At 46.2% G+C, this 284265-nt stretch overlaps 6 protein-coding genes and 4 long non-coding RNA genes across 76 annotated transcripts; 6 read left to right on the forward strand and 4 right to left on the reverse strand.

The window, feature by feature from the left end:
* The first annotated feature begins 12812 nt into the window (after window positions 1–12812).
* MLPH (melanophilin) lies at window positions 12813–43458 on the forward strand. Of its 6 annotated transcripts, XM_030487565.1 has the most exons (18): window positions 12813–12884; window positions 13613–13796; window positions 17829–18050; window positions 18271–18407; window positions 20239–20277; window positions 21621–21715; window positions 22899–23027; window positions 24601–24796; window positions 26060–26220; window positions 31027–31110; window positions 32790–32981; window positions 36163–36354; window positions 38523–38678; window positions 38775–38867; window positions 39281–39346; window positions 39509–39566; window positions 40981–41078; window positions 41421–43458. In XM_030487565.1, the coding sequence occupies exons 2-18, from the start codon at window positions 13687–13689 to the stop codon at window positions 41445–41447; spliced, it is 2055 nt and encodes a 684-aa protein (XP_030343425.1). In that variant the 5' UTR covers window positions 12813–12884; window positions 13613–13686; the 3' UTR covers window positions 41448–43458. The 6 variants fall into 6 exon arrangements, with proteins under 6 accessions (XP_030343425.1, XP_030343428.1, XP_030343426.1 ...); XM_030487566.1 differs by lacking the exon at window positions 12813–12884 and having other exon boundaries at window positions 13293–13796; window positions 24694–24796; XM_030487568.1 differs by lacking the exons at window positions 12813–12884; window positions 36163–36354 and having other exon boundaries at window positions 13284–13796.
* Window positions 43459–44536: 1078 nt separating this feature from the next.
* PRLH (prolactin releasing hormone) lies at window positions 44537–46123 on the forward strand. 2 transcript variants are annotated; one of them, XM_030487770.1, is made up of 3 exons: window positions 44537–44601; window positions 45469–45664; window positions 45917–46123. In XM_030487770.1, the coding sequence occupies exons 2-3, from the start codon at window positions 45565–45567 to the stop codon at window positions 46087–46089; spliced, it is 273 nt and encodes a 90-aa protein (XP_030343630.1). In that variant the 5' UTR covers window positions 44537–44601; window positions 45469–45564; the 3' UTR covers window positions 46090–46123. The 2 variants fall into 2 exon arrangements, with proteins under 2 accessions (XP_030343630.1, XP_030343629.1); XM_030487769.1 differs by having other exon boundaries at window positions 44541–44601; window positions 45469–45679.
* A 779-nt stretch (window positions 46124–46902) lies between these two features.
* Window positions 46903–51196, reverse strand: RAB17 (RAB17, member RAS oncogene family). The gene is made up of 5 exons (XM_030487262.1): window positions 51016–51196; window positions 48906–49057; window positions 48159–48284; window positions 47849–47942; window positions 46903–47360 (listed from the first exon to the last, which is right to left on the reverse strand). The coding sequence occupies exons 1-5, from the start codon at window positions 51194–51196 to the stop codon at window positions 47248–47250; spliced, it is 666 nt and encodes a 221-aa protein (XP_030343122.1). The 3' UTR covers window positions 46903–47247.
* A 20530-nt stretch (window positions 51197–71726) lies between these two features.
* LRRFIP1 (LRR binding FLII interacting protein 1) lies at window positions 71727–180746 on the forward strand. 30 transcript variants are annotated; one of them, XM_030486231.1, is made up of 25 exons: window positions 71732–71889; window positions 117284–117370; window positions 124011–124028; window positions 127987–128034; window positions 129042–129086; window positions 129631–129681; window positions 133388–133420; window positions 134687–134734; window positions 138075–138131; window positions 143173–143214; window positions 144250–144315; window positions 147858–147935; window positions 155913–155945; window positions 156958–157083; window positions 158248–158319; window positions 160188–160358; window positions 161406–161498; window positions 161971–162063; window positions 163243–163335; window positions 163804–163945; window positions 174113–174159; window positions 175083–175200; window positions 175647–175726; window positions 176383–176487; window positions 177772–180746. In XM_030486231.1, the coding sequence occupies exons 1-25, from the start codon at window positions 71800–71802 to the stop codon at window positions 177880–177882; spliced, it is 1947 nt and encodes a 648-aa protein (XP_030342091.1). In that variant the 5' UTR covers window positions 71732–71799; the 3' UTR covers window positions 177883–180746. The 30 variants fall into 30 exon arrangements, with proteins under 30 accessions (XP_030342089.1, XP_032775824.1, XP_030342091.1 ...); XM_030486232.1 differs by lacking the exon at window positions 158248–158319; XM_030486233.1 differs by lacking the exons at window positions 161971–162063; window positions 163243–163335.
* Window positions 180747–184270: 3524 nt separating this feature from the next.
* LOC115608068 lies at window positions 184271–193305 on the forward strand. Its single transcript, XR_003991435.1, has 5 exons — window positions 184271–184289; window positions 187595–188384; window positions 189870–190027; window positions 190390–190563; window positions 191196–193305. It is a non-coding gene; the product is annotated as an uncharacterized LOC115608068 (long non-coding RNA).
* Window positions 193306–195319: 2014 nt separating this feature from the next.
* On the forward strand, window positions 195320–210083 carry LOC115608467. 11 transcript variants are annotated; one of them, XM_030487302.2, is made up of 9 exons: window positions 199301–200034; window positions 203824–204354; window positions 206008–206322; window positions 206994–207038; window positions 207394–207506; window positions 207938–208069; window positions 208381–208513; window positions 208761–208879; window positions 209660–210083. In XM_030487302.2, exons 5-9 carry the CDS (start codon window positions 207410–207412, stop codon window positions 210061–210063), a joined length of 885 nt encoding a protein of 294 aa, XP_030343162.1. In that variant the 5' UTR covers window positions 199301–200034; window positions 203824–204354; window positions 206008–206322; window positions 206994–207038; window positions 207394–207409; the 3' UTR covers window positions 210064–210083. The 11 variants fall into 11 exon arrangements, 8 of the variants coding, with proteins under 8 accessions (XP_030343169.1, XP_030343162.1, XP_030343164.1 ...); XM_030487304.2 differs by having other exon boundaries at window positions 204237–204354; XM_030487308.2 differs by having other exon boundaries at window positions 199301–199551; window positions 204237–204354.
* A 12526-nt stretch (window positions 210084–222609) lies between these two features.
* LOC115608472 lies at window positions 222610–253820 on the reverse strand. Of its 2 annotated transcripts, XR_003991555.1 has the most exons (10): window positions 253380–253819; window positions 253296–253316; window positions 252669–252759; window positions 252393–252448; window positions 252132–252188; window positions 250627–250633; window positions 228561–228566; window positions 223574–223587; window positions 223158–223199; window positions 222943–222953 (listed from the first exon to the last, which is right to left on the reverse strand). It is a non-coding gene; the product is annotated as an uncharacterized LOC115608472 (long non-coding RNA). The 2 variants fall into 2 exon arrangements; XR_003991556.1 differs by lacking the exons at window positions 223158–223199; window positions 228561–228566; window positions 250627–250633 and having other exon boundaries at window positions 222610–223016; window positions 223342–223597; window positions 252114–252188; window positions 253380–253820.
* On the reverse strand, window positions 234454–249298 carry LOC115608470 (choline transporter-like protein 5-B). Of its 21 annotated transcripts, none has more exons than XM_030487317.1 (15): window positions 248844–249091; window positions 248043–248183; window positions 244124–244753; window positions 240254–240305; window positions 239772–239891; window positions 238918–239086; window positions 237796–238227; window positions 237080–237172; window positions 236612–236724; window positions 236063–236194; window positions 235620–235752; window positions 235456–235540; window positions 235259–235377; window positions 234764–234868; window positions 234454–234694 (listed from the first exon to the last, which is right to left on the reverse strand). In XM_030487317.1, exons 9-15 carry the CDS (start codon window positions 236706–236708, stop codon window positions 234673–234675), a joined length of 693 nt encoding a protein of 230 aa, XP_030343177.1. In that variant the 5' UTR covers window positions 236709–236724; window positions 237080–237172; window positions 237796–238227; window positions 238918–239086; window positions 239772–239891; window positions 240254–240305; window positions 244124–244753; window positions 248043–248183; window positions 248844–249091; the 3' UTR covers window positions 234454–234672. The 21 variants fall into 21 exon arrangements, 15 of the variants coding, with proteins under 15 accessions (XP_030343177.1, XP_030343178.1, XP_030343182.1 ...); XM_030487318.1 differs by having other exon boundaries at window positions 248824–249091; XM_030487322.1 differs by lacking the exons at window positions 248043–248183; window positions 248844–249091 and adding an exon at window positions 245712–245728.
* Window positions 241167–255089, forward strand: LOC115608473. The gene is made up of 3 exons (XR_003991557.1): window positions 241167–241207; window positions 244429–244431; window positions 255002–255089. It is a non-coding gene; the product is annotated as an uncharacterized LOC115608473 (long non-coding RNA).
* Window positions 255090–273291: 18202 nt separating this feature from the next.
* Window positions 273292–282651, reverse strand: LOC115608431. The gene is made up of 4 exons (XR_003991541.1): window positions 282378–282651; window positions 280981–281099; window positions 276001–276073; window positions 273292–273587 (listed from the first exon to the last, which is right to left on the reverse strand). It is a non-coding gene; the product is annotated as an uncharacterized LOC115608431 (long non-coding RNA).
* Between the last annotated feature and the right edge of the window lie 1614 nt (window positions 282652–284265).

Raw genomic sequence — 284265 nt, forward strand, 5'->3', positions numbered from 1 at the left:
TAATCTTTCTCTCCACTACAGACATCCCATTGCTCTATGGAGAGTTGATACAAGCAGTGCCTTCCCATCATAGCTGTTTTGTTTGGAGTTAGCATTAAAAAAGCCCCCTAGGAAATAGCACGTATGGGGTCCATGTGTATTTATTCCTCAGGGGCTTGTCTGTGACTTGCGCCGAGCATATGGAACAACTTGTACTTGAGATGTTTGTGTCTGAGGCATCTGGAGATGCTGAGTTTCTAATGATGAGTTAAAACTGTGTCATTTGCTGGTTTGAATAGAACCAATGAGGTATCATCTGGGAGACGCTGGATTTTTCCCCTGTAAGTGGCTGGAGCTCCTTTGGAAGCTAAAAAGCCAAGTTTTTTTCCCATACCAACCTAGATACTCAAGTATGGGTGTATTTCTGGCTGGTCAGGCAATTTTCAGAGCAGTGTATTTCTCTGTGTGAGAGCTGCATCATCGATGCAGATGCAGCCTCAGTCTAGGAGAGTTTTTCTTTAAGCCAATACCAGTTCCTCAGCACTGCCAGGTTATTCACACACAACCACATGCAAACTGGGAAGAAAGGGAAATTAACTTCAATATCAAATTAAGGTCTCACAGGTGTGGAAAAAAACAACCTGATAAAGCTGCACAAATGACCATATTTAAGCTTCTACTGAAAATCTGGGCACAAGGGCTAAAACAAAGGCATTATCCAATTATTTGCCTGGGGAAGAGAACACTGAAGTTTGTGTTTGACAAGCGGGTTTGCTGTCTGACGGGGCTTTTTCTGAGGAAGCCGGCCAGGTTTCACAGAGCCAAAGGAGAAGTTGAGTCTTTTTGTCCTATAGCTCAGTTCTGGGGAGCAAACACTGGCCATGGAGGCTCAGGGGGTTTTATCCTCTTGCTGCAGCTGGAAACATCTCCCAGTTACTGGGCAGTCTCTGCGGGAATGAACCTTTCCCCAGATTCAGGCATCCCTTTGGGCACATGCCTCCTGCTGCCAGCACCCGCAGCTCCTGCTGCAGCCCCGGGATTCGGGATGTCCCTGGATATGAAAGATGAACCTACACCGGAGCAGGAAGAGGTGGGGACAGCTTTGCATGGTTACTGTTGCTGTTTATCACCGTTTCCAATGGCTAGTGGCAGAAACAAGTGGAAAAAAGCCTTCAGAGCTCCTATAAACCCCGGAGCCAGCAAGCTTGCCAGCCTCACAAACGTGTCCTCTGTCAAACGCCTCATTCATTCATTCTGCTGTGGGGACGCGTGAAAATCACATCATTTCCCCAAGGCAGAACAACAAAACACTTGTCCCTGAAAAATCCTCACACCACCTAGCAGCCAGTCACCTGTCAGCTACGAGTGAGCTGGAACAGGACTGATCTTTATAGGACCGGGCATCTGTGCAAGTAAAACTCGGGAGGAGCAAGCCTGAGTGCAGCAAAGTGTGATGGAGAATCAACCAGGTTGGAAAAGACCTTTAAGATCATCAAGTCCAACTGTTGCCCAGCACTGCCAAGGCCACCACTAACCCATGGCACTGAGGGCCTCAGCTACACGGTGTGTGAACACTTGCAGGGACGGTGACTCCAGCACTGCCCTGGGCAGCCTGTTGCAATGCCTGAGCACCCTTTGGGGAAGGAATTGTTCCTCATCTCCATCTAAACCTCCCCTGGTGCAGCTTGAGGCTGTTTCCTCTTGTCCCATCCCTTGTTCCTTGGGAGCAGAGACCAGCCCCCTCCTGGCTCCATCCTCCTGGCAGGCAGTTATAGAGAGCGATAAGGCCAGTCTCATCATTGTTTGGAGTTCTTCTGGCTCCCCAAGATCCATCAATAATATGGCCAAGCACACTGTCCCCTTCACTGTGGGATGGCACATCACCGCTCCTAGGGAGGAGGCATGCAGAGAGGACAAGTCTATGGCAAATGATGCTCTGTTCTAACTTCTTGCTTCCAACAAGCTCCTCTTCCTCTTTGGGGACGGGTGCCAAAGCTTGGATCTTCTTGGTTTACACTGTGTGTGGTTTTCCCTGCTTTATCTAACGTTCAGGAGGGCTGGGTTACATATGCTTATGAGTAGAACATGAAAGTATGTTGCTCACTATTCACTTTATGGATGGCATGCTCATTTAAGGTTAGTAAACCAGCCTGATTAGAATGAGATTTGGCATTCATTTGATGTATTTCTGAACTGAGTTGTTCAAGACAAGCGTAGAAATGTTCAAGTGTAGATCTGAAATACTCAAGGCCAGGTTGGACACAGGGGCTCAGAGCAACCTGGTCTAATGGAAGGTGTTCCTGCCTGTGGCAGGGGTTGGAACTGGATGAGCTTTAAGGTCCCTTCCAACCCAGTGCATTGTATGATTCTATATATTGGCTGATTGTGGTCCTTTTTCATAAGGGAAGTAAGGGAAAATTATCCACTGTGAATGAAACACTGCTGGCAGGCTGGGGCTTAAAGCATAGCCCTTCCTAACCCAGACTCACATTGAGCACACAGAGGGGGAAGACAAAAGCGACTTCCTGCTATCTCTGGGAGGAGGTGAGACAAACACCTTACTGACAGGCTGCCAAAGCAGGGGCTTACATACCCCTGCACCCCCCAACTGCTCCAGCTCCTCGTGCTGGTCTCAACATGGCCCCTACCAGCTGCCCCTAAACCTCTGCCTCAGTGAGGGCATCTGCTCTGTTGCCCAGCGTATTTTGGGTGCTAACAGTGTAACCTAGTGATGCCTGGCCATGCCAGCACCCTTCTGGGGGTGAGTGTATCAGACTCCAGCTCAGAACCCTGTATCCTGCTAGAGAACCTTCCAGTGCAGGGCACACATCTTGGTGGCTCAAGCATGATGGAAAAGGCTGTATCCTGCAAAGGCACAGCCCAGGCTGCAGTGTTGGGGTCTGAGGCTGTCCATCAGCTTTTCCAAATTGCCATTTCCTCCCCATCGCCACCAGTTGGGTGCACACACCAGAAGGCAAGCTCCTGCAAGGTACTTACATGATGCCCAGACCAAGGAGGGGACACTGTTGCATGGCAACTCATGGTCCCACCTTTGGGCCATGGTGAAGCAGGGTGCTGCAACAGTCTTGCAGGGCATCCCACTCACTCTTTATCTCCTAAACCTGGCACCTCATGGGCATAATGGGCTGGTGCCCCTGGTTTGAGGGAGAGTGCTGGGGCAGAGCAATCTGCTTCAGAGGCAACACTGGAGGGTTTTTGTGGATCTGAAGCACGGGTTCAGTAATGTGACCTCCTCTGCTCCACAGCAGGGAGGCTTTGGTGGAGCAGGAACGTGCAGTGATGTACAGAGTACAGCATGTACATCGCTTGTGCTGACAGCAGCGTGTTCTCACTAATTTCTCCATTGATGTATATCCTTGAGCAGGGCTGCCACTGACATCCTCCTCGCTGTGCCACAGAGGAGCACAGACCTCCGCAAAAAAACATCTGGTCAGCTAGTTTCCCAGCTCTCTGCTCTGTAAGCCCCTGGATCAAATTAGAGGCTTGTGGGCTGAATGAAAAGCCATTGTATGTGAACTAATCCCCCATTGAGACTTGTGTCTTGGAGCAGGCAGCTGGGATGTCTGCAGAGAGCTGATTCTTCCTCTCCCTGGAAGGGTTGGTCTGCCCTATGCCTTAACAACAGGAGGACCATTTTAGGTGAGATGATGCAACCGGATATGTGGCAGGGGCGTGCTCTCCCTATGGCATCATTCTGGCACATGGATAAATCCTCAGTGAAAGGGAACAAGCTCAGCGAGTGTCCAGGGACCACCTCTGTGCCATCAGCTCCCAAGCATTCCTGACTCTTGCAACAAAAATACCGCAAGGGGGCTTGAGGTGCATTATGTGGCTTTAAGCTGACCTATATGGCTATAAAGATATGAGGTCCTGTATTAAGAAGTACCTTGGAAGCAGTGGTTTCTTCTAGCTATGCTTTGGTGGACCCTGGGAGCTATGTTTTGGGTCAAGGCTGTGCCAGGTGCTGTACCCACAGGGTGGGAAATGACCTTGGTTCCAAGGGCCTCCTGGTCTGAGCGAGAAGAACACAGAGACCAATGGCACAAAGAGAAGAGGAAAACACCCCCACTCTCACCCCTTACCCCCTCACCCCGCCAGCCCCCAAACTGAGTACTTCCATATCACAAACTGATGGCCCACAGGCATCACAACGTGTTTAGCCGTAAGGTTTTACCTAGGGTGAGGTATGGGGTATTTAAAGGAAGGGGATGGGGGGATCTAAATGTACAGCAAACGAGGGTCAAATCTTTGTTCAACAGCAGGAGATTTTTTTTATTGTCATTTTTTCACATAAATGGCCTGAAACTCCTCCCAGCAATGCCCATTTGGCCTCTGCTCAACCAGGAGGAATACCAGAGAGAGGGGAGGAGATTGGGGTTTTTTTTCCCCTCTAAGAGGTCAACCCTGGCCAGACTTCACTGGTCATGGGATAGCAGTTGGGATTTTCCTTCTCTACGAAGAGAAGGAACAGGGAGGAGAAAAAGGCATTTGTGAGCTCTCCTGGGAGCTTGGGAGAGCTTAAAGAAAGTAATGAGGGACTCTCAGAGATCGTGTTTGTTTCTTTTCCATGGTTTAAGCTTTTGGGAGGGTGGGACTACACCTGGCAAGAGAGCTGTGAAAAACTTGTTTATGAAAGAGAAATACGCGGTGTCTTCAGTTCCAGACAAAAAGCCAGTGTTTTGTGTCTGTGCCTGACCCCAAGCCAGGGCACTGGAGTCTGCAGAGTGTGCCTGGGCTCAGGAGCCTGGATGTGCTGCTCCCAGGCATCATGTCACTGGACATCGTAGGTGCCCGAGGTTACAAAGCAGGTTTCCTAGAGATGTCCTCTAGTGACAAGGTCCTGGCTCTGGCTGGTAGGACTAAGGTGGGCAGAGCTGCTCGGTGTCCCATTTTGGGCACGAACGCTGTACTCCTGGCCCAGAGCTTGAGTGATGCTTTGGATGCTTCCACGTTTAGGTCATGACACAGATTTGCTTTCTTCGAACAGAGTAAGGAGGGTGGCTTCAGCATCCAAATACCCCCAGCCTTCAGGTATCATTTGAGGTGATGGAGGGGGTTAGTATGCTCGACAGACAGCTATTGTCGCTGCTGGGCTGGCGGCCAGGGCAGGGTGAATGGGAAGGCATCACGATACGTGTTAGGAACGGAGACTTCTCCCAGCGTGAATGGAGAGATCAGAAATACAAAAGGACCGTTTTCACATGCTGGCTCCTCATGCTTGCTGCCTGTGTGTTTTGCTGGACTCCACGAGGTGGCACAAGGAAACTGCTCTCTCTGCAAAGAGCATCCCTGGGCTGCTCAGGCTCCCCCAAACTGCGCCTTTCGGTACCGGGTCTGCAGTAGCAACCGGCCGAGGAGGCTTCAGCAGAGCTGGAGAACCCCTACATAGGGATTGTTCCCTCTTAGCTCAAGTGGTGTTTTGCTGAGTGCCCGGAAAGGATGCGCTGAGTGTGCAGCACGATGCTCTTGGTGTTAGGAGCTTGCTTAACAGGCAAGGACAGTGGGGTGCTTGTACCTTAACTGTTGTGGGGATACCTTCCCTTCCCTGTAGATAGTCAGAGAAGCCCTTCTGCCGTCGGGTACCTGCGATGCCCCTGGTCCTGGGTGCATCCCAGGGTGAGATCTGAACTACACCAGAAAAAGCTGCAAGAAAGCGGCTCTGGCTGGGGCTTTGTCAGAAAGGAGGGAATGACAGACACAGACACACGGGAGGTTGGTTTTCTTTTATGAAGTGCAACATGCTTTCTGGCTGGGATGGGCTAAAAAGTTACCCTTTTCCTACCAATCCAAGGACCTTGACAAGGCAGCTCTGCCTCTCCCGCTGCTTCTTCGCAAGTCTGGAGTTATTCATGTTGTAGCCTGCCATCTACATTGTGCCTCACAGACCACCCTTAATCCCTCCAGCCAGAGTATTTCCGGGTGGCATCTCCCCTCTCCAGACCAAGTGAGACATACCACTTTAAGCCACCAGAAGTGTCAATTCCGCATCTCCCTTTGAAAGAAAAACCTCAGGCTGCCATTTCAGTCCATGTGCCACAGATGCCTTTCCTGTGCCAGCCCTCCCTGATCATTGCTGTTATTTTGGGGTGAAGTGGGCTTGGATGGTGGGGACAGGACTTACATGGCTCAGCCAAAATCACCCAAACACAGCCAGGATTCTGGCTTCCCTCCCCTCCCCCCCCCCCCCCGCTTGCTTGCTCAGCCTGCCTCAGCAGCCGGAGGAAAGGCAAAGCAGCTTATGTTCATTTGTTACTGGGTGTAAAAAGAGGATATCAATAAGCAGATGACTTATCCGAGCATCTCCAGCAGCAGAGCGAGATGAGCTGTGTCCCGCAGAGCCAGCATGTCAGGGGTAGTTTGTGTGGTTCAGAGAGCTTTGCTGGGGGGCAGTTTCATGCCAGCTCAGTTCCATCACTGCTTGGTGCTGTGCAAGTCACCAGCTCTGTGCTCACCGCTGCAGAGCCAAGGACTGCTGAGATGAAGGACCTCAGCCCTCAATATTCCCACTACCAAGCCTGCGCTGCAGCAGCCTGCTGATTTCAAGTATGAGCTTGCAGAAACCAGAGGGACAGGCAGAGCCCAGCTTTGCCCCCCAACACCTCCTGCAGCCTCCCTGTGCCCCAGCCAGCTCTGCTTGGGCACAGCTATTCTTGACCCAACCAAAAAGTCCTGCCCCATAGCACAGAGCTTCAGGGCCAGGTAAGTCTCTGAGGATGCTAGGTTGCACTACAACTGCATCGTATATATAATATACATGTAATATATAATATGTGCATCTTCAATGAGGCAAGTGGCTCTGGCTCCACCTGGGCGAGCAGCACCCCAGCATGGTTGCCTCCAGGGGTAGGCTGTGGGTGATGGAAAAAGGATGAGGGCTGCAGTTAGCTCTGCTGCCTGGAGCAGCAGACAAGCAGGAGGGCTGATGAGAAGCACAGGACCCAGACTGAGCTTGAACCTACTCATCAGACACTTGTTAGATGAGTAGAGAGCAGCCCCCCAGGCTCTCACATCCCCAGGGATGGTGGGTGCTGGGGCTCTGGGGCGCTTCCTGCCTTCCCCTCATTGCCCCAGGGACTGATGCTGAGACAAGTTAATGGAAGGAGCTTTCTGGATTCAGGGAGCAGATGATTGCAAGAAAGATTCTTTCCTCAACCTTCCCCCTCTGCAGCCTATTCGTATTTGGAAGAACAGCTCTGCCTTCCCTCCCCCTGCCTGCCCCAAGCCCTGGCAAGTGGCCACCTCATCCTGGAGAGGCAATGGGATCCATCAACATGTTCAAAAGAGGACAGGAATAATGGTGCTCACTGGCAGTACAGGGCAGAGACGGGCACATGGAAACTCATTAGAGAGCAGATCGACTGGTGAGGCTCTCCTCAGGCGACCTTGCTGGGAGCACTTGCACAGCACTGATGCTGCTGGCTGTGTCCAACAGTACTTCCCACCCCTACAGGATTGCATCTGGTGGGGAGAAAACCAATATGCTCTGTCTTTTCTAGCTGCAAGGCATCTCATCTTGAGCAGGGAGGGCAATGAAGCACTGGGACAGCTTCAGGAGGGACCAGGGAACATCCTGGAAGATGGAGCTTCAAAACAGAGCCTGGGGCAGGTTGGCAGGATGGAAACAAGCTGCAGCTCAAAACAAATTCCATGGCTGGTGCCCTAGCCACCCAGCTTGAGAGCAAAGAAGGGTGCTGGCGCAGAAGGCTGGTGGGGGGATGGCTGCCAGAAGCTGTGGTTTAGGCCATGGGGTCTGCACTGTGGTTCTCTGCTGTTCTAGGGCCTCAGGGCTTCTGTTGCAGAAGATGTTGAGCCCCTTCCTGGTCCTTTGTCCTGATTCCCAGCTTGGGTGAATTAAAAGGAAAAAGCCAGCTGCTGTTGCTTGCATGGGCAGTCAGCAAGACCTCCAGGAGGGTTTCTGATTTGGGGTTTCCCTCTGGTGGGAATAGTCTGCTTCTCCTATTCCCAGTTAGGTAGCCTTTTCCAAGCTGGTTTTAGGCTTGGTTTTCCCCCTTTTTGACATCTGTGGATCTCTGCTGATCTCCAGGAATTTATCTTTGGTGTCTTTTACACAGGTTGAGTTGTCATCAGTTTCATTACGCTGTCTCCCCAACAGAAAGCAGACATCCAGTGGCAAAGGACAAACATTTGGGATCTGTTTCTTCTGTGCAGTGTATCAGCCTCTTACCATGGTAGAGACCTCTCTGGGCTTTAGCAAAGTAGGAATGAGTTCAGAGATGACAGCCTGTGCCTTCAGACAGCCTGAAGCAAGCACCCTAAACATGCACAAGCTGCTCAGTTCCTCAGGCAGTTAGCTGTCAAGCTGTGCTTGTTTCATTTTTGACCCTGCTATTTGGCTGAACAGGAACATCCAGTTAGTGCCATTACCTGATAACTCTGATCTTCATGGCTTCATAGGTGCTCCGGCTGTTTCCAGTGTAACTGGTGAAGCCTCCAGCCCCTTCCAGAGCATTGCTTTCCATACGGATGATGCGAATCCAGGTCCTTGCTGCAGGCTGAAATCCCAGTCGCAGCATAATTACATTTAAGATTTAAGAGGACGAGAAATGTTCAGGGTGTTCAGGGTGACCCTCTTGGGCATTTGCTGGAATCACCTGAGTTTGTCTGCAGCAAAACTTCCACTTCATCAGTGTCAAAATGGTGTGAAAAAAACTAGTTTTGCTGCAAAGTAGATGGGACTATCCTAGAATAGCGCAGCTGGTCCATGCTCTGTCTCAAGGTTACTATGGCCTATGTTGTGTTTAAGCCTTTGCAAAGCCCTCCACCTCTGTCAGTGATGACTGAGTCCTCAGGCTACTCTAGGCTATTGCAATGGAGGATATTTGAACACATGCATTAAAGCCCAGCCTCTGAGACAGGATAGGACATAGTCTCCAGAGGGAAGGGGTAGAAACCTGACCATTGTGATCTAGTCTCCTCTGCTCTCATTGTGGAGCACTGGGAATGGGAGGGAATCAGTGCTTTTGCCACCATCTGTAGAGGAGTGTGAATGAACCAACCTGTCTAATGAGCAATCTTCTCTATCCTGGATCTCATGATCTTTGAAGTACCAAAGTACTGTTGGCCCAGCCAATCAGCATTTTGCATTTAAGATGTATTGAACCATGTGTCTCTGGCATAACTCCTACATTTAACATGTGTTTAACGTGTTAAAGTCGATGATGAACTTCAATGGGCCCCGAGTACTGATCCTGAAGGTGTTTCTCAGATCACATCTCCCAGGGTGCGGGCAGGATTTGTGTGGTGTCCACAGTCCACATAGCCCAAACCAGTCTTTGTTTCCATCTGCTGCTGCTAGGCTGCAACAGGACACAATCCATTAAGACCTGTGTCGGAAGTGACTTTGAATTCCTGTTGATTTTGTAGGGATTTACTCATGTTTGTTCAGTGACTGTTTACCTTGGTAATTCCTACAGGCTGTAGAGGGTGATGCCCTTTGCCAAGTGTTTTACTGCCCAAAGCAGATGCTTGAGTTGTATTTTTTATCACTGCAAATGATGCATTCCCATAGGATCCAGCTCACTTTGGGTGCTAGGGAAAACACGTTCCTGTGAAAAACATTCCTTTCTTGTGGGATCTCTCCCAGCTAGGTGTTTTTAGGCAAGTGTCTGGATTTCTTTTCATATTAGTAAGTAGAGGAACATTTGCTGCTTTCCAAAGGCAAGCTGGAAATAGAATAGGGATGGTTCAGTCTCACTTGTGTTGCTAAAACAGGTGAGGAAAATGGAAATAGTTCCTGATCCATGGGAATATAGAGTTGTAAGTGATACGAGAGCAGGATGGTGAGCTTGGATCAGGGTTTGGTGTGTAGTCCTCTCTGTAAACAATGCAAAGCTGCAGTGCTTCTCACCTCAGGTTGACAGTAGCCTTGTGACATAATCCATCAAAAATATGATTAGATCCATATTAGAAAAATTGAGGGTAGGTAAGAGAAGGCAGAGACAACAAATCTTACTGCACCACCATCCAGACTAAAGCTCCATAGCATTCACATGGTTAGGAAAAATGTCCTTAAAGCTTCCACCCTAGGAATGATAGTTCACAACCTTTGTTTTCAAGATCTCCATGATGGCAGTTTTCTAATTGCCTCAGATGCCAGAGCATCAATGTTGAATGGCCATTTTCTTTAAGTCAGGCTGTTGGGGTCATTCCAAATGAGATGTGGTCAGGCCATAACATAATTAACAGTCGTATTAATAGATAAGACCCATAACGATCCCTAGCAGGTCATGTACAGAAATAGCAGCAGCGTTGTACACCCTTTCCCTGTCCTACTTGTTCCGCTCCAGTGCAATGGGGTTGATAAGAGGTCTTTGTAAAACTGCCAAAGGGAGAAGGAATGCCATCCCAGTCCTAAGAGATCTCATGACTTGGAGATGCTTTTAGGGGTGTGTTGAGAAAGGCAGAGGTACCCGTGAAATTGCTCCTGCTGCCTTGTTCATTGGAGCTACCCTGGTTTTGCTGTGCTACTGTGAATAAGGGTCTTGTGTCCTCTCTGCCTGTGGCTTGGAGATTGGCTGGTGGATGCTGCTGGTCTGATTCCCCATGGCTTTTGAAAATTCCTGCAGCTTGGCCGAGGTCTTGGGATGACCCTGTGCATACGGGAGCCAAAACACACACTGGAGTCATCCAGGGAGTGAGGAGCAAAGCTGGGGTTGGCACACTGTAAATCATCCTGCCCCCCAAGCATCATTTCAGCAGTTTTTGCCAGTCAGCCTGCTAGCTGTGGCCTGTAAGATCCTCTTTTCCGACCTCTGAGGCTGCAGATGCACCATATGGTATGGTGATCCACCACAGAGCAGTGTGGCATGTCCTCCTGCATCCCCAAGTACCATGTGGACTTCTGCTTTGGTCGTGGCTGGCTGTGTGTGTCAGCACTGGTTTGGCGTGCACGGTTGTGCAGCACTTGGGGCAGATGTTTGGAAAATTGGGTATCGTTATATTAGAGAAACTGTCGGAGGTTCTCCCCTTGGTTTGGCCAAGTAGGGCCCTCTGCACCTGGAGATGCCAGGCTGAAAATGAGGATGGGGGAGTGAGCATGTTGGCTGATTTCACTGGGGTGGCATTTGCTATCTTTAGAAGCAACCGAGTAGTATTTTCATCCATCAGATTTGTTGAATTCTGCTTATGGGTTTACTTCCAGTTATCAGGAAAAAAACCCAAACCACTAAAATGGATGGCTGGAGAAAGCCCAGGCCACTTGTCTGTATAGCATAGAATCATAGAATGGTTTGGATTGGAAGGAACCTTAAATATCATCCAGTTCTAATCGCCTGCCATGGGGAGGGACACCCTCCAGTGTCAGTTCATAGTTGTCTTACAAAAGATCTTGATTTACAGAAGATTACCAAGAACTGCAAAGATAACAGCTCATGTGAATATGAGGTTTAAGAAAGCAGTCCTGCGTCTAGAAGAGCATATTTCTCTTAAAGAAGATAACCCAGAAATCCCATCTGGGATTATGATCTGGCGAGACTCAAAATCAGAAATCACACCTGAGCTCTATCCATGCCTATTTCCTTGGGAGATGCTTAGCTTGTAGCACTCTTCTCTCCCATTTTGCCACTTAGGTGCATGGACCCCCAACTCCACTGGATGTGAGGTCTAGTTCAGCCTCCAGCTAGTAGGAAATATAACTCACATTGTCCTTTGCATCCCTGCTCCTAACCCCCACCCCACGCACACGTGGCCACTGCAGGCACTGGTGAACTTAATATAACATCATCTGGCCCTTTGACATGTGACAGTGTTTGTATGAGTGGCTCTGGATTTGTTTGTTGGATTGGTTTTTTTTTTCTTTTGCGTTCATGAGATTTGGGAGCCTTTATTCATGGTTGGATGATGGGGAAAGAGCTGTGGGCAGGTGGGTTTAATTGTCTTTCTCAGAGCAAAGGATAGCTGGAATCTGGTGGTTAACAGGTCTGAACCACTACAAAACTTTCTGGTACATAACACCACTGGGCTGGGGGAGGAGTGTTTCCTAAAGAGACACAGTTCCCAGGACAACCTAGTACTTGACAGTACTTCACCTAAGATGTTTTCCAGCTAAACCAGCCCTTTTTGGGGGCATCGGCACTGCTGAGCGCTTGCATTTTTCGCATTTTAATTTCGTAGGGGGCCACATCATCCCTATTTTATGTACCCTCCTTATCCTTTTGGAGATGGAAGCATTCAGATCTGAGTGGCGCAAACCCCAGCACTGCAGTTCCTGGCTTGTTTGTCCCAAAGGTCCTGGAACAGGGTCTCGTTGTGATGTTAATTAGTATTTATTGATGCTGTTCAGATGCAGTGGGGCAAACGCGGGCTCTCAAACACACTTATGTAAGGGCCAGCACAACTGATGCCTGGCTGCTGCCAATAAACTAATTGTTTTTGCCGGGACAGCATCTCTGCTGGAAAAGGAACAAGAAATCAATTTCTGGCTTCCAGCAAAGATCATGCATTCCTGATATCTAAGCTCAACGTTGCATCTGTGATCATCACCTTTTCTGCACAAAATTAATCCAAGTTTGGGTTCAAAATCCTTTGCTGGCTCTGTTCATAGAGTTTAATCTAATCTTTGTTTCAAGTGAGTTACTGGGGTGGATAATTCCCTACACCCGTGGGCAGGCGCAGTGCCCGAGCAGCAGCAAGGCTATTCCCACCCAACTATTCCTATTCAGTCTTGCTATCTTGCTCCCTGTTTAGATACCTGTTAGGGGGGAAAAAAGCGTGGTTGGTATTAACATTTGCTCTGATGAAGATAAGAAACAAGTTTCTTTTAATATCCAAGGTCTGGGGAATTCCTGCTTAGACACACAGGGAGTGTTTTACTGAGCAAGAAAACAGCTTTGGTGGTTGGATTATTGCAATGTACATCCCTTTAGGTAGGTGATGTACTTTAGTATTTTTCTTAAAATCCTGTCAAACCCTCTTTTCTTGCTCACTGTAAATGAGGGCAGCACCGTGTCCTCATTAAGTGGACACAAGCAAAGCTCAGCTTCCCAAATTGCTGTGATAGCTAATGTGGGAGGCCGATCTCTGGTGTGGCTGTACTGGTGGGGGAAAGCCGGAGGCTCTTGTTGGTGGAGGCAGAAATCAGACACATAAAAAGAGCTGGGGAGCAAGCAGCAGGGGAGCAGGGGGTCGTGGTGGGGCAGGGCCCACTGTGATGGAGCCGGTTGATGGAACCGATTGGTGCCCCTGTTCGTGCAGGCACAGCTCCTCCCAGGGATGCTCATCCCCCTCCCAAACCCCGTGGCCTGCCTTCCCCGCAGGCGTTGGAAGGTTTCACTTGATTCGCACACCCTGCATAAAAGCAGGCGGCTTCGCTGAGAGCAAACATCTCCTTGCACCCCAGCCGAGCGAGGCGGACGAGGTCTGGAGCTGCCTGCAGCAGTGGGCAGGACCGCGGGGACAGGCAGGGCTGCCCGCCCGGGTGGCGGGAGTCACCCGCAGCGATAGGCACCGTGCCAGCCCTCCTCCAAGGCTGGCTCACCCAGCAGACCGGCTGCAGTGCTGCCAGGGACCGGGAGGCCTGCCGGCATCTCTGCCTCTGCCCATTTACATGGGCAGCCACGGAGGTGGGGCCGAGCTGCTCTTTCCCTCTCCACAGCATCCGACGGTGCGGGAGAGTGAGCACTCGGGGTAGTGATTAACGGGAGCGGCTTCAACCCTCACCGGGACGAGATGGGGAGGAAGCTGGACCTCTCCAAGCTAACCGATGAAGAAGCCAAGCACGTTTGGGAAGTCGTTCAACGAGACTTTGATCTGCGGAAAAAAGAGGAGGAACGGCTGGAGTGAGTATCTGCTCTCTGGTCCGCGAGGTTGGGTGCGAGCAAGCGGTAGCTGTGGGTCCCTGTACGCACTCCTGCGGGTAGGCTGTGGGAATAAGGCGGTGCATGGAGGCTCTGTGCGAGGAGGAACAGCCAGGACCAAGCAGTGAAAATCAAACATAATGGTGAGCAGATGACGCTAACAGCGTCAAGGTGACAAGTTCGGGCTGCAAAGGTGCAAACTGGCACTGTGCCATCAGCGGCGGTGCGGATCAGTGTCATTACGGCGGCTTATGGGGACAAATATGTGGGCCCCACTTAGGAAATGCGTTTGCGGGGATTGATGCTGGCATGGCTCTCACGGGGTGACCTTACGTTGGAGCAAAGGATGGGATTTGGCTACCTTGCTTTTGTTTCATGTGATGATTCTTGTGCGTTTAGGACACAAGGATTATTCGGTGATTCAGTGGGTCCTGGGAGTCTAAAGACTCCTGAAGGATTCTGGAAAAATAACTGAGAGGAGAAGTAAACCTGCTGTAGTACCCTTAAATATGCTACACGGGGCGGTGTGCCGTACTTGGAAAGTTTTAGAGGGCCACAGGTTGGGAAAAGACTGAAAATCCACTGGAGCAGCAAACGGATGTATCATCTAAGTTCTTAGAAACAGGTCATTTGACAAAAGTGCCGTTTGAAAAGTGTTCGGTCGGATTAGATTAATTTTTTAGCCGGAGAAATCGTGGGGTTTAGGTCTTGTTCATTAACATATCAGGCATTGGACTTAGTAATTTCTTAACTGTATTTCAAGAAGCTGCAGTGTCCCTCAGTGCAGTTCAGGGTCTGGCCAAGTTCTCATTGTCATCCCAAGAGGATGGCCCGTGCTCGCATGCCAGGTTTGGGCAATGCTGCACTCCCACTGAGCTCTCCTACCCCTAGCTCTGGACTTTGTGAGCCAGGGCTGGAGCTGATGGCCAGGAGCTCATTGCTTGCTCTGTCAGAGCCAAAGGGAGAGGTGAGGGATGACAGTTATTCTGCATTTGGGACATCTACATCTGTCCTGTTGAACCATCCCCCTAGAGCTCGCTGTTGTGTGTTCCACACCAGGCTGTGTGCGTGCCGCTCCATTTACACCAGTAGCCACAGGAAGCTCTCAGTCGTATGTTTTTGAACCTTCTGATTACATTTTTTTCTTTGCCTAAGAAAACGCAGCCTGTGTAGGAGGCAGAGATAACTCAGTATCGTCATCTGCTGCCTTCCTCTGATGGTAGCTCCGAAGTGCAGGTCGGGAGATCAGACATGGGTGTTGAAAAACATCATCACCCTGGGAAGGATGAATGTCTCCCTTGTGGTGGATCTGAGCTGTGCCTAGAGGAAGGAGGTGCGGACAGACATTGCTGTGCCCTGCAGCAAAGGAGTGGGCGAGGTGAATTCGGTGCTTAGTTGACCTTGGCGCCAGACTGGCTTATCTGGGTCCGCTCCGGTGCCCTGGGGGCTCCCAGATGGAGTGCCGTGGAACGGGAGGTGTGAGGCAGGGGGCAGATGTACTCAGCTGCTGTCGCTTCTCCTGAGCAGTGTTCCCTCTGTCCCAGCAGTCACAGCTTTTTCATTTTAATGGTGTTGAATCGTGTCGCACAGAGGGCTGACGTTAACCCAGCAGTGCCTGGCACTGCCCGAGTCTCTGCGTTAGAGCATGTTACCCCGTCCAAGGCTTTGGTTGCCTCTCTCCAAAAGCTGAAGCCATGCATCAGATGTTTCTGTAATGCCCTGGCACAGACCAGACCACCAGTCTGGGAAAGCGTCACGCTCCTGCATGCTGGACGTGAAGCTGTGTGAGCATTTTCTACCTGTAACAAGCTGGGACATGATGTGACATTGTGGGAGACCCTGCAGCCATTCACCCTGCTCCCTGTGCTCTGACCACCCGCATGGGCTTTTCTGTTCTTTGGTTTCTCTATTCACTGGGCTTGTCTCAACATGCCAACCTTGAAGAATTCTTCCCTTTCCCCAGTTCCCCCCCCCCCCCCCCCCCAGCTTGGTCTTTTTCTTCGCTTTCTGCTGCTTCTCTGCATTTTGTTTTTGGCAAAAGATATTCCCCAACGATGAACAAAGGCTTCAGCTGGCCAGAAACTGCACAGCCGTGCAAGAGGAATGCTTTGCTCAAGAAATGAAATAATGGCCACTTTGGGGGGGCTCTCCCAGGTTCCTTCCATACACATCCCTGCCAGCAGCCCCATTTCTTGGGGACAGCTCTCCGCGTCTTTCCAGAGCTCAGCTGGATTGACTCGCTGAAGTTTGGCATCCCACAGCAGCCTACTCATTCTGCCATGAGCAGAGCAGGGAAAGGGTTGGCTTGTGCTCCTGCCAGCAAGAGGAGACAAGAGGTGTGCAGTCCCTGTGGGTTTTAAACTGGTTTGGTTGAGGCTTGTCCTTCCTTCAACAGGTCTCGTGGGCGAGGGAGGGGAGGCGAAGGGATCCGACCGGTCTGTGGGAACCAGAAAAAGCAGTCCAGTGAAAGATCAGATTCTGCTGGAAACAGCCTTAGCATGGGAGTGGAAAAGGAGCACTGAGCCCAACCCAAGGGCTTTCTATGTGGGGTACTGTTTTTAGCACCCACAGGTAAATGACTGCTGAACATTTGCACTGTGTTGTTCAAAACACTGTGAATAGTTCAAAGTAACACTAGGTGCCCAGTTCAGCCTTTGTACTGATTTTCACATGTTCCAGATCCTTGGTTAACGCCAGCTGGTATCACTCCTGTGTAACAGTGAACGCAGCCCAAGGTGCTGGCAGTGAGCTGACAAGAAAAGTCCCGTGTTGTCGTCCCCCCCCCGGAACAAACCCCAGGAGCTGATCCCTCATGTGCAAGCTGATTTGGTTAAACAGAGATTAGCTTGATTTACTTTCACATCAATCTCTCCACCAGCCACATCACTGCTCCCATGGATGCCCCTGCACCGCGCTGCCACGCCAGCATGGCTCCTGCTGTGGTCAGCCTGGCGTCAGCCCGTCTCCCTGCTGGCTGGGGGGGCACTGGCAGCACCACCAGAAGCCTTTGGTCCAGGCTGTGCTCCTGAAGTAGCCTCCAGTCCTGATTGATTGAGGGTTTTGGCCCTGGCTGACTTCTACCTTGGAAAATGCAGCTTCCAAAATGCCTAGGCAGAAAACAACCTTCTAGGGACCTTCCCTACAACTCAAATATTGCCTCGCAGCCATAGCCCCAAAGGCAAACATACCTGAAGCAGTGCGTGGTGCAGGGAACAAACAGAAAGCCTTTGGGTAGTGCAGCAGGCTCTCACTAGCTGGGCAGCATTTTACCTGTGATGGCCCTGGCTGTCACAGGGGGTTCAGCCTCACACAGGCAGCTTCTTGAATGGGGACCTGCTCTAGCAGCCAGATCTGAATAGCAAAGGGAGCCTGTAGGGATGGACTGCTAGGAGAAGGCGCTTTTGAAAAGTGCTTGTGCTGGCCAGGCATTCACAGGACTGTCATAAACATCTCCTCCTGCTGCTGTTCTCTGAACAGCCAGAACCTTGTTGCACATCACTTCTGCCTTTAACAAAAGCCTTGGCTGAATTTAGCACTGAAGTACTAGATTAAAAACCCCTTTTAGTCCTTTTTAATCTCAGACTGCTTTCCCTCCCAGAATTCCAGAAAGCTTTTCATTCCCAGCTGAACTTTAGGCTGAAAGATTGTGCTGGGTTGATATACAGCCAGATACTTTGAGAGGAGCCACCCTGCTGAGATTCGTGGGATTGATCAATTGACCAATAACCTGTGAAGCAAATGGGCCAGGTTTTGGCTCAGTCAAATTCAATCTCAACAGCAGCAGATCCTAATGTATATTAGCCTGCCTGGAATCTGGAGCCTGCTTCTTTGTTCAGCTTATTTAATTGGTGATATGTCAGTTATTAGATTTGTCCTGCAGTGTTTTCCACAAGCTGTGGGACTCAGGATGTTCCCTGGAAAATCATTCCTGCAATGGTTGAGGTGTGATGGGATTTGCCATGTGAGAACTCACAGTGAAATGGTGACAAAAAGTTTTGGGATGTGTTTTTGCAGGGAGCTAAAATGCAAGATCAACCAGGAGAGCAGCAAGAGAGAGTTCCTGACAAATCAGTCACACCTCAATGAAACCCACTGTGTCCACTGCCTCCAGCCCTTCAAGTTCCTGCTCAACAGCAAGCGGCAGTGCCAGGACTGCCACTTCTACACCTGCAAGAACTGCAGCCGCTACAACAAGAAGGAGCAAGGCTGGGTCTGCGATCCCTGCCGCCTCTCCAGGTACCACTGCTGCCACGGAGGATGAGGCAAGCCTTGGGGCTGAGGCTCAAGATGGGTCACCCAAACTCAGCATCCCTTTATTCTGCTTAGAAACCAATTCTGCTGACTAGAAAACAAACTGGGGATTTGTCAGGAGATGGTTTCTGGGTGAGGGTCTGGTCACCTCAAGTGCAGCCAGGCTGGCTCACCTTGTATGTGTGTGCACTGTCTCTTTGGGCAGGATCGTGAAGATCGGTTCCCTGGAGTGGTACTATGAACATGTGAGATCCCGTTTCAAGAGGTTTGGAAGTGCCAAGGTGCTGCAGTCTCTCTACGGCAGGCTGCAGCCGGGGCATGGCGCCAACTCCGCATTTCTAGGTGAGGAGGGGCACCGGGGTTTCTCCTGTCCTGCTGAGCATGGGGAGTCTGCACAGCACCATGCTGGGATGTGCCAAGGGAGGAAATGAGCACTGATGCTGCTCCGAGTGCCTTGTGGCTTCCAGACCATTCAAAACGTGCTGGGGAGGAAGCAGAGATTCAGAGTCATGTGTTCATCCTAAGAGCAGCAGAGCGCATGTTCTTGGAGGATGCTCCGAGGGCTGGAGCACCTCTCCTATGAAAACAATCTGAGCAAGCTGGGCTTGTTCAGCCTGGAGAAGAGAAGGCTCCTTAAGGGGAGACCTTAGAGCAGCTCCAGTGCCTAAAGGGGCTACAAGAAACCTGGAGAGGGGCTTTGGGCAAGGCCTGTAGGGACAGGACGAGGGGAATGGCTTTGACCTGCCAGAGGGGAGATTGAGATGAGCTCTTACGCAGAAGCTCTTCCCTGTGAGGGTGCTGAGGCGCTGGCCCAGACTTTTCCCAGAGAAGCTGTGGCTGCCCCATCCCTGGCAGTGTTCAAGGCCAGGTTGGACACAGGGGCTTGGAGCAACCTGCTCTAGTGGAAGGTGTCCCTGCCCATGACAGAGGGTTGGAACGGGATGAGCTTTAAGGTCCTTCCAACCCAAACCATTCCATGATTCTGTGATTTTTTCCTTTGTTAAGATTTACATTTTTACCACAGATTTGAGAATATCTGGTGCTTAGTTTTAACAAGTCTCCTGTCCTGCAGTTTGTAAGTATGTAAGAGTTGCAGCTCTTGTTTTTCTTTATTTTAGCTCTTTTTGTCACAGGGGAGAGCTTGTGAGATTAACCCAAATTTAACCTGCAGGGCCTGTGCACCCAGCTGGCTGGATAAGGCAGCACTTGTTGTTTTCCTTGATCTAATGACTTTTACAGCTGATCTAGTGATGGTCTGGCACTGACAAAACTATCAAAATTACTGAGTTTCCTGTCCACAATTGTTTTCTCCAGAGCTTTATGGAACTTCAGTGTTCCTGATATTGGTCAATAGTGCGAAAACATATGCTGAAAGCTGTTGTTAATACAGTATTATTTATTATTACGGTAGCTGCTAGTTGCCATTCACACACACTTTGCCTGTTGCTTTTGGAAACCAATGTGGATTTTATCCCTTTTCTGAGGATCCACAGCAAAGTTTGCACAAATACCATAGACATGAGCTGGTTCAGCTGGTCCAGCCTTACCCAGACCACTCATGGCAGATATAATCAGAAAGACCATGAAGGGTAGTGGCATTAAATATACAGTTAATGCACTGTGAGACAATTAATGCAGCATTCAGTCTGAAAACGCATCAGACCACAGAGAAAGGACAATCCGAGAGAAAACCAAGCCAAGCGTGAGGATGACAGTGCTTTAGGCTTCTTTACATTGAGAGTCTGATGTCTTATAAAAATGAATTATTTTATTGTTATTACTTCATTAGCACCAGTGAATTGGCTTGACCCTTAAGCAAGCAAGAACCTCCTCCTGGGGCCTATCTCTGGTTGCAGGAGATGGAGCAGAGTGATGTGAAACCACTGCATTTTAGGTGGCCGTCTGCTGCTGCGCTGCCAGGCGTGTTGCATCAGGGCTGTGGAAGTGGTGGCAATAAGGTCTTTGAGTTTTAAAAGTCAAGTCCTGTCTCAAAATGCTTCTTTTATTCTCTCTTTTTGATGACTTTTTGATGACAAGTCTTTCTGATGACTGTGCCTTGTGATGGCTGAAGAATGAGAACTGCAGTTAACCATAGCTCTGAGGCTTGTTCTCTCAGAGGTACCTGGAGAAAATGTGCTTATTTGTTTTTCCCACAATTTTTCTTTTCATTTAGGTCGTCAGGACAGAGTTTACAGCCTGCCAGACATTAACAGTGAGTACAAAAGAGAATTGCAGCATGTGACTCGCAGTTCAAGAGAGGTTTCTAATGCCTTTTTCTCTTCACACCCTCTGGCTATGGGCTCTCTGGTGTGGTTTGGTGTGGTTGGACAAGGGAAGACATCTCTCCACTGCAGTGGAGGTGGATTATAATACTTGTTTCTTGCACTGCTGTACAGCTGGGGTGTCCAAGGGTAGACTTGGATACAACAGGGCTTTTAGCTACATGTCAAACTTCAAGCTTGCAAGTACTCACCATCTCAGTGCACTTTATGTCATACACTTAAAGCTGGCCATATTCTTAAGGGCCCCTCTGAATTCAGGACTTCAGGTTGTGTGTTCCTTAGGAGCCCTTGCAGGAGAAATTCACTGCACCTTGCCATTTGATATAAGAAAGAACATTTTGCCTACCTTAACTTTGGACTTGGTCTGGCATTTCTGTTGTTCCCAATGTACTGCTGGGCTTGACAGTGATCTGGGTAAAGAGGTGGGGACCAGAAAGGAGTGGGTCACTGATAGCCGAGCTGGCTGATAGAAACCAGGACTAGCAGAGGCTGAGCTGTGCTGCCTTCAAACACCAGAGTCACTCGGGTGGACCTCGGGGTGCTCTCTGTGGTGCAGGTGCCCTTCATCTTCCTGTAGTGGTCACTTCCACACCTTTGGTAGTGCGTATCTGGAGGAAGGGGAAGCAATGAGAGGCTAGCCAAGCTTTTGCAAGATCAAGTGCTAAGAGTGGGTATCTGCAGTGCTGCCTGGGAAAGAGCTACATCTGAAAGAGCTGCATCCGAAAGAGCTTCTACCCTACAAACCTTAGACTGCAGTCACTGCATGCCAGCTGCAGCACTGGGGCAACCTTAAGATGTTCCTGTCCTTTTCCCATCCTTTGTCCCCTTCCCTTAACTTGTGCAATCTACTGGCCATGGTGTAGTATGCAAAAAAACCCACCCTAACCTAAAAAAAACCTGTGGGCAATATTTCTGATAGAATATTAGAATAGAAAAGAACAGAATAGAGTATTAGATTAGATGTAAGAAATTCTTCACCATGAGGGTGCTGAGGCGCTGGCACAGGGTGCCCAGAGAAGCTGTGGTTGCCCCATCCCTGGCAGTGCTCAGGGGCTTGGAGCAACCTGCTCTAGTGGAAGGTGTCGCTGCCCATGGCGGGGGGTTGGAACTGGATGAGCTTTAAGGTCCCCTGCAACACAAACCAAGCTGGGATTCTGATCTGGACTTTTTAATTCCATATAAGCAGCACAGTGTGACCACCACAGAGGGCACTTACCTCCCCAGGAATGGGGTGCAGGAGCTGCCCATACACAGCTTGCCATTGTCTCCCCAGGTGAGTGCCAGCTCTTCACCAGTGGTGACATTGGGGATGACAATAATGATGAAGACAATGTCCTTTGCGGAGCTGAAGCAGAGTGCTACAGCAGAGTAAGTGTTTCATTCTGTGGCTCCTTCTTCCTCACCCTGTGCCCTCAGCTGCTGGTAGCCTGCGTTGGGTTGTGGTGGCAGTGGTGGTGGTGATGGTGGGTTTCTATGCCACATTCAAATCTGGGCCTTTCTCTCTGTTTTCCTTCTCTGAAATAAGCCCCTCTCCCAGTTTGTGTAGAAACAACCAAGTCAATAAAACCACAAATACTTGTGCTCTAGAAAAAAGATCCACTCCTGGCATGAAGAATGTCCCTAATGAATATCACAGTCCCAGTCCCTCCCCATATAATAAGAACCCACCTGGGGTGTTTTTTACTCGAAGAAGAGGTACGTGGTAGAGTAGCAAAGCACAGCTGGGTTCATGAGTATATTGAATTATCTCCTGGGTTTTTCTGGGGGTATGTGTACAGATTAAGGAGCCTGATGGGAAGAGTATTTGTCCCTGTAGCATGTGTGAAATCTGTTAGTGTGTTTGAATTGCTGGTACAGTTACAAACGTGCTGTTACACACATATCATCTAAGCCTATGGCTACAGGTATGTGCTGCATTTTACATACTAGTGTTCAAGGCCGGGTTGGATGGGGCCTAGAGCAATCTGATCTAGTGGAAGGTGTCCTTGCCTGTGGAAGGGGGTTGGAACTGGATGAGCTTTAAGGTCACTTCCAACCCAAACCATTCTGTGATTCTGTGATGCTTCATTTTGATCTGCTTCTGAAGTGTTGGAGGCTTGTCCAAGCTGTTCCTGCCCCAAGGCACTTGATGACCTCCCAAATACCTGGGGAGATCTACCAGCAGCATTCTTTCTCTGAAGATGGGGAGATGCTTCAGGCATCAAAAGCATCTCCTGGATTTCTCTCTGAGTTATAACCTCACTCAGCTTTCCCATAGTACCTTTATAAACCAGGAGAGAGCTTCTTACTGTCTGCTCATGGCAGCAGTCCTGAGCCAGAGACGGGAAGTCAGGAACCCAGTACTCCTTGACTCCAGCACAAGCACACACTGCCCTATACATCTGCCTCCTGCAAGCAGTCAGACCCAAATTTTCTCCACAAAAAGCAGGAGCCTTGCTTTGAGCTCTGCAGACTTGGGCACACTCAGGAGACAAGGGCCCTCCCTCTCACTTCCTTCGAGGTCAACTGTGGTTTATGCTGAATTTTCCTTTCTTGCACTTCCTACACTAAGATGTGCAAAACAAAGCGCCTGCTGTCTGTGCATCCCTTTGATTTTGAACTGGACTCGGAGTACTCTGCTCAGTCTCGTCGCCAGTCTGTACAGCTCCCTCCAGCAGCCAGCAGCCCGGACGCTTTCCAGGTACTGAGAGAGTGCTGGGGGTTTCCTTTCCTCTCTTCTTCCTTCTCCTTGCTACCTCTGCTACCCCCTCCTTCAGCTGCTGTTGAGAGGCAGTGGTGCCAGTCCTTGCTCCCCATAGCTCTCTCTTTGTCCATTTGATGTCCTTTGCCTCAGGCTGAGTCAGGAGTAGAACATCTGACTTCAGCAAGGATGAGGGTAAGATGAGATAGAAGAGGTTTTCTGGCCTTTTCCCTGCAGATTTCTTTGCTCTCTGCAGACAATGCTTTTCTTGTGTTATCCCAAGGCTACGTGACACCCTGGTTTCCAGCGGGCTTTTGGAGGTTCAGTACTCTGGGTTGCAGAGGCGTTGAGGGTTTGTTTCGTGCTTGCATTAAAGGTGAGGAAGTTTGGCCAGGTTGGATGGGGCTTGGAGCAACCTGGTCTACTAGACAGTCTCCCTGCCTATGGCAGGGGATTGGAACCAGATGATCTTTAAGATCCTTTCCAACCCAAACCATTCTGTGATTCTACTCAAGGGACAAAATGAAACCAGACTCTTCTCCCACCATCCTATCCAGTTTGGGGCTGTTTCTGCCATGAGGTGGCACTGGGGCAGCAGTTTGGCCAGCAGTTTCCTGGGGCACACAACCTTTGTGAGACTGAGAAGATGAATCCCAGAGCCAGTGTGATGCAGTGTTGGCACCTGCATGGTGGGCGCCTCTGTCAGTCAGAGAGAACAAAAACTTCGTGAATACTGATTATTTCTATATAGGAGACTATATGTGTCTGTCAGGAGCTCCTGTCCACGAGCAGGACCCACAGACAGCTCCAGCATGAGCAACAGCAGTGAGCTGCACCCCATGATCCCACCAAGGGCTGGAGGTCAGCGTCCTCACCTTCCAGCTCTGGCAGGAACGCAGACAGGGCTGCCCTGCATGTGGCAAAAGGTCTTCCAGCCTGAGATACTTCAGATCAAGCTTTTTGGGCTGCTCCTTTTTCCCTTTCCTGTTGAAATGTCACTTTTAAAATGTTATAGAGTTCCTTCTTCCTTCTCATGATACTGTAATGCTTCAAACTCTACTGGGACGTGCTGAGATGCATAACACGGGCTTTAAAAAAGAAAAGCAATCCGCACAATTCCACATGAATTGGCAAGAATTTGGGGCAGACAATTAGATTCATTCTTTCTTTATGTAAACTTGTCTTTATGTAGCAGAATTCAATGTGAGTCTAAGGAGGGCTGGCCTCTGCCGGAATCATCTGGATCATTTATCAGTTGCAGATTATTTGAGGGGCAGAGGGTGGCTGTTTGAATATGGATGTGGTGTTTCAACAGACCAGAGCGTTTTGCAGCCCGGATGAAGGGGCTTTGTGTCTAATGCTTGTAAAAATTCACAGTGCCCCCTGGCAGTGATGAGGAGCATTGCTCAGGGCTCATCAGCAAAGGAAAGCTGTCTTTAAACTGATTAGGAACAGGCGTTATAAAAGGTCAATCCAAGCAGGTATTGGAGGATAAAGGTAGGAGCTGTTAGCAAAGATCAGGAGAGGGAAGGAGTCCTCCCAGGCAGCTGCTCATCAGCAATCCTCATCTCAGTCTTTCCCAGATTTCCCCAACTCAGCTGAAGATGCCTCCCAAGGGGAGTCCAGGATCACCGATGCGGATCTGGTCTTTCACCACGTCTTGCAGGAGCAGGGACCAGGCAGGATCCCTCCAGAGCAGCACTTCAGCACAGAGGTTCGGCTCACCGTCAACTCGCGGAGAAGGAGCCTGGAAAGAAATGCCAGACCTGGTAGGTGTCTCTAGACAGGCTTCTCCTGTGTCCTTTTGAGGACAAGTGGCTGCAAGAGTTGGAACAAAATGAAAATGTCCTTGATGTTTTGAGGTTTTTTTTAACAACCTCAAAGCCACTAAAAACCTTGTGGCCAAATATATTGTGGCTGAAGCAATCTGGTTGTAATGGGCTGGTCTTGTTCCCAACAAACTCATTTCACCAAGTCAGAGGGGCCTTTCTTAAAGTGTCTATCCCTTTCATACCCACTGCTCTTGTCCAGGGTAGAAACTAGATGTAATCAAATGGACACTACTAGAAACAATGGGATATGTTTCCTCCTGCAGGCAGCAGTTGGTGAGTTCAGCTTCTTGTCAAAGGATGATGTAGGTGCAGAAAATGTAGAGTGTTAAGGGGATTTGGGCTGTAGTAAGACTGGAGAACAACTGGTGGCAAGCACTGGGAATTGCTAAGTAGCATCCTTGTAGCTGGGCAGGGTGCACTGTCAGGCTACAGGACCCATGGGTTCACGAAATACCCTAGCAAATAACAGGGCAGAATTTGCCTTTTACTACTACTGCTTTCCCTGCTGTGGTAGCAGACCCAGAAGGGCTGGATACTGGCTTGTGCACGTGCAGCTGTAGGATATATCCTTCTGGGTCTCCAGTGCCCTGGCTGTATTTTCAGGGGACTAGGAAATGCTGTGTGCTTTGTAAATGTCCACTCCAAGCCCCACTGGAGCGACACAGCAGCAGAGCCCATTGGCTTGTTCATTCTATTTTATGTCATTGGTTTTGTTTCATTTGAAATTCTCCTTTTAAAATAAGACTTTCCACTCTTTTTTAAATGCTCCATCCTAGACTGGTATCTTTCTAGCCTCAGCTAAACATCTTCCAGTACCCAATGTATGAACGGCAGTGTCCAAACCTGGACTCCAACAAGACTGGGAGGGCAATAGCAATTTTTACTGATGGACATGATTGTTTGGGGCACAAGAGAGCAAGGATGATCCTCCTGGTGCCTATTGCTAACTCAGCAGTGCTGTGTGGGACCCTGCCGAGTTAGGTGCTGTGTGGCTGCAGCGAGTGGAGCTACAGCCTGGTCTAGCATAGCCATCCTTAACCCTGGTCTCTCTTGCAGAAGCATCTCCTGCCAAAGCATAGAAGGTGTGATCTGGAGAAGTGCCTCATTATTTGCTTGTTTACAGCTGGGGCCAATCTCCAGGAAGGAACTCAAGGGGATGAGTTTGTTGTAACTTTGTGCTGAAGCTTTCTCTCTCCAAAGACAGCCCCTGGAACGAGCAGCCCCGGTCCCGGTACTCTGCAGACATGGACACCTCTGATGAGGACATGAAGGAAGCCCAGTTCCCGGCCTACCCACCCCACCATGTGAAACGACGTAACAGAGCCTCTTCCCAGGAGAATGCCAGCCACTCTGGGAACCAGGTACCAAACAGCCATTGAACCCAGTCTGCGGCCAAGCTTCTCTCGCCATAAAATGGTGCTTGTTATCTGCAAGGTGCAGGATGGTTCAGAGGAGAAAAGAAGCAGTGTTGGCAAACTGGGGTGCAACTGTGGTGAGCTCCCAGCCAGCATGAATGTGCAGCATGAGCAGAAAAGCTGGTGTGCCCTAGGTATCCACACAACCCCTGCCCCTTCTGTGCAGAGGTGGTTTGGCGCCCAAGCTTCACATGTGCAGGTCCAAGAGGGAGCAGTGTGGGTCCCAGATCTCTGTAGACTCAAGATCTCTCCTCCTCTTCAGGTAAGGAATTGGGGGTGTAGCCACTTTGTATTGCCAGAGCAATACAGCAGGCCTGTGGGATGACCCAGGAGCTGGCTCATTCAGGTGTCATATCACGGTTATGTGGCACCAGAGAGATGAATGCCCAGGCCATGTCCTGCTCTGCCTGTTGTGAGGGAGCTGCCAAGGTGGTTGTGAAATGGGAACAGAGCTGAGACTTAAGAAGGTGTGTTTAAGGCTCCTTCATTCATTAAGATCATAGAATCATAGAATGGTTTGGGTTGGAAAAGACCTTAAGATCATCTATTTCCAACCCCCCTGCCATGGGCAGGGACACCTCACACTAAACCATGTCACCCAAGGCTCTGTCTAACCTGGCCTTGAATATTGCCAGTGGCTTAGCAACTTTATCCTCCAGCTCCTTCAGGACCCATGGATGGATTTCATCAGGTCCCATGGACTTGTGCACATTTAGGTTCCTTAGATGATCTCAAACTTGACCCCCTCCTACAGCAGACCTAAGGTCTTCATTCTCACAGTCCCTGCATCTGCCTTCAAAGAGTTGAACAGACATTTCTCTGCCCTCTTAGGATGATGCGGAAGTATGCTGGAGCTCTGTGCTTCCCCTCCCCTGTTCTCCTTTCAGCCCTTCCACTTTTGTAGTCATGGCAAAGAGAAAATCAGGCACTGGTTTGTGCTTCACTCTGCCCATGCTGCCTGAAGCCTTCCTTCATTCCTGTTAATTTTTCAGCTTGTCCTTATTACTCTGCAAGTTACCTATAGTTTCCTGTGTCCCCAAAAAGGCTTTCTTTAATTGAATGACTGGTGCTTTATGATCAGACAGAGGCTTGGGGAAGGATATTTGATAAGTGTCAAGATCCTGTTCTTCCTTTGCAGGGTGTATTGTTCCTGCCCTGATAGGACTGGGTCGGGACAACCTGTCACATTAGTCTTCTGAATGGTGATAATAGGGGAAACGGTCTAGAGAAGGGTGTCAAAAGGGCTGTAAGCTTGCGTGTTAATTGTCAAGCAAGGACTTGCAGTTCCTGATGCCACCTTTGTGAATGGTGGTGGGTGGTGAGAGATGGTAAAGCATTCCTGAGACCTTGAGCAGCAAAATGCAGGGTGGTGGTTGGCTGCAGATACACACAGAAAGCCAGCACCAGTCTCTGCTCACAGCAGTAATTTTGCACTTCCTGGATCTCTCTTTATGTAATCAGCAGGGAGATCTGTAACCACAACCATCACACGGCACCACGCTTCATCTGCCTGCGTAGGGAAACCTTTCCTCTGCCTTTTACTTCTCTCAGCACATGTTTTAATTAGCAAGCGTCATTCCTTTTTTAGTCAGCAGTAAGGAGGAACCCTGGACGGGGTGTCCTTAATTGGGCCACGGTTCATTAGGCATGAGATTTGCATCATGCTTTGCAGTGGGGAAAAGGGGCCAAATTCCTACCAATGCTTCAGGTAACTTCCTCTCTCAGCTGGGCAAGCTCCTCCTCAGGGTGATCCGGCGGTTTGCTCCGTCACACCGGCACGAAGGGCTGCTGTGGAGCCTTGTCACTCTAATGGTTACAAGACATCTTCTCACTCCCAATTTAAGCCCATTTTCTCTTACGCCAACATCGTTCATTAGCTTAAATAGCTTTTCATCCTTCCTGCTCTTTGTGCTCCTGATGTGTTTACAGCTAGCAACCGTCCTCTGAGCCTTCTCCTTGCCCAGCAGGAAGAGACCTGGCTCTGTGCTGGACCATTAACCTTCAGCATGATGCACACGTGCATTGCTGTCAGTGTTGGCCCGGGAGAAGCCAGGTACAAGCCCTAAGAAGAAAGAAGGCGAGAACATCCAGGTTTCAGTGCTAGACAGCTCTATTGTATCGGCAGAGCTGGAAGAGGTTCAGAAGAGGCTGGGGTTCATTCCCTGGTCCTGAGACTGGAGGAGATGGAGGGGCTGAGGCTGACAGGGTGGCAGAGGCAGACCAGGAGGGATTTGGGACAGCAAGCAGCGGGCTGCATTCTCCTGAGCAGTGAAGTGGTGGCTTTTGAATTGCTTACAGAGGCTTCCAGGATATGTCATGTAGCTTCTGGGGTATGCCAGCCCCTGATGGAACATCCCAGGGGACAGCAAGGGTGGCTGAGTACGACTGGTCACCCTGGTGCTGCACTTCTCAGAGGCTGTGCCCTGTGGCAATTCAGGATGTTGGCCTGTGGGGCGTAGGGTCCAGAAGCGTGTTTGTTAAGTCCTGTTAACCCTCTATTGAATCCCGTAGCTGGGCTTCAAAAGCAATGTTTTCCTGGTAGACACCTTGTTGCCATCTGAAGGTTTCAAGAGGTAGAGAGCTCAGCTCTTTGCTCTGCATCACTTTGACCCCACAGATGAAAACCCTCTCCTAAAACTGCCTTGGGTGCAAGTTTGTCGAAACACATTTGCCCTGACGACTGCTTTTGCTTTCATTCTGGAGCAGATACACTGCTCAGTCCCAAACAAGGAACATAACTTTTCCAGTAACAAAAGCAGAGGCTGTTCCCTGGCCCTGTGACTCCAGGAGCCCAAGGTGCTAGAACAACATTGGAAAAAACCCCACCACTATTTAAAAAAGCTCTTAAATGTGATGAGATATGAAGAGAAGCCCTGAACTGGTTACTGTGTAGGTAGGTCTCTGCCTTTAGGTCTTTAGCAGCCAGGTAAGAACAGGATCAAGCTGCAAGGAATAGCACTAATTTACCAAGTTTCTCCCTAAAAATCTCTCTGCTGTACCTTAAGGGAGCTCAGTGGTTGTGGATTCCCAAGCTTTGGTGCTGTCTGGCTCCTCCTCTTTACATCAAGCTTCTGTTAGAGGTCTGGGGTATTTGAGAGACTGGAGGCAGCACCTCTGCTGGAGTAGCCTGTCTTCCCTCCTCGGCAGCAAGTGATAGCTTGCCCTAACTGATGGCTTCGTTATGGGCCCTGGTTTAGGTTTCTTCACTTTAAATGTTTTACTACAGAGCACCGTTTGCAAGCCTTTATCACACAGAGAGCAGGGCAGTCCAGCCCAATGGGGATGCACACTAACGGGGTGACCGACATGCATTAAAACCAGCCTTGCTTAGGAAGGAGAACGAAAGCGAGCTCTTCAGCTCCTATCCTTGTAGTCCATCAACAGCAGACCATGCATTACGCTTTGACCTCTCCCAACCTCTGTGTTATGGAGACAGGGTAGCGCCTGTGTTCAGCTCATCACTCGCATTGTCACCGGGAGCAATGCAAGAGTCAGGCCTTAAACAGTACTGAGAAACCACTTAGAGATGGATTGGATTGCTTCCTGCCTGTGGGTTTAATGCTGCTTAAAGATGCATTTAGTTCTGGATGGTAATTACAGCGTTCTGCTCTCCAGAGTGTCAGGGTTTTATATTCGTCTTCCCTAAAGCAGATGCGATCTCTCCAAGCCGTTGTGAGGATCTAATTAATCGAACACAAGCACAAAAACTGAGTGAGAGGATGGAAATGTTACAGAAACAGAGCCAAGCCCTTGCATCTCTTTGTTACTGCATTCACTTACTGCATTTGCTTCTCGATCCCCTTTCAATGGGAGGCAGGCACTCAGGACAGCAGTGATGTGGGAGTTAGTGTTAAAAGATGGGCGATATTCCTCATCATTTGTGGGTTATTTGTTTGGATCAAAGAAGACAGACTTTTTTCTCTCCCCGTACCCCCCCCCCAAAAAAAAAAAAAAAATTAAAACTTCCACTTCTAAAAAGAGGGAAAAGCTTCCTTTGATGTTTTCAGTAGTTTAACCACAACAGTTTGTCTTGGCTCTTGCACACAGAGAGTACTTTTTGGTTTTCAGGGTTTTGTCTGTCCTTCTCTTCTCTACTCGTCTTTCCATGCCCCTTTTTTCAATTGGAAGAGTGAGGGATGAGAGAGAGGCAAGCATCTTGGTAAATCCATGCTTGGAGAAGTCAAGATTTCACAGTGTGTTGGGAAAGCTTTCAGGGTTATTATTTCTATCTGGAATTTCTATGGAAATTTCTTACCTATTCCCTCTTCCTTCCCAGCGCTGCATTGGTGGGGGGGGGGGTGAGGTAGTAGCTGCTTGAAAAAAGTGTTAGTAGGAAGTGAAGATTGCTGTTGACTTGAATTTGGGACAGCATGTGAATGATGGCAGGATAGGTGGTTTTGTTACAGCCTGATGCTTTTGCCTGGACAAGGGACAGAATGGGCTGGTGATGTGGTTTTATGTTCACTGCATCAAAGCTACCAATGCTTTGGTGGGAATTGAGATGTGCTGGGTACTTAGCATCACTTTGAGCTTTTTTCCAGACGTGAGGGGAGGCTGTGCACCTCCTGGGGCTCATCAGTGTATCCAGGGCTGGTTTTTAAAGATATTAATTGTTAATGTCTTTTAACTCAGCCCATGGTGGTGGTGTCTTGCTGCTTGCTTTCTTCTGCTGGTTGCACTGTTTTCTCACTGTGCTGGCAGCGGTGGCCGGGCTGTTCTCTACTCCTTTGCTCTATCTCTCCTTTCCTCTAGATCCATGAGCTCAACAAACGCATGTCTGCAATCGAACGCGTGCTGAACCGCTTGGAGGAAAAGATCCTGGCGAGCTCTGAGGAGGTAACCGGGCAAAGCCAGGGCACTCTGCAGGGAGAGAGCATGGGCTGTGCTGGGTCTTTCCCTTGTTGTTGGAGGGGCTTCTCTGAAACAGCCAGCATTGCAGGGAGAATGCAGACAAAATGACTCAGGCTGGTTGAGTTTAATCTTCTGTTTTGGCTTTGGAGGCTCTTCTATAGTTCCAGGTGACGGAGTGCCTTAGAAAACATTGCATGGCAGGGCAGAATCAGAAGCAAACTTAACCTTTAGGCCCCTGTGCAAGCTAGTGCCTTCCTTGCCCATTCTGCGCAAGGAAAATTGGGTTTCACGTTTATACTCTGAAATGCTGATTGCAGGAGAATTGTCAAGTGGGTGTCAGTACATCCGAAAAGCTGTGACAGCTCATTTGAAATCATGGGGGACTCAATTAGGACATATGAGGAAGTCACCTGGTAATTGTTAATACAAGATCTGAGTCAAGAAGGATTTCCAAATCTCTTCTGAGTTGCCCTTGTCTTACCATGCCATCAAATTTGGAAGAAAACAGCTAAATTAAGTTACAGCTGGGCAGCAGTGTAGAATCTGTGAATACTTAGGTCATTTAACATTGATTTTGGGTTTCTAATTTTAAACTATGTACTCTTCCTTTGTGTGAACCCATCACCATGAGCTGCTCTGGCAGCTGATGGCTCAGTAGAATAGACAATGACAATTACAGGGAAGTCCCCTAGGCATAGATGAAGCAGTGCAATTTCTTCTTCATTCTAAAATCTGTGATGGAGAGGGCCATGTTTGCAATCATTCAGTGTTTCTGTCAGTAAATCTGACCAAGGGAGTAGGAGATGTGCACATTTGCAGGTTCCTGTGCTTTATTCCCATGTCTAGGGCATATCAGAGTAGAGGCAATGGGTCTAAACTGCTGCAGGAGAGGTTGAGGTTAACTCTTAAGCAAAGCTTTCTAGCAGGAAGGATAGCAGAGCCCAAGAGCAGGTTGCCTGGAAGAACGATTGCCTGCTGCAGATGCCATTGTTCAAGATTGGTAAGAACAGCTTAGACAAAAACCCGTCAGGTATGACATGGATAATTGTATTCCTGTCTTAATGCAAGAGACAGCAACTTCAGTAACTTCTGGAGATCTCTTACAGTGCCTGGGAGTTTAATAGGATTCTTCTGCTGGTACCATGAATTGCACCTAATAACAGGGCTGGGTGGAACTATGCCATCTATCCTACAGAAAAACTTGCTGCATGTTTTCTCATGACAAATCAGATTGCTTAAAGGCTCTCAAAGCCACATTGGCGAGCAGTAGTTCACATGGCTTCTTCCCTCATTCTGGTGGACCATGTCTTTGGGTTGCTGTGATCTCTGCCCTTGGAGCCACCAGCCACACCATGATTCCTAATGAAAACCTGGTGATTTTGGGCCCCAAATCCCCTGGGTACCTCTTGTTTTTTGAGGGGGGAGCAGGCAAATGCAATTTTACACAGGGAAAAACACGCAAGTGGGGGGGGAAGGTCCTTCAGATCAAGGATTTGTGTTCCTCAGCATGGAGCTGGAGCACAGGTCCCTTTGCAAAGTCCATCAATGGCTGCACTCCTTGCATTCCTCTCCTGGCCAGTCATGGTGAGTGCATCTGGATCTGGGCATGCCCCGTTGTCCAACACAGGAGACTCTTACCCAACTCCCTTCTTCTGTCCCCTCAGTCTCCAGCCCCAGACTCCCAGCTTGATCCCGATGCAGAGGAGGAGGAGTTGAAGAGGAAGCTGGAGGAGTTAGCCAGAAACATCAGTGACAAGGAAGTCTCTTCTGAAGAAGAGGAGCATGAAGAAAAGAAGAGAGCAAAGAAACCTGAGATGAGTCCCTCCAGTCATGACATGGCCAGAGATGCTCGAAAGGTAATCTGTGTCCTCCCACCCATACCATTCTAGGCTCCATCTGTGGTTCCTTCTGCTTTTAGTGGTTTATGGTTTACACCATGATAATGCAACTCTTCTTCTGTCCCATGCCTCCACCTCAATGCCTCCCAGGGCTGTGGTGTGTCTGACTTAGCTGTCTGCTTTAACAAAGTGCCAAGGGTTAGAGCACTTCTAGGGTGTGCTCTCTAGACTCTCCCAATCTCATCCAAGAGTCAAAAGTAAAGTCTCTTAGAGGTCTTGAAGGCTACTGCCTACCTTGGAGAGGTACACAACCTCCACATCTATTTAGAAGGGTTGTCTCAGGATCTAGATATCATTGTAGAGAAGAGAGTCCTGGGGTGGGAGGAGAACTTGGTCATTTAGTACTGGCAGCTTTTGTCAGGCACCTTCTACAACCTGAAATGTTTCTTCCAGGCCTCTCAATGCTCCTGAGGCTACAAATTCCTGGTCCTGCTTCCAGCCTGCTAGATCAGCATCTCCTGTACTTCAGCAGTGTGCTGGCTCCTGTTCCCTGTTCAGTGGGTGATCTGTGGGGACATGGTCAGGGGGAAGAGGAGGGATCAGAGAATTTATGCAGTCCCATTCACACTACACCAGAGGATCCCTCACCCCCATGGCCCAGCGCAGCTCTGATTTATCCCCCTGCCTGCTGGGTGCATTTTGGAGGTCTGCTTTTCCCCTGTTATCCCTGCAGCATGGCTGCAGAGGCATTCATTGCTTCCATGGCCTGAGAGCAAAAGCAGGCAGAGGAACTGGTCAGCTTCCCCCTCGCCTCACCCAGTATGTGGTGCGCATGGGTGACAGCCCTGGGGATGAGCAACCCATGGCAGGCAGCCCAGGTGACTCAGAGAGAAAGGGAGATTTGCACGTCTCCAGCTGTGTAGAGCCTCCTGAGATGGTCCATTAGCACAAAAAGGAGAGGTCAGCGTTCCTTGTTAGGTCTCTAATGGCTTATTTGTTCACCCCCTCCCTCGTGCCTTGCCCGTAGGTGGAGTATGTGTGTGTTTGCTCTGTCACATCGTCACTGGAGTGCTACCCATCTCCTCTCCTGCAAAGCTCCTTTCATCTGAGGTTGCGGAGGCTTCTGTGGTGCCACGAGGCATCTGTTTAATGGGCTTTTGTTCCTCAGCCTCACAAGGCAAAACCTGGCTGCTTGGAGAGTGCAGCTGCATGTACACGCGTTGTGCACTTAGTGAGTCCGTGTCAGGTGTGAAGGAGACCTCAGAGCAGCCTTTCAATATCTGAAGAAGGCTACAAGGATGCTGGAGAGGGACTCTTCGTCAGGGACTGTAGCGATAGGACAAGGGGTGATGGATTCAAACTGAAACAGGAGAAGTTCAGGTTAGATATAAGGAAGAAGTTCTTCCCTGTGAGGGTGCTGAGACGCTGGCACAGACTTTTCCCAGAGAAGCTGTGGCTGCCCCATCCCTGGCAGTGTTCAAGGCCAGGTTGGACACAGGGGCTTGGAGCAACCTGCTCTAGTGGAAGGTGTCCCTGCCCGTGGCAGGGGTTGGAACTGGAGGAGCTTTAAGGTCCCTTCCAACTCAAACCAGTCTATGTGTCTTTGCCCAGCTCTATGTAAAGTCTCAGGATTAGAGCAAGCAGCTGTTCCCAGGATGGCTTACCTCATGGTTTTGGGTACCGTTTGCTGTTCTCTTACTGCCACTGGATCAACAGTGCACTGCATCCTTACTGAAAACCTTCTTGACCGCCTCCTTTTTCCTGAAAGCTGATTTTAGATGATTGCTGCAGCCGGATTTAACTACTGCTCATGGGCTGAATGATGTGCATCTTCTTAGTAACCATTTTCAGCTAGCTGCAGCACAGCAGCAAGATAACTTCCTGAGTGAGCTGCTGATCTGCAGCAGAGTCTCACCCTGACCTGCACTGAGGAACAGGGAGATGTTAGTGGGGTATCAGTGTAAGCTTCTTGATTCATGTAAAATGAAGCCTGGATTCTCTTTGACCAAAACTCATCTATGAAGCATGGAGGATACAGGCAAGGTCATTGACTCTTGGCAGGTAGGTAACACAGGAGCTATATATGACAGGTCCTAAGCAAAGAGGACCCCAGCTGGGTTGCAACAGCTCAGGCAGAATCAAACCCGAGAAATTAAACAAAATTCAGTTTTTTTGCTTCATTGTAGTGCTGAAAATACTTTAGAAATGCCAGCAGTGATGTAGATGAACAAGCCTTGGTAAAAGGCTGTGTCAGCATGTATGGTTTTTAACAGCAACTTTCCTTATAAGAGATCCAGGCTTGGATTTTGCATGATTCTAAGTCTGGTCTGGTGAGTTTCCTCTCCAGCCAGGAGGAAGTCATCAAACCGGGGAACACTGCAACGAAAACACACGGTTCTAATGGAAAATGCGAAAAAACTCCGCTGTGCCATGAAGGACCATAAAGTGATAAAAATATCAGCAGGGCTGAGTGAGCTGGTTCTCTGCAGGACAGCCTGCCTGGAAATACGTGCAGTTGTAAACACCAGTGTTCGTTGCCAGTGGATGTATCACCACCATCTCCTTGGTTTCTAGGGAATTATCAGTTGAGAGAGAGATCATGAGTTTCTTCAGTCTATTTTTACATTTGCTTAATGCCTTATCATGCAAAAGGCAGCACTTAGGAGCATTACTGCTGTCAGTGCTCCTTGGCGTGGGCAGAGGGGACGTTAATCCCAAGTTCTGGCAGTGTGGCAATACAGTATTGGTTTTTTTTTCCTTTGCCACAAACTCCAGGAGTTATTGGAGTTATTTGCACCCATGCTCAGGCGTGCTGAAGTGTAAAGCAATATGCTGCAATTAGATCTTATCTGCTGAGTAACTGAGTGGCCTTCAGGTGGCCGGGTGTTGCTGCTGTTGGACAACACTGGTGAGTGACACATCCCTTGATAACCTCTTTTCCAAGACTTTTGAGATGACTTCTTTTGTCACAGCCATCCTCCAGCAAGCACGGGCTGAGATCAAACCTCTGCTTTAGCCACGCATCCATCTACAGTGGGAAGCCCTTCAGGAGCAGCGTAAGCCCTTTAATTATCACTTCTCCATCTTTCTACAGCTCCTGAAGGTTTGATGCCCAACTTGCTCGATTCTGTACACCACGTTAAAATAATGTCCTTATTTCTTTCCCCTGCTCCACTCTGGCTGTGCCGGGCGTTCGCAGAGGTCATCAGCTCAGGCTTTGAGCGAAATCACGGCCAAAGTGCTGAGAACCATAAACACCACAGAGAAAGCGGTGTGTGAGTTGTATGGAGAGAACCAGTGCACCGGTGGCTGTGTCCTCCCCGCAGGGCATCCTCCCAGCCTGGGAGATGGGAAAGAGGTGGCCGAAGCGTACCGTGAGCTTGAAGAAAATGTAAGGTTCTAAGGTTCATGAGAGGTTTCTGCAAGCAGGGAGGGCATCAGCAAGGAGAGGGGTGGGAATACAGAGGAAACCCCCCAAAATTTCTTATTAGTGGGCAGGCCAACAGTAAAAGGATGGGCACGACAGAGGAGTTAGAGTCCAGTCTTGCCTGATGGTGGCCAGGGCTCTCTTAAAAGGGAGGTGGCACAACAGCAAGTGCAGATGCTCTGTCTTGTTGCTTCCCTTGTGCCTCAGTTCCTGGTTTCCTCGGCTGAGTGCCGGGGAGGGAGGATGAGTGCGGTCCTCAGTTTGCTATAGTGTTGCTTTGCTGGATTTTGGCAGCCCTGTGCTCCAGCTGCAGCAGAACCTTCTGCCCTGCTTCTCTTTGGTTCCTCCCCAGCACTGCATTGCTGCGTTTCACCAAGGCTTTCACGAACGTGGACAGCATGTCCTACCTGTTTGCTAATGCTGACTTGTGCCTGGGGCTGATGGGCTCATGCAGGTGATAAGTTTACATCTAGAGCACATTCTCCTGCTGGGTTTGTGTGGCACTGAAGCACCAACACATTTTTTAGCTATGGTAAACCTGTATGAATCAATTCCCTGTGGAAATGGATTGCATCTACAGCGCCATTTGCCAAGATCCAAAGAAACAGTTCAAGGGTGGGGCAAAGAGTTGTATCTCCATCTGGGTGGTTGGGTTTCACTGTCAGAAACATCCCGGGGAGCCAGGTTTTATAACACACTGTGGCTAGTCTCTCGTTGGGGAAAGCTTAAACATAAAGGCAGTGAGCAGCTGGCTGCACCACCTGGCTGGTTTCTGGCCAAATGCAGCATCCCAGGGAAAGAGGGGTGTCTGCGTGAAGGGTTTGAGGTTCCCCCTCTCCCAGAAGAGGGGATAGGGCTGAGAAGGACGTGAACTATAGGCTTAGTGCTGCTGCCATCAGTGGCAGGTCTGCGACAAGGAGATGGGTAGAGATGGCCCTGGGAGGTGCCGGCTTGGCCTGCTATTCCCTCCTGGCCCCGGCTGAGTCACGGCTGGCTTGATGCTCTGCTCCTGGAGCATGCCACCTCAGAGGGCATGGGGAGAGTTTGATGGCCCAACAGCAAATTGTGTCGCTGTGACTCACAGGTTGAGCTGCTTCACAGACAGCACCCATAAATGTCTCTAATCTGTTATGGCCTCGGGGCTTGCACTGGCATGGGGGAGACCTATGGGACATGGTGGTGTGAGTTGGGTGGATGCTCAGTACTTCAGGGTATGCCAGGGCTCTTGCCAGGCAGTCTTGAGCAATACCCAGCCCAGAAAAAGCAATGAGGGTTGGAGGAGCAGGACTTGCACTAGCAATACCAAGATTTGGGATTCGGTCAGCAAAACAGGGGCCACAACCCATCTGATCATCTTATGTGATTGCATACAAACTTATTGTTTTCCTAAATTGCCTCGCTTGGACTTGCATCCTTGTGGTAGCCCAGGAGGAGGCAAGTGACAGCAAAGCCTGTGGTTTTATTGGGATGTCCTTCTACCCTTCTTATCTAGGCAGCAAAGATAGCCTGTTGCTTCCCATAGCCACTGTGCATCCCCAATCAGCAGCCCCATGGCTGCGCTGGGCTCTGTTTGCATGCGTGTTTGCAGGGGCTCTTGGCTGGGATCATTCCTGTGTATTTAGAGCAGTTCCTGAGCAAAACTGTTCTTTGCAGGTTGGTTAACGGCCCAGGGCCAAACTCCCACACCCTGACCAGGCAACCGAGCAGCACAGACATCCTTAAAAAAGACTGAGTGAATGTGGAAAGTCAGTGTATCAACTTCGCAGCTCACTGACACCATGGGACGTGGCAGCCTGCACTGGTTTGCTGGTACCTGCCTCCCCTCTGAGCACATGGCATAAAGATGCTGATGCTTCTCGAGTAGGTCATCGAGTTTTGGTCCTTCCTGTGTTCCCACTGAGCATTTTACCACTTTGCCTGGTTGGTAATTGCTCTCAAAAAGCCTGGGGAAGGGAGGAAATGAGATGAAAAACCCTGTCAGAGCTGTCTGGTACTGTCTGTGCTGCAAGGCAAGAAAGCAGTCATAAAATAGTGGCAGGAGCTGTTGCCTCTGGGGCTGCAGAGATGCTGAGAGCTCTGGGGAGGTTAATCCTTCAATGGGTGTGGGTTTGGTTGGTTTTTTTCTTTTTCAGGTGTATCTGACTGCTGGGAAGACCTTCCGGCTTGAGAACACCCTGAAAGAGCTTGAAGAAGGGGCTCAGCACAGCGGCACGACTGACTCGGAGCTGTCAGAGCTGGAGGATAAAGTGGCCTCAGCAGCTGCTCAGGTGCAACAGGCAGAGAACGAGGTGAGGACGTGGCTGAGAGCTACTTTGCACAGCCAGTGACAGCAAATGAAGCTGGTGATGGAACCAGCATCTGTATGTTTTTTCCTTCTCCTAAAGGTTTCCGACATCGAATCTCGGATTGCGGCTCTGTCAGCTGCGGGGCTGACAGTGAAGTCAGTGGAAAAGGCAAGGAAGAAGTCGACTGGGCAGGTGAGCATGGAGGGTGGGTATGAGAGATCCCAGCCCTGAGATGCACAGATTGTTGCTGCTGCCACTGGACACTGTGAAGGGCTGCCTGGCTTGCTGAGTCCTTGCTTGCTGCGCCCGGCTCCCTCCCTGCTGCCTGGTTCTCTGCCCCAAGGCTCCGAGAGCAGATGTCTCACTAAGGATGGGGGACAACGCTGATTCCCTATAGGCATCAAGGGAGGATTTTGTATCTGGTAGCTCGTGCTCTTCCCGGGGTTGCAGGGAGAGCACACAGTGCTGTGGCAGTGTACTGCCTCTTTTGCTCACCTTGGGATGATCCCAGGCTAAATAAAAGAGGTGAAAATGCAAAGGAGAGCAGACCAAGTTGTCTGCCTCCTGCACCCAGAAAGAAACCCCTGCCCTTCCTCTGCCCGCAGGCTGCCTGCCTCCACTCTCCCGGTCCCGCCAGCAGCAGTCCCGGGGAGTCTTCGGATGACGTTAAAGTGAGTACGTGTTTAATCTGTGCTGGCTGGTGCGTGCAGCACGGCATCCGGCCTGGAGACAACCAGGGCATCCAGGGAGCTGCTTTCAAAGCGGTGGCCTCAGAGGGGACCTCTGTCCTCCCATCCCATTGCCCACAGCAGGCTGCTCCCCTTCTCTTGCAGGCGATGCCTGGACTGCAGGGGTTCAGGAGGAAGTTCAACAGTCCCCTCGAAATCACTGGTAAGGACGGAGGCTCTGCTCAAGGGAGTTGGGAAACTGTGGGTGGAGCGGCTGGGTTTTGGGGGATGCTTGGTCCTCTCTCTCTGCATTCCCCAGCACTGGGGGATCCTCTTCCCTGTGCTCATGGCCTCCTGTTAGGACAGCTACAGGGAAACCTGTGGTGGACCATTTAGAAAGGAAGCGGCAAATGGCAGGATCAGGGATGGTGATGGCAGAGCGGAGGTCAAGCTGAGTTGGCTCAGTCCTCCAAGAGCCAGGACTTTCTATACAGCCAGGCCTCCTGCCACCCCAGAGTCCAGGGAGACTTCATCTGTGGCATCCTGTTGCCTGTAAGACCTCAAAGCCTCACCTAAGCCCATCATCTCTTCTGGTAACAATTTCTTCCTTGCTTGGTCATCTTGGAGAAAGTATCCTTGACCCTGTTACCCACCTGCCGCAGCCACTGGTGTCTGGTGGGGGGCAAGAGACCCTTCACATCTCAGCTATGACGAACGGCAGCTTGGGAGCACTTCAGAGTAGCCGGTGACCTGAAACTTGGTGCAACAGCTTGTGTGGTGAGGGGCAATCACTGGAAATGTTGCATCCTGGCCCATATCAGTGAGACCCATGAGGAAATGACTTTTCTTTTTCTCTCTTATCTCACCTTGTAAGCTTAAAGACAGAAAGAGTGGGTTGCTTTCCAGATAATGGAAGATGAAAGGAAGGAAAGGAGGAAAGATCATTTAAGGCAGAGGATGAATTGCATTTTCCCCATGCACGCAGACAATTAACAGTGCTATTTCCTAGGCTGAGGCTGGTAGGTGGAAAGGTCCATTCTTCTCATGCCGAAGAGGAGTCATCTGCTCTTCTTCCTGCAAAGGACAGGCAGATAAAGGCAGCCTGGGTGACATGTCAGCCCCGCAAGCAGATAGAGATGTGCAATTAGGATGGACGTCACCAGGCAACCCTAATCCCCTCTGCCTGGGCTGGGCGATGGGGTGATTTGGTCTCCTGAGCACTCTCTCTGTGGTCAGTGACGTGCAAAGTTGGGTTTGCAGAAGTGCAGCTGGTACAAATTGGTGTCAGAGAAAATCACTTAGCAGGTAGGTCAAGAGAGTATCGTAGGCTTGGGTGGGGAGAGCTCCACCAAAAGGCTGGGCTTTTGCCAATCCATGGGGTTTTCCAGAGAACTAGGTCTTGACAGCTGACCACTGGCAGGCTGGCCCAGCTCACACAGTGCTCTGGGAACCTCAGTAGCAGCAGCTTTTGTTTCCCTATTGTGAAAGGGCTTCCCACCGCCCTCCTGGAAAGTGCAATGATGCATCCAAAGCCACAGGCCAGCAGGGGATAGTAAAACCCCAGTGACTTGGTGGGTAAGCGAAACCTCTATGAGGTGGGTGAGGACTTACTGCCCATCTCTCTTCTTTCACTACAGGTCTTGACGACTCCTTTGACCGCAACTCTGTTTACCGTGGCTCCCTGACGCAGAGAAACCCCAACGGGAAGAACAGAAGAGTGGAGAGGCTCTTTGCGGTATGAACCAAGCCACCCAGGAGGGCTGCTGGCCTGGGCTCCACATGGGACTTGCCTCCCTGGGCTTGCACAGAGGAATTTGTCCCTCTCATGCTCTCCTTGAGCCGGTGGAGCCCTCAGCTCTGGGTATTGGCCTGTGGTGGCAGGCGTGCCTGGGTATCACCCCTTGAGGTCTGGGATTTCGTAAGCCCCAGGGTGGGGGGACGAAACAAAACCTTTGAGTTCCCGCTGCCCGAGTGGGATGGGGCAGGTCCTCGCTCCATAGAGGGGCAGCAAGAAGCATTGCCTGGTGTGGTGTGGGCACAGTGGTGAGCTGAGGTTTCTCCCTCTGATGCCTTGCAGAAGCCTGTGATGACCCACCTGTCCTGAGGAGAGGGGGAACCTCCTGCCACTGCATTTCACTGATGCAAGACCTCAGCGCAAAGCCTCACTGCCTTCCCCACAACTCCTGCTCTTCCTTCTGCCATCTCCATCTCTCCCTGAAGCCCCGGACAGAAGGGGAGCCAGTGGTTGTGGGCAGGAAGCCTTGCTGGTAGCTGCCAGGGAGAGGAGCAAGGCACTGGGGTGCAGACCCATGGCTAGGGGCTCTCATGGGAGGATGCAGGCATGATACCTTTGCTTAAGACTGCTTTTTGGTAGCAGGTTAACCAAGGGGACCAGAGAGGTGCAGAGAAGGAGTGACTTCCTCGGAGGGAGCTGGATGCCAGTGTGCCTTTCCAGCATGGGGACCAGGGGCAGTGGTACCTTGTCAAAAGCTGTCAGTGCCTGTCCCTGCTCGCTCAGCTGCTGGTGCTGAGTGGTGACAGGAGCTGACAGTGGGTGCAGGATGCCCTTGGGTACCTCAGGTAAAGCAGGGACCCAGGCACCCTGGGCTGGGATTCACATCCCAGTGCTGGTCCCAACTCCCTGCAGTGTCCCTTGGAGCATCTCCTCCCTTCCCTGAGCAGCAAAGCAGGGTGAGAGCAGTGCTGGCTCCCTCCCAGTGAGCACTTGGCCAACAGGTCTTTGCACAAAGTCATGCAAACACCCACGGAGGCTTCTTGCCATCGTGTCTGAAGCAACCGTGACCATGTGGGGATGTGAGCAAGGCAAGGCTTGCGGGAAGTGGTGGCAAGAAAGGCTGGAGGGCTTGTTGGGGGTCAGTTGTTTTTTACAGCACTCAAAGATATCCCCTCTCCATGTAAGGCTATATTAGCAAGTTCAGAAGGACTCCAGAAGGACTGTGTAGGTGCTCCCTTGGAGGCTTTCCCCACCCTGCAGAGGGGTGAGCCCATACCAAGAGGCACTTTGGATGTCCCCTGTCCTGATGATGGAATTGTAGAACCTGATAGGACCATCCGATCCTTTGGAGGGGCTGTGATGGCTTTTGGGAGCTGCAGTGGCCCTGGGTTCGTAGCAGGTGACAGCAGATTTGGTAGCGCCCTCCCTTCAATACCACAATTGCTTGTTTTCCTCAGCAATTAATTCTGCGCATCCCTGTGGAGCAGTGTCTGTCCCCATACCCGTCGGGATGGGGAGGGGGCTGCTTTCTCTTGCAGGTCACTTTGAAGGAGATTCTTGTTAAAAGATTTTGCTCGGTACCTGCTGGTCCCTGTTCTTTATAGCCCCAATCTCCCTCCCTCTGCAGCGGGCGATGCTGGACGGATCGCTCACAGCCAGAGCAGGTATGTCAGACCAGTGCTGGCAGTTCCCCATCAATGGCTAGACAGGCTGGACTGGTTTAGGCTATTCCTGTGCATATGAACTAAACCCACTTTAATTATGAGTAGTAGCGTGAATTCTCATCCAAGTAACACTTACGTTTAGCTTTCACAGTAGAAGAGGCTCCTAACTGCCTAGAAATGGTTCCATGGTCATCCCGGAGCAGTCCATAGGCTGGGATTCCCAGCTGGAAACAAAACCACTTTCTTATTTTTAAATGAAATCCTTCAAAAGGGTAAGTGCAAACTGCTGCCATTGTAGAAACTCTCCCAGGCACCGCAGCATTATCGGGTCCATCTCTTGCTGCTCAGCCAGCCTCAGTGCTAGGATAGCAGCTCCTTGGCTAGCATCCTAGAAGAGAGCTCCATGAAGATCTGGGCAATGCTATGGGTTTGCACCCACCCTTCTGCTGTCAGGGTTCAGCCTTTGCCCCAACCGTATCTCTTGCTGTATCTGGTTTCAGCCATAACTCAAGTCCTTCCACACAACTGCTCGGATGCTTGACCCTGAGAAGTAGTCCTTGCAGTGAGCCTCAGCAGGGCAAGTTAAGGCATCTTTCAGGCTTTTTAGTCATCCACGTTGTTTTTTGCTGGTTTCCTGCCCCATCTGCCCGTGTAGAGATTATATATATGTATACAAAATCATGCAATAAAGCCAATATTGTGTCCAGAACCTGGGACCTATTTTTCAGTCTGTTCTTTCAGCTCACTCGAGCAAAGCCTCCTTTCTCTTCCCATCCTCTCCTTTAATCAGCTGGTGCACTCCTCTCTTTAAAACTAGGCAGATGAAAGCAGAAAGAAGCTGAGTTGGTGGAACAGGGGGAGAGGGTGATGAGCAGGATGGCAATATGACTTGTCAGATGCTGATCACAGAGATGCAGATGTGATGGGCAAGGTTTCTCCTCTCTTCATCCCTTTCCCTGCCTTTGATGTCCCTCTGCAGCAGCCGCCCTGTGTCCAATTCTGCTCCCATGACCATCTCCCAGCACTGACTGTGCTCAGAGCCGATCGCAGCATGAAATGGAGCTCTGTCCTAGGGCAATGTCTACCCCACATGGGGGTGGCAGCTGAGACCTTCCCCCTGCTCACACCTCACCAGTGACAGTGTCTTCACCATCCTGCCAACACAGACACATCCTTGTTTTGGGGTATTTCTAGTCCCAGTAATTCCTGTTTCGCCTGGGGGTGGACCGGTGCTCAGACACTGAGCAGCCCCCTGCGCTGGGGACCTGAGCTGGCTCCTCCAGCATCGTATCCAGCAGAACAAACATCATCAGAAATTTCTCCCTGAGAGTGGTTTAACCCATTTAGTACCGGAGGTTTGAAATCCCCATGCTGTGGAGACGAGCCCCCTCCTGCCAGCCTGTGTGCCCCAGCAAGTTGCCTTCCCCTCTTCTCTGTGTTTAATTTTCTAGTTTCCTTAAAGCAGCTTTTTGGGGGGTTTGAAGGAGAAAAGGGTGGTGGCACCCAGCGTGACTCCTGTGGTGGAGCGAGTTCGTGGTGTTCAGGGCAGCATCACCCACCGACCCCCCGCAGCGGAAAACTCCCTCTTGTCTGAGTTAAGAGCGGGTCAAGGACAGGGGTTAACACATTCCCAGGCGCTCCGGCGGAAGATAAAATGCTGGTCCCTTCTGAGTCATGAAACTCCCGGTGCTGATTCAATGAGAGGGGCGGCGGGGAGGGGAGATGCCCCTGCTCAGTCCTGCCAGGGCTCGCCTCTGACATCAGCACAAAGCTGGCCATAAAAACGGCGACCGGAGAGGACTCCAGCTCAGACAGCGGCCGCGGAGCTCAGCGGGACGGCAGCCAGCGCCTCGCCCTCGGTAAGTGCAGCCCCAGCGTGCGGAGCGATGCTTTCCTCTCCCTCTCATGATGCTTTTGTTGCTAGCTGCTTTCCCAAGCGCTGCTTTGCCTCTGCGAGCATGTGCGTGTCCCTGTGTCTGCCCAACTGGCTTAGGGGTTTCCAAAAGGGGGCTGTAAAAAGTTGGCAGCTGCAGCAAACCTGAGCTCTCGGGAGCCCAGACTGGCTCCTGCCTGGCGTGCTGCAAACTCCTCCTTTGCAAAAGTCACAGAATCACAGAATGGTTTGGGTTGGAAAGGACCTTAAGATCATCTAGTTCCAACCGCCTTGCCATGGGGTCCCTGGAAATAAAGCTGCTGCATGTCCCTGCCACATCCTGCTTAACCCAGCTCTCCTGCTTCTGCCCCTTGCCCTGCTCCCTTGCCGCAGGTGGCTGCAGAAATCAAGCCCATCACTCAGCCTGCTCTGCACGGTCCCGCTCATCGCTTTGGTGCCATAAAGCACGTTACAGGGTGTTCCCAGGTTAACAGTTCAGCAGCTGGGTGCAGGGTTGGGTACCAAGGGTGCAGGAGTGACCATGGTCCACCCAGCAGCAAAACCCATGTGTGCAGCCTTTGCTTGGTGGTGCCAGCCCTGCATTTTTGCGGTGGTCGCTGTCCCCATCTCCTGGGCTGCAGGATCCCACGGGCTCCCCGGGTGCCCCAGAGAGAAAGAGCGATGCCAGGCCTGGCCCAAGGTGCTCGGCTAGGACAAAACCCTCTTGTAACGATGCTGGGGTTTGTACAACTCATGTTTGCAAGGGGATGTTATCCCCAGAGCTGTCAGCCCAGTGAAACCCCCTGGTTTTGAGCAAGCTGCCCTGACCAAGCCAAACCCTTCGCTCCCGCAGCCGCGCCGGAGGCCGCTATCTCCGTGGCACCATCAGAAAGAGCCAGGAGCTGGGAGGCTGCAGGGCCAAGCCACGGCCGGCCACAGAGTGCTGGGGATGAAGCTGTGGGCCGCCTGCCTGCTGTGCCTGCTGCTCGCCTGCCTGACCCTGCCTGGCGCCTGCAGCCGCCGCCGCGAGCGCTCCATGGAAATCCGGAGTAAGGAGAACAGGAGTAAGGGACCCTCCCCAGCCAACCCCTGCCCCCAGAACCCTCCACACCCCCAGCCTCCCCTGCACTGGGGGGAGTGGGTGTCCTCTGCAGAAGCAAAGGTTTTCTTTTATCCCCCTCAATCCCCTTTCCCACTCCCTTGGCATTTGTTGCCCCCCTCACCCATGGGTGCTGCGCTCTGTCCTCCCTCCATGTCCTCTGTCATCTCCCTCTGATGGCTCCTCGGCTTTTGCCTTGCAGACCCGGACATCGACCCCTCCTGGTACACAGGGCGCGGGATCAGGCCGGTGGGGCGGTTCGGGCGGCGGCAGGCGCTGGATGAGGGCACCCATCCCGGGGGGGCTGGCCAGCGGCAAGCCTGTGCCCCCCCACACCTGCACCTCCAGCCCCTCCAGGGGGAGCGGAGCCCATGAGCTGGAGCCCACAATAAAAGCCCTTTTCCTCTCATCCCTGTGTCCCAGCCTCTCTGTCTGAAATGCAGCACTGGGGAGTGACCCCCAGAATTGCTGGTCTCGCATGGTTTTGCAGCCTGCCCTGGCAGGGGGTGCGGTGCAGCAGAGCTTCTCTCTCTATACAACAGGGCATGGTTATCCCCAAAAACCACCCTAAAAATAAGCCCCAGAGGGCTTCCTTTCCTAAGTGCATCCCCTGTGGCTCCTGCAGCACACCAGCACCCATGGATGCCCCCTATATCTTCATTTCCATGGTGTTGGGGTCAGAAAGAGCCACCCCATTTCCATGGCCCGGGTCTGAAACTCGCTGGGAGCATATGGGGCTCTGTCCATTGTGCTGCATGTCCCCAGATGTTCCCTCATAAGCTGTGTCCCCAAGCCAGACCTCCTCTCCAGTTTGGGGACAAGAAGGGCCACAGAGAAGGATGACCCTCAGGATCTCTGTTTCTGGTTCCTGGCCCAGCATTGAGGGTCTAGGGCTGTTTGGGGAGGGAAGAGTTAATCTTGTTTCCCAGTTGCCCTAATGTAGGGGATTTCAGGTAGCAAATACGCCTTCTGGCTGGGAAGGAGCCCCTGTCCCACTCCAGGATGGCTCAACCCTGGCGCAGCAGGGCTGGGGCTCGCAGGGTGAGGGGAGCACCAGCCCCAGTCACTGCTGACTCCAGGAGTCCGGTGGTCCCCACCTGCAGGCTGATATCCAGGGCAGGGAAAAACCACAAACCCACCCTTCAGGGCAATGTTCTCTTTATTTTCAGCCTGGTGCAAAGCCGCTGGGAGGCACTGGCTCCACTCTGGGAAGTTAAACTCTCCCTTTTCAGATGGGAAGGGAAGCGGATGAGTGAGGTGCAGCTGGGGTGGGAAGGCACCAGTGAGGGCTGGTGGCAGCAGTGCTGGCAGGTCGCACTCCTCTCTGAAAGCCGAAAGGTGGTGGAAGAATCTGTGCTTCACCTCTTGCTTGAAGGCAGTGCCAGAGAGCTGAGGAAGCCCCATGCTGAGGTCAGATGGGCTCTGACCTTCCTCTGAGCAGGAGGGTGTTGAGGCTGAGCTGCCCCTGCAGTTCTGCATCCCCCCTGCCTCATCACTGCTCCTTTTGGAGACCTATTCCAGAGCTGCCCATCCTCAGAGCCGGCAGCACCCTGTCCTTGCTTTGCTCTCCCCCAGGGTGACTGTTGACCTCCCATGCGGGGATGGGGCATGTGCCTTCTCTTGTTCCCGCTGCAGGAGCTCTTGGGCTAGGAAGAAACACAAGGTTAGAAAGGGCTCGTTTCTCCTGGCAGGGGGCTGGGATGCAATGGCTGTCGTGTCCCACCCCAGGGGAGCCACTGATGACCACCAGTACTGTCCCATGGTAACCATGTTAGCTCTCTACTAAACAGCTATGCTGGGGACACCATTACACCTAGATTGGATGCTAAAGCAAGAGAAGTGTGGTTTTGGGAAAGGACATGAAATCCATCTCAGGTGTTGGAGCATCCTGGGATGGACCAGTTCATCCTTCTGCCCAGAGGTGTGGCACAGAAACCATGGGCTGCTGTGGCTGTGACCGTTGCAGTTGCTGGATGTGGCACAGGCTGGACCAGCCAGGAAGAAGATCTCGGTGGCAAACACAAGCAATGAAGGGGGTCAGCTTTGCAGGGGGAAGGTATTTACAGCCTTGAAGCAGAGGTTTGGGGCCTGTGCACCCAGCTCTGCTCTCACCTAAAGCCATGACACAACTCACCTATGGCCATAAAGATATCATTTACTTGGTGGTTGGATTTTGCAGATGTCTCCATGAACAGGAGGCCTTTGGTCCTTGCAAACTCTTCCCCCTCCTAGGTGGAGACAATCAGAATTATTCCCTCAGCCCCCTCAGGGGCTGCTTGTTCAGTTACAGCATCATTTCATGGCAGGTCAGTAATTATACAGGGACTTTGGGGGGGTCTGAAAGCCTCATAAATTCTTGGTTTTGCTAAGACATATCACAGACACCCCAGTGCTTGCTGGTGAGGGGGAAAGAGCAGGTCTGGGAGCTCACCCCAGGCACTCACCTCGGTAGTGACTTCTCGCTCAGCAGCAAGGTCCAGCTTGTTGCCTACCAAAGCAATGACAATTTCATCAGGAAGGAATTCCTTCTCCAGGTCTGTCAGCCACAGCTTTGCTCTGTTGAGTGTTTCCTGCAGAGATGAAGACAAAACCACTCAGGGATCTGGTTTTAATTTAATCTTTTTGCCTCAGGCATAGCAAAGCTCAATGGGTAGCACCAAACCAAAGAGATGTGGTGGGGAGACTGAACTGAATAAGGAAGAAGCTCTTCCCTGTGAGGGTGCTGAGGCGCTGGCACAGACTTTTCCCAGAGAAGCTGTGGCTGCCCCATCCCTGGCAGTGTTCAAGGCCAGGTTGGACACAGGGGCTTGGAGCACCCTGCTCTAGTGGAAGGTGTCCCTGCCCATGGCAGGGGGTTGGAACTGGGGGAGCTTTAAGGTCCTTTCCAACACAAACCAGTCTGTGATGCTATGATTCTATGACTTCGGTTGTCCTCTCTCTCAGCGAAACAGGTCACCAGCCCTCAAACACTTCTAAGGCTAAATCAGCCCTGGATAGGATGCACTCTTTCTGCACAGCATCAGAAATCGCCCCTGGGGTGGTCACATGGTCCTACATGGCCAGGGACAGCCCCTGGCACATCCCAGGTGGGATGTTCATCTTCTCAGGAGGTGCTCATGTACCATCATCTGAACACCTCTGCCCTGGCAGTGCTGCTGCAGCATGGCTTAGATCAGCATCCCTTGCCTTACCTTGTTAGCGATGTCGTAAATGACGAGAGCAGCGTGGGCGCCCCGGTAGTAGAGGTGGCAGACACTGTGGTACTTCTCCTGGCCTGCCGTGTCCCAGATCTCCAACTTGACCGTGGCCACCTCCAGGTTGAGTGTCTGTGTGAAGAAGGAGCCTACAAGCAAGATGCAGGGTGCACGTTCACTTGCAGGAAGAGCAGAGAGCTCAGATTTGCTGCTGTGAAGTCAAATCCCTCCTGAGGGCCAGTAACAGTGCTCTAATGCACAAAACTGTGGTGGGTTACTCATAAGCACTGGCACTGTTGATGGGATGGCAGGGCAGCCTGTGGCAGGCTGGAAGACCTTCCCGGCAGCAGCTTTGCGTGGATGCACACCAGTTTTGATGTCAGACAGGTTTGAGCTCTGCCAAATAGCCCCCAGATACAGAGCCACTTCCACCTTGCTGGTGGGTCAGACCTGTGAGAGCTGTGAATAGGAACATCCACTGAATAGGGCTCCCATTGGAGGGAAGCCTCCATCCCTGCTCCCAGGGAGCAGGTGGCCACTTGTGGACCAAGACAGAGTCAAGGCAGAGGGACAAGGCGAGCAGCTCCACAGTGCCTTGCTCTCCTCCACCAGCTAGCTCTTCAGACTCCACGTGGGACCACAACCTCTGTGCCTGCTGTGCCACCTTAGGGCAAACTCCAGGCGTATCATGTGAAATGAACATCTATAATGTGTAGGTGCTGTAGGAAGCTGTGCTGATGCGAACATACAGGGCAGGCAGCTTGATGTCAGCAGATACGTTAGCTTGAGGGAGGTTTTAGAGGGAGCAGAGCTCTCGCCTTGATGATGGAGATGAAGCATGAGCATGCACATAGCCTGCCTTCAGACACGGGCTGCTCGGCATGGCCTGTCAGCTCAGGGCGCGCAGAAGCAGATACTCTCTTCTTTGCCTGTGGGGCAGAGCATAGAGCTTGCAGCCTGGCCAGGGTATAGGGAGGTCTGCGCTCTCATCCCTGCAGGAGGCTGGAGGAAGGAGGCACTGCTGGTAGCCTACCATCAGGCAGTGCTGGGGGACCCTGCTGCAGCTGCCCTGCCTGCTTACACCCTGCACCAAACCTCCCTGCTCCAGCGGGACACTGGGGCTGCGGCAGCTCTCCCTGGGAGAGAGTCTCCTTGGTTGTCTGAATAGCTGTGAGGGCAGCACAGGACCAAGCGTGCAAGGGGCAGATGAGCCATGCAGCTGGACTCCAGTTTCACTCTTTTTGCTGCTGCAGAAATTGCACAGGTGCCTCCAAACACCAGCACAATCTGGATGCGGCTTTGCTGATAGCCTGGTGCTGAGGAACATGGGCTGCAGAGAGCTGAAGATGACAGCAAAGTGAGAGGTCTGTCTCTGGGTGTGAGATATATGGTGAAGGGATTTAAGGCAACACCCTGATAGGGGTGATGGGCTGCTGATGGGGATGATAAGGCAATCAGGTGGAGGCAGGTGGGCCTTAATGTGCCTCAGTGGGTGGAGGAAGGAATGATGCTGAGGTTCTGTTCTGCCCTTGCACGAGATCCACAGTCCTTGGAGCAGCACGACTGAAGGTAATTACATATAATAAATACACCAAATGAGAATATGGCTGCCCCCACCCCATTTATGGTGGCAGCAGCAGGTAATTTGACTACCTTCTCACCTCCATCTCTCTCAGTAGTATAAATTGGGCATTTGAACATCTCTCTACTAGAGGATGAGAATATGGTTTTGTGTTGCAGATAATGGGCTTGCTCCTCTCCTCTCTTCTCTCCAAAGCAGGGACGTCTCTTTGGTAAGATTTGCATCTCTGACTGTGAGATGATACCTGGGTGAAACTGAACTTACTGAATTACCAATTGGTTGGGTTTTGTTTCAATATGAGCTCAATTACTCGTTGTCTGGCTTTGGGTTTTAGTGCTAACGCAGTAAGTGAATTTATCAATGGCAATGTTGAATCTGTATTTCTGTTACTTTATGTTCAAAAGTAGGTCTGTGCTACTGTAAGATGTACCAACCAGTTCTCCTGCATCCCACCCTGCTGTAATGAGGGGCATTAGACCTGGTGTCTTGGCTGGAGCCATCACGCTATTGAAGCCACTCACTCACATCCCACGGTTGGCAGTGACTCCTTGAAGTCATTTTTCACGTATCGATAGGCCAGGCTTGACTTTCCCACTGATGTGCTCCCCAGCAGCACCACCTTGTAGGTGTAGGTTGGATTAATGCCCTCCAGGGACGTGCCCAGCATTTCTTTCTGCGCCATGCCCTGTAAGGAAACCAACTCCATTCAATGTGCATCTGCAGTGATCCCAGGTCTGTTAGCTGAGCCTCCTGCATCCACTCCTGTCTCATGGCACTGGGGCAGGTGGGGCATTTGAGCCTACTTTAACCTCAACATAGGCTAGAATAAAATCATTAATCTCCTGAATCAAATTTGTTGCATCAAAATATCTGCCACTGTCAGTTATGACCAGAGGGTGGAGATCTTTAGAAAGAAACTATGCAAGTGAGAAGCCTTCTTGAATTGGGTGCATCTCCTTTAAAGAAAAGACATACTGGAGAAAGTTGATGGCAGATGGATATCACTTATGGGTGTGCCTTGCTCCTGAGCACACCTCCTTCCCCAAAGTCCTAGTGAAGAGCTTAGGCTTATGTTCCACATTTATTGTGGGTCCTGGTCAGAAGTTGTACCAGGAGAGCCTAACTCAGGCTGGAGGTGATCCCAGGCACAGAAGTGATGCTGCTGCCAGTTTGCTAAGGACACTGCCCAGGGAACGGTTGGGCATCTCCATAGCTGATGAGTTTTGTGGCAGGTCTGCTTCAAGTCAGCATGTTGCTTGCCAGGGTGAAAAAACAGGATTGAGAGGACCTGACTCAAGCAGCACACAGAGCACATGGTGCTGGACTGCATCAAAAGCAGCATGACCAGCAGGTTGAAGGAGGTGATCCTGCCCCTCTACTCTGCTCTCATGAGACCCCACTTGCAGCACTGTGTGCACTACTGGTGTCCTCAGCATAAGAAGGACAAGGAGCTATTGGAGCAAGTCCAGAGGAGGCCACGAGGATGATCAGGGGCTGGAGCACCTCCCATATGAAGACAGGCTGAGAGAGTTGGGGCTGTTCAGCCTGGAGAAGAGAAGGCTGCGTGGAGACCTCAGAGCAGCTTCCAGTGTCTGAAGGGGGCTACAAGGATGCTGGAGAGGGACTCTTCATCAGGGACTGGAGCGATAGGACAAGGGGAGATGGGTTCAAACTGAAACAGGGGAAGTTCAGGTTGGAGATAAGGAAGGTGAGGGTGCTGAGGCGCTGGCACAGAGTGCCCAGAGAAGCTGTGGCTGCCCCATCCCTGCCAGTGTTCAAAGCCAGGCTGGACAGAACCTTGGGTGACATGGTCTGGTGTTTGGTGTCCCTGCCCATGGCAGGGGAGTTGGAACTGGATGATCTTAAGGCCCTTTCCAACCCAAACCATTCTATGATTCTATGCTCCTGCACCATGGATTAAGAAACCCTGGATAGACAGAGCAAGCCCATGGACTCTCACGCCCTCTCAACCGTAGCACCAGAGTGCGACTGCATCACTCGGGGTCGAGCAATGCTCCACCGGGATGGCAGGAGAACATTGCCCGAAATACAATGGTTGCCTCAAACCTGATTTGAAGAGAGCCACTGCAGAGCATTGGCTGTACCCTGGGAAAGGATGGTCGGTGTGAGCCTTCCTGGGTGGCGCACGTCCCCTGCTCCCAGCCTTGAGCTTAAGGAAGTGACCCTACCCCACTGTCCCTGGGAGCTGTCGGTAGATAATGCTGTCCTGCAGCTAGCCAAAGCTTTGCCCGGCTTTTCCTTACAGGGCTCCTCCTCCAATGTCAGCTCACATGAGGAGCTATGTAGGAAAGAAAGGTTCATGCAGAGCTTGCAAGGGAAGGGTCACGGGGTGTTGAATTAAGCAGGAGAGGGCGTGAGAGGACCTTGGATGCATTTATCCCATGTCACATCCAGCAGTAAAGGGGAAATATGCCACCAGCAAGCCTGTAGCTATCGTGTGCAGAGATGGGATGTGCCTCTATATAGATGTGATCTAACACCCAAAGGCAGAAAAGGAGCCTTGTGAAGGATGCTGAAACGTTTGTGCCCTGAGGCTGTTCTCTGCCTGTGTGTCCTGACCCTCTTGCTGCTATCACATGCCAGATGTAGAGCCTCCCATGCCTGGGTGAACACTGCTGGCACGGGGTGCTTCCCTCTGTGTGCTTTTGAATAACTCCCTGGTCAGCCAGACAGCACAGGTCTGCAGGACTTACAACGAAGAGTCAGTGCAATTACTCCAACTTCTACCTGGGGCTTGCAGGATTTGGTGTGCAGAGACTGCAAGTGAGCAAGAAGTATCTCCATAAAGACGTCTAAGAGTGGCCCAGCCCAGGGAAGTCTCCGTAGCTCACTTGTCTGACAAAAGCCTCTTGTTCCTGCACATTGCTCATCCTACACGTCTCTTATTTTGCCCATCTTCCCCTGCAATCTGGCAGGCTCCAGGCCTTTAATTACTGTCCCTTCCCTGAGCTGTTATCAAAGGAGGCTGTCATTAAGAACATTCCTCAGTGCTGGGGGAACCCAGGTCTGTATCTTTAGGCATAGGTGGTTTTTCTGCTCAGTGAGATGGGCTTTCATCCCCCTAAAAACCAGGGGTAAAACCCTCTCTTGCAGCTCATACAGCCCAGTGATGAAGATCAGGGTCACAGTTTGTACAGAACGGCTTGTTAGGGGTAGGTTATATTTTAGGCACAGCATAAGGGTGCTCCTTATGGTATTAATTACATACATTTGCCTCTCTGTAGGCCTGGAAATCCTTTCTGGGCAGTTACATTAGCTACTGTTGCTGATAAGCCATAAAGCTCTCCAGGGAGGCAAGAAGCTGCATGAAAACCACCTAAGATTGTCTAAATTCAATTTCTCATGATTTCACTCTGCTGCTCTCTGTTTAGCACTAAAGGCTGCATTGATGCTTGAACACAGGTCTCCTGAGAACTATTCCAATGACAGAAAGTTCCTTGCAAACTTTTCATGCTAGTGAGCACTTATTGGAGATGGAGAGTTTTGCCAAATATCAGTTGAAACAACGTCTTTTCCATGTTTTTGCCATGTTAGGAAGCAGAAGGTGAGTCTCCCTTTCAACCTGAGGAGAACAGCAAGGAAATAAAACAAGTGGCTTATTCCGATTCAATGAAAAATAGAATTTAGGGAAAACTGTTTCCTTTGTTCTTTTTTGTTTGTTTGTTGAAGGAGTTCACAGAGTAAAACCTTGTACTCACTGGCTAACGGACTATGGGAAAGCCCTCCAGACACCTCACATGGCTCGTAGTCACCCTTCTGTGGCTGCCTTGGGGAAGAGCTTGTCAGTGAGACCAGGCTTAGGGTTACAATTGGCTCTGCAAATCCAGGATGCTGCTCCAGCAGGGTCACTGGTCCCTGCTCCAGGAGCAGATAATGGTGCTGGGGCCTCGCAGTGAACAGCATCTCTGTTCTTTCAGCCAGAGCCTGTGCTGCCAACAAAGCAGAAGCTCGTTCTTCAACTGGAAACCTCCCTGACTTTCCCAGGCTAACTGAGCACATCCAGGGGAAATATTTAAAGCAACTTCCCTGCTGATGTCTGTGAGTTAAGCCCCAGAAGGCACATCTGCATGGTAGATAGCTCCTGTCAATGGAACTACAATGTATGATTTAGCTCACTGCAGACTTTTAAGAAGTCACCAATGCCTCTGTGCAAAATGGCTTTAGCACATTTTCCTATGCAGGCTCTCAGAGGCTGAGGGGTAACTTTAACTGGGACTGCTTAGATAATGGATTTTGGGGCTTTAGCTTGATCCTGGTAAAGAATAACTTGTCAATTTAGGGATCAGCCTGGGGAGCAGCTGAGGTGTTACCAGTCCTGTCCTCATGCTTAGAAGCCATGCTGAGGGGCAGGGAAAGCTGAACCTGCTCAGATTCAGTATAAAGAGGCTGAGATTAGACTAATTTCTCTTCAATTGACTAAAAAATCCCGTTGGTGGATTTAGTCTCCAAATACAGCTTAATATTTTGTGCCTGCTGTGTCTTGCAGCAGATATTCAGGGCAGACTTGACTCGTCTTATGCTAGAAGGTGAGCACTGAAATGGCCATGACACAGGTCATTTCTCACTTCCTAATGGAGGATGAAGCATCACTGTGCCCAGGAAATTGTGCTCTCAGTCAGACAGCCCCGTTCCCTTATCTCAACGTCTCCTCTCTCCTTCCCGTGGGCAATGGGTGGGCATGAGGATGCAGCTCTGACCAGCGTTAACCAGCTTCCCCTATGAAGCCCACTTTTTTAGTGCAAATCAACTTAAGGGTAATCTGTTTGCTGGGTACAGCAGCAGCAGCGCCAGATCAGTGATGCTGCGTTTGAACCGCCTGCCCTCGCTGTTTCTAAGAAGGAACCTGACAAATGTGTTTATGAGGGTGACTCAGTTGTTTATAATTAGCAGGAAAGTGAACTTTAGCTAAGGAGCAGCCTCTCAAACTCCTCTTTTATGGGCATAAAAATTAGTAATTAAACCCAGGAACATGAGGTGGCAGAGCAGGTATTTACACTGGAATGCAACAGCGAGGGCTTGGCTTTTGCCACTCAAGAAAATGAGCATCTTTTTGCAGTATTTTCAACCTGGGGAGGGGGAATCCTGGTATAGTCACTGTTGGGGGATAAGCCTTTTGTTTCCAAAGGAAAACAGTGAAAAAAGAAAAGAAATGCCTACCTTTGGGGATGGAGCTGCTGGGAAGTGGTATTTAAGACTCTATTTAACTTCCTAGGAAATTAATGATGTTTAAGTCTAATGATGTCTAATTGATGTCTAAGCTTTTCTAAACCACAAGCTCTAAGAAGATCCTAAAGCCATTAAAGACACTTGCTGAGTTTCTGCAGGGGTACAGCAGTGAACAAGAACCACAGTTAATAGGACTGCAATGTAATTTACACAGGTATCCAGCTCTGCAAGTTTTGGACATGATGCTTTAGGTTCTTTCAGATTTAGATTTGTTTTTTCCCCTCCCAGATAGTGGTCATGCACCTACCTCCCCAGTTAGCTTCAGGTATTCAGCTCAAAGCCCTTCTCTGGTTTTGGGAGCCTCCTCCTACCTGCTAAAGCTCTCGTGGTGCTGCTGTAGGAGCGCAGCTGCTTGAAAAGTTCACTTAAGCCAAGGTTACATGGGGGTATGAAAATCCCAACTGCAAAGACTTGGTACATAAACACTGTTCGGTTTACAGAGCGCTTATTTCTTAACACAATCAGCTCTCCTCAAAGCTAAGGGGAAGAGAATAAGGGTCATTACCTTTGCAGCCGGTTAATGACCCTTAACCAGCACCACAAGAGCTTTAGCAGATAGAGAGGGTTGGGGAAATAAGACAGCAATAAAGAGAGACTGCCCTGGGCTATGGATGAGAGCAAGCGCTCTGCTAAGACCTTTGCATCAGCTCTTCAGCTGCCAGAGAGGACAGGGGTAGGGCAGAGGGTTTCCTGAGTCTTCCTAAAGCCCTCTTCTCTTGGATAGGGAGCCACTGAGGATGGTGCCACCCTCCCTCCTGCATGCCTCTCCATGGCTGGGATGTGGGGCTTCTTCCTGGTGGGAGGTTGAGAGTACCGGGAGTTTGCCTGGGAAGTGCACCTTGGGGATGGTGGGCTGGGGCTGGGGCCCGCCCTGCACGGAGCCTTCCGCAGGGGTCACCGTTACCTTCCTCAAGAAGCCTTGCTCTGCTCCCAGCGCTCCGGTCTGTGCTGTTGGGTGGTGTCCGGCTGCCCGAGCCCCCCTGCACCTGGGCAGGTAAAAGCGAAACCACGCAGCAGCTCCCAGAGAGCGGTGCCAAAGGTGAGAGCTCAGTGAACCTTAGACCTGCTGGTGAGATGGGCGAGCCGGGACCACAGGGCTGCTGTCACGGTGAGAGCAGCGGGTGGCCATTCCCCTGCACCCTCTCCCTGCCTCTGCCCTTCCTGCTCCCCATGCCGGGGTTTGGCCATGGGTGGATGGGGGGATGAATGGATGGGAGGGTGGGGTTTCCCGGTGTCTCAGGGCTGGAGGCCAGCCCCGCTTCCCGGCGCATGGGCAGTAGCAGCAGCCGCACCCCAGCACTGGAGTTTGAGGCCAGGGAGCGCTGGGTGCGCGGCATGCCAGGGACCGTTCCTATAACATGCCAATCTCTGCTGATGCACACTAGCCCTGGCTTTGGTCTTGTGCCAGGGTACGGGCTCAGGTAGCTTGGGCCTGGTATTGCTGAAGTGACTTGCTTTCAGGAGCGTGGCTCTTTTATCAGCTGGTAGGGGACAGTGCACCCGCTTCTCTTGCAAAGTACAGCAGCAGATGAGCTGAGGAGGTGCAAAGCCAGCAAAAACTGAGTGCCTGGGCTTTTACTGCCTTTTAATTAAGGTAATAGCTGGTTACCACAGGCAGCTGGGGCCTGGTGCTTTGGAGAAGGCTGCTTTTGCTGAAGCTCAAGTGTCTAGAGAGAGAAATCACAGCATGTTAATGCATTGGGATAACAGGTCTGGAGTGAGAACAGGATAATTAAAAAGCTAAATGAAGACATTTTTTATGTCTCTGCCACTCATCATAGTCAATGTCTTTCCTTCAAGTAGCAGCTCCCATAGTCTTCTGGAAGTGAACTGGACTTTACAGAATCTGATCCTCATACTTACAGGGAGCAGAGTGAAAAGCAGGAGTCCTACAAGCAAGTCTGAAATAATGTCTTCCCAGTTTCGAAATGAAGAGCCTGGAGGATCATAGAGCAGGTCCTCCTGGAAAGCATGGTAAGGCACATGAAAACAACGAGGTGGTTGGTGAAATTTAAACAGGAGAAGTTCAGGCTGGAGATAAGGAAGAAGTTCTTCCCTGTGAGGGTGCTGAGGCGCTGGCACAGACTTTTCCCAGAGAAGCTGTGGCTGCCCCATCCCTGGCAGTGTTCAAGGCCAGGTTGGACACAGGGGCTTGGAGCAACCTCCTCTAGTGGAAGGTGTCCCTGCCCGTGGCAGGGGGTTGGAACTGGATGATCTTAAGGTTCTTTCCAACCTAAACCATTCTATGCCTTGTGACTGCAAGGCCTGGCTGCTGCTGCTCAGTTACTTCGCATTTCTATGCTGAAATGCCATGTACAGATGCCCGAGAGCTGCACAGATTTCATATGGTAGCCGTGCCCTTCCAAGTGGAATCACTGTGAGAGGTTTTGGTCTGTGAGCCAAATCAGAGTGTTTCCTGTTTGCCTTTCTTTGGGAATGTATCCATGCACAGATTTGCACCATCACAGCAAAACTGGCTCGAGTTTACCCACAAATGCCTCTAGCCTACGAGCCAATCTCACCCTGCATGCAGCTTTTTTGCCAGAGAGAAGGAAAGTGTTTTCCTTTCCAGGTCCCTTTAACGTGTCTCACAAGGCTGTGCTGTGAAATAAGCTGACTTACAGCCTTTTTTTTTTTTTCCAGGGCTTTGCATAGTTCTTCGGTGGGAGCTTGTGTGACCCTGTGAACAGTCGCAATGGCACAGCAGAGGGGTAGAAAGGTGTTTCAGGGTTTGGAAAGGGTTGGGGGCATGGATACACTAGTCTGGGATTGCTGCAGCAAGAATCCTTGCCCACAGCAATGAGCGATGCTGAAAACCAGTTTGCTCCCATTTACCCACTCTTTTGGGACCTACAAGCTGTGGTAACATCATGCACCTAAACCAGCCATCGAATTCTTAGAAAATAAGGCTCTCAGTCATGGCTGGGAGGCTTTGAAGCCTTATGAAAGGATTGCTTTGTAGCTTCGAAGAGAAACTTCATTTCCAATTTGCACTGCTGCTATAAGCATCCATCTCATGCTCTATTATTTTCACACCAATCTCATCTACCCAAGCAGATGGTAAGTCTCAGGTGCCTTTGTTTAAGGGCCTTACAAAAGGAGATGGTTTAAATGAGATGCCTGCACAAAGTGCTATGGCCTGGCTGGTGGGAGTGCCCTGGAGCCCTCCGGAGCCCTGGGGAGCGTTCCCGGTTTGGGTTGGGGCATCCTGGACGGGACCTTCTCCGGTCCCTGCGGAGCCAGACGCCACTAGAGGGCACTAGGGTTTAAGACAACAGGGATGCCAGTCTCATTTCTTAATTGGGCAACCAGACAGACACCACTCAGTGAGGGACGGACTGAGGTCTCCTGCAAGAACGGGATCTGGACAGCCAGCCCGGGTTTGGGTGGGCTCTGTTCTCCAAACAACGGGGACTCCGGAAGCCAGAGCTGGTTTTGTGCAGTATTTTGGTCTGCTTGCCTGCTTCCTGAGCGGGTAGGTATCTTGCTGTCCTGGATGCTCAGGATCAGGCCTCCTTCAGCAGCGAGCCCTTTTCAAATAAAGACTGCGGCTGCATTGAAACTGAATGGGCAGAGCACCCAGAGTGACCTGCCCAAAGCCAGGGTTCCTCGCCTGAAACAAACTGGTAAAAACTGGGCTTGGTTTGTTGGTTGTTTTTCCAAAACAAAAAATTGGTTGTTTTTCCAAGGTTAGGGATTGCATTTAATTTTATGCTTGCCTGATGTAGGTATGCCGCAAGAATTTGCAGGATGGTGTGAGAGACTGAACTGAAACCAGACTCCACCATCCATTGTCTCAAAGGTTGGCGTGAGAAGCTGAGGTCCACTGTCTGGAAGATGGAGCTGAGATAAGCCTCGACTGTCCATTGTCTGAGAGATGGGTGTGAAGAGCTGAAATGGGGCTCCATTATCTCAGGGATTGGTGTGAGGAATTGCTGTTCTATCTCAAGGATTGCTGACATACATGCGCAGTTGAAGGGCTGGCTGCAAGACCTGGAATGCACGTGTTCCACCAGGAATGTGCAGTACAGGACATTAAGAACAGAGGTGCTTCCCCCTAACATATTATAAGAGGGGAAAAAGGAACTTGCCATGAGGCCACCCACCACCGAAGACAACTATGAGCCCTCGGGATGCCGCTGGATCCATGGTGGTGACTATCCCTTTCTGCACTCCAAAAGTTTGCTTAATTTCTATGCTTTTTCCTGATCTGTCCTATCGCTATCTTTTTTATAATAATTATCTTTTTCTAATCAAGTGACCAGTTGCAGTGCTTGGCCTCGTTTGTGTCTTAATTTCACTCTGGGGATCATGAACAGAGTATTTCCAACACCGGCTTTTATCCAGTGGGACCCTGACAGATGGGTCTGGCCACAGGGGTCATATGGGTCAAATACTGCAGCCCAGCAATCTGAGCACCTGAAACCCCATTGCAGACTTTCCCATTGCTTCACCTCTTTGATTCATTGATTTTTAGCTGTGAAGGAAATGGGGATATTTCTGTTGTGCACAGGAATGCCAGGACAAGTAAAAATAAGACTCCTGGATTAAGTATGCAAGAATGATTCCAGTAATCTCCTATTTCTGTCTCTGCCTGTTGTGTAATTTCAGGCCTCCTTCTCTGAGTGAAAGGAGGCACAAGGACACAGATCTTCCCAGGGCAGTTTGGGGCCTCCTGGAAGGCATTTTCAGTGGTTGTGTAGCACATGGTTCCTCCTGACTCTGGCTGGTGTGAGGAAGCATTAGCTCATCGATGTGAGCACTGTAATAAATCATTCCTTGCTTAAGGAAGAGTGGTTGGGTGGAAAAAGCGGCAGAGTCCAGTAAAAAGGCAGTACCCTGAGCAGAAAACAGTCTAAAACCTCAGCATTGCCACTTGTCTGCTGTCTGCCCGCGGGAAGAGTTATTTTGTCTCCCCTGCCTTGTTTCTTCTGCTCCCCTTGGCTCACCAGCTGGGTTTACATGTGCTCCGCAGTGTGCTCTGTGCAGGCAGCCCAGCGCATGAGGTCTGATCTCCATCAAGGCTCCCTTACTGCTGAACCAACACTAAGGCCTTGTATTGCTCAGGAATTGCGAACTGCTTGGCCTCAGCTTTAGCATTTTTGGGCCCCTGAGGTCCCTCAATACCATGAAGTTGTTCCTGAAAGGTCAGGTTTCATCGAAAACACTCCCATTTCTTCTTATTCAGTTTTAAGAATGGTTTAAGAGCGTTTCAAGAGCATGGCTGTGGTCTCAGCACTGCTGCTCAGCTGAGCACTGTGCAGCTTGTTTGGGTGCCTCAAGGCTCTTGTTTTCTGCTCACAGCACAGCGCGGCTGCATCGTTTGCACGGGGACAGGAGGCTGCAACTTCACTCCTGATTTTGGCTGGTCTGACAGAGGAGCCACAGATACCCGAGTGTCCTGCCTGCCGGGATCATCCCATAGCGCTGCTGCCCGCCTTGCCCTTGCCTCTTGCTCTGCAGAAAAGGTCTGGAAGCACAAGAGGCTTTTTTGGTAGGATTTCTTGTTGTTGTTGTTGGGTTTGGTTTGGGGGGTTTTTTTTTATGTCATTTTAGGTTTTTTCCCCTGCTGCTGCTGGGGGATGTAGAGGAGCAGAAAAAAAAGAACAACAGTGTTATTTCTATTGAAAGGGCTTTGTGACACTGTTCTGGCCTGAACCACAGAGCTGGGGTTTGATAGAACTGCTTAATGTTATACCTGTACCAAATGAAGCTGCAGCAATAGGGATAGAGCAGTGTGAGCTCACTAGATATGGTGGCCTGGAAATCCTTGTTTGCTGTTTCAGAAAGCCACGTACCTAACACACGTGTGTGTACGTATGCAGGCATTTTAGAAAGTATGGGCTGCATATGTGACAGTGTCTGAATCCTGCTGTTGTCCTGCGCCATAGTCCGGTGGCTTTAGGGCTCTGGGCTGCACTGAAATCCCCACAGTGGCCACAGGTCACTGCTAACCTGATGTAAGCATCTGCCACTGCAAACTGCTCTCTAGATAGGCTCTGATGGGCTGCCTCTGTATCGCCAGGCTTTCTGAGAGCGTTGCCTGTCGTCTTGATGCAGGTGCAAACCCAGCATTTGCTATTGTGAGCTCTGACTGATGGGACAGAAGTGGGGTTATGGTCAGATTTAGGCAGCTGGCTTTGGGCACACAGATTCCAGAATTGATGGTCACAGAATGTGGCTTTCATTAGGACCTTGCTTAAGTGATTTTGGCTCCTGGACCAGCTGTAGGACAGATAACTTGTCCCTGGACTGCCAGCTTCAAAGCAACTTGTGTGTTAGTATATATAGCATGCCTTGCTTTTGGGGTATAACTACTTTGGTTTAGCAGATACTGCTATAAACGAGTCTACTCATGGTCTTGATGCTGCTCTTGCAGAGCAGCTCTCCTCACTGTGCTCCTTTGAGCAAGGCTCCACAATGCTGAGTGCTGGTCTGGGGAGCCCTTAGCCAGCTCTGAGAGAGGTGGGCACACTGCTTGTCACTGAGCAAGCCAGTCTGGCCCCTGTCAGTGGCCAGCAGACAGAAAACCTCAGAAATAAGTTGGGGCTCTTCTGTTTTTTAAAAGCCTGTTTGTTTCAAGAAGAAACATCTGAAACCACGGTAAGCAAAATTAACTGAAAATAATCTGTCCATCCAGAGGTCACAATGTATTATGTTCACAAAATTGTTTGCCAAACCTGTGCTGTTAAACGTGTAACCTCTTTTTTGCATGATGGTTCTCATAGAAAAAATGAGTAAGAAGTTAATGACAGAGGCCTGGCTTTGAATGGAAATGCTTTTTCTAAGCATCCTGCTCTTTGCTGTTTCTCCTTTTCTGTGCCTGCAGTAAGATCCACTAGAGTTCAAGTGCTGGGGCCTGAAGACCCAGAGCAGCCCACTAGTGATGATACGGGCAAGGTTTGTCACTGCTGCAATGGAGCACTAAAAGATCATTTTGGCAGTTTTGAGAGGAGGAAGGGTTGTGTCTTTGTTAATGGAAAAAAAGATTGGGCTCTTCCCTATTGCACTGATAGAGAGTTAAGCAATATTTTGGGGATTGGTGGAGTTGTAATGATGAACAGATCATTTACAGAGAGGCTTGAAACTGAGCCTGTTGTGAGCTGCTTTGGGCTTCTAAAATGCTAGTCTTCCTGTATTAATTATTAACATCGCTAAAACACCCCAGAGATTAGCATGGAAATGTTAAACAAGCTTCATATTAATGACTCCCAGATGGTAAGTGGTGGTGAACATTAGCATGTGTTAAAGACCAAGGAGGGAAAATAACTACTGACTACAATAAACATATTAAGTATAGTGGCATTAAATTACAAAAAGAATACAAGTGTGAACCACAAGAAAGGCTTTCATATAGCATTGCCCACGGTAGCAAGGCATTTGAAGGGACAGGTAATATTGTTTACACCTTTCAAATTACGCTTGGACAATAAATAGCCTTGACGCATAGGGATGTGCTGAGGTGAGAAATGTCTGCAACACACCTCCTTGCTCTTGCAAGGAGCCATGCTTTGGCTAGAGACTGCTGCAGGCAGCTGCCTACCCACGCTGGTTTACCTGCTAGTTCAAAACTGAAGAGTTGCTATGAACGGCCTCTGCTGAGCATGCTGGAGGTGGGGTGCAAAGAGATTTAATGAAGAGTAGTCAGTGTTCCCCATTTGTGCATGGAGAGGTTCTTGCTGTGTGTCTAATAAGTAAATTGCAGCTTTTGTGAAAGGTATATGTGGCTTCCTGTAGTAAAAACACCTGCATCAAACATTTTGCTTATCTCAAACTTCATGTTCTCTTTTACTCAGCAGACCTTGGCCAGGACACACCTCTGTGAGTCCAGCCCACCTTACCAAAAAAGCTGTGATGCAAAGACCTCTGCCTCTAGCTTCAAAGGGAGAGTGGCTCCTGAAAAGTGTGGAAACAAAAGAAATAGTTCTGTGAAATAAGAGTTATCATCGTCTAATGAGGTGCAGGGTTTGCTGCATTTTACATTATTAAAGCACTTAAGTGCCCTCTTCCACGTGCGTGGTCTGCTGCCTGCCATAAGCTCCTTGTGCTGCTTTTTTGCCAGTTTCACGTTTGGGATGGACCTTGACCTCGCTGGTAAAGCTGGTGGTAACTGGCCAGCTGGCTTAAGCTATTAGACTGGGACAGGCACACGCTTACAGAGTGATCACGCATGTTCCCTTAGGAACTAGGCTAAAAATGGCTCTAGGCGGTACCTTCCTATGTGAACGGCTACAGAGGAGCTCACTGACAGCCAAAAGTTGCTCTCGGCTCAGTAATCTCCCCCAGAAGGGTTTCATCTGTCTGTGTCTGTGAGATAGTTGTAATGAATGCAACTGAAAACGGTTTGTCAGTGCTTGGAAAGAGAACTATTTAAGTAATGCTGCCTAGCACAGACTTGGAAAGCTCCCATGGGTGTGAATATAATGTTATTTTCCTTGAAGTCCCCACCCAGCTTTTGGATGCACAGTACAGACATCTTCAGAAGGCATTCAATGATGGTTTTTACCTCTCCATGCTTTGTAGCAGGCTGGTGGCCACATCATAGTCTTGCTATTTTCAGGTCACATGTAAATGTTTGGCTGCTTTTCAGCTGGTTTTCGGTCTCGTGCCCTGGGCGTTACAGACGTGGTCTGTAAAGGCACAAGAATAGAAATTATTTCATCAGTATGAGCCTGAGCAACCTCCTTTAACATGAGCAACTGCTTGAAGAGTAGTAAAGCAGTGAGTGTTATGCAGAGGTGAAATAAGTCATCTGTTGCCAATAAACTAGGGAAGAACAAAGACGCCTCGAGGGGGGAACCATCATCTGCTGTTACCTACAGCAATGCCCTCTATAATTGAAAAATGTATTAAAAATTATTTTGGGAATTTCTAATTAGTTGAATTGAGCCACTAATGTGCTCAGGATGTTTCAGAAACCTAAACTAGTAATTGCCCCAAAAGAGGCCACCACCAAGGAGTGTCTTTCCTGCCTTTCCCCTCTGCCACCACAGCTACAAGGTCAGGGAGGATGAAAACTTCTGCAGAAATTAGGTTGGGCAACAAAGGCAGTGTCTGGCAATCCCTGGGGAGATCCCAGTGCCCAGCCCTACATGGCTTAAGGCTGGAAACCCTGAAATGAGCAGCGAAATACTGAGTAGCCATCCTTAGGGAAGTGCACAGCTAGGAAAGGTGGAAGGCAAAAGGAAGGAAAAGCAGAGACTTGTGGTTAAGGCCATTCTGTTTCTGCCTCTGACATCTGTTTCCAGCCCAGTCCTTGACAAGCCGTTCAGCTACCTATGGAAGTTGGTGGTTCTAGATTGCAAGCATGCATTTTTCTCTGTCCAGTTTGGGGTACTCCATGCTTTACCTGTTTGTTTATTTTTACGTGCAGCTGAAACTAAAGGTTCTGCAGCAACTCATTGTGGTTGGGGGGAAACTGTCTTTTTTTAATTGTTTCTACAATTGGAGGAAAACGAAACACTGGAGAAATTGACTGCACTTTGCCTGGCTGTTTTGGCTCTTTGTTGATGCAGAACAGAGGCACTAATTCCTTCATATTCTTAGAGGGAAGGATGAGGAGGGTTTTAGTGCTGTAACAATCAAAGCTGTGGAAAAGCCTACAGGGAAATCGCGGAGCATGGCAACTGCTGCAGGGCTGGGATGGGGTGCAGTGACTAAGGGATGACTTGGCTTGGGGGTGCACAGCAAGGCAGAGGGCCGGGACAGCATGCTAGGCAGATGACTCGGTCCCACATGCCATCCATCAGTCACTGTCACGGAAAAACAGGAATGCTAGGGATGCCAAAATGTGTTATGACTTAAAATCAGATGTACCAACACTAATGCACTGTAACATCTGATGTGTTTTGCCTCCATTTCCTCTAATGTTTTGTTACCGTTATCTTATTTCACTTCCCAGTTTAGGCAAACTTCTTTGTTTTAGGAAACTATAATGACCTCCCTTCCTGCCCTATAAGTGATTATCACAGCTGGAATCTGAAATCCTTTAGCACCAGCATGGCTTATTTTAGGTGAGCCAGGAATTATTAGCTGATACCCCTGGTTTCCTGCTGTTCTGCGTAGGTGAGTGATCAGAGAGGTGACAAGGGGATGGGGTAGCAATGAACAGCTTCAGTTCATAATGCGGAACCATGAGACACCAGACACAGGTGGTCTTCTGTCTGGTGAGAAGTGGTTGGAACTCTTCCCTGAGAATAGATGTGGCAGTTTTTCATTTTGCTATAAAACGGGCGAGTGGAAAATACCTCTTCCCTGACAAGCATGAAAGATGGCTGGAAGCAGAGCGTGGCTAAGTGCTGCGCTTGAGAAAAGGAATGTTTTGCCTCTGATTTGCACTTTGGATGAATCTGGATGGATTTCCACAGGGACAACAAACAACACCTCCTTTCCCCTCTTCCACTCTAGCTGAGGGAGTTAAACTGTGATGTGGTTCTTATGCCATTTTATGGAACAGTATGACTAATTAGGACAAGCACTTGGTCTGCTACAAACAATTGGTTGGGTTTAGACCATCTATTGTGTCTATGTTTTACTGCAGTCCAAAACAACTGGAGTTTAAGAAAACCTGGAGGGCCTGATTGGAAAATGTGGCTCAGCTTAACTCTGCAATGTTTGGGATGGGAGTGGAAGAGGCCACACAGCATGGAGCAGAAAAACCACAGGGAAAATAAGCAGCATCGAGCCCTTGTAGCAAGGCCATGTGATTCCTCGCTCTCGTGTCTCCACGCTGTCACCGGCACAATGGCAGGAGGAATGCTTTGATACATTAATCCCAAAGTGATGCACAGCCAGTTCCTCAGCTGCTCCAGCTGATGTAATGCATTGTTTGTGCCGAAGCTATCCTGATTTCATCTGGCTGAAGAACTAACTAGTTCAGACTATAGTTTTGGACAGATGTAGAAGCTGTATTTCCAAATTAAATATGTATATTGATGTCTTGCCTGCCTTCTGGCCAGGCGCCGGGAAGAAAAGGCAGGGGACATGCAGGTCTGTCATCGGAATACCCAAGTGTCCCACAGTCTGGAGTGGGTTTTATCCCCATAGAACTTGAGGTAAGAAATGAGGAGTGTTTTTATGCTAGGTGGAAGAAATGTATGATGTATTTTCTTCTGCAAATAACCTAGGGCTCTCTTAAAACTTAGCTTTTTTCACATGGTAAGAGGGGAGGCCAAAGGAGGAGAAACAACCAGATTTTGCAGCTTTCTGTGGTGCTGTGGCAGGCTGGGAACAGCAGATAGGAGCACAGATAGCAAACAGCAAACCATAACAGGCCGTCTCTGTGAGCCAGGCACAGCATCGGTTGTTATTCACAGCCTAGAACAGGTTTGGCTCCCTGCAACTACAGCTGCTGTGGAGCTGGCTTCACTTTGCTTTGCGCTGAAACACTCTGAGCTGTGGCATGTCTGCTGCTAATTAGATTAGCTGCACAGAGGTTACGTTGAGTGAGTTCCCATTTGTAGCCCAAGAAGGGTAGTTTTCAGTGAGCTCAGTGACAGTTTGCAAATTGCAGGTAAGTTCCCTGCCCGGCACAGAAACGGAGAGCTTGCATGTCTTGGTCTGGGTGAAGCCTTATGTCCTCGAAACAGGAGCATCAATGGGACCAGAACGATCTCCCTGGGGCTGTTGCAGCATCAGCCGTGATGGATATTCATGTCCCAGATTTAACGGCAGGGCTAAGAGCCTGCGGTATTTCAGCTAGTTCTCTTTAAGGCAGACAGACTCCCAGTATAGTGCTTACCACAGACTTAACATACTCGACCCTGGCTACCCAAAAACTGCTTTTGGATGCATGTCCAGAGCTTTGGCAAGAAACCTCTGATTTCCAGACCGCAATTATATACAGGCTATTTAGCTGTATGCTTTTGCAGTAACTTGGCTCTAAGCTTTACATAGCATCATCCCCAACCCTTTACTCCAGTTTACTATAAAGCAGTTTATAGAAAAGAGATGCAGTTGCTCTGCCTTTAGTTAGGCAAGGCAACCCCTTCTCATCTCAAGAAAGGTCCTCCTGCTGATTATCCTAGGAGTTTTTCTCTCTACAGGTATTCAAGTTTGAGTTCTTAACATGGAAAAGCAGATTTTCAGGCACCATTTTAGGTAAAGTCTTTGGACAGTTGTGCAATGGTATAAATATTTGCATTGGTAGGCCCTCACCTGAAGTGCTCTAACATTAAATGTAATTCTTCGGTGTTTGTGTTGTGATGGTGGCACACAACCAACCTGTGAGCAGTTTATGACCCCAGAACTTCCTCCTCTTCCCTCATTTACAGCTGATGAGATTATGAATTTAGCCCATGGCATGGTATTCATTGAATGCTTGATTTCATTCCACTTGTTTCTCATGTCCTTAAACTCTTCGCATTCTTGTATAACTTTATTATCCTTTATTTGTGATGCTTCATAACACTGTTATGTCAGCATATTTCATTAGGGTGCTAAAAAAAATACTAAATGAAATCAACCCCAAGGTTAACCTTTAAAAAAGTGCCTCCAAAGGAAGAATCTTCTTCAACCTTGAAAGGGATCCAATTCTGAGACCTCAAGATCGCCAAAACGGCATCTTCAGTGACCTGTAAAGAATTTACAGATGAAAAACTATCTCTCATGATATGCCAAGTGTCTGGATGAGGCCAATAAGTCATTGAGGGATTTTCACAAGATGAAGACAACAAATAAGCCCTCTTCAGGAAAAAAACCCACACTTGCTTTAGTATAGCAAGTAAGTTGCTATTGGTAAACAGGGAACAAGATAATCATCTGCTGCTGTTGCGGGGTATTTTTTTTCCCCAGTCCTCCCAAAGCTGGGCTTGGAAGCCCACCTCTTTATGGACTGTATTCTCCTTGGTCAAGCCAAGCTCATGAATCTTTTTTCTGAGCTTTTGGGAAGAGAGTTATCAGTCATAGCTTTGCTGTAATGAGTTGCTATGTGACTGGAAGCCCCAGGCTAGACACCACAAAGCTAAGCAAGGTTCCCAGCACGCCAGTGCTCCGCTGATGCAAATAGCGACTCCACTGACTTGAAGAGATGAAGCAACAGTAAAGACTCTCACCCGGACAAAGTCTGCGTGGACACTAAAGTCTCCCGAGCCCTGTCTTGACACTGCTCAGGTGCGACAACAACATCTGAACACTTTTCCAGGGAGGTCTGATTAGCCAAAGAGGATCATCTTGGGCTCTTTAGGAGGTCTAATATAGTAGAAGCTCTTTAGTTGCACCAGTGGGGTTTTTTTAGGCAGTATTTCAGTGCCAGCACATTCTTGTCTGTGATGTAATTTTTTTCCCTTAATAAATCCACAGACCCTGCTGGATATCACTGCTGTTATGTTTACAAAATGTTACAACGCTAATAGAGCTCTGCTTGTTTCACCTATCTTGACAGTATGAAATACCGGCCTCCTAAGCATAGGTTTTCCAAGGTATTTAAGTGATCCACTCACCTTGAACTAATGGACATCTTGTTAAAGCTGTCAAACTTCATTTATGGTTTAGCAGGTGCTGTGATCTCATGGTGGAGTGGAGAGGTGCCCTTCTGTGTTCTTTTGACACAGCTAGCCACTGGATTCCCCTATCCCAGGGCTTGCTGCTAACACAGATGTAATTGTATTTTGCTCCACAGAATATAAACCCATCCATTTTATTATGTAAAAGTGGTCTGTTGAGTACAGCAGCAGCAGCAGTTCTAACAGCTGATTGCTTGTTCTGATTCTCAACGGTGAGGTTTTAAAGACAGTTTGGTTTAAAAGCGGCACAGAGGGAAAACTCTATCTTTGGGGTATGCTCTGCATGAAACAGCCTCCTTGCACACAGGATCTTAGAGAATGAGGTGCATGTTACGCACTTAAAGCCCTTTAAAACTGGCTTGGGATACTCAGTCTTGTCCAAGTATCATTAATCACAGTTATGACTCTCAGACAAAACGAGCCTTGACTTCGTGTTGTTTCTTAAAATAAGAAACGTACATTTCAAGTATTTTGTTCTCAGCTGCACTCACTGCACCTCATAGTGCAGCTGAAACGCATCTGTTTGAAACATTATTTCACATTTATTTGGACAAACTCTGTATGTGTAGTGTTTTTATAACAAGATAACTATCTTAAAAAAAACCCACTAGATGTGCCTGAAATGCAAGAATGAAGAAGGATTTCTTACACTGCAGCACACACTCAATGTGTGATTTGAAATGACTGCACTCACCTGATAACTTCTTCTCTTCCGATTTCTTGGCTTTATATTTTTTTATTTCCTGCCTGCCTCCTTCCCTCCTTCTTCTTACCTCCCCTCTCCCTTCCCCTCTCTTTTCCCTCCCTCTTCCTATGTTTTTCAGACATGAACCTGTCTAGCCCAAGCCTGGGTTTTGCTCTAAGGCCAAGCCTCTGTAAGGCTTTCAGCCAGCAGGGCAGACAGCACTGATGCACATCTACTGCACCACTGAACTGGAAATTCCTTGCATGGGTACAGTGATGCAGCTGCACAGGTGGCTGAAACCCTTGGGTAACATGGACCTAAAAATAAGGCACTGCACCACTTCTTCAGCCAGAATTCCTCAAAGGGCGGGGGCAAACGCAAGGATAAGGGCTCAGGGAACATGTAGAGCCTGCAAGGGAGACAGTGCTAAGCCATGTCCTGGGGAGGTGAGGTTGGAGCTGGAGTGGCTGACGAAGGGAAGCATGTGGGATATCTAGGAAAGCCAGGCACAGCAAGGCTCACATTTAAGGCCCCTGCACTGCCTTGCAGAGCAGGTGCTGCTTTTTTTTCCCCCTTGTGTGAGGTCAGAGTAAGTTTGCCGCCAAATCTCAGGACATGACACCATGTTTTTAATGCCCAATTCAGGAGGAGAGCTCCTCTATCTGCTTCTGCATACAAAATAATCATTTGTTTCCTGTACAGATAAATAGTCCCAGGCATAAGAAGCAATGTCAATGCAATACCAGAAGAACCACGGTTCCCAAAACAACTGTAATATGAGTGAACACACAGGCAAATGCTATCTGAAAAAACCCCAAAAAAAGATAGTGTTTGGCTGCTGTAAGAAGGTGGTAGATATTGAACTAGAGCTGGAGTGATGGCAGGGTGGGGGAGAACATGGGCTTCAGGTTCTCCCCTTCAAGCAATGCTAAACAGGAGAAAATGATCACAAGTTCAGGGATTACTGTTCAGTCTGCAGGTCCCAAGGCTGAGGAGAGGGGATGTGCCTGGTGGGGCGGCTGATCAGGAGGACTTTATTAGGAGCTCTCGATCACTCACTCATCTGCTCTGAAGTCAATGGCTGCACCTCAGAGGTCTGCACAACCTCTTGCAAAGTTCGGACCACAGCATTTCCACGCATGATAAAAACTAGGGTTTTTCTTTTCCCAATACAGTCACCATTTGCTTTGTGCTCTGATATGTGCCCTCATGGGAAGGGATGATATATTTAACTGTTTGACACAGTTTTGAACTTGACGATGACCCAAATCTCAGTCGTTGTTTGTGAAAACCACCAGATAAATATCAGGCTGACCAGAGCAGGCAAATGTTGTCTTTTACCTTTATCAAGTTTGAATCGATGACAAAATTGAGTCAAAAAGACTAAATGCAGCATGTGGGTCTTTGTCAGTGAGGGGGTGGGTGGGTTTTGCAGCCCTTTTTTCTGTCACACGTGTACGTAACGTGATTAATGTCCTGAGCTTGAACGACTTACAGTTCATATTTAAGGAATTATTGGTAACATTGAGGTACACGGGCTGTGACAGGGATCCCAGATAATACACGCTCCTTGTCGATGTGAATTCATTAGGCGCTGATGGATTTGACACTAGAACCAGTCACATTCGCTCAATAGGAACAAGCGGACGAGCAGCCCCGGGAGGGCCGGGGGTCCAGCTGCGGCGGAGGCGCCGCTGCCGCTCCGCGCTACCGGGGGGCCGGCGAGGGGCGCGGGGCTGCGCCCGGCCCGGCCCGGCCCCTCAGGGCGGGGGGCGGCGGCGCATGCGCGCGGCGGGGGGCGGTGGCGGCCGCGCTGCTCTCGGCGGCGGCGGCGGCGGCAGAGGCAGCGGTGGAGCGGAGCGGAGCGGGCCTGCTATGGGGACGCAAGGGGCCGGGCGGAAGCGGCTGCCGAACCGGGAGCGCCTGACGGCGGAGGACGATGCGCTCAATCAGATCGCCCGTGAGGTGAGCGGCGGGAGGCGGCTGCCCCCCGGTCTCCCTTCTCTTCCTCCCTCCCGCAGGGTCCCCCCGGCCCCGCGCAGGCGCCCCCGGGCAGCGGGCACTGGCGGCGGCTCAAGGGCAGCTCCGTGAACCGCAGCGTAGAACTCGCGTTCGTGCCGGCCCGTTCTGTCACCCCCGGGGGCTGCCCGAGTCTGAGGTGCTTAAAGCGTGCACCCGGGAGCGCAGCGCGCCAGCCCGGTCAGAAATGCCGCCCTGCTGCAGCCCCTCTGTGCGGGGAAATGAATTGTGTGCTGCTGCCGGGGTGGGTGCTAGTGACTGAGAACCGCAAAATAGGCCACGCGGGTTTCTATGGATGCGTATAAACGGATAAACGGAAAGCAGAAGGCTGCAAGATGATGCTAGGTGTATGTGTAAGTGTACAGTCGAACTTGGAAACTGGCTTATATCTATATTTAATGAGTTGGACTTGCTGCTCACTGGACACTGCATTGTGCTTGATCTGACTTTAAACAGCGAAAACCAGCTGATACCCGTTTCCTTTATACCTCCTTACTCTTAGGGACGGTTGCGCTGGTTCAGTGGCAAACAGGATGACATGAATTTGGTTTTTATGTTTACCGAATGTGACAGAGGTCGTTCTGCATCCTTGTTCCCACAGTCTTCCGACCGGGCAGATGGGCAATCCCAACCTTAGATCAGGATAAGCAGCCATGGGGTTGTTCTGCACCATGTCTAAGCTAGTCCGATGTTGGCAGCTGCTGAAGGTGGTCATCATCTTCCCCTAGCATGGGTTATGTGTGTCTCATCCCTGCCTTATGTTGGTCTGACCCACAGATGGGTTACAAGATAAATTGCTCTTCTAGAAGAGATTTAAGTCTTGGTTTCCTTTCCTGAATCACATTTGCAGCAGGATCAGATGATGCAAATGTGCAGCTTGTTTTTGTTGGCAACTGGCTGTTGGATTGAGTTAGCCGTAACACCATGTACCTCAGGTGCGCACTGCCAATGGCAGCACTGAGATGAGAAGCCTTTACTATTCTTGTGTACCATTCTGAAGTGGTTTGTAGCTTCTTTGGAATACACACAGTAGGCTAATGTGAGTGATTTGGATAGTGTTTCCACAAGTCAGACCGCTGTGGCAGGGGTGGAGTTTGAGGTAGGAGGACAAGAATGTCTTGTGTCCTGGACATAAGATAGCAAGTATAAAGCGATTGTGCTGTCTAATAGAGTTTGAGTCATGATAACATCCTAGGAATTGCTTTGGGATGAGGATTTAAATTCCACAACTGTGTCCTGGCTGTTCTGCCGTTTGATCAAAGAAAGCATTAATCTGTAATGGGGCCTAAGATGTCCATCTCTGTGTCACATTTCTCTGCCACTTTCACCTTTCTTTAGCTTATATACTGCTTCTTACTGTCTTGTGCAGTGGTTCGAGGCTCCAAATATTGTGATTTGTGGGTGTTTGTTTTGTTTTGTGGGTGGGTGTGATTTTTTTTTCTTCTGGGGACTCTTTAAAGGACAACTCCATTTGGTCAAAATCCCAACACAATCATATCTTTTATCTTTTCCCTCAGGTGCTAAAACTGTGAACTGTTAAGTTCTACGTTCAGCATTTTCCCATATTGTTTTAACTCTCTGGATTACTCTGTCTTGGGTTTTAAGCACTCATAATGGTTTTGCTGTTTAATTGCCCATTCTCCACTCAAAGCGTTCTAGATGAATCCTTCCCCATGATCTTTAGAACTCTTAAAAATGTAAAGCAAGCCTTTTGTGTCCTCCTAGCAAGGGTGCTTGGAGTCTTCATGGTAAGAAGAGTACAGTGGTTACTGACATTTTGTCTCTTCCAGACTTTTCTTGCAGGTGTTTAGGCAAAGCTGAGCCATAGACATATTGTGTCTGTGCATAAGTTTACACTCTTTTCTTTGGTCTTCCTTTGTTATCCAAAGCCACAGGTGCTTGCAAGTTATTAGCAGATTCTAGAATCTCATTTTGCTGTGTTCAGATGGGAGCCTAAAAGAGCATCCGAACCAGATTTATTCAGAGAAGTACTTTAACCTTGGGATCTCTGGGAGTAAGTTGAAATGTGTGCATCTTCTGTCCTTTTGTTTTTCCTCCAAAGGGATTGTGCTGCTTTGACACTTAGAGTGTTATTTTGTAATTGTCAGAATATCCCTCAAAATCAACAGTTCTTGCTAAACTGTGTGGTTCTGTAACCAGGATGTCAGACTCTGTGTGTGCAGTCTTGCATAGACCAGAAAAGAGCCTTACACAGAGAAGGCAGCAGTCCTTACTCCCACGGGATGCGAGAACAGTCTTGAGAGGAAGTAACTAAGCAAGTGGAAGGAAATTGTAAAAGTGAAGCTTATTGTAGTGACAGGGTTTAGTAGCAGTGTTAGTCGTGTTAATCCATAGTAGTAAGTTTTAATGTTTGAGGCAATTTCTGAACAAGATCAGCTGCAGGTAGTTTATCATCTTGTGTAGACGTGTTTAGAGCAGAAAGTACAGTTACTGTAAATCACCTTGCCCATCAGGGAAGAGTAGTACCCTACGACTAAATCTGGCTGTTGAGTTTGACTTGCATGGTAATTAAATGGATGACAAGTCAATATAGTTAACATAGAGACTCAGAATGTCATGTTCGTAGCGGGCACAGATAACTCCCAGTCAGGATTTGCTGTATGCATGCCTAATTTGCAATGTATGTACATTGATGAGGTTGGTTTTTTGGGTGTCAGCTCTTACAGACGAGAGTGACACTGATCAGTGATCGGCTTCTCTGCTTTCAGACTGGTGTTGACACCAGTAGGTTATTCTGTGTTTAGGTCAATGGAAACTTTTGGGCTATTTTATTTTATTTATTTTATTTTGGGCAGTGTCCTGGGCTGCTGAACCTTACAGGGACTGGCTTCCTGCTTGGGTTAGATGGTGTTGTTATGGTACCTTGAGATGCTGTTTCTAGTGGAATATTTCTCCCCCCCAATTCCACTACGCTCTTTGCTTCCTACAGTAATAGTTAAGTGTTACTCCTCGAGCGAGTCCAGAGGAGGCCACGGGGATGCTGCGAGGGCTGGAGATGTTCTTCCCTGTGAGGGTGCTGAGGCGCTGGCACAGGGTGCCCAGAGAAGCTGTGGCTGCCCCATCCCTGGCAGTGTTCAAGGGCAGGTTGGACACAGGGGCTTGGAGCAACCTGCTCTAGTGGAAGGTGTCCCTGCCCGTGGCAGGGGGTTGGAACTGGAGGAGCTTTAACTCATTTACACCTTGTTTTGCTCAAGTTTTGCAAGCAGATCTGTCACACAGCTCAGAAAAAAATTCCTGCTTTGTGTCATCTCTGTGCTAAAAATCTTCTCTTTTTCACCCAGCAATTTACAGAGTAGAATTCTCTTTACTAGTAATTAATTTGAAGTTCGTAACTCAAGCAGCATACCATTACTTTCTGTGATAGTAAAAATAAAGTCATGAAGGTTGCTTTTTCACTCTGCACACTGTATGTCAAAGTTTCAAGAACTGTCCTCTACAGTTATTATCTTTTTAAATAACTGACATCAGTTTATGGACTGTTTGATTGTTTCACTGAAGTTTTCAGTTTGTGCTTTGACTTGCATTCTTAGTGATTCAGAAATTGGGATGTTACCCTCCTGTGAAGGAGCAGAACGTGTAGGTGATGAGAAATAGCTCAAAGTGTAGGTGAAACCAGCCAGCCAGCTTTACTGGGCACGGTAAGAAGGCACTGAGTAACTTCAAAAGTCTAAACTGGAGTTTCGGAACTGGTGAAGAAATGCTGTGATCTTTGTATGTGGAATCTAAAGGCCTGGCTTTTGAATTGCATGAATAATTCGGGTGAGAATTCTCTGGTTTATACCACAATTTGGGTGACTTGTATAAACCAAGATGGAAACAGTTTGTTAAAAGTCAAAGCTAAAACAAGCAGAATAGGTATTTATATATGGGAATGCAGGCCATGCAAACTTCCGTTGAACTGTCATGCAAACCAGAGCAGTTAAAGTGGTGTATTCCCTAAGGATGTACTAGGCAATGCCTGTGTAAAGAACTGTGTGCCTCGTTAGTATAGTGGGAAAACTTTTTGGAGCAGTATTTGGCATTAGAGATGCATGAAGCCTTTTATAAGTCAGGTAAATGTTCCAGGAGAAGCCCTTAGAAACAGTCTGGTTTATGTAGCACCAATTGCTTGCATTTGACTTATTTTCTTTTTCCATTTCGTTACTTCCTACCTTTAAGTGTTAACATATCAGCCCAAGAGAACAAATGATGTGAAGAACGGTGCCTGGCTGTAATTCTCTCTTCTAAAATAGAAAGCTATGAACGCAAGGGATGCTCATGGAGGGCTTGACTCATCCTGGTTGACCTAAATATAGGAAGAAAGGAGGACTTTGTAGGCAATGCTTGCCAGCAGGGCATGGTGAATTGTTCCAAAATTGAGATGATGTAGCAGATGTGCTCTTCTTCATTAAACATTCATTTTTCCTGACGTTTTACATCTATGTATCCAAGGAATGGCATTGGCATCACTTACAATCTTTCTCAAAGGGATTGTGTGAAGGATCAGCTTTGGGTGGTTTAAGAAGTGAGACAAAAATCTTAAGACCCACCTCGCTGTATTTAAATGGGTGACTGTAGCCAGTCTCCAGTGCACAATCTGCCTCACAGTGTGCCTCTTGCAACTTCAAATAATTAGTTGCCTGGTTTTGTGTCTGTGCCTGGCCCGAGTCCTCTTCAGCTGTTCTCTTGCTGTCTGAGGAAGCAGCTGTTCAGGAGCTGTGATTCCTATTTCAGTCAAGCAAGAGACTACTGTTAGGATTAACAACATGGGAAGCCCAGCCTTTTTCTCTGCAAGCCCAAATGCTGAGCTTGTCTGCAGGATGTAATACTAATCATTACCTCATCTAGAAGGATGTTTTTCCAGGCCTGTTGCTGAATGAAGTTGGAGCTCAAGTGTACTTGCAAGGCTTTCGACACTGTTCAGGTTTGGGTTTTTTCATCCTTGGTTGTAAGGAGCATAATCCACACAGCACTTTGGGCTTATGAAACAAGGTATTTGTCCCTCTTGTCAAGTCAGCAGGTTGCCAGGAGCAGCAAATCTGACCAGCTAGACCTAAGCACTTGTAGGCAAACCTTAAAATAGCAGCTCTGAAATATCAGCTGTTGTCTCGTTTGCGTTGAAATACTTTTTGGGGGAGAAGTTGCCTGTTGGAATGGCAGGGAGGGAGAGAAGGAGGGCGGTGGTGAGCAGAGAAGGGGAGCTGCAGTAAGCCAAATTGTCCTTCAGATAGCTGTAAGGTGGCTTTGGTAGTGGTTTGCTTGTTTTGTTTGTTTGTTTTTAAATACCAGAGATGCTTCTGAGAAGGAAAGGTGTATAGTCATTTCATCATGGAGCTTTCTCTGCTTCTGGTGGTGTCTGGTGCTCTTGCTCATCAGCCTGGATTTACTAGAGAGGGTGGCCTTGCATGTAGTAGAAAAATACCTGATTTGGGGCTTTCATCACGCAGTGAAGATGAGGGAAGTGCTTAAGGGCTTCTTATGGGCAGACACCTACTTTGGTAGGAGGCTTGCCAGGCTGGTCAAGGCAGCTTTAAACTAGATGTGTTGGGGAAGGGGGCTACCGTTCCATCCCAACACTCCCGGTCAGTTGCCAGCACCTGTAATAAATGCTTGGAGCAATGCAGAGCTGTTTCAGCAGCTTCATCCAATGAGTTGGCTTCATTTGGAGCTCGGCTCAGATGCCTCTGTACAAATACCCATAGTATGGGGAATAAACAAGAGGAATTAGAAATGTGTGCACGGCCACAGAGGCACGATGGTATCATTGGCATCACAGAAACATGGTGGGATGGCTCCTGTGACTGGAGTGTTGGAGTAGAAGGTTATAGGCTCTTTAGGAAAGACAGGACAGGCAGATGGGGAGGGGTAGCAGCCACACAGGTAGGCTTGGTCTTCAGTCTTGCAAGTGAGAGCTGGCCAGTTCCTGGTGAATGTGTTTTTCATAGCATGAGTAGCTGAGATGAACTGCAGTGATCTGCACCACAACTCATTTTAATGAGTGCTGGATTCCTGGCATCTTTCCTGTAGTTTTGGTGGGGTTTTTTTTAAACAAAAAACTCTTAAAAGTAAGCTGCTGTAAGGTAAGTCACTGCTGGTGGAGAGCTGCTGTGTGCAGCTAGCGACTGGAGAGAGTCATCTCTTAAATTGAGTAATCTGGTGCTCTGAAGTTTATTTGCAGGTACTTAGATATGGTGAGGATGGAGAACCACCAATGTTGCTGGTAGGTAGCAAGAAATGTAAAGCAGCTCTCAAAGGCCTGGTTGTAGAAGCTTTAACTGTTGAAATGAAAGCTTGATATAGCATAATAAGTACTAAATAAGGTCATACTTTACTGGTAGGATTTTGAAGGTTTTAATTATCTAGGAGGAGTTGATCTAGTTGCTGTGCAGTGCTTGCAGTTTGTAAATGACTTCAGGGAGATGAATGACCATGTGACATAATTTTCTATTATGAAAATGTAGATCTTCTGGTCAGGCTGTTTAAAAACTGCAGCTGTTTGGAGGCTACAGAGGGGGTATAGAAGTCGTGTATTCAGAGGCTGGGAAAAGCACGGAAGTAATGCTTTCATATTGGTGGGAATGTGCCATAACTTTGACCACTTGCTGTACTAGTTTGGCAACTGTCCTTATCCAGAATACTTGCTGGTTAGACCTCAGCTTCAAAGACTCTTCCTGTGTGTATTTGGATGGATTTCTAATTCTGGCTTTAAACAAAAATAACTAAGCAACATGAAGCGTGAAGGGCAAGGCTTGGGAAGTGTATCCTGATGAGTGGAGCTAGGAGCAGTTTTATGGCCTAACCAGCAAAGAGGTTTGGGTGTTGAGAGAGGGGAAGACACAAGCTAACTGACTAACACAGTTTCCAAAACTGAGGGTTGCTTGTTTTGGGACATCGATGTATGCCTAAACAAAAACCAGACAGAAAGGCATGTATCGTGGTTAAATGAAGCAGCATCTCCCGAAGATGAATTTGACTCACGCTTCAGCATCTAGCCTGCAATCCTGTTCCTTCATCCCCTCAATGTTTTGTGTTTTCCTGTAAGTGAATTTCCAGTACAGTGTGTGCTACTTTAGGGCATGGAATTATGAAAAGGGGTGTGGGGGGTGAGGCTGTCTTCAAATCCTTTGAAAAATGTTTGGTTTTATTATCAGACATAACAATTTGAAGACTTTAACAAAACCAGTGATTTCTGGGTTAAGAAAGGATGGGTGTTTTGGGTATTGAGTATAATTAGTCCTAAAGGGCACAACTCTGGTCTGAAAGTTTGAGTGACTAGTTCTGATTTGGAAGCTCCGTTGGATAGATTGAAATAACTTCTGTCATTTTAGGGACTTATGATACTGTTCAGTGCCAACAAAAATGAGTGTCTGAGCTAATTGCTCATTAGAAGTTTCTGACCTGGAACTGGAAAGCTGATAGCTTTGTGATTATACTTCCAGTAAAATATACTGGGTAGGATCTGAAAAGAGGTGGATTTGTTCAGTCACATCTGCTTTGCCTTTCTGTGTTCCTGCAGCTTGTGAACCAGCAGCTTGGCATGGGCTGTGGTTTCATCCAGCTAAATACTACTGCAGCATTTAAGAGTTGAGCTGGAGACAGCAAACAGGGAAAGTGATCTTATAGTGCCAAATCCAAGCTGAGTTCCAGTCTCAAATGTGCTGGGGAAGTCTCTAACTCCTTGCTGGTTCATCACCACTCTTCTTCACAGCTCTCTTCTCCTTCCTGCGTGTTGCTTTTGTGTGCAGGATGAGAGTTTCTTCTGTGATGCAACTTAACCCTGATGCTATACTTGGAAAAACACTGGGTGCCTTCTAGTTTCTCAATGCTTTGTGGGCCCCTTTGCTCTTTGAGAAAATATTTGGATTTTATTTTTGTATTATATGTTGTTGTACAAGTAATCAGAGCCTTCGGTAAACCAAAATTGCCAGGTGCATCACCACTGCTGGGTTCCTATTTTTAATACCTGTCAATTAGGTAGGACAGTGCTTTGTTATCATTGGCGTGTGAAGAAATACAAAAATCATACTTAAGTTTCAGAGCAACGATTTTCTTTCCTTTTAGCTGTCAGAAGGTTTATGTGAATGAGAGTGGGTTATTCAATTTGTATTCAAACTTCTGTCAAAGAAACAATCAGTTTCTGACTTCCTCAAAAATAGGCTCTCGGAGTTGGGTTTTTCCTACTTTGGAGTTTTTAAGTGTAATTAATGTCAGATTGATTTAATCTTTCCTGGAATGGGAAGGCTTACTGGAAGCACGTTACACACAAGCAGTTCGTTTATGTGTTTACTGGTTCAGCTGCTTAGTCAGTGCCTGCAAATGAAATGATGATGCCTCTGTCCCGAGTGGTCCCACTGGTGACTCTTTGCAGACCGTTCTCGCAATCCCACAGATGCCTTGAGTGCAGAGCTCTTCACAGACAGAGAATGTAAAGGAATAATGTTTCTTTCCTCTTGGTGTCTGCTCTTGCGTATCTCGTGACCTTTCCCTTCATCAGTATCTGATTCAAATTTAATATTTTTTTCATTTGCCTTCCTCTTCTGAGTACTTCCTACATCCCAATATATCCTTTCTCTAATCCCGCGTTTGAAAACCAAATTTAGTTGAGTCTGTCTCTCTTGCTTGCTTTTACCAGCCTCTTCCAGTAGAAAGAAAGTAAATACAGGAGTATCTGGCATGCTAAAAGCTGGGTCAGGTTTTTAAACTTGTACCCTCCTGGCAGATGGATTTCAGACATCCCCACTTGGGTCTTCTAATTATGGAGTGTTTATCAGTTAACATACTAGGATGACATGAGAGCAAGGAAAGCTCTTGGTGTGCTTCACATGCAGAAAAATCCATGCGCTCCAGGCTCCTATTGGACTCTTGTAGCTTCATGTTTTTTCCCTTTTAAAACACACATTGCCTTAGATTCAGATATTTCGGATACGGCTGTTCATACTGGTGCCAATGTACTACAGACTTCACATGGAAACAGTAAATCCCATTTGCTTTTGCTGGTTATTGAACAGTAGAAGGTAGGAGCCTACTGGTTTTTGTTTTGTTTTTTAATCTTTGTCATTGCTTCTTGTTTCTCTCTGATTGCAAACTTGAAGTTAATTCAGTTGAGTTGCCAGGAAAACGGTAGGCATAACTTTGTGTTGTATCTTACACTGACGTGTTTTTAGAAAAGAAATTTAAATTCAAATGATCTCCACCCCGGTTGCTTTGCTGTACAACTGAGCATTTCCCATAAGCTGTTTTCTTTAAAATGCCCCTTCTCCCATGTGAAGTGTGTGTGTGCTGGTCTTGATTCTCTTCCTTTGCTGAATGTGTTGCTGAGCTCTAAGAGGATTTACGTTGACAAATATGTTGAATCAACATCTGTTGAAAATTGAAGTGGGCTTTTGGGACATTTTTTTGGTGACACCCAAAGGTCATGCTATTCTATTGTCTGTTAAATATGAAATGTAAATCTGCCTTCATGTGAAATGAGTACATTGAAACAGTAATGTGACCTAACCTTTACATGAACTCTGGAGGAATCTAGGGGCTCTGGGAAATAGTATGCTTGTGTCTGGATACAAGGGATCATGTTGGTATATCTAGAGAATGTCAGTGTTGTATTTATAGAGGGTTACACAGTGTTTTTAGTAATATTTGTACATTCTTGTCTAATTACCCTGGGGAAAAAAAAATATCATTATTTAGCGAACTAGAGCAAGTTAAGAAAGTTCCTGTATGTGCTGGTGAAATGCTTTTGTATCACTGATGGGATAAATATGTACTGTCAGACTTCACAATTCTCAGTCTAGCAGAAAGGCATCTGGTAACCCAGAACTTGTCTAACCAATCTACCAGTCTAAGCAATCTACCAATTTAGCATTAGAAAATAAAGATCAGTGAGTTTGTAGTGAGCTATGCTCTTACAGGGGGGCTCAACCTGTTAATACAGAAGCAAACTTATAGAGGTCTGCATTACCTGGAGTTTCTGCTCTGAGGTCTGCTACTTGTGCTGCTGGCATAACAGGTCAGCTCCTTCAGTCTTCCTACTATAAAATCAATGCAGTATGCAAAAAAATAGTCTAATATCTTGAATTAGTGATTAGCCCTGAATATAGTGATTAGGGATATTAGCCTTATGTGTAACACTTCTAAGATTGCTTGGTGCACCTCACGAACTGGTAGTAAACCACAAGGGAGTTGGCTTTTCGTTGTAATTTCCTCTAATAGAATGTGATTCTCAAAGGGCTGAGCTTTTGCTGGTTTATCCCATTCTCTCACCACTTCTTGCTACTTGCCATTTTTTGAGTATAGCTGTTCCTGACATTAAGCTAATTGATTGACACAATTTCAGTGTTAAATAGACTGTAAGACTAAAGATAAAGTTGTTACATCTGCTGGGTGGTAATTGCTGTTAGGGGAAAGAAAAGGAACAAGCAAAGAGAGGACCTGACCAGGGGAGGGCTGTCTCTATCTTATGCCAGAGTGGCATTCGTTGATTTCAAGAACTCAAATGGCTGTGAAGGTCCCTTTTGTTGTACAACTAAACAAGGTGTGTGTGCCCTGGTAACATATTTCAAACTGAACTCGTCTGTTAGTAAGTGTTAGGACGCAGATTCTCCGGGTAATCCATTATCGCTCAGACCCAGTTTGGATGCAGTAATCCTGTCCCACCCCCACGCAAAAGCTGTCCAGTCGTTTCTTAAACAGTGCTGGTTTTTTAGCTTTAATCCGAGCTGATGGGTTGTTCAGCGCCATCTCCCTCTGGGCAAGTTGTCTTGACATGTCCTGGCACTCTCCAGGAATTGCTCTTCCCGTGGGTTGTGGAACGATAGCAAACACGAGGGGGTAACTCCTGTCTGCTGGCCAGGTAAGAGTGTCCCGTAGATACTATTTTTTGACCTGGTTGTAATTGTGAGATATGGAGGAGAGTGCAATGTATATATATAGATATATATGTATATTTTATAGGTGTCTTACAATTGCTTGAGAAGGATGAATTTTTAGAATGTTTTCTCTGTGTAATTTCCTGCGTGTGCTTTTTCTGCAAACTGAATGTAGAATTTGGCTCCTCTTCTGAAGAGGCATGGTTAGGGTGCTGCTCCTGAATGTTTGAAGTTTGATATTTGTGCTTAAAGGACAGAAAAATCCAGTAAAGCATGATGTAGTAGAAGCTGTTTGTCAGTACTCTGCAGCGTACAGCTGTGCTGAGGAGAATGGCAATTTCACCAGGCTTTTTTAAGGTTGTTTGTCTGGACATAGACATTTTCCTTAAGTCAGATTTGCTGAAACAGGTTTTGACATTTCTTTGCTGGATGTTACCAATTGAGAATTTTAGCCTGTATTTGACATGTCCCGACTCTTCCATCAGAATACGTGTACTTTGAGGGAGAGCTGTACGTTATTTGTTGTAGCGGAATATCCAGGTTAATGGGAAGCACAGTCTCTGTAGGAAGATGGTACAATTTGAAGAATTGCATGTCACTCTTTCCCACCTAGCTTCCCCCAAACACATTTCACACACAGGGGTGGTCCAGTGCATAACAGAAGTATAAAGTAGGGGGGGGCATGAAAATCAGTTTTTACAGTAGTTCTCTTTTATATGGTAAGCGTGTGTGTATGTTTTATATATAAAACAAAGATGCTTCTCTGGTGATTTCTCTTGCAGGGTCCTTCATACAATTTATATACTAGACTTCTGATCTTCTCCAGTACTTACAATGACTCCAGGTCCTTCTTTTAAACTTCATATAAAGTCAGTGTAGTTGAGGTGATGAAAACCAGTGCCTTACAAGTTGTAACCATTACGCTGCATCCAACAAAACATCATATTGTAAATGTAATAAAACTGGTTTATTACCAGATTGCTTTATTAACTCTTATCAGTCTGAAGAGCTAGATTTAATTAAATCTGTTTGTGGAGGAGAACATTCCACCCATGGAAAGGTGCACTAAAGGTCATCTCCAGTTTTGAATTTAGGGTTACATGTAAAAATCTGTTCCATAGAATCCTAGAATGGTTTGGATTGATAAGGACCTTAAGATCATCCAGTTCCAGCCCTCTGCCATGGGCAGGGGCACTTCACACTAGGCGGTGTCGCCCGAGGCTCTGTCCAACCTGGCCTTGAACACTGCCAGGGACAGAGAATTTACCACTTCTCTGGGCACCCTGTGCCAGCGCCTCAGCACCCTCACAGAGAAGAACTTCTGCCTTAGATCCAACCTGAACTTCCCCTGTTTCAGTTTGAACCCATCACCCCTTGTCCTGTCGCTCCAGCCCCTGATGAAGGTCCCTCTCCAGCATCCAGCATTTTTAGTATGTTTAAAAAAAACAAACAAACAAAAAAAAGACATGGACATGGAGGGGGAGGAAGCAAAGGCCAGCCCAGGGAGAGATCCGATGCTGGTGCAGAGCAAAGCAGCAGCTGACAGTGGTGAGACACTGGCACAGGGTGCCCAGAGAAGCTGTGGCTGCCCCATCCCTGGCAGTGTTCAAGGCCAGGTTGGACACAGGAGCTTGGAGCAACCTGCTCTAGTGGAAGGTGTCCCTACCCATGGCAGGGGGTTGGAACTGGATGAGCTTTAAGGTCCCTTCCAACCCAAACCATTCCATGATTCTGTGACAAGGTCTGATGCTGCAGCCCGAGCTAATAGGCAGGTAACCCTCTGTGTGATGTTAACTCCAACTCCTGAAGTATCTTGTGTACTTATGCGCTCAAATCTTTATCTCTAGTGCTTTGAGTGCCACGCTTTAAGAAAGGCTTTTACTAACTTAAAGGAATTAAATAATCAAGTTAATCTTTCCAAAGACTGGAAAACCCTTTGATTTCTGTTCTAGATGCATTCTTGTTCCTTGAGAACACTATGGGGTGCTTTGGTCATTTGAAAGTAACTCCAAAGGGAGACTTCTTTTTTCCTCACCCAGAAGAACTTGCATTCAGTGTCAGGCAGGCCATATTATTCAGACATACTGTGCACCACACAGCCAGTTCATGTACAGAAACGACACATTTCTTCTAGTACTCTCTTTAACATGCTAAGCTTGACAGAATTCCATCTGAGACACAGTAAGTTGTTACACTGGCTGGGTTTGCTACTTGCTTAATACTGGGGAAAAGAGTCAAAGTATGGTGTGGCAAATCCAGATATTCAACATCGTATGTTGAATTATTTCCTTCAAAATAGAAATGGCTAATACAGTAGTTGTGTGATTTGTATGTTTATTGTCAGACTACCTTCAGTTTGCTTTTGCTTCAGTTCTACAACAGGACAGCAGGCAGGCTGGGTGCAATGAGATGTGATATTCATCCTAATACTGCCAAACCAGGAAAATTGTATAAATGGGCTTAATTTCCAATTCTGTAGCGTTGCAGTGAGTTCTTCTCAAAGTGTGACCTCATTGTACAGGGAACACCTTGGGAATTACAAAGGCGAGATTTATTTTTATATAACATAATGGGTCTTGTGGACAGTCTTCTGTTTGAATTTTCTGTGTGAATGTTTCACATTATTAATTTGAAATAACTTTTCTTGCACTATAGTTTTAAAGCAGACCTGGTTCTATAGTGCATGGAAACACTTAGCCTGGGCGGGAGTCAGCAATAAATAGTTTTCTTCCCTAAAGCAGTGGCTCTTGGCCAACTTCTGTGCTCTTACTCATCAGCTGCTGGTCTTAATTCTGCTGAATTCAAATCTTTCTTATCTCTGAAGAGCAGGAATAATTATTTATGCATGATTTGTACTCCCGAGTGTTGTTTCATTAGTGAGATGCTGAGGTTCCTTGGTCCTTGCAGGCAGTTCATTCAGGATCCTGGCTGTGCCAGTCCCTGTGTGACACACTGCAATTCAGTCAATATAGATGTTGGCTTCAGAGTCTCCTTGTTTGTTTCTCAGGTCTCATCAGAGCCGGAGCCCCGTGGCAGGTTGTAGGGCTGGTGATGCTCAGCGCGATGCTCGACGCAGTGCTCAGCACAACACATTTGTTCCTGTTAAAAAAAAAATAATCATATTTTCACCATAAAGGTCTCTTAAAAGCACTTCAAACTGAGAGCTGAATCTGAACACAGCAATGAAGCTTCACTGTATTGATTTATCTCCTCGTCCTGGTTGGTTGCTTATGCTGTGAGATTATGCTACATAAAAATGAAACCCAAGACAAAAAAACCCAACAGACCTACAGCTTCCTAGAACTAGTTTGTTAAGCAGTGCTTATTTTAGAAATGTACTAGTCCAGGGGCAGGACTGAAAATCATGGTAATGCCATCAAACGCTCCAGTAGTCAGATGTCAAAGTACTCTGAGTTTGGCTTGGATGATTTTTAATGTTACTGCTTTTAGAAGATAATGTTCTGGGCAACTTCTTTCTCATTTTCATGTGGCTCATGCTCCCATCAGCTGTCTTCATTATGGAATATTGAGAATGGAATATTGAGAATGAAGACCTTAGGCCCACTGTAGGAGAGGATCAGGTTCGAGACCATCTTAAGAACCTGAACGTGCACAAGTCCATGGGACCTGATGAAATCCATCCACGGGTCCTGAAGGAGCTGGCGAATGAAGTTGCTAAACCACTGTCCATCATATTCGAAAAATCCTGGCAGTCAGGTGAAGTTCCCGATGACTGGAAGAAGGGTAATATAACCCCCATTTTCAAGAAGGGGAAGGTGGAAGACCCGGGGAACTACAGACCAGTCAGTCTCACCTCTGTGCCTGGCAAAATCTTGGAACAGTTTCTCCTGGAAAACATGCTAAGGCACATGAAAAACAACGAGGTGGTTGGTGACAGCCAACATGGCTTCACTAAGGGGAAATCCTGCCTGACCAATTTGGTGGCCTTCTATGATGGGGCTAGAGAACTGATGGACAGGGGCAGAGCAGTTGACGTCGTCTACCTGGACTTGTGCAAAGCGTTCGACACTGTCCCACATGACATCCTTGTCTCTAAATTGGAGAGACATCAATTTGATAGATGGACCACTCGGTGGATAAAAAACTGGCTCGATGGCCGCACGCAAAGAGTTGTGGTAAATGGCTCCATGTCCAGTTGGAAACCTGTAACGAGTGGTGTCCCTCAGGGATCGGTGTTGGGACCGGTCCTGTTCAACATCTTTGTCGGCGACATGGACAGTGGGATTGAGTGCGCCCTCAGCAAGTTTGCTGACGACACCAAGCTGTGTGGTTCGGTTGATACGCTGGAGGGAAGGGATGCCATCCAGAGGGACCTTGACACGCTTGTGAGGTGGGCCGATGCCAACCTTATGAAGTTTAACCAAGCCAAGTGCAAGGTCCTACACCTGGGTCGGGGCAATCCCAGGCACTGCTACAGGTTGGGCAGAGAAGAGATTCAGAGCAGCCCAGCAGAAAAGGACTTGGGGGTGTTGGTTGACGAGAAGCTTAACATGAGCCAGCAGTGTGCGCTTGCAGCCCAGAAAGCCAACCGTATCCTGGGCTGCATCAAAAGAAGCGTGACCAGCAGGTCGAAGGAGGTGATCCTGCCCCTCTACTCTGCTCTCGTGAGACCCCACTTGGAGTATTGTGTACAGTTCTGGTGTCCTCAACATAAAAAGGACATGGAGCTGTTGGAGCGAGTCCAGAGGAGGGCCACGAGGATGATCAGGGGCTGGAGCACCTCCCATATGAAGACAGGCTGAGAGAGTTGGGGCTGTTCAGCCTGGAGAAGAGAAAGCTGCGTGGAGACTTCACAGCAGCCTTCCAGTATCTGAAGGGGGTCTACAAGGATGCTGGGGAGGGACTCTTCCTTAGGGACTGTAATGGTAAGACAAGGGGTAATGGCTTCAAACTTAAAGAGGGGAAGTTTAGATTAGATATAAGGAAGAAGTTCTTTACAGTGAGGGTGGTGAAGCACTGGAATGGGTTGCCCAGGGAGGTTGTGGATGCTCCATCCCTGGCGGTGTTCAAGGCCAGGTTGGACAGAGCCTTGGACCATGTGGTTTAGGGCAAGGTGTCCCTGCCCATGGCAGGGGGGTTGGAACTAGAGGATCTTAAGGTCCTTTCCAACCCTTACGATTCTATGATTCTATGATTCTATGAATATTCTAAGCTCATCAAATCAAAAAGCTTTAGTCTTATTTTTGGCTACATTTAAATGAAGCGCAGAAAGCAAGAGCCTGTTTTATTTTGTTGTCTGGTGGCTTTTTCTACCAAAGCATTGTTGGAAGTTCCAGGGAAAGAGTTATGGCTGAAATGGACGTGGGGAGTGAATGGTCCTCACTTGGACATTGACTCAAACCAAAACCAAAGTGATCCTGGCGTAGTACCATGGGAAAATCTATGCTTCTGGGGCAGTCAAATGCCACGTTTTACAACTGCAACACTTATTCTGAGGGGGGGAAGGAAAAATTGGTTGTGCAAAAAGTAGAAGAGAGAAAAGGAGGGAAGTGTCTTACACCTTAAAATATCTTTGAAAGCAAAGTGCTGGCATTGATTTTAACACTTCCTTGGAAGTTGTGCCATCATTAAGGGAAGGGACCATCTTACTGTAGATCTGTCCAGTGTACCAGTAAAGCAGTTTCCCTTCTGTGAGAGATGGGGGGGGGATGGAAATGGTGCTTAAGTTTTGCCTGACTAGCATAGGTATGTGAGAGCAAAACCCAGTATGGTACATCTTTATCCCCTGTTTCTTAACTCCACAAGCAAGTCACTTCCCTCACCTTGCTCTGTTTCCTGTTTGAGCAGTGAAGCAATGCCGGCTCTGGCAGGGTTTTGGGCTATGCCTGTGGTTTAGCTAAGTAGGGTGTCACAGGAATGAGCTTCCTGCCCTAACGGTTCTGCCTTCTTCCCTTCCCTGCTGCTGACTCATGCTTGGAGTCAAACGAAAAAGTTTAACCCCTTAAAAGAGGGAAAAACCCCACAAACGTTTCTGTGAATGCAGGAATGCGGTTTGTTTTGTGGTGAGTTGGTTTTGGTTGTGGTTTGTTTTTTCCTTTGGAGTTTGTATTTTGCCTCGGTACTGGAAATGTACTGGCTGGTTACTCAGGATGAAGAAGGCCAAAATGTGAACTGGCCCAGTCTCCCCAGTTCAGGTCACAGGCAGGTGGCAGAGGTCATCTGCAATTCCGTTCTGAAACACACTGGAGATCTACAGCAGCTTTTTGGGGTTCAGCATCTTGGACGTTAGTGAAAGCATTATGAGAGAGGCCTTTTTCTTTGTAGGAGACCTGTCTGTTCCTGCTTGGATTTGACAAGATAGAAAGGCACAATCGAAGGACTGTTAATGAGACGAAGTGACTGGAAGGCTAACCCTGATGCAGCCAGTCCTTGTCCTATTTCCTTGTCATGATGGTTTTAATCTAGTGTTGGCCTTTAGCATTTGAAATCAATTATAAAATGATTACATTAGATGGAATTGCACTTCATAAACCACAGCCTGAGTTCAGCAAAAATTGCGCTGGACCTACTTATTGTGAATATAAGCTCCCTAGTGCAATGGATGTTGTATTTATGATACTTCTAGAAAAGCATCCTGGTTGAAGTTCGGAAGCAGAGCTATCAGCTTCATCTGTCCCTCCTGCTCTCAGAGTGACAAAGCTCTGTGTGTGAAGTGTGTGCAAGCAGAGAGGGGCAAGCATAGCTCAGATCCTGGCAACAAATGGCATACATCTCTGCATATACATCTACTTACGGTAAAAAGACTGAATAACAGTGAAAAACTTGATTAGAGCTTTGAACTGTGATTGCAGTGAGGTTTTTCTTTGCCCCATCTAGGAAGGCAGACAGCTTAGCTGATTTCTTTTATAAGATCATGTTGCAACCACTTGCTGTCCAAAGCTAGACCTTTGTCAAAAGAGACATTGAAAATGACAGCTGAGAGCTAAAAAAACACACACACCTGAAAGAGGAGGGACTTGCCATGCTTGTTGCTGTTGGGATGCTTTTAAGAGTTAATGCAGGATTCTCTGAAGATGCCTCCCCGCTCTGCAGATGCAATACTAATATCAAACGGTGAAACCCGGTAGTACTTTTGCAGATTTGGTTTGTGAGAGTGAAGTCTGCATGACAGTAAATCTGTGCATTACTACAACTCAACCAGCCTCTCTACTACCAGTTGGAGATCTCCCTGTGGCCTCCCTCCTTCGCAGCTGCAAGTCCCCTAATTCTCCTCTTCTTCAAAGGTGGGAGCATCCCATTGCAACAGTTCCCCTGTAGATCCCTGATGCTTTCAGGGGATCCTGTAGATCCCTGATGCTTTCAGGGCGTCTGTTTCACATTTCACTTGAAATCTGCTAAAATTCACTTGAATTACAGCTAAAACCTGAATTTTCTAATTGCTAGAAAATGTCAGTTGAGGTCCAAATACATGTGGAAGTAAAATGATTTTATATAAAAACTTCAGAGTAGTGTCAGTTCTTTCTGATACTTCCTCAAAAGTCCATGTCCTATCTCCAAGTGAATTTTGGGATTTGCTGGAACAGAGGGGAGATACAGACACAGATGTGGATGCTATAGCTTGTTTCAGCATATTGAGTGAAGTAGTTCCATGGCCCTGAGCAACTTGGTGTGATTAGATTATCAAATTGATTCTTTAAAAAACAAACAATCAAACAACAAAACCCAACCAAACAAACCCAAACCCACCCAAAAAACCCAAGCAACGAACCACAAAAAAACTCAAAAAAAATGACTCGGAGCTTTGATTTGTACTGGTAATTTCTGCTAAAGACCTGACTCTTCTAATGAATGTTAATAGCCTTATAAATATCCTCCAAATACAATTAAAGGAAATTACATGTTGGGGAAGTAAAGGTGAAGTTGCTGTGTTGGTGAGGACTAATCAGTCCTAGCAGAACTGGCGTAAAAACAAGACCTCACAGAGAAAGAGGGAGCTTTCTGGCAAAGATTTATTGATACTTCTAGTTAGACGAAATAATAGCGTTTGCATACCTTGTGCATCAAAATTGATCATTGTCTCAAATAATTTCATGATAGTAGATAAGCTAGGTGTGTGTACTCATGTAAAGAGTGTTGAATTTTTGAGAGTAAAACAAAGTGTCACATAAACTCTCTTAATCTCTATAAAACTGAAGCTTTATAGTGTCCTGGTGTGTCTGAGTCCTTAAAGCTGCTTTTTGTGGTGATGTCTGGCTTCTCAACTCTGAACTTCTAATGGCGTTGAGTTGAGAGTGGCTTTACCTTTCATGAAAGTGAAGACTGTGTGCTTGACAAAAAGAAGGGGCTTGAAGATCCCGCATCTTTGGCAAGGCTTCTTGTTGTTCACAGGGTGGGGAGTGGAAGTCAGTTTCTAATATTAAATCAAACTTTCACGTAACTCTTTTCCCCTCTGTCTTGCAGTGTGGATGTGTTACATAGCCATCTGTAGGGACGGACAAGCGCAGAGTCCCCCATGAAAGAATTTTCATACCAGGACTGGTCAGTGCTAATATCTCCAATCTCTGCTTGGATTTTTGAAGTCTTGAAGGATAAGTTACTTACGTCATCTTAAACCTGATCTACTGTCCTTACCCTTTCCCTTGTTGGACGGGAGGGGCGAGAGTGTTTCCTGCGGTCATTCCCTTGCAGGGAGGTGAACAAATGATGAGGGCTTGTGTTACATGCTGTAGTTAGGAGTTATTTGGAGGTGGCCAAGTTGGTCAACAGCTGCAGCCCTCTGCTATCATGTGAATGGCTTGCTTTTTGCCACACTGCTTATTTTAATGAACTCCATCTGTACATAGTTTAGTCCATAATAGAAAGCAGATTGCTGAGCTGGTGTGTGTCTCTACAGTGCAGTATAGATGCTGTGAAATGCCCAGTCTGTTGGGTTGCAGATGAAGGTTAAATATGAAAGTGAGGTGGATTCCCTTATTGTTTTGCACAGAAGCAGTTTCCAAACTGTTGGAGTTTTGCCTGAAAAGGAAGGAGGTTGCAGGGGAGGGGAGGGTGAGGCAGCAATTGCTTAGAAGGGAGCTGGCATTTTCCTGAAAGAGGCAGCTCATAATCTCTGAAATGTATTTTGTAGTTAAATTCCTGGGTATTTTTGTTTGTTCCTTCACCCCCTCCAAAAGTCATGACGACAGTGGCTTACTATTTGGGATTTCCCTGCTATTGAAGGTGATTTTTCTTTCTGGATTTTCTGGTTTTATTCAGATAGTGTATTGGCGAAGCTCGCTGTCCTGTCCTTTAAGTTCTTGCTAAGATAAGTGTGACAGAGGAAACACAGAATGGGTTCATTTTAAGGTAAATTCCAACCAAAATCAAAGCACTTTTCCTAAAACAGAAAAATTAAGAAAAAGAACTTTAAGATTAGACTTTGTTAATAAGGCTTAAATGACACAGTTTTTTAGCTGCAGCTTATTCAGGTAAAGTTGCTTCTGCCCGAGTCTAAATATATGAAGCATGGCACCCAAAGCCATAGTTGGCTTACTGAGAATGTATGATGTAGCATATTTTCCTTTTCCTCTGCCATAGGTTGAATATCAGTCCTCCACCAGCATACCACACCAAAAATAAGGCTGTATAAATATCTGAGCACATGGAAAAATAACTCTCCTCTTACTACCATATTAGAAATTAAAAGATTTACTAGATTTTAGGCACTCAGTGGGGACCTCTTAAATTAGTAACAATTCTGCGAACCCAAACATCCCAGGTTTTAGGCAGATTTCTATAAATGAGCAAGGCAGTGCTGGCACATGCACTGAGATGACCGTTACGAAGCAATATGCCAGAGGAAGTGTTTGTTTGACAGCTTGCAACAACTTCCAAGAGCTGATGTTTTTGAACCAAACGTGTATGCCAAATCAGGTAACTTTATGGTGCGTTTTTTGCTCTTTGTATTCCCTTCACTGCTCCTTAGCTTTGAGTGTTTCAGTGAACACATCTGATGGATAAAAAGCAAAAGAACTGTGTTGTGTTCAGGAAGAAATGCCCCTGTAGCAGAAAGGGCTTAAATGTCTGTGAAGAATGAAAGACTGATTTAAGGAGAAAATACTATTTTCGTACACAGCTTGGGCATAAGAAAATGCGTACTTTTGCATACTATCAATTCTGACGCTTCTTTAAGATCAGGAATGTAATGTTCTACTTAGATTTAGCAGAACTCTGCCTCTGTATGGACACTTAAACATTAGCTTTTATTGTCAAGGCTATCGGCAATTCTGTTGGATTCGGAACAGTGCTAGTGCTTTGTGTCACTAAGGGACTACAAAGTTGGGGACTTTGGTACTCTTAATGCTGTGGCAACATAGAAGAACCCATTAAAAAGTCCCTAATAATTATGAAGAGCATTGATACCTACCAGACATGAAGAAGTCTAGTTATGGAGGGTGATGGGTACTATGAGGAACACACAGCTTTTCTAGAGTCTTGTTTTGGCTTTCATGTCACCAGAATGGTATTCACTAGTAGTAAATGCATGTAACAAAACTAAGTTTAGAACTATAGGTCAGCACTTTAAATTTGCTTTCTCCTTGTTAGTCTTACAACTAGATCAGGTCTTAGGATTTAGAATAAACAGGACTTTGAAGCCTCATTTCTTCCTTCTCTGCCAGATTCTGTCACACAAGCGAGAGAACATGGTTGTTACTTGTTGTGCAGCCTGTACTCTTTGTAAGTCAGACTCCACTTTTTAACACTTGAATCATTTCCAGCACTAGGGTTTATTTCCCTTCCTTACTCAATTTTCCTTTTGTTCCTGATCTTTTGTTTCTTTAGTTAACGACAGAAATACCTGTGGCACAGATCAGCTCTGTTGTCAGGGGGAAACTTCACAGCATGAATGTGATGAAAAATGGCCAATTAGATTTTTCTATCATTCCTTACTGAGATACCACAGGGGGATGAGCAGAGAAATCATTTCCTTTCTGCCCTACAGGGCAGTCTGTGGATGGACAAGGAGTGATGGGCAGTCCTGGTTCAGCTGTGCCACTGCTGCTGCATTTGAAAGCTGAACAAAGGACAAGGGAACTATAATCTGTTGAGATACAGAAGTATCCCTTGGCTTCCGCCAGCAGTCTAAGTCAGGCTCTTTTCTTAGTGCAACAGACTTGTGAAGCAGTGTATCTCCCACAGAAAGAAGCACATGCTGAGAACACTTCTGCCATCTGTCTCTTGTCACTCGTATCCGTCTAGTTAAGACTGGAGCTGTTGTTGCTCTGGAGGACGAAGCAGGACGGGTGGCAGCTGCCATGCTATAGCAGTGTGTGTTAATGCCCTAAGAGATTGGACCAAGCAGTGCCTGCCCACGAGCTACGAAAGGGGAATAGTGCAGGAGGTACAGATTCAGCACAGGAGAAATGTGTGAATTCCTCTTGTAAATGCCAAAGCTGTCGCCACGTGAATATTCAGGTTCTGCAGCTGCCTCTGTGGGCTGGTCTGTGTGTTCCTCATTGATCCTCTGGATAGAGGTCTTTATGGGATTGATGATAATCAGCCTATTTAGAGTTCTTTATGCTGCAGTGAAATTGATGTAAGAACATGGCAGAAGCTCAATCCTGAACATCATGAAAGGAAAAATAATACCCTTCATCTGGCTTGGTGGTGGTGAGGGATGGCTGTTATTTCAACTGGTGCAATGTCATAGCAAAATTTAAAAGGTCAAATAGAGATGGTTTCTTACATGGGAAGAATGATCAATACTTCCAACAGTACATTTATGTAAAATGTACAGGGCTAACAGAAACTGCACAAGGAGGGAAAGATGATAAATAGTTTGTATACACTTTAATTTCTTCATAGCAGAGGTGGCTAGAATGAAAGCTGTATGGCGTTTTTCTGTAAGGAGGTCGAAGTATAGGTTTTTCCAGTGATTCTGCCAGAAAGCTTTCTTTTTCCAGAATAGTTGAGCCACATGAGGCTGCATAAAGGTGAGGAATGGATTTTAGTAGTAGCAAACTAAAGCTGCCGCCTACTTTGCTACCTACATGCCATTTTGAGAACAAAAGCTAAACAGCATGAAACATCTAATATAGAGCAAACATCATGTTTAATCCTGATCAGCTAGTTTATTTTAGGTGGATGATGGTATAGGCCAGAAAACTTGGGTAGTACTGACCCAGTGATAGTATCAGCATCATACTTGGTCTGCGTTGCCCATCACAAGAACACTGTTATAGAGGTGTAAATATCTAGACAGGTGAGTTGTGATCTCGGTTGGTCCCTGAATGCCACCAAAACATAAGCAGTTAAAAGGATATTTTATAAATAAGATGGCAGTAATAGGTAATTATTTGTGAAGAGTAAATATTGCAGCAGAGCTGTAGTGGTGCTCCGGTACACTTCATCCGGATGGTTTATCTCCAGAGGTGTTAAACCTGAGCCTGGTGAACAAACCAAGCGCAGTTTTGTATCAGTCTTTTAAAATGAGTGAACCTGCTCGTGGTTTTAGTGGGGAAATCTTCTGTCAGAGGAGGTCAGATCATGGCAAAGAACTCCTGGTTCAGAAGTGGCCACTGGAGAGGTGGACCTGTAAACATCGGCGTGGTGTGCTTGTAGTGTGTGTGTGTGGCATCCTTCGCAGTGGCCATTTGGGTGGCTGCGCTCTCTTCTTCACTTGTATATAAAAGCAGCACCTCCCAAATCGAGCTTGGACATGATTCTCCAAAGCGAGTGTTTGTTTTGCTGCCTGCAGTAAGCTAAGCAGGGTCTTGTGTCCGATGTGGACAGTAAAATGCCATCAGTGCGTATGGGGAGATGCAGTGCTTGTTGGATCTGGTGCTCGTGTCCAAGTATAGTTCCTGCCTGATGTTCTGTGTTTGACTCCAGCTTCGGTGGCTGCAGGGAAGTGGGCTCTGCAGGCGGAGTGTCCTGCTGGGCTGGCTGCCAGGGCCCTGGCGAGAAGCTGCAGTGTCCTCAACAGGAAGGCATCCAGCCCCAAGGCTTTAAGATTGATATTTTGTGGATGTTCCCCACTGAAACCACTGTGCATCTCTGCTGCTGTTTGGAAATGTCGACAACAGGGACATCCTTTCCTCCCACCCCTCAAAGCAGTATTTGGTGTAGTGGAGCTTTATTTCTAGATTGGAGTAGAGGAACTGGCCAGTGAGGAATAGAGGTAGGGCTAAGGAACTCTCTGGCCTCTGGCTGTCCAAGCTATTGCTTGCCCAGTGTCCAGTATCTGCATTCAGTGTTTAGCATGCTGTAAAGCAAATTCTGGTATGTGCTTAATATGGAGTGACCTCCTTCTGAATTAGACATTGCCTGAATTCTTCAAAAGCCAGGCCATTAGCTGTTTCTTGCATAGCTAAAGAGCTATTTCCGTGGGCATATCTTTATACGTAGAGTTTTCTTAGGATGCTACTGTGCATTTATTTGTCTCTTAAATAATCCATGAATGGATTTGTATCCTGCTGTTCAGATAAAAAATAACATGGGGTATTTGACACACTTGAAATACTACCAGACATCCTAATTTCTAACTGCTAAGTGTGCCTTTGATGCTGATTGCTTTGTGACATGGTCTTGGATATGTTTCCTTGTGTTCAGGTAATTGCCAGGATATTAGCTGTAGAGTCTTTGCAGCTGTAGTGTGTCATGTTACGGTGGCCTGATAAATAGCTCTCTTAGTATGTGATCAGTTTGTTGCAGCAGAATGGTTGTAATGGCACTTTTGTCAAAACCTTGACAGTTTATCAAGCTTATTCCTAGTATATAGCTGGATTTATTGACAGAGCTTCTTCCCTTTGAAGAGATTTAGCCTTGCTTTTCCCAGACCCGCTACTAATGCTATACTGGATTTGCATAAACTGGAGTCACATACTCCAATGGCTTTATTAGTCACAGTACTATAGGCTTTCAGTGATGTGGACTTTGCTGCAAAATGGAACAGTCTCACATTAGTGTGATAAGTAAGATAACTGGGGAGTGTCCTGTGAACATTCAGGGTTGTTTCCAGATAACTTTGACATTGCCAGACTTTCAAAAGCCCTGTTGAGTTAATAACTATGTAATTCTACAGCCTTTTCCCCCTGTATGAATGGAGCAGTAACGTGATTTTGTGATGTTGCTTACTCCCTGTGACGTGAACATTTCATTAGTTGTGCAATGGTGTAAAATCCTCCAGCTCCACGTGTTTTATTTAGAGGAATCATAGAATGGTTTCTGTTGGAAGGGACCTTAAAGCTCCTCCAGTTCCAACTCCCTGCCACGGGCAGGGACACCTTCCACTAGAGCAGGTTGCTCCAAGCCCCTGTGTCCAACCTGGCCTTGAACACTGCCAGGGATGGGGCAGCCACAGCTTCTCTGGGAAAAGTCTGTGCCAGCGCCTCAGCACCCTCACAGGGAAGAGCTTCTGCCTAAGAGCTCATCTCAATCTCCCCTCTGGCAGGTTAAAGCCATTCCCCTTGGCCTGTCCTTACCTGTTTTTATAAGCAAAAAAACCCCAACCAAGTCCTAAGGAAGCCCGATTGTACGAAGCTGAACACGTTCGTGTTCTGGTCAGATGCTCGGCACTTCCATCTTCTGTCTTCACTTTCTTAAATGTTTTTCAGAAGAACAGTGTATCGCTCCTGTTTTACTTTATTCTGCTTGTTCTCTGCTAGCAACTGTATGAAGGAGTGTCTGTAGAGCAGGAATCATACATCTCTTGGACAGACTGAGGCTTGATGACCTCAAGGTTTTTTTAAAACCTTTTTTGGCACCTCTATCTCTGCATATAAATAACTCACAAGTCTGTTCCTCAGCATTGGCTAGACCTAAAGTAGTGTTAAATGCTTTTGCGAGGTGCAAGTAGGCTTTCTCAGTTACTTGTAGATGGAGCGTATCCAAGCTGTATGCTATATTTAACACACTTTCGTTCTCTAACAAGTTTTATTCCATAAGACACATGTAAAATCTGCAAATTTAAAATGCACGCCTGTAAAAGATTGTGCTGGACTTATGAAGACAGATAACTCTTTCCACAATCAGTTCGTCTCTAGCTACTGGCAGCAGCTCTCAAATTTATCCATGCAATTTTTTAGGTAATATTGTGAGCAGCAGCAATTCTTGGGTCTTTGGAAGAGTCATTTAAAATGGTCAGGCAGTGCTGCTTGCTTCACTGTTTGCTGTGAGTAGCTGCACAAATTTGCCATTCATGCCCTTGTCTCAACTGATGGTGGTTTTTTGGTTGGTTGGTTTTTTTGGGGGGTAGGTTTTGGGTTGTGTTCTTTCTATAATTGGCTTGACAAATGCACGTTTTTATCCGCATGCTGCTTATAATGCAGTAGACCAGAGTGATTTACAACTGTTTTAGTACATTGGTGCAATATTTTCATGTAACTGCCAGGAAAGAGCAGGTGGGCATCTGGAGATCAACAGGGACAAAGTAATAGATTTATCTGCATTTGCAGAAGGTCAGAAGGAATTCTCCAGTTGATGAGGCAGCACCTCAGGTTTCAAGGAGCCATATGACTTCCTTGGTTAATTGGTGATGTTGAGCCCTGGAGATTTGCTGCCTATTAAAGCATCATTGCTTCTGGTGGCATGGAAGGCTTTGACTTCTTCCTTCCAATTGTAGTTAGTTTAAACTCTTGTACTATCTAAGTGTGCAGGGTGGTATGTCTGTGAGCATTATTAAAGCTTTGAAGAAGTTGCTGTGAATCTTCCCTGAATGTTACTCTCCATGAAACATGAACCATTGTCAGAGCTAAGAGAAGAAATTGAAGTTATTCTGGTGTGTAACTTCCTTACATATTGCTTTTCTTCATATAACCTAAAAGCCTATTCTAGCTTTAGTGAACTGTATCGTGATTATTAATAATATTTGACATTAACATTCTTGAATGCTTACGAGCAAATCTTGTATTCTCTGGCAGAAATGCTTCTCAAGCCAGTTATGTTTTGTATGGCTGTGGCTCGGAGTAATTCTGTATCCGTAACAGATGTCTGCCTTTAAAAAGTCAGGGAAGCATGAGAGGCAGTCTCATGAGCAACTGACATGTGCAAGGTCTGTTCCCAAAGGAACAGAGAACATGTTGCATTGGGTTTGGGGGTTTTTTTGTCTGTGATACTGGCTTGCGAGCCACTACGCTGCATTTGAGATGAATTTAAAATCTTCATTCTTTTATGATCCCCCGTATAGTTTCAGTTAAATTCAGATTCCTATTTTTCTCCCTTTTTCAGGGGGGTAGGAAGGCGCATATAGTGAAATATCTGTGAGGTCACTGTGGATAATCCCAGAGGGAGAAACCTGGGAAGGGAAGGCAGTACCAAAAAATACAGGAGGGATGAGAAGTCCAAACACACCCCTGCCACCTTTGGTTAGTTTCTTTGCATAGGTGGTTGAAATGCATTTGGTAAGGGTAATAATTTAAGGCTATATTACCGCATCCTCAGTAGGAATACAGAGCGGTATTGCCTTCTACTGTGGTCTCCTATCCCATTTGTTATCACAAGGTCAGATTAAAAAGTGCTAATAACTTTCAACTGCATCGTCAATGACTGGATAGTCAGGTATTTAAACACTTATACTGAAAATGCAGGAATCAGCTCTGTGTGATGGAAGTACTGTCTCTTTAGAAACACAGTGTTTGCTTTGCTTGATTGCTGCTCCCTCTTGTGGGTATCAGGCCAGTGTAAGCAGGCTTGAAGCTACGTTTTGGATAGAATAATTAATCAGCAGTACTTCTCTGATATACTGGCCTTAAGACTTGCTTTGCTGCATATGTCTACAAATTAGAACGTTCTTTTATATCAAGAGGATTACATTTGTAAAAACATCTAATTCACTCTTTAAATGTAATTTACTCTTTCCAAGAACTTATCCTGCTGTGTTACAGTATATAGTGTGATTTACTTTTTCGTAAAGGCAGAGAGAAGCCTGTATCATTACTGTACCAGACTTTGCAAGTGCAAGTGCTCTACTGACAGTTTTAAGATCTTTCTTGTATCTTCTCTCCTCTAGTCAGTGCTTCTGAGTTGCACTTCATGGGCTATCGCTCTTCTCTGAAGAGAGCTGCTGTGTGATGCAAGTTGCTCCTGAAAACTGAATTCCCCAAAAGAGCTTCCTGTGTGCGCTCCCAACAAATACAAATGCCATACCTGTGTGAAAGATAATTCTTTTCTTTTAGTTTCTCAATTGCTCTGCTGGCATTAAATCTTTATGTCTATTGTGTCTAAAGGTATCAAAATACTGCTGGTATTTGTTCTTCTCCAGAGGGACATATAATCTCTATTCTCTGGACAAGAAGCACAGTGGGATTCTGAATTGCTCCTAATTGATGGCAAAGACCTGTGCAACTTCACTGACTAGTTCTTGGCATGACACTCTTCAAAAATTTCCCACTGAAACTGAAGACACAAATTGTTCTGACCTATTGCAAAATAGAAAGGTCCCTGTTAGTGTGATACTGAAATAACAGCAGTTCACATGATCTAATGGCAATCTTACACCATTTCCAAATAATGAAACAATTTGTCTTAGCTTTGGAAGCTGTTCAGTTCCAATCACTTAACTGATGTTGAGCTGCTTGTGTACAGGAACTGGAATATGACTGTTAAATCTTGGGTCCCCTGGACTTTGGTGCTTGTCTCTTGTGCCTCTTTTCCCTGCCCTCGCCCTTCCTGATTTTTCATTTTCTCTGGAATCTTATTTCCCTTATGCTCTCTTGTTCGATATTCATCATCTATTTAATCTATGTAACGTTTTCTGCATATCCCACTGTGTGCTCTCTTTCAGTCTGCAGCATTTTCAGCACCTTCTGTATTTCCTATCTTCTCTCCTTCACACTACCTGTTTGCATAATTTCTTAATACCAGATAACTTGCATGGCCAAGAAGCAGGCGTTTCATTAGTGTCTGGCCAAGCAGCTCCAGCTATTGGATATCCAGTAACATTTGAAATCTATTACTGCCTCTGTATCTCTTCAAGAACATATATATGGGCGATTTTTCAGTGGATTACCTGGAATTTCTGATCTTCATTTTACTTGGCCTTAAAAGAATAAATCAGTGTGGAACTTGTAAGCTTTACTTCAGTATTTATGGTTTCTTTATCTTGACTGGTAGTTTGAGCATTGTTTTAAACAGCTGCTGAGGTTTGTATCTACATTTTAATGTGCTGTAAGTGCAGAGCTATGTTCAAGACTTGCCGACTTTTATTCAGATGAGGTTTGCAGTTCAGTGAAGAGTACAATGCCATCAAACAGATCACACTGAATTTCAGTTCTTAGTTATACTTCAGATATCTTTACTAGTCAGGAACGAAACTTCTCGTTTATGTCCATGTTCAAAAAGATGTTGGCAATTGCCCAGCCCCGGCGCCCTCCCCAACCTGTGTTTATGCTGTAAAGAAGCCAGATGAAATATTGCTGCTTATTGCAGGCTCCAGATTTGGTTATTGTGCGTACTTTCCCTGTGAGCTTGGTCAAGACAAATGTGTCTGCTCTTCAGTGATCTGTACTAATGGATGAATTAATTTTGTGTGTGTACTTCCTTACTCAGAGTCTTTCTGCTGACCTCCCCATGTGCTGGGTGCCTGCGGGCTGCTCCCGGGAGGGAAGCGCTGGTTGTAGCTTTGCTCCCTCGCTATAAAGAAATGGCAGATGGGCACCAAGAAACATAATTCACCTTTTCAATTTTTTATTTTTCAATTGTGGGATCACACAAAGATACCAAACTAGCAAAAGGGCAGGGTCATTAAGGTGGTAACTTACCTTTCATCTTTCACTTTATATTTGGGTTAAGCAAAAGTTGTCCAATTCTGTATGTTACCAATTCATTTGCGCTACCTGATTAACCCTAGTGCTTGTCTTACAGCAAGCATACTGGTTTGTCTCTCTAAAGAAAGAAATTCAGAATGCCAAACATACACACTTTGTTATGAAGAAAGATTTAAAGCCTTTTGAGGTGTACATCCTACAGTCTTGCTGTGGGAGGGGTTTTGCTAGCTCCCATCTCTCTTGAGTAGCCCTGTTGGCATCCTGGCCCTCTTTCAGACAGATGGCTTTATGCCTTCTAAAATCTGCAGTGAACTCTTGTGTGACTTTAATTACAAAAGCTTGTAACTGAAGGTTGTACAATCAAACGGAAATACAGTATGTAAAAAGTACTCTGGAATACAACTGTTCTGAGTGTTTTGAGGTTCAGCCTTATCTAAGTTTTATACAAGGAAAACAGTTGCTGGTAAATACTGCTGATCTAATACAGGGAGAACTAAAACGATCAGTGTGGTCACTCTAAAAGAGAATTTTCTCTCTTTCTATAAAGAGTTGGGTAAAGCAAGTGGAAGAAACCAGTGAATGCAGCTTCACACAAATAAGTATTCCAGGAGGCAACACTGGGAAGCTTTGTGTGCTTCTCTGGTGAAATTCTGTGAGCTAGTGGGCTTTATTTATTATTTTCCCTTCTAGGTATCATTGTAGCCTCAAAAACTCTGATTCATTTACGTGAATGAGTGATCCAATTGTTTCCAAGGTGAATGTTGACTCCTGCAAAACTTATTTCTCATGAGTAATAGTCTTGATCCAAATGAGTGCGGTATTATACAGGGTGTAGAAAACGTGTGGTTTTGTTAAAGGTAACTGCTGTCGAGTGGTATCCAAATTCTTGTCTGGTGGGAGCAACCACTTGCTGACTAAGCCTATTTTGAGAGAAAACACCCATTGAAGAAGTAATGTTGTGGCTGCCCCATCCCTGGCAGTGTTCAAGGCCAGGTTGGACACAGGGGCTTGGAGCAACCTGCTCTAGTGGAAGGTGTCCCTGCTTGTGGCAGGGGGCTGGAACGGGATGAGCTTTAAAGTTCTTTCCAAACCATTCTATGATACTGCATTGATTCTCTGCTGAATACACTACCTATAGGAAACTGTTGGAGGTTTATAGCTCTAACATGCTTCTGCAGAGCTGCCAGCCAACATCCTGTACTGGAATTGTCCTTTCATCCTTGTTCTGCTTTTTCCAAGTATGGAAACAGGACAATTTAGTGATTTCTAAATAGCAGTGGAAGTGGTATGCCCTATATACAGTGATCTCCCCATTCTCCAGGTTCTGGAGCTACAGTGCTTATGAAAATCTTATTTTTACAGGATTCTGTAGGTTTTCTACAGCATTATGTAACTTTCTTCTGAATCTTGCCTCTGAAGTCACTTTGAACTCTCCAGCGTTTTCTCATGAAGAAGGTTCGTTTGAATTGAAGGATGTGATTCAAGCACTCTTCCCTCCTCCTGCAAGTCCAGTGCATTTCACAGTGGGATTCACTTTGCAGCTAACCCATCTCCAGCTAAGCTGGTGGCTTAGTATGCGAGGGGAACCCAACACTGCAACGGAGACCACACCAGGCATTAGCCACTGAAGAAGTTGCTGACAAGCTCTTTAGTATTAGTGCACACGTGAAGGTACAGGACCAAGGAGCAGGGTGAGAGAGGTCATATCACCTTCCTGAGTAACTAGTAAATTTTACAACAATATAATTTTTAAACTCCAAGACGGGGAGGGGGGAGACCAAAAAACCAAACCAAAAAGAAAATAAAAAAACCCCAAACATTTCCTAAGCTAATAAATGTAATAAATGCCTCTAAAACACTGCAAGGATCTATGGAAATTATTACAGGATACCTCATTTTTAAGAGGTGTTTTAAGATCATAGGATCCCAGACTGGTTTGGGGTGAAAGGACCTTAAAGCTCCTCCAGTTCCAACCCCCTGCCACAGGCAGGGACACCTTCCACTAGAGCAGGTTGCTCCAAGTCCCTGTGTCCAACCTGGCCTTGAACACTGCCAGGGATGGGGCAGCCACAGCTTCTCTGGGCACCCTGTGCCAGCGCCTCAGCACCCTCACAGGGAAGAAGATCAATTCCTTGTGGCAGGATTTACTTGGGTAATCCGTGCAAGCTCATGATGGATTTCAGTTATTCTTTAGACTGTACTTTGAGCAGTGGCCCCTTGTGACTGCACGGCGGTATAATTTATGAAGTAGGACACAACTCCCTAATTGTCTTTTACATTGTAGAGCTGTACACACTGTTCACTGCGGTGTTCTGCAGAATAACCATTCTTCCTCTTTAGGCGCAGGGGGGAAAGGTCTGTGTCGACAAGACTCTGGTCACATGCTTAAATTGTATCTCTGAGATATAATTTAATTGTTTCCTGGCAAACACATAAGCGACTGTTTCTCCAAAGTGGACAATGGTCATGGGCAAATTCCCCATTAGTTGTGGGTCTCTTCCCTCTGCCTCTTCCCAGACTTTGGCTCAAAATCTTAAGCAAGAAGACCAAGAATGCTGACCCTTCAAACACAGAGAACGCACAACAGCACCATTGGCGTGTCACAGGGGAACGTCTGCCTGTTTGTACTCCCTGCTCCCGGTGCTTGGGAATTAATGAGAAAAAAGAAAAACAAAGCTCTGGCATTCTGAGAAACTTTAAAACAAAATAAGGAATCAGTCTTGGAATGTCCTTGCGAGAAAACTTTCCATGAAAAAACCTTCAAATGAGCCACCAAACTTCAGGCTTGTAGGATTGCATTGTGTGAATGAGTCCGATTCAGGAAAATAGGTTTAGGTTGCAGTTAGGGTTGTCATGGGGAACACTGTAACAGTTCTTTCAGTCAGGTTTCCTCTGTAGGTGTCCTTACTATCCTCTTTGTACTGGGAAATTGGACCTTTCTGAGTGTGAACTGTCAATTTTTTGTGAAGATATTTGACAATGAGATTCTTATGTGTTTGCGAAGGATCTTAAAGATCTGATTTCAGATGATTTGAGATGATTTCAGATGCCGTACTGGTTTATTCTCTGTCAGGAATATAGTCTAATATTTGAGTTGAAAACGTAACTCTGTTTAGTTGTCAGTCTGAATTTTTTGACTTGTCTTTTGCTGTGAATTGGCTGTTGGTTGCCTTGTGTGTGTGTTGAGTTGGAGAGCTTGAGGAGGGAACCGTGGCACTCACAGGGTTTTCAAATGCTGCTGCTGTTTCCCCACCTAATGTCGCTAACGGGGGGTAGGGCTGAAGTGCAGAACCTGCCCCCCACCTAGTACTCTTGGAAATTGCGCTTGATTTTCCAATTTACAAAATCCGCGGTTGTGGTTGCAATGGTTGTTAATGCAGCTTCCAGCTCCTTAGAGCTGGTGAGGTTTGGAGGTGGTGTAACCTAATGTGGATACATCAGCAGGGAAGCACTTTCCTACAAATAAGTCCCTTACTGGATTACTTCTGCATATGGGTTTTTGTTGGTTGGTTGGTGGGGTTGTTGTTTGTGTGGTGGGGTTGGTTTGTGTGTTACACAAGTCTCTGTGTACTCGGGTTGTGTGAAATGCTCCGAACCAAAGCGCGGGATTTTGGTCTCATCTTTTACAATTCTGTGGGGCTGCTTTTTGTTTTTTCGCCATGATTGAGTGAAGGAACAAGAGCGTTTTTAAGACTCGGTACGGAATTTATTAGCTTATGAGAACTATTCTTAAATCTGTTCTTCCTAAACCTGAAAGATCATGTATCTCTTCATACATCAATATCTCAGATTTCTGAAGCTTTCTGATGGCAGCAAGGCATTAATGCTATCTGAATGTTCATGACAGCATTGCTTTTGAGTTTGAAAGTTGGATTCCCTGAGCTGAATGATAAACATGCCACACATGAGGCTACCCAAGAGTCTTCCAGCTTTCCCACTAGCATGATTCAGTCTGTCTGACTTCAGTGCAGCAAGAAGCCCTTGTGTCTGGTTCAGCAGTTTCCTTCCTCCTCCTCGCTGTGTCATGTTCAAGCCTCAACAGAAAAAACTCTGTTGATCCTGGCAGTACACTTTGGTTATGAAAACCGGACATTGTTTTCCTAAGCAGCACTTAGTTGTGTATACTTGAGTTCATTGCCTTGGTTACGGTTTACAAGGAGGTTTTGTTAACTCTGCCAGCTGAGCTGCAAGGGTGCCAGGATGCCCACAGCAGACAGGGATGATGAAGTGAGATGCATGCGTAGGGGTTTTTTTTGTCTTCATGACTTCACATGGGTGTTACTCCATAGATTTTTTTTATATAGGCTTTCTGGGACATGAGAAGAACAAGATTCTGAACCTTAAAAGAGGCAGAGAAACCAAACTTTCCTTCCAGTATGAAGTATTTGCCATCCTTTTTCTCCACAAAATGAAACTTGCTTGTCTGTTACCAGCATTTGAAAAGACAGTAGTACATGTGATATGGAGGGGTATTACCAAAATTCCAAGAATCACAGAATCATTTAGGTTGGAAAACACTTTGAAGATCTTCCTTTTGACACCCCTCCTTTTTAGTTAAGGGTAGAGGAGTGCAGTTCTGCGAAAGTGGTTTTTAGGATTAAGGCCTGTGTTCGTGGAGGAATGTGTGGTGTTATGTGCAAGCATGGTGGAATTTGCATCTACATGTTTGCAAAAGTGAGGTGTGTTCCCCATGGAGGTGAGCACTAGTCTGTCACCACAATCAGAGCTGCTGTCCCGAGCACAGTCATTTTGGTGGGGTTTTTGTGGGGTTTGTTTGTGTGGTGTTTGCCTTTTTTTCCCTTGCTCAGACATACCCAAGATGAGCTCACAGTGAACCTCCCAGCTTTCTCAAACTGAAAAACACTGACTTCCCCCCCTGCTTCTACATCTCCCGTTACCTGTTTTTCTTATGCTCAGTTTAGCATTGCATTCCAGGTAATGCATATTTCCATCATGAACCTCCTTCTTGCTTAGATATCTCCCTGAATTCATGTCATTCTTAAAATGTCCTATTTCAAATGGGAAATGCACAGTTACGAGAGCTGTGCACTGAGTTAATGGTATTTCATAGAATCCCAGACTGGTTTGGGTTGGAAGGGGCCTTAAAGCTCATCCAGTCCCAACCCCTGCCACGGGCAGGGACACCTTCCACTAGAGCAGGTTGCTCCAAGCCCCTGTGTCCAACCTGGCCTTGAACACTGCCAGGGATGGGGCAGCCACAGCTTCTCTGGGAAAAGTCTGTGCCAGCGCCTCAGCACCCTCCCAGGGAAGAGCTTCTGCCTAAGAGCTTATCTCAATCTCCCCTCTGGCAGGTTCAAGCCATTCCCCTTGTCCTGTCCCTACAGGCCCTTGTCCAAAGCCCCTCTCCAGGTTTCCTGGAGCCCCTTTAGGCACTGGAGCTGCTCTGAGGTGTCCCCTTCAGGAGCCTTCTCTTCTCCAGGCTGCCCCAGCCCAGCTCTCTCAGCCTGGCTCCAGAGCAGAGCTGCTCCAGCCCTCGCAGCAGCTCTGTGGCCTCCTCTGGCCTCGCTCCAACAGCTCCACATCCCTCTTGTGCTGTTGCCCCAGAGCTGGATCAGGCCTACAGGGGGGGTCTCCCCAGAGCGCAGCACAGGGGCAGAATCCCCTCCCTCGACCTGCTGCTCATGCTTCTTTTGATGCTCTTTAGTACTCCTTCTCCAGCCACCGCACCGATTGTTGTCCTAAAATCCCCACTGGACCCATGCATTGAGCTTTTGTACCTGTGAAGGCAATTCCGAGGATGGTTTCAAAGCTCACAACCTCCTTTTTAAGCTAGAGGAAGATAACCCCCAGCAACAACAGAACACAGCATACACCCGCTCTCCAGGCTGCACATCCAAGCTGCACATCCCAGCATACTGGCAGATAACACTCAGAGGCACTTGAACAGATGCTTATAAACACATATGCACATTGAGTAGCATTGGCATCGCAGAAATAAACCATGAAACTGGTGTTAATTTGCTGCAATTGTATCGGTGTGGTGCATTGGGTTGTGCAGAGCAGAGCTTAAACCAGGTGCTGACCACTGGAGAGGCTGGTGTTGGTTTTAGTCTTTAAGCAACAGCATCACACTGTAAGCAATTAAATTAGAAAAAGGAGCGAAAGAAAAGGCTGGGAAACCGAGCAGGGAATGGGGCTGGGGTGTGGGAATGCTGCGGGAGAGGAGCCGGGAGTGGCGGCTTCCAAAAGTCTCTTGTGATGAGTTGGGTGAGCCTAAAACACACTAAGGGAAAGATCAGAGGGATTAGAAGACACAAGTGTTTGTAAATGGCACTAAATGGGACAATACCCCAAGAACAATGCAGGGCACAGAAATCTTGGCTCCACAGAAATCAGTGCTGCCTTTCATTTCACCTGGTTTCATCCAAACCATCTCTCAGTTCCCCCCCAGTTTCACTTGTTGCAGAGACAAGAGGGCAGGGAGGGGAAACCCCCACGGCAGGGAGAATTACCAAAGCTTAAGCAGCTCATTTTATTCATTGCAATTTTGCAGCAGCAACAATAGAACGCGTGGAGAGTCATCTCTTCCTGGCACCAGATCTTCTCCCGTTGCAGAGACAAGCGCAACACGTTGCTCTTTAGCAACTAAACCCTGTCCTCTGCTTCCCAGGCAGCGGGTGTGGGTCGGGAGCACTGCAAAGCCTCCACCCAGCAACAGAGCTCGGTTTCCCATGAGCTGCCAGCCCAGTGTGGACACTCTCTTTCCCAGCGCTGCCATGCAGCTGACAGTGTTTTAGCTAATTTGGATGGGCTGGCACTATTTTACATTTGGGGGCAATAGTTCAGCGGGATTCACTTACAGTCCCTGGACTCCAGCCATGTCCCACTGTCCCTGAAAAGGCCACACACTCTTCCTTTAAATAAAGGACATTACAGATGTCTAACTTGTATCCTGGCACAGGGAGAAACCCTGCTTAAGGTAGGGAAAGCTTTGCATTTGTAAAACAGTCACTTAAGTTACTTAAGTCACAGAATCCCAGACTGGTTTGGGTTGAAGGGACCTTAAAGCTCATCCATTCCCAACCCCCTGCCACGGGCAGGGACACCTTCCACTAGAGCAGGTTGCTCCAAGCCCCTGTGTCCAACCTGCCCTTGAACACTGCCAGGGATGGGGCAGCCACAGCTTCTCTGGGCACCCTGTGCCAGCACCTCAGCACCCTCATTGTCCCCGTCATCACCACCCCTCTTCCTTATATCTAACCTCTATCTTCCCTCTTCCAGTTTAAAACCATTACCCATTGTCCTATTCCTACAGGCCCTGGTAAACAGTCTATCATTCCTATAAGCCCCCTTTAAGTACTGAAAGGCTGTGATAAGGTCTCCAAAGCCTCCATCTTTCATTAAACTCCAAAACCCTGAGCCTGTATGTTATTTTTTTCCTTCATTACAGGGTAAGGGACACAACTTTGCTTTAAAAAAATAAATCCAGGCTGTCTTAAGTCCACTTCAATATGTGTAAGTAAATAAACTGATGGCTACAGAAATAATAGGTGTTCCTGTGAAGCAGGAACATGATCAGATGCCTCAAAAGTATTGTTTTTATAATTAGAAAAAGTCAGTCTTAAGCTACTCTGAAAGTTGGTAGTTGGAGATTCAATGGTACGCTGTAGCCTTGTGTTAAATTTCTTCTTGGTGAACCTGCTAGCTGGAGGGTATGATGGGTATGCCTGCATAGCAAAATACCTGAGATGAAAGGGGAATGGGAAGCTAGTCAGTATAGTCTGCCCAGCACACTTCATAGGCAGTCAACAGAGACAACATCTGTCAATTAAATCTATGTTTGACTGACACCCATTTCATCCCCAGTAAGGCTTATACTGGAACAGGCACCAGTCCAATGTAACGTGGTCAGGAAACACTTTCCTTTTCAGGTATTGTACCCTACAGCCATAAGCCCCTTAAGGCTGAAGAAGTTCCTGGTCTGCTGCATTTCTCTTATCTTCTGTTAGCAAGAGCAAAGACCACCACAAGTGTACAATAACTGCGGGAAGACCCTGGCCGGTCCTGTCCCAGCCCAGTGCCCTGCCTGGAGATGCCCCTTGGGAATTGCTGCTTCTCCTGCAATGCCCAGCAAGTCTGTCTTCTGTGGCTGGCCCCGAATCCCAGAGCAGTTCAGGCCTAATTCCCAGACACTGCTCAGCATTTAACTGTGGTGCAGTAAACACTGTCAAGCATTGCAGAAATCCGGGGTCAGGCTCTGGTGTGTGTTCTTCCAATGTGCCTTGCTTATATGTAGAAGTTTTAATAGAGAAGGGGAGTGATGTTAACCATGTAAATCTGAAGCATCGTAATTCAGCAGGATAAAGTATACATATTTTCACCTTATCTTAAAATAGATAACTTGTTCTGGTTTTCTTGGTTAATGAGAATTAACCTCCCCCTTACATTCACTGGCAAATCAGTACAGTTATTGTACTATCTGTCACTTAGAAGATAGATACACTAGAGGTGCAAGTACTTCTTATACAAGGCATAAATTACTGAGGACCCCCGTATGTGCCTTTTTCTAATTACTTTCTAAGTCTATATAGAAGCCAAAATACTTGGTTTTATTTGGCTTCCTTGATGAAGTACTTCCTCCATACCTCAGAATAAATTCAGGCACGCAAGTGTCCCACTGACCTGCTGGGTAAGGAACTGAAGGATCAGGAGGTCATTTAATACCAGCAAACTTCCATTTTTCAATAACACAGAGCTCACAGCACTCAAAACACACTTCAGCATGTCTGAATTGATCTGACATGAAGCGAGGCCCGTTCTGCTTGGATTTCCAAGCAGGTCCTGACAAATTTTGCCAGAACAAAATTCTTTGTATTCCTACATACACACACTCATCCTCCTGGCACTTGACATTCCACTGGATCCTTCAGTGCTAAATAAAAACCAAGTGCATACAGTTCTGTAACTACAGGAGCTGAGCCATAATCTAGAAAGCCAGGGATGCATTTTACTTGATTGCTTGCCAAAGCCATTTAGCATCATCAAGCTGACAGCAGTTAGCTCTCTCCCAGTCCTTGCCTGCCTTGTCACTTGGGGGAGCAGGGCAGTACTCACAGAACCTAAAGAACATTGTCTGAAAGTAGATATTAATCTATCTCTTCTTTTTTTACCCCCTTAAAAAGCTAGTGTCTATCTAGTCATACCTCTCTCACTCAGAAAGGTAGCCAGAGGAACTGAAGCTCTGCCAAATATGAAGACAGGCTGAGAGAGCTGGGCTGGGGCAGCCTGGAGAAGAGAAGGCTCCTGAAGGGGACACCTTAGAGCAGCTCCAGTGCCTCAAGGGGCTCCAGGAAACCTGGAGAGGGGCTTTGGACAAGGGCCTGGAGGGACAGGACGAGGGGAATGGCTTGAACCTGCCAGAGGGGAGACTGAGATGAGCTCTTAGGCAGAAGCTCTTCCCTGTGAGGGTGCTGAGGCGCTGGCACAGACTTTTCCCAGAGAAGCTGTGGCTGCCCCATCCCTGGCAGTGTTCAAGGCCAGGTTGGACACAGGGGCTTGGAGCAACCTGCTCTAGTGGAAGGTGTCCCTGCCCGTGGCAGGGGTTGGAACTGGAGGAGCTTTAAGGTCCCTCCAGCACAAGCCGCTCCGTGGCTCTCGGCGCAGGGAGCAGCCCCCGCCCTGGCAGCAGCGCGCACCCGCCCGGTGGCTCCCCGGGGCCTCCCCGGCAGCGCCCCGCCCCTGAGCGCCGGCCCGGCCCGGGCTGTCGGCTTCCTGCCGCGCGGAGCGGCGGCGGCGGCGGGAGCGAGCGGCAGCCGCGGCCATGGAGGCGGCCGCCGACTGCCTCAGCCCGGCCGCGCGGGAGCAGGTAAGCGAGGCCGCGGCGCCGGCACCACCGACCCGCGCCGGGCCCGCGGGGGGCGGGCAGCCCGGGTGTGCCCCAGCGGGGGCAGCCGGCCGCGCACCCCGGCGCCCCCGTGAGCGCCCGCAGGCTGCCCATGGGCTTCCCCTCCGCGTGTGCCAGCGCGGCCTCAGCCCGAGCGTAGTGGCCGAGGTACCTGGGGAGTGTGCAGGGGGTCTCCGGGCTTCTGTGCGGCTTGGGGTTCGGTCTCATTCTGGAGGCAGTGTGTAACTTGCAGCAGCTCTGCAGAGGTGAGTGCTAGTGGGGACTTCTGCCGCTGCTGACAGCTGCAGAAGGAGGCTAATGCTTTAAAGGCTTTCTTCTAAAAATCAAAGGCTAAAACATAAGCAACTTGCTGCTTGCTTTGGTACAGGAGCAGATATGGGAACTGAACCTCTTACGTGTTTTCTAAGTAAACTTTCAGAACAGCCCCGTGTGACCATAAACTGTTAATGGGTGGATTAGTCATCTGTTGACATAAACTGTCACTTCTGGGTTCACCACAGGCTGTATGAAGGGATAGGAGCTGTCTGAGAAGCCTATCATGGGCCTGTCTGTCTAACCAGCAGTGCTGGGACATGGGCATTGGAAGGGAATCTTTGGGTAGGTTGAGGTTCATGAACATGTTGGCTTTTAATACTAACTTTAAGAGAAAGGTGAGGAGTTGAGCAGGATGTGGACTGACCGAGCCCTACATGATTCATAGGCTCCTTGTCAACTGGTGCAAAGTATGTTTGTATTTATAACTCAGATGCAAAAAATGTCAGGTGAATGTGCTGGTATGACCTCTAAACATGCAAGTTATTTATAACTCTTGTTTGGATGCTAAGGAGGGCGTGAAAACTCATGGTGAGCTCCTGGAACTCCCTGTTTTATGTCACTTGTAACTCAAGTGAAGACGGGAAGATCATTGCCATGGCGTAGCACTAGTTTTTCCTGATAGCTGTGTTACAGGAGTATTGTAAATCAGGTGCTGCTTGTCTAAATAGACTTTAAATTCAGTAGAAGTAGAGCAAACCTTACCAGATTTCTTTTGTCTGTCAAAGTATGAATTCTGTAAATAGAGTGAACAGTTGTTTATCATTTGAGGAAAAGCCTTTTTACATGCCCAGTACTGGAAGGCTTGCCCCAAAAGTGACTTGCTGGCTCTATCTTAAGTGTGTTGGCAAGAAGTTTAAGTCAGCCTGAGAATAGTTATTGCAGAAATACATAATAGTAGCTGCATACAGTAAGCAGGTGTAATTTAGTCAGGCACTCTTGTGTTTAAAGCTGCTCTGACAGTGGGATCAGAGGACTCTGTCTGTGGTTTGGTGCTGGCAAACTAACACTCTGTCCTCCACAAAAAAACATGGTGCTAACTTTGATTAGTAGTCTTAAAAGCAGATAATTTTGTGCACGTTGGAATTAAGGGGTGCTTTGTATAGATCGAAAACTCTTATGTGTGTAGCTTTGTGGCAAGTCAACAGTCATGTTTTAGTGCTCAAAAAAGCGGCATAATTTCCTGTCTTTGTTGGCTGTTTCTTGGGGCTCCCAGTTGAACAATGAGCTCTTAGACATTTCATAGGGAATGCACACCTTCAGGATGTGTGTCATTAGCCTCTACCTAACAAAGTCACCTAAATAATTCTGTCATCAAAATGATAATGAATGTGCAGCTTCCCTGTCACTGTGCTTGGGGCCAGGAAGCTGTTGCTTCCGTAACCATTGTGCATTATACACGGGGCCCAGCAGCACTGGCTGTGGGTGCAACCAGAGCTCGCCTCATCTTGATGAGTGGGGTGTAAAGCCATGAGAGGGTAACTCCTCACCAGATGCAGATCTCGTACTCCTACTTCTCCCCACTTCCTCATGCTGCAGAGAGCAGAAGACTCTTCTCACCCTTTCCTGTGGATATCAAATAACCACACAACTGGGGGAAATGGGCTGGAGCAGCCCTGAGGAGAAGGACTTGGTATTGGTTGACAAGAAGCTCCTCATGACCCGGTTTCAGTGTGCATTTGAGCCCAGAACCCCCCGTGTGCTGGGCTGCACCCCCAGAGCGTGAGCAACAGGTCGAGGGAGGGGATTCTCCCCCTCTGATGTGCTCTAGGGAGACACCCCCCTTCAGCTCTGGGGCCCTGTCCTCCACAACAGGCCCCTAACACAAGAGGGTTGTGACAGAGGGGAGATTGAGATGAGCTCTGAGGCAGAAGCTCTTCCCTGGGAGGGTGCTGAGGCGCTGGCACAGACTTTTCCCAGAGAAGCTGTGGCTGCCCCATCCCTGGCAGTGTTCAAGGCCAGGTTGGACACAGGGGCTTGGAGCAACCTGCTCTAGTGGAAGGTGGCCCTGCCCTCATGAGCTTTAAGGTCCCTTCCAGCCCAAACCAGTCTGGGATTCTGTGACCTGGTTTGACTTTTTATCAGATGTATTTGCACTTCAGTAGTGAACCAGGTTACAACCTACTTAGTTTTCCCCTGTTCAGAGCTAAATGTGCTGAACTCCTTGAAGCAGAGTGAAAATCTGCTGCAGAGAACTCAATGGTTTTAAAACTAGTGACCCTTTAAGCAGCGGTGTCGAGTGCTGAGCAAGGGGACTGACAAAAGCAATGGCCATTTTCAGTGCAGCAGTATACTTGTTTTGGGGCTTAGTGGCTATCAATCATTCTGTGCATCTGCAATCAAAAGACAAAAGTGCAGGACATGTAGTATTTGAATGAGTTACATAATTAAGGCGTTTATTTTTCCACTGGTGTGCATTTCATTTTCACCTTGGCAGTGTGGTTGCCATCTCCTTGTTTTCCCCACAGGGCTTTACAGAGGCCCCTTAGTAGGCTTGATGGGTTTTTTTGACGTGCACAGATTGGCCGAAGATGCCAGTCCTCCTTGTCAGATGAGCAGTGCTTGATAAAAGGGAAATTACAAAAGCTTTGTAATGAGAGCAATTAGGCTTCATATTTTTAGTCCTCTGTTTTTGCCAGTGATCTGTCACTTTTGACTGAGGCCTGTATTGCTTGCTCACTGAGTCACTAGTGAATTTTAGAGTAAGATTACTTCCTTAGAGCTTGGTGGTTTTTTTTTCTTTGTCTTGACTCCATTGAACTGTTATTTCTGCTGGCAGCCTGGGGCCTTTCATCTTAGCCTTTGTAGTCTGAATTTCAGAAGTTTGTGTGAATTTATTATTGTTTTCATAATCATAGAATCATAGAATGGTTTGTGTTGGAAGGGACCTTAAAGCTCCTCCAGCTCCAACCCCCTGCCACGGGCAGGGACACCTTCCACTAGAGGAGGTTGCTCCAAGCCCCTGTGTCCAACCTGGCCTTGAACACTGCCAGGGATGGGGCAGCCACAGCTTCTCTGGGAAAAGTCTGTGCCAGCGCCTCAGCACCCTCACAGGGAAGAGCTTCTGCCTCAGAGCTCATCTCAATCTCCCCTCTGGCAGGTTAAAGCCATTCCCCTCGTCCTGTCCCTACAGGCCCTTGCCCAAAGCCCCTCTCCAGGTTTCCTGGAGCCCCTTTAGGCACTGGAGCTGCTCTAAGGTGTCCCCTTCAGGAGCCTTCTCTTCTCCAGGCTGCCCCAGCCCAGCTCTCTCAGCCTGGCTCCAGAGCAGAGCTGCTCCAGCCCTCGCAGCAGCTCCGTGGCCTCCTCTGGCCTCGCTCCAACAGCTCCACATCCCTCTTGTGCTGTTGCCCCAGAGCTGGATCAGGACTGCAGGGGGGTCTCCCCAGAGTGCATCAGATGGGGAGAATCCCCTCCCTCAACCTGCTGGCCTGATGTTTCGCTGTGTCTCTTGCAGGCTGTGGTGTCAGTCTTTTCTGCTGGCGGCCCTTGGGTCTGGGTTCTGCCAAATGCTTGGGCTGGATGAAGGCCAAAGTCATCCAGGCAAAGCCTGTTTTGGTTTAGTCAGTACAGAGAGAGAAATGTGAAGTTCAAGCTGCTATTTGCAGGGTGTGCAAGAAATAAAGTTATTTATAGTGCAGAACTGTTAATGTGAAAACAGAGTCCAAGACTTTCAAAGAGTGTGGTTTGACAATCTTGGACAAGTTTAGTCATGCCCCTGCTTTTGAGGAAAAGGTCCATAATAAATCTGACACTCTTACGTATTAGTCTAAAAGTCTGTAGGTGACAGTGGAGCTTGTGCTGGGAACATCCATGCCATGTGGGTTGGTGATGGGGTAGCTACTCCTGTCAGTAGCTGAGCTATGCCTGTGCACAGGAAAATTCATATGTAATAGTTCCCGTTTGTCTGCCACACTTGCTGCAGAATTTGCTGGGTGTTCAGGTTGCTACAAGACTTTGGTTTATCTTTGATAAAATCATACACAGTAAGTGTTAGGTGTGGTCTCATCCCTGCCCTGATTGATTTACTTCCTTTGAGCTCGTACGTGATGACAGATTTGTTACCAATGTCACCTAGAGAATATAAAAAATTCCATTCTGAAGAAGTAATTCTCTCTACTAAAGCGTGGTAGAAATGGGATCAAGAAGGGCACATGTTGATCATTGGATGACCAGCCTGATTATAGCGTGCTACATACCAAGTTGGAGAACGCTCTCCAGAGGCTCTTGCGTAGCTTCAGAGGAGAAGGGTTTGGAAACACTGAGGTGGGATGCTTGACTTCTGCAGCTGGGGACTGGTTTTGTTCTTTGTCAGATGAGGACTTCCCTGGGGAACTGTGAGTATTCGGGAACTCTGAGTTACCCTTCTGCAGACTCAAGTGGTCCTGTTTTGTTGAAGTGCCAAAAGGAGACGGATGATGAGTAAGAGCATGTTCAGTCCTGCTTAACTAACCTAACCTGAGGAAGCAAAGTAAATTTTATTTGGAAGTGTTTGGTTCATGCTTAATCATTTTATCAGTGCTATTTGTATCACCGATACCATCAGAGACCATTGCTTATTGTATTGATCACATCATTGCACTGAGAATTTCTTCTCTTTGCATATTTCTGTTTAAAAGTGCTAATGGAAGCTCTGGTATTTTGTTTTTCTGTATGCTTGACCTTCATATTACTGCAAGTTTTCCTGTTAAATTGGATGCCATGCTTACAGTAAGAGGTTTCAGAAGCAGAGGAGTTGGGTGTAACACTGGGGTGACTGGCTGAGCAATGCCTTACGCTTCCTGCTGAGCTATCTGGGGTTTCACTGGGCAGACTGCTCACAGTTGTGGGGTACAAAGCCTGAGCTAATTTTACGTTTTTCTCTATAAGACTAAACAGCTTTGCCTGGGATTAAAAGCAGAATACTTAAAAATATTACTCTATAGGCTGTTATAGCACTTCTAGCTGGGCTGAAATGAGGAAGCTCCATAGATCTCCTGTGAGGCCGGTTCTTGGCAGGTTTCCACTCCAGAGAGGTTTGGACTTGAATGCGGATGTCTGGAGACTTTGAGTTAGTGCATTTTCTCAGGTTCCCTGCTCCCTCCCTAGCGTCCCATCATTTCAGCCTTAGCTGTGCATAGTCGTGCTGAACAGCAGTGTTTACCTAAGTGCTGTGCCCACGTATGTGTGCGCAATGTCAGTGGTTAGGAAAGATGGCACATAATGTGTTTGCTGTTGGTCAGGTTAATTCATCAATAAAAATAAGCTGCACCACAAAGGGGGGGGGGGGGGGGGGAAGGACGAAGAGCAAACCCCACCTTTCATAAATAAATCTTGCTGTTTCCTCTCTATCCACACAAATAGTAATTAAAGAAACGCAAAGTACTGTGAAACACAACTCCTAGCTGAGGGTAGTGCCTACATGAGGGTGTATTACCTGGCTGTGAAGCATAACAAATTATGGAAGGCAGGGCCATTACTTGCAATAGGGAATTAACTCCTACAGATGTGTTTACAGTCTTGCCGAGTCAAGTCTCCATATTTCATGCCCTGCTTAACAAGTGTGTTTCATGTGGAATTGTTCAGCTTTTATTTCACTGCTGTGTTCCCCTTTGCAGGCTGAAGCAAGACTCGCAGCAAAGCGAGCGGCACGGGCAGAGGCACGGGAGATCCGGATGAAGGAATTGGAGAGGCAGCAGAAAGAGGTATGGTCAAGGCTTTTGGGGGGGGTGTTTTAATCATCTTCTTTCCTGAGTATAATCTGAGATCATGGAACAAAGGGTTGATCTATATTTCGTTGAAACAGTAATAGTCTGCTAATGTTGATCATACAATAGGAAATAAACAAGCCTGGAAAAAAATACAGATTGCGACAAGAATTTTGTCATGGTGAAGCCAGTATAATTATTCACTGGTGGTTAGTAATCCAAGTTTAATATTCAACTTTGAAGTACGCAGCTTGTTTGTGTGTGTGTTGGGGGGGTAGGTTCTTATCAGTTCATTTGAAATCTAATTAATATGGAAGACTTGGCCTTGTATACATCTCCTGGTAACCTGTTTTGCTTCATTGTTGTGAATTTGGCATTGTGGTCTCCCCTGGTTTGTAAAAACGGTGGTCTCCTCTTGGCAGAAATAATGATAGAAACTGAACTTGGCAAAACATTTGGATTAAATGCCTGGTGTAGTCTTTCCCAGATTCTGGAAGAGCTGGTTATTTTATACCAGCGGCAAAGTTACTGTGCCTCTGCATGTCAGTGTGTGGAATATCATGGGCTTCCAGTGTAGGAATGATTTTAAAGACCAAAAAGGCTTATTCTGCTCCTGCTGTGTTTGACAGGTTAGGAGGTGTGCTAAATGTTCGTTCGCTGCAAGAAACTGAGAGCAGCATTTGGTGTGAACCTCTAGAAGCTAAACTAGTGCTTTTAGACTGGGGCTCCAAGCATGGGTTGGCGCAGGTGCACTGAACCAGGAGGACTTAAAACTGGTATTTGTTGATGTGTGTTTAATGAAAATAGCAGAGTAGACAGAACAGAGGCAATAGTAATAATACCTTTTGTTTTTTTTCAAATTAATTTTGAAGGAAAGGGAAGAGGTAGGGAGTTTGGGAGCAGAGTGTAGGAATAGGTAGTAAGAATAAATATATATCCGTGCTTTAGAGCGCAGAGGAGGATTTAGTTTAGCTTTTAAACAGTGAATCGAGATGTAGTATCAGACTAGTGTTAGTGGAGGCTGCAGTAATATCTGCAAAGGAAGCACTTGGGCAGTTTGCCTGTGCTCAGCTTTGTGCTGGAGTGTCTTGTCTAGTTGAGGCACGTCTCGATGTATCTTAGCAGCCTGTAACCACAGCAGTGTTATGGGTTAGATGTACCTGCAAACACACCAGGAGTAAGAGCTGCAGGGGAGCATTTGCTGCAAGCACAGTGCTTGTGGAGGAGAGGAGCCTTTTCCTGCTATGGCTACTGCTTTTTTGAAGGATGTTTTCTTGCAACCTCGACCACAGTCAGAAGGCCTGGACTGCAAATAAACGTTGATACTGTCAAGCTGCCTGCTGTGCCTATGACCTGAGTGATAGGACTTGCCGAGCAGCCTCTGGCAGAGCTGTGGTAAACAACCACTAGATGCTTTGTTTGGGCAGCAAAGTAAATACGGGTGTCATGGCAGCTGACAGTGGTTTTACCATCTAATTTGCAGATAACTAATGGAACTGATGACCCCTTTGAAGATTAAAAGCTGCTGCTGCAAAGGGTGTCATAGCAAATTGAAAACTGAAGCTCATCTGAATGGTCCTGCAGTTACTGACTGAAGAGTAGTGATCTGAAACTGTGAAAATTTGTATAGATAAAACCTGAGTCGCACAAAGTGTTGCTCTGAAATACCAAATTTAGTGAAAGTGAAGCCAGCTCTCCACTACAATTTGGTTTGTAATTCACTGGCATAATGTGATTATGCATTTATTTAACGTTTTGCAAGCTGGGCTATTCTGTAACTTTTTCAAAGAGCATAATCTCAGCCCCAGATGCAAGGGGGAACTTGTAAGCGTGGCTGCAGGAAGTTTTTCATGGCCACGGGTGTCTTGCAGATATAATAAAAGAAAACGTAAATACAGAAAATTCCAAGCAGGGATCAACAGGAGAGATCTGGCACCTACCCCTGCCTCGGAGGAGAACGTACTGCGATACTGGTGTCTATACAGCTTCTTTTCTGCCATCTTCATTTTCCTTCTCAAAATTTTCAGAGGAATAAACAGCACATTCCCACTACTGCTGTGTTGAATAACCAGAACTTAAAGCACTTGTTTTACCACTTCAGAAGGCTTTTTAGGGGCAGTTATGGAAGTTAAAAAGCAATAAATACATTTATTGCATGTGTGTGTACTTGCTCATGCTTAAAGCAGTGTACATGCCCAGACAGGCTTCTTGTGGAACATGGATTACTTGAGAATATATTTACGTTGCTGGTCTGGGTTAAAAGTTTCCAGATGCTGCCATTACAAGCTATAACCATGGCAGTTTAGCTCTTGCTTGCAGTGAAGTAGGGTGTTCTCATAATTTGGATTTGAACTGGAAATTGGCTCCTCTACCTGCCCACCATCTGGTAGTAATGGCATTTCTTAACATTCTGCTTCAGTTGCCTCATTTTAAAATAATTGGGTGATTTTTGTATTGGGAGTCTACATCTGTGATTTAGGTACTGTTCTGATAGCTGTTACAAGAAATGGGGCTTTGAGGGTCTAACCACTATGAGGGTGCTGAGGCGCTGGCACAGACTTTTCCCAGAGAAGCTGTGGCTGCCCCATCCCTGGCAGTGTTCAAGGCCAGGTTGGACACAGGGGCTTGGAGCAACCTGCTCTAGTGGAAGGTGTCCCTGCCTGTGTCAGGGGTTGGAACTGGAGGAGCTTTAAGGTCCCTTCCCATCCAAGCCATTCTGAGATTCTGTGAAATATCAGTGTAAAAACACCAGGTATCTGAGATTTTTGTTCTCTTATGTGTAGGTAGAATGAGCAATACCTTTATTGGAAAGCTATTAAAATGTCTAGTGCTGGTTCTGTTGGCTCACCACACATGAAGAGTGCACCAAAGATTAGTCACAACTGTGTAGTAAAGCTTATAGGTAAATGGTAAAGACTCCACAATATCGTACCGAGCTCTTCATTTGGCAGAAATTATTTCATGTGAAGCACATGACTGAGAGCAGAAATTGCTGTGTAGTCTATTCTTTTGGAAATTTAAAATTATATTCATCATCAGCCACGTTATGGATAAGCTCCTTTCCTTTCAAAAGGCGCGTACGATGAGAAGCTTATGGCAAACAGCTTGGCTTTAGATGACGGCGAGCATGCTTGTATATATTTAGTAGAGAATGGGTCCTGGCCATGAGGCTCTAAGAAAGGCACAGACCTAATAAACATGACTGCTTGAATGTTTCTGACTTCTTACTCTGTGCTCCTTTGCTGTTATCCACGCTGCCATGTGCTTTAAATATTCGGTTTACAGTTGCAGAGTCTAAGAGTTGTGCTTGGTGCTAAGACAAATCTTGTGTGCATTCAGATACTTATTTTGAATTCAAGTGAGCTCAGTTTTTCTGAGTAACAAATGGTTAGTTCCCATTGGGAATTACCAGGTAAAACAGAATAATTTTTTTCTGTCTATTTTTTTCCTTTGAAGGTAGGCATAAGATGTATTAAATCCTTTTTTCCCCCAAGAAATATTTAACAGTAATGTTTCAAGACACATAAAAGCTGCAGCATTACGTTCTGCTGGCGAGACTTTAAATGTCTTTTTGAGGACTGACACTTGGAGACCACAATTTAACCTGGTATTAGTACCTGAAGTGAGAAGAGAATGATCTCCCATTCCTTAACCTTCAGGATAAGATTCTTCCTTGCTGGTTCACACAGTACAGCCTGTACTTCTAGTTCAAGGCAAGTGCGTTATGTCTCCTAGATTCATTTTTGGCCCTTGCTTTAAGGGCACAGCACAAAACTTGGCTTTGCTATTTTGTAAATTTGTTCTTTTCCAGCACACTCCTTTGCACATACATATCTTGATATTTGCACATACTTCCTTGAATTTGTATTTCTTTGGAATAAAATGTTACCAGCGCTTAATGTCACGCGTTTCTTTTTTTTTTCCATGTCAGTTCCTTGAGCATGTCATAAATTTAGCAAATACACTAAAGCCAAGTTAATGTGGGCAAAAGACTTGCAGGCAGTTTTGCTCTGCTCACCCATCCTGTTGACTGTGATGTAGGCCCCTTCTTGCCTTGCAGGGATTTGGTGCGCACAACTCTGATGGGAGTCAGCGGGTCCTATGGCACTGCTGGCATTTGGGATTGCTTGAAGGCATTTTAAAGTCCCAGGCAGCGCAGGAAAAACCAGGGAAAAGGAGAATTCTCGTGGCTTGAATGGGAGGGGTGGGACTGACCATAGAACTTGGTGCTTATGTAGGGAGGGGAGAAGTTAAGGAGGTTTGTGGTGGCTAATCTGTATCTTTCTTACACGACCGATGTATAGGTGCACAGGGACACCAGGAAAGGGAATATGTCAAAGGTGTTTTTAGTAGATTGTAGATTTCTGCCTCCTTCTGCCGTCTGCTCCACTGGCTTGTTCTGTCCAGCTCTAAAGCTATTTCTATGAAAAACTTCATTTTTGTGGAAAACTTCATGTGATGAGGAAACCCAGAAAGCAGTATGCCACTAATGCTGTTACATATGTGCATTTGTTTTCTTGTTTGGTCATATCATAATACAGGAAAGTGCTGTTTAAGGCATTTGACTGCTTAGAAGTCTATTGACTCTGTGAAGTTCTTTTGTGGGGGCATAGCTGCAATAGAGGTTATTGTTTGAAAGTGTTTTCTGCTGCAACACGCTAAGTAGAGCAGTACACTGATGAGAGATCAGTCACTTTGGATCAGAGCTGTTCTAATGCCAGTTAGCTAATGGATGACCCTAAAATTCCAGTTTTTATAAAGCACTGGAACAGTTATGATGGTGCACTTGGCCTTATCCCTGTGCCCCCCTCCACAGTGTCTGGCCCAGAACAAGGGCCTCATTGTTATGTTATCCATCAGCAACCAGGGTGCTGGACACAAGACTTCTTGTGTGTCTCGCTTTGCACTCAACGGGAATACCTGCTATGCCAATCCTGAAGCATTGGGGCTTGAAAAATAAGACTTGCATGGTGTTGCCTCAAAGCATGAGTGAAACAACATTGAGAAGTTAAAGCTGAAAGGTTAAACAGCCTAAGGTAATTGCCACATCTGAAATGGTGATGTCTGGCTTCTGTGTATGGATGAAAGGCACTCTGTGTGTGCAACAGAGAAACAAAAGATCGGGGTCCGTATGCAGTCTTGGGGACTGTGGGTCAGTCCCCAAATGGAGTTCATTTTCCTCGTCAGGGTTTTCTTAATAAAAGGTGAGCAAGGTGGTGAGTCGTGTAGGAATTCTAGTTTTACGTGTGGATCCTCATTATCCCCCCTGCACTTGTAGGAATAGGAATTAATGCTTCTGAGGTATTAAGCTAGGTTCTGCAGTTGTCCTTCATGATCATGAAGGGAAACCTGATCAGGAGGGCAGGGACTGAAAGAAGTATGCTCTGCTTCCCAGCACTGGGATCTGGGTTCACCTGAAGTGGCCCAAATGGATGGAGGGATTCCCTTAATATTCCAAAAGAGGGGAGAATGACTTCTCTGCTGCCCGCTGACCAGCTGAAGGGTTGGAGTCAGCATTGTACCATTCCCCCTGGGATGTGCTTAGAGCAGAGGGCTGGCATTGGTGTTTATTCAGTCAGGATCAGTGCTCGTCTGGGAAGACAAGCAGTAAGGTGGCTGAAGGCTTCAGACCAGAGCTGTGGTACATTTCCTGCAGATAGAAAGCTAGTGGGGAAAAAACCCCTGCAATTTCCTTCTGGATTTGTGTAGCCAGTTAGGTGTTTTTAAACAGGAAGGGTTCTTACTTTAGAAGTGCTTGGAGAGATGTAAGAAAAAACCTGTTTTCCATGTGAATTTCCAAAGCTGGTCAGTCAAGGGCAGTTCTCCACTTAAACAAAATTCAGATGTATTAGAGTGGCTGTAATGCTTATGTGTATTATTAAAATGGATAAAGACTATGGAACAACTTCGTAGAGTCAGCAGTGCCTTTATTAGGGCCTGCAAATGGTGTGAGGCTCCATGGAAACATTAAAAATTGGAAAAGCAACCTGCAGAGATCCTCCAACATGTGGAATACATTTTCAGGGAGTTTTACCAAGCTGAGACTGTGCTGTACACAGCTGAAAGATGTATAAGCATCGATGCTGTTGTAACTATGCTTCATCACTTCAGGACAAAATTTGTCCTTAAAAGAAGAACAGTTTTTCTGTAGTTGATGCTATTTGCTTTTATTGTGATGGTGGATGTATGGCTGCCATCCCACATGAATATATGGGCATTATTACTTAGAAGGAGGGAAGCTGGAAAAGAGAGAGGTCCTAGCTCGCAGCTGGGTTGGGCTCTGGTCTGGTGCCAAGTCTAAGGGGCAAATGTTCAATAGAATCATAGAATGGTTTGGGTTGGAAGGAACCTTAAAGGTCAATGTCTGTGCCTCCAAGAGCCAAGTGGGTATGAAAACCATAGTGCTCTATTTTAGCTGGGCACACAGAGGAGGCCTAGAAGGTAAATGCCACTTTCATTCTACCTAACTGCAGGGCTTTGATGTGTACGTCTTTTTGTTTTCATGTTTTGCTGTATATTCTGTATAAATACTGCTTTTTTCCTCTCCTTTAAAATGAGCTGTAGAACATTGAAGTGCTGTTGATTTATTCACACTAGCTTTTGTTTCCTTGTTTTTTTCCTTTCCCTTTTCCCCTAGATCTACCAAGTTCAGAAGGTAGGGCTTGCTCTCTTTCATTCTTCTTTGCATGTGTTCCCACGTTGTGAGTCTTGCCAGCATTTCAAACAAACCTCTGAGGAATGGAAGGTGCATAGCAGGCTGTATATTCCCATACATTTTCCCCTTCCCTCCCATAGTCTTATGGGATGCACAATAAAGAGGAGTGGGGGAAGACGACCCGTGTAAAATGTGTCTGGTCAGGCACTTAATGTAAGGTTTTTTAAAGACTGTTTGGCAAAGAATAAGCAATAAGCAGGAAGGTAATTTGGCAAACAGCTGTCATGGGAGGGTGCGGTGGCTCCGTGTGTCACCAAGCACCGTATACACGTTTGTGTGTTGAAGGCCAAGAGTATCGCTGAGAAACACTTTGGGCTGGACAAGCATTTAACACATGCCACCAGAAGAATGACTTTGAGGTGACTTTGCAGCAAGTCATTGAAGTAAATCAGGGATGCTGTGTTTGAGTTTATAATCTTTCGGTAAATAAACTGTGCGGCCTTTCATCCAGCGTGGCCTAAGCTTATAAACGCTTTTATATGGTTTAATCCCCTCCCACCTCAGTCGTGATCTTTTCCCTCCTCCCAATTTAAATTTCAGTTTCATAGTTCCAAATGATGGTGGTGGTGATAATAGCTCACTCTGAGGTCACTTGCTATGTAACAAGAGAGTATTTTAGGGTTTATGTTGTGATGTTTGGCTGTTCCATACTTCCAGCATGTGAACTGTGTAGTGCCTTAAAGAGAAATGGCTCTAAAGAGATTTTGCAGTGAGGGAGAAAGCTCATCTCTCTTCAAGCCTGCCATTTCCTGCCTTACTGAATATTGCTGCTTTTTCTTTCTGAGATATTTCTATTGCTTGCTGAATGATGAACGTCTCTTAAAACCACAGCCTGTTTGGGTTTTGTCCTGGCACTCCTGCTGCCTTAACTGCATGTTTCACTCGCTTGACTGAGCAGTGCACGTGCTGCTTGGAAATGCTGTTCTCCTCTGAAGTGTGTATGTATATGATGATAGCTACTCAAATCATGTGCTGTGGCATTCAATCCTGACCCCATCAATTTGGCCACAAATACATCTTACTCGTGTTTTTATTTGCAGAGTTGATATGTACTAAGTAACTCAAATTAACAACTACCCATGGATCAACAGGGTCGTTATCAATCTCCTTTATAGGAACTAATTTAATCTTCTGGTACAAATGCAGCCCTGTGGGAGCCAAGGAGGATGTTTACTGTTGGTGTCCTGACATGGAGGAGAAGATAAGTGGGTTAGCCTCACGCCATCCCATAGTGAGTTTGCAAGTCTGGCAGTTTCGCTGTCACTTAGTGAGTAAATCTGATCTGGAATTCTCTCTCAATGGTATTAATGTCATGAATTATTTAATTGTAATATCACTTTTCAGGGTAGAAGGGAACTTGAGTCTGGGAGAGGCCTCTGAAAAGCAAACGAATGGATAAGCACCATTTCTTCCTTTAACCCATGCGGCCATTCAGACCAGCCCCCCCACCCCGGGGCAGAACAGGAGAGTCCACATGGAGAAAGAAATGGGAAGTGGCTGAGGAGGCAAAATACCTGAGACTTCAAATGCTGCCAGTTCAGTACAGGGTGAGACGTGCTGTTTGAAAGATTATAAATTAAAATAAATAGTCTCCAGCTAATCACATTCATTAACATTTTTCTTGTGGGGATAGTACGCATGTAGCTGTGTAATTTTAAATGGTGGAGGAAAAGACTTAAGTGGAACTTGTGGTATAACAAGTCTTTTAAGGGGTATTTCCTAATCTTCCTTTTGCAAAACTGAACTCAGAAGCTTATGTCAGAAAGTAAGGAGAGCAGCAGATGAAGGAAGCAGCACACCTTACAAAAATTGTTAGCATGTTTATGGATCATTCCCATGTGGATTCTCTGTTATCACAGTGGTTTTAAAAGCTGATTTCTAGTGTTATAAAATATTACATATCTCTTGGGGGAGCTGGAAAACCTCTATTAAGGCTTTACCTGACCTGATTTACTACAAAGCATATGATCTGTAGGTTCAGATCATGTACACAATCCTGACCAGCTGGAGTTCATATAATTTTCAGGGATCACTTTCACCGTGTGAAGTACATAAAACTTAATTCAACAGGCTGTTGTACATGTTATGCTTCTGCCTGGAAGTAACTCGTCTGAGCACTTGTGAGGAAGTTTGTAATGCTGGAAGAAACGGTAGTTCATGTCATGCACTCTAATTTCATGTAATTTAAGGGAGAAATTTCCCTTGTGTGTAATTTGGCTAGGCGTTGGATAGGGGTATTAGCTGTATTTGGGCACACTGCAAGATGCTTCACAGGTAAAAGCAAAGGGGAATACTCCCCTGTTCGCATAAGGATGTGGTTGAAGAGCTTTTTGAACCGTTGTCTCTTTTCCTTGCTCCAGGGAGATTTTTGCATACTATGTAAATCTGCAAGGCAGTGAATTTATTTTCTCTTTTCAAATTACAGGGCTAAAAACTGACTTTCTAATATTTTTCCTAATAAATGGGTTTGCTGTGAGCTCTTGCCTTTTCCCAATTTGACCCCCAAACTGGCAACATTTAAAGGTTCTTGTACAGTTTGGACTCTCCGGGATGTGTAATGGAGCACCCCACTGCCTATTCCACTTCATAATAGACTTTCTTCTCTCCAGAGCTGTTAAGATGAAAATGAAGATAACCTTAATGTGAGAATAGATTTATTGGTTAATGAGGAAGAACTCTGAAGTGGGAATAAACTGATACAATATCAAAGAACACGCAGCTGTTTGTTCTAGTTTATTAACAAATAACGAATGAGGTTTTTAAGGGTGAAAGTAAAAGTACATTAATACCATTGAGTGAGTGTTAAATGCAGAGTGTAATACAGAACAGATTTCTGGGGTTTTTATAATTACCTAAGGTTTTGACTGTTAATACTCCTGCCTCCTCAAGTCTCTAGGGAAGCTGGCAAGTACAGGCTCGTTTTGTCCACAGATACATGCAGCTCGAAGCACTAATCTAATTTTCTTTTAAAATACATATTATGCTTCCTTAAGCAGGATTTCTATTTGCTGATTACTGTGCTTAAGGCTGGTGATGTTTCCTCGCACAGGAATGTCATGATCACCATTGTAAATGCAAACTTCCTGAGACTGGATTTGAAGCATGTGTTCGGGGAGGAAGAGAAGTCCTGTTAAACCCATGGATCTTTGAACAGTTTGCTGGCTGGTGGAAATTCAAGTTGATTGGGAAATTCCCAGTGTTGTGCAGAGATTATGAAGTGGGAAACTTACGCTGCCATAGTGACAATCTACTGAAAAATGCATGGTGTTTGTTATTGAAGTACAGACAGGGTTAGGGTTAGGTTTAGAGAGCTTTCCAGTCTCACCCGCATTGGTGACGCATGTCCTCTTCTGTCCTCATTGGTGACACCACCACTGTTAAGATGCTTCAAGTGTAGGCAAAAAGCCTTGTGCTCTGAAAAGGAGCTCTCAGGAGTTCAGAATGCAGTGAATAAGAATGCACAGAGATGAGTTGCGTTGTATTCAACTTGTCTTCCCTTGACAAATCTATATGGGAAACATGATTTGACAGCATTTTTCACCCTGAAAGTGTTCTGTGTTTGGATCCCTTGTAATGAGTCTTGACTTAAATGGGTCAGGAATTCAAGACTCATTATGCTCCTTGCTCGTCCCCACAGAACTGTTGTTTTTTCACTGCTGAGAAAGAAGCTGTCACATATGCTGGCTGTACCTGAAACATGGCTTTCCCCATGCTGGGCAACTCTTCCTGGGCATGTGCTGCCGAGGGCTCTCATGGCACTTGGAGCAGCTTTTCCCTGGCATGTTTGCGTGTGTGGAGATGTGTGGCTAAGCCAAAACCTGGCAATGCATGTCTAAATGTTCTATGTTTGCCTTTCTCATCTAAATTCTGGGGTTTTTTTGTCCTTTTCTGTCTCTAGAAATATTATGGTCTGGATACTAAATGGGGAGACATCGAGCAATGGATGGTAGGCCTTAATCAATGTAGCTAAACAGCTTCTATGTGTTGAAGTTTTCTATAGTTCATAGTGTTTGAAATCCTGCAAAGTAGATGTTTTGGTGTACTGGAAATGTGAATTCCACTCTTACCACAACCGTTCTTGCAGTCTGCATCAATACCTGGAATATGGCTTTTGATCAGCTTAAAACTGACAAGGGTTTGGTTAGAGCCATCTCTTTTTACAGACCTCTGTCCCCACTGTCTTACTTGAAGATTAAATTATCATATAGAACCGTTAAGGCCTCTTGTGTTACAAGGAATGTATGTTCTCATTTGACTTCTTGTGGGTTTTGTTACAATTTGAGTTTTATCCAATCTGCCTTCAGGTAAATTTTCAGCACTTTTTATCCATGCTGCTTTAGTGACTTTGTACCTACTGGTCCAGGGGTACTCTTCAGATGCATTATTGCTGCTGCTATGGCAATGCTCACCTTTTCCAGTAATACAATGCCCTAGATATTACTATTTGCTAAGCCAGTTAAGTTGATACCAGATATAGACTTGGCCATTAGCAACATCTGGCTGTTTTAACACCCATAATATAAGATGAAGAAGTTGCTAAAGTGATGGAAGACATTGGCTTCAACTGTCTTGGAAAGAGTCTATTTCAAAGGCAGTGGTGCTGTGTGTCACAGAGGCTTAATGACAAAAGCACTGTAAGTATACCGATTCCCAGAGGTAGAGAGATACACTTGAGATGTTTTTTGGAATGGAAATAAAGCTGTCATTGCATGCAGTTTTCTGCAAAAGTCATAGAAGTCTGTAGCAGAATAAAATAGGAATTAAGTTGGGGTCACAGAGGAGGGAAAAAAGTTTTTTTCTGACTTGACAACGTATCACCTTCTGTTATTTGGTAACCTTACTGACTCCTAAACATTGCTGAAGTTCACTGTGTCTTTCTGAAAGCGCTCTGTTGGTGTATCTTTCCTTTCAACACTTCACTCTTGTTTTTTTTTCCCTCTGCCACCTTGGTAGGAAGACAATGAGCGTTATTCCCGTAGAGCCAGAAGAAATGCCTCGGTTAGTATCTACTTTTACCTTTTTTTAGCTAGACTTCTGAAACTAAGAAAACAGGCATAGATAAAGCAGTTCCTTTTTAAAAGGAAAAAAACCAACAACAAACCAAACAACCAAAAATGACCAAAAATAAGCTCCCCCCACCCAGGCAAGGGAAAACCCCAAACCACTTCCTGACTTCTCTGCCTTCTCCCCAGTCACTCTGAGGAGCTTTTGAAAATGTGCTAGAATAAAGGGGGCAGGGAATGGAAGGTGGGGAAATAACCTGCTCAGGGTGTTTAATATTCATTTATTCAGACCGTGAGCAGAGAGCACCTCAGCAAGGTTGTCATTCATCCAGTATTAAAATGCTTGACTGTGTTCCTTGGGCAGGGTACGATTTCATTTACTTTCTGCTTATAGGTTTAATGCGATTTTTTTTAAAAGACATTTCTTTTGTATGTCTTCTCTTTCCCTCTGTCCCATCAAAGCCATCAGCATTTACCACCTTGCCTGTTACTTGTGTTTTTTTCATTGTTTTCTTGTCTTTATACTTTTCTTTTGATAGGCTTCGGATGAAGATGAGCGCATGTCAGTGGGTAGCCGTGGAAGCCTGAGGGTTGGTAAATTGTACAATTTAAGTGTGCATGTGTGTGTATCGATGTCGCTGTCCCCCCCCTTACCACCAGACTGGTTATAGCACTCTCATATCATCTTTGCAAAGTTTTGACATGTTCCATGTTCAAGCCATATGCTTCGTTGGTTTTTTTCTGAATACATGTAGGTCAGTAATTCTTTCCATCAGGGGAATGGTCAGATTAGTATGCACAGTGCAGGAACACCGACAGAGCGTGTGACTCCATAGATCTGGTAACTGCTGTTTGCTCTTACTGTTGCAGGAAGTACTTAGCCAAAACACGGGTATATGCAGCTATTTCTTGTATGCACTTTGTGAGTTCTGCTGTTTCATAACCCATACTGAGAATTTGGGAAGAGGAAGTGCTAGCTTACTCCATAATCAGTGTTTATGAGCTCAGGAAACCAAAAACAAATTGTCAGTGGAAATAACTCTTAAGCACTTTGGAATTTCAGGTGAAACACTCTCCTCAAAACTGCTTCAGTGATATTTGAAATTCATCTGCAGACATGAGTTGTGGATGGAGGGATTAGTAGAGCAGAGTGCTGTAGTGCACTTGTACTCATCTGTAGGACAAGTTCAAGTGTTTTGTTGGGTTTTTTCCCTCAAAATATCCATACAGTATTTTTTGAGATATAATACACATGGGTACAAATCTTAGCGCTATTCTAGCATAGACGTGATCAGCTCTTGGAATTGGGAAGACAGCTTAAGCAATTTAGTGGTTGTGAGCTGCTAATGCTGTTGTCTCGGTGTGTGTTAGTAGTCTTCAAAGACGATCAGAGCTCACTGCTTCTGAGACCTGTGGAGAAGCACTCAGCTAACCACAGAACTGAAACAATCCATAACAGCACTGGGGAGGAAGCTCTCATCATTCCTGAATGTGAATCAGCTGTGGCCAGTTCTTGTTTCGGAGTCATTGTACCTAGAACTGTTGTGTTTGAGAATAATTTCTTCTCCTTCTGCCATTGTTCCTCATGTGTCAGTAGCACTGGTTATGTGGGGTAAGCTGGATGATTAGTTCTATTTTTATAGGACAAGCAAGACCTATATCATTATTTGTAATCCCTGGTTTCTGGCTTCTGTGGAGATTCCTGACAAAGTATCCTCAGGAGAACAGGAGTGAGTGTCAGACCTCGTGTGCCTTTGAAAGAGTCTGGAAGATGAAAAAAAAGTAAAAAATGGCTACTGCAGAGCGTGCTCAGTGACCCTAAGGGGTGACTTTGTGTTCACTGTGAGGTAGCACAAAGATGCACTTAAAATTTTAAAGTGTTGCCTTGTTCCCTTTTTGGCAGAATCCTTATTGCTATTTATGAAATGGTGTTAAAATCTTTATTCTTTCAAACTGCAAGCTTGTTTGTGTGCTTTTCAAAGCTAGAAGATGCCTTAAAGATCCAGAGATTTGATGAAGAAAAGCTCAGCCTCACAGCTGAACATGCAAACCAATGTTTATTTTACTTAGAGTTAAATTTGGACATGTTCATGGAAGTCTTTGTTGGAGGGGAAAAATATCTCTAGATCAGTTGAAATTTCAATTCTTTCTATTTAGAAGGTGATTTTGATACAAGTGGGTTGCTTAAACATGGCTGTAGGTGTGTGTCCCTTGATGGAGCAAGATGCAAGCATGCTGGCACCGTATTTACAGTGGGAGCCCAGTTCATCATTGCTGGAGAGATTGAGATGAGCTCTTAGGCAGAAGCTCTTCCCTGTGAGGGTGCTGAGGCGCTGGCACAGACTTTTCCCAGAGAAGCTGTGGCTGCCCCATCCCTGGCAGTGTTCAAGGCCAGGTTGGACACAGGGGCTTCGAGCAACCTCCTCTAGTGGAAGGTGTCCCTGCTCGTGGCAGGGGTTTGGAACCGGATGAGCTTTAAGGTCCCTTCAACACAAACCATTCCATGATGATGAAACACCTTTAGTTCATGGAAATCCACTACTGATTCCTCACGATGATTTCTGTGCTATGATCCTGTGTTTTATTGTTACATACTTGAACAGCAGAAGCCTTGCATTCTGCCTCCCCACCATCCCTCAAGAAGCTTTTCTGAGCTGTTTTCCTGGAGCTGCCACGTGCCTTCTGGCTGTGATAACCACTGCTGGTCTGGTGAGCAGCGGCTCCAGCTGCCTCACGGGATGGCCTGTAAATCCCTAACACTTCTGCAAAGAATGTCCTTTTCTGACAGAAGGATCTGGTTGGAACTTTTCGCAGTGGTATTTGTAGTGATGTTGCACAGACTCCCCCGTCACCAGAAAGTAGCGTTCGGTGAGTGTTCTTACGCAAGCTGACACTTGGGCATGCACAGGAAAAGTTTTGACAGAGCTCCCTTCCTTGATCCAAGTGTCCTTGGGATTGTAGAGAGTAAACACTTGTTAGTCTGAACTGAAATGCACCCTTGCACATCTCTTAATTGTTTTATTCACAATGAATTGGTAGAACATACGTTGACTATTTTCCTTGTGTGGGTTTATAGTAGATGCTTTTAATACTTTGATCACATCTCTCTGGCTCTTTGTGAAGGTTTTGCCTTGTGTGTCTGCAAAAACAACAAAGTTAAAAAAAATTACAAAAAATGACCAACCTGAAAAACTACCTCCAAAGAGCAGAGTTCAGTTTGGTTTTTGAGCACCAAAAATTATTTGCCTTGTGTCCACAAAGGTTTTGTAAAACTAGTTAGAGAATTCTGAATGCTCTTCTTTTTTCGGCTTTTGGAAGGCTCTCCTTCCACAGTTGCAGAATGCCTTTGCAATTGGTCTGCAAGGCTTCCAGTACCTGAAAACTGATCTTGCATCTTTGGGCTTGTTGCACTGTGAGGGGCTGATGCTGCGAGGGGTTGCTTTTTGCAGCTATTCTTCTTTTCCGTACAGGAAGTGTTCAATGAAATGAGCCAATATCAGAGATGTATTTCTCCCTGAAGCTTTACCACCCTACTAATCTATGTGGGTTTTACTCTATATTTTTTCCTGCAATGTTTTCTAAGTGGATGTCTCAACTGCAGGCACCAGAGATCTGCTGAGCTAGCTTTTGGGGAGCTGGCCTCGATGCTTCTGGCAGAGCAACCATCAATATGGACTGCAAAACCACCTAAGATGTTGATTAGACCAGGCTAGCAAATTTATTTAAGTTCCACAGCTGCGCCTGTGCTGCAAACAGTGGCCTAGTGTGTTCATATAGTGCTAGCTTGAGCATCTCTCTGTCTCCTGCTAGCAGATCTTCCTCTGCAACACGGAATCTGTAATAGCTTTCCCATGGCTCGTCCTGAACCCATGAAGAGTGTCCTGCCTCTCTTGTTCAAGAAGTTCTGCAAGCTCGATGCTTTATCACGCAGTTGTTCTTACGGAAGCTCAGTTAACATCATCCTCTGTGTGTATGAGGATGCCCCTCTTTAGTCTCTCTTCTACGCCAGGTGTCCTTGTTCTCCCACTTCTCAGCTGGTTGCTTCTAATCTGAGACCATCCAGCATGAAATATTGGTGTGTGATTAATCACTCGTGGTGGAGTTTGTGCATTTCCTTGTTTGGTTTGCTCCAAAGTTTCTGACTTCTGGCTTTGTACAAGAAATTCTGCATTATCAAAGTTCTTAGTTGGGATATACATCTCTGTGCCTGTTTTCTGGGGGAGGTTCTTTTGATTGCCATGACTTGCTTCAGTGTTTTCCTTTGTATTCTGATTTTTTTCTTTCATGTCTTTACAGTCTCATTTGGAACATGCCAACACCTATCCAGTGGTGAGAATAGTCTGCAAGTTGCAGTGTGTGTTAAAAACTAATCATGAATAAGAAACTAACATCAATTGTGGTGGTTGATTTGAGATAAGGGCTGATCTGAAATAATCCTGAGGTAGTTTGGGGTCGGAGATGTAAAGATGCTACTTCCCTCACCTACTGTTCAGATGCAGTTCACATGAAAAGCACGGGAGGATTAAAGAGATCTAAGCTAGGTCTGGTAGTTCAGTAGTTACAATAGGACAGAGCAGAACAGCTTTTATTTTCCCTAACAGACTTTCTCTGTAACAGTCTGTTCATTGCTTGACCAGGTGTAGAATTCACAGACTGGTGAAGGTTGGAAGGGGCCATAAAGCTCATCTAGTTCCAGCCCCCATGGGCATTGGACACCGTCCACTAGACCAGGTTGCTCCAAGCCCTGTCCAGCCTGGCTTTGAACATTGTCTGGTTTTATTTCAGCATAAACGTGGAAAGGCATAAAACTTTCACAGACTCACTCTGAATAGATCTAGCAAAGGCGACAGGACAAATATGCCGCCTACCAAAGCTGCAGCTTGTGTGTCGAGCTGTTACCTTTGCTTTGGAGGATAAAAAATCAAACTCTAAGTAAGAGAAGAGCAAGTATTTGTATTGAACACACTCAGCTAAAGCTGACTCTTGGAAGAACGGAAAGGGCACGGAAGGGGGAATGACGATTGGGACTTTAAGCTCAGTTTAAGAACATTTCCTTGTACTGTTAGCAGTGCTGTCTTGCTGTCTTGTGCCAGTACTGTGTTGAAAGAGAGGCATCTCCACTTCTGCAGAAAGCAGACTGCACAGGGCAGTGTTACTGACGCTCTAGCTTTTTCACCCTCCTTAATTCCCTGTGCCATTTCAAACACAAAATGCAATGTATCTATTTGTGAGTGACCTATATACAGAAATAGTTCAAACACATTGGGACTTTGCATGGATGTATAGATGTAGTTATAGACAGCTGGTAGCTCTTTTAATTGATTTAACCTAGCAAGCATGAATGATTTTAACTGTGGCCACTAAATTTAAACAGTGCTATATCATCACTTTTAACAACATTCTTTAATAACTGGTTATTTGACTTTGAGGTTTGATTTTTTTTTTTCCCCCCATGTGTGCTTGCTGACCTGTGTTATGTAGAGCTGGAGCAAAAATGGACTGATGTTTTTGCATGTTGACGTGCATGCCTGACTACGGATGGGTGCGCAGAAAGTCATAAATGCTTTTCATCCTGCATTCTTAATCTCACTGCAGGCTGGATTAGAGAATGAGAGGACCAAAAAGAAGAACTACTCCAAAGCAGTATGTACCTCAAATAATGGTCTTGGAGAGGTTTTTGCATAGAAAACCACTGTGATAGGATAAAGAATACATACAAGTGTGTTGGCTGTAAGAGTTCACCAGCCTAATGTCAAGGATACAGTGTAATTATCAGAACTTGTTGGGTTTGTGAGAATACATCACTTATCTGCAAAATGTGGTATAATGCAAACATGTCAGTGTTGTACAGTAAGAACATCTTGAAAAGTTCAAAACCTAACAACATTACGCAGAAATAGGTAATACTGATAGAATATATGTAGTGAAGGCTGCAATCTTTTCATGAAGCTAGTTCATAAAGGCACTTTTTACAAGGGCCTGTAGGGACAGGACAAAGGGGGAATGGCCTTAAACTGTCAGAGAGGAGACTGAGATGAGCTCTTAGGCAGAAGCTCTTCCCTGTGAGGGTGCTGAGGCGCTGGCACAGACTTTTCCCAGAGAAGCTGTGGCTGCCCCATCCCTGGCAGTGTTCAAGGGCAGGTTGGACACAGGGGCTTGGAGCACCCTGCTCTAATGGAATGTGTCCCTGCTCATGGCAGGGGGTTGGAACCGTATGAGCTTTAAGCTCCCTTCAACCCAAACCATTCTGTGATTCTACATAGTATTAATGCCTGGCACCTGTACAAATAGGGCACTACTTAGAGGTCTGCAAAGCCAGAGTTGGGTGGAAGGTAATGCATAATGTGCTTTCACATAGTCAGGATTTTAGGTGAATCCCATGGGGAGTAGTTCCAGGGAGGGAAAGAGTACACAAGAGAGGGCAAAGAGGTGTACTGCTACTGTGGAGGGAAGGCTGCTTGTTGCAGAAAGAGGTTGCCAGGCTGGGTTGGGGTCCTTCAGTACACTGGAAATCAGCAGAGAATTTTCTGAGACTTGGAAGTTGGGTGTGGGATCGGGAAAGCCCAAAGCATTAGCCACAGCCTAAAGCATAAAAATATTGCAAGTATCAATGGGCATAATGGCAGCAAGAAAGTTTTCTGCATGACTTGAAAGCAAGAGGAAAATACAGAAAAGATTAGGGTCAGTTGCACATGAAGGGAGAACAAGTAAAACCTGAACATTTTATCCTCCCCTGTATACAATTTTATTTGTTCATTAAGGTTATGGTTGGGTGCTTAGCATGTTAGTGTAGCACTGAACAAGGTCAGTGAGGTCTGACGAAATTGACCCTGCTCTTCAAGAGTTGTCTGGAGGATTTGCTTTCAAAAATATGTGCTGGAGAGGTTTCTGGAGAGGATGGGTCATAGTGACAAGGAAAATGACCTGAGCTATGGGGCTTCAGCTTGAAATCTGAATGATACAGGACAAATTAAAGAAATACTCTAGAAGGGCCTGAAATACAAAGTGATAAACCGTTTGTGGAAAATGAATCATGTTAATTCAACTTACTTTCCCTAAGCAGGTTAATTAAGGGCATAAAGGAAAAGCATTGGATGTGACTATAACTTGACTGTAAGGCTCTTGGTGTGTCTCTACATGACATCAGATGAAACCTTGGGCAAGATCTAGTTATTGTAGAATGCACAGTTAGTTGAAAAATAACTGCGGTAGAAAACAAGACGATTGGAAAGGATCTCATCTGGTCTGTTCCCATCTGAGTCAGCATCGTCTGTTTTTAATGGGGAAAACAGCTCTACAGGAGTGTGTATTGCCTAGCTGTGCGAGTACAGGGAGCGAAGGCAATTTTAAGCAAGGTTAGAATAAAAATACTGCCAATGAAAAGGAGTCAACTTGCCAAAACTGAACAATAGTAAAAATAAATGAGGAATACCACATTTGGAAACAAATCCCTACTATTGCAAAGTAAGGAGTTCTGCATAGGGATGGTTCAGGTAATGATCTGAGGTTACACTTAGTCAATATTACATTGCTGAAAAAAGGCAAACTTAATTCCTCGGTGTCCTAATGAAAGGGGCAGTTGGGGTAACTGCTCTGCGTGGTGCTGTTGAGGCTGCACCTTGAGCGTTGGCTTCAGTGCTGAAGGTTTTGCCCATTCTCCAGCAAGAAGAGTGTTAGGAGAATTCAGGAAGCCTGGAAAAGGAAAAATAGTAAAAACAGGGTTGGAGCCAAACTCTGTGAGGAGGCTGCAGCAGGATTTCAGATCAATTCTTCTTGAGAAAAGAAGCTGGATGCTCACCCTCCATTTATAGTGATAGTATTGCAGTTAGTAGAGAATCTTAAGCTTTTCCCAGAAGTTGTTTTACCAGCTTGGGTCTAAACTGGTTTCTAACGTAATTTGTTTAATTTTTCATGGAAGCCACTGCATAGTGTGTGATTGGTTCAGATTGGGTTTAGTGGATTTTCGTTTTGGGAGTGCATTAAAACTTGGACTTAAGAATTTGATTTCAATAGAAATTCTAATTAAATTTCCACTAAACCCCCACCCCAAATACACAGGGTGCCTCCTCATTCTTGATGCTAAACCAGACCTTGTTGTGAAAGTGATGCCAGAACAGTGAATTGCTTGAGAAACCTGATCTGATGGTTTCGATTGAGGTGACTTTTGGCTTTATCCTCTTTTCTTAAACATCATTTTTCCAGCCTAAGAACTTCATCGTAGGGCTTGTTTTATTTCATTCCTGACCCAGAAGCCAGCGTCTTGCCTGGCTCTGAAAGGCCATCACATCTTAATGGCATCTGAAAGACCAAAAACATCTTAATGGCAACAAGGCAGGCTATTGAGCATGAGGGAGGACAGCTGGACCGACTGAAATCTCTTGCTACTCTTTGGACCGCCACACACTGGGAGGTGGCAGATGGTCACTGTCTGGGTTTAATTTTGATGTAATTGGGGAAAGCTAAAAAGAAGTTCTCTCATACAGCATTGCACGTTTACTAAGCTGAATTTCTCAAATATAGAATCAGAATTAATTATTTTGCTATATTTTCCTGCTTTTTAATTGCTTGGCTGTCATAGGAGTAACTGCAGAGACAAATTTGTTTATTGTACTCTCTCGTTCCTAGCGTTCCCTGTTTTTATCCTGCATTCCCTTCATTTGAAGACACATGGTGCTATAGTAGTAATAGGGGAGGCGAAAACGTTTCTTAACAGGGGAAAAAAGCAGTCAAAAAAAGCAAGCAAGAGTATCCTTGACATTTTTGGCTGGTATACAGGTACTGACAGACACAGAAATGTTCACATCCTCATGTTTGAAATCATGACCTAATCCTGCACTTCTCCTGTTCCTGGTGTATCTTTGAAACGTTCTGTCTCTGCCTTTGCTTTTCGTAACTGATGACTTGTGCTGAAATTCCCTTTGGGGTCTGTGTCAAATGTTTTCTCTCCTTTTTTTCCCCTACTTTTCCTTTCTTTCAATAACAGACCAATGGTTATGAGGACGATGTGTATGGATCATCCTACAGTAGAAAATCTAGCAGGGTTAGTAAGTTATTTTTATCGCTATAAGATTCCATTGCTCTATTTGATGGGGTTAAAGCTAATCAGCAAATTCTTTTCTGTGGTGGAGCAGGTTTTTCCTGTTTTGTAGTTGTGGGGTTTGCAGTTTGTCAGACACCAAGATGCAGCAATAAGCTGTGTGGAAAAATAAACTAGGCCATGAGTGGGAAGAGAAGTCTCCCAGCCTGGTACCGGTAGGACTTGGAAGCCAGAACTGCTTAACTTGGAAACAAAATTGAGTAAAAGTTAAATTGTGACAAGGAGTAGCTTGGGGGCACCCAGCATGGAGGAGTTTCATGTGCTGGACAACAGAAGGACTGTTCTCCAACTTGTTGTACATGTTCATGTCATGCTCTAACACTGAAAACTCCCGAGCTTCACCGGGAATTTAGCCTCTTGAGATTTGCATATGTAAAATGGACTTTGGATATTAAATTGTCCCCAAATGTGTGTTAAGTTTGCTTAACTAAATGCTTTTTTTGTCCTTTCTAAACTGTATCCTAGGGTTTCCGGAAACTCCCACAGAGGTGAACAGCTGGTGCAAGTGTCACTACTTAACTAACTTAGGTTGATGTACTTCTATTTCTAGAAATATTCTTGTCAAAAAAAGCTTAATAATTAACTCCATTGTGTGTATGTGGGTCACAATGTTCCCCTGTGTTCCAGAACAAGTGTTTTGTGTCAATTATAGGAATTCATTGTCCTGCTGTGTTACATATTGGGGTTTGTGCAGATTATTTAACAGGTCTGCCTCAGGCAGAGCCTCTGGCGAGCAGGCAGAGTAGCTGTTAGGGTTTTGTTTTTCCCCCCCCCCGCCTTTATTTTAGCAAAGGCAGACAAAAGCTCGGAGCCTGTTGATCTTTATGCTATCAAGATTTCTAAAGAAATGTAGTGGTATGCAGACTAAAGCTCTGTGTTTAGGGGAAAAATAAACTACTTTTAAGACTCCATTTAGCTAAGTGCTTGAGCAATACATGCTAAACATGAGAGAGACTTCAGCAAGAAGCATGAAGTTAAGCAGGCGCTTGTGTAAATAGTGAAATGGGACCTTATATTTCATGTCTGTTCTAAATTGTTGCTTCCATATAGTTTTATGCTTGCATATGTGGATAAGAAACAATGAAATACTGTTGCTTAAACTGTTAAGAAAATGGTATGTTCTGTTGTTTCCACATTTGCTGACCTGTTTGCCAAGTTCAAGGAACTTTATTATGTAGTACTTCTGATAAATTATGTTCTTAGTCTTTAATGACATACTCCAGAGCTCTGAGTACTGCGGGAAGAGCAAAGTATCTGTAAAAAAGTCATCCAGGGAAAAGAAGTTGTTTGGTTTCCATTTAAATAATTTAAAATTGTCTCAGTATTAGGGTTTGCAGCATGGAGGTTTAGTGTATGTGGAGCATCAATATGGTGACAACATTAGCTCCTTGTAGTTTTCATTACTAAGCATAATTTAGATTAATCATAACTTAGAAGGGGGAAGGAAGTTTGGGGGTAACTTAGAATAATAGCTGAAACTCCAAACCAGTTGTTGCCAGTCTGGCTGGGATTCACCTTTAGGAATGCTCTCTCCCAAGCTTAACCTTAGACATGGTCAAAGAAACCATCTTTAAAAACCTAAGAGGATGAAAATTTTTAAGGTCTGCAAAGAAGTGATGAGTCTGCTGCTAAGCTGTTTCAAAATAGGTGTCTAATTTTAAGGCACAGAATGGAGCCTTGTCTATGTGGAGAAGAGCCTTTGTACACGGTACTTGCCATACCACAGGTTGATTCCTTAAATAGGAATAACGCCGTGTGCCTAGGGTAGTCCATGTGCTGCTTACAAGCTCTCTACGTGGGCATGAACGTCATTTCTTTAAGCTCAGTGTGTTCTGGTTTCTTTGCAGTAAAAGTCTTATTTTATGAACGTTCAGGAAAAAAATGAATCAGATTTTTATTTTTATTTATTATTATTTTTGAGGTTGGACAATGATTTATTTACCTCACAATGCCTGTAGCTGTTGTGTTTTATCCACAAATCTGTTTGCTTCCAGTGAAGAAAGTTCACAGTGTCAAGAGCAAACAAGTACTTTGATTTGCCACAGATTTCCCTCATTTGTAAATGGAGTTTACAACTAACCCATACACGGTTTATAGGGGTGATGCAGGGATTAGTAAGGTCTTGGAAGAAAGTTGAATAATAGCTGACTACTGAAAGCAGAGTATCTTAGTTGTCTAGACCCCTGTAAGACACAAGTGGAGAAGCAGAGTGTTCAAGAACAGCTGTAAAAAGAGAGCTCTGGAGCATAGCAAAGAACAAAGACGTGTGGAGATCTTTAAGACCAATCAACCATTCCCACCAGTGTGCCCTTGGGAAAATAAATCTTAAACAGTGCCTGGGAGGCTTTGAAAATACCTTTGCAGCTCGTGTATTACAGCAGGGCCAGTCAGAGGAGACTGAGCGAGTACATAAGTCATTTCATGAGGGAGGGGATGCAAGGAGGTGGTGTTTCCTCCCTGGCCCTGCACGCTGGCTGTGGCAGCTTGTGCTCACTCCTAAGCACGCCTTCCTCTGTAGCTTTATACCCTGCCTGCTTAGCTCAGGGCTGCATCTGTCCCCAGCACGGCAGAGTAACTGTTTCATCACTTTTTAGATGTGCTTTTAGGCTGCAGTTTTTCTGAAAATAGGGAAAATGCAAAGTCTTCCTAATACAGCTGTATTGTTTTGATTCTCTTGGCTCTCTAAGAGCATCATGTCTTATGTATTTTATTAAAAAATAATAATAATAATAAAAAAAATATATATATTGTTCAGCCTGGAGAAGAGAAGGCTCTGGGGAGACCTTGGAGCAACTCCCAGTGCCTAAAAGGGCTGACAAGAAATCTGGAGAGGGGCTTCTGACAAGGGCATGTAGGGACAGGACAAGGAGAATGTCCTACTGCCATGTGTTACCTGTGACAGTCTCCACTGACCAAACACTTCAATGGGCAGGGACATCTTCCACTAGAGCAGGTTGCTCCAAGCCCCTGTGTCCAACCTGGCCTTGAACACTGCCAGGGATGGGGCAGCCACAGCTTCTCTGGGAAAAGTCTGTGCCAGCGCCTCAGCACCCTCACAGGGAAGAGCTTCCTAATTCATACCTAATCTAAATCTCCTCTCTGTCAGTTTAAGGCCATTCCCCCTTGTCCTGTCTCTACAGGCCCTTGTAAAAAGTCCCTCTCCAGCTTCACTTAACTAGAGTTAGGATGAAACTTAGGTGCATGAACTGCATACATGCTCCTGAAGTCCCTTACAAAGCATGTCCCTGCATAGGTCTCTCACTGGGTCATAGCAATAAGGGAGGAGGGGAGAACTTGAGCATCTGGAACCTTTTCAGTGGAAAGTAAACCAAGTGGGTATTTTGTGCAGGAGATGCTAAAGGGCTAAAGGCCTTTTTATCTCTGCTTTACAAATGGAAAGGCTACACGATTTTCACACACCCTCATATCTGTAATGCATTTATCTCTTCTTTTTAACTCTGTGACCACTTTGAATCCTTGCCACTTGTAATCACCTAATTTATTTTTTGCTTCCCATTTAAAGGAATTTAGAAAGTCTGTCACGTTTTGAAGCTGAGTTCTCAAGGTTTGGTTGTGGGTTTTCTGTTTTTGTTATTAACACAGGCTTCGTACTACTCTGATCTGGGTCTCCACAACAGCGGCTATGCTTCCACATCTCAACCTTCATCCCAAAATGGAAATTGGGTCTGTTTCCCTCTGGCTTTACCTGGCCCAGACTTCTTGTTCTGACTTCATTTGGAGAATAACAACCTCTTGCACGTAGGACTGAATTTGGACCAATTGTCAAGAGTCTCTGAAGGTCTTTTAGTAAAAAGACCTAAAATCCTCAAAACCAACCAACCAAAAAAAAGGGAGCAAAACACCAAAACCAAATCAGACTTTTAAAGATTGGAATGAGTAATGGAAACCTGGTTTAAAATGAGCACAATTAGTTTTCCTTTGCTGCTCCTCCCTTTCCTACAGTTACTTTGTTTGCTTTTTGGCCTCAGTTGGTCTGGAAAAATAAGGGAGATCTTAATTAACTGAAGTTCTCTATTCTAGTTGAGGCAACTTCTCTGCTCACCTTGTCACTCTAGCAAGTTTAAGACAATCCAGTCTGCGTAAAATGAAATTACACGCAAGTAATTCACAGACTGTTAAAAGAAAATCACTGCAGCTTCAGAATCACCCAGGAGGTTGGATTGTCCTCTGCGTGTGGGTTGGAGCTCAGCCAGTCTGGTGCTAGCAAAGCAGTGCTTGAGCAGTGGTCCACAGCCTGTGCTGCCTGATGGGCAGCACCAGCACATGGCCATCACCTGGGGCGTTGTGGCCACTGCAGATGTGGAGGAGGGGGGTGACTTGCAGCACAGTGTTACCTGCAAGCTCTGGGCTGGGGACCACTGCTGGAGTACCTCTTGCACCTAATTATGTCAGATACGGATGAGCTTAATTGCTGCGTCTTGTGAATGGTGGTTACTAACAGCAAAGTAATTTCTTTTGTGGTGCTCCGACTGAAGTAGTCGTAATTTTGTTTGGAATTATTTGGGTTTTCTCTGCATTGTTGTTTACTAATAAAATACGTGAGAGGTGATCTTACAGCTGTGTGAAACACTTAAAATGTGTATCTTAAAACATTTCTGTCTTTGTATGTAGCTCTTTTTCTGGCTTTGGTTAAAGTGAGGAGGAACACCCTTTCTGGCTGCTATACACAGATGTGTGTGAGACAGTAACAACTTTTAACAACCTAAACTTAAATTATGCTGATTTGCTTTTGCATACTGTCGTGTCCTCCCTTCCTGTAGGAAATGCACGTGTCTACTTGCTATTCTTAGTCTTTGGGAGTTGAGATCTAATGCTTTTATGGCACAGATTACTAATATTCTTTATCGTGGGTTTCCTTCTGTTGCAGTTTAATAATCCTTATCAAGATGGCTTATTCTGCTGTAGGTGCCTTTTTTTGGTTTCATTTTCTATGCGAAAAAAGTTTTATGCTTGTCTTCCTCAGCCCTCCTTGCTGTACAGCGATGCCCCAGCCAGAAGTTACAGGGTTTGTTGTACTAACACTCTAAACCCAAACACCAAAGCCACTCACCTTAAGCCATGCATATGTTGTCTCTTACCTCAGTAGTTCCTGTTGGGTTCATTTATTTCACACTCTGGTGTTTGATCCATCTGAATGTACGTGGGCAATGCTGTTTGTACAGACCTGGATTTGCCGATCCTTCCTTTTATTCCTCTTGGAATAAAACGAGGCAAGGGTATTCGTCTCTGCCTTGCACTTGGTTTGCAGATAAAACACTTTGAAAAGGTCATACATGAAGTCCCATAATAACCACCGCTCGTGGGTTGTGATGCTGCCATGGGCTTCTCTCTGGGTGGGAGACAGTTGTCTTCATTTTGAGGTTTTAGCTACAATGTGCAGGAGGGAGGCAACATCAATTCTTTCTGTTGTATAACAACGAACAAAAATCTGTTGAAAAAGATTTTGTACCCAAATTTCACTTTTCGTGTTCAAACTTTCAAATTAGCTTCTCAGATTTATTTTTTTTTTCTCAAAGCTCTAAGGTAGAGTTTCCAACTGCCCCTGTGTTTCCTGAGCCATACACTTGTGCTAAACTGGAGCCAATCTTAAAATACTCATCTTCCTCCTCTTTTATTAATTTACTAAACTGGCTGGTAAGTGATGTTCACCAGGTGTGAGTTTCCCCCATATTGCCAGCACCAGAAATGGAAGTTAAACAGATTTGAACAGTTTAAGAATTGATGTAGCCGTTTTGTTGGTAGGCACCATAAACTGTTGAATTGGTGGCTGGGAGAAGGGTTAGAAATGCATGACCATGTGATGGATTCGGGGGGGATGCGTGTCAGATTTTGCACGTGCCTCATGGCATTTTCCGGCTCACTGACTTCAGGTCGTTAGATCTTCACTTGCATGTTGCTTGTGGTTGCATACAGGAGATGTCCCCATCCTTGCACATACTGCTCATTCCTTTGTGCTGCACCTTGTGAATATGTAATTCTCCAGACTGAAACCAGAAATGAGGTCTGCCAGTCCTGTTCTGACTCTGTCTTTTAATTGTAGGCGTCTGTGCATGATGAGAGCATTTACAGTGGGAGTCGTCGGTATAGTGCCTCTAGTTCTCGTGCTGTAAGATCTTTTCTGCATTTCCCTGTTGTCTTGTCTCTGTCTGCCAGTAACCTGTGTGTACCAGAACACAGCCTTTTCTGGGCTGAGCAGCAGTTAAGATGGACTGTGTGAGATTCATAACCTGCTGCTGTAGGCAAAAGGACAAGCACCATTTCCGTGTGCTTCCATGAAATAATAAGTAGGGATTTATCTGCTGTTGTGATGCTCTGGCTCACAGTGACAGAGCCCAGCACTAGGCACTTGCCCCGCTGCAGCAAGGGTATCCGTCTCTGCTTCACACTTGGTTTGCAGATAAAACACTTTGACAAGGTGGTACCTGGAGTCACTTCCTTCGCTGAGACTTAAATCTTCTTTTGAAAACTGAGAATAATACAGATAAAAAAAAAAATAATCCCTTCTCTGCCAGCACTTCCTGCTGCCGTGAGGTGAAGGGCTTCTGTGAACACACGGCTTGCTTGACTTGGGGCTTGGGGTTTTTTGCGTTTATATTCTGTAAGTGAGGTCTTGGGCAACTCAGTGTTTTCAGAACACACACTCCTGTGAGTGGAGGGCTCTGTCATTTATGGAGAGCAACAATATGAGGAATGACAGTAAAAATTGTTTCCTTTCATAAAAGAGAGGCTACAGGACTTGGTTTACGGATTAGAAGGCAGAAAATGCCATCATCTCTTCTCAGGTGGGGCCTCTCTGTCATTTGGGCCTTGCAGTACATCTGCTGCTGTTGTATCTGCCTGGGTAGTTCTGCGGGCACACTGCTTGTTCTCTCTGATCTCCTTCACTGATTACCAAAAAAACCCCCAACCAAACAGAAAAACCCCGACGAACAAAAAGCCACCACCCGACACCGTAACAAAAAAAGCCTCAAGACATAGCGTTGATGTTAGTTTAACCTCAAAAGTTACCATTTTATTAGCTTGGAGAAGGAAACACTTTCCAGACTGAGCACTTGTTAGTCTTTACAGGGCGATGCCATCCTCTTGCAGTCACACTGACGCAGTAGCTGGGCTGTGCATCTTGCTGCTGCAGCTGTTAAGCTTCAGATCTTTGTGTCGCGGTTGTGCCTGGTTTTCATCTGGTTCCTTTGGAACATTCATCTCTAGTTACTTGCTTGGGTTGTTGTGGCAGCTTGCAATCCAGTGAATTTGCCACAAGGCTGTGCCGAGCCCATTGTTTTTACAGGATGTCTCTTTTTGTTTGAGAGAAGTTTCTCAGAGGTCCAGATGATACAGTTCTACTCTTGGCAGGATTCATTTACAGTGGGCTTCAAACCCAAATGCTGTTTGTAAGCCTTTCAGCCACTGTTAATGGCTTGAGCAGGTAACACTGAATAAATACTGGTGCTGCTTCCCTTTCTTCCCTCCCCATTCCACCCCGTGCCACAGGTATTGGAAGTCTCTGTATAATCCAGCCTTTCCACTTTCTTTTTCATGGTCTTGTGTTGAGAATTGAAGTATGAGGTTTTTGTCTCAAAGGGAATAGCCTTGTCACAATTACGGGGTTATCTGTGGTTATTTTAGAGTCTCTGAACCTCATAGCACTTTTAACACGGAGTGCCATTTGGGTAGCTGTCCCCAAAGATTGATCTTGGATGAGCAGATGACAGGTGAATGCAGGGGAAGAGGACAAAACCAGCCTTGCTTGGTCTCAGCCAGCTGAACAAGTGACCCTTGCTTCCACGTTCTGCCCTGCAATAATGCTGGGAGCAACTACAGAATAAATCAGTCCTGTGAAACATTAATATGGGGCTCATCAGTAGTTAATACTTTTTACCTGTCATGTGTTTCAAGATTATTCTACATCCTTCTTATATTAAACATAAAACACTGGTGATGGTGCAAGGCTTCTGTGCTAGAGCTACTTACCACGAAAACAAAATCTAAGTGTTTACTTCAGTGCTTTTTGCTTTTAATTTAGGAATCGAAGGGGCTATAATTGAAAATAGTTGTAAATTGTGTGCAACGTAGTTCTAAATTTTTCATATTGTCATCTCTGAGGTTAAGCTCAGTAGCTCAGGTGCATGAAGCCAGTGTCGCTTCATGTAAGTAAGACATCTGAGGACATGGCTTGGTCACGTTCTGCCCTGCTTGAGGGGCTTACTAAGGGCTATATGCCTTGGAAAGTAATGCTTTGTGGTTAGTAACTAAGCTTATAGTTGCACTGTAGCTGGGGTTATTTCCAGCTTACCCTCTTACCATTTATTAGTACTCTAGGCTTAATTTTCGTTTAATACTGTGTCACTTTGTTAGCATAACTAACGATGCTGAAACAGTCCTCCAATAGCTTGGTGAAGATCTGGCTGTCTCTGCAGACAAGAAGTCCAGGGGATTCCTGTAGTGACCAGGTAACTTAACAGAAGAAACCTCAAAAGCAGAGTACACGCATCTTGGAAGAAGTAGATAATTATTTGGATTGCAGTGTTTTTGTGTCTAAGAAAGTCTTAAGTGCCTATGAAATACACTGATAAAGGTTATTAGCAGCATAGGCTGAGCAGCTGGGGAGAACAGTTCCTCATGCTTGTTCCTGTCCCTGAACTTCCTCTGCCCTTGAGTCAGCACGAGCTTTTGCACATGAAATGTGGCAGACAGACATGCCTCTTTACAAAGCCTGCGTTCACAATTACCTTGAGGTAGTAGCAATAAGGAAAATACCATGTCTGCTAAACCGCAAAAGTTTCTTTAATTCCTGTCTGTTCTGAATGAACTTCAGTACTCCCTTTTGTGTATGCTTATGTATCTTTCGGTAAAGTACATCTAAATACAAGATTGAGCGTCAAGCTGCTCTGAAACCTGTGAAAATAGAAGGAATGATCCTAAAATGCATTTCCAGAGTAAGTTTTAGTTCTGTTTCCCTGATGCTTGAAACTTTCATTTCCCTTCTCTCTTCCACTGCATTATAACCTCTGGAAATACAACAGTGTAGATACATGCTTTCTCCTTCTCAGCAATAAGTCAGCCATGTCTGTTCTACTTCACTGCTTAGATGTTTGCTTTTAAGAAGGACTAAAGTACTTTCTTTGGCAGGAGATGAGGACTGCAGGTTCTGGAAAAGCAGGAGAGAGACTCAGTCTCTGAGATGGTCTCGGTTTTTACTTTAATCAGCACGTAGATGGATGTTTCTTGCTTTGGCCTGTGGAGCATGGATTCATTTTGTACGTGCATAATGTTGGAAACGTGGGAAGAAGGCCAACCAGAGAACCTCAGAGCTCTTGAAAAGGAGTGGAGCCTTTTGTGTAGATGCTGAGAGTTGTTTACTTGCGGCTGGTATTTTAATATATATAAATAAATCACTTGTGTTCTGTCATTCTGAGAATTGAATCAAAGCTCTATTGGTCTGTCAGGTGGAATTACTACTTGCTTTAATTTTTAGATGAGCAGTTGAGGTGTCTGTTCTCTGACTTTCACTGCTATTCCTTTGTCCAGCTGCATGCAGCCATTTTCGTAACTAACTTCAGATGTAAAGCTCTAAGTTCTCTCTCATTTCCTTTCCCAATTCTGATGCTTTTCTCTTTTTCTCTGCTTGCTATTCTTGGTTTCCTGTGGCAGCCTTCTGAGTACAGTTGCTACCTTGGGTCAGGATCTCGGGCATCCTCAAGAGCCAGCTCTGCTCGGGCCAGTCCAGTGGTGAGCTCCTCTATTTTTCTTTGTTACTGAAGTGTTTAATTCCTCTGTTCTTCAAGGTCTTTTTTTTTATACAGAAAGTTCAGTCTCTTGTGAGATAGTTCCTCATGGTATTAATTGGACCTTCTGGGCAATCCTTAAGACGAAGAAGGGGTAAACCAGATGAAAAACTAGAAAACCAAAGTAATTTCTATGCAGATACACATGTTTTTACAACAGAAAGTACACTTTGGACTCATGTGACTGCTATTTTTGTTTTTATTAAGTTGGGCATAAAACACCTCAGCAAAGGTATTGTGAAAAGTCTGTGGTGCTGATGCTAGTGCCACATGTCCTCTGTTATTAAAATGAGGAAACCCTAAATCTTACTGCAGCATTCAAGTAGTTCAGTTTCTCTATGTCGAGGAGCATTTTGGGGATGTGTTGCTGCAGGGCTGCCCAGAGATTGGATGTGAACGTATTTTTTGGGCTGTAGGTTACCAGGCCTTGTAGAGCCTTTAGCATGGTGGAGTGCTAGAAGGATTACGTGTACCTGGCATGTTGAGCATCATGAATTCCTAAGTAGTCATAGCTAAAGAAGACTCAAATAATAAAGGCTTGTCCAACCTCTGTGACTTTTCCCCCCTGCTTTTTATAGATAGAAAGTAATTGTCTTCCATTTGTTCAGTGGTATTGGATATCAATACACTGATGTTGGCTTCCATTATTTGTATTTTGAATGCAGTCTGACTCACTGGTGCCAGTTGCTTACAGTAGTCACAAAATGCAGCTTGCCCCTCCGTGGGAGCTGGAGGGGATTTCTTGGTTTTTAGTTCTCTGCTTCCATGTGGGGCTGTTTGTATGCAAGTGGCTGGAGATGGTTTGCTGCTGGAGAGGTGCTGGGCTGAAGCTGTTCTGCAGGGAGACAACAGGCACTTTTAATTTGTGAAGTTTATTTTAAATTAAATTTTATTTTAAATTAATGGCTTACTGAAGGATGTGAAGAGCTTCTGTTATTTCCCTGGCCTTGAAGATGAGCTGAGAGTTAATGCCACAGTGGGTCTAAAAGGCACCACTGCAGGAGCTTTGCTTCTCCTAATGCAAGGTAGTACAAGCCTTGTTAACGGTGTGACATTGCTCTTTAAAACTCTAAATATTACATGGGACCAACGCAGCAGCACCCTGTGATTTCCCACTCCTTTTTTTCTATATTAAACAGACAGTGCCTTTTCATGTAACTCACGGGAAGTAGTCACTTACCTTGCCTTTTACTAACAGAGGTTTCAAGGTGTTTTGATAATATTTTCAGTTGTGCACTTGTTCTTGGCGGTAAAGATGCTGAAATAGAGCCCTGTCTTCTCAGTGGGCTTAGCAGTATATTGCTTCCACTCATACAATTATGAGACGTCACCTGCTTGGATTTCCTAGAGGAAGAATAAAGATCTCCTTGAATAATGGTGATAACTTATGAGAGTAAATAAAGCAGCTGTTCTTGTCTGTATCGGTAATCTACATTAAAACTGTTTTAATATTGCTAACCCCCAAAACTGAATCATAGAATCATAGAACTGTTTCTGTTGGAAGGGACCTTAAAGCTCATCCAGTTCCAACCCCCTGCCACGGGCAGGGACACCTTCCACTAGAGCAGGTTGCTCCAAGCCCCTGTGTCCAGCCTGGCCTTGAACACTGCCAGGGATGGGGCAGCCACAGCTTCTCTGGGAAAAGTCTGTGCCAGCGCCTCAGCACCCTCACAGGGAAGAACTTCTGCCTCAGAGCTCATCTCAGTCTCCCCTCTGGCAGGTTAAAGCCATTCCCCCTTTGTCCTGTCCCTCCAGGCCCTTGTCCAAAGCCCCTCTCCAGGTTTCCTGGAGCCCCTTTAGGCACTGGAGCTGCTCTAAGGTCTCCCCTTCAGGAGCCTTCTCTTCTCCAGGCTGCCCCAGCCCAGCTCTCTCAGCCTGGCTCTAGAGCAGAGCTGCTCCAGCCCTCGCAGCAGCTCCGTGGCCTCCTCTGGCCTCGCTCCAACAGCTCCACGTCCCTCTTGTGCTGTTGCCCCAGAGCTGGATCAGGACTGCAGGGGGGTCTCCCCAGAGTGCATCAGATGGGGAGAATCCCCTCCCTCAACCTGCTGCTCATGCTGCTGGGGATGCAGCCCAGATATGGTGGGCTTCCTGCCTTATGTATCAAGCCATATGCTTTATTGATTCTGCTTTATATACCTTCTGACATTTACCCACATAAAGATTTGATTGCAAGTTTACATTTTAAATTGCTGGTGGAGTAGAAGGGAAAGGGGAATATTTGTTGGGTTGAAAAGCTGAGTTTCCAGCATGCTTATGCCTCTTGAGAGCATGATAGTTTACAAAATCCATGTACTGTAATCATGAGTGCTTAACACTGAAGTTAAATAGGATTTTCTTACCATTATGGACAGTATTAGGCAGAAAATCAAAACTGAACTCTTGCCAAGTCTGATCATAATGAGAAATCATATATCGAGAGTAGAGAATGATTCAGTGTAACTTGCTAAATTTAAGCATACAATATCTTGTCCCTGCAGCCCTTAAATTTTGTCTCTTTTTTTCCCCTTTACCACCGTTCATTAAACAGTGAGCAGAAAGTGACAGTAGTTTGCCTGCTCTGCACAGCTTTGTCAGGCTGTGTTCCCCTGCTTGTAATACATCAAAAGCCAGGAAAATACGTAAACACAGTATGTGAATATCTATTGGTCTTTGTATTTTAAAGAATTCACTATATCTGCATGAAGTTTGTTGTTTGATTATTTGTCTTTAACATTTTCCCAGTTATCCCCCCGAGTAATTACTGTCTGCCCTCCTTTCAGTTACTGCAGATATGCAAATGTGTGGTTTAATGTTAAAGCATTATACTCCATATCTTAACAGAGCAAGCATCAGGCCCATCTGTACAGATGGAGGTAAATCTTGAGCCTGGCATGTTTAGGCTGAGATGGGCTTTTTAATACAAATTGCTGTATTTTTTTCTTATTTTAAATTAATAAACTACTAGTGAAAAACAATTATTTATACATTTAAAAATAGCCTCAGAATGTAATAGTATTTATCTGAAGGCTTTCTGAGCAAAATAGCTTTTTCCATTCGAAGAAGTTGGTCATGTTCTCATGAGAAATAAAAAGGAAGACAGTAACAGAATTCTCATGGAAGCAGTTACCAGCATGCTCAAGCTTTGCCTTCTCTCCCCTACACTTAAATTATTTATGGTAGGCTTGCATCCTAGCCCATCCCCTGGCAGCGTGGGTCTACCTTTGGCCCCTCCAGGGTAAGGATTCACTGCATCGCTAACTCGCATTTCAGAGACTGATAAGTTTGTTTGAGCAGTGACGTTTGGCATAACACTCATTCCTGAGCAAGGATACTTCTGACAAACCCACTTTAGACCTGACAAATTTCAGCAGTGTTTTCTCCCTGCTGCATATTAAAGGCTTATTGCTAATTGCTAGTGTTATGGTGGCTCTCACTGGAAAAACACCCAGGAACTCTGTGTTACTGCCTGTCCCAGCCCAGCCGATCAACCTGGTAAGATGGGGAGTGCAGGAGGGGTTATGCTGACTGCAGTACTTTTACTTTTTTTTCTTTAAATTCTAGTTTTTGTAGATACCATCCTGTGTCAGTGCTACCGATTGTAAGAATTTTTCTTCCATGTGGGACATATTTCCATTTCAAACTGTGCTGTATTACTTTAAGAGCAGGAAATTATCTTAATTTGATTTCTTACCCAAAAAAATCCCCTTGCTTTTATGAGGAAGTTGATCTAAGTGCAAGACCTTAGATGGAGCTGAGTAGTGACAGCCACATACGGAACACACTGAAGTTGTTCCTATACCTGAGCGTGGTATGTGGCACTACTAAACTGCAAGTGTTTTGGATTTCCCTTCTTTAATCATGTAGAGGAGGCTGGAAATTGTGCCTCAGTCCTGACTCTTAAATAGCTCTTTACTAGCAGCTGGAGCGTAATGCTTAACTCTCTCCCAGGGCCTCTGGTCTTTTCAGTAGGTGTTCGAGACTCTTGTTGGGTGCACTGTGCTAGTGCTGGCAGGTCTCTAATTTTGGTCTCAGTACTCACTGGTGGCAAAGAGTTTCAAGGGTTAAACTGTGAGCTGACTGCAAAGTAGAGAAACACTTTTTCAAACATTACATTCTTATCTATGAAAAATAGGCAACAGATCCATATAGAGACTTGTGGGACGATTTGGTCGTGTTGCTTCCAGCTGCAGTAAGCTTCTGATGTTGCTGACATTTCTTTGTAATGTAGCTCTGGATTTAGTCTGAAATCGCTGTCAGAAGGGGCTGAACTCTGATCCTGTTGTACTTACTTTGCAGAGAACAACGCATTCCCCTTGCCAAAAGATGTGCATGCTGGAGTTCCATGGAAAATTACTTACTTTTCCTGCTTTTTTATGCACTAGAGCACAAATTGCCCAAGTTATTGGTGAAGAGGAAGGTATCCTGTTTACTACAAGGATGCTGAGGCGCTGGCACAGACTTTTCCCAGAGAAGCTGTGGCTGCCCCATCCCTGGCAGTGTTCAAGGCCAGGTTGGACACAGGGGCTTGGAGCAACCTGCTCTAGTGGAAGGTGTCCCTGCCCGTGGCACGGGATTGGAACTGGGGGAGCTTTAAGGTCCCTTCCAACCCAAACCAGTCTGGGATTCAGTGATTCTGTTTTTAGAGACAGACCATGCCTTTGTGGAAATGAAAATTGTATAATGTTCTATGAATCTAGTATCATTAGGTGAACTCCTCTTTAGATGCCCTCTTCCAGCAAGCATTCTGTTAGTCCTTTATATTTGCCTGCAGAGAAGTTGCAAGCCCAGGGTATTTGTATAAAGTGCTATGCTGAGTACAGTATTGTGAAGGTGGAGAGGTTGTTTTCGATCTGTTTAATCATTGTAGTATTCTTTACTAAATGATAATACAGCAGGTAAGTATTTTGGGCAAGAATTTTGTGCAGATTCAAATAAGCCCCTTTTTTCCTGACCTTTCTTTTTTAGATTTCTTGCTGGATCATATGCCAAAGGGCTTGTTGGGGACAGGGTGAAAGCTGAAAACCTGGGGTTCCCTCTGGTGGCTGACTGCTGTTGGGAAGCACCATTTATCTTTTCAAAGGAACGATAGATACTGCGAATACATTAATTGAAAGATGAGTAGAATGAAAACTATATAAAATATTAATCTAAAATAGACCTCTGCCTTTCTACAAGGCACTCTTTGTAGATCTTGGTGTGTCGCTGCCACATAACCATAAAATTAAATGCTGCTCATTTCAGGCTGACTTTTTGCTTAGGAAAGCGTTGTGTAGCAGGAGGCATCTTTGTAATGAAAGGATAGTATGTTAGAACAAGGAACTGGCCTTTTTCAAAACAAACTAGGTTTTTAAATGTTAATATTTAAATAAATTGGCAGTGGTAATTACTGGTTTTGGCAAGAAAACCCTCAGAGTCTGCCATCCATGGCACCAAATGGATGTGTGTATGCGAGCATCGCTCGGGAAAGTGAAATCTCCTGTGGTTTTATTCCTTTTTTTTTTTTTTTAAACCACCCCAACTTCAGAAGTTACTTGATAGCTTTAGTTATTAACTATTATACCCCCTTAGAGAGTTATTAAAGATTGTCTTGCAGTGAATGTGTAGCAGGCTTCGCAGGTATGGTCATGAGTGCTCTGAGTAGAACTGTCTATTGTATGCTTATCGCTCGCCACACTGTCTTCAGCATTTTCTCCTTCAGAAGTGAAAGCTTTTATTTGACTGATAATGCATCATTAAAACAATATCAATATTTGTTCCCTTCTTTATCTTAGTAAAAACTGAGATTGCACTCTTCCCCCCCCCCCCCGATAATAGAGGACATTCTGCAAATGTTGTAAGGAAAAGAATATCTTGAGTTGTGTCTTGAACCCATACGGTAGATTTTAGTCTGGTCTAACTCCAGACTAAATTTCTGGAGGTAGATTTGTGGAGATACACTAATCTTTGGTAACATGCCAATATTTACACTGTCTTGATAAACAACAACATAGTGTTTGGCCAGGCTTAGAAGGCTGCCAAATCCTCAACTTGGAGTTGTCTGGCATGAAAATAGTAGGCTGTTTGCAAAAGGCAGTCCATCTTGTTTGTTGGGTCTGAACTGAAGTAACTGCCTTCATTAGTGACCTTCTCTTACTGCAAATTCAGATTCCTCCCTCTCCCCCAGTACTTTGTCTCTTCAGTGTCTTCATGAAGTTTATAATCTAGTGCTTTAAGTCTGGCTTTTACTTCAAAGCTTAAGTCTTAAATTTCCTTAATGCTAATCATAGGGGATTTGTTATACGTGTTGTCAATGTAAAAAGCTGATTTGTAATAGATACCTCTTAGTTCTTGGATTTTTTTTTCATAGGGTGCCATTGGTAATAATAAGAAAAATGAGTGGGATCATCCACATATTATTCTGTATACTTCAAAGAAAAAAACCAACCCTTTGCCAAATGTGGTCTGATTGGAAAGAGCTGTAGTTTTTGAGTGTGTTTTCAATGACACTAACTCTCAACGTCAACTGTCCCCTGCCTTCCCCTGAACTGGATCTCTCCTGGTTTTTTTTTCCCAGTCATTTAAAAAACACTCCTCCCTTTGGCTTTCAGGCTCTTGGTCTGGGGAAGCCAGGAATTTTCTCAAAATCTTTTGGGAAACCATCTTGACTGTGGTGCTGAATGTTCCCAGAAGAGGTTGGCATGTTCTGAACTTCATGAGTTCTGCTGAGCCTTTAATTTCATTCAAACCCTTTTACACTCAGTTCCACTTTAGATGGAGATACCTGTGGAAAGATTCTGTTGTGAATCACTCCTGCTTTTGGGAACTTGTATATTTTGGTTTTTTTCAGAGCAGGAAAAAGTTGATAGGATGGGTTCCCATCAAGGAATAAACCAAATCTTTTCAGGTTGTATGTGGGCTTTATTCTGTAACTTTCTTTTGTGCATTTGTGTTGTCAGTATTGATGGTAATTTTCTGTACTCCTAAATGCTACTTTGGCTCTGGTTTACTTCTTCTAGACTAGTTTTAGTACAAGATCTCCCTTTGGAATTAGTAAATTCCAGCAAAGTACTAAAACCATAAGAGATGTTTATTTCAACTTTGAACTGGTCCCTGATATTTGACTTGAGGATCAGGTTTTGTTGTCTCAGCCTTTCTTGGGTCTCTACTTGAAGGTGCAGTCACCTTTCATCTTGAGTGGAGAATACTTAGAGAGTTTTTAAGCTTTAGATTTCTTTTCTTCCCCCGGCCCCCACTCTCCCCTCCATTCCCATTCTTCTTTTGGGAGCTGTGCAGACACAGTGCAGTCCTTCACATCTGACTTGGTATCTTGATGTTTGGAATGGGGAGGGTGTGCTGGCAGGCTTCAGAGGTAGCCCTTTTTCAGTTAAGGTCCATAAATAATGTAACTTCAAGAAGCTATCTTGGTCTGGAAATCTGTCGATCTCTCAGTTGAAAAACTTAACTTCTCTACTTAAGTAAATTGCTATTTTGGGTTCCTTTGAGGCATATTTTTAAATTGACCCAAAGTAAATAAGGTGTGTCTGCATCTATCAGCACAGCAGTTGCATACAGCTGGTTTTGTGTCCAGGATAAGACATATGGGGCTTTGAGTTCAAGCCCATTGTATTCTTGCTTTGTTAACTCATAGATCGCATGCCATCTTCATGTTTGAAACGTTGTCATGTAGAATATGGGAAAAAAATATTCCTCTGTCTTATTTAATAGACCAAGTAGTTCCTACCAATAAGTATATTCCACTTAATTACATGGAGCTTAGAAACTTGAGATGAATTGTCCAGTCAGGACACAGCGGTTCTGAGTGAGCTGGCTGCTTTTTAAGTGCCTACAAATTGCTAAAGAAGAGTCTTTTGCAGGTTTAAGGATTCCCTTTTTGATATCATACTGCCTTTTCTTGTCCTTTTTTGATTACATTAATAAATCCTTCTAAATCTTTGTTTTACAGATTGAGGAAAGGCCAGAAAAAGACTTTGAGAAGGTAAGAAGAATCTTAAGAATTATTCTGACAATAGTTCTTTCTTCACATTCTTTTTGGTAGATAGAACTCACAATAAGTGTACAGAAATCTTCTATAAAATCCATTGTTGGGCATAAAATTGAATTCATAGAATCCCAGCTTGATTTGTGTTGGAAGGGACCTTAAAGCTCATCCAGTTCCAAGCCCCTATGTCCAACCTGGCCTTGAACACTGCCAGGGATGGGGCAGCCACAGCTTCTCTGGGAAAAGTCTGTGCCAGCACCTCACAGGGAAGAACTTCTTCCTAGTATCTAATCTAAATCTTCCCTCTGTCAGTTTAATTTAATTCCCTCTTATCCTGTCACTGCATGCCCTTATAAAAAGTCCCTCTTCAAATTTCTTGTAGGCCCCCTTAAGCTATGGAAAGGAATTGTTGGAACCTTCTTTTATTACATTTTTGAAGGTGAACTTTTCAGCCACTGGTCATTCAGATGTTAAGTAGTTGACCTTTCAGCTAGCCTGAAATTGTTTTAGGCTAAGTCACGTGAATGCTGTGTTTGTTTATTAGATTTTAATTACAGTATTATGTAAAAATAAATAATAATAAAAGAGGAGAATACTGCAGTAATGTGAAAATGGCTTAATGCAGAACCCTCAGTACAGTAAAACAGTTAATGTGGCTACTGCTGCAGAGCAGATAAGCATCCATCAATGAAGAAGAGCTACAAAGTGTATTATTACAAGTTTTGAAAATATCTGGCAAGATGATACTAGCCCCTAAAGACTTTTTGTCTAATTAAGAATTAATGGTTGGAAGCTAAGTCATGCAAACTCCTATTACAGTAGTGTTTAAATACATCTGATCTGTCTTCTCTCATTAGTTTCCCTTGTTAAATCTTGATCAAATCTTCTTCATAATTTAGAAGTGCAAGGGTTGATAACATGTATATTCAAACAACCAAACAAACTACAAATGCACAATGTATCTAGAAAAGAAAAGGTTCTAACCATTTTAAACTGTGTGTGATTGTAGGGAGCACGCACTGTCTCAAGTTTATCAGCAGCTACCTTAGCTTCTCTGGGTGGGACTTCTTCACGAAGAGGCAGTGGGGATACATCCATCTCAGCTGATACAGAGGCATCTATTAGAGAAATAAAGGTGAGAAATACTTCAAACCAGCATAAATTATTAAATATCCTTTAGACTTCTTTCCAAAAAAGAAACCGGCTTGTCTCCCCCTCCTGTCAGTTCTGCCAAAGTGAATTGTATGCTGTAAATGAAAAGTGAATAGCTTTGCTAGTGACATGCTGCTGGGAGCTAGTGTGTATTGCAGGAATATTTGGGTAAAGTCCTGCTGTGTATAATAGCAGAACAGACTGATCATAATAGACACATCTCATCCTAACCTAATGAAATAGGAAATGGACTCAATAGAGCACACTGATAGGAGATTGAAATAAGGAAAGAAGTACTGCACTTGCTGGATGCTAATTTGGGGAGGGGGCTGTATTTTTGTAAGCTAATTTATGATTCCGTGAAGTCGGACACATTAGCAAATAGCTACACAATCCAGAGTCCATATCATTGGATGCTAGTCAGGGTAGTCCATAGCTAAATTGTTTTTGGAATATGTTTTTTTTTTTTAATGCTCCCTTCTGAAGACTATTTTAAAATGGGGAATCTGAATTCTGTTAACTTTCATGCATCTGACTCTGTTGAAATGACAGCCAGTTAAAACATCTGGACTTGTATTAGGACCTCAGGTAGAAGCAGGTCTGTCCCAGTTTCAGCACTGTAAAACAGCTGAAAGATAGTCATTTGTTTGTGATCAAGGACAAAAGAGGAGAGAGACTGGAAAATAGGACTTCTAATTAAATTTTGTGTGACGGATGATTTTCATAGTACTGCCTGTATTTCAGGCTTGCTTTGGCAGCACTTACCCTTAACACCAGAGCTCCTCAAAGAGGGTGGTAGTCAGTGGAAGGAGCTGAGAAGGGCTGCGTGGCTAGGGTATGTAACTGCTGGAGCCTTTGAAGCTGGGTCTGCTTCTTGTCTTTAACTTGAAGATGTCCAGAAGAGATTTTTGGGAGGTTTTGGGATTTGTTTTGGGGGTTTTCTTCCCAGTCAGGAAGAGCAGAATTTAGCATAAACCTGTAACCAAGAAATTTCAATGTCTGGTGAGGCTCCGGTTTAGGATCAGACCCCTTGACCTGTGTGGTAGAAATATTTAAGTGAGAATTTTGAACACTTGCTTTTCCGTATCAGCTGCACTTCTTCCTGTTAATTTGTGGCATCATTCACCTTTCTCACCATTTCTCTCAGGATATCTATGAGTTAAAGAACCAGATTCAGGATGTAGAAGGCAAATACATGCAGGGACTGAAAGAAATGAAGGTACTGGTTTATTGCAGCCTGGAGTGTGATCATTAACACTAGCTAAACATGCAGAGAGTCCATGTGAGACCTAGAACTGACCTTGCATGCTTTTCTTTCTTCTGGGAGGGGTTGTAACTTGTGTGAAAAGCATTTCATGAACTGGAGCAATATCTGTTCTGACCTTGAGTGGTTGTGGTGAAAAATGCTGCCATCTGTTAACTGAAAGGCTGCTGATTACTGTTGCATGTTGTCTTTGCTGTTTGGAAATGTAGTAATTTTGCTAGCAAATTAAAATCACTAGGGTTTTTTTAATATATAGTTTTCTAATCCAGGAAACCTCCCAACATTGGAAGATGAGCTAGAACTCATGTCATACAGTTCTATGAAAAATTGGAGTTAAAAGTTTGTATGTTTTTGCTTTGATAAGGACCACCATAACTTTGGAAAGTTGGAAACCTGTGCCAGTGTCTCACAAGGAAGAACTTCTTCCTAATATCTAATTTAAATCTCCCCTCTGTCAGTTTAAAGCCATTCCCCCTTGTCCTGTCACTGCATGCCCTTGTAAAAAGTCCCTCTTCAGATCTATTGTAGGCCCTTTTAGAGTCACTTTTAGTATGTCCCTTTTCAATTCATGTCTCTTAGACTGTTTTGTGGTGGAGATGGTAAGAAAACAAAGCACAGCATGCTGAAAGAGTGGTGCAGCAACTCCCTCTACTTCTTACTTGCATATACTTCCTTTCCAGTTACTTTCTGAGGTTTGATCCTAACACTGTTTCCAAATCCTGGTGGCTTTCCTGTGCTTGGTATTTCTCATCCTTGGTCTGGAAAGTGCACCAAAGCACAGTTTGTGTTCTGAACTGTACAAATTCACATCCTTAAAGACAAATCATCTTACCTCTCAAAACAAATGTAAACTAAACTGATTCAGACTTTCAGATGATTTTTGTTATCATCTCAATACTATAATTCCCAGTTCTGTTTATTGAATGAAAAAGGAAGTATATGAAACTCACCTGTGCTTTGGATGTAATTATTAGGATTACTTAAGTTGCAAGAGAAAATGCTTGACCTGTAAACTAATCTTGACACACATGCCTTCCTTGTTTGCGTATTTGCACTGTTTTATGTAATTCATTTCTGTATTAAAATCAAATACTGCAAAGTTTGACTGCACAACACAGAGAATTATCCTGATCTTTATTTTGCCATCATTTATTGTTAAAAATATCCCAGTATCTTATATTCAGGCCAGGTTGGTAGGAGGGGTTTTTGTTATACTAGGAATTGTAACTTGCAGAATAGATTTGTAAAGAAGGGATGAGATCCAGAAAACCTAATGAAAAATGATACATCAGGTCACAGAAGCTGCAGTTTTTTCACCATGAATTCTAATTCCTGAGTCAGTATGTTCAGTAGTTCCCACACTTCAAGGATCCCTGCAGTTTGTGTGAAGTGGCTGTCAAACTGCCTCGATTTAAGGCCTAAGGTCATCTAAAATGATCTTAAATCAAGCCCAGTTTACCTTTAAAAAAAAAACCCCAATAGTCCTACATGTCATCTTCAGCAGCTGCTTTGAGCTGCCAATGTGCAGGGGCAGGGGAGGAGGGAGAAGGAAGAAAACTGAGAAGGCAGAAGCTGAAGCAGCAGAGAACAGGAAACATTTTATCCGTCCTGAGGTAAGGTTCCTTGCTTGTAAGCAGAAGTCTGGTGGGAACAGGGGAGGTTATCCTCACCCTGGGACAGTTGGTAAGCCTCTCTAGCACATGATTACACTGGTTTCCTGGGAGTACTGAGCATACTTGTGGTTTAGTATTTAATGTTCTTGTTGAAAGTCTTGGTTGGCAAAGTATCCTTTATAGCTGACTGTGGGTGCTTATTCTTTGCAGGACTCTCTAGCCGAAGTTGAAGAGAAATATAAAAAGGCTATGGTGTCAAATGCTCAACTAGATAATGAAAAAACAAATTTCATGTACCAAGTAGATACCCTGAAGGATGCACTCTTAGAGTTAGAAGAACAGCTGGCAGAGTCCAGGCGGCAATATGAAGAAAAAAGTAAAGTATGTATAATAGCAATGGCATGTTGTACAACGGGGAGGTTTTTTGAGGGGGCCAGAGTCCTTTGGGAGGAGGCAACCAAAATGCTATTGAAGATTTTAACTAAGTTATTGTTTTAGTTACTGTTAAAGCAAGTGGAATAGCAGCATGTTATGTGCTTGTGATCATACAAATGGAAATCTTCCCTGAGTTTATGTCTTATAAAGCAATTTCTGAAGCAGTTAAGAAATGTTTTATATGGTAAAGCTATATTGATATTATCACATGTCCTTTTATATTCCATCTTTAAATTCGGCGGGTTTGTTCATAGTGACTTCTGGAGCATTTTTACATACAACGGTCTCTTCAGAAGGCTTGTGAGAGAGTTGTGCAGCTGCACAGTTGAGTGTTCAATTAAGTTTAACATTAATTCAGCATCTGACGGCTAGTGAGTTGGTGTTAAATAATAAAGCTGGGGCTGGGGCTTGTGTTAGCTTTGCAGAACTGGCTTTTTAGCTTGGGGCATTTGACCATAGTGGACTTCAAAACACACAGTTCCTGGAAGATAAGTGTGGTATGAGGGGTTTTTTGTTGGGTTTTTTGTTGCTTCATTGGTTTGTTGTTTCATTTTGGGGGGCTTTGGTGGTGATTTTTTGGAGGGTTGTTTTGGGGTTTTTTTTTTGGCGATGGGGGATTTTTGTTCGGTTGTTTTTTTAAAGCCCACAATGTCTAGCTAACTTTTACTACATGGCTATGTAGAAGGGTTAAATTCCCATCCATTAATCTGTGAAGTCCTTAGGATTTGAGATGCTCACTGCCAGCCTGCTGCTCAACTTACGAAACTGGCTAATTGATGTCTGTCACTTCTGTATTTGTTGGAATAATAGTTTCTTAAAAAAAGGACAAATAAGATTGTACAAAAAATTGTACTCTTGTGGGATTGTGATTAGAGGAATATTCAAGAATTGCATTGCAATAAGCATTTTCTTTGTGTTTGGGCTTATTTTCTCTTTTCTTTTCATGGGATGCTATTTTTAATCAATAAAAATCTCATTAATATTTCATTATAGGAATTTGAGAGGGAGAAGCATGCTCATAGCATATTGCAATTTCAGTTCATGGAAATCAAAGAGGCTTTGAAGCAAAGAGAAGAAATGCTTGCAGTAAGTAACTTTTTCTTTAATGGCTTCTTTGATTGGTATGTTCCAGTTAGCCATAGGAGTGTGGAACATGAGGCATGGAGAATTTTATTCCCTACTCAAGTTTCTCACCTGAAGAAATATTAGTGTTTCAGTCCAAACAGGTTTGAGGCTGGCTAATGGAAATAGCACTTTCCTAAATATTAGCTGAAGTTGGACTTCTTTTTTTGCCTTGTCCTGAAATAAGCTGCGTTTTGCCAGCTGTTTGTGGAGATGCAGAGGAAACTGATGGAACAGTCTTAATTGTTTTAAGTCAACTTGTGACTTGTAAGACTGTCTTCAGGAGTATAGGTTTAGCTCAAATGTCAGAAACTGTACATATGTAGATACTCTTTAGCACCTGACTTGTTTCGTTCTTTGGCATCACTGCGATCTTGACCTTCTTTGTTAACCTGTTATCTGCTTTCTGTCTTCTTGTTTTGCTCCTGTCTCTCAGGAAATCCAACAGCTGCAACAGAAACAGCAGAGCTATGTCAGGGAAATTTCTGATCTTCAGGAGACAATAGAGTGGAAAGACAAAAAAATAGGGGTAGGACTGTCATCTCCTGCAATGTTCAGAGTGGTTCTGTTGTTCCTCCAGCTGACCCTGCTTTTGCAAAACCTCACAAATATAATCCTCCTTAGTGACTTTGCTTTGTGTGGCTGTCTTACTGTATTATTGTCTTACTGAACTAGCAAATAGAAAATTTTTTCTTCGGCAAGTATCATGAAATCCAATAAAAATTTAGCAGCTGGTCTGATTTCAAAACCTGGGGTCATTTATTTGCTACGGTGCACCATTTGTATTTGCCATATTGAGAAAGGAGCTGCTATTTATAATGCAATTCCATCAGCACTGATTTCTTCCTTATTCAGATTTAATCTGCAGACTGAGCAGAAACAGAAGTAGTATAGAGCTATTTATGGGGTATTGGGATGAAAGTCTTTAAACCTCTCTTGCTTCTCATCCCTTCCCACAGGCCCCCATCAAAGGCAAATGAAAATCCACTCTTAAAGAAAAACATGGATTTCTTTTCTAACAATGTGCCAAAAGACTTTTTGAATATAGAAGGAAAAAGAAATCTGGCAAGTTGCCTGTTGTGATGCTTGCAATGTCCAATAACTTGTAGCAACTTGAAACTCAAAATTGTGTAATTTTTGTTACTGTTCTGTTTGTACTTCCATGGAAATATTGGGGGGGTCAGTAGCAAAATATGCATTTGCACATGGTACATCTGAGTCTAAAGATGACTTAATGGCAGCTTTCAAATTAATTGAAATGTACTGCACCCGATGGAACAACCATGGAATAAAAAGGCTGTTAAAATCTGCTGGGCCTGCTTTCGAGCTGTTCTGTTAACACATGGGAATGGCACTGTGTCTTCAAGGGACATGTTGAAGTAGTATGGATATGAATTAACTTGTCTAGCAGATATGAGTGGATCCTCATTTGAAGGATCTCTAAGGAAGGATTGGGCTCGGAATGTCTTCAGTAGGAATTCCTGGTTATTGAATAAGCTGTGCCTTTCTTGGATTTGAAGCTTATCTGTGTGTATGTAAACTTGGTCCTTTAATGTGTAAACTTTACCTTTTTCATACGTGCCACTTCCATCAATCTCTGAATATCTTAAATCTGCTCATTCCCGTTTACACTTGCTTTTCATGGTCTTTACTTTTCTCCCTTCCTTTCTTTGCATCTCCTCGCCCTCTGTCTGTGTTGGGAACTCAGGCGTTAGAGAGGCAGAAAGATTTCTTTGATTCCATAAGGAGTGAGCGGGATGACCTTAGAGATGAAGTGGTTGTGCTGAAGGAGCAACTGAAGGTATGCAAGAGGAGGGAAGGAAATTTATATTCAGCTGCTGACCTTTCCCTCCTGTACATTTGTGCAGAAAATTTGAATCCAGCCCAGCAGCAAGAACTCTATTTTCCATGTTGCCTATAAGTTGCCATTGCAGGAATTTTCTACATAAAGTCCTTCCCTCTAATACTGACTGTGAACTCGTAGTATAGACTGTAGTATTAAGTAGTTGCTTTTGTAGAAGATGCTTTTCTGAGGAGCATTTTACGCAGCAAATTTATGTTTAAAGAAGAAAAGAGCTGGGATCACAAGCTTTTTTCATAATGGCCAAACTGAAATTTGTAGTATTCTATGCTCTTTTCTGACTTCCAGCCATGTTTAGTGGAACAATTGGAGCAATTGTTTGTTCAGAATATCAAGGACGAGAACACTTGACCAGTCCCACCCTTTCTGAGCAGCAGACTCTAAAGCATTGCTTTTACTTCTCCACAGAAACATGGAATAATCCCAGATTCTGATGTAGCCACCAACGGGGAGACATCAGACATTCTTGATAACGAAGAACACTTGGATTCTTCCAAAACTGTCCCAGGCATAACTCAGGCATTGAAGACTGGAGGGGATGGGATGTTAGGTAAGTGCTGTATATCTTTTCCTGTCTTTCTGTCTGTCCATTCATTCATCTTTGCTTGGAGTTTGGGCATTTGTTAGTGGAACAATTAACACATCACGCAGCATGCTACATTTTAAATCACTTACTATGCATTTTTCCGCTTAACTTTTATTATTGGTTCCAAGTATTTTGTGCAGTTTCCTGCAAAGGCAGACTTAATTTCCCATTCAAGGTGATAAAGGATGAGAATACAAACATTACAGATAAATGGCAATCATTCAGATTCCTATTTAAATCCTCAATTGGAATAGCGCCCCAGAGCAATCCTACTGCTGTTCAGTAGTTTTCAGCACATACGTTAAAGAATCAGGAAAACAAACACAAAAAAGTTTCCTTTAAATAACTTGTTTGTTGGTTCATTTATATACCTGAGAACTGTGTCTGCTGAACAACAGTGCTGGCCACTAGTAAAACACACTAACGTATGAATTCTTTGTTCTTGGTATCCTGTACTACTGAGCAGTTAATATTAACACTTCCACATTTTTACTTGTTATGTTAACGCTGTTAAATTCCAATAGAGTATCTGAGGTGGATAGAAGATGGATAGATTAAGAAGAAATCTGGTTGGCAAAACCATTCTTATGCAGTGGTGATGAATGGCCACTCCGAGAACTATTATACTAGTGTAAGGAAAGGAAATAGTAATTATTTGTTGTTGTTGTTCTAAATGAACATACTAATAAATAGCAACAGGCAGTCAAATGCTGCTTTGAGCTTTTGGCTGCTTTTTCCTCAGTCAGTTTTTGTGTGCAAACAATATGGAACACGAAAACCAAGGTAAGGGTATATTTTTGAGTGTAATATGTTCTCTCTCTCTCTCCTTGTTCTGGGTTGGTTGGGTTTTGGGGTTTTTTGTGACCCAAAAGCTAACTGCTGAAACCACAAACGCTGTTGTTTTAATACCTGTTGCTTCTAAATTACAAGTTGAAGCAAAACTGTTTAAAAAACCTCCCCAAACCCACAGAAATCCCTATCCATTTGGATGGATCAAGTGGCTGTAAAGGGCACTAAGTATACCTGAGCTTTGGTAATGCTAAATAGCTGAACCATTTGCTTGCAAATCAGATTTTGCATTCAGTGTTTGTCGTATACACTGATCACGATGCCTGTTCATGACACTCAGGAACAAAATATTTCTGAATAACCCTTCATTACTTCATTATAACGGCGTCAGACACACACTCCTGCACACGTGGAGTGCTGTTAAAGTTGTAAAGGATTAAAGTTGTAAAGGTTATTGCTGAAGGGAAAATAATCTTTACTGTAGTGTTACCTCTGCAAGTATTACCACTCAGTTGCACCACTTGAAACAGTTGTTCTCAGCTAAAAAAGCTGTAATTCACACAGCCAAGAGCAGAAATCTTTTACTTTACAAAAACCCAAGTCAACACCAGGGGCTTCTTGCTTTGAGAGGGTGGTGGTGAATTTCACTGATCAAAAACCTGGACCCTGACTAATTCAGTCACTGCTTTGCCTCACGTAATTGGCAAAAGCTGATCTTTTATTAACCTATTCTTTGATTCTTTCTCTTTCGGGTTTAAATGGGGAGGTAAGTGCTGTGGTGTGGTCCCTTCAACTTTCTCAATGGTCTTTTAGGCAAAGCCAGTGAAGTGGACATGAAAAATGAGATTTTGGAGGATATGGGGAAAAGAGAAATCTTGCAGAATACTGAGCATGAGGAACACAAAGAGGAGTCTGAGGAGCAGAAAGTACAGACATTGCATGCTGATGAAAATGCAGAGGCAGAAAAAATGGTTGAAGAACGTGATGCCCTGTCAACAGTGATGTTACCAGATAGTAGGTTTACGGTACAAATTCAGAGCCTTACAGAACATGTATCAGGGAGTACTTCTTCAAATTATGATAATGATGAAGATGATTTGAGAAAGGTGGCAGAGGCCGCAGGCTCAGCAGTCCAGCAGCCTGTCAGTACAGAGGCTGAATACTGCGACTTAAATGCAATGCCAGATCAGAACTTGGAGGTGGGCTCTCTGCAAGGTCATCAGGTTTTTGAGACTCCTCAGGAAACGCATAGTGACTTAGGCACAGACCATGAACTGGAAAAAGCTGCACCCCAACAGCAAGAACAAGAGGATCTTAAAAGTAGCCATGTCCTGAGTGATAATGAAATGGATCAAGAAGCTGTCATCACAAGCGAGAGCTGTGAGTTGGTTTCTAATCAGGCAGGGCTCTCAGAAGTTACAGTAGCAGGCTTAGTTAGTGAAGAGGTAAATGTGGAGAGCCACACTGAGGCACTCCAGCACTCAGAAGAAAGTGCCGAAAACAAGGTTACAAGTGTCTTGGAGGAAAAGTTTGTGGAAAGCAAAGACTGCGCTGATGGAAGAACTGGTGAAACAGGTGATAGAGGTGAAAGAGAAAATGAGGTTGGGAACACAGCTCAGGGTCAGACGAGGGAAACAGAGCCTATGGGTTTGGAGGGGATGGAGGCATGTGAAAGTGGTGTCCCAGCAGCTAAAATTGAAAAGGAAGGCGGAGGACATCAGGCATTCATTCAACCGGTTTCTTCAGAGGACAGTCCTTCAGCATCATCAGAGAAACGAAATAGGCAATATGAAACTGAACTTGAAGATGCTATGGCTGAGAAGGATGGACAAACGGAAACATTAACAGAAGAGTTGGAGATGTGTTCAGATTCTGCAGAAACAGACAAGCAAGGTAAGGTCTCTGTGGAGGCTGTGGACTGTATTACTGAGGTAAATGGAAGTGGTGTGCAGCAGGCAGAGCCAGACAGAGACATTGTGATACAGGTGATGACTCAGGAAACCAGTTTTGACCCAAGTCTTTTAGATGACAAGATTAAGGAGTCAGAATTGGAAACAGGGGATGAGTCTGAGAAAGAAAAGGCAAGTAGGACAGAATGGGTCGAAGATATAAAGCTGAAGGTAGGAGTTCAAACTGTTCAGTCCAGTGAAGAAGCAATAGGTGAGACAGTAGGAGAAAAAAATACTCCTTTAGAAGGTGAAGCACAAAATGTAGTTAAACAAGAGGAAGGTGAAGCACAAAATGTAGTTAAACAAGAGGAAGGTGAAGCACAAAATGTAGTTAAACAAGAGGAAGGTGAATCCAAAGAGGAGTCAACTGTAGATGTTAGTGTAGCTACTGAAAACAAAGTTTATAAAGAAACACTGAAAGAAAATCAGCAAGAGTTAGAGCTTGCAGACCACCATGGTGGTGGATGTGCTTCTCAAGAAGGTGCAAATAATTCCCTGGCACAGAAAGCTGAGTTGGATGCAGATGTTAGTGAACACGTTAAATTGGAGGGTCAAGCCGAGGAAAGACTGGAAGGTGATGGTGATGTCATTGATTTTGATGAAGAGTCAAAACAGATACTAGAAACTGATAAAAAATGTGATGAAGAGAAAGCTTATACGCAGAAATATGAGGGTGATGGAACAAATGGTGCTGCTGGAAAAACTGCCCAAACAGATGAAGCTGGAGAAGGAGGAGGCAGAATAGAAACAGAAGACATCTTGACTAAAGACGACAGCTTGCAACATAAAAAAGCTGATGAGCCTGAAGAAACAGGGGAAGCATTGTGGAAAGCTGAGGAGAAGACTGATGTGATGGAAGATGAAATCAAAGCATCAGATTCCAATAAAGTGGAAAATATACCAGATGAAAATGTTATGGAACAGGATTTGGAAAGTGCTGGCAATAACAGGGATGAAAGCAAGGAGGATTTGCGGAGTGGTAGAAGGGGCAAGGGTAAATCCAGAGACGACTGTACAATATCCTAAGTTCAGAATCTCAAGACTACACAAGTTACATGCCATTTGATCGGCCCCAGTACAGAAGCATGCACTTTGCACAATATATCAGACCTTAGGAATACTCTGAAATTGAGGTGTTTTTTTATAGGTAACTCTCATCATAATACAATGTTATGTAAGTGGCAATGATGCAAATATTAAGTTACTCACTGACATGCCTGGCCACAAGAAATTGTGTGTGGGTTCAGTATTGTTGTGTCTCAGGTTAAAAGTTTATCACTGAAAGAGCAAGCTTCACAAACCTTCACTATCTTGCCATTAAAATACTTTCAGTGTGGATAACTGCTACTGAGTAATTTCTATAGGAAAGTCTTTGTTTTTCTAGCCTAGATGATGTCTTGAATGTACTTAATGTGCCCTTTGTGCACTTATGCACATACTCGTGTACTTACATACATGAGATCTACAGTAAGTACATTGCCACTTCATGAAGGAACTTGGTAGATCAGCAATGCTGATGTGATTTTGAACCTTCTTTCTGAATGATTGAAGCCTAGGAACAATTTTTTTTTTCTTTTTCCCCCCATTGGAAAAAAAAGATACTCTCATTCCATTTTGTGTGTGTTTCTCATATGGTTATAGTCCAAAATATATTCAACAGGTCACTTTGAATCTGTTCAGTCTAAACACTTCGGAAAGACAATATGCAGTTTGAAGAAAGCACAACATACAGGTCTTCATTTGCCGAAGGGAATAAATATATACATGTTTACTTCATCTGGGCACTTTGCACCACAATAGGCCTTTACTCCATGTCTCACATGGGGTTTTTTCTATTTTTTTCTGAAGAAAGTGTCAATACACACTGTAATGTATGCTTAGATTTGCTATCAAGTACTGTCTGGTTATGAATGTATAAAATACCTATTTTTTCCAAGAAGATTTTTGTTTAAAATTGCATTTCCTTTCTCTCTCTTTTTTTTCTTTCCCTCCAAACTATGATTCTGAAAGAATCTGAAAAATTCTTTATCTCTGAAAAATTCTTACCTCTTCCTTTCTGGAAAGAAGATAACTTTGCATGTCTTAATTCTCATTGGATATCAGACCAAAGAAAGACTATTATTATTCTGTATACTAGCCCCTGTGCCTTTTTGAAAAGCTGGGTTGCTTTAAATTGCTGGCATAAATTAAACACTTTGACTCCACTGGTATATTTCTTCTTGCATTTTTGCTAGTGCTTGGGAGGAAGAGCATGTTTTGCATACTTAAAAATTCATTTAAAGTTGTTCTAAGCAATGACCGTCCCAAGGAAAGGCAAATTGCGGAATTGGGGCGGGGGGGGGGGGGGGGCTGTGGAAGGTTGTATTTGTGATGTTGCAAAGTTGATGGAGTACAAACAGACTGCAAAATGTCAAGATGTATATCCAGTGTACTGAGCTGTATATAATTGAAATAAACATATTTTATACTCTTATTGCCTGTCTAGAGCACTGTTTATAAACCTGCATCAATATTTATTTAAATCTGTATAATTTAAAAAAACATTTTTTCTGCAGCTTTGTTTAAATCGATTGTGTTGTGCTACATAGCTAGAAGACCTATTTTACTAGGAATGGGCAGCCTTGGTGTTCGAAGACCTTTAATATATGATAGCACCCTTTACAGTTCTGTTACAGGTCTGCAGTTAACCTGTAACTCTTTTTTCATGTGGCTTCTCTCCAACTTAGAACAGTTCCAGTATGGTTTCTGTAAGTACTAGCAGTTGTTCTTAAGGGTTTACCTTAAATGCTAATCTCAAAAGTCATAGATCTTAAAAGCATCTTTCATTACTATGTGGTAGTGTTTATTTAAAGATTTGTCTCTGCTATACTTGAAACAATAATGCATGGTTTAATGTTGAAAGTATTTTAAATGCATTTGTATTTAAATGCTAAATACAGTGAAACATATAATTAAACATCCTTACCAGGCTTCACCTATGCTTGTGGATGGATCCATAAGCAACTCTCCGTTAAATTAGGCACATGCCAGCATTTCCTGTATTGTTCATACAAGTTTGTTTCTAATAGAAATGCTTCTGGATAGTTGAGGAGATAGTGAGCTAATTTTAACTAGTTTTTCCACTCCAGAAGACAAGGCATCTGTAAGAGAGGTCGTTTTTAAAGCCGAGTCACAGAAGGAGAGACAACTCTAGTTTTAACTGTCCATGTACCAGGTTTTATCCCACAGTAAGTGTCCGACTCTCAGTGAAACTAGAGTAGGAGCAAGAACATTGACATAGCTGATGCACTAGAAATCCATCCTTGAACGTTACTGCTTGGTACGTCTGTTGGCAGCTGGTCCCTGACTTCTGGAATTGGGCAAGTACCATGGAGGAAAAGGTCATTGTTTTCTTTTACCTCTTTCGTTTTTGCTTGAGTATATATGCACATCGAGGGAGATGCAGAGGTCTCCCAGATAAATCAGCTTGAAGATAAAGGGAACTGCTAGATGTTATATTCAAAATTGAATAATTTAAATACTATATGCCAGCTAGCATTGTGTGAAACGTGCCATTAAAAAGGGAGAGGAGACGGTGTCTCAGGAGGAATTCTCTAGAAAATGCATCTTTCGTAAAGTTACACAATTAAGAACGGTTTTTGGCATTTTCCCTGCCATGTCTAATGGATACAAGAAAAGACGTAGTTTGTCCCTTTCTTTATTGGTTTTGACTTTCAGGGACAGAGAAATACCAAATCAGTCTTTTCATAGTCTAACATGAAACCAAGAAGTCATGAGATGACCTAAAATCAAGATTCATATTTGCTGTTATTATGTTACCCATTTTGCTTTGGGCAGGGACAGTCTGCTCATGAGCACCACCCACACTGTGTAAGACTTCTGTCTCTTAAAATAGTGCTATAGCTCCAAATGCTTACTGGGTTTTCTGTTCCAAACCTAGTGATTGGCGCATGTGGCTTGTAATCGGGATTTGTGCGTTACTGTGAAGTTGGGGCTAGCCTGAAATGCTTTCAAAAGCAGTAGCTGAGGAGACTTGTTTTCCTTATTCAGCAAGTAATAGTGAAAAGCTTTGGTCAATGTTTTCTTATTACAGAAAAGAACAGTCCTCCTGTCCCTCTCAAAATCAGTATTGCAGGCTTGTGATTTCTTAATCTTATGCTCATTCACTGACCCAACAGCCTGTCCCCAGCAGCGTCGCTCTTTGAGAAAGAGGGGAAAGCATTTCTCGAAGTTTGTTATTGTTGTTTTCTGGTGATCCAAAATAAATGAGCAGATCTGGAAAAGGAGTATTATCCAACCTGCTTTTGATCTCATAGTTTGCTTCTTGGAGGCTGTAATGAGTAGCTGCTTGAGGCTGCTGGTGTGATTTCATGGGATATCTTCCCATCCTCCAACTACAGTTTACCCCTTTCAGTTACATTGGGATTAGTTACATTCTGGGCCATACATAATTCAGATCGTCTGGGTTAAAATCAGCTGCTTCCCACCCCATGTTCCTCTCCAGGTAGGAAGATACATCGGGGATCAGTGGCTAATTAGGGGGTGTTAGGTCAACCGTGCCACTGAAACAGCACCCTAGTTAGCAATACTTGAGTCAGTTACAATATCAAAGGAATAAGAATAGTGATTTGACTTGCAAACAGGCCTGTACAATAGCAGAAACACTGGTAACCACCACCTCCACACACCCTGTGTCCTGCTGTCTCCCAAGCCTTCCCAGGGTCCAGCTCCTTCCATCAGCCTTCTGTTAAGCTCTTTGGCGTATAAAAGCCATGTATTGGTGCAGTGAGTAGCCAGGGAATCATGTTAGCAAAGTTAAATTCAAGTGAGATAAATGTCACACTGTCATTGTTCATCTTTGTATGTGTAATAAGGATGGTGACAGTTACAGATGACCATTTTAATTAGCTACTTTGTGTCCTAATTCAGTAGATTGCTCTTTTCTGCTCACCTGTTCTCAAGGTCCTCAGAGCCGTGATTTGTTGGAAAAATGTCTCCTAACTGCAAAATTAAGGTGACTGCAGAGATACCTATTAAAGCTAAAGTAAGTTTTCTGTGTTAGTCTGAGGTTTTGAGAGAATGAGACCTAAGAGACTTTCACTTATGCATGCAGAAAAATTTTCTACATGAATGGCAATTTTAGCAAACTGATTTTTTTCTGTGGTCTTGTAAATCCTGCTGCCACTGTGTCATCTGCCCCGGTGGACAGATGTCCATAATGGGTGAAGAGAGAACTGATGGTGAGACAGATTTGAAGGTCCATCCCAAAACACAGGGAAAGGGGTTGGAAGAAGCTGATGTGCTGCTTTACTGGAAACTGGAGGAGATGTCCTTTTTTCAGGCAGGCATTCTTCACCCCACAGCAGCAGTTATGTTAAGGAAGGTTACCTAGCTGAGTGCATGACTTGTTTTCAGGATCAAGATGGATTATTTGGACCCCTTGGAGTCGATAAATTTGGGCTAATTTTGTAGTGGCCTAGAGTTTTCCTTCTGCATCAGTCCTCACTTTCTTTCCAATCTGTAGAACTTCATTTCTCAATCTCTGCCGACCTATGACTTCAAGCCCTATCTCCAAGTCTGGATATTGCTGACCTTTCTTTTATTTTTCCTGTCCTTGCTTTCTTCATTGACCATTATTTTTCTTCCCTATATTTCATCTTCCACAGAATTTGTCTTAAGCTTCCTTTCCTTCTCATATAGATAAGTGAAATTGTTTAGTTATTTTGAAGGGATTTATATTTGTAAATTTCTGTTACTCATGGCAGGTTACAAAAATCTGGTTTCTTTGTTTGGTTTTTTTCATGTCAGTGCTCAGGTGTAACAATGGTGAGTGTGTTACAAACGGCTGGGAAAAAAAAGAGGATAGGACTTGAGGAGGTTCAAAATGAATGCATAGAACTGCTGAACTGGGATGTCGCTTTAAGATCTATATTTGTGTATTGCATCAGAAGTCAAGGTAAAGGTTTTATTCCTTGCTCTAGAAAGACTGCTGATATATGGGAACTTTTATAGCCAGGAGGGGAATGACATACCACATTACTACTAGCTAATGTCTGCCATGTAGAGGGGCTCATATGAAACCCAGGTTTCCCCATGATTTGGTTCAGTACAGACTTCATTTCCTTTACTGCATGTGTTAACAAGAAAAAAAGCGGAACCACAAGACTCTGGCACGTTCATGATTTGTCAGCAAATGAGAACTGGTATTTTTAAAGCTTCTCAAAAATACTTAAGTCTGTCAACAGAATTTACCTGGTAGAAGCCCACCAGCATTTTCTCTGTAATTTGTAAATTGCTTTCCTTAAGTTTACGGAAAGACCTTTTTCTTGAGTGACCATTTAATTAACAGGCCTGACTTAGATGTGGAGCTGAGTTCTGAACACCCTGGGTTCTGAACAGGTGACAGCTTGCTGGCAAAGGAGGCAAGCTGAATAAACTTGCAGAAAACATACATGTCAAACTTGCGGAGTAAGACCTGTCTGAGGTCAATATATCCTCAATATATCCTGTATGTTATACACAGAATGTTATTTGAATACTATGTTCCAGTGTACTTCTGTTGATGTGTGTCTGAACAAACTAAGGTTGTTAATAAGGTAAAGTAACTTTATTGATAAGAAAGTTTGTGAGTACTTGCTAAAATGCTTTCACATTCTGCACCCCTTAATAGGGAAGGAAAAACCCAAGTGATTTGGTTACTTTCTAGTTCTTTTTGCCAGCTGTCTCATTCTGTAGTGTGCACTTTATTAATGAATGCCCCACACATCCACGTGTTGATCTGTAGCACTTCCAAGTTCAAGTGTAGCACAACAGCTGGTCCAGATTGTCCATTGCCTACTTGATGTTTGACCAGGAGAATTGACTGTGAAGGTTTAAAGAGAAAAGAAAGCTTTACCAGACTGCTGTGTTAGAAACAAAAATAGTTTAATGGGCAAAGGTTTGTTCTCGTCATAATATTGGACATAACACAAAATGTCATTGCCATGCTGTTTAGTAGAAGTGATGATGTAAAGTGCTGAGAATGTGCTTAGCTACAATTATAGGTGTTTACAGTATTTTCAATATGTTAAACTGTAAAGATTTGAGATATTTTGTGTTGCAGTTGTGTTTGACCCTAGAGTTCTTGCATGCTAACCTAACGTAGAAGATTAGCCTCTTTGCATGCCGCTGGGTGCTGCTACTGCCGTGACAAGCATGTTCTGTGAGAATGACATAACCTCCCCTGGCTGCAGCCCCTTCCCAGCCCTGTCTGTGGCCTCGTTTCTTGTGGTACGTGCATAATTACATTCATTATTAGTTTCACTAACCTTAATGGTTCGGTCTTATATCAGGATGCACTTTGAAATGTGCAGCGCGATCAAATAAGCACTGAACTTTCAGTTTTCTTTTTCAGACAGGCTGAAAAAACTCATTGATGAACGAGAATCCTTACTAGACCAGGTAATCACAGGAAAACGTAAATGCTGTGTGCTCACTAAATCTGTGATAAGAATAGCATAGACAAAGAAAATCAGAACGTAAGGTGTAGAACAGTAGTGCCATTGCCTTTCAGAAAGCGTGTTGGGTTGCTCTTGCTGAGAACGTAGTGCGCTGCTTGCCACTTTATTCTTCCTCTGAAACATTCCTCCTGCGCATTAACTTAGGACACAGGGGAGGAAAAACATGACGCAGTGTGCTTGTTCCGTGTTGCTAACCAGTCACATTCCATGTCCTTAGTCACCTACAACTCCTACTCCAGGAGTGTTTCTGAAAAATAATACTTCAGATTGGTCAAGCCCAAGGGAAAAACAAATACAGTCCGGACATTTTAGAAGCAAATTTTGTCTCAAAGGGTAATCCTTCCTCGTTTGTGGGTAGCAGGCCATTTGGAAGGAAATTCTGGAGGAACTGCAGTAGATGGGTAGATAGCAATTAAAGTGAGTATTGCTGGCACCATGATATTCCATAGTGGATATAAAGCTTATTAAAAAAACTTCAGCTGATCTGTTTCTTTGAAGGGCACTCTACGCTTTCATTGATGAACTGTATCCTTGCTCTTGAGACTTCACACACAACCAAACATGGTGATTGGTTTTTAAGAATGTTTCACGTGACTCCGTCTACAGAGCATTTATGGCTTTTCAAATGAAACGGTCGTCTTTCACTCGTTATGTTTGGTATATGCATAAGCACTGATACTTAAAATATGATGAGTTGTTTACCAACAGAATTTCTAGGAAATTATTTTGTAACTATAAAGATTTTTGGAGGTATTTAGGGTTTAAAAAATGTAACTTATTTTTAATAGTACTCAAGTCAATTTGAGTACTGAGACAAAAATCTCCCTTACTGTTTTTAATAACTGATTATTTTGTGACCTTCAGGTTAAAAAATTAAAAGGACAACTGGAAGAAAAGCAAAAGAATGGCAAGATGGAAAATACGCAGTCAGAAGATGAAGTTCTGGAAAATGGGACAGATATGCACATGATTGACCTCCAAAGTGAGCTGCAGTTTGATTTTAAGAGAACTTTTGGTGTCTTGCATGTGGGTGAGGAAAGTGTATCTGTGCAATAAGCATGTGCCTCTAAGTAAAAAATGAGCCTTTGGTTCTAAGGGAGCTTCAAACTGGGAGCCAGCCATGCACCTCTCTGCTGGAGGTGAGGGAATGATTATCCTTGTTTGAGCAAGATTGCAATTGGAAATCTCCCTTATGTTCCCTAGGAGAACTGGGATGAGTTTCTGGTTAATTCTGCTTTCAGAGTGGTCAGAAGGGCATCAGGTGAGACTGGGAACAGCACCTACCTGCTGGGAACTTCTTTTGACAGAGCACTACCTGCTTTACTGCTGCCCCAAGTAGATACCTGTAGCATGGAAATCTTGTCACAGACTTGTTAGACACTGTTAACGCTTGTTCTGACATCTCTGATAAATCTGCAATTATTTTAGGAGATGCCAACAGACAAATCAGTGATCTCAGATTTAAACTAGCAAAGTCCGAGCAAGAGATAACAGCACTGGAGCAGAATGTAAGTTTTTGGGTTGTTCTGTTTGTTTAGGCATGGTGAGAGTGCAAAGGGAAAGTGTATTTTACTCTATGACATATCTTACTAAATGAAATCATGATTACTGTGATTTTTCCCTTAAAATAAGAAGCAGGAGTATTGGACCATCAGGGCTACTGAACTTAAGTCATTAAAGACTAAATTGCTTTCATTTATGCTTGGGGAAAAGTGAATATATCCTTCTTTACTGAAGGAAAAACATTCAAAGACAAAGGTATATTGAGAGCACTTACTGAACTTTTCAGAGTCCTTTCTTATACCTCGCTATTGACAATTTTAAATGGCTGTCAGCATATAATGTAGTATATATGGATCTTACACAAGACTGTTCAATTTGGACTTCTTGTTCTTGTCCAGAGTATGTCAGCGATACTCTTGCTAAGTATATTTTCTTTTTGTTGCTGGAAGAATGTTAAGTAGGGATATGTATAAAAGCTCTGGAGTCAGTTAGCATGGCCAGGCTTTCTTGATATGTTTTTTCCCCCCTCAAAATATACCTTTATTTTATTAAAGAAAAGTAAGCATCTCTCTAGTTACTGCTTAACTACTAGTGGAAGTGTAAAGCTTCGCAGTAACTTCTTGGTACAGCTTTTAATTAAAAAAATCTGCCTTCGCCTTAGGTAATACGATTGGAAGGTCAGGTAGCCCGATACAAAACTGCTGCTGAAAATGCTGAAAGAGTAGAAGATGAACTGAAAGCAGAGAAACGCAAACTACAGAGAGAGGTAACTCTAAATGCAAACTTAAATTCTTCTTGTACAACCTGAATCTAGAAGCAGCCTTCAGATGCTCAGATTTGTGTGCTACTTTGTGGCTGTGAATGTTCCTGTGGTTTCACAATTAATCAAGCTGAAGAACTCCTACTTTGCTGTCCTTGTCCTTTGTGATACCTGAAGGCTTATTACTTTGGGTGTTCCAAATTCTGGGTTTGTAAATAGTGATCACTGGTTCTTTTAGAATATATGATTCAGAAATCATAGCAGTAGAAAGCTGGAAATGCTTGTAAAGTTAATTTGTGTGCTTCACTGTTTAAGCACAGTGCCACAGCTTACCAGGAATGACAGTCTAAACATGAGGGCTAAATGGATGTGAATCATTCTCATTGAGCCTGTTTTCCTTGCTCTGTCAATCTGTTCGCGCCTGTTTGCTGTCATGTGTCTGTCCATGTTCCTCTTAGAACGTTGTATCTTCAAGCTGTCTGTAATTTTGACCTTATTTGTCTTACCAAACTTCATGTTCTCTCCAAGTAGCTGCTACAACCAGCTTAAATGTGTTTATCAGCTTCTTTCATGCCCACCTCCTGAGGTTTTGGGTTGTTTTTTGGGTTTTGGTTTTTAGTTGGGTTTGGTTTTTTTCAGTGTGGCTCTTCGCTTTTTCTATATACTCCTGCTCTGCTGCCTATAAATACTGCTTTGTGCAGTCTACCTCTCTCTCCTTCTCCATCCTGTGGTGGGTTTTATTAGAGAACTAAGTCACCCAATTCACAGCTGTGGCTGTAGTTACGGGAACCAAAAATATAAAAGCCAGGCAGTGAGACAGGTATATGTCACCCATCAGGTATCTCTGTGCCTCTGAAGTTTAGGCAAACTCTGAGCCGTTTCTTCAGCGTCCTGTAAATAACTTTGACTCTTGGCACCAAGCTTAGAAATATCTTTCTCTGTGGCCTTCAAAGCAGTAACACAGCATTCACTTTTCACAGAATTACAGAACAGTTTGTGTTGGAAGGGACCATCCAGTTCCAGCCCCCTGCCACGGACAGGGACACCTTCCACTAGAGCAGGTTGCTCCAAGCCCCTGTGTCCAACCTGGCCTTGAACACTGCCAGGGCTGGGGCAGCCACAGCTTCTCTGGGCTTCTCTTTTAACTCTGCTAATAAAAAATTTCAACTGCTTTACCTTGTAAGGCAATTCCAGCAATATGATCAGTTAGTGTTAGTAACTACAAACCTTGCTTTATCTTTGGAAAGGGAAAATACTGTGAAAGGGTATTTTTCTGCTTCCTTCCTTTAGCTTCGTTCAGCATTGGATAAAACTGAAGAGCTTGAAGTCAGCAATGGTCATCTAGTAAAACGCTTGGAGAAGATGAAAGCCAATCGGAGTGCTTTGCTGTCTCAGCAATAACCACCACCTTTCAATGGAAACCACTACTACGTGACAGAATCAGAACAACGTTGCAGATGCTTCTGTCTCTCGCTGTCTGGGATGCTTTGTGTCATGCCTTCTGAGAACAAACAACCCCAACATTTGCTACGTGCCACCCAGCTGTGGTTCTCTCTACGCATTCAAACCTACTGCACTATATACATAGGAGTAGCTGATCCAAATGGCTGTGCCTGCGGGAGCCCTTCTACACCGATCAGTGGGTATATTTGAAGTACAATATCCATCTATAAGAAGCACATCAGGCATTGCATTAAGTTCTAGGAGGCACAGCAGCCATTTATTGCCATTTAAAATGGCATTCAAAGAGAACATTTTAACTAGACTGGAATTTTGTGTCTTGCTGAAAATTAAAAAAAAAGTTAAACACCCCCCCTCCCAAAAAAAACCAACCAAGCAACAAAACCACTGTAAGTTTTGGACTTTCTGATGACAGTATCTGTAATTTAGTGACTACGGTAGAGTTATTCATAGTAGGTTTTTCATTTACAAATCACTGTGGAACCACAAGCCATTACAAAGCAAAACTCCTTCACTGGAAACCATGGAAGAAAATGGTCTTGGAAGCAAAAGTGACCTTAAATGACTTTGCCAATAAAACAAAGGTGTTTGGAGGTATTTTTGCACCAGTGGAATCATAAGACTATTTTATTTCAGGGTAAATAGACAATAGTTTCATTGAATTTTCAACTTTTATTTGTATTATTTAATCACTGCTCTTGGAGTTGAACTACTTTTAAAGGATGTAAAGTTGCATTAATAAACCAGCATAAGGCTGTGTTTTAAGAAATGGTGGGTTTTGCACTTAGATCATTCACTTTGGTGCATTTCTCAAAGCAAATGTCATTTGCTTAAAATATGTAATGGGTTTTTTACATCAGAAACTATGTTCTGGTCCGTGAAACTAGGAAACTATGCCGCTATAAAATACAAGTCTAATTTTTAAAGTAACTAATAAGTAAAGAAGCACTTTAGAAAATGTTACTGCCTATGGTTTTTCTACAAATACAGAAGTAGCAAATTATTTTCTTCTACGGTCATTATAAAGGTTTTCCACTCTTCATGGAAAATAGTGTAACGAATTAAGATGTTGCAATCAATTTATTATAAACAACTAGCACTACAGCTCTGGTTTATTGGAAATTTTTCTGAATGTACTGCTCAAAGGAGAACAGCGGTTACCTGAAGAGTAAAGCTGTCCTTCCCCCTTCAGCCTGAACAGAAAAGCTCGCAAGCAGGGTAGGCAACCAGTCCCTTAGGAATCTGTTCATACAGTGAAGCCGCATCTCCTGTTTGACAGGAGCGACCTTCTGTCAGTGCTGACTGCCTCAATAGATAACGGTTCTGCCAAGCCAAATCCAGACCTGGGAGACCATTTCTTCTTAACCTGGTCTTCAGACTGGTCCAGATATTTCCCTAGCCTCTTCCTCACAAACTGGAGGTTAAAGTACAAACCGCTGCTATTTTCAATGTGAGGGGTCGCTGGTATCTTCTTAGAGCACCTTTACAAATTAATTAAACCAAAACCAGTGTCTGAATGTGTTTCTCTGGTTTGGCTAGAAAATAACACCTTCATCTCTTCTGAGTGCACCCCTAAATTTAGGAATGAAGTACTGAAATTAATACTCCAGGAAAAGGATGAAGGCTTTTTTTTGTGCCTGTGGGGAGAAGTCTGTTTTTATGCCCCTAGGGAAATAAGTATGTCCTTGTTGATAAATGTGGTGGAACATGGGAATGAAAGGAACGTTTGAAATCTGCACTCCAGCTAGGACTTTGGGTTTTTTCTTTGTTTTCGAGAGGAACATTCAGATGCAGAGCCAGGTTTCTTGTGGAATACCTCAGAATCACTGTGGATACCTATTAACAATTTTCTGTGGTTGACTTGTGTAATTTCTGGTGTATAAAGCCTCTGGGGCCTAAAAAAATGAACTAAGGGCTTTCCAGAATGCAAGCAAATGTGCTAAATATAACATCTTAGTAACTGATGTGTGATTGCCACCGGTCATATTTTTATTTGTGGTAGCAGTGAAAAAACTGTCTCTCCTGGCAAGGTTGAGGAGAAACAATCTAGCAACCAAGCACTGGTCCAAAAGGCTAAAAATAATTTTGTTCATCCAGAAGTGATGTGTTCTGTCATTTTGAAGTAGATCCCATCTCACACCCCCATAAGCATTAACCTCATGACAGAAATCAGATGTGTATTTCAACCTGGATATGCTTATAGTAGAAATCGTGTGTGATAAAGTAGCTGAATGTTGAAGCCACATTTCCCCACCCTGCCCCCCCCATCCCACCCCTTCCCCCCACCCCCCAAATTTTCAGTATGGCTTAGCTTTAGAATAACGGAAGAAGAAGTACTGGTTGGTTTACCCCAAACTGTTCTATGTTTTCCTGTGAAGAATGTACAACAAACCAGGGCTTTCAATGGTAATAATATATGCACATGCCCCAGTCCTTTTAATTGAGCTCCAAATAAGAAATCCTTGGTACCCGGCCCACTGAATGGCTCCTGGGGGGAACCAGGATGGGTTTTCCTACAATTTGTATTTAAAATTGTTATCCTTTGGTTTATTTTTAAAATGTTAAATAATTTTATTGTTTGCAAATGGAATGTTACCCAAAATGGGTTTGTTTGGGGTTTGTTTTTTTGTTTGTTTGGTTTTTTTTAATCAAACTGTTAGGAGGTATGAGCATGGAAAAGGAAATTCATGAGCAGAACTCGCCAATAAAAATGTCACTTGTTTGGGTTAGTTTTTATAGAATGGCCTGTCATGATCGTGTTACTGATAAAAGTTCTCTTGGAAATACAGACTTTTTGGATGATACTGGTTTTAACAGCTGCGCTTCATTTTTAATGCATTGCTGCAGCCACATAGATGTGAGCAACACTGGTTGTAAAATGCACAAAGGGCACTGGGTGTCAGACATAATTCCAAATACCAGTGTTTTTAATAGCGGGGTGCACTTTGTGATGGGGAAGACAGGGACAGTGTCCCATCAGGAAAAATTTAAATGGTCTTGCTGGTTGGATTCATTTTCTGCTTAGGGTTTTTATGGTGGGTTACGACAGATAACCCACATAGTAACTTTCTCTGGAAGAATCCTTCACAGCAGAAGACAGCTTGGTTTATCAAAACCATGACAAATTTGGTATTAAATGTCATCCTGAACTGATCAGGGGCGGCAAAGTAATGTTTTGCACACTTTATTATGAACTTCACATGTGTCTGTTTGAAGGCTGGAGGCGCGGGCAGCAGCAGCAGCGGCGGGTGGCCATTGAGTGCGTGCTCGGTGGATCCACCATGGAGCGGCCAGCGTGAGGTGCGTGATGCAGGTGACTGGCGGCTCAGCTCTGGTACGGAGGCATTAGCGGGGGGAGAGCGGAGGGACGTGGTTTGGGCAGCAGCAAGGCTGCTCAGCCTGCTTTGGAGCTGCGATGAGTGCTGCGAGCCGCGGTTCCCTGCCTGCAGGTTCCCCCTGTGCGAGCAGGGGCACCAGGCTGCTGCTGAGGGCTGCCCCCATCCTCCCCAGGAGCTCTGCTGTGGCTGTCCACGCTGCACTGCAGCGTGGGAGCTGAGCTTTAGTACCAGAGCTGGTTTCTAACCAACTGGGCTGTTGAGCATCTCGCTGTGTTGTTATTAACAATAACCTTGTTACTACATATCTAAGGCATAAGAGGCCTTAGGGCTGTGGCTGCCCCAACCCTAGCCACAAGCACTGCAGCTACTCCAACCACAGGCACAGAGAGTTGTGGTCAGTGGCTCAATGTCCAATTGGAAACCTGTAATGAGTGGTCTCCCTCAGGGATCGGTGTTGGGACCGCTCTTGTTCAACATCTTTGTCAGCGGCATGGACAGTGGGATAGATGCACCCTCAGCAAGTTTGCCAACGACACCAGGTTATTTGGTTCGGTTGATACGCTGGAGGGAAGGGACGGGATCCAGAGGGACCTGGACACACTTGGGAAGTGCCAGTGCCAACCTCATGAAGTTCAAGCAAGCCAAGTGCAAGGTCCTACACCTGGGTCAGGACAATCCCAGGCACAGCTACAGGTTGGGCAGAGAAGAGATTCAGAGCAGCCCTGCGGAGAAGGACTTGGGGGTGTTGGTTGATGAGAAACTGAACATGAGCTGCTTCAGTGTGCGCTCGAGCCCAGAAACCGCACGTGTGCTGGGCTGCATCAAAAGAAGCGTGACCAGCAGGTCGAAGGAGGTGATCCTGCCCCTCTACTCTGCTCTTGTGAGACCTCACTTGAATATTGTGTACAGTTCTGGTGCCCTCAACATACGAAGGACATGGAGCTGTTGGAGCAAGTCCAGAGGAGGCCACAAGGATGATCAGGGGCTGGAGTACCTCCCATATGAAGACAGGCTGAGAACATTGGGGCTGTTCCGCCTGGAGAGGAGAAGCTGCGTGGAGACCTCAGAGCAGCCTTCCAGTGTCAGAAGGGGGCTACAAGGATGCTGGGGAGGGACTCTTCATCAGGGACTGTAGTGACAGGACAAGGGGTGATGGGTTCAAACAAACAGGGGAAGTTCAGGTTGGATATAAGGAAGAAGTTCTTTATTATGAGGGTGCTGAGGCGCTGGCACAGGGTGCCCAGAGAAGCGGTAAATTCTCTGTCCCTGGCAGTGTTCAAGGCCAGGCTGGATGGAGTCTTGGTTGACATGGTTTAGTGTGAGGTGTCCCTGCCCATGGCAGGGGGGTTGGAACTGGATGATCTTAAGGTCCTTTCCAATCCTATTCTGAGATTCTATGAAACTGCTCAAAAACCCACCCAAATTGCCCCAAATGAGCTCAAATGACCCCCAAAGTGGCTTTAATTGTCCTAAACCAGCCCCCAAATAGCCCAAAACTCCACCAAATGCCCCATAAGTCCCCAAAGCAGGTCAAAATTCACCCCAAATGCCCTCAGACGGCTGGAATTACCCCATATTATGCACAAACAGCCCAAATTGCCCAAAAATCAGCTCAAAATCTTCCAGAAGTTCCCCCAAACCACCTTCAAATGCCCCAAATTACACTCAAACCACCCGATCCCAAAGTGCAAACACCCAGGCCCTGCACGCGGTGTCCTCCAGCAGTGCCACCAACGTGGCGATCCGCCCTTGCTTAGCCACGTAAAATTCCAAGTGCCAAAAAGTGCCCCCAAACCACCCCAAGTTACACAAAACTCAGCCAAAACCAGCTTGAATTACCCCAAAGTGTCAAAAACCAAACCAAAGTGCCCAAAACGGATTAAAAGCAGCTAGAAATGTCCCAAGCCCACCCCAAGTGCCCCCAGATGAACGACTTCAATAGACTAGAACGGGCTTAAATAAACTGAAATGGATTTCAATAGACCCCAATAAATTTAAATGGACTCAATTAACTTCAAATAAACTCGAATGAATTAATTAAACCGGGTCGATAAACCGATCCTGGAGCTGCTTTTCGCTCTCGCGTCTTTTTAACGCCTCGTTGATACCTGATTGAGGACAGTGACAGCGGCCGCCACTGAGCCGCCAGGGGGACGGAGAGGGGGGCGGGGGTACCACTTCAGTCCTGAGCCGCCTCACCCCGGCGGCCCCACCGCGCCCGCCGCCTCCGCCGCCCCTTTTATAACCTCGCCCGCTCCCGCCGCTCAGCCAATCACTGCTCTGCTCACCTCCCAGAGAGGGCGGGACATAGAGGCGGTGGGACAGCGTTGTCCAATCCCTGGCCGCCTCTGCCTTAGCTACAGCGCGCAGCTGGGGGGACTCCTTCCCGCCTAGCGACCGGCGGCCAATCAGCGGTGCCCCTCGGTGTGAGGGAGCGATGGCGGCGGCCGGGGAGGAAGGGGGAGAAGGCGGCGGCGGCTGAAACGCGGCTTTATCTTCAACAGATGCGCGGCTATGAAGCTTAGCGGGGCTCACCTCGGCTCAGCTCAGCTCCCGGATCCACTCCGGAGGTGCAGGAAGATCCCTCGGTGGGTGCTGGCCAGTAGCACCCTGGGGTGCAGCCCCAGGAGCAGCCGCCCCACGGTGCCAGGGGGCTCCAAGGGGTGCAGCAGCACCTGGGGCAGCAGCTCCCGGTGCTGATCCCGGCGGCGTTCCTGGTATTCCCGGGGCTCCGTGCCCAGCAGCAGGTACTCCCCGGGGGACAGGTGGCCCACCCAACACAATGAGCCCTATAGGGAACCCCAAGTACCCCATAGGGTCCCCACTACCCCCCACCCCCCATAAGTAGCACAATACCAGTTGACTTTTATTCGCTTTCATTTTTATTCGCTTTTGAGTTTCATTCAGGTTTTTTCACTTTTATTCATTTTTATTCAATTTTTGATCACTTTATTGACATTTTATTGACTTTTCATTCAGTTTTCTCGCGATTTGATTTAGTCACTTTTAGTAACGTTTTCTTTTTTAGATTCCCCATAGTGACCCAGAGCAACCCCTGGACATCCCATAGACCCCCCTTAGATCCTATATAGGACCTCCAGCCTCATAGAGTCCTTGTAGGCATCCCATAGGGTCCCAGAGCGACCCATAGATACCCCACAGCAACCCATGGATACTCCATAGTGACTCATAGATGCCCCATAGAGACTCATACATCCCCATAATGACCCACTGCGAACTATAGATACCCCATAGACAGCCTATAGTGAGCCCTGGACACCCCATAGAGACCCACAGTGACTGCTAGATACCCCATAGACCCACACGTGGCCCCATGACAACTCTTATGACTTATGGTGTCGTGACGTCACCAGGACTGCGATGACATCATCATAGCAGCATCGTCAACCCCCGAGTACCCCAACAGCACCTGATTTTTTTATTCACTTTCATTCATTTTTGCTTTAAACTTTCATTCACTTTTATTCGAGTTTTATTCATTTTTGCTCACTTTTTCTTCACTTTTTGTATGGTTTTGTACCCTTTTTGTACACTTTCTATTCAGTTTTCTTCAGATTTGGTTTAGTCAGCTTTAGTAAGATATTTTTTTTTAGATACCCCCTAGTGACCCAGAGCAACCCCCGGCCACCTCATAGAGCCCCGTAGAGCCCAGACCCACAGCGACCGATATGGGTCTGTTGTATGTTTCTGCCCTTTGTCCCTGTTGTCAGCAGTGTATTTGTGTATTCCTGGCAAGGCCACAGCTGTTCTCCACAAGCTTTGTGCAGGTTTCTTCAGGCTTTTTATTCACCTTTAGTCACCCTTGAGCTCCCCTGTACTTGCTTTTGATTCGCTTTTACTTCACTTTTATGCTGTTTTCTTCAGATGTATTTGCTTTTTAGTTCCTTTAAGTGATCTTCAGTTTTATTCACTTTTCTTGGAGATTTATTCAGATTTCTTCCCTTTTCTTCTTTTTCATTCACATTGAATTCACTTGAGTTTTATTAAGGGTTATTCACTTTCATTGGTGTTTATTCCCTTTTCAGCTTTATGCCTGTTCTATTTCACTGCAATCCAGTTTAATGGAGCTGGAGCAGCTGCACCGGGCCCGGCCCACGCCCCAGGATGGACCTGAGCCCCCCGCGAAGGTGAGACCCACAGCCAGCCCCACGGCAACCCAGTGACACCCATATATACCCCACAGTGACCCATAGATACACAACCCCCACATCCCCATGGTGCCCTATAGACCCACAACGCGTGTCCCCCAGCTTTTATTGGCTCCTGGCGTCATGATGTCACCAGGACCGCGATGACGTCATCAGCATCAGCAATGACACAGTGCCCCATAGGGCCCCCCTCCCCCCCCACAACCCCTGAGTACCCCAGCACCAGTCCATTTTTTTATTCACTTTTGTTCGTTTTATTTTAAAATTTTCACTCCCTTTTATTCGAGTTTTATTCAGGCTTGTTCATTTTTATTCTTTTTGCTCACTTTATGATCACTTTTTGCTCGCATTTTATTCACTTTTTAATGACATTCAGTTTTTATTCAGTTTTCTTCTGATTTCATTTAGTCACTTTTAGTAAGATTTCATTTTTTTAGATACCTCATAGCGACCCAGAGCAACCCATGGACACCTCATAGAGCCCCACAGACCACAGCAGATCCCCTATAGACCCACTCAGCCTCATAGACTCCCTGTAGACATACCATAGGGTCCCAGAGCGACCCACGAACACCCCACAGCAACTCTTAGCGAACCATGGATACACCATAGTGACCTACAGAGACCCATAGACACCACATAGTGACCCGTAGACACCACGTAGTGACCCATAGACACCCAGAGCAACCCACTGACAGCCCATAGCCATCCACAGCACCCCATGGACACCCTATAGACATCCCATAGAGACCCACAGTGAGCAATAGACACCCCACAGCAACCCATGGACACTCCACGGGCGACTCATAGATGCCCCAAAGTGACCCATAGATCCCCCTAATGACCCACAGTGACCCATAGATGCCTCATGGGCATCCAGTAGCGACCTGTATATGCCCCATATGAACCCCTGGATGCCCCGTAGTGATCCATGGCCACCCATAGACAACCCACAGAGACCCACAACAGCTGCTAGATACCCTATACACACACATGGCCCCACGGCAGCACATAGAGCCCTATACACACCCTACACTGCCACATAGCACCGCATAGACACCCTCCCCACTGCCCCATAGTTCCCTATAGATGCACAACACGTGCCCCACGGCTTTTATAGACTTATGGTGTCGTGGCGTCACTAGGACTGGGATGACATCAGCAGCAGCATCGTCAACCACCATGGTACCCCATAGGGCCCCCACTACCCCCCCCGCCCCCCATAAGTACCCCCACACCAATCGGGTTTTGATTTGCTTTCATTCGTTTTTATGAACTTTCATTCACTTTTATTAAAATTTCATTCAGGCTTGTTCATTTTTATTCCTTTTTATTTACTTTGTAATAATTAATAATCACTTGATTCACTTTTATTTGCTTTTTACTGACTTTACACAGTTTTATTCAGCTTTTTTTCCCTTTTATTATTTTTTTCTTCAGATTTATTTCTTTATAGTCCTTTTTAGTAATTTTTTTTTTTTCTTAGATGCCCCATAGCAACCCAGAGAAACTCATGGGTTTCTCATAGAGACGTACGGCGGCTGATAGAGATGCCGTAGCGACCCATGGACCCTCCATAGCGACCCGTATAGACGCCATAGTGACCCATAGATCCCCATAACAACCTACGGTGACCCATAGAGACCCCAGATTGACCCACACACTGCCCCATGGCAACCCATAGCACCCCATAGACACCCCCCAGTGCCCCATAGCCTCCTATAGACCCACAACTCATGCCGCACAGCTTTTATTGACTACTGGCATCGCGATAACAGCAGCAGCAGCAACATTCACCCACATGGTGCCCTATAGGGATCCCATTGAAGCCATTTCGGGAGCTGTATTAGCCCATCATTACCGATGCCGCTCTGTAGCGCTCAGTTCCTGAGCAGGATCAGTTTACTTTGCAGCGTGGACTGTGAATCTTCATGCGCTGATGATTCCAGTCATAGCATATGAATTGATACGTAAGTGACCTGAACATTACCTGATGTGATCGAGCCATCACAGCCTTTTCCCACCAGATGAATCAGAGCACAAGTCTTCTTCAGCAGTAATAACAAGACCAAAGCCACTTAGCTTGTCCCATAAACCTACACCTGCAGTTTGCACAGCCAGGCGTGAACACGTGTCCGCCAAAAGAAATGTTTTGCTCTTTGTGTTTTCCTTTGTTCTTGGAGTCTAACCATACTTACTACAGAACACAAACACAATGTTAATTTAGAAACGAAGTGTTACGGGATTCTTTATGTAGTAACAAGTCGTGAAGATTTGCGTGACGGTCAGAATCTGTACCTGGAAGTGGCTGGTAATTCTGCCCAAGTGCTGCGTGTTTGTCTTGCTCACTACAGGAGAGTAAAAATCAGGGAATCGAGCCAGAGTTTGGCTTTTGCTCTGCAAGAATGACTTTGTTTCAGAACGCACTAGTTGAAGAATGTGAAGCTTTCCATACCAACTCTGCAGTGCTCTCTATCCTTTTTCTCCTTTAGTTCGTCCAGAATTTACGGATACTTTAGCGATCAAGCAGGGATGGCTTCCCATTCTTGAAAAGATAGCTGTGGAAAAAACTGTGCCTAACAATACATACCTGCCAGAGGGTAACAACTTTGTCATTATTACAGGGCCAAATATGAGTGGAAAATCAACGCACCTAAACCAGATTGCTCTTTGTCAAATTATGGCACAGATTGGTGAGTAATAACGTACCATGTTAGTAATCTTCTGCGGACAGTTGCTTTCTAATTAAAAGTACTTATGAAGTTGAATGGTTTGGCTTTGAGAGTAAGATTCTGTCTAAGTAGCACCAGGTGTTTTTTAGTCTGTTTGCTCCTACCAACTCTTGCGTTGCTGACAGAAGCCACTGCGAGGTTTTGGGTCTGCCGTTGGCCCTGTTTCTGTAGCTGGAAGCCTCCGCAGTCTGTCTTTAGGAGAGGTGCAGTTGTGTGCTTTGGTTCTTTGGAGCCCCTTAACCCAGTCTAGCACCTTACATTAGATAGATAGCGAGTGTCCTTGAAGTGTGCTCATCAAGCTACGTACGTGTTGGTAATCCAAACGGAACCTGAGGAGTTCCTGAGTATAGGGGTGAGTCTCAGTTAGACTCCTCATGTCTTTTACCTTACAGATAAAGGTAACCACCTGTTCCACAGCAGGCTGGTAGCACAGAAGAGACACCTTAATAGGCTGACCCTGTCTCTACTAGAATGAAATTACTTAGCAGTGGTGAATAAAATTTGTCTGCCATGTGTTTGTGGGTCCAGTCCCCAACAACTGCAAGTTCTTCAGGAATTGCTCTCAAAAAACATGAGTTTAATAAGAATAAAGGAGAGTGTAAAGTCTTTTTGTCAGGTTTCCTGTTCTATTCAACAAGACTAATGAGCCTCGAGGTTTCATAGAGGCAATATAATCTTGTTTTGGGGAAGTTAAGATTCCTTGGGATTAATAACTCAATGGTTACAGAAATGTAAATTCATCCTAGTGTTATTCCCACCTTTTTGTGTCAGTCTAAAGGACTGATACTCAGCTTCAGGCATATGATTTCTTAAGGTTTTACAGATAAACTTCTTTAATTATGGTATCTGTATGATAATATTTTCTTACAAAGCAGTGGTAGAACATGATCTTATGAAACTTTGTCAAATAAGATGCATTCTCTACAGGGCACAATGACCAAGTGTAAAACTAATGTTTTTCCCCACTGACAGAGGCAGATTGGCATGTCAGACTGACATGAGAAGAATCATATTTTACTTGTTTTGTAGGTTCTTGTGTCCCAGCAGAGTATTGTTCTTTTTGGATAGCAGAGCAGATATTTACCAGAATAGGTATGGATGATGGTAGAGAAACAAACGCATCAACATTCATGAACGAAATGAAAGAGGTATTGAACATGGCTAAGCCGGGGTCCAAGGCCCATTTTTACTGTTAGGCTAATAAGAGTTGTACTAGTGTATTTCCATGGGAAGAATGTACTTTGAAAAGCAGTCAGAAGTTGAGCTTTCATCTCTTAGCTTGATGATAAACCACAGAAACCCAGGGCATATCTTAAATAACAAGATACACCAATACAAGTAAAAATCAGTGCTCTGTTGGAGAGTGGATTCAACATTTTGTTGTTTCTTGGACCTTAAATGAGCCTAAGCTCCTTCAGTTCCCTTTCCCAAACTGATACACTTTTGAGGGAAAGTGGAGGAATTCAGTGGAAAAGAGGAGGAATGCTGTAAGAGGAGTCTTTGCTTCACTAGAATTGGCAGCTGTTGGAAAGCTGTGAAAAGGTAAAATTTATGGCTCTGACACCATTTTTAAGAATTTCTATATTAAGTTTCATCCGAATAAGGCAGAGTATTCCTCGAGTATCCCTCTGAGCAGCCCTCTGAGCAGTCCTGTTCCTAATGGAGGTTCTTAAAACATGCATTTGTAGGGATGGAAACGCATGAAATATTTTCCTAGATAACATACACCATACAAAACGCTAATGACAAATCACTCGTCATAAGTGAGGAACTTGGCAGAGGTACCAGCGCTGAAGAGGGAATTGGCACTTGTTACGCTGCCTGTGAATATCTGCTGAATTTAAAGGTAATTCTGTTTTGGAAAGAAACCAAAACAAAAATCCCTTTTAGTTATTTTATTATAAACGCAAGTTTGCGTTTCTGTCTGGGAAGAGAACAGCCCAGCCTCTTTAGTTTTGCTTCATGCAGCTTTGTACGCTCAAGTGTTGAAGCTCTTTACTCAGCTGTTACCTTTCCGAAGTACAGAGGTAGTTCCACACAGCGGTCACACGGGCTGGAGGCTTGTTTGGGAAACAGGAAGATGCTTTTAGATGGGTTGAAAGTTTCACCTCTGTTCCTAGTTACGCAATCATCTAATTTTGCTGATTTACTGTAATTTATTCCAGGATCATTTCCAAAACAAATTTTCTTCCTTCTTTCCCGATTTAGGCATTTACATTATTTGCTACATGCTTCCTGGAACTGTGTCATATAGCTGCCTTATATCCCAGTGTGGAAAACCACCATTTTGAAGTGCAACATGTGAGAAGCAGTGCTGGAAATAAGGAGAAAATGCTTACACTCACGCACTCTCTAAAGGCTGTACAGAGGAAAAGAACTATGGTAATGGATTCCCCTCTGACTTTAACTTAATAAACATTACATAGGACATTATTTCAGTTCGTAGGCATCTAACAAGATTTTTCTGCTGACAGATTTCTCCTGAGTTAGTATCTCTCTCAGAGGTACAACTGTAAGTCTGTAACTCGTTCCTAATGCTTGTGTGTTTAAACTGTGTAGTGAGATAGTAGTTTGGGGTAGTAGGAAGAACTTGGATGAAATTTTCCCTGCCCGTGGTAGGGGGTTGGAACTAGATGATCTTTAACGTCCCTTCTAACCCAAACTGTTCTGTGGTTCTATGAAAAAAACCCCATTTTAATAATGTGAGTAGCTACTTGGTTCACCTCGGAATGAGATGAGCCAAACTCAGCACACAGTACTCGAGTCGGTGATGGAAGTGAGAGACTTACAGCTGTGAATGCTGAGCTCTGTGTAAAACTCTCTTATGTGTCTGCCATAAGTAATGATGTATCGGTTAAATAGCAGCTTGGCCCTTTTTGATTAGCAAAAAGGCATCGAGTCTCTTTGAAAAATGGCAGGAATTTTACAGTGTATCAGCCTAAGGCTGTTTTGAGAGGTTCCACTGAAGCGTCGGTGTTCTCAGGAAAGTGCATTTACTTCTCTTTGAACTTCAGAATAAATCATGCTGAAGACTGTACAGACTGACCGATTACGAGTCAATAAAGAAATGAGTGAGTGACAGGAAGGCATAGCTCCATTTTTGAGGAGCTACAGAGGTACGTACCTTTCCAAATACTAGATTCTGAAGTTTGGTTTAGGTGACATTTAATCAATAGGAAATGAGCTACACATGACTTTTGCAAACTAGTGGTGACTGAGGACTAGGAATTATTCCGGTCAGGCTTCAATTAACTGGCCTTAAGATGTTTATCAGAATTTCAGAATAAGTTTCCTTACCTTTGGCTGCACAAGCTCGATTTCAGATGCTATGACACCCCTTACTTGAGCAAAGTTACATTCAAAGAAAGAGGGTGGGGGCTCTTCTTGACCCTTTTTCATTTTTAACCCTACAATCAGGTTAAGGGTTAAGCACAGCTTCCTCAGAGCAGCCAGGGCCACAGGCAGAGGGGCAAAAACTGTGTTAGGGCAGGAAAAAACATGTACATCCCTTACCCCGAGTATGCAGAGTTTGGCTGCTGGCAAGAGAGTAGCATAACATCTGTATCCACTGGATATGTGGGTGTAACGGAGAGTGCATTTAGCACAACCACGGCATCTGCTGGCCTGCCCGATTAGAAGAAATAAACAGAGAAGCTGCTAGCACCAGCACCAGCCGTTTCCCAGCTCTGACCCCTCCTGCTCCTCAGCCGGCACGGTTACAGCGTTACCAGCACTAACTTCATGTGGAAGCGTATCTCAGAGGAGACATTTCATTTGTAACTCTTGAAACCGTACTGCTTGTTTAAAAAACTAAGAGAGACATGAAGAGAAAATATATATATAAATTATTTTAATAAAAATTAAAATTTCTCCCTTTAGAAAATAGGCCAAGTTAATTCTGGCAGACATAGCGTGGAAGGTAGGGAAAAATGACATCCAACCCCCTGACTTGTGTTTTTATGTATTTAGGATTAAAAGCTGCAGAAGTTTCCTCCCTACCATCATCTGTAATTGTGGATGCAAAGGAAATCACAAATCACATTGCAAACCAAATTTTGGTCCAGAGTAGAGAATTGTAATAGTATAATTCACAGTTTTTCTAAAACTCAAATACATTTTCAGTTCCTGAAAGGAGACGGGAGAAGCACTGCCTCTGGTTTTAGCAAAGTAGATTTCAGTAAAATCTGTGTTTCTGAGCCAGTTATAAAATACTCTATTGAAGGCTGCTGTTAGGTGGCAACCCAAAGCAGTCCTTAGGGTGAAGGAGTTTAGGGTGGAATGTTGGTGTACAAATCAAGAATCGGGAGGTCAGAAGGAGGCTGGAAAATAGCTAATATTAGTATTTTAATAACAGAAAGGAATTGGTTTCCTATTTTACTGCACGGGTGTGTTTTTGAGAACAGCACGGGCAGAAGAGCACTCCTGAGATGATGAGGCAGAGAGCTGTGTGCCATCTAGCAATGAGATTGCTTCGGACTGCCGGAAATTCTCGAGTGGATCCGGACAGTTTGCGGATATATTTGAAAGTCTTGAAGAAGTATGAAGCCAGTTGTCCTGCACCCGGACAGGACAATGAGCAACAGTAATGTATTGCACAGGCTCTAATTTTTATGACTGCAAGATGATCCTGGTTTTCCCCAGAATATTATAAAATACTGCTTTCCACATGTTTTTAGTTCCTTAATTCTTAGTCTGAATTATATTCACTACTGAAAGACCATATCCGTCATGGGGTTTTTCCACAAAACACACCTGAAATAAAAGCATTTACTCGATATGAGGAACACGGTTCTTTCTGATAACAAACTATATCCCTTTCATTATTTTATAGAGACAAAGAAGTTGTCTAACGTTTAATATTTTCTTCTGGTGGATCTGCTGTTATGGTTCTTACATCCGATAGTAAAGATATTGCCTAACGAAAAGCAGTCTTTGGAACAGATGGGCCGCTTGCCTTGCACAGGCACGCTCTACTTGCATTGTTGAACGTGCATCCGTAAATCCTGTCGCTGCCTATTCCAGGAAGGTTCCAGCTCTCTCAGTCATTACTCTTAATCCAACATCAAGTCCAGGAGCACTTCCTCTCCAGAACTGGGCAGTCACAGCTTTTTTGTAACAGCACAGTAACAGCAAATTACTGTGGTATTGGCACGGTTGATCAGGTTTTGTTTAGAAAGCGAGTAACAGGAAATCAACAGAAAGTTGAATATCCTTCCTCCTTCGGGTTTTGGGTTCTTTTTGGTACAACTTCATTGAGCGGCTGCAGCCACGTATTCCAGCGTGAACGAACGTGTCTTTCTTCACTTCCTTCCAACCAGCTTTGGCCAAGAGTTCTTACGTTTCATTTAAGTGCGTGTGCATATACATGATTTCTTATGCATTTATCTATTAAAGGGGTAATATAGAACAGCGCGGTATGTAATTTGTAACAACAAATATATGTATTTATGACATACATTTCCTTTTAATGTATCTATCTTTGTAAACATAGCAGTGCAACAGAATAACATCGGTAGTCGGCGTACTGTGGTTTTTTACCGAAGAGGGTTTTCGATTGATTGAAGCTGTTAACCGCAGTTCACCTCTCTTCAGGCCTTTGCTGGCAAGTCTCTCACCATTACCTCCGTCCATAAATACCATATTTGTTGTCGAGCCCGGTGAGGACCGTGGCAGAAAGAAGTATTTTGTGTTCAGGTTTCTTAACGCGAGGAACCAGATGGGAAGTGACACGTATTTCAGACATTGACTGGGCAGGGTGCACATCTCCCTGTTGGGGTCAGCCAGCGCAGCACCAGGAAGAACGGTTCTGGGGTGCGTGCCTGGAAGCCTGGCGTAGTTTGGCCCCATCAGAACTGTTCCCCTCTTCTGCGCACCTTATTTCAGAGCCTTCGGCTTGCTTCCAGCCTGTCAGGACTCTGCGTTTACATACTCTGCGCACTGCTCTCTCGAAACAGGTTTTAAGTAAGGAGTTTGGTTTTGGTGTATTTTCTCACTGTCATCTGTATGCCACAGAGCGGGACCAGAACTCAAAAAGGTGGAATAGATACTTTCAGACTTATTTTTACATTACCTGTAAGCAGGCCTTGGTAGGCAAGTGGGCTTGAATTTGAGGGTTTTGGTAGCACTGTCCATAACTCCATGGAGGGGGGGAAAAAGACAAGTACCTTCAAGGGTTGTTACTGCAGATGTCTCGTGATGCTCAATAGGTCCTCCCCAGCCGATGGGGGCCGGGACCGTGGTGCTGCGGGGCACCCAATCCCAGCACGGGAATGGAGAGTGAACATCACGGAGCAGAGCCTGAGCAAGAGCCGTGGCACCATCCTCTGCAGCCTGCGGGACAGGGGCTGCGGGTGCTGTCCCCCTCGTCTTTCTAGCCTTTCTTAGGGGTGCGTGTGCCTGTGTAAATGGCAGTTACTAAAGTGAAGAGCTGCTGCTCGGGGCAGCTTTCCTCATTTTTTTGCAGGTGTTTTATGGAGGGGGTGAAATAAAAAGGAGGATGTGGGGAATATGGGGACAAATGGTTTCATTTGCACACCACAGTGTCACTGGGGGGGGGGGGGGGGGGGGGGCGATGATTTGGAAGAGGAGCAGGTGAGGATGGGGTGGGTCCCCTGGAAAAAGGGGGAAACAGCTTGATTTGGATCCGATTCCTCCAAACAGGGACCTTCTGTGACAGGCTGTGCTTGTGGAGTCCAAGAGTACTCCCGCTCCTCTGATGCTGGGTCTGCAGGGGCGGTGGGGGATACCCACACCAAGTTTTGGAGAGAAAACCATCCCGTTTGGGATCTGTGTGGTGGTGGTGGTTAAACTGTTTTATCTCAAGCCACCAGTTTTGTCGCTCTTACCTTCTCTCCTCATCCCACAGGCGGGGGGTGCGGAGCTCCGCTGCCGTGCGCAGCACAGGCGGGAACCCCCGGCGCTCCCCGGCCATCCGCTGAGCAGCGTCTTGTCCGTGAACGCACCTCTCGGCTTTCCCCCGCTGTGGAGCGTGGGCAGAACAGCCCCAGCCTTGTCCCGTCGTCAGCAGCAAAGGCGTGGAATGGTTTTTGGTACGAAGGCGCCGGGGACAGCCCTGTCCCCAGACAGCGGTTGGTGTCCCCGGAGGATGTAAACCGGGCGGGTGAGCTGCCGTTGCCTTCGCGGTACCGAAAAAGTGAGCAGGTGCTTCCATCATGTGGGCAAAACTCGGTACTGCAGGTGGCGGAGATGGGAGGGGCGAGGAGTGGTGCCTGGCGTGGCTCGCTGCTGCCATCATGTGGGCAAAACACGGTACTGCAGGTGGTGGAGGAGTTGGGGCCATCCAGTGGCGCCGGCCACCGCTCGGTGCTGTCAACATGTAGCCATAACTTGGTACAGCAGGTGGGTGACCTCCCCTGTGGCACCGGGAGCCGCTTTCCACTGCCTTTATGTGGGGAACACTCCGTCATGAAGGCGGTAGTGATTGGGGGGGGGGACGTGACCCGTAATCCCTCCCGGCTCCGCCTCGCCGCCGCTGGCATATGCCACCGCCCCCAAGGGGCCGTCATTGGCATATGAGCTGTTTTGGGGTGCGTGACACCGCAAATGGAACAAACCCCCATCACTGCAGCCGCCTCCTGGTGTTATTTATTTGGGGAGAGCGCTGGGGGGGGTGTCCCAAACTCTTAGGAAGCGTTTAAGGGGATTTGGGAAGCGGGGTGGGGGTAGGTGTCCGATATTCGACGCTCGCCGGACTCGAACCCGGATTCCAGAGACTGTTACGTGAATACAATAGTGCTAAGGTGGGAGGGGGGGGTGAGGGTGGGGGGAGAGGCGGTGGGGGTGTATAGCCCATCGTGCTCGCCATTGGCCTAGACGCCTGTCAATCACTCGTGGCCCTCCCCGCCTCTCCGATTAGTAGGCGCCTCCGGCGGTCGCCATTGGCAGAGATGCCTGTCAATCACGCGGGGCCAGCCCCCCAGCGCTCTGATTGGCTCACCGCCACATGCTCAGCCCCTATCTCTACCACGTGCAGTGCCGAGTTTTGGCCACATGGTGGCAGCACCGGCCTGCTCCCGGCGCCTCATCGCTGCTCCCCCACGTGCCGTGCCGCGGTTTGAACACAGGATAGCACGGGAAAGCGGCGGCCAGCTTTGGTGTTTGGGGTTTCGAGCGGTCTGCTGGGGCTTTCGGGGGTCTGGGGGGGTCTAGAGTGTTCTGATGGGGCTTTAGGGGGTCTGTGTGGGTTTAGAGCGATCTGATGGGGGCATGAGGGGGTCTGGGGTTATTTTTTGATGGGTCGGGGGGGTTTAGAGTGGTCTGATGGGGGATCTGAGGGATGATTTTTGGGGCTTGGGGGCGGTTGGAGTAGTGTGCTGGGGTCTTTAGGGTCTCTGGGGGCTGATTTTGGGGATGTGGGGGGGGTTAGAGAGGTCTGATGGGGGCTTTACGGGGTCTGAGGGATGATTTTGGTGGCCTGGGGGTTTTTAGAGTGGTGTGATGGGGGCTTTAGGGGGTCTGGGGGAGCTTTGTAGGGGTCTGTGGGGGTTAGAATGGTGTAATGGGGACTTTAGGGGGTGTGGGGGATGATTTTGGGGATCTGGTCGGGTTTAGGGCGGTCTGATGGGGGCTTTAGTGTGTCTGGGGATATTTTTTAATGGGTCGGGGGAGGTTTAGAGTGGTCTGATGGGGGCTGTAGGGCATCTGAGGGATGATTTTGGGGGCCTGGGGGCGGTTAGGTTGGTGTGATGGGGTCTTTAGGGGCTCTGGGGGCCGATTCTGGAGATCGGGGGTGGTTAGAGAGGTCTGATGGGGTTTTAGGGGGTCTGGGGGATGATTTTGGGAGTCGGGTTTAGAGCAGTCTGATGGGGGCTGTAGGGGTCTGAGGAATGATTTTGGGGGTCCTGGTGGGTTTAGAGTGGTGTGATGGGGGCTTTAGGGGGTCTGGGTGATGATTTTGGGGGTCTGGGGGGGGTTAGAGAGATGTGATTGGGGTTTTAGATCATCTGGGGTGGGTTTTGGGTCGGGGCGGGGATTTGGTGGCCGTGCGGGGGGGGCTTTAGGGGGTTTACAGGAGCTTGTGGGGAGTGTGAGGGGTTTTTTGGGTCTGGGGGGGCTGTTTTGGGTTTAGGGGCTCTTCTAGGGGGTCTTGGAGGGGCTTGGGGGGTATTGGGGGCTGGGGGGCATTTTGAGGGGGTGTTTTAATTGGTCTTGAGGGGAGGTAATTTCTCTGGGGGTCTTTAGGGGGTTTTAGGGGTGGTTTTGGGGGTCTGGGGAGGGTTTTGGGGGTGCTTGTGGGGTGTTTTGGGGTATTTAGGGCTGTTTTGGGGTGGTTTTGGGGTGTTTTGGGGTGTGTGACACCCCAAATGGAACAAATCCCCATCACTGCAGCCGCCTCCTGGTGTTATTTATTTGGGGGGGGGGTGTCTGGGGGTTCCCAAACTCTTGGGAACCGTTTGGGGGGTTTTGGGAGGGGGTGTTTGTGGGGGGGGGTGGGGGGGGGAGGGGTGTCCGGACTTCTCCCCCCACCGGACTCGAACGCGGATCCCACCGACTGTTACATGAATAGAACAGTGCTAATGCTGGGGGGGGGTAGGGGAACGACGACAGGGTATAGCCCATCATCCTAACCATTGGCCGAGACGCCTGTCAATGACTCGTGGCCCGGCCCCCCCACCGGTCTGATTGGATGGAGCTGCCCAATGGCTGCCATTGCTCGAGACACCTGTCAATCACCCTGGGCGCAGCCCCAGCTGCTCTGATTGGCCACTGCCCATGTTTACCACTATTGGTCGAGACGCCTGTCAATCTCACCTGGCCCGCCCCCTCTGCTCTGATTGGCAGGTGACGCCCGCAGTCGTGACTGGTGGAGACGCCTGTCAATCACTCGTGGCCCGGCCATCCGTCTCCTCTGATTGGCAGGAGCCGCCCACGGTGACCATTGGCTGAGATGCCTGTCAATCACTCCTGGCCCGACCCGCACCCCCACTCTGATTGGCAGGAGCTGCCCGTGGCCACCATTGGCCGAGATGCCTGTCAATCTCTCCTAGCCCGACCCCCTGCTGCTCTGATTGGCAGGAAACGACCGTGGCGCCCATTGGTCAAGGTGACTGTCAATCACTCGGAGCCCGGCCCCCAGCCGCGCTGATTGGCCAGCACCACCCTACGTTACTATTGGATAAGAAACCTGTCAATCTCTCCGGGCCCGGCCCCCCCAGCGCTCTGATTGGCTTACCGCCCCATGCTCAGCCCCTATCTCTAACACGTGCAGTAAAAAGTTTTGGCCACATGGTGGCAGCACCGACCTGCTCCCGGCGCCTCGTCGCTGCTCCCCCACGTGCCGTGCCGTGGTTTGAACACAGGATAGCACGGGAAAGCGGCGGCCAGCTTTGGTGTTTGGGGTTTCGAGCGGTCTGCTGGGGCTTTCGGGGGTCTGGGGGGGTCTAGAGTGGTCTGCTGGGGGCTTTTAGGGGTCTGGGGGGGTTTAGAGTGGTCTGATGGGGGCTGTAGGGGATCTGAGGGATGATTTTTGGGGCCTGGGGGCGGTTAGAGTGGTGTGATGGGGTCTTTAGGGGCTCTGGGGGCCGATTTTTGGCATCTGGTGGGGTTTAGAGAGGTCTGCTGGGGCTTTATGGGGTCTGGGGAAGGATTTTGGGAGTCTGGATTTTTTTGGGGGGAGCTGGGGGTTTTTAGGGTGGTGTGATGGGGGATTTTGGGGATCTGGGAGATGATTTTGGGGGTCTGTGGGGTTTTAGTATGGTCTGATGGGGGCTTTAGTGGGTGTGGGGGATGATTTTGGGGGTCTGTGGGGGTTTAGTGGGTCTGGGGGACTTTTATTGGGAATCTGAGGGGATTTAGAGTGGTCTGATGTGGGCTTTAGGAGATCAGGGGGAGTTTTTTTAGGGGTCTGTCGGGGTTTAGAGTGGTGTGATGGGGGCTTTAGGGGGTCTGGGGGATTATTTTGGGGATCTGGTGGGGTTTAGAGAGGTCTGATGGGAGCGTTTGGGGGTCTGGGAGATGATTTTGGGGGTGTGGTGGTGTTTAGAGTGGTCTGATGGGGGCTTTAGGGGGTCTGAGGCATGATTTTGGGTTTAGAGCTGTCTGATGGGGGCTTTAGGTGGTTCTGGGGTGGGTTTTGGGTCTGGGGGGGAATTTGGTCTTGGGTTTTGGTGTCTGAGAAGCTGGATTGTGAGAAACGGTCTCTAGGTTCGGGCAGGCCTCGGTCAGCCACAGCAGTGAAGCAGCTGTTTATTTCACGTCTGTGCAGAACCGCGTCTCCTGGCAAGTCGGCACACACAGCAAAGGCAGAACTTTGCGTGCGATCTTGAAACGCAAGAGCGGGCAGCAGAGAGGCAGTACGCACATGGAGTTTTGGGTGGCCAAGCGAGGTCTTTAGATCAGAGGAAGATTCAGGTTGTGTCCTTGTAAAGCCCCCCTCTGGGTCTTTTTCAAGCTCTGCGTCTCTCCCCTTCGAGCTTTTCTGGAATGATTTCAGTGCTCTGTGCCTCAGTTTCCCTACCCGTAAACCAGGAAGAACAGCAATTTTCCTCCGCTTCTCTGGGTTTTCCAATTTACTCTTTTTGTTTACCCCCCTCTATGTTTCTTTGGAAAGCAGCTACCACTAGTAAATACTAACGAGTCCTTTTCAGTCTCAGGTTTGAGTCAGCTACAGAGGCATCAGCCATTCTGTGCAGCAGCAAATAGAGTGTGCTCGAGTCCTTCAGAGACAGTAAAAAAAGGGTACAAAGGAAAATAGGGGGAGACAACAAAGTCTAAAGCCATAATGAAAGAGCAAACTGCAAACGAGACCCTCCGGCAGAGCGACGGGGCTGCGGTCCCAGGGGCAGACGCACATGCTCGCGTGACAACTGAGGCCATTAAAGTAAAGAGTGCCAAGTGAGTTTTGGCAGTGGGTAGGAGGCCTTATTATGATGGAAGGCATTAATATGGGAAGGAAAAAAGGGGGTGGAAGAATTGGCTGGTGACAAGGTGATGTGGGGCAGAGGAGCAGGGTCATTTTGTAGCCGTTCCAGCTGTCTACTTCGTTGCGAGGCAATGAGCCCATTTAGGTTAGCAGGGACTTCAGCCCGGCCTTTTTCAGAAGCTTATTGAAGATGATAAAAGTGTCGCCTCACTAACTTAGCATCCAGGATGCTGCTTAACTTCAATCTGAGCTGTTCTTTACTCATTTAGTTTTCTCTGTGGCTTTGCATTTTCAGCACAGTGGTGTTTTGCTTACAGATTCTCCTTTTTTGGTAAGAGTTTCTTCTTAGGGGTATTTCAAATCTCAGCACTTGATTTCCTCTCCATAGTCTTTGAGTGTGGGAAGTGTAAAACAGCATTAAAAGGCTGTGGTAGCCAGCTCCCACTGACTGACCGTTTAGGATGCTCTGGACCTCTAAATTCAGTCTTCTCATGTGCTCTGTTGAACGCAGAGGCAGTACACAGGTGGTGTTTTAAGTGGCAAACAAGGGTGCGTTGCCACGTTGGCAGCACCGATCCAGAGGTCTCCAAGTGTAGGTGATGGTCAGCAATAGCTTTGTGTCCTGGCACTATGGGCTTGGGAGGAGCAGCCGGGCATTTGCACTCTGTAGCTGTGCTGTAGGACACTGGAGTGCACTGAGCAGAGGGGAAGTATGCAGATGGAGTTTTAGGTGGCAAGGCAAGGGTGGATTGCCATGTTGGTGCCACTGTTGTGGCGGTCTCCCTGTGTAGGTGATGCTCAGCAGCAGCATTGTAACCTGGCACTCTGAGCTTGGGAAGAGAGGCTGGACGTTTGCACTCTGAAACCATGTTTCTGCACACACAAGAGCACTCAGCAGAGTGGCAGTACAAAGATTGTGTATTAGGTGGTAAAGCAAGGACTCATTGCCATGTTGGGGGCACCATTCCAGAGGTCTCCCTGTGTAGGTGATGCTCAGCAGCAGCTTCCTGCCCTGGCACTATGGGCTTTGGAAGAGAGGCTGGACGTTTGCACTCTGAAGCCATGCTCCAGGACACCCAAGTGCAGATGGAGATTTAGGTGGCAGAGTGAGGGTGGGTTGTCATGATGGTGGCACCGTAGCAGAGCTCACCGTGTGGAAGTGATTCCCAGCACCAGCTTTCTGACCTGAGGGAGAGGCAGAGCCAGCCCCAGTCGTCTCCTCACTTGCTTGAGCAGAGCTAATATTTCCAAGATTGCCACTGTTAGATGGCTATTATCATCCCCATTTTTCACACGAGTCAATTGAGGCCCAGGGAGAAAACAAGCACGGGGAGCCAAAAAATAGCCACATATCCGGGTGCTGAGTCCTGGGCTTGTGCTCTTTTGACTGGGATGCCTCTTTGAGGTGATGGCTGAAGGTACTTCCTTTCTCCTTGCCCTGTGTCCAGGCCCTAATGGCCTGCAATCCCTGGCACTTGAGGTTTTGTGCCTTCAGGGGAGTCTACGTGTGGTTTGCCCATAGTGTTTTAGCAGAGTTACACCCTCCTCTAGGCCGAAGGCCGCATTTTGGCTTTAACTGTGGGCTCCTTCAACCTTGTGGGACATTTACTTTTGAAGTTACTGCAAATTTTTTCCTCCTGTTAATGGCAATTTCCATTATTGTGCCATTTCTATAGATGTGCAAGGCTAGGTGAGCGCTCAAGGCAGACCGGTGTGCTGGGGTAGCCCAGAGGACACGTTCTCTCTTGTGCTCTAGCACAGGAAGAGCCGTGGGAAACCTGAAGAAATCTGAGATTAGAGCTCGGAGGAAAATTTCCTTCCCAGCAGGAAAATGCTGCTTTTGTCAAGAGACCCTGACGTGTGACACATGGGTGCAGTGCTAAAAACGGGGGAAAAGCGTATGGAAGCAAAAACTCCAGAATGATTCCCCCCCCTTTCCCTCTGCCTATTAACCAGCAAAATGGAAATCTACAGAATTGTGAGCTTATGGGGTGGAAAATAATCAAAAGGTGAAAAAAGTGAAATGATTTTCTGGCTGGGCAGCTGGTTTTTTTGCATTGGTTTCATTTGTGGATGTCACAATTGGGATGAGGGGAATAACGTAGCATCTGGACTGGTATAATGACAGTAAAGCAGGCAGAGATGGACCAATTAGATGGAATTAATTGCAGCACGATAGGCTGGATGTGGAAATAACACCATGTTCAAGAGAGTACGTGAGAGAGTGGTGGGAGTGCCTGATCTGCCAGGTCCATGCAACCCCCAATCAACCCCTTTGCATTAAGTGAGCCTCAAATTACCCCTCACTCACCATACCCTGTGTGTGAACTCATTACAGTCCTCTCGAACTGGAGCAGCTCTGGTTGGGGCAGTGGCAAGGCATGGAGCAAGCCACAGTTAGAGCAGCCTCCTAGTTAGCGATGAGCACTAGGCATGGAGTACTCTTAGGAGGTGCCATGGCTGAACTTTCTGCTTCAGTTGAAGTTTGCACTCAGGGAGCTGGTTTGTGGGTCAGCGGCGAGCGCTGTCCAGTGAGGTTTCCACAGATGGAGTTTTAGGTGTGTAAGTAAGTGAGGATATCCATACTGGTGGTACTATTCCGGAGGGCACTATGTGTACGAAATGCCCAAACCATGGTTTCTGTCCTACCATATTAGGCTTAGGAGCAGTGCCTGGACATTTGCGCTTAGGGAGCTGGTTTGTTGGTCGCTGCAGAGTGCTGTCCAGTGAGGCTTTACACAGATGGAGTTTGAGGTGGGTGAGTGAGGACATCCATGTTGGTGGCACTCTTCTGGAGGGCACCCTGTGTAGAACTTGCCCGGGTATTTGGTTTTGTCCTAACACATTAGGTTTAGGTACAGGGTCTGGACTTTCTCACTTAGGGAGGTGGTTTATGGGGCATCTGAGAGGGCTGCCCTGCGAGGTCATCCACAGATGGAGTTTTAGGTGGGTAAGCAAGGGTGGATTGCCATGTTGGTGGCACTGTTGCGGAGGGCACCGTGTTTAGCTGATGCCCAGCACTAGCTTTCTGTCCCGGCACCTTCAGCTTAGCATCAGGGTTTGGATGTTTGCTCTTTCTCCCCAGCCTGATTTACGCTTTATTGAAGTTTGTTCTCCTTCAACTTTCTTGAATCTCTCATAATAATTCTGTATGAAAGTTTGATGGCATATCTCTAAGACTCACTGCTTCAAGCACGTGCAGTACCACTGCTTGAACGGTGTTTTTGTCGTTAGCAGTCACCACAATATTCCTGGAGTGATTAAAATGCAGTGGGGTATTGTTACCGTTTTGTTTGACTTTTTTGTTTGGGTTTTTTTTTTGGAGTCACTTAGTGGAATAACCGTATGGACACCTCTTTGCAGCAGAAAAGCTACTACCTGCAGTCACTGAAATGTTTGGAGAAAATAGCGATAAAGCCATTAGATTCCACCCCCAATGATCCACATATATGAGAAGGCTGTACTGGACACTGCAAGATACATAACAGCACTTCTCTGGCTTTGTGCTGGGCAAGGATTGATTAGGAAGGAAATGCTTCATAAGAAGGAAATGCTTCATGAAGAAAGCTGCTGTCAGCTTTGGGGAGTTGAGAGTTGGAATTCTATATAATGGATTCTTATGTTTGGTGGTGGTTTTAGTTTTGTGGGGTTTTTTGGTTTTAAGACTTTAGACCAAAGTTTTACTAAAATTTTCTCCTTAAAAAAGAAAAGCATAACAAAAGAAATGGAACCTTGTTCTCAATGATGTTTTCTTGTTTCAGTTTTAGCTAGAATGAAAACTCCCAAATCTGTTTCAAAAAAGGCGTATGTGAGGTGGGTGCTGTAATTAATGGCTTTTATATATTAGTTTTCTCTATCACACCTACTATTCAGAATACAGAAAAATTAGTAGAAGTTTTAGCGGTTCGTAGGCAGATATGTTTATAGGAGTGAGCGCAGCCAGAACTGTTGGTGTTCAGTCTGTATGTTCAGGTCAGTGTAAAATGGTATGTTTGGAGGTGTACATGCTCTATTGCCATTCCTATTACTGAACGCGGTTGGTAACGTTTGCTGTGAGCAACTGATGATGTTACATTGTGTGGCTCTTTTTGTTTGCTGTTTTCAGTAAGGCATACTTACTCTTCTGTTTTCCTGTTTATGCCTCCCTTTTTCATGTTATTCACTCATTTTACAGTTTGAAGGACATCGAAGGACTTGGATGATTTCTGCTTGGACTTGAAAGCGAGAAAAAGCCCAACAAAGCATGGCAAGCCAACAGCAAATACAGAGCAGGCATTTTAATGGGTGGAAAGGTAGCCTTCATTTCTGAGCTCATAAATTTTGGGGAGAGCATGTTAAACATAAGTTCACTTTGTCTCTTGCTTGAGGCTTTTTTGTTTCCTGTGGGAGTAACAGAAGAAAGTATGGTCTGACAAGTATGTATTTTGAAGCATTGCTGTAGATCTGTAGATACAGACTGTGGACTATCTGCTAGCATTTGGCTCTGTGAAAAGAGTACAACTCATGGCTGGTTAGACTGAGCTGCAAATGTGGGATGATCGCTGTGAAGAGAGGACTTTGGAACACTGATTTGCATATCCTATGGCTGTAGTAGCTCATTCTGTGGTCAAAAGACACTGAGGAAAGAAAGAAGGTAACTGTTGTTAAGCTAGATACCTTTGATTCGATGCGTGTTTTGGCCAGAGTATTGCAGAGCCACAGATAGACCTTGAATTTGGAGCTTCTTTAGCCAAGGTCCTCTGTGTGGTCCTGTTAACACTGGCTACAAGATGCTCTAGCAAACCATTACTTGTGGGGCTTCAGTGCTTGGCTGAGCAGAGGATCCCTGTTTTCCCCCAAAGGATGGAAAGTGCCTTGGTTTACTAACATTCAGAGCCTGACTACACCTGTCTGGTGCACTTCTCATTGATAGGAGCAAACTGGACTTTAGTAGAATGAGTGAACAGAGCTCTGGAATTCTTTACACAGCCACTAGGCCAGTGATGAGGTGATAGAATTTTGGTAGATGAGGGATGATAACAGTGATCTCATGGGAACCTGGAAAAGCTCTGACCCCTGATCAAGAAGGATGGGATCCTTTGCAGCTGGTGAGAATGTCAACCCTGAAACATGTATGCCAACTGCAGGCTGTAAAAAGCTAATGGAATGGTTTCTGGAGGGCAAATGGGGGAAGCACAGTGGACCAGAAGCACCATTAAAAGAAAAAATAAGTCACCAAGAGATCTGACATGATCCTTTGATCTTGATAGTTCAAATTTGAGATGTCAGAAGCCTTGTTTGTTGACAAATGTGCACTTTGTGCTGTAGGCTGTGGTCTGATCTTCACTTGGTGGTTTTATAAAACTTTAGCATGAAATGTTCAGCCTTACTTCTGCATGTGCATAGCTTTTGTTACTGGGAATGAAGATTATGCCAGCATTAGTTACTATTCAGGATTGCTGGGCTTGATGGCTGATGTGTACATACATGGGGTTTAAGGTACTTTTTTAAAAAAAAGATGTATTAAAAAAAGTACATCTTTCGGTGACTTGCCCTTTAGTATGACGATAAATGGGCGAGGTGTAATAAAGAACATGGGAAGATATGTTTCTATTCTTTGTGTTTTCCTTTCTTTTTCAAGGACTTTTATTTTTTTCCTGTTAAGACAAAGGTAAATTTCCTAAATGAAATTACAGAATCGCAGAATCACAGAACCAACTGGGTTGGAAAAGACCTTTAAAATCATCAAGTCCAACCATTCCCCAGTGGTGCCAAGGCCACCACTAACCCATGGCACTGAGGGCCTCATCTGATTATCAAAACTTTAAGCTGTTTCTTTTGAACTGCAGCACAGAAGGATCTTAAGGCCAAGAAGAAGTGGATGACTTCTGGAAAGCAGAACAGTTGCTGTCAAGAACTGCAGTATCCAGAGGCTTCAAGTGACGCTGGTGATTCTGTCTTTGTAGAATCTGACTCCCAAAAAGGGAGAGTGAAAGACCTGAAAGAGAGTCAGAAGGGCATAAAACTCGCACCTCCACAGAATCTGAGAGAGCCAATCTCCAGAGGCAGTCCAGACTTGCTTGTTAGAAGGAGAGAAAGAAGCTGTGAAAAAAGTACAGAAAACAAAGTGCCAACTGTGGCATTACAACAAAGTGCAGAGGTAGAATCAGATAGCTTGGATGGTGAATTTGAATCGTTGATAGAACAGATAAGGAAACGAAGTATACCTCAAAAACCTGCGTTAAGCACAAATAAAACTGTCCACCAGGCAAGCACAAGAGGTGAGCAGTTGTTCCTGGCTGACTTGCAAGCTACTGACAGCAATGGTAGTGCCACTCGCCTAATTATTTTCGTTTGTGTGGCATATGCTTTAGAAGTGCAACCCAGCATCTTGCAATTGAATTTGGTGAAATCAGAAATGATTTCTCGAGCATTGTGATGAGTGATTCTACTAGTCTTGTGGTATCAAAGTTTTAAGTTTTTCAGCATTGCTTGTTTCTATAATTCCTGTAACTGCGGGCATTTTAAAAATTGTTCTGAAAACAAAATCTAAGTGGTGGTTTTGAATGACGTTCCCTAGCCAACAGAGAGAAGGCCTACTGAAACCACAGAGCTTGAAGTGGTCTGTGATTTCTGGTGTGAGGGTCAGTCATTTTACCAATCTGTCCGGATGTGGAATGGGGATATAGGTAGCTATCTGATCGGAACTTGATTGTGAAACAAATAATGTGACTTACGGTACATGACAGAAGGTTCAAGTCATTTTTTTGTTCAAATAGTGTTTCTGCATTACTTACAAACTCTTAACGGTTTCTTTTCATGCATCACTATGCCCCGATTATTTTCTTTTCCGACGGCTAGAAAGTCACTGGTTTTCCTCCTAAAATGAATTCTTTTTTTCTAGGAAAGCTCCTCAAATGTTACTTTCCTAATATTGTTTCTTTGCAAGCAGGGATTTTAAATGGAGGACGTAAACCAGCAACCTCCCCACACACAGGTATTTCTCCAATTTAACTTTCTGTGCTGTAGACTGGGCCATGGCCTGAAAAAGGCGGTGGCTTGGTCAGCCAGTGTAAATGACCAAACCACACCTGTACTGGTCCCATTCAGACACCCTGAGAACTTAGTGTGCGCAAACATTTCTGGCTGTATCCTATGAGATCATCACATATAATCTATCTGTTTCTAGCAGCGGAGAGCCATGAGGATATATTTCATAAGGAAGATTTTGAAATATGTTTTCACAAACTGTTCTCTTACATGAGATGAAGTGGCCCTCATTTGGAGTAACAGGCATGCAAGAAAGAGTCTCACACTTGTTTTCCCTGTGTTTCTGTTTCTTGTCTTTCTAGTGGGCTGTTCATTGCAATGATTGTGAGTCTGCTCTTCCCTGTGTTATTGTGGTTCACAGCTGGGGTTCTCTTCTGGATTTTCATCTTTGGTGTGATTGGAATTATAGGTTATGGTAGGTGTAATCCTCCAGCCTCTGAGGCTATTTTTCCTTATTGCTTAATTTTGGGCAGGGAAAGTAAGCGATTACATCAATTAAATGCTATAGGTGGGAGAACTAGTGCCTAGGTTTAGACACAGTTAAGTGAGAAGGGCTTAAATGGCAGCGAAATTTAGTAAGAATCCAGCTGTGCTGGCACTTAGCAGCAGATGTAGTAACCCGAACTACCTACCCACAGTGTGCTTAGTCTTTATTCACTTGTACTGATCTTTCTTTTCTGTATATGTGGTGTTACAGCTGACTAGTCTCTCAGTAATGCGTGTTTGGGTTTTGCTTACCTGACGTGCTGAGGACAAAACACTTCGCTTGTCAAAGATTTAAAAAAACCCAACCTTGTCTTTGCGCTCTTCAGAAACACTCATTTTGTATTGATTGTTTTTTAACAGGCATCTGGCATTGTTACTGGGAGTACAACCATCTGAAAGGAATACCTGGATCTGTCCTCACTGTTTATGATACTGGATTCCAGAGGGACTTCAGAGTGTGCCTGCAGCTGAGGCAAACATGGTTAGCATTTAGTAAGTGCCCTTTAAACGTGGTATCTGTTAATGGATGCTCAGGAGATTCAGTCACTGTCTTGCTACGGTTTCTGCCTTGTTAAATCTCCTCCTCTACATATGTTGCTCGTAGAAGTAAGCAGAATTCTCTTTCTTATACAAAGTACAAAAATCTACGTTTTTTGCAAGGCTACGAGTGTATTTGTAAGGGGACAGAATGCAGTCGCACTAGTGGTGAGAGTGAAAAACGCTTGTGTTACTGGCATGTGTGTCTATATGTGAGGACACCGGGGGGTGTCTGGGGGCACCCACCCGTGTCCTCCCCCCCCCAGTGAAGCTGCCACAGGTGCTGCTGGTGCTGGGTGCCCCCAGCGGGGCCGGGCTCAGCGTCCCGGGGGTGCCGCTGGAGCTGCTGGTGCTGGCCAGGAGTGTCGCCTATGGCTGCTCCAGGGCCTTCCCCTTCAGGTAGGGATGCACCTAAAGGGGGGGTGATGGGGGCAGCACCCATGGGTGCCCCCTATGACTCTCTCCCCGCCCCCCCCCAGTGCTTGGGGTGAAGTGCTCTTCCTCCTCCTGCAGACCATGACCCTTGGCTTCCTCATGCAGCACTTGGAGGGGACACGGGAAGAAGTAAATGGGGTCTGTGGGGCACCCATGGGTGCTCCTTTGCCTTCATTATAACACACCCCCCCCCCCCGCATTGTTTCTGCAGGGGCTCTGCTGGTGGCTGGTTAAGGGATGTTACTGGGCACCCTCCTCTCCCCCCATACCACCCCCGGGCTCATCACCTTCCTCCAAGCAGCCAATCTGCCCATCATCATCCTCAGCAGGGTGAGGGGGGGGACCCACGGTGGAGGGGGTTAAACTCTGGGTCACCATAAGCCCCCCCTGAATCGACCCAGTGGTTTGTTCGCTCCTATTCAACCCAATGGTTCATTCCTACCCCCCCCAAATTGACCCAATGGTTCATTCCTCCCATCCCCAAATCAACCCAACGGTTCATTCCCCACCCCCCCCAAAATCAAACCAATGTTTCATTTCCCCCCCCAAGTGACCCAATGGTTCATTCCCCTCAGTTTGACCCAAAGGTCCCCTCCCAAATCAGCTCAATGGAACCCCCACAAATCAACCCAATGGTTCCCCCCAAAATCAACTCAATGGTTCATTCTGCCCCTCCAAATCAACCCAATGGTTCATTCCTGCCCCCCCAAATCGACCCAATGGTTCATTCCCGACCCCCCCAATCAACCTAATGCTTCATTCCCCCCCCCAATCAACCTAATGCTTCATTCCCCCCCCCCAATCAACCCAATGGTTCATTCTCCTCCCCAACTCAACCCAATGGTTCATTCCCCCCAAATCGACCCAATCATTCATTCCTAACCCCCCACCAAATGGACCCAATGGTTCATTCCACCACCTAAATCACCTCAGTGGTTCCCCCCAGAATCAACCCAATGGTTCTGCCTCCCCCAATTCAACCCAATGGTTCATTTCCCCCCATTCACCCCAATGGTCCCCATCACCCCCAATTCAACCCCGGGGAGGGGGGTGTCCTTGATGCGAAGCATCCATGTGTGACCTCCCCCTTCTGTCCCCCCCCACCCCCAGCTCCTTTAAGCCACCACCAACTACAGCCAAGGCCACACGGGGCAGCTCTCGGGGGTCACCACCACCCTCCTGTTCGGGGGAGCCGGGTGCAGGTCTTCACTTCCCTTCAGGTGAGACCCCTCCACCTTGGACCCCCCAAATCCCCTTTTCCACCCCCCGCAATGTTCCATCTCCAACAGGAGACGGAGGACCCATTCCTGACCCTGACCTTTGCCACGTCGGCCGCCTGCAATGGGCTCCTATTGGGGCAGCTGCTGTATTATGGGGGGGGGCGGGGGGAGACCCCAAACCTCCCCCTCACCGCAAGGTGGACTGACCCGGATCCCCCCATACCCCCCCCAATGGAACAACCCGTGGGGGGGTTAAAAAGGGGGTTTTTGTGGGGTAAAACATCCCCCCATTAATAAAATGGGTTTTCACTGGTGCTATGAGTCTAATTTGGGGTGTTTGGGGCCATTTCTGGAGGGTTTCGAGCTGATTTTGGGCCAACTTGTGCTGTTTGGGCATAATCGGGAGTAATTCCAGCTGCTTTGGGGCATTTTGGGTGGATTTAGAGCTGCTTTGGGGACTTTTGGGGCATTTTGGGGAATTTCAGGTGGGTTTTGAGCTGCTTCAGGGACTTTGGGGGCATTTTGGGGCATTTTAGGCTATTTGGGTGCTGGTTTAAGACCATTAAAGCCACTTTGGGGGTCATTTGAGCTAATTTGGGGCAATTTGGGTAGGTTTTGGGGCGTTTCTGGCTGGTTCAGGGTGTTTTGGGACACTTCCAGCTGCTTTAGGGCATTTTGGGGGCAGTTGGGGTGGGTTTTGGGGCATTTCTGTCTGTTTTGGGGGCCTTTTGGGCACTTTGGTGTCAATTTGGGTGATTTTTGCTCTTTGGGGACAATTCAAGCTGGTTTTGGCTGAGTTTTGGGTCATTTGGGAGGGTTTGGGGGCATTTGGGGGTTCTTGGGGTGGGTATGGTGCATTTCTGGGTGGTTTTAGGGCCGTTTGGGGCATTTTGGGGCAGATGTGGGTCAATTTGCGCTGGGTTGTGGCATCTTTCAGCAACTCCAGCTGGGTTTTGGCTGATTGTGGGGTAATCTGGGCTGGTTTAGGGCATTTGAGGTGGGTTTTGGAGCAATTTGAGCTGGATTTGGGTAATCTGGGCTGGATTTGGGGCATATCAGTCGGGGTTTGGGGCAACTTGAACTGGATTTGGGTAATTTGGGCTCGTTTGGGGCATTTCAGGTGGGTTTTGGGGCAACTTGAGCTGGATTTGGGTTATTTTGGGTGGGTTCGGGACCAATTTGGGCACGTTTCTATAGGACGCTTTCTACAGGACGGAGCCGGACGCGGTCGAATCAACGCGGGGGGTTTCAATCCGCGCGCGGCGCCGCGGGCTTCAATCAGCTCCGACGCTGCTTAACTCCGCCCGACCCGCGCCGCTGGGTCCTAAAGCCCGACCGTGGGACATAGAATCCCGCAAAGGGTTGGGCTGGCAGGATCCTTCTTCCCGATGTAGAATCGTGGAATGGTTTGGCTTGGAAAGGGCCTTAAGATCATCTAGTTCCAACCCCTGCCATGGGCAGGGACACCTCGCACTAAACCATGTCACCCAAGACTTCGTCCAGCCTGGCCTTGAACACTGCCAGGGATGGAGCATTCACGACTTCCTTGGGCAACCCATTGCAGCGCCTCAACACCCTCACAGTGAAGAACTTCTTCCTTATATCCAACCTAAACTTTCCCTGTTTCAGTTTGAACCCATCACCCCTTGTCCTGTCACTACAGTCCCCAGTGAAGGCCCCTCTCCAGCGTCTCTGTAGCCCCCTTCAGACACTGGAAGCTGCTCTGAGGTCTCCACGCAGCTTCTCTTCTCCACCCCCAGTGTTCTCAGCCTGTCTCCATACGGGAGGTGCTCCAGCCCCTGCTCATCCTCGCGGCCTCCTCTGGACTTGCTCCAACAGCTCCATGTCCTTCTTATGTTGAGGACACCAGAACGGCACACAATATTCTGCAGGTTGGGTACTCCAAGGTTTACAGCCTATCCAATGCATATAATCTCCATGCCAACTGTCCAGCTTTTACATCTCCCCTCACTCAGTTTCATACACCCCCTCCACTTCTTTACCTTTCTCCTTTTAGGGTTCGATTTCATAGCTCTCTGGCAGACATGTGGCACCCAACTTACTGCTTAACTCCAGAACCACTTTGCACCCACTTAGTTTCATAGGTTGTACAACAAGAGCATTCTTGTTAACCAGAGAGTGTGTCTGTCACCCAAAGATGACATTGTCTTGAACTAGAGTGTGTCTGTTTAAGTCATGGTATCTCAAACCCTCTGTTTCATTCCCCGAGTAACTTAACCCCAGCCCCAATATTACAAAGCCTTAATATTGTAAAGCCTTTATATTACAAAACCTGAATATTATAAAGCCTCATCCCCAATATACAACTACAGTACTGCATGTATCGCACTAGGCATCAGCTACACACAGCAAGGTCCGCAGAGGTACCGCCAACATGGCGATCTATCCATGCTTTCCTACCTATAACTCCATCTCTGTGTTGTTTCTCTGAGAGCCGCTCTTGAGCATCATGGAACATGGATGTAATCCTGGAGCAAATCCTGATGTTTTGGCTTTATTGAAGAATCCTTTTCTCTCTTTGACCTTTTCTGTGCTACAGACATCACCCAGCACAGGCAACAGACCTCATCCTGCCTCTTTTAACTCAGGTGGTGGTTTGCCCCACCCCTGCCCCAGGGCATTGAGGGAGGGGCTGTGGGTGGCGCCTGGGGTATATAAGGCTCAGTGTTTCAGCTGGGGGCTCATTCAGCTTTTGGGCTTCAGAAGGGTTAGTGCTGTGGTTGTTGGTTGTTTAATGTGATGGAATCAGCTGAGTGAAGAGCTCTGGATCTTGTAAAGCTTTACCAATGTATGTATTAATAGCTATCTCTATAAGGTTTTGTAAGGTTTTATATTTATAGGAGGTGTTTAGTTCTTCTAAGGTTGTTTATTGTTATGTTTTATTGTTTCTGTTATTAGGCACTGAATGATGTCTTTGCTTAAGATAGAGCTCCAAGGATGCTTTTCACTGCTTTTTTTCTGTATTGGATTATTAAATGAAATATTTACTACTATGGAGAACCAAAGTAGAGCAGTGATAAGAAGGTAGAACTGGAAGTCATTGTTCAGGTGTTATTAGTTGGGTGTTATTTGTCATTACGTACACATGGGGATCTCATGATCAGTTCCACCAACATGCCAATCCATCCATGCTTTGCCATCTAAAACTCTCTCTCTGTACTTCTCTTATGTAAAACACAGTTGGGTGTTCCAGAGCAGAGCTCTCACAGCGTCAACATCCAGCCCTTGCTCCTAATCCTAAGGTGCCAGTACAGGAAGCCACTGTTGGCTAGCAGTTACACCTGACCACCTCCAGAATGGTGCCATCAACAAGGCAGTTGACCCTAGCTTAAAGCACTACAGTTCCCTAAAGGCTCTTATGTATACTGCACTTACATTGAGTGCTCTCAAGTGTCCTGAAGCACACCGCACAGAGTCCAACTATCCACCCCCTGCTCCCACAGCCAAGGAGCCAGAACAGAAACCTGGTGCTGGGCACCACCTACACAGGATGAGCTCCACAGTGGTGCCACCAACATGGCAATCAGGCCTTGCTTACCCACCTAGAACTCCATCTGTATACTGCCTCTGCTGGGTGCAAACATCCAGCCTCTGCTCACATGCCCGAGGGGCCAGGACAGAAAGCTTGGGCTGTGCATCACCTACACATGGAGACATCCAGCATGGTGCCACCAATATGGCAATGAAGCCTGTGTAGGTGATGCCCAGCACCAAGTTTGAGTCAGTTACACAGGCGTCAGCCATTCTATGCTGCAGTGAACATTCTATGCTAGTGACATCAGTCCTCCACAGACAGTAATAAAAGGGTACAAAGGAAAATAGGGGGAAACAATAAGGTCTAAAGCCATTTTTCAGGGTTCCAGCATGTTTTTGGCACTCCCTGAAGTGCTTTGGCAATGCTGGATTGGATTAACAAATAGGTTTAGAGCGCTCCAGTAATGCTTTTGCTGGTCTAATGTCGTCCATTCTCGTTTGGTTGTCCTCAGCCTTGATGCTGCTCTTGTCTGCATGTGATCATCCAGAGCAAGACTAGAGGGAAGACTGCTGGAATCCCTTCCATCCTCTTCCTACGTACCAGAAACTTGATCATCTGAGAGTAAGTAATATTTATATGCTTCTATCGATCATGCATAACCTGTGCAACTGCTTTATTTCCAAGTTATCATCATGTATTACCCAGAAGCAACTGAGACATTTTGATTTAGCTTTGTATATACATAATGATGAGAAATCTGAAGCGTGTTGATATCAGACTCAAATAGATCTGGAAAAGATGTTGTTCCTTATGCTCCCACTGAAGTGCATTTAGAAGAGATCCCAAGCAAAGATGGCTCTGTCTGAATCACAAGTAGTATTCATTTGGGACCATTTTATTCCCTGGAAAGGCTTCTGAAGACACATATCAGCGTATTGGGAATCTGATGAGAGATGTAAAGGCCTTTGCTGATGTTTATTGGGACTTGAATGCTTGCGGTGGAAGGAAAACAAGAAAGAAGTAGTCACGAAGTGGCCGCTGCAGGTCGTAAGGGTTGCATTGGTAAGACACGTGTTGTCCTGGTCATTGGAGGCTGAGTTGGGAGAAGGTAAATGGATGGGGCGATTACTCATGAGCGAGAAAAGCGCTGATAATGTTTCCTGTTCCAGATGGTGCAAACAAGCTGAGGAATGGGTTTTGGATGGCAGATCCTTGTATTGCTTTCGGTTTGATGCTGTATTGTTTGAGGCTTCTTCTGCTATAGGTCTATCACTTTGTGTAATGCTGTTTGCAGAGAACACATGGTATAATGAAACATGAAGGATTATGCTCTTTCTGAACTGTTTAAATGACTTAACATTGGATAGTACTGAGCACGTCAGGATTGGAGACACACCATGAAGGAGAAATAGAATGGAATAGGAAGGAATAGACCTCTCTGGAGCTGAACTTTCTGCTTCGTTTGAAGTTTGCATTTAGGGAGCTGGTTTGTGGGTCAGCGGAGAGTGCTGTCCAGTGGTGCTTTCCACAGATGCAGTTTGAGGTAAGTTAGTGAGGATATCCATGTGGGTGGCACTGCTCCGGAGGCCACCCACTGTAGAACGTGCCCAGCTATTTCTTTTTGTCCTAACACATGATGTTTAGCATTAGCGTCTGGACATTCGCACTTTAGGAGCTGGTTCATGGGGCGTCTGAGAGCGCTGCCCTGCGCGGTCCTGAACAGATGGAGCTTTACGTGGCTAAGAAAGGGTGGATTACCGTGTTGGTGGCACTGTTGTGGAGGGCACCATGCGTAGGTGATGCCCAGCACCAGCTTGCTCTCCTGGCACCTTAGGCTTAGCAACAAGGTCTAGACTTTCACACTTACGGATCTGGTGTATTGGTCTCCTGAGATAATTGTTGAGTAAGGTTTAACACAGATGGATTTTTGGGTGTGTAATTAAGTGAGGATATCCATGTTGCTGGCGGAGAGCACTGTGTGTAGGGCGTGCCCAGCTCCTGATTTCTGTCCTAACACATGTTTAGGCACAAGGTCTGGACATTCGCAGTTTGGGAGCTGGTGTCTTGGTCAGAGGAGAGTGCTGTCCAGTGGTGCTTTACCCAGATGGAGATTTAGGTGGGTACATAAGTGATAACATCCATGTCGGTGGCACTGTTCCGGAGGGCACCCACTGTAGAAGGCACCCAGCTATTTGTTTTTGTCCTAACACATTAGGTTTAGGCCCAGTGTCTGGACATTCTCAGTTACGGAGCTGGTTCATGGGGCGTCCGAGAGCGCTGCCCTGAGCGGTCCTGCACAGATGGAGTTTTACGTGGCTATGCAAGGGTGGATTGCCATGGTGGTGGCACTGTTCCAGAGGGCACCCTGTGTAGAACGTGCCCACCTCCTGATTGCTGTCCAAACAGATGAGGTTTAGGAGGAGGGTCTGGATGTTCACGCTTAGGGAGCTTGTGTCGCGGTCAGCGGGGAGTGCTGTCCAGTGGTGGTTTAAACAGATAGAGTTTTATGTGACTGCGGAAGGGTGGATTGCCATGTTGGTGGCACTGTTGCGGATTGCACCCCGCATAGAACGTGCCCAGCTCTTTGTTTTTGTTCTAACACGTTAGGTTTAGGAGCAGGATCTGGACATTTGCACTTAGCGAGCCGGTTTATGGGGCATCTGAGAGCGCTGCCTTGCAAGGTTGAAGACAGGTGGAGTTTTAAGTGGCAAAGCAAGGGTGGATTGCAATGTTGGTGGTACTGTTGTGCAGGGCACCATGTGTAGGTGATGCCCAGCACCAGCTTTCTGTGCCGGCACCTTAGGCTTAGCATCAGGATCTGAATGTTCGTACTTAGCGATCTGGTGTCTTGGTCCTTGGAGAGTGCTGTCCAGTGAGGCTTTACACAGGCGGAGTTTGAGGTGGGTAAATGAGTGAGGATATCCATGTTGGTCGTACCGTTTCGGAGGGCAGCATGTGTAGGACATGCCCAGCTCCTGTTTTCTGTCCTAACACATTATGCTTAGCATCAGGGTCTGGATGTTTGCACTTTGGGAGCTGGTTTGTGAGTCAGCGGACAGTGCTGTCCAGTGAGTTTTTAGACAGATGGAGTATTAGGTGTGTAAGTTAGTGAGGATATCCATGTGGGTGGCACTGTTCTGGAGGGCACCCTGTGTAGAACGTGCCCAGCTCTTTGTTTTTGTCCTAACACATTAGGTTTGTTTACAGGGTCTGGACATTCTCACTTAGGGACCTGGTTTATGGGGCGTCTGAGAGTGCTGCCCTGTGCGGTTGTGCACAGATGGAGTTTTACGTGGCTAAGCAAGGGTGGACTGCCATGGTGGTGGCACTGTTGCGGAGGGCACCATGTGTAGGTGGTGCCCAGCACCAGCTTTCTGTCCTGCCGCCTTAGGCTTAGCATCAGGGTTTTAACGCTCGCACTGTGGGAGCTGGTGTCTCGATCACCTGAGAGTGCTGTCCAGTGGAGCTTTACACACGTGGAGTTTTAGGTTGGTACATTGCTGAAGATACCCATGCTAGTGGCACTGTTCCAGAGGTCACCCTGTGTGGAACGTGCCCAGCTCTTTGTTTTTGTCCTAACACATTAAGTTTAGGAGCAGGGTCTGGACATTCACACTTAGGGATCTGGTGTATGAGGTGTCTCAGAACCCTGCTCTGCGCGGTCGTGCACACATGGAGTTTTAAGTGGCTAAGCAAGGGTGGATTGCCATGTTGGTGGCACTGTTGCAGAGGGTACCATGTGTAGGACATGCCCAACTCCTTGTTTCTGGCCTGGCACCTTAGGCTTAGCATCAGGATCTGGGCATTCGTACTTAGGGAGCTGGTTTACAGGTCAGTGGAGAGTGCTGTCCAGTGAGGCTTTACAAAGATGAAGTTTCAGGTGGATAAAGAAGTGAGAATACCCATGTTGGTGGCACTGTTCTGGGGGGCTCCCTGTGTAGAACGTGCCCAGCTCTTTGTTTTTGTCCTAACACATTAGGCTTAGCATCAGGGTCTGGGTGTTCGAACTTTGGGATTTGGTTTGTGAGTCACCGGAGAGTGCTGTCTTTTGAGGCTTTACACAGATGGAGTTTTAGGTGGATGCATAGGTGAGGATATCTATGTTGGTGGCACTGTTCGGGAGGGCACCATGCGTAGGACATGCCCAGCTCCTCATTTCTGTCCTAGGACATTAGGCTTAGGAGCAGGGTCTGGGCATTCACACTTAGGGACCTGGTTTATGGGGCATCTGAGAGCGCTGCCCTGTGCGGTTGTACACACATGGAGTTTTATATGGCTAAGCAAGGGTGGATTGAGATGCTGGTGACACTATTGAGGAGGGCACCATGTGTAGGACATGCCCAACCCCTGGTTTCTCTCCTAACACATTAGGCTTAGCATCAGGGTATGGACTTTCATACTCAGAGGGTTGGTTTGTGGTTCCATGGATTGTGCTGGGGAACGCTTGGACTTGCTGATCTAAAGGTCTTTTCCAACCTGGTTGATCCTATCATCCTCTGACTGTACTGTAGTTATTACACTGTTCTTATCTCAACATGTGAGTATTATACTTTTATTATTCTCCGCCCCATCCCTGGGGCAGAGTTTCTGTGGTTCAGGGAAGACACCAGGTGAGAGCCAAGGTGCTCAAGGGCCTTGTGTGGAGGAAGAGTGGGTTCAATACATTGTGCTGGGTCTCACTGTGTTGTTTCTCTCAGAGACAATAGCAGTGGCTGGTGGGGTTGATGTGGGCCACGTAGGTCATGCGGGGAGATGGGTTAGGGGATGGAGAGCATGTCAGGGCTTGTCTTGGTGGGATGTGAGGAGTCTGGAGGGGGAATGTGTGGGACTTGGCTGGTGGGAAGGGCAGGGGGCACAGCATGTTGCACTGTAAGCGTCATCATGTGTTTTTGAACCCTGCAGGTTAGCCAATGGGCTGGCAGGTGTGCGGATCGAGAGCAGGGGCCGCCTGTCCACGCTGACCTTCTTCAACCTCTCAGAGGAGGACTATGGCAACTAGACGTGTGTGTGTGGCCACAAACAAGCTGTCAACACCAATGCCAGCATCATCCTGTATGGTAGGTGCCCTGGTTTTTTTTTACAGCAAGGTGTGGTGAGGAGGAAGTGGAGGAAGAAGAAGAAGATGATGAGGAGGAGGATGAAGACAAGGAGGAGGAGGAGGAGGATGGCTGGCCAGCGATGGAAGGGAGTGGGTTTATTTTAGCAATGCCAGCCCATCGAGGTGCCGAATGGCACGAGCTCTGAGCGGCGAGGATACACCAGAGGATGATAAGGAGATCTGCATTGGCCCATGCGGGAGGGCACTGCTTGGTGGTGGTCGGTGGTGGTCACGGTGGGTGTTTAAGGATGAGCAGCAGAGGGTGAAGAGACAGGACATCGTTGGAAGGCAGGCCTGAGGAGAGGGCCCCAGCAGTTAAGGGCACACTTTGGGGACACAGTGTAGGGTATTAGTAGGTTGTCCTATTGGCAGGGATACAGGCAAGTGTTAAGGGGTGCAGGCAGCGGCAGGTGAGGAAGTGCAGGAGTCAAGTGGTGTAGGTGTCAAGTTGGGTATTATAGGTGCCAGGCTGGGTAGTGTGGGTGGCACTGGAGGTAGTGCAGGTGGCAACTTGGCTAGCGTAGGTATCAGGCTGGGAAGCATAGGTGTTAGGTTGTATAACAAAGGTGTTAGTTTGGGTGTTATAGGTGTTAGGTCGGATAGCGTAGGTAGCACTTTGAGAACCATAGGTGTTAGTTTGGGAAGTGTAGGTGGCTCTTTCAGTACTATAGGTGTTAGGTTGGATACTGTAGGTGGTGCATTGAGTATTATAGGTGTCAGGCTGGGTAGTGCAGGTGGCACTTGAGGTGGCATTAGATTGGAAATCATAGGAATTAGGTAGTGGTGGCGTTACTTTGCTTATCATAGGTGATAGGCTGGATAGTATTGGTGGCACTTTGGGCATTATAGGTGCTAGGCTGGATGCTTTAGGTGTCAGTTTGTGAGCCATAGGTGTTAGGTTGATTATCATAAGTGGCACTTTGGGTAGTGTAGATGTTAGGTTGGGTACCACAGGTAGCACTTTGGGAACTACAGTTGTGTTAGGTTGGGTATCATAGTTGGTATATTGGGTATCACAAATGTCAGGCTGGGTAGTGTAGGTGACAATTTAGGTGGTGGTAGGTTGGTTAGTGTCAGTGTTACTTTGGTTGTCATAGGTATTAGGTTTGGTATTGTAGGTGTCACTTTGGGTATTACAGGTATTAGGTTGGATACCGTAGGTGGCACTTTGGGAACAATAGGTGTTAGGTTGGATACTGTAGGTGGTACATCAGGTATCGTAGGTGTTAGGCTGGGTAGTGTAGGTGGCACTTCAGGTATTGTAGGAGTCAGGCTGGATAGAGTATGTGCCACCTCAGGTAGTGTAGGTGGCACTTTAGATTGCCTTAGGTTGGATACCATAGGTGTTTGGTTGGGTGGTGTTGGTGTTACTTTGGGTATCATAAGTGTTATGTTGGATACTGTAGGTGGCACTTTGCGTACTATAGGTGTTAGGCTGGGTATCGTAAGTGGCACTTAGGGTAGTGTAGGTGGCAATTGAGGTAGCACAGGTGTTAGGTTAGGGAGCACATGGCACTTTGGGTGTGCTCATGCAGCTGACGCAGGGCCAGCACAGCTTTATTAGACTGGTTCCATCAGAGGTGCTTGGAAGTGGAACAACTCGTGCTCAGCACTAAGGGCGTGCTGACATGGGAGATGGCATCGTCCAGACGTGTGGACTGCCAGGTGCATGGCGATGTTTTGGGGCCTGGTGTCAGGGGGTCCTTAGGAAGCAGGTGAGGAGAAGGAGGAGCAGGACAAGGAAGATGGAGGAGGTGGCCATTGAGGTCTGTGTGTGGCAAGGAGGTTTGTTGCATCTCATAGGATGAAGGCTGTTATTTGGGAAGGATCTGGGTAGTTGCGTGCATGCGGGTGCCAGCTGGGAAGAGCCAGGGAAGCAAAGGCCTGGAGGAGAGAGCAGGCACAGGTCTGCCCATGCTCCACGTGCCCGTGGAGAGGCAGGAGGAGATGATGAGGGATAGATTCAAGGATGGAGCACGGCCATGGTGTAGGGCTAGGCATGCCACAAGGCCAAGGTTGTGTGGTGAGGAAGCTTGGTAGATAGATGCAGAGAGAGCAGAGGGTTTTTTCCCCAGGCAGCTTGGCCCACATGGACAGAAATGGATGGACAGCCAGAGAAGGAGGTAGCAGAGCCAGAACATCAGGAAGTATGAGGAGATCCAGTGAAGACCAAGGTAGATGAAAAGCGACATCCTAGCAGGGGTCGCTATGAGCTGAGGTGCAGGCACTGATGAGTTGTTGTCTAGGGAGTTAAGAGGAATATTTGGATAGGTAGGGCTTTTCCTTCTAGGACATTTCAGGTATCACCTGCGAGCAGCTCTCAGTCCGCAGCAAAGATCCACATCTTCGGTGGTGGCAACGGCGGAGGAGACTGCGCAACCATCAGGAGCGGAGGAAGCAGATTGGCCCGGCGGTGGTGGGAGCTCTTCATTGCAGGCGACAGGTCGGGCACCCCGGGGGTGGTCGGCGACGAGAGCTGCGATTCCAGAAGGGACACGACGTTCGGGATGGAGTCCAGGCAGGTATAAGAACCCCCTCCCTCCCTCTAGCCCCTCCCTCCAGAGCGGAGAGACCGGGTTGGGGGGATGGAAGGGGATGGGGGAGGGCTTAAGGGGGGCAGGGAGGGGCTTTGGGGAGGGGCGGGGTTAGCTAACCCCTCCCCTCCTCTCAGCCCCTCCCTGCCCCCCCTAAGCCCTCTGGTGGGAGGGGGGAGAGAGGGATTGGGGGGAAGAGGGGTGGGAAAGGGGAGGGGGGGAGGGGAGGGAGGGAGGGGAGGGGAGGGGAGGGGAGGGGAGGGGAGGGAGGGGAGGGGAGGGGAGGGGAGGGAGGGGGGGAGGGGAGGGGGGGGAGGGGAGGGGAGGGGAGGGAGGGGGGGGAGGGGAGGGGAGGGGAGGGAGGGGGGGAGGGGAGGGGAGGGAGGGGGGGGAGGGGAGGGGAGGGGAGGGAGGGGGGGGAGGGGAGGGGAGGGAGGGGGGGAGGGGAGGGGAGGGGAGGGGAGGGGAGGGAGGGGGGGGGAGGGGAGGGGAGGGGAGGGCGGGGGCGGAGGGGAGGGGAGGGGAGGGGAAAGGCCAGCGCATGGATCCCTCCTTGGTGCTGTACTGAGGCAACAGCTTTGAGTAGTGAATATACCAGCATTTGCTTCCCTCCCCTCCCTCCCTCCCCTCCTTCCCTCCCCTCCCTTCCCTCCCCTCCCTTCCCTCCCTCCCTCCCCCCCTCCCTCTCCTCCCCCCCCTCCCCTTTCCCACCCCTCCCCTTTCCCACCCCCCTTCCCCCCCAATCCCTCTCTCCCCCCTCCCACCAGAGGGCTTAGGGGGGCAGGGAGGGGCTGAGAGGAGGGGAGGGGTTAGCTAACCCCGCCCCTCCCCTAAGCCCCTCCCTGCCCCCCTTAAGCCCTCCCCCATCCCCTTCCATCCCCCCAACCCGGTCTCTCCGCTCTGGAGGGAGGGGCTAGAGGGAGGGAGGGGGTTCTTATACCTGCCTGGACTCCATCCCGAACGTCGTGTCCCTTCTGGAATCGCAGCTCTCGTCGCCGACCACCCCCGGGGTGCCCGACCTGTCGCCTGCAAAGAAGAGCTCCCACCACCGCCGGGCCAATCTGCTTCCTCCGCTCCTGATGGTTGCGCAGTCTCCTCCGCCGTTGCCACCACCGAAGATGTGGATCTTTGCTGCGGACTGAGAGCTGCTCGCAGGTGATACCTGAAATGTCCTAGAAGGAAAAGCCCTACCTATCCAAATATTCCTCTTAACTCCCTAGACAACAACTCATCAGTGCCTGCACCTCAGCTCATAGCGACCCCTGCTAGGATGTCGCTTTTCATCTACCTTGGTCTTCACTGGATCTCCTCATACTTCCTGATGTTCTGGCTCTGCTACCTCCTTCTCTGGCTGTCCATCCATTTCTGTCCATGTGGGCCAAGCTGCCTGGGGAAAAAACCCTCTACTCTCTCTGCATCTATCTACCAAGCTTCCTCACCACACAACCTTGGCCTTGTGGCATGCCTAGCCCTACACCTTGGCCGTGCTCCATCCTTGAATCTATCCCTCATCATCTCCTCCTGCCTCTCCACGGGCACGTGGAGCATGGGCAGACCTGTGCCTGCTCTCTCCTCCAGGCCTTTGCTTCCCTGGCTCTTCCCAGCTGGCACCCGCATGCACGCAACTACCCAGATCCTTCCCAAATAACAGCCTTCATCCTATGAGATGCAACAAACCTCCTTGCCACACACAGACCTCAATGGCTACCTCCTCCATCTTCCTTGTCCTGCTCCTCCTTCTCCTCACCTGCTTCCTAAGGACCCCCTGACACCAGGCCCCAAAACATCGCCATGCACCTGGCAGTCCACACGTCTGGACGATGCCATCTCCCATGTCAGCACGCCCTTAGTGCTGAGCACGAGTTGTTCCACTTCCAAGCACCTCTGATGGAACCAGTCTAATAAAGCTGTGCTGGCCCTGCGTCAGCTGCATGAGCACACCCAAAGTGCCATGTGCTCCCTAACCTAACACCTGTGCTACCTCAATTGCCACCTACACTACCCTAAGTGCCACTTACGATACCCAGCCTAACACCTATAGTACGCAAAGTGCCACCTACAGTATCCAACATAACACTTATGATACCCAAAGTAACACCAACACCACCCAACCAAACACCTATGGTATCCAACCTAAGGCAATCTAAAGTGCCACCTACACTACCTGAGGTGGCACATACTCTACCCAGCCTGACTCCTACAATACCTGAAGTGCCACCTACACTACCCAGCCTAACACCTACGATACCTGATGTACCACCTACAGTATCCAACCTAACACCTATTGTTCCCAAAGTGCCACCTATGGTACCCAAGACTTTTGTTATACACCCTAACAACTATGCATCCCAACCTGGTACCTAGGCCAGCCAAATTGCCACCTGCACCACACAGCCTGATACCTATACTACCCTAAATGCCACCTGTGCTACCCAACCTAAGACCTATGATATCCAACGTAACGCCACCCCAAGTGCCACCTACGCTACCCAGCCTGACACCTACAATACCCAATGTACCACCTACACTACCCAGCCTGACACCTATTGTTCCCAAAGTGCCACCTACGGTATCCAACCTAATACCTGTCATACCCAAAGTGACACCTACAATACCCAACCTAATACCTAATACCTATGACAACCAAAGTAACACTGACACTAACCAACCTAACACCTATGATATCCAACCTAACACCACCTAAATTGTCACCTACACTACCCAGCCTGACATTTATGATACGCAATATACCAAGATGATACCCAACCTAACAACTATAGTACCCAAAGTGCCACCTGTAGTGCCCAACCTAACACGTAGACTACCCAAAGTGCCACTTCTGATAACCAGCCTAACACCTATGGTTCACAAACTGCCACCTAAAGCATCCAGCCTAACACCTATAATACCCAAAGTGCCACTGATACTATCCAGCCTATCACCTATGATAAGCAAAGTAACACCAACACTACCTAACCTATTACCTATGATTTCCAATCTACTGCCACCTCAAATGCCACCTGCACTACCCAGCCTGACACCTATAATACTCAATGCACCACCTACAGTATCCAGCCTAACACCTATAGTACTGAAAGAGCCACCTACACTTCCCAAACTAACACCGATGGTTCCCAAAGTGCTACCTACGCTACCCGACCTAACACCTATAACACCCAAAGTGACACCAACACTACCCAACCAAACACCTTTGTTATACAACCTAACACCTACACTACCCAGCCTCATACCTACGCTAGACAAATTGCCACCCACACTACCTCCAGTGCTACCTACACTACCCAGCCTGACACCTACGATACCCAACTTGACACCTACACCACTTGACTCCTGCACTTCCCCACGTGCCGCTGCCTGCACCCAATAACACTTCCCTGTATCCCTGCCAATAGGACAACCTGCAAATACCCTACACTGTGCCCCCAAAGTGTGCCCTTACCTGCTGGGGCCCTCTCCTCGGGCCTGCCTTCCAACGATGTCCTGTCTCTTCACCCTCTGCTGCTCATCCTTAAACACCCATCATGACCACCACCAAGCAGTGCCCTCCCACATGGGCCAATGCAGATCTCCTCATCATCCTCTGGTGTATCCTTGCCGCTCAGAGCTCGTGCCATTCGGCACCTCGATGGGCTGGCATTGCTAAAATAAACCCACTCCCTTCCACCGCTGGCTAGCCATCCTCCTCCTCCTCCTCCTCCTTGTCTTCATCCTCCTCCTCATCATCTTCTTCCTCCACTTCCTCCTCACGACACCTTGCTGTAAAAAAAACCAGGGCACCTACCATACAGAATGATGCTGGCATTGGTGTTGACAGCTTGTTAGTGGCCACACACACACGTCTAGTTGCCATAGTCCTCCTCTGAGAGGTTGAAGAAGGTCAGCGTGGACAGGTGGCCTCTGCTCTCGATCCGCACACCTGCCAGCCCATTGGCTAACCTGCAGGGTTCAAAAACACATGATGACGCTTACAGTGCAACATGCTGTGCCCCCTGCCCTTCCCACCAGCCAAGTCCCACACATTCCCCCTCCAGACTCCTCACATCCCACCAAGACAAGTCCTGACACGCTCTCCATCCCCTAACTCATCTCTCCGCATGACCTACGTGGCCCACATCAACCCCACCAGCCACTGCTATTGTCTCTGAGAGAAACAACACAGTGAGACCCAGCACAATGTATTGAACTCACTCTTCCTCCACACAAGGCCCTTGAGCACCTTGGCTCTCACCTGGTGTCTTCCCTGAACCACAGAAACTCTGCCCCAGGGATGGGGCGGAGAATAATAAAAGTATAATACTCACATGTTGAGATAAGAACAGTGTAATAACTACAGTACAGTCAGAGGATCATAGGATCAACCAGGTTGGAAAAGACCTTTAACATCATCAAGTCCAACCATTCCCCTGCACTCTCCGCTGACCCACAAACCAGCTCACTAAGGACGAATGTCCAGACCCGGCTCCAAAGCCTACTGTGTTAGCACAGAGATCAGGAGCTGGGCATGTCCTACACATGGTGCCCTCCGCAACAGTGCCACCAACATGGATATCCTCACTTTCTTACACACCTAAAACTCCATCTATGTAAAGCCTCGCTGGACAGCACTCTCTGCTGACCCACAAACCAGCTCCCACAGTGCAAACGTCCAGACCCTGATGCTAAACCTAAGGTGCCAGGACAGAAAGCTGGTGCTGGGCATCACCTACACAGGGTGCCCTCCGTAACAGTGCCACCAATGTGGCAATCCACCCTTGCTTAGCCACATAAAACTCCTTCTGTGCAGGACCTCGCAGGACAGCACTCTCAGACGCCCCATAAACCATTCCCTAAGAGCGAATGTCCAGACCCCGCTCCTAAACCTGATGTGTTAGGACAAAAACAAAGAGCTGGGCATGTTCTGCAAAGGGTGCCCTCTGGAACCCTGCCAGCAACATGGATATTCTCACTTACTTAGCCATGGAGATACCAGCTCCCTAACTGCGAACGTCCAGTCCCTGTACCTAAACCTCATGTGTTAGGATAAAAACAAATTAGTTGGGCACATTCTACACAGGGTGCCCCCTGTAACAGTGCCACCAACATGGCAATCCAGCCTTGCTTAGCCACCTAGAGCTCCAGCTGTGTACAACCGCACAGGGCAGCGCTCTCAGACGCCCCATAAACCAGCTGCCTAAGTGAGAATGTCCAGAACCTCCTCCTAAACCTAATGTGTTACGACAGAAACAAGTAGCTGGGCACATTCGACACAGGAGGCCCTCCGGAATAGTACCACCAACATGGATATCCTCACTTACTTACACACCTAAAACTCTATCTGTGTAAAGCCTCACTTGAGAGCATGCTTGGTGACCGCCACACTAGCTCCATAAGTGCAAATGTCCAGATCCTGGACGTAAACCTAACGTGTTAGGACAAAAATAAATAGCTAGGCATGTTCTACACATGTTGCCCTCCAGAACAGTGCCGCTAACATGGCAATCCACCCTTGATTAGCCACATAAAACTCCATCTGTGCAAAGCCTTACTGCACAGCACTCTCCACTGATCCAGAAACCAACCCCCTAAGTGTTAATGTCCAAGTCCTGATGCTAAGCCTAAGGTGCCAGCACAGAAAGCTGGTCCTGGGCCTGTTCTACACAGGGTGCCCTCCACAACAGTACCACCGACATGGCAATCCACCCTTGCTTAGCCACGTAAAGCTCCATCTGTGTAAGACCACACAGGGCAGCACTCTCAGACGCCCCATAAACCAGGTTCCTAAGTGCAAATGTCCAGACGCTGTACCTAAACCTAATGTGTTAGGACAAAACCAAAGAGCTGGGCACGTTCTACAGTGGGTGCCCTCCAGAGCAGTGCCACCCACATGGATATCGTCAATAACTTACACACCTAAAACTCCATTTGTGTAAAGCCTCAATGGACAGCTCTCTCTTCTGACTGAGACACCAGCTCCCAAAGTGCAAATGTCCAGACCCTGATGCTAAACCTAAGGTGCCAGGAGAGAAAGCTGGTGCTGGGCACCACCTACACAGGGTGCCCTCTGCAACAGTGCCACCAACATGGCAATCCACCCTTGCTTAGCCACTTAAAACTCCATCCGTGCACAACTGCACAGGGCAGCGTTCTGAGACACCTCATAAACCAGGTCAAAAGAGCGAATGTCCAGACCCTGTACCTAAAACTACTGTGTTAGGACAAAAACAAATAGGTGGGCACGTTCTACACAGGGTTCCCTCTGGAATGGTGCCACCAGCATGAGTATCTTCACCTATGTACCAACCTAAAACTCCATCTGTGTAAAGCCTCACTGGTCAGTGCTCTCAGGTGATCGAGACACCAGCTCTCACAGTGTGTTAAAACCCTGACGCTAAGCCTAAGGTGGCAGAACAGAAAGCTGGTGCTGGGCATCACCTACACATGGTGCCCTCCGCAACAGTGCCACCAACATGGATGTTCTCACTTTCTTAACCACGTAAAACTCCATCTGTGTAAAGCCTCATTGGACAGCACTCTCCAGTGACCCACAAACCAGCTCCCAAACTGCAAAAGTCCAGAAGACCCTGTACCTAAGCCTAATGTGTTAGGAAAGAAACCAGGATGTGGACAAGACCTACACAAGGTGCCCTCCAGAACAGTCCCACCAACATTGATATCCTCAATTGCTCAACCACCTAGAACTCCATCTGTGTACAACCTCACTCGACAGCCCTCTCGGGTGACTGAGACAGCGGCTCCCGAAATGTGAATGTCCAGACCCTGATGCTAAGCCTAAGGTGCCAGCACAGAAAGCTGGTGCTGGGCATCATCAAGAAATGCTGCCCTCTGTAATAGTGGCACCAACATGGCAATCCACCCTTGCTTAGCCACGTAAACCTCCTTCTGTGTACAACCTCACAGGGCAGCGCTCTCAGACGCCTCATAAACCAGCTCCCTAAGTACGAATCTCCAGACCCTGCTCCTAAACCTAATGTGTTAGGACAGAAACAAAGAACTACGCACATTCTGCACATGGTGCCCTCCGGAACAGTGCCACCAGCATGGATATCCTCACTTACTTACAGACTTAAAACTCCACCTGTGTAAAGACTCAAAGGACAACGTGTTTGGTGACCAACACAGCAGCTCCCTAAGTGCGAACGTCCAGACCCTGCTCTTAAGTCCAATATGTTAGGACAGAAATCAGGAGCAGGGCATATCCTACTCATGCCACCCTCTGCAACAGTGCCACAAACATGGATATCCTCGCTTCCTTTGTCACCTAAAACTCCATCTCTGTAAAGCCTCACTGGACAGCACTCTCCGCTGACCCACAAACCAGCTCCCTAAGTGCGAAAGTCCAGACCCTGAACATAAGCCTAAGCTGCAAGGAGAGAAAGCTGGTGCTGGGCATCACCTACACATGGTGCCCTCCGCAACAGTGCCACCAATGTGGCAATCCTTAGGCACCTAAAACGCCATCTGTGTCAAACCTCACTGGACAGCACTCTCTGCTAACCGAGACACCAGCTCCCACAGTGCGAATGTCCAGACCCTGACGCTAAGCCTAATGTGTTAGGACAGAAATGACGACCAGCGTGTGTCCTAAACATGGTGCCCTCTGCAACAGTACCACCGACGTGGCAACCCACCCTTGCTTAGCCACATAAAACTCCTTCTGTGCAAGACCTCAAAGAGCAGCACTCTCACACGCCCCATAAACCAGCTGCCTAAGTGCGAATGTCCAGACCCTGCTCCTAAACCTAATGTGTTAGAACAAAAACAAAGAGCTGGGCACATTCCACACATGGTGCCCTCCGGAACAGTCCCACCCACATTGATATCCTCAATTGCTTACCCACCTAGAACTCCAACTCTGTAAAGCACCACTGGACAGCACTCTCAGGTGACCGAGACACCAGCTCTCAAACTGCGAACATCCGGACCCTGATGCTAAGCCTAAGGTGCCAGGAGAGAGAGCTGGTGCTGGGCATCACCTACACAGGGTGCCCTTCACAACAGTGCCACCAACATGGCAATCCACCCTTGCATAGCCACGTAAAACTCCATCTGTGCAGGACCGCTCAGGGCAGCGCTCCGGACGCCCCATGAACCAGCTCCGTAACTGAGAATGTCCAGACACTGGACCTAAACCTAATGTGTTAGGACAAAAACAAATAGCTGGGCACGTTCTACAGTGGGTGCCCTCCGGAACAGTGCCACTGACATGGATGTTCTCACTTATGTACCCACCTAAATCTCCATCTGGGTAAAGCACCACTGGACAGCACTCTCCTCTGACCAAGACACCAGCTCCCAAACTGCGAATGTCCAGACCCTGTGCCTAAACCTCATGTGTTAGGACAGAAATCAGGAGCTGGGCACGCCCTACACACAGTGCTCTCCGCCAGCAAAATGATTACACACCTAAATTACACTTAATTACACACCCAAAAACCCATCTGTGTTAAACCTTACTCGACAATTATCTCAGGAGACCAATACACCAGATCCGTAAGTGTGAAAGTCTAGACCCTGTTGCTAAGTCTAAGGTGCCAGGAGAGCAAGCTGGTGCTGGGCATCACCTACACATGGTGCCCTCCACAACAGTGCCACCAACATGGTAATCTACCCTTTCTTAGCCACGTAAAGCTCCATCTATTCAGGACCGCACAAGGCAGCGCCCTCAGACGCCCCATGAACCAGCTTCCAAAGTGCGAATGTCCAGACGCTAATGCTAAACATCATGTGTTAGGACAAAAAGAAATAGCTGGGCACGTGCTACAGTGGGTGGCCTCCGGAGCAGTGCCACCAACATGGATATCCTCGCTTACTTACTCACCTAGAACTCCGACTCTGTAAAGCACCACTGGACACCTCTCTCCGCTGACCCACAAACCAGCTTCCTAAGTGCGAACTTCAAGCGAAGCAGAAATTAAGCTCCAGAGAGGTCTGTTCCTTCCTATTCCATTCTATTTCTCCTTCATGGTGTGTCTCCAATCCTGACATGCTCAGTACTATCCAGTGTTAAGTCATTTAAACAGTTCAGAAAGAGCATAATCCTTCATGTTTCATTATACCGTGTGTTCTCTGCAAACAGCATTACACAAAGTGATAGACCTATAGCAGAAGCAGCCTCAAATAATACAGCATCAAACCGAAAGCAATACAAGGATCTGCCATCCAAAACCCATTCCTCAGCTTGTTTGCACCATCTGGAACAGGAGACACTATCAGCCCCTTTCTTGCTCATGAGTAATCGCTCTATCCATTTACCTTCTCCCAACTCAGCCTCCAATGACCAGGACAACACATGTCTTACCAATGCAACCCTTACAACCTGCTACTTCTTTCTTGTTTTCCTTCCACCGCAAGCATTGAAGTCCAATAAACATCAGCAAAGGCCTTTACATCTCCCATCAGATTCCCAATACGCTGATATGTGTCTTCAGAAGCCTTTCCAGGGAATAAAATGGTCCCAAATGAATACTACTTGTGATTTAGACAGAGCCATCTTTGCTTGGGATCTCTTCTAAATGCACTTCAGCGGGAGTATAAGGAACAACACCTTTTCCAGATCTATTTGAGTCTGATATCAACATGCTTCACATTTCTCATCGCTATGTATATACAAAGCTAAATCATAATGTCTCAGTTGCTTCTGGGTAATACAATTCTGGATGATAACTTGGAAATAAAGCAGTTGTACAGGTTATGCATGATCAATAGAAGCATATAAATATTACTTACTGTCAGATGATCAAGTTTCTGGTATGTAGGAAGAGGATGGAAGGGATTCCAGCAGTCTTCCCTCTAGTCTTGCTCTGGATGATCGCATGCAGACAAGAGCAGCATCAAGGCTGAGGACAACCAAACGAGAATGGACAACATTAGACCAGCAAAAGCATTACTGGAGCGCTCTAAACCTGTTTGCTAATCCAATCCAGCATTGCCAAAGCACTTCAGAAGATCAGGGAGTGCCAAAAACATGCTGGAACCCTGAAAAATGGCTTTAGACCTTATTGTTTCCCCCTATTTTCCTTTGTACCCTTTTATTACTGTCTGTGGAGGACTGATGTCACTAGCGTAGAATGTTCACTGCAGCATAGAATGGCTGACGCCTGTGTAACTGACTCAAACCTGGTACTGGGCATCACCTACACAGGCTTCGTTGCCATATTGGTGGCACCATGCTGGATGTCTCCATGTGTAGGTGATGCACAGCCCAAGCTTTCTGTCCTGGCCCCTCGGGCATGTGAGCAGAGGCTGGATGTTTTCACCCAGCAGAGGCAGTATACAGATGGAGTTCTAGGTGGGTAAGCAAGGCCTGATTGCCATGTTGGTGGCACCACTGTGGAGCTCATCCTGTGTAGGTGGTGCCCAGCACCAGGTTTCTGTTCTGGCTCCTTGGCTGTGGGAGCAGGGGGTGGATAGTTGGACTCTGTGCGGTGTGCTTCAGGACACTTGAGAGCACTCAATGTAAGTGCAGTATACATAAGAGCCTTTAGGGAACTGTAGTGCTTTAAGCTAGGGTCAACTGACTTGTTGATAGCATCATTCTGGAGGTGGTCAGGTGTAACTGCTAGCCAACAGTGGCTTCCTGTACTGGCACCTTAGGATTAGGAGCAAGGGCTGGATGTTGGCACTGTGGGAGCTCTGCTCCAGAACACCCAACTGCATTTCACTTAAGAGCAGTACAGAGAAAGAGTTCTAGATGGCAAAGCATGAATGGATTGGCATGTTGGTGGAACTGATCATGAGATCCCCATGTGTAGGTAATGGCAAATAACATCCAACTAATAACACCTGAATAATTCCACCTTCTTATCACTGCTCTACTTGGGTTCTCTATAGTAGTAAATATTTCATTTAATAATCCAATACAGAAAAAAAAGCAGTGAAAAGCATCCTCCGAACTCTATCTTAAGCAAAGACATCTTTCAGTGCCCAATAACAGAAACAATAAAACATATAAATAAACAACCTTAGAAGACCTAAACACCTCCTATAAATATAAAACCTTACAAAACCTTACAGAGATAGTTATTAACACATACATTAGTAAAGCTTTACAAAACCTGAAACACCTCACTCAGCTGATTCCATCACAATAAACAACCAACAACAACAGCACAACACATCACAAGGCTCAAAAGCTACAACAGACAAAGCAAACACCAGAAAACCAACCCTGCTGAAGCCCAAAAGCTGCATGAGCCCCCAGCTGAAACACTGAGCCTTATATACCCCAGGCACCACCCACAGCCCCTCCCTCAATGCCCTGGGGCAGGGGTGGGGCAAACCACCACCTGAGTTAAAAGAGGCAGGATGAGGTCTGTTGCCTGTGCTGGGTGATGTCTGTAGCACAGAAAAGGTCAAAGAGAGAAAAGGATTCTTCAATAAAACCAAAACATCAGGATTTGCTCCAGGATTACATCCATGTTCCATGATGCTCAAGAGTGGCTCTCAGAGAAACAACACAGACATGGAGTTATAGGTAGGAAAACAAGGATAGATTGCCATGTTGGCGGTACCTCTGCAGACCTCACTGTGTGTAGCTGATGCCTAGTGCAGTACTGTAGTTGTATATTGGGGATGAGACTTTATAATATTCAGGTTTTGTAATATAAAGGCTTTACAATATTAAGGCTTTGTAATATTGGGGCTGGAGTTAAGTTACTCAGGGAATGAAACAGAGGGTTTGAGATACCATGACTTAAACAGACACACTCTAGTTCAAGAAAATGTCATCTTTGGGTGACAGACACACTCTCTGGTTAACAAGAATGCTCTTCTTGTACAACCTATGAAACTAAGTGGGTGCAAAGTGGTTCTGGAGCTCAGCAGTAAGTTGAGTGCCACATGTCTGCCAGAGAGCTATGAAATCGAACCCTAAAAGGAGAGAGGTAAAGAAGTGGAGGGGGTGTATGAAACTGAGTGAGGGGAGATGTAAAAGCAGGACAGCTGGCATGGAGATTATATGCATTGGATAGGCTGTAAACCTTGGAGTACCCAACCTGCAGAATATTGTGTGCAGTTCCGGTGTCCTCAACATAAGAAGGACATGGAGCTGTTGGAGCAAGTCCAGAGGAGGCCGCGAGGATGAGCAGGGGCTGGAGCACCTCCTGTATGGAGATAGGCTGAGAACACTGGGGGTGGAGAAGAGAAGCTGCGTGGAGACCTCAGAGCAGCTTCCAGTGTCTGAAGGGGGCTACAGAGACGCTGGAGAGGGGCCTTCATTGGGGACTGTAGTGATAGGACAAGGGGTGATGGGTTCAAACTGAAACAGGGCAAGTTTAGGTTGGGTATAAGGAAGAAGTTCTTTACTGTAAGGGTGTTGAGGTGCTGCAGTGGGCTGCCCAAGGAAGTCGTGAATGCTCCATCCCTGGCAGCGTTCAAGGCCAGGCTGGACGGAGTCTTGGGTGACATGGTTTAGTGTGAGGTGTCCCTGCACATGGCAGGGGTTGGAACTAGATGATCTTAAGGCCCTTTCCAAACCATTCCACGATTCTATATTGGGAAGAAGGATCCTGCCAGCCCAACCCTTTGCGGGATTCTATGTCCTACGACCGGGCTTTAGGACCCAGCGGCGCGGGTCGGGCGGAGTTAAGCAGCGTCGGAGCTGATTGAAGCCCGCGGCGCCGCGCGCGGATTGAAACCCCCCGCGTTGATTCGACCGCGTCCGGCTCCGTCCTGTAGAAAGCGTCCTATAGAAACGTGCCCAAATTGGTCCCGAACCCACCCAAAATAACCCAAATCCAGCTCAAGTTGCCCCAAAACCCACCTGAAATGCCCCAAACGAGCCCAAATTACCCAAATCCAGTTCAAGTTGCCCCAAACCCCGACTGATATGCCCCAAATCCAGCTCAAATTGTCTCAAAACCCACCTGAAATGCCCCAAACCAGCCCAGATTAACCCACAAACAGCCAAAACCCAGATGGAGTTGCCGAAAGATGCCACAACCCAGCGCAAATTGACCCACATCTGCCCCAAAATGCCCCAAACGGCCCTAAAACCACCCAGAAATGCACCATACCCGCTCCAAGAACCCCCAAACCCTCCCAAATGACACAAAACTCAGCCAAAACCAGCTTGAATTGTCCCCAAAGAGCAAAAATCACCCAAATTGACCCCAAAGTGCCCAAAAGCCCCCCAAAACAGACAGAAATGCCCCAAAACCCACCTCAAGTGTCCTCAAAATGTCCCAGGCAGCTGGAAGTGTCCCAAAACACCCTGAACCAGCCAGAAACGCCCCAAAACCCACCCAAATTGCCCCCAATCAGCTCAAATGACCCCCAAAGTGGCTTTAATGGTCTTAAACCAGCACCCAAATAGCCTAAAATGCTCCCAAATGCCCCCAAAGTCCTTGAAGCAGCTCAAAACCCACCTGAAATTCCCCAAAATGCCCCAAAAGTACCCAAAGCAGCTCTAAATCCACCCAAAATGCCCCAAAGCAGCTGGAATTACCCCAGATTATGCCCAAACAGCACAAGTTGGCCCAAAATCAGCTCAAAACCCTCCAGAAATGGCCCCAAACACCCCAAATTAGACTCATAGCACCAGTGAAAACCCATTTTATTAATGGGGGGATGTTTGACCCCACAAAAACCCCTCTTTTTAACCCCCCACGGGTAGTTCCTTTGGGGGGGATATGGGGGGATCTGGGGTCAGTCCACCTTGCGGTGAGGGGGAGGTTTGGGGTCTCCCCCCCCCCCATAATACAGCAGCTGCCCCAATAGGAGCCCATTGCAGGCGGCCGACGTGGCAAAGGTCAAGGTCAGGAGTGGGTCCTCTGCCTCCTGTTGGAGATGGAACATTGCGGGGGGTGGAAAAGGGGATTTGGGGGGTCCAAGGTGGAGGGGTCTCACCTGAAGGGAAGACCTGCACCTGGCTCCCCCGAACAGGAGGGTAGTGGTGACCCCCGAGAGCTGCCCCGTGTGGCCTTGGCTGTAGTTGGTGGTGGCTTAAAGGAGCTGGGGGGGGGGGGGGGCCGACGACAGAAAGGGGAGGTCACACATGGATGCTTCACATCAAGGACCCCCCTCCCCGGGGTTGAATTGGGGGTGATGAGGAACAAACCACTGGGTTTATTTGGGGGGGAATGAACCATTGGGTTTATTTGGGGGGGGGTGGGGAATGAACCATTGCATTGATAGGGCGGGGGGAGAATGAACTAATGGGTTGATTTGGGGCAGAATGAACCATTGGGTTGAGTTGGGGAGGAGAATGAACCATTGGGTCAATTTGGGGGTGGGTAGGAATGAACCATTGGGTTGAATAGGAGCAAACAAACCACTGGGTCGATTCAGAGGGTCTTATGGTGACCCAGAGTTTACCCCCCCGCCGTGGGTGCCCCCCCTCACCCTGCTGAGGATGATGATGGGCAGATTGGCTGCTTGGAGGAAGGTGATGAGCCCGGGGGTGGTATGGGGGGAGAGGAGGGTGCCCAGTAACACCCTGTAACCAGCCACCAGCAGCGCCCCTGCAGAAACAATGTGGGGGGGGGTTGTTATAATGAAGACAAAGGAGCACCCATGGGTGCCCCACAGACCCCATTTACCTCTTCCCGTGTCCCCCTCAAGTGCTGCATGAGGAAGCCGAGGGTCATGGTCTGCAGGAGGAGGAAGAGCACTTCACCCCAAGCACTGGGGGGGGTGGGGAGAGAGTCACAGGGGGCACCCATGGGTGCTGCCCCCATCACCCCCCCTTTAGGTGCATCCCTACCTGAAGGGGAAGGCCCTGGAGCAGCCATAGGCGACACTCCTGGCCAGCACCAGCAGCTCCAGTGGCACCCCCGGGACGCTGAGCCCGGCCCCGCTGGGGGCACCCAGCACCAGCAGCACCTGTGGCAGCTTCACTGGGGGGGGAGGACACGGGTGGGTGCCCCCAGACACCCCCCGGTGTCCTCACATATAGACACACATGCCAGTAACACAAGCGTTTTTCACTCTCACCACTAGTGCGACTGCATTCTGTCCCCTTACAAATACACTCGTAGCCTTGCAAAAAAAGTAGATTTTTGTACTTTGTATAAGAAAGAGAATTCTGCTTACTTCTATGAGCAACATATGTAGAGGAGGAGATTTAACAAGGCAGAAACCGTAGCAAGACAGTGACTGAATCTCCTGAGTATCCATTAACAGATACCAAGTTTAAAGGGCACTTACTAAATGCTAACCATGTTTGCCTCAGCTGCAGGCACACTCTGAAGTCCCTCTGGAATCCAGTATCATAAACAGTGAGGTCAGATCCAGGTATTCCTTTCAGATGGTCGTACTCCCAGTAACAATGCCAGATGCCTGTTAAAAAACAATCGATACAAAATGAGTGTTTCTGAAGAGTGCAAAGACAAGGTTGGGGTTTTTTTAAATCTTTGACAAGCGAAGTGTTTTGTCCTCAGCACGTCAGGTAAGCAAAACCCAAACACGCATTACTGAGAGACTAGTCAGCTGTAACATCACATATATAGAAAAGAAAGATCAGTACAAGCACACTGTGGGTAGGTAGTTCGGGTTACTACATCTGCTGCTAAGTGTCAGCACAGCTGGATTCTTACTAAATTTCGCTGCCATTTAAGCCCTTCTCACTTAACTGTGTCTAAACCTAGGCACTAGTTCTCCCACCTATAGCATTTAATTGATGTAATCGCTCACTTTCCCTGCCCAAAATTAAGCAATAAGGAAAAATAGGCTCAGAGGCTGGAGGATTACACCTACCATAACCTATAATTCCAATCACACCAAAGATGAAAATCCAGAAGAGAACCCCAGCTGCGAACCTCAATAACACAGGGAAGAGCATACTCACAATCATTGCAATGAACAGCCCACTAGAAAGACAAGAAACAGAAACACAGGGAAAACAAGTGTGAGACTCTTTCTTGCATGCCTGTTACTCCAAATGAGGGCCACTTCATCTCATGTAAGAGAACAGTTTGTGAAAACATATTTCAAAATCTTCCTTATGAAATATATCCTCATGGCTCTCTACTGCTAGAAACAGATAGATTATATGTGATGATCTCACAGGACACAGCCAGAAATGTTTGCGCACACTAAGTTCTCAGGGTGCCTGAATGGGACCAGTACAGGTGTGGTTTGGTCATTTACACTGGCTGACCAAGCCACTGCCTTTTTCAGGCCATGGCCCAGTCTACAGCACAGAAAGTTAAATTGGAGAAATACCTGTGTGTGGGGAGGTTGCTGGTTTACGTCCTCCATTTAAAATCCCTGCTTGCAAAGAAACAGTATTAGGAAAGTAACATTTGAGGAGCTTTCCTAGAAAAAAAGAATTCATTTTAGGAGGAAAACCAGTGACTTTCTAGCCGTCGGAAAAGAAAATGATCGGGGCATAGTGATGCATGCAAAGAAACTGTTAAGAGTTTGTAAGTAATGCAGAGACACTATTTGAACAAAAAAATGACTTGAACCTTCTGTCATGTACCGTAAGTCACATTATTTGTTTCACAATCAAGTTCTGATCAGATAGCTACCTATATCCCCATTCCACATCCGGACAGATTGGTAAAATGACTGACCCTCACACCAGAAATCACAGACCACTTCAAGCTCTGTGGTTTCAGTAGGCCTTCTCTCTGTTGGCGAGGGAACGTCATTCAAAACCACCACTTAGATTTTGTTTTCAGAACAATTTTTAAAATGCCCGCAGTTACAGGAATTATAAAAACAACCAATGCTGAAAAACTTAAAACTTTGATACCACAAGACTAGTAGAATCACTCATCACAATGCTAGAGAAATCATTTCTGATTTCACCAAATTCAATTGCAAGATGCTGGGTTGCACTTCTAAAGCACATGCCACACAAATGAAAATAATTAGGTGAGTGGCACTACCATTGCTGTCAGTAGCTTGCAAGTCAGCCAGGAACAACTGCTCACCTCTTGTGCTTGCCTGGTGGACAGTTTTATTTGTGCTTAACGCAGGTTTTTGAGGTATACTTCGTTTCCTTATCCGTTCTATTAATGATTCAAATTCACGATCCGAGCTATCTGATTCTACCTCTGCACTTTGTTGTAATGCCACAGTTGGCACTTTGTTTTCTGTACTTTTTTCACAGCTTCTTTCTCTCCTTCTAACAAGCAAGTCTGGACTGCCTCTGGAGATTGGCTCTCTCAGATTCTGTGGAGGTGCGAGTTTTATGCCCTTCTGACTCTCTTTCAGGTCTTTCACTCCCCCTTTTTGGTAGTCAGATTCTACAAAGACAGAATCACCAGCGTCACTTGAAGCCTCTGGATACTGCAGTTCTTGACAGCAACTGTTTTTCTTTCCAGAAGTCATCCACTTCTTCTTGGCCTTAAGATCCTTCTGTGCTGCAGTTCAAAAGAAACAGCTTAAAGTTTTGATAATCAGACGAGGCCCTCAGTGCCATGGGTTAGTGGTGGCCTTGGCAGCGCTGGGGAATGGTTGGACTTGATGACCTTAAAGGTCTTTTCCAACCCAGTTGGTTCTGTGATTCTGCGATTCTGTAATTTCATTTAGGAAATTTACCTTTGTCTTAACAGAAAAAAAAAAAAGTCCTTGAAAAAGAAAGGAAAACACAAAGAATAGAAACATATCTTCCCATGTTCTTTATTACACCTCGCCCATTTATCATCATACTAAAGGGCAAGTCACCGAAAGATGTACTTTTTTTAATACATCTTTTTTTTAAAAAAGTACCTTAAACCCCATGTATGTACACATCAGCCATCAAGCCCAGCAATCCTGAATAGTAACTAATGCTGGCATAATCTTCATTCCCAGTAACAAAAGCTATGCGCATGCAGAAGTAAGGCTGAACATTTCATGCTAAAGTTTTATAAAACCACCAAGTGAAGATCAGACCACAGCCTACAGCACAAAGTGCACATTTGTCAACAAACAAGGCTTCTGACATCTCAAATTTGACCTGTCAAGATCAAAGGATCATGTCAGATCTCTTGGTGACTTATTTTTTCTTTTAATGGTGCTTCTGGTCCACTGTGCTTCCCCCATTTGCCCTCCAGAAACCATTCCATTACCTTCTTACAGCCTGCAGTTGGCATACATGTTTCAGGGTTGACATCCTCACCAGCTGCAAAAGATCCCATCCTTCTTGAGCAGGGGTCAGAGCTTTTCCAGGTTCCCATGAGATCACTGTTATCATCCCTCATCTACCAAAATTCTATCACCTCATCACTGGCCTAGTGGCTGTGTAAAGAATTCCAGAGCTCTGTTCACTCATTCTACTAAAGTCCAGTTTGCTCCTATCAATGAGAAGTGCACCAGACAGGTGTAGTCAGGCTCTGAATGTTAGTAAACCAAGGCACTTTCCATCCTTTGGGGGAAAACAGGGATCCTCTGCTCAGCCAAGCACTGAAGCCCCACAAGTAATGGTTTGCTAGAGCATCTTGTAGCCAGTGTTAACAGGACCACACAGACGTCCTTGGCTAAAGAAGCTCCAAATTCAAGGTCTATCTGTGGCTCTGCAATACTCTGGCCAAAACGCGCATCGAATCAAAGGTATCTAGCTTAACAACAGTTACCTTCTTTCTTTCCTCAGTGTCTTTTGACCACAGAATGAGCTACTACAGCCATAGGATATGCAAATCAGTGTTCCAAAGTCCTCTCTTCACAGCGATCATCCCACATTTGCAGCTCAGTCTAACCAGCCATGAGTTAGACCAGCCAGTCTCTTTTCACAGACCCAAATGCTAGCAGATAGTCCACAGTCTGTATCTACAGATCTACAGCAATGCTTCAAAATATATACTTGTCGGATCATACTTTCTTCTGTTATTCCCACAGTAAACAGAAAAGCCTCAAGCAAGAGACAAAGTGAACTTATGTTTAACATGCTCTCCCCAAAATTTATGAGCTCAGAAATGAAGGCTACCTTTCCACCCATTAAAATGCCTGCTCTGTATTTGCTGTTGGCTTGCCATGCTTTGTTGGGCTTTTTCTCGCTTTCAAGTCCAAGCAGAAATCATCCAAGTCATCGATCGAGTCCTTCAAACTGTAAAACGAGTGAATAACATGAAAAAGGGAGGCATAAACAGGAAATCAGAAGAGTAAGTATGCCTTACTGAAAACAGCAAACAAAAAAAAGCCACACAATGTAACATCATCAGTTGCTCACAGCAAACGTTACCAACCGCGTTCAGTAATAGGAATGGCAATAGAGCATGTACACCTCCAAACATACCATTTTACATTGACCTGAACATACAGACTGAACACCAACAGTTCTGGCTGCGCTCACTCCTATAAACATATCTGCCTACGAACCGCTAAAACTTCTACTAATTTTTCTGTATTCTGAATAGTAGGTGTGATAGAGAAAACTAATATATAAAAGCCATTAATTACAGCACCCACCTCACATACGCCTTTTTTGAAACAGATTTGGGAGTTTTCATTCTAGCTAAAACTGAAACAAGAAAACATCATTGAGAACAAGGTTCCATTTCTTTTGTTATGCTTTTCTTTTTTAAGGAGAAAATTTTAGTAAAACTTTGGTCTAAAGTCTTAAAACCAAAAAACCCCACAAAACTAAAACCACCACCAAACATAAGAATCCATTATATAGAATTCCAACTCTCAATTCCCCAAAGCTGACAGCAGCTTTCTTCATGAAGCATTTCCTTCTTATGAAGCATATCCTTCCTAATCAATCCTTGCCCAGCACAAAGCCAGAGAAGTGCTGTTATGTATCTTGCAGTATCCAGTACAGCCTTCTCATATATGTGGATCATTGGGGGTGGAATCGATATTGGGTTTATCAATAACGGGTTTATCGCTATTTTCTCCAAACATTTCAGTGACTGCAGGTAGTAGCTTTTCTGCTGCAAAGAGGTGTCCATATGGTTATTCCACTAAGTGACTCCAAAAAAAAAAACCCAAACAAAAAAGTCAAACAAAACGGTAACAATACCCCACTGCATTTTAATCACTCCAGGAATATTGTGGTGACTGCTAACGACAAAAATACCGTTCAAGCAGTGGTACTGCACGTGCTTGAAGCAGTGAGTCTTAGAGATATGCCACCAAACTTTCATACAGAATTATTATGAGAGATTCAAGAAAGTTGTAAGAAGAACAAACTTCATTAAAGCATAAATCAGGCTGGGGAGAAAGAGCAAACATCCAAACCCTGATGCTAAGCTGAAGGTGCCGGGACAGAAAGCTAGTGCTGGGCATCAGCTAAACACGGTGCCCTCCGCAACAGTGCCACCAACATGGCAATCCACCCTTGCTTACCCACCTAAAACTCCATCTGTGGATGACCTCGCAGGGCAGCCCTCTCAGATGCCCCATAAACCACCTCCCTAAGTGAGAAAGTCCAGACCCTGTACCTAAACCTGATATGTTAGGACAAAACCAAATACCCGGGCAAGTTCTACACAGGGTGCCCTCCAGAAGAGTGCCACCAACATGGATGTCCTCATTCACCCACCTCAAACTCCATCTGTGTAAAGCCTCACTGGACAGCACTCTGCAGTGACCAACAAACCAGCTCCCTAAGGGCAAATGTCCAGACACTGCTCCTAAGCCTAATGTGGTAGGACAGAAACCATGGTTTGGGCATTTCCTACACATAGTGCCCTCCGGAATAGTACCACCAGTATGGATATCCTCACTTACTTACACACCTAAAACTCCATTTGTGGAAACCTCACTGGACAGCGCTCGCCGCTGACCCACAAACCAGCTCCCTGAGTGCAAACTTCAACTGAAGCAGAAAGTTCAGCCATGGCACCTCCTAAGAGTACTCCATGCCTAGTGCTCATCGCTAACTAGGAGGTTGCTCTAACTGTGGCTTGCTCCATGCCTTGCCACTGCCCCAACCAGAGCTGCTCCAGTTCGAGAGGACTGTAATGAGTTCACACACAGGGTATGGTGAGTGAGGGGTAATTTGAGGCTCACTTAATGCAAAGGGGTTGATTGGGGGTTGCATGGACCTGGCAGATCAGGCACTCCCACCACTCTCTCACGTACTCTCTTGAACATGGTGTTATTTCCACATCCAGCCTATCGTGCTGCAATTAATTCCATCTAATTGGTCCATCTCTGCCTGCTTTACTGTCATTATACCAGTCCAAATGCTACGTTATTCCCCCCATCCCAATTGTGACATCCACAAATGAAACCAATGCAAAAAAACCCAGCTGCCCAGCCAGAAAATCATTTCACTTTTTTCACCTTTTGATTATTTTTCACCCCATAAGCTCACAATTCTATAGATTTCCATTTTGCTGGTTAACAGGCAGAAGGAAGGGGGGGGAATCATTCTGGAGTTTTTGCTTCCATACGCTTTTCTCCCGTTTTTAGCACTGCACCCATGTGTCACACATCAGGGTCTCTTGACAAAAGCAGCATTCTCCTGCTGGGGAAAAGCTGCTGGGAAGGAAATTTTCCTCCGAGCTCTAATCTCAGATTTCTTCAGGTTTCCCACGGCTCTTCCTGTGCTAGAGCACAAGAGAGAGCGTGTCCTCCGGGCTACCCCAGCACACCGGTCTGCCTTGAGCGCTCACCTAGCCTCGCACATCCACAGAAATGGCACAATAATGGAAATTGCCATTAACAGGAGGAAAGAATTTGCAGTAACTTCAAAAGTAAATGTCCCATAAGGTTGAAGGAGCCCACAATTAAAGCCAAAATGCGGCATTAGGCCTAGAGGAGGGTGTAACTGCTAAAACACTATGGGCAAACCACACGTAGACTCCCCTGAAGGCACAAAACCTCAAGTGCCAGGGATTGCAGGCCATTAGGGCCTGGACACAGGGCAAGGAGAAAGGAAGTACCTTCAGCCATCACCTCAAAGAGGCATCCCAGTCAAAAGAGCACAAGCCCAGGACTCAGCACACGGATATGTGGCTATTTTTTGGCTCCCCGTGCTTGTTTTCTCCCTGGGCCTCAATTGATTCATGTGAAAAATGGGGATGATAATAGCCATCTAACAGTGGCAATCTTGGAAATATTAGCTCTGCTCAAGCAGGTGAGGAGATGACTGGGGCTGGCTCTGCCTCTCCCTCAGGTCAGAAAGCTGGTGCTGGGAATCACTTCCACACGGTGAGCTCTGCTACGGTGCCACCATCATGACAACCCACCCTCACCCTGCCACCTAAATCTTCATCTGCACTTGGGTGTCCTGGAGCATGGCTTCAGAGTGCAAACCTCCAGCCTCTCTTCCCAAGCCCATAGTGCCAGGGCAGGAAGCTGCTGCTGAGCATCACCTACGCAGGGAGACCTCTGGAATGGTGCCCCCAACATGGCAATGAGTCCTTGCTTTACCACCTAATACACAATCTTTGTACTGCCACTCTGCTGAGTGCTCGTGTGTGCAGAAACATGGTTTCAGAGAGCAAACGTCCAGCCTCTCTTCCCAAGCTCAGAGTGCCAGGTTACAATGCTGCTGCTGAGCATCACCTACACAGGGAGACCGCCACAACAGTGCCACCAACACGGCAATCCACCCTTGCCTTGCCACCTAAAACTCCATCTGCATACTTCCCCTCTGCTCAGTGCGCTCCAGTGTCCTACAGCACAGCTACAGAGTGCAAATGCCCAGCTGCTCCTCCCAAGCCCATAGTGCCAGGACACAAAGCTATTGCTGACCATCACCTACACTTGGAGACCTCTGTATCGGTGCTGCCAACGTGGCAACGCACCCTTGTTTGCCACTTAAAACACCATCTGTGTACTGCCTCTGCGTTCAACAGAGCACATGAGAAGACTGAATTTAGAGGTCCAGAGCATCCTAAACGGTCAGTCAGTGGGAGCTGGCTACCACAGCCTTTTAATGCTGTTTTACACTTCCCACACTCAAAGACTATGGAGAGGAAATCAAGTGCTGAGATTTGAAATACCCCTAAGAAGAAACTCTTACCAAAAAAGGAGAATCTGTAAGCAAAACACCACTGTGCTGAAAATGCAAAGCCGCAGAGAAAACCAAATGAGTAAAGAACAGCTCAGATTGAAGTTAAGCAGCATCCTGGATGCTAAGTTAGTGAGGCGACACTTTTATAATCTTCAATAAGCTTCTGAAAAAGGCCGGGCTGAAGTCCCTGCTAAACTAAATCGCCTCATTGCCTTGCAATGAAGTAGATAGCTAGAACAGCTACAAAATGACCCTGCTCCTCTGCCCCACATCACCTTGTCACCAGCCAATTCTTCCACCCCCTTTTTTCCTTCCCATGTTAATGCCTTCCATCATAATAAGGCCTCCTACCCACTGCCAAAACTTACTTGGCACTCTTTACTTTAATGGCCTCAGTTGTCACGCGAGCATGTGCGTCTGCCCCCGGGACCGCAGCCCCGTCGCTCTGCCGGAGGATCTCGTTTGCAGTTTGCTCTTTCATTATGGCTTTAGACTTTGTTGTTTCCCCCTATTTTCCTTTGTACCCTTTTTTTACTGTCTCTGAAGGACTCGAGCACACTCTATTTGCTGCTGCACAGAATGGCTGATGCCTCTGTAGCTGACTCAAACCTGAGACTGAAAAGGACTCGTTAGTATTTACTAGTGGTAGCTGCTTTCCAAAGAAACATAAAAGGGGGTTAAACAAAAAGAGTAAATTGGAAAACCCAGAGAAGCGGAGGAAAATTGCTGTTCTTCCTGGTTTACGGGTAGGGAAACTGAGGCACAGAGCACTGAAATCATTCCAGAAAAGCTCGAAGGGGAGAGACGCAGAGCTTGAAAAAGACCCAGAGGGGGGCTTTACAAGGACACAACCTGAATCTTCCTCTGATCTAAAGACCTCGCTTGGCCACCTAAAACTCCATGTGCGTACTGCCTCTCTGCTGCCCGCTCTTGCGCTTCAAGATCGCACGCAAAGTTCTGCCTTTGCTGTGTGTGCCGACTTGCCAGGAGACGCGGTTCTGCACAGACGTGAAATAAACAGCTGCTTCACTGCTGTGGCTGACCGAGGCCTGCCCGAACCTAGAGACCGTTTCTCACAATCCAGCTTCTCAGACACCAAAACCCAAGACCAAATGACCCCCCAGACCCAAAACCCACCCCAGAACCCCCTAAAGCCCCCATCAGACAGCTCTAAACCCCCCCACATCCCCCAAAATCATCCCCCAGACCCACTAGAGCCCCCATCAGACCACTATAAACCCCACCAGACACCCAAAATCATCCTCCAGAACCACTAAAGCCCCCACAAGACCACTCTAAACACCATCAGACCCCCAAAATCACCATCCAGACCCCCTAAAACTCCAATCAGGCCACTCTAAACCCCCACAGACTCCTAAAAAAAACTCCCCCTGATCTCCTAAAGCCCACATCAGACCACTCTAAATCCCCCCAGATGCCCAATAAAAGTCCCCCAGACCCACTAAAGCCTGCAGCAGACCACTCTAAACCCCCACAGACCCCCAAAATCATCCCCCACACCCACTAAAGCCCCCATCAGACCACACTAAAACCCCACAGACCCCCAAAATCATCTCCCAGATCCCCAAAATCCCCCATCAGACCACTCTAAAAACCCCCAGCCCCGCCCAAAAAAATCCACAGACCCCCAAAATACTTCCCCAGACCCCCTAAAGCCCCCAGCAGACCTCTCTAAACCCCACCAGATCCCAAAAATCGGCCCCCAGAGCCCCTAAAGACCCCATCACACCACTCTAACCGCCCCCAAGCCCCAAAAATCATCCCTCAGATCCCCTAAAGCCCCCATCAGACCTCTCTAAACCCCCCCACATCCACAAAATCATGCCCCAGACCCCCTAGAACCCCCATAAGACCACTCCAAACCCCCCCAGACCCCTAAAAGCCCCCAGCAGACCACTCTAGACCCCCCCAGACCCCCGAAAGCCCCCAGCAGACCGCTCGAAACCCCAAACACCAAAGCTGGCCGCCGCTTTTCCGTGCTATCCCACGTCCTAACCGCGGCACGGCACGTGGGGGAGCAGCGATGAGGCGCAGGGAGCGGGTCGGTGCTGCCGCCATGTGGCCAAAACTCGGCACTGCACGTGGTAGAGATAGGGGCTGCGCATGTGGCGGTGAGCCAATCAGAGCGCTGGGGGGGCCGGGCCCGGAGAGATTGACAGGTTTCTTAACCAATGGTAACATGGGGTGGTGCTGGCCAATCAGCGCGGCAGGAGACCGGGCTCCGAGTGATTGACAGTCACCTTAACCAATGGGCGCCACGGTCGGGTCCTGCCAATGAGAGCAGCGGGGGGGGGGGGGTCGGGCTAGGACAGATTGACAGGCATCTAGGCCAATGGTGGCCACGGGCAGCTCCTGCCAACCAGAGAGGAGTGGGGGCCGTGCCACTAGTGATTGACAGGTGTTTCGGCCAATGGACACCGAGGGAAGCACCAGCCAATCAGAGCCGCTGGGGGTGTGACCAGGAGTGATTGACAGGCATCTCAGCCAATGGTCACCGTGGATGGCTCCTGCCAATCAGAGCGGAGGAAGGGCCGGGCCACGAGTGATTGACAGGAGTCTCTACCAACCGCGACTGCGGGCGTCACCTGCCAATCAGAGCGGGGGGGGGGGGCAGCAAAGGCGAGATTGACAGGTTTCTCGACCAATAGTGGTAAACGCAGGCAGTGGCCAATCAGAGGGACTCGGGCTGGGGCCAGGGTGATTGACAGGTGTCTCGAGCAATGGCAGCCATCGGGCAGCTCCATCCAATCAGAGCAGTGGGGGGCCGGGCCACGAGTCATTGACAGCCATCTCGGCCAATGGCGAGGATGATGGGCTATACCCTGTCGTCGTTCCTCCCCTGACCACCCCCCCCCCCGCATTAGCACTGTTCTATTACTGTAACACTCGCTGGGATCCGCGTTCGAGTCCGGCGGGTGGCGAACTCCGGACACACACCCCTCCCCATCCCCCCAAATCCTCCCCAAACGCTTACCAAGAGTTTGGGAACCCCCAGACCCCACCCCCCTAAAAAATAACACCAGGACGCGGCTGCAGTGATGGGGATTTATCCCATTTGGGGTGTCACACACCCCAAACCAGCCCAAAACCACCCCAAAACAGCCCTATATACGCCAAAACACCCCAATAGCACCCCAAAAACCCTCCCCAGACCCCCAAAACCACCCCTGAAACCCCCTAAAGACCCCCAGAGAAATTTCCTCCCCTCAAGACCAATTAAAACACCCCCTCAAAATGCCCCCCAGCCCCCAATACCCCCCAAGCCCCTCCAAGACCCCCTAGATGAACCCCTAAACCCAAAACAGCCCCCACAGACCCCAAAAAACCCCTCACACTCCCCACAAGCTCCTGTAAACCCCCTAAAGCCCCTCCCACACGGCCACTAAATCCCTGCCCTGACCCAAAACCCACCCCAGATGACCTAAAACCCCAATCACACCACTCTAAACCCCCCCTCAGACCCCCCAAATCATCCCCCACACCCCCTAAAGTCCCCATCACACCACTCTAAACCCCCAGGACCCCCAAAATCATTCCTCAGACCCCTACAGCCCACATCAGACCACTCGAAACGCCCCAGACCCCCAAAATCATCCCCCAGACCCCCTAAAACCCCATCACACCTCTCTAACCCTCCCAGATCTCCAAAATCGGCCCCCAGAGCCCCTAAAGCCCCCATTACACCACTCTAACCCCCACAGACCCCTAAAAACCTCCCCCAGACCCCCTAAAGCCCCCATCACACCACTCTCAAAAACCCCCAAAATCATCCCCCACACCCACTAAAGCCCCCATCAGACTGCCCTAAATCCCACCAGATCCCCAAAATCATCCCCCACACCCCCTAAAGCCCCATCAGAACACTCCAAACCCCTCAGACTCTCAAAATCATCCCCCAGACCCACTAAAGCCCCCATCAGACTGCTCTCAACCCCACCAGACCCCCAAAATCGTCCCCTAGACCCCATAAAGCCCCCATCAGACCTCTCTAAACCCCACCACATCCCCAAAATCAGCCCCCAGAGCCTCTAAAGACCCCATCACACCACTCTAACCGCCCCCAAGCCCCAAAAATCATCCCTCAGATCCCCTACAGCCCCCATCAGACCACTCTAAACCCCCCCGACCCATCAAAAAAACAACCCCAGACCCCCTCATCAGACCGCTCTAAACCCACACAGACCCACCAAAAAAAAACCCCAGACGCCCTAAAGCCCCATCAGAACACTCTAGACCCCCCGAGACCCCCGAAAGCCCCCAGCAGACCGCTCGAAACCCCAAACACCAAAGCTGGCCGCCGCTTTTCCGTGCCATCCCATCTCCAAATCGCGGCACGGCACGTGGGGGAAGCAGCGATGAGGCGCCGGGAGCAGGTCGGTGCTGCCACCATGTGGCCAAAACTCGGCACTGCACGTGGTAGAGATAGGGGCTGAGCATGTGGCGGTGAGCCAATCATGGGCCATTCCGCCCCCCACCTTAGCACTGTTCTCTTCACAAACACTCCTTGGGATTCGCGTTCGAGTCCGGCGGGGGACGAACTCCGGACAAACCCCCCCCCCCCCCAGACACACACAAACACCCCCTCCCAAACCACCCCAAATGGTTCCCAAGAATTTGGGAACCCCCAACCCCTCCCCCCCAAATAAATAACACCAGGAGGCGTCTGCAGGGATGGGGATTTCTTCCATTTGGGGTGTCACACACTCCAAAACATCCCAAACCCACCCCAAAACCAGCCCAAAACACCCCAAATCAGCCCTAAATACCCCAAAACAACAAAAAAAGAGCCCTATATACCCCAAAACACCCCCAAAGCACCCCCAAAACCCTCCACAGACCCCCAAAATCATCTCCCAGACCACCTAAAGCCCCCATCAGACCTAAACACCACCACATCCCCAAAATCGGCCCCCAGGGCCCCTAAAGACTTCATCGCACCACTCTAACCCCCCCAGACCCCCAAAATTATCCCCCTGACCCCAGAAAGCCCCCATCAGAGCACTCAGACATCAAAACCCAAGACCCGGTCCCTCAGCGTGATGCTCACCCGAGACTCCAACTTCTCACCTTCTTCCTTTCTCTGGGACTCTGCTCTGGGAGGGGCAGTTTCTTGCCTGACCTGCTGGAGGCTGCTGCTTCTCCCTGCTCTTCACTGGCATCTTCCGCACTGCTTTTCTCATCTTATTTCTTCTCCTTTCTCTTCTTCACCCGTCTCTCCTAGGCGTTCTTCTTCTTCTTCCTGGTCATCAGAGGCAAGCAGAGGGGAAAACCAAAAACCAGTGGGTTTTTGAATGTAGAACTCCCAGCCAAGTGTTTCACAGCAGAGACAATCCCCTGCATGTCTGGAAACCAGCACTCACAGCAACTGCAGCCCTTAGTGATGGCCTGTGCTGGGGGCACGGGCTCACAGAGTGCCTTAGATAGGACTGGGGAAGGGGAGCGGGGGCACAGCTTGTGCAGGGCTGTGCTCTCAGCTGCCGGCACTCGCCTCTGACAGGATTGTGCCTCCACCCACAGCCCAGACCACGCCCCCGTCCCTCATGGGACTCACCCCAGCACAGGACCCGCCCCTTCACTAGCCCCGCCCCACAGCCGAGACCACGCCCACAGCCACCCAGCCCACAACACAGCTCACACCTCCCAGGCCTTTACTGACCCCGCCCCTCCCGTAGCCCCACCCACCCGTGGCCAGGCCCACGCCCAGCATGGAATGACCCCTCCAGCCCAAGCACACCCCCAGCACTTGATCAACCCCAGCTCTGGCCCCGCCCCCCAGCATGGTCCCCCCCAGGCTGGCTTCAGACCTGCCCTCCCAGCCCCGTCCTGGCCACGCCCCCAGCCCCACACGTGCCACACCCACAGCCTTTGCTCCGCCCTCTTGGGGCCACGCCCCCAGCCCGGGCACATCCCCAGCCCTGCTTTACTCCCACCCAGAGCCCTGACCACGCCCTTACCCAAGCCACGCCCCCATCGCAAAGCCCCCCCAACTCCGGGACTACCTGAACCCCGCCCCTAGCTCAGACCCCACCCTGGCCACGCCCCCAGCCCCACCCACAGCCTAGACTACGCCCCCAGCACAGTGCCCAACCCTTGCCCACACCACAGCTCCACCCCTCACTAGCCCTGGCACCACCCACAGCCTCCATCACACCCTCACCTGAGTCCCTGCCCCTTGTCCCTCATTGGCCCACCCCAACAGAGGCCTCGCCCCCTGGTACCACCCACCCCGGAGCCTAGACCACACCCACCCCCACATTAGCCCCTCCCACAGCACAGACCAAGCCCCCAGGCCTGTGTTAACCCCGCCCTGGCCCCACACCCAGCCCAGACCCACTGTAATGGCATTAAAAAAGGAACTAAAAGTGAATCAACCTGACTACAACTTGAAGAAAAGGGAACAAAAATTGACTAAAAACCAAATAAAAAGTGAATTTAACAAAAAAGAATGCAACAAAAAGTGAAAACAAGCAATTATAAATTATGAAAAAGTGAATGAAAATGAATGAAACTGACAAAAAAAATTCATGGGTGTTGGAGCACTTACGGGCACGGGGGGAAGTGAGGTCCCTACGGGACACTTGGGGATCCCTATCGGGTGCCGTGTATGCAGATGCTGCTGCTGTTATTGCAATGCCAGTAGTCAATAAAAGCTGTGGGGCGTGAGTTGTGGGTCTATAGGACGCTATGGGGCAGTGGAGGGTGTCTACGGGGTGATATGGGTTGCCATGGGGCAGTGTGTGGGTCACTCTGGGGTCTCTGTGGGTAGTTATGGGGATCTATGGGTCACTATGGGGTCTATATGGGTCGCTATGGAGGGTCCAATGGTTGCTGTCGGGTGTCTATGGGTCACCGTATGGCTCTATGCGATGTCTATAGGGTGTACGGGGCTCTATGGAGTGACCAGGGGTTTCTCTGGGTCGCTACGGGGCATCTGGGAAAAAAAAACAACCGGTTACTAAAAAGGACGTGAAAGTAAATAAATCTGAAAAACCAATTAAATTAATAAACAGCAAATAAAGCAGAATAAAACTGCGTAAAGTCAACAAAAAGCAAATAAAAGTGAATAAAGCGATTATAAGTTATTACAAAGCAAGGTTACAAAGGGGTTAGCTAACCCCTCCCCTCCCCTAAGCCCCTCCCTGCCCCCCCTAAACCCTCCCCCATCCCCTCTCCTAACCCCTTCCATCCCCCCAACCCGGTCTCTCCACTCTGCAGGGAAGGGCTACGGGGAGGGAGGGGGTTCTTATACCTGCCCGGAGTCCATCCCGAACGTCGTGTCCCTTCTGGAATCGCAGCTCTCGTCGCCGACCACCCCGGGGTGCCCGACCTGTCGCCTGCAAAGAAGAGCTCCCACCACCGCCGCCATCTCTTCGCGCGTCTCCTGTTGGCCACCTTTCCTACCCACCGCCGGGCCAATCTGCTTCCTCCGCTCCCGATGGTTGCGCAGTCTCCTCCGTCGTTGCCACCACCGAAAATGTGGATCTTTGCTGCGGACTGAAAGCTGCTCGCAGGCGATACCTGAAATGTCCTAGAAGGAAAAGCCCTACCTATCCAAATATTCCTCTTAACTCCCTAGACAACAACTCACCAGTGCCTGCACCTCAGCTCATAGCGACCCCTGCTAGGATGTCACTTTTCATCTACCTTGGTCTCCGCTGGATCTCCTCATACTTCCTGATGTTCTGGCTCTGCTACCTCCTTCTCTGGCTGTCCATCCATTTCTGTGCACGTGGGCCAAGCTGCCTGGGGAAAAAACCCTCTACTCTCTCTGCATCTATCTACCAAGCTTCCTCACCACACACCTTGGCCTTGTGGCATGCCTAGCCCTACACCTTGGCCGTGCTCCATCCTTCTATCTATCCCTCATCATCTCCTCCTGCCTCTCCACGGGCACATGGAGCATGGGCAGACCTGTGCCTGCTCTCTCCTCCAGGCCTTTGCTTCCCTGGCTCTTCCCAACTGGCACCCGCATGCACGCAACTACCCAGATCCTTCCCAAATAACAGCCTTCATCCTATGAGATGCAACAAACCTCCTTGCCACACACAGACCTCAATGGCTACTTCCTCTATCTTCCTTGTCCTCCCCCTCCTTCTCCTCGCCTGCTTCCTAAGGACCCCCTGACACCAGGACCCCAAAACAGCCCCATGCACCTGGCAGTCCACCTATCTGGACGATGCCATCTCCCATGTCAGCACACCCTTAGTGCTGAGCACGAGTTGTTCCACTTCCAAGCACCTCTGATGGAACCAGTCTAATAAAGCTGTGCTGGCCCTGTGTTAGCCGCATGAGCACACCCAAAGTGCCATGTGCTCCCTAACCTAACACCTGTGCTACCTCAAGTGCCACCTACACTACCCTAAGTGCCACTTACGATACCCAGCCTAACACCTATAGTACGCAAAGTGCCACCTACAGTATCCAACATAACACTTATGATACCCAAAGTAACACCAACACCACCCAACCAAACACCTATGGTATCCAACCTAAGGCAATCTAAAGTGCCACCTACACTACCTGAGGTGGCACATACTCTACCCAGCCTGACTCCTACAATATCTGAAGTGCCACTTACACTACCCAGCCTAACACCTACGATACCTGATGTACCACCTACAGTATCCAACCTAACACCTATAGTACCCAAAGTGCCACCTATGGTACCCAACCTAAGACCTTTCTTATACAGCCTAACAACTATGCAACCTGGTACCTAGGCTAGCCAAATTGCCACCTACACCACACAGCCTGATACCTACACTACCCTAAGTGCCACCTATGCTACCCAACCTAAGACCTATGATATCCAACCTAACGCCACCCCAAGTGCCACCTACACTACCCAGCCTGACACCTACAATACCCAATGTACCACCTACACAACCCAACCTAACACCTATTGTTCCCAAAGTGCCACCTACGGTATCCAGCCTAATACCTATGACAACCAAAGTAACACTGACACTAACCAACCTAACACCTATGATATCCAACCTAACACCACCTAAATTGTCACCTACACTACCCAGCCTGACATTTGTGATACCCAATATACCAACTACGATACCCAACCTAACACGACTGTAGTTCCCAAAGTGCCACCTGTGGTACCCAACCTAACATCTACACTACCCAAAGTGCCACTTATGATAATCAACCTAACACCTATGGCTCACAAACTGACACCTAAAGCATCCAGCCTAGCACCTATAATACCCAAAGTGCCACCGATACTATCCAGCCTATCACCTATGATAAGCAAAGTAACACCACCACTACCTAACCTAATACCTATGATTTCCAATCTACTGCCACCTCAAGTGCCACCTGCACTACCCAGCCTGACACCTATAATACTCAATGCACCACCTACAGTATCCAACCTAACACCTATAGTACTGAAAGAGCCACCTACACTTCCCAAACTAACACCTATGGTTCTCAAAGTGACACCTACACTATCCGACCTAACACCTATAACACCCAAAGTGACACCAACACTACCCAAACTAACACCTTCGTTATACAACCTAACACCTATGCTTCCCAACCTGATACCTACACTAGACAAATTGCCACCTACACTACCCAGCCTGATACCTACGCTAGACAAATTGCCACCCACACTACCTCCAGTGCCACCTACACTACCCAGCCTGGCACCTATAATACCCAACTTGACACCTACACCACTTGACTCCTGCACTTCCCCACCTGCCGCTGCCTGCACCCCTTAACACCTGCCTGTATCCCTGCCAATAGGACAACCTGCTAATACCCTACACTGTGTCCCCAGAGTGTGCCCTTACCTGCTGGGGCCCTCTCCTCGGGCCTGCGTTCCAATGATGTCCTGCCTCTTCACCCTCTGCTGCTCATCCCTAAACACCCACCGTGACCACCACCGACCACCACCAAGCAGTGCCCTCCCACATGGGCCAATGCAGATCTCCTCATCATCCTCTGGTGTATCCTCACCGCTCAGAGCTCGTGCCATTCGGCACCTCAATGGGCTGACATTGCTAAAATAAACCCACTCCCTTCCATCGCTGGCCAGCCATCCTCCTCCTCCTCCTCCTCCTCTTCCTCTTTGTCTTCATCATCCTCCTTCTCCTCTTCTTCCTCCACTTCCTCCTCATGACACCTTGCTGTAAAAAAAACCAGGGCACCAACCATACAGGATGATGCTGGCATTGGTGTTGACAGCTTGTTTGTGGCCACACACACACGTCTAGTTGCCATAGTCCTCCTCTGAGAGGTTGAAGAAGGTCAGCGTGGACAGGCGGCCCCTGCTCTTGATCCGCACACCTGCCAGACCATTGGCTAACCTGCAGGGTTCAAAAACACATGATGACGCTTAGTGCGCAACATGCTGTGCCCCCTGCCCTTCCCACCAGCCAAGTCCCACACATTCCCCCTCCAGACTCCTCACATCCCACCAAGACAAGCCCTGACATGCTCTCCATCCCCTAACCCATCTCCCCGCATGACCTACGTGGCCCACATCAACCCCACCAGCCACTGCTATTGTCTCTGAGAGAAACAACACAGTGAGACCCAGCACAATGTATTGAACCCACTCTTCCTCCACACAAGGCCCTTGACCACCTTGGCTCTCACCTGGTGTCTTCCCTGAACCACAGAAACTCTGCCCCAGGGATGGGGCGGAGAATAATAAAAGTATAATACTCACATGTTGAGATAAGAACAGTGTAATAACTACAGTACAGTCAGAGGATCATAGGACCAACCAGGTTGGAAAAGACCTTTAACATCATCAAGTCCAACCATTCCCCTGCACTCTCCGCTGACCCACAAACCAGCTCACTAAGGACGAATGTCAAGACCCGGCTCCAAAGCCTACTGTGTTAGCACAGAGATCAGGAGCTGGGCATGTCCTACACATGGTGCCCTCCGCAACAGTGCCACCAACATGGATAGCCTCACTTACGTACGCACCTAAAACTCCATCTATGTAAAGCCTCACTGGACAGCACTCTCTGCTGACCCACAAACCAGCTCCCACAGTGCAAACGTCCAGACCCTGATGCTAAACCTAAGGTGCCAGGACAGAAAGCTGGTGCTGGGCATCACCTACACAGGGTGCCCTCTGCAACAGTGCCACCAACATGGCAATCCACCCTTGCTTAGGCACTTAAAACTCCATCCGTGCACAACTGCACAGGACAGCGTTCTGAGACACCTCATAAACCACGTCAAAAGAGCGAATGTCCAGACCCTGTACCTAAAACTAATGTGTTCGGACAAAAACAAATAGCTGGGCATGTTCTACACAGGGTTCCCTCTGGAACGGTGCCACCAGCATGAGTATCTTCACCTATGTACCAACCTAAAACTCCGTCTGTATAAAGCCTCACTAGACAGCGCTCTCAAGTGACCGAGACACCAGCTCCCACAGTGTGAACGTTAAAACCCTGACGCTAAGCCTATGGTCGCAGCACAGAAAGCTGGTGCTGGGCATCACCTACACATGGTGCCGTCCACAACAGTGCCACCAACATGGATGTTCTCACTTAACCACCTAAAACTCCATCTGTGTAAAGCCTCATTGGACAGCACTTTCCAGTGACCCACAAACCAGCTCCCAAACCGCAAATGTCCAGACCCTGTACCTAAGCCTAATGTGTTAGGAAAGAAACCAGGATGTGGACAAGACCTACACAAGGTGCCCTCCAGAACAGTCCCACCAACATTGATATCCTCAATTGCTCAACCACCTAGAACTCCATCTGTGTACAACCTCACTCGACAGCACTCTCCGGTGACCGAGACAGCAGCTCCCGAAGTGTGAATGTCCAGACCCTGATGCTAAGCCTAAGGTGCCAGCACAGAAAGCTGGTGCTGGGCATCATCAACAAATGGTGCCCTCTGTAATAGTGGCACCAACATGGCAATCCACCCTTGCTTAGCCACGTAAACCTCCTTCTGTGTACAACCTCACAGGGCAACGCTCTCAGGCGCCTCATAAACCAGCTCCCTAAGTACGAATGTCCAGACCCTGCTGCTAAACCTAATGTGTTAAAACAGAAACAAAGAACTGCGCACATTCTGCACATGGTGCCCTCCGGAACAGTGCCACCAGCATGGATATCCTCACTTACTTACAGACTTAAAACTCCACCTGTGTAAAGACTCAAAGGACAACGTGTTTGGTGACCAACACAGCAGCTCCCTAAGTGCGAACGTCCAGACCCTGCTCTTAAGTCCAATATGTTAGGACAGAAATCAGGAGCAGGGCATGTCCTACTCATGCCACCCTCTGCAACAGTGCCACAAACATGGATATCCTCGCTTCCTTTGTCACCTAAAACTCCATCTCTGTAAAGCCTCACTGGACAGCACTCTCCGCTGACCCACAAACCAGCTCCCTAAGTGTGAAAGTCCAGACCCCGAACGTAAGCCTAAGCTGCAAGGAGAGAAAGCTGGTGCTGGGCATCACCTACACATGGTGCCCTCCGCGACAGTGCCACCAATGTGGCAATCCTTAGACACCTAAAACGCCATCTGTGTCAAATCTCACTGGACAGCACTCTCTGCTAACTGAGACACCAGCTCCCACAGTGCGAATGTCCAGACCCTGACGCTAAGCCTAATGTGTTAGGACAGAAATGACGACCAGCGTGTGTCCTAAACATGGTGCCCTCTGCAACAGTACCACCGACGTGGCAACCCACCCTTGCTTAGCCACATAAAACTCCTTGTGTGCCAGACTTCAAAGAGCAGCACTCTCACACGCCCCATAAACCAGCTGCCTAAGTGCGAATGTCCAGACCCTGCTCCTAAACCTAATGTGTTAGAACAAAAACAAAGAGCTGGGCACATTCCACACATGGTGCCCTCCGGAACAGTCCCACCCACATTGATATCCTCAATTGCTTACCCACCTAGAACTCCAACTCTGTAAAGCACCACTGGACAGCACTCTCAGGTGACCGAGACACCAGCTCTCAAAGTGCGAACGTCCGGACCCTGATGCTAAGCCTAAGGTGCCAGGAGAGAGAGCTGGTGCTGGGCATCACCTACACAGGGTGCCCTTCACAACAGTGCCACCAACATGGCAATCCACCCTTGCATAGCCACGTAAAACTCCATCTGTGCAGGACCGCTCAGGGCAGCGCTCCGGATGCCCCATGAACCAGCTCCGTAACTGAGAATGTCCAGACACTGGACCTAAACCTAATGTGTTAGGACAAAAACAAATAGCTGGGCACGTTCTACAGTGGGTGCCCTCCGGAACAGTGCCACTGACATGGATGTTCTCACTTATGTACCCACCTAAATCTCCATCTGGGTAAAGCACCACTGGACAGCACTCTCCTCTGACCAAGACACCAGCTCCCAAACTGCGAATGTCCAGACCCTGTGCCTAAACCTCATGTGTTAGGACAGAAATCAGGAGCTGGGCACGCCCTACACACAGTGCTCTCCGCCAGCAACATGATTACACACCTAAATTACACTTAATTACACACCCAAAAACCCATCTGTGTTAAACCTTACTCGACAATTATCTCAGGAGACCAATACACCAGATCCGTAAGTGTGAAAGTCTAGACCCTGTTGCTAAGCCTAAGGTGCCAGGAGAGCAAGCTGGTGCTGGGCATCACCTACACATGGTACACTCCACAACAGTGCCACCAACACGGTAATCTACCCTTTCTTAGCCACGTAAAGCTCCATCTGTTCAGGACCGCACAAGGCAGCGCCCTCAGACGCCCCATGAACCAGCTTCCAAAGTGCGAATGTCCAGACGCTAATGCTAAACATCATGTGTTAGGACAAAAAGAAATAGCTGGGCACGTGCTACAGTGGGTGGCCTCCGGAGCAGTGCCACCAACATGGATATCCTCGCTTACTTACTCACCTAGAACTCCGACTCTGTAAAGCACCACTGGACAGCACTCTCCGCTGACCCACAAACCAGCTCCCTAAGTGCGAACTTCAAGCGAAGCAGAAATTAAGCTCCAGAGAGGTCTGTTCCTTCCTATTCCATTCTATTTCTCCTTCATGGTGTGTCTCCAATCCTGACATGCTCAGTACTATCCAGTGTTAAGTCATTTAAACAGTTCAGAAAGAGCATAATCCTTCATGTTTCATTATACCGTGTGTTCTCTGCAAACAGCATTACACAAAGTGATAGACCTATAGCAGAAGCAGCCTCAAACAATACAGCATCAAACCAAAAGCAATACAAGGATCTGCCATCCAAAACCCATTCCTCAGCTTGTTTGCACCATCTGGAACAGGAGACACTATCAGCCCCTTTCTTGCTCATGAGTAATCGCTCCATCCATTTACCTTCTCCCAACTCAGCCTCCAATGACCAGGACAACACATGTCTTACCAATACAACTCTTACAACCTGCTACTTCTTTCTTGTTTTCCTTCCACCGCAAGCATTGAAGTCCAACAAACATCAGCAAAGGCCTTTACATCTCCCATCAGATTCCCAATACGCTGATATGTGTCTTCAGAAGCCTTTCCAGGGAATAAAATGGTCCCAAATGAATACTACTTGTGATTTAGACAGAGCCATCTTTGCTTGGGATCTCTTCTAAATGCACTTCAGTGGGAGTATAAGGAACACCACCTTTTCCAGATCTATTTGAGTCTGATATCAACATGCTTCACATTTCTCATCGCTATGTATATACAAAGCTAAATCATAATGTCTCAGTTGCTTCTGGGTAATACAATTCTGGATGATAACTTGGAAATAAAGCAGTTGTACAGGTTATGCATGATCAATAGAAGCATATAAATATTACTTACTGTCAGATGATCAAGTTTCTGGTATGTAGGAAGAGGATGGAAGGGATTCCAGCAGTCTTCCCTCTAGTCTTGCTCTGGATGATCGCATGCAGACAAGAGCAGCATCAAGGCTGAGGACAACCAAACGAGAATGGACAACATTAGACCAGCAAAAGCATTACTGGAGCGCTCTAAACCTGTTTGCTAATCCAATCCAGCATTGCCAAAGCACTTCAGAAGATCAGGGAGTGCCAAAAACATGCTGGAACCCTGAAAAATGGCTTTAGACCTTATTGTTTCCCCCTATTTTCCTTTGTACCCTTTTATTACTGTCTGTGGAGGACTGATGTCACTAGCACAGTCCGTTCACTGCAGCATAGAATGGCTGACGCCTGTGTAACTGACTCAAACCTGGTACTGGGCATCACCTACTCAGGCTTCGTTGCCATATTGGTGGCACCATGCTGGATGTCTCCATGTGTAGGTGATGCACAGCCCAAGCTTTCTGTCCTGGCCCCTCGGGCATGTGAGCAGAGGCTGGATGTTTGTGCGGTGTGCTTCAGGACACTTGAGAGCACTCAATGTAAGTGCAGTATACATAAGAGGCTTTAGGGAACCGTAGTGCTTTAAGCTAGGGTCAACTGACTTGTTGATGGCATCATTCTGGAGGTGGTCAGGTGTAACTGCTAGCCAACAGTGGCTTCCTGTACTGGCACCTTAGGATTAGGAGCAAGGGCTGGATGTTGGCACTGTGGGAGCTCTGCTCCAGAACACCCAACTGCATTTCACTTAAGAGCAGTACAGAGAAAGAGTTCTAGATGGCAAAGCATGGATGGATTGGCATGTTGGTGGAACTGATCATGAGATCCCCATGTGTAGGTAATGGCAAATAACATCCAACTAATAACACCTGAATAATTCCACCTTCTTATCACTGCTCTACTTTGGTTCTCTATAGTAGTAAATATTTCATTTAATAATCCAATACAGAAAAAAAAGCAGTGAAAAGCATCCTCCGAACTCTATCTTAAGCAAAGACATCTTTCAGTGCCCAATAACAGAAACAATAAAACATATCAATAAACAACCTTAGAAGACCTAAACACCTCCTATAAATATAAAACCTTACAAAACCTTACAGAGATAGTTATTAACACATACATTAGTAAAGCTTTACAAAACCTGAAACACCTCACTCAGCTGATTCCATCACATTAAACAACCAACAACAACAACAGCACAACACATCACAAGGCTCAAAAGCTACAACAGACAAAGCAAACACCAGAAAACCAACCCTGCTGAAGCCCAAAAGCTGAATGAGCCCCCAGCTGAAACACTGAGCCTTATATACCCCAGGCACCACCCACAGCCCCTCCCTCAATGCCCTGGGGCAGGGGTGGGGCAAACCACCACCTGAGTTAAAAGAGGCAGGGTGAGGTCTGTTGCCTGTGCTGGGTGATGTCTGTAGCACAGAAAAGGTCAAAGAGAGAAAAGGATTCTTCAATAAAGCCAAAACACCAGGATTTGCTGCAGGATTATATGCATGTTCCATGATGCTCAAGAGTGGCTCTCAGAGAAACAACACAGACATGGAGTTATAGGTGGGAAAACAAGGATAGATTGCCATGTTGGCGGTACCTCTGCGGACCTCACTGTGTGTAGCTGACGCCTAGTGCAATACTGTAGTTGTATATTGGGGGTGAGACTTTATAATATTCAGGTTTTGTAATATAAAGGCTTTACAATATTAAGGCTTTGTAATATTGGGGCTGGGGTTAAGTTACTCAGGGAATGAAACAGAGGGTTTGAGATACCATGACTTAAACAGACACACTCTAGTTCAAGACAATGTCATCTTTGGGTGACAGACACACTCTCTGGTTAACAAGAATGCTCTTTTTGTACAACCTATGAAACTAAGTGGGTGCAAAGTGGTTCTGGAGCTCAGCAGTAAGTTGAGTGCCACATGTCTGCCAGAGAGCTATGAAATCGAACCCTAAAAGGAGAGAGATAAAGAAGTGGAGGGGGTGTATGAAACTGAGTGAGGGGAGATGTAAAAGCAGGACAGCTGGCATGGAGATTATATGCATTGGATAGGCTGTAAACCTTGGAGTACCCAACCTGCAGAATATTGTGTGCAATTCTGGTGTCCTCAACATAAGAAGGACATGGAGCTGTTGGAGCAAGTCCAGAGGAGGCCGCGAGGATGAGCAGGGGCTGGAGCACCTCCTGTATGGAGATAGGCTGAGAACACTGGGGCTGGAGAAGAGAAGCTGCGTGGAGACCTCAGAGCTCAGACCTCCATCCATTTACCTTCTCCCAACTCAGCCTCCAATGACCAGGACAACACATGTCTTACCAATGCAACCCTTACGACCTGCTATGTCTTTCTTGTTTTCCTTCCACCACAAGCATTCAAGTCCAATAAACATCAGCAAAGGCCTTTACATCTCCCATCAGATTCCCAATACGCTGATATGTGTCTTCAGAAGCCTTTCCAGGGAATAAAATGGTCCCAAGTGAATACTACTTGTGATTTAGACAGAGCCATCTTTGCTTGGGATCTCTCCTAAATGCAGTTCAGTGGGAGCATAAGGAACAACATCTTTTCCAGATCTATTTGAGTCTGATATCAACATGCTTCCGATTTCTCATCACTATATATATACAAAGCTAAATCAAAATGTCTCAGCTGCTTCTGGGTAATACGTGACGATAAATTGGAAATAAAGCAGTTGTACAGGTTATGCATGATCAATGGTCTCTGAGCAAAACAACCCACCTAGACCCAGTACAATGTGTTAACCATCTCTTTCTCCGCACAAGGCCCTTGACCACCTGGTGTCCTATTTAAACCACTGAAACTCCACCATGGGGATGGGGAGGAAAATCATAGAAGTGTAATACCCACAGATTGAGATAAGAACAGTGTAATAACTACAGTACAATCATAGAATCATAGGATCAACCAGGTTGGAAAAGACCTTTAAGATCAAGTCCAACCATTCCCCTGCACTCTCCGCTGACCCACAAACCAGCTCACTAAGGACGAATGTCCAGACCTGGCTCCAAAGCCTACTGTGTCAGCACAGAAGTCAGGAGCTGGACATGTCCTACACATGGTGCCCTCCTCAACAGTGCCACCAACATGGATATCCTCACTTACTTACACACCTAAAACTCCATCTATGTAAAGCCTCACTGGACAGCACTCTCTGCTGACCCACAAACCAGCTCCCACAGTGCAAACGTCCAGACCCTGATGCTAAACCTAAGGTGCCAGGACAGAAAGCTGGTGCTTGGCATTACTAACACAGGATGCCCTCTGTAACAGTGCCACCAACATGGCAATCCACCCTTGCTTAGCCACGTAAAACTCCTTCTGTGCAGGACCTCGCAGGACAGCACTCTCAGACGCCCCATAATCCATTCCCCAAGCGCAAATGTCCAGACCCTGCTCCTAAACCTGATGTGTTAGGACAAAAACAAAGAGCTGGGCATGTCCTGCAAAGGGTGCCCTCTGGAACCCTGACAGCAACATGGATATCCTCACTTACTTAGCCACGGAGATACCAGCTCCCTAAGTGCAAACGTCTAGTCCCTGTACCTAAACCTCATGTGTTAGAACAAAAACAAATTAGCTGGGCATATTCTACACAGGGTGCCCCCTGTAACAGTGCCACCAACATGGCAATCCAGCCTTGCTTAGCCACCTAGAGCTCCAGTTGTGTACAACTGCACGGGGCAGCGCTCTCAGACGCCCCATAAACCAGCTGCCTAAGTGAGAATGTCCAGAACCTCCTCCTAAACCTAATGTGTTACGACAGAAACAAGTAGCTGGGCACATTCGACACAGGACGCCCTCCGGAACAGCTCAGATTGAAGTTAAGCAGCATCCTGGATGCTAAGTTAGTGAGGCGACACTTTTATCATCTTCAATAAGCTTCTGAAAAAGGCCGGGCTGAAGTCCCTGCTAACCTAAATGGGCTCATTGCCTTGCAACGAAGTAGACAGCTGGAACTGCTACAAAATGACCATGCTCCTCTGCCCCACATCACCTTGTCACCAGCCAATTCTTCCACCCCCTTTTTTCCTTCCCATGTTAATGCCTTCCATCATAATAAGGCCTCCTACCCACTGCCAAAACTCACTTGGCACTCTTTACTTTAATGGCTTCAGTTGTCACGCGAGCATGTGCGTCTGCCCCCGGGACCGCAGCCCCATCGCTCTGCCGGAGGGTCTCATTTGCAGTTTGTTCTTTCATTATGAAAGACAGGTACTTGGAATATATTCTGTTTTTTCTTTAGTTTCATATTGCAAGATATTATGTATTTTATTTATTTCTTATGATTTATGAATTTTTTTTTTTATGTTTATACGAATTGCGCAATGATTAAAGGTATGAGCAGACCTAAGGATACTTTTCGAACTATATTGCTTAAAACCGTGAGTGTTAACTTTTCTTAAGGTTAATAATAATTAGGGTTAATTATATTGAAAAAGATGGCTTACATTTCCACAGATATCACTTTTTCTCGGTTATATGACGATTCTGCCACTTGTCCTTTGTAAGCAGTGTGGCAATTGGGAAATGATCGTTCCAGATGGGTTTTTATTACTTTTATTTCTATGTACTAAAAGTGTTTTAGAAGTAGACTAAAAGCAGATTCAAGTTTTTAAGTAGAGCAAAAAGAGTCAAGTTTAGGAAAGTCTGAGGTATCTAATGCAGAGCTGGAGTGCATACGGGTGCATAAAATACAATGTAGATGAAGCTACAGATATATGCATATAGCTAGGTGTTTTTCCTATATGTCTCAAAAGGGGGCTATAACCTGAAGTCTTCAACTAACAATAGTGTATTTGCCTTTAACATCATAGTAGAATAAACTCTTCCAATCTGCTGACACAATGCATGTTCAGCTGATGGGGGAATATCATGGGACTGAAAGCAACTCATGAGACAGTAAATAAGACCAAGGATGCTAGCCTTCAACATAGCATAGTGGCACCCAGTGTGGAGCGAGACTGGAAGAGAAGACAAGCAAGGACATACATTCTGCTAGGATCCTGCTAATGTGCGAAGAACAGAGGTAAACAGAGTAAGGAAGACTATCGACGACCACCAAAGATCCCTATTCAGCAAGACTGCACTTTTGCACTAGGATGCAAATAAATTAGTTCCTGGAAAAGCTATGCATATGCACAAGTATGCTAAGTATCAGTGAGCTCACCTTAGAGAAAATATTCGCTTTTGCGCCCAGCCTGCTTTCTTAAATGCAAAAATGAGTCTTAGAGTTTTCCTCCGATAGACTTTTATGGTAACACATATACTTCTTTAATACTGCCTTGGATACATTTCTCTTTCACACTGAAATCTCATACAAGTGTTGCTGAGTCTGTGCACTTTTTAGTGATAGAGTTTATAAGGGTGTTGGAGTGAAATCAATACAGATGAGAAAAGTAACAGCAAAAGGCCTTCTCCATCAGTCGAAAGCGTCTTTTACATCCTTTTTTAAAGAATGTGAATATTTGCTTTTGTGCCTTCACTGACTCAGTAGGCAACCAGCCACACCTTTACACCCCTCCGCCCCTGGTGGGACGAGCAGAAGAATTTAAAGATATTAAAACCTGCAGGTTGAGTCAGATCATTTGAATAATTGAGATAAAGTAAATATAATAGTGTTTGTAAAGAAAATGAGAGAAGAGGAAAAAACTAAAGGAAAATCAGCAAGTGATTCAAACACAATTGATCAGCACCGAATGCCTGATACCAGAGCAGCAATTGGTCCCTTCCAGGAAACTCCCCCCTTTGTATACTTGTCATGATATGCTGTGGTATGGAATACCCCTTTGGCTGCTTTGGGTCAGTTGTCCTGCCTGCTCCCTCCTGGCTTCTACTGCCCCTCCTCGTGACAGTGCATAAAAGACCGAAAGGTCCTTGATAACTCTAAGTGCTACTGAGCAACAACTGAAACATTGGTGTTTTATCAGCATTACTCTCAGAATAAAGCCAAAATACAGCACTGCATCAGTTGCTAGGAAAAAAATAAACCCTGTCCCAGCCAAAAAAAGACAACTATTGAAGGTTTTGCTACGTGAGACTGATAATTAACGAGAAGCTGATGCTAGTTAGGCATAGGTAAAAAGAGGACTACAATAAAATAGAAGCATTCTGAAAGCACTTTCCCCAGTTAGTATCATCTCTAGTGGCCTGATGTAAGAACTTTGCTTGAGCTTTCATCTAGACCTGTAGATATTTTGCCATGCTGGTCTATACAGGTGAAGCAGCTTTTATTTCGAACTCTACAAATACCTCTTTGGGAAGATAATAGCAAGCAGAGCAAGGGCTATACAGTTTTTCCATACTCTCTGAGATAAGCTGAATATGTCAATCTGTAATGCCAATAGAGTACCTGTGAATATAGCATCTTTTCCTGCGGAAAGAGCCTTTCTTAATTGCACAATCAATACCACCCTTTCCTTCTGGTGCATTCCTTAGCCTGTGCGGGAGTTCTTAATCCTGAGTTGCATTGTCCAGCTGCGGTCTGGGTAACATCACAAAAAAGCTGTTACCAGAGCTAAGAGTTTTAACCAGTGTTAGCAGGTATTTTCTAACATTCTCTTTTCCCTGCAAAAACATACAACCAGGAAAAAAGGCATTTAGTAAGGCCGTCAGTACATCAGTTTCTATGCCTTACACAATTCCTTTCTGTCTCTATTTGTATCTTTAACAAAGTCATTGAGAAGGCTTATAACCAAGTTAAAGAATTTTTTGACATATTTTAATTGTTATATTTTTCCCACTAGCATGGACTCCATATGGGGTATGTAAATCCCACTTGATTCCCTAACACTCTCCCACTTTCCTAACTACTTTTGCATAGTTCTGCCCAATACATAGACTAAACTGCTCCTAATTTCTTAGCAAGTTTCTTAGCAAGATAATCTTGATATTTCTCTTCACAGCATTAAGGGTACTGTGTCCTTTTGAATCAAAAATGGATTCAAGTTAGTAAATTGAGGATAAAATTTTTATTTTTCTTCTTGCTTTTCTAAACGGAGAGGATGTATGGGAAGCACAAAGGTTGCCCAATTGTCTGCATGTTGCTTAATTTACGTGGTGATCATTGTAGTCAACTTGTAATGACTTCAAAAGTTTAGAAGCAGTATCACAATTGGAAGCAAATTTGCGATAAATAACTTGCTAAAAATATCAGAGATTGTAATTTTCCTGGTTATAAGCAGGAAACTCTCATCTGGTGTGTGCTGCTGTGAAAGGACCTGGCAAAGAACGAGACTGAGAAAGTCTTTGGTCGGAGTAAACGTTACTCAACACCAACTAGAAACATGGGTGTTATCAGCGTTGTTCCCAGGCTGAAAGTTAAAAAAAAGGCACTGCACCAGCTACTAAGGAGGAGGAAAATGACTGCTATAGCTGAACCCAGACAGTATCCACCAACACACCATCGCCCCTGTGCCATGTATACATGTATATATGTACACCCACACACAAAGAGAAAGACATCATTCCCTAGTGCATGGACTAATTCCTTTAAAGTTGCCAAAGTCATCCAGTCCTTGACAGCAGGCTCCATCTCTTGCAATAGTCTTTCAAGGCAGGAGGGACAGTATGTAGTTTTGGGTTGTTGTCTGCTGATGACACTGCTGAACTCATCTTTCAACACCCTCGTCTTTCTGCACCCGGGCAGCGATACCTTGCCACAATGCAGCAGCCTAGATGGGTTTACCTCTGCGTTGTCTATTGTGGTCAGGGTTGGAGCAACTGCTGTGCTTGTCACTGGGGTTGGTGCAGCTGCTGTACTTGGAGTTGTAGTAGCTGCGTTTTCTGTTGCTTACTTCTGCTTTGCCAGTTGCTCTGCTTCAACTGCTGCAACCACCCTCACAGTGCACTTGCCACCATCCATGAGTCAGTATAGAGATAAAGTACTGGCCATTTTTCTCGTTCAGCAATGTCCAAGGCCAGCTGGATGGCTTTCACCTCTGCAAACTGAGTAGATTCACCCTGTCCTTCAGCAGGATTTGGATTATCTTCCTCTCTTTTTCAAAAACTTCTGCTCTATCACCCCAACATGATGATGTCATCAATGTATTGCAGGTGTTCTGGAACTTGCCCTTGTTCCAGTGCATTCTGGATGAATCTAAGGCAGATGGTAGGGCTGTGTTTCCACCCCTGGGTCAGTCGCTTCCACGTGTACTTTACGCTCCTCAAAAAGAAAGCAAGCTGTGGCCTGCACTCTGCTGCCAAAGGGATTGAGAAAAGCGCATTGGCTTTATCAGTTGTGGCATATCACTTGGTTGCCTTTGTCTCCAGTTCATATTGAAGTTCTAGCATGCCCCTTTACGGCAGCACTCAATGGTCGTGTGACTTTGTTCAGGCCACGATAGTCTACTGTTAGTCTCCACTCTTCACTAGACTTTTGCACTGGCCATATGGGGCTATTTAAAGGGTGAGCGAGTCCTGCTGATCTCTCCTTGGCTCTGCGGTCTACGGATCAGCTTATGGATGGGAATCAAGGACTCTCGGTTGGTGCGATATTGCTGAGGTACAATGCCGTGGTCGTGATTGGCTCTTGTTCTTCGGCCTTCAGCAACCCCACAACCGAAGGACCCTCTGAGAGACCGGGCAAGGTGGACAACTGCTTAATTTCCTCTCTCTCCAAGGCAGTGATACCAAAAGCCTATCGACACCCTTCTGGGTCTTTAAAGTACACTTTCCTGAGATATTCTATGCCAAGCATGCTGGAGTCCCTGGACCAGTCACAATGGGTGCTTTTGCCACTTCCTTCCAGCCAGGCTGATTTCAGCCTCCAGTACAGTCAACTCTTGGGATCCTCCTATCACTCCAGAAATATAAATGTCGTTTTGGAGGACACATGCCAGCCTACTACTATCCTCCTTACTGGGCTTTCCTCTGCTGTGTATTTATGTAATTAGATACATGATATCAGCCAAGTAGTGATAAGTGTGATGAATTAGTAGTCTTGCTGCAATCTGTCAGGATTGTTATTGAAAGGTAGCCTCAGTATTTTGTGGACTGAATAGGGTGATTTCAGACAACATATTCAAATACCTCCTGGAAAAGTATTTGTTGAGAAAGGTTATTACGATGAACGTTGACACTCTACTATTGACAAGTGAATAGTGAAGCGTATGATGAGCTAAAAGGAACAGAAATCCTGAAAAGGAAAAAAGAAAGGGTAATATTTTTCTTTGGAAGTTTTCTAGACTAAAGCTGCTGAAACTCTGTCCCAAGAATAATATCTAGAATGCAAATATTTTTCTACAGTAATAAAAGGCACACTGCTAAACACATCAGAAACTTAGGAGGAATGGAAGCACACGTGGTACTACTTATCAAAAGCTAGGCTAGTAGGAAGAGTTCAAGGAGTATAAGAAACAAGCTGTTTGAAAAAGATGAAGACATTTAAAAAACCTTACTGAGGCTATTTTACTTGAGGTGGAAGAATGACTATGAGACCATTATTTTCTGTTTTATTAGTCTATTCGAAAGCGTAAGCAAGAGATCTATTGTCCCAAACCTTGAATACTTCTTTTTTCTTTTATGGAATAAACCAGAGTGTTATTAAAAAACCAGCTGCTGAAGAGATTTTTAGCTTCTGTGTTCTTGGAAAATAACAGAAGAGATATGGTTTTTTATACTGCTGCAGCATCTAAAACATGAACAAAAATAACACTGTAAATTAGCATCTATTCAAAATGCCATACTGAACTGCCTGATTCTTACCATTAAATAGAAGTTGATCTTGTTATTCGTAGGTTCTGAGGGATATTACTGAGATTTTTTTTGCTGAATATTGTTAGTGCTGCACTATATGGAACCACAGTAGGGAGTCAGTTTGCAGAGGTGAAAGCCATCCAGCTGGCCTCAGACATTGCTGAACGAGAAAAATGGCCAGTACTTTATCTCTATACTGACTCATGGATGGTGGCAAATGCCCTGTGGGAGTGGTTGCAGCAAATGGAAGCAGAGCAACTGGCAACGCAGAAGTAAACCCATCTGGGCTGCTGCATTGTGGCAAGATATCGCTGCTCAGGTGCAGAACCTGGTGGGGAAGGTACGCCACGCAGATGCTCATGTACCCAGGAGTCGGGCCGCTGAGGAACGCCAGAACAATCAGCAAGTGGATAAAGCTGCTAAGATTGAAGCGGCTCAGATGGACTTAGATTGGCAACAGAAGGGTGAATTATTTTTAGCCCGGTGGGTCCATGACACCTCAGGCCATCAAGGCAGAGATGCAACATATAGATGGGCTCGTGATCGAGGGGTGGACTTAACAATGGACACTATTGCCCAGGTTATTCACAAATGTGAAACATGTGCTGCAATTAAGCAAGCCAAACGATTAAAGCCTCTTTGGTATGGAGGACGATGTCTGAAGTACAAGTATGGGGAGGCCTGGCAGATTGATTATATCACACTCCCACTGACCCCCCAAGGCAAGCGCTATGTGTTTACCATGGTGGAAGCAACCACCGGAGGGCTGGAAACATATGCCGTGCCCCACGCCACTGCCCGGAACACTATCCTGGGCCTTGAGAAACAAGTCTTGTGGCGACACAGCACCCCAGAGAGAACTGAGTCAGACAATGGGACTCATTTCCGGAACAACCTCATAGACACTTGGGCCAAAGAGCCTGGCATTGAGTGGGTATATCACATCCCCTACCATGCACCAGCCTCTGGCAAAATCAAACGGTACAATGGGCTGTTAAAAACTACACTGAGAGCAGTGGGTGGTGGGACTTTCAAACATTGGGATACACATTTACCAAAAGCCTCCTGGTTGGTCAACAGTAGGGGATCTGCCAACAGGGCTGGCCCCGCCCAATCGCAACTTTTACATACTGTAGAGGGGGATAAAGTTCCTGTGGTGCACATAAAGAATTTGTTGGGGAAGACAGTCTGGGTTATTCCTGCTTCAGATAAAGGCAAACCCACTTGTGGGTTTGCTTTTGCTCAGGGACCTGGATATACTTGGTGGGTAATGCGGGAAAATGGGGAAGTCTGAAGGGGATTTATTTTTGGGGGAAATCAGCCAACGAATTCAATTGTATGCTGTTGCCTGCTCTATAACACTTTTATAGCCCACCAGCTAGATGTCTTCAGGTCGCCAGCAACTGACCCTGACTTCCCTCCCATCATCACCTCAACAAAGAATGAATTTTGAGGAAACCAGACGAGCTCAGCAGTGACCAGACGAGTTTGGCGGTGTCATCAGCAGGCAACAACCCAAAACTACACACCATCCTCCTTCCCTGAAAGACTATTTCAAGAGATGGAGCCTGTCATCATGGACTGGATGAATTCAGCAATTTCATAGGGATTGGTCCATGGACGAGGGAATGATGTCTTTCTCTTTGTGTGTGGGTGTGGGTGTATATATATGTGTATATATGGGACAGGGGCGATGGTGTGTTGAGAGATGTGGGATCTGAGCAAACTGACTCGAACACAATACATCTTTTTTCATCAAAAAGCCCCATGGATACCTCTGAAACCACTCTGCCATATCAGGCAATGAGAAAGAAATATATTCCGCAGCATATATTTCAGAAGAAGAATCACTGTCTTTATCTGGAAAAGGAGAAGAGACTTTTGGCTATCGTGCAATCTCTTGAGAACCTACTACTTTTAGTAGGAAAACTTCTATTGTAGATACACTTTGAAGACACCGTGAATAAAGAGAATTCAAAATGTATGAGGTTAAATTTTTTCTTGTGAAAAGTATTTCATGTCAGTAGCAACACTGGTAAGCACAAGTACTGATGATTCTGACTGTCCCAGGAACATCACCTTATTGGTCAGATTTTGCGCTCTGCCATATTAGAGGAGACTCCTTCTCAGATAGATTCCTGTAGGAGAAGTATTGTATGAGAGATGGTAGAACTAGACATTATGTTTCCTTTTAGGCCCGTATGAGCTATGTTAAAAGCTGGATCCAGAAAGCCAAGAGGACGATTTCTTTTCTGCCATCATCTTGCTGTGGCACTTTTGGGCTTGCATGCCCTATTAGGGACTGGAAGGTGCTCTAAGGTCTCCCTAGAGCTTTCTCTTCTCCAGGTTGAAGAAGTCCAGCTCACTCAGCCTCTCTCCAGAGCAGAGCTGCTCTAGCCCCTGGAGCATCTCCATGGCCTCCTCTGGACCCACTCCAACAGCTCCATGTCCCTGTTGTTTTATTGCCCCAGAGCTTGACACTCTACAGCAGCAGGAGTGTCATCAGAGACCAGGCGAGGCGGACAGTCTCTTCCTTCCACATGATGGTGACGTTGGGCTGGATGCAGCCCAGGATACAGCTGTCTTTCTGCGGATAATCATTTACATTTGAAGCTAGTCTTTCATTAATGTGCTAATTCTTGTTTGCTCGTTCTCCATGTAGTTCTTATGGGTCTGAGGGTCTCTAGCTGTTGTACTCCATCCCTCTAATCTCATCATCAGCTTCACCACAGCGTCTGCTGATGACACCAGCAGTTGCTTGCTGAGCAGTTTCTTGTTGTCTTATTGCCAAACTGCAAGGCTGTTTTTTTTCTTACTTAGCTTAAGATACTGAGAACTTTATACTTGCTTAAGCATTCTAAACAATAGGGCTTAGAGCACAGGATACTAGATTTAGCAACTTAATGTTTGCACTATAATTGCAACTGAATACTTTTTTACATAAACCAAGCGCCTACTAAATATTATAACTATAGTGTATCCTAGCTAGTTCTTTTTCCCTTTTCAGCCCCTCCTTATTTGTACTTGCAAATTCTTTTGTAATCTCATAGTATAGCATTATCAACTTTTTGCAAAAGATTTTCCAGTTTCTACAGGATGTCTAAGTTTATGTTTTTTCAATGTTCTTATTGCATAACTATCGTTTACAACACCAGGAAGAACATTGTAGAAGAACATAGGTGGCTACTTTCAATGTCACTAATGTTAAAATCATTAAAAAAGCTCGTTGAGCCATCGAAATTTAGGTAGTCATGATGTTAGCTTATCAACTATTTACTCGAAATCCAGTCGGGTATAATCCTGACTAAATTTGAGCAACAGTTGTACATACTTTCAGATGTTCTGTACTTCAGTTGATATTTGCAGGGTTTTCTAACCTAAGTGCAAGAGCTACAATTACTTACTGTACAAATTCTCCCTTGTCGAGTGACTAACATATCCAGAACCATTCGGTTTTGAATAAACATCTCTCTTTGACAAACTTCCGATTTCTGGTTGTTGAGCTAAAAGAGCATCAATGTGTGTAACTTTTTTCTATGTTAGACAACCTATTCACTAGGGCTTTTTCTATTTCACTGACTCCTAACCAGGGAAAAAACCTGTGGGCAAAGCTATGAAAATTTGTTGGCCTATCGGCTAGGAGGTTGTCAGTTCTCTTCATTAGTCTCCAGTAGGCACTAAGCAATCCTTAGTAGTTATTTTTACGTCATCCTGTTCTACTAGGATTGCTTGATATTTTAAAAAAGAGGGAGGGAAATAATGACCTCTTTTGTGTTCAAATACTGCAGATATAATATGGGAGACTAGAACGGTAATTTTCTGGCCAATCGGAAATTTAAGAGCTTCTTATATCTTAAGTACGAGAGCTGCAACTGCTCGCAAGCTGACGGGTCATCCTTTACTTTCTTCATGCAGTTGCTTTGAGAAGTAGGCTGGGCCTCTTTTATATGGGCGCAGATGGTGAGGTAACACACCAAGGGCAATGCCCTGCTTCGCATGTGAAAAGAACCAGAAGTGTTTGGTCACCTCTGGAAGAGTTAGGGATGGTGCCTTCATCATTTCGTTCTTTAGGTTATTAAAAGCTCTTCTAGGGTCTCCAGTCCAGTTGAAATCTTGGTTGCTGTTTTTCAGCAATTCATATAAGGGTTTTATTTAAAGTCCGTAATAATAAATCCACAATCTGCACCGTCCTGTCATGCTGAGGAAAGTTTTTAATTCCTTCAGAGTCTTTGGCAATGCTGTCAGGCAAATAGCGTCTTTTCGCTTGGTGCCTAGCTCATGCACAGCTCCTGATATTTTGAGTCCCAAATAAGTGACCTCTTTCTTTATTAATTGAGCTTTCTTTTGGGACGCCTTATAGCCACCTAGTCCAAAGAAATTAAGCAAATTTATAGCGCATTTTAGACATTCCACTTGAGTTTCCGTTGCTATCAAAAAGTCGTCCACATACTAGAGGAGAGTTCCTTCCAGCTCCCTTGGTAATTGGGTGCCAAATATTGTCGGGCTATTCTTAAACCGCTGTTATAACACTGTCCAAGTGTATTGGGCTTTTCAGCCTAATTTGGTATTTTCCCACTAAAACCAAAATATTTTTGACTTTTACCAATCTTAAACAGAAAAAGGCATCTTTCAAATACAGAAGCGTAAATATTATCTCTCAAATTTGAGAGCAAGGTTTATGTGTTAATTACCACTGGGTGTTTCTATCCGGTTAGTTTGTTAATGGTTCTCAAATCCTGCACCAATGGGTAGCTTTTCCCGTCCACTTTCTTTACCGGTAAAATGGGAGTGTTATATTCTTATTCACTTTCTACTAATAAACCAAATTTCATAAAATTGTCCATAATTTCTTTTATTTCTTTCCTGTCTCCTAGTTTCAGAGAGTATTGTTTTACTTGACTTGGTTTAGGTTCTGGTTTGAAGTTAATACTTACAGGGGCTGCATTTTTCACCTTCTCTGGCGTCCTGGCTGCCCAGCCTCTGGGATATACTGGTCTAAAATTTCTTGGGGCACTTTTGCTTCCCTTCTTTCTTGGATTAAGGCCAGGCTTAACAGTTCAGTTAATTGATCCTCTTTGACTTTTAATTCTTTTTTCCCCTTCGTCAAATAATGTTTTGGTGTCTGGTTGTTCTAATAGGTCTCTACCCAATAACGACTTTGGGGAGTTTGACATATACAAAAATCTGTGGATCCCTACTGTTTTGCCCAGTTGGTAACTTGAGGACCTCAAAAAGTTGCACCTTCTACTGGGACGAAAGTCTTCATCCAGGGGCATCAGCTGTTGGTTTAAAATAGAATCGTTAGTACCAGTGTCTACTAAGAAGTCTACTTCCCTATTCTGTTTCCCTAACTTCGATACCACCAGTGGATCTGCTAGGGTAGATTCCCCAGGTCCACATGATTCGAGCTCAGCTATCGTCTGCGGTAGACGTTACCAGCTGGGAACATTTTCCTGTTACCAACGGGGGACATTTTTACTTCCAGTGTCCACACTGTCGACAGTATGCATACTGGTTTCTTTTAGACTTTCTCTACAGGATCCCTGTAGTCCTCCTCTTCCTCTTCCTCTAAAATTACCTTCTCTTCCTCTATTTCCAAACCCATTTCTTGTATTAGATTTTGACAATGCTGCCCCCTTCGGGGGCATTGTCCTTCCCAACTTTCTTTTGTCCACACTTTCTCTGTTTCTCTGTACTCTCCATGATCCCTCCACCAATTTTTTTAAGTATTTGATCTTCTGCTTTCAGTTGTTTTTATAATTTTCTTCTAATAATATGGTCTGATGCCTGTACCAAAGCCAGGGAAATTAGCTGTTGCTTTCCTTGATCCCCTGAGGGGTTCAGCGTGGTGTACTTTTTCATTGCCTCTCGTAACCTGTCAAGAAATTCAGTGAAGGATTCACTGAGGTTTTGTTTTGCAGTATATAGAGCTTCCCAATTAACATATTTGGGAATAGCATTCTCCAATCCAAATTTGATCCACTCTTGATATCTTTTAAGGTTTTGATGCTGGTCAGGATTGTTATAGTCCTAGCTGGGTTTGGTCATGGGGAGAGAGTCATCAGCCTCCCCTTGTAATCCTTGGGCAGTAATCAAAGCCTGCATATGGGTTCAGGCTGTTTTTTAAAACTGACTCCTTTCCATATACGTTAGCTCGTTTAGCATTAAATCCAAATCTTCTCAATCAGGATCTAATTTTCAAGTATTTCCAATTGCTTAGTTATCCCTGCCGGACCATCCCTATACTTTCTTGCTGTTTCTTTCCAACTTTCTAAATCTCCCATAGAGAAGTTAACTTTTAGTCTAACAGGGCCTGCCGGCCCCGCGGCTTCCCTTAGGGGTGCTTGCAACTCTTCCATTTCGGCGAAGGGGGAGCAGATCTAGCTCTAAGTCCTCCTCAGGTACGGCTACTAAGGAGAAGGGAATGCATTAGTGATGAGGCCCTCTTGCACCTTCTGAGGGCCTTCTTAATCTTCTCCTTCAGCTGCCTTCTCCCCTCTGTAGCTTCTTCAGCTACTGTTCTAAAATGAATCCATCCTTTCTTCAGGAGGGTTCCGAATACACCTCTGTCCTGTACTACACCCTGGACAGCATCACTTTATCTTTCTTGGCTTTTCTTATGATCTTTCTTCAAGGCTAACGCTAGTGCACCAGAGGGAACCAGATTCAACCCGCAACTCTTTTGCCATTCTGGATAGTTGCGGAGAATAAAGAACATCGTAAAGATGAGAGAAAGAAAATATCAGCATAGACCATTTGCCTTCTGGCTTCAAGAATAACATTAGTTTTAATAGTGTATTATGATAAGAATCCAATTTTCTGGCCACTTTTCTGAATCTTCTAAAATATAATGGCTAACATTGGTGGAAATATTTAATTGATGTTATTTCCTTTTCCTCCAGGAACTCTCGCAATCTTTTGCCAATGTGACAAAACACAACCTAGAGGGGTTTTTTTATTTCCTTATTTTGGCCACTTCCAATCTTACTGATTTAACAATTCCCTTAAACAGCCACAAACAACTCTTTCTTACTACTTCACCAGCTCTTTCTGTCTTATCATCTGTCCTCCAGAAAATACCTTTAGGGCAAACTGCTTCGAGGTCCTCAAATCGTATTTCAAAACAGTAATCTGGTAACACCTAAGAATTATTCACCGATTGCAGTTTCCACTATATCCACAAAGAGGACAATTGTAACTCACAATATTTCGTCCCTATCGCAACTTGAATAACCTTTTACACATAAACAATCATAATAAACAAGGAAATTCTCTCCTAATATAAATATGAATTCCACAAAGAATTGCAATTCCTGTAACAATTACAACAATAATTAACCATTTAATCACAAACTTTTGACACATGGTTTTCTCTTGGTTCTTCTCCTGCTGTTTCCCTCACGAGAGAACAGAACCATGGATCAAGACCCCGAACTCCCTACGTGCCTAGTTCCGTCACCATTTCTCACTCTCACAGAAATTGTACATTACACTGCTCAAGAAGTTTCAGATTCTCAGTATCTTGCAAACACTCCAAACATGAAGTATAGGGACAGAATTGCAAAGTTTTCAAATATACTCTCAGGGGCTAGCTGCCTGCTATACACCGTCCTGCGTGGTTAATATCTCTTACCGTGTCTTATGGAAAACTTTATCACAAACTGATTATCTAACCAAATTTCAAAATAATACCTTTAGTAGACGGTCCTTGTCTGTTCCTGTGATGATCCAGATGAACTCACGGGGTACCATCTAGGTCACCAATCTGAAATAAAGAATTAATTCAATAATACCGATTTTAATATTATTAATCAGGTATTCTTTATTACAGCGACGAACACAGGAGGGATCGCTCCACTTTATGTGTGTACCAGTTCTTTATTTTAGGGTTACATATATAGCATGAAATGATAATCGTTAATTCTTAGACTCATTTAGATACAAATGGGAGAATCGCTTCCACACATGCGAGTCTTTCATTAATAAGCTAATTCAGGTTTGTGCATGCTCCATGTTGCTCTTCAGGTTGTCTCTGATGGACTCTAATTCTTCATTCCTGTAATCTCATCATCAGATGAGATTCATCACAGCAGCTGACAGCTGCGCAGTTTCTTTTTTTTATTGCCAAAAAGCAAGGCTGGTTTTTGCCTCTTTTCTTCTTACTTAGCTCAAGATACTGATATCTTTATGCTTGCTTAAGCATTCTAAACAATAAGGTTTAGCACACAGAATCCTACATATAGCAACTTAGTTAATATTTGGACAATATTTGCAACTCAATTTTTTTCCTTAAGCCTAGGACCTACTAAATGGTATATTTTTATACCATAGCTAGTTCATTTTCCTTTTTCAATCCCAAATCCTTTTCCTCATGGCTGCTTTCCATTCATTCTCCACCCGTACTGTAGGTGTGCTTGAGATTGCCCTGACCTACAAGAAGGCCTTTGGCCTTGTTAAACCTCACGAGATTTGTACCGGAAAAAAAATTTTCCAGTTAAGAACTCAGCAAATAATCAAAATTAGCAGAAGAAATGAAGACTTTGATTTCACCTATTACCTTTCTAATATTTGACATCTAATTTACCTTGTGAACTAAGATCATCAGATTCCTCAAAGTTGTGTAAGCCGCACTTCTCCTCGAGTATACTAAGACAAATGATCCTGTGGCTGCTAATCATTATCAGGCAGATGGCAGGTGAGCAAGATTCCATTTTTCTTTTGAGGCAAAAAGATGGCTATCTGTTCCTAACATTTTACCTTACAGGGCCTACAACTGTGGTTTAGTTGATTATAAAATATAATGAGAAACTTTTAAAAATTAATTTACATATTAGTTAAAATATATACTATTCAATTTCTGCTATCATTTCAGAAGAGTGAAGGTGAGCTAATTATCAAGTATCCGCTAAGGTGGATCTTTCTCTTAAAGGCGACTATTTGGGTATATGTGAAGAAAATGTTGCTCTTGACTTTTTCATGTTAGGCTTAGAGGAGTCCTCTTTTCTCTGAAAAAGGTAGTATCAGAAAAAGAAGTGGCTGATGATTTTTCAGTAATAAGAATAATGTATATTTCAATTCTGAATTTTGAAACCTTCCTTACTTTGGGACAAACATTAATTGGTGAGACGTCTTCTCTGACAATAAAATTAACACATCTTTCAAGTACAAAATCTGCAGCTACATGTGTATGGTAGAACTTGGTCTCTGCCAGTTTGGAAAAAAATTATTTTTTTTTAAAGACTGAAGATTGCATAATTAAGTCCATTAGCGTGTCAAGTATGACTTTTAAGCCAACTGACTACTGTCAACCAGCTCTATCAAGGGATCACTAATGCCTCTGACATTGCTTACTACAAGTTTTGTGACCTTCAGCAACAGTGCAGCGGAAATGAACATTTCTACTGATACCTACGCAAATAACTCTCAGCCATTATAAATTCTGTTACGTAGCAGTTTTCAGTTAACTGATACATAACAGAAATTAAAAATGACTGGTAGAATTTTCTGATAGCAACAATCAGAAAATGGAAAGATCTGCAGGTACCAAAGCCCAGGAAATGAACCCTTGGATCTAACAGAAGTTATAACAGCTCAAGAAAAAAATACTGACGCCTCTTTATAGTGAAAGAAGATATTTTTTTCCTTTTCTTTGAATCCATCAGTCTTTTCTCATAATGCTTTCATAAGATGTGAAATCATTATTTGTTCACATGCAGTAAATGGTAAATTAGCATTAGAGTAAAGCTTTCAAATTTAAATTTATCTCTGATTTCTTTAGGTAAACCATTCATTAACTGCCATTTTAATAAATAGAAATTAAAAGTAATTTTGTATCTGTAAATAGTCATACAGTAGGGATGTGTCTTCATTTAAAACAAACAGAGATAGAAATCATTTACTATTGGCATGAAAAATATGCAACCTGCGACCGTAATGGTAGTTGTTAGCTGACACGATTCACAGTGATGGTAGCTGGTGCGATTCTTTCAGCACATTATGGCCTAATGAATGAAGTTACAGCATACAATATGAATTAGAAACTTTGTCTTATACTAGGTAACACTATGTAAAAGTAGGACTTAGTTTGAGAAACACATAATTACCTCTCTAACTTTACTTTCCTAAGACAGTGCATTAATGTTATTGTGGATAACTCCTGTGATTAGCTAGGCATGTCTGTAACTGCTTTGTCAAAATGGCATACTATCCAACTGTGCATCTGAAGAAAGCTGGAAATATGCAAGCAATACTATATACGTGCAAAGCTATAGTCATGAAGAGGGTAATAATTTGTAGGTAATAAACGCGGTGAATTAATTAAGCCATTTCTGCACACAATGCATCCATACACCTATTCACTTTCTGAGCGTAAGTTCATTACGTGAGTTCAGCATACTCTAGCATCAGCAAAGCAACGAGACAGACTCACCCTTGCCACTCACTTCCCAACTTTTCTCGCGGCCCCCTCCCTGCTCCAAACTGACAGGTCTTCTAACATGCTGACTTAATTTCATAACAGAATGCTTTTATTGCATATTCAAATTTCCTCCTTATTTCCCTTTCCTACACTCTGCTTTCTTCCATTTCACTGCTCCACAACTCCCCATAGAATCTTTCTGCTACTGCTCTCCCATTGGGCTTTATCCCCTATGATCTCCACTCAAACAGCAAAGTAGGAGTTGTGTAAAGAAAAGACAGCTGCCAGGCAGCTAGCCTAACTGGTTCTGTGTAAGCACTTTTCCCATGTGGAGTGGCAGATATATTCAGGTCAAAGTTTGGACCAATTCAGGGGTGCTTAGTGAGAGGAACGAACAAAAAGCTAATGCTTCTACATAACATAAGCAAATCCAGAACCTGAAGAACCAAGTCAGTCTTTTGAATACTTAGACTCTAGATTTTTACACATTCACTGTGGCCAGTTACCCACAGTTGCTGGTTTCTGACAGAACCAAGGTCTGAGACAGCAATGCCTTGCATGAAGCTGGCTTCTTTAGATATTTCTTGGATCCAATTCAGAATTAGTGTTATTAACCATCACAATTATTTTGCTGTCAAATACTCTACAATCTACAGATGTAATTATACACACAAAACCACAAAGTCCAAGGCTATGAAGAAAAAGGAATTACAATTGTTAAATTGCTTCAGCTTTCTTCTTAAACAGAGGCAGAACGACAGTGGTACTATAAGTTTGTTTCTCTCTTTAACTAATCTGCACTGTCTCTTAAGGAAGCCTCATATTTACACTTTAAGAATTAATAAAATAGGATACTAAGTGCATCACAGTAAAGATGCTGATTACATTACAATGAAATACTTAGGTTTCGACTTACTATATTAATAAATATTGTTGCTGTGGTAGCACAAATATAACTAAATTTGCATTGCAATTCGCTAAGAGTAAGAGTAGCTATAAATATTTCAACAAAGAGGATAAAAGGAGATTGTTAATATTTTAGTTATCATGAATAACACTTTTAAAACATCTTCAGAAAAAAGAAAAAAATTGAATGCAAGGTTTTTGTGGAGATGCAGCTTGATTTTTAAAGAGTAATGAAGATGGTATGAACTTAAATACCGGTACATGGATACTCAGTTTTTACTTAATGCTTACGGAAATAATTTTTGCTTATCACTGGAAATTACCTTCAAAATTTCTGAGAAGTATATGAATGGGCCTCACAAGTGTACTCAAAGAGTGGGAAACAGACCTTGTTCCAAAAAGTTTCTTTTTCCCATTTGCTTAATGAAGTACAAGGCCTGAAAGATTAGATTCATTCCACTTTTTTTAACATAAAATAGTGGGTTTGGCCTACACTAGTTGCCTTGGAAGATCACAGAGGTAGCTGGAGAGCACCCAAGTCCCCAGCAAATTACAGTGCCACTCTCATAGACATGCAGGGTCTCTTAAATAAAAGAGCAAAAGACTCCAAAGTCAGGCTGCATGCTGTGCGTACTGTGGGTTTTCAAATACCCAGCTATATAGGCCAAATTCCCAGGTGGATTGCCCAATGACATGTTGGTTCATAGCAATGGGAAAGTCATTATTTAAAGCCTGTTCTTCCAAATGCAATGTAAATGTTGTTACCTGCTGCTCTTACTGACAGCAACATCAAGAAAAGACACGATAATATCATGAGGAAGACATGCCCCCATTCATAATGTTTAAGATCAAATTCTACACTTAGGTAGCTTGACTAAATTCAATGGACGTGTAAGCAGTAAAAGCTTCATTTCATATTTTTGCTCTAATCATCTCGGGTTTGAGTCTATAGTTAAAGATAGTATGCCAAGGATCAATTTAAAGTACTGTTACTGTTAATACAAGTTCGATATGAAGCAGTATGGAAAGCACTCTAAAATCATCAAGCACAATTTCTTTCACATCACTAGCTGTAGCTGTAATTCTATATATGCTTTGAAATCACACACTTGACCTTGAAAATTTACCTCAATTTTTCCCAGTGAGAAGAAACTACTGATTCATTGAGAAATAAGGTATTAATATTATTGGATTTGTTATAATTAGTTAAAAAGCAATTTGTTGCAATTTCGTTTGCTTATGATCATAGAGTTTAGAAAAAGAGAAATAGAAAAGGCTGTAAGAAGTAATAATATGCTGAAATTAAAATATAATGCATCACAAATTGTAGCAATTATCTGGCATCCTACCTCTGAAATGCACTTTAAGCTTAGGGGTAAGACAGCCTCTTCTTACTCCTTCTTCCCCTCTTGTCTTCTCCGCTTTTCAAAACAGCAGACCTGGGAATAATCTTTAGTGGCTGAAAGCTCTGAAGGAAAAATACCAGTCATAAAAACATCCCTATAGCTGATGCGTATCTAATAGAAACTGAATCAGTCGCTTTGTATGAGAGAGAAAGTAAAAGCCCTGTCAAAATAACTGGCTTCATCCTGATACTCCGTTTCCAACAGAAATTCATTTTTTGTGAACTGTGGGAGTTTGAAATGAATCTCTGAGAGCTAAAAAGACCTATTGCCGTTATCTCAGAGTGAAGAGAAAGAGTGAAAGGTACTTTCAAAATAATGGTTACAGTGCCAGGACTACTCTGGGTATGGACAATATTTTCCCCCTGTGATCTTTAGGAAAAAAAAGAGTAGACGAAATAGTACCACATATTTTCACAGCCGGAACATCTGTGACTAAGAGATTGGCACAAACTTGTATTCTTAGATGACCGTATGAATCTACGTATCCTTAGATGACCTGTGAATCTAATTGATGGACATAGCTGTAAAGACATAGTTTTACTGATTTTTCAGTGGGACCAGACCTCCTGAGGCTTGAAGAACTAAATTTCGTTAAAAGAGCATGAGATTTCTCAAGCAGTCACAGAGAATATTCTCGCATTTTAGCATCTATACATATTTTTTCATGTGAGCCTAAAGGCAGCCTGAACAAGTTTATATAAGAGGAATCTTTTCAAGATTACTAAATACACAGAAATTCATAACGTCCCTGCTCCAAGAATTAGCTGGAGTCTGAAAAAGTGTTAAGAAATATCCAATATGCTCATCCTGCCCCTGTGTAGAAATCTGCTTGTGAGCACTTGTAGAAATGGGCTCATTAAACCCGGTACAGATCTCTTTAGTTCTTGTTTCCAAGAAGACACAGTCTATGTAATTGCAAGTCCTTGTAGATATATGCTAAAGCAGTGTGTCGAGAGCACACAAAATGCCATTTTATACAAATACATCTTTTTATGAAACACAGTGAAAACATAGAATTATTGGAGGGAAGCACAAATCATATTATGCAAAGTAAGCAGCACGAACACAAATTTGTGGATACCAAAACCCCTCAATTTTTAAAAACCTATTCTCTCCTCCCCACATTCAAGCTCTCTCTATACTCAAGATTATTCCACTATAACTTTGTAAAGTTCTTATGCCATCCTTATTCCTGCCAGCATTTTTCATGCCCTATAAAATGTTTTTAAAAAAATATTTTCTAGTAGAAAACTTCAAACAAAATCAAGTCCAAAAGATTTCACAGACATACTTTCTAAAAAATAATTGGCTTGCTAAGTCTGTAATGCATAATTACAAACCTCTTTCAGAAGTGATCAAGATACCGGTATTCATAAATTTTAAAAGTTAAAGAAGTTTCTTATATTCTGGTAGAAGCTTAAGTTTTTTTTTTAAATCCATTAGGGTCTGTAAGATGGATGGATGAATTGTTTCTCCGGCTTTTTTTTCTTGTTTTGGGGAGCAATGCCTTTTAATCGTAGTTCCATGAGAGATTCCGGGAATGTACTCGTACACGTACTGTAACACTGAGACAGAGATACCGAGGGAGCTGTCTTCTCTGTGTCTTGGATTTCTACTTTTGATTCACACGTTTAAAAATGCGTTTGAAGAAAAGAGTTTATGTAGAATATTTTTCAGCACTTCTGCCATCGTGTGGCCAGAATTTGGTACTGCAGCTGGGGAGGCGCAGTGTGGCTGTGTGCGCTGCTCGTTGCTGCCATCCTGTGGCCAAAGCTGAGTACTGCAGCTCGTGCTTGGCGCTCCTATACTCCATGCTGCTGTTGGCCGGCAGCGGCAACGCGATCGCGCGGTGCCTGCGGGCTGGTGCCGCTGCCTCTCAGGTACAGAATAAGTCAGTGTGTGCTGCCATCCTGTGGCCAGAATTGCGTACTGCAGCTAGAGGGTCGCGGTGTTGCGCTGGGCGTCTCTCGCTGCCACCATCCTGTGGCCAGAATTCGGTACTGCAGCTGGAGGGGCGCAGTGTTACGCAGGGCTCCTCTCTCTGCTGCCATCCTGTGGTCAGAATTCGGTACTGCAGACCGGGCTCTCCGCAAACTTGGCGGTTTTGGTCCCTCCGGCGCCCCGCGCATGCGCAGTGCCCGGAAACAACATTCCGGTAAGGGAGCGGGTCCCGGCGGCAGAGGCAGGTGGGGGTTGAGCATTACAAATCAATTGATACTATTCTAAAAATGGGTCACACCTAAGAAACGGAGTGCTCTCATGCTAAGGTTGTCCCAGATGTGGACATTTTGTTGTTATTACAATTCCTCAGTTTTCCTTCTCTTGTAGCTACTTAACTGGGACTTAAGATAAACATAGAACACCTAGAGCCACTATATGTAGTTAGAGATTGTGTCATACGTGCCACTATATGTAGATAGTGGCAGAGAAAGATTCACAGAGCATTTCAAGAAGTGTTTCAAGTGTGGCCTTGTATGTATCTGCAAGTTCAGGTTTCATTCTTCTGTTTCTGGAGTGGTTATACTGTCAGAATAAAGTATAATATAAAGTAACCTTTATATCATCGTGCACTAGCTCAGAGCTTTTCTTCCACTTACAGGAACGGTGTTTACTGCCATCTTCAGGAGAGCCTATTTGTCTTAACCAGTCACATATTGTCCTTTACAGTGTGGATAGAGTCATTACTGAGATGGAGGCAATCAAGTATCCTCTACCAAAGGTACAGTATACCCAAAGGTAACGATGCCTTTTTTCTCCTTGATAACTAGACCTGGGTGAAGCATTTCTGATCTAAAAACTAGCTCAAACTTCATGGAATGCAACCAAAGACTTGAAGAACTCAAAAACACTGGTTTAATTTTTCATTTTTAAAGTCAATTATACAGGAACTACTATTTCTGGTAAATATCAGCCAGGAAGGCTGTCTCATAATGAGTGAGATGACAGAAGGATGTGATAGTTGATCTATTATTACCACACTAACACAGGTAAGCAGCCCCCTTCGTCTAGTGCCTCCATACACCACTCCCACAGGACTTAGGTAAGCCCTTCCTAGCCTCTCCTCAGACTTACCCAAAAGCAAAAAGATTACACAGGAATTAACATGCGGAAGGTCACAACAACAGTCACCTTGATTAAACTTCTAGCAGGGTTTACAGACCACTTACCAGTCCCACAGAACACTGCATATATCCCCAACTTTCCACTCAGTATATAAGCTGATCACTA

This window comes from Strigops habroptila, chromosome 5, assembly GCF_004027225.2.
Source record: "Strigops habroptila isolate Jane chromosome 5, bStrHab1.2.pri, whole genome shotgun sequence".
Lineage (NCBI taxonomy): Eukaryota > Metazoa > Chordata > Aves > Psittaciformes > Psittacidae > Strigops > Strigops habroptila.

Excerpts from the sequence above, each read along its gene's own strand:
- MLPH (XM_030487565.1), top strand. The coding sequence starts at position 13,687 with ATGGGGAGGAAGCTGGACCTCTCCAAGCTAACCGATGAAGAAGCCAAG. Across the intron at positions 13,797-17,828 it reads AAAGAGGAGGAACGGCTGGA|GGAGCTAAAATGCAAGATCA; the intron begins GTGAGTATCTGC and ends GTGTTTTTGCAG. Across the intron at positions 39,347-39,508 it reads AGTCTTCGGATGACGTTAAA|GCGATGCCTGGACTGCAGGG; the intron begins GTGAGTACGTGT and ends CTTCTCTTGCAG.
- LRRFIP1 (XM_030486204.1), top strand. The coding sequence starts at position 71,800 with ATGGGGACGCAAGGGGCCGGGCGGAAGCGGCTGCCGAACCGGGAGCGC. Across the intron at positions 144,316-147,857 it reads GTGCCTCTAGTTCTCGTGCT|CCTTCTGAGTACAGTTGCTA; the intron begins GTAAGATCTTTT and ends TTCCTGTGGCAG. Across the intron at positions 155,946-156,957 it reads CAGAAAAAGACTTTGAGAAG|GGAGCACGCACTGTCTCAAG; the intron begins GTAAGAAGAATC and ends GTGTGATTGTAG.
- LOC115608467 (XM_030487309.1), top strand. The coding sequence starts at position 207,410 with ATGATTGTGAGTCTGCTCTTCCCTGTGTTATTGTGGTTCACAGCTGGG. Across the intron at positions 207,507-207,937 it reads GATTGGAATTATAGGTTATG|GCATCTGGCATTGTTACTGG; the intron begins GTAGGTGTAATC and ends GTTTTTTAACAG. Across the intron at positions 208,880-209,659 it reads CCATCATCATCCTCAGCAGG|CTCCTTTAAGCCACCACCAA; the intron begins GTGAGGGGGGGG and ends CCCCACCCCCAG.
- RAB17 (XM_030487262.1), bottom strand. The coding sequence starts at position 51,196 with ATGGAGTTGGTTTCCTTACAGGGCATGGCGCAGAAAGAAATGCTGGGC. Across the intron at positions 49,058-51,015 it reads GTCACTGCCAACCGTGGGAT|GCTCCTTCTTCACACAGACA; the intron begins GTGAGTGAGTGG and ends TCTTGCTTGTAG. Across the intron at positions 48,285-48,905 it reads TTTACGACATCGCTAACAAG|GAAACACTCAACAGAGCAAA; the intron begins GTAAGGCAAGGG and ends TCATCTCTGCAG.
- PRLH (XM_030487769.1), top strand. The coding sequence starts at position 45,565 with ATGAAGCTGTGGGCCGCCTGCCTGCTGTGCCTGCTGCTCGCCTGCCTG. Across the intron at positions 45,680-45,916 it reads CCGGAGTAAGGAGAACAGGA|ACCCGGACATCGACCCCTCC; the intron begins GTAAGGGACCCT and ends TTTGCCTTGCAG.
- LOC115608470 (XM_030487317.1), bottom strand. The coding sequence starts at position 236,708 with ATGATTGTGAGTATGCTCTTCCCTGTGTTATTGAGGTTCGCAGCTGGG. Across the intron at positions 235,541-235,619 it reads TCCAGGGCCTTCCCCTTCAG|TGCTTGGGGTGAAGTGCTCT; the intron begins GTAGGGATGCAC and ends CACCCCCCCCAG. Across the intron at positions 235,378-235,455 it reads TGAGGGGGACACGGGAAGAG|GGGCGCTGCTGGTGGCTGGT; the intron begins GTAAATGGGGTC and ends TTGTTTCTGCAG.